The sequence below is a fragment of the Coffea eugenioides genome, chromosome 8, assembly GCF_003713205.1.
Source record: "Coffea eugenioides isolate CCC68of chromosome 8, Ceug_1.0, whole genome shotgun sequence".
Classification (NCBI taxonomy): Eukaryota; Viridiplantae; Streptophyta; class Magnoliopsida; order Gentianales; family Rubiaceae; genus Coffea; species Coffea eugenioides.
Window position 1 is genome coordinate 47,035,001 of NC_040042.1, and position 261,335 is coordinate 47,296,335.

General features: G+C 37.8%; 39 protein-coding genes, 1 long non-coding RNA gene and 2 other non-coding genes across 65 annotated transcripts; 24 read left to right on the forward strand and 18 right to left on the reverse strand.

The window, feature by feature from the left end:
• The first annotated feature begins 6,239 nt into the window (after nucleotides 1–6,239).
• Nucleotides 6,240–8,460, forward strand: LOC113779954 (dof zinc finger protein DOF4.6). 2 transcript variants are annotated; one of them, XM_027325754.1, is made up of 2 exons: nucleotides 6,240–6,421; nucleotides 6,931–8,460. In XM_027325754.1, the coding sequence occupies exons 1-2, from the start codon at nucleotides 6,398–6,400 to the stop codon at nucleotides 7,798–7,800; spliced, it is 894 nt and encodes a 297-aa protein (XP_027181555.1). In that variant the 5' UTR covers nucleotides 6,240–6,397; the 3' UTR covers nucleotides 7,801–8,460. The 2 variants fall into 2 exon arrangements, with proteins under 2 accessions (XP_027181555.1, XP_027181554.1); XM_027325753.1 differs by lacking the exon at nucleotides 6,240–6,421 and adding an exon at nucleotides 6,484–6,691.
• A 1,842-nt stretch (nucleotides 8,461–10,302) lies between these two features.
• On the reverse strand, nucleotides 10,303–14,405 carry LOC113781420 (ORM1-like protein 2). The gene is made up of 3 exons (XM_027327355.1): nucleotides 13,848–14,405; nucleotides 12,303–12,451; nucleotides 10,303–11,017 (listed from the first exon to the last, which is right to left on the reverse strand). Exons 1-3 carry the CDS (start codon nucleotides 14,031–14,033, stop codon nucleotides 10,879–10,881), a joined length of 474 nt encoding a protein of 157 aa, XP_027183156.1. The 5' UTR covers nucleotides 14,034–14,405; the 3' UTR covers nucleotides 10,303–10,878.
• A 4,049-nt stretch (nucleotides 14,406–18,454) lies between these two features.
• Nucleotides 18,455–22,775, reverse strand: LOC113779763 (BTB/POZ domain-containing protein At3g05675-like). Its single transcript, XM_027325475.1, has 3 exons — nucleotides 22,382–22,775; nucleotides 22,199–22,285; nucleotides 18,455–20,024 (listed from the first exon to the last, which is right to left on the reverse strand). The coding sequence occupies exon 3, from the start codon at nucleotides 19,961–19,963 to the stop codon at nucleotides 18,665–18,667; it is 1,299 nt and encodes a 432-aa protein (XP_027181276.1). The 5' UTR covers nucleotides 19,964–20,024; nucleotides 22,199–22,285; nucleotides 22,382–22,775; the 3' UTR covers nucleotides 18,455–18,664.
• Nucleotides 22,776–34,490: 11,715 nt separating this feature from the next.
• LOC113781144 lies at nucleotides 34,491–39,833 on the forward strand. The gene is made up of 10 exons (XM_027327007.1): nucleotides 34,491–34,999; nucleotides 35,732–35,821; nucleotides 35,956–36,064; nucleotides 36,241–36,282; nucleotides 36,375–36,434; nucleotides 36,679–38,223; nucleotides 38,443–38,544; nucleotides 38,679–38,810; nucleotides 38,934–39,065; nucleotides 39,170–39,833. Exons 1-10 carry the CDS (start codon nucleotides 34,902–34,904, stop codon nucleotides 39,353–39,355), a joined length of 2,496 nt encoding a protein of 831 aa, XP_027182808.1. The 5' UTR covers nucleotides 34,491–34,901; the 3' UTR covers nucleotides 39,356–39,833.
• Nucleotides 39,834–41,850: 2,017 nt separating this feature from the next.
• On the forward strand, nucleotides 41,851–43,900 carry LOC113780917 (aluminum-activated malate transporter 10). The gene is made up of 6 exons (XM_027326701.1): nucleotides 41,851–42,202; nucleotides 42,311–42,451; nucleotides 42,551–42,823; nucleotides 42,910–43,019; nucleotides 43,114–43,257; nucleotides 43,412–43,900. The coding sequence occupies exons 1-6, from the start codon at nucleotides 41,851–41,853 to the stop codon at nucleotides 43,898–43,900; spliced, it is 1,509 nt and encodes a 502-aa protein (XP_027182502.1).
• Nucleotides 43,901–46,941: 3,041 nt separating this feature from the next.
• On the forward strand, nucleotides 46,942–50,451 carry LOC113779837 (zinc finger HIT domain-containing protein 2). 2 transcript variants are annotated; one of them, XM_027325577.1, is made up of 5 exons: nucleotides 46,942–47,158; nucleotides 47,946–48,018; nucleotides 48,166–48,322; nucleotides 48,994–49,053; nucleotides 49,186–50,451. In XM_027325577.1, the coding sequence occupies exons 1-5, from the start codon at nucleotides 47,076–47,078 to the stop codon at nucleotides 50,067–50,069; spliced, it is 1,257 nt and encodes a 418-aa protein (XP_027181378.1). In that variant the 5' UTR covers nucleotides 46,942–47,075; the 3' UTR covers nucleotides 50,070–50,451. The 2 variants fall into 2 exon arrangements, with proteins under 2 accessions (XP_027181378.1, XP_027181379.1); XM_027325578.1 differs by having other exon boundaries at nucleotides 47,078–47,158; nucleotides 47,946–47,993.
• Nucleotides 50,452–51,335: 884 nt separating this feature from the next.
• Nucleotides 51,336–54,812, forward strand: LOC113779469 (plant UBX domain-containing protein 10). The gene is made up of 4 exons (XM_027325051.1): nucleotides 51,336–52,294; nucleotides 53,301–53,471; nucleotides 53,628–53,831; nucleotides 54,239–54,812. The coding sequence occupies exons 1-4, from the start codon at nucleotides 51,509–51,511 to the stop codon at nucleotides 54,467–54,469; spliced, it is 1,392 nt and encodes a 463-aa protein (XP_027180852.1). The 5' UTR covers nucleotides 51,336–51,508; the 3' UTR covers nucleotides 54,470–54,812.
• A 79-nt stretch (nucleotides 54,813–54,891) lies between these two features.
• On the reverse strand, nucleotides 54,892–57,010 carry LOC113779470. Its single transcript, XM_027325052.1, has 2 exons — nucleotides 56,768–57,010; nucleotides 54,892–55,855 (listed from the first exon to the last, which is right to left on the reverse strand). Exons 1-2 carry the CDS (start codon nucleotides 56,859–56,861, stop codon nucleotides 55,098–55,100), a joined length of 852 nt encoding a protein of 283 aa, XP_027180853.1. The 5' UTR covers nucleotides 56,862–57,010; the 3' UTR covers nucleotides 54,892–55,097.
• Nucleotides 57,011–58,104: 1,094 nt separating this feature from the next.
• Nucleotides 58,105–58,178, reverse strand: TRNAV-AAC. Its single transcript has one exon. It is a non-coding gene; the product is annotated as a tRNA-Val (tRNA).
• Nucleotides 58,179–59,178: 1,000 nt separating this feature from the next.
• LOC113779944 (probable serine/threonine-protein kinase WNK10) lies at nucleotides 59,179–63,168 on the forward strand. 2 transcript variants are annotated; one of them, XM_027325739.1, is made up of 7 exons: nucleotides 59,179–59,759; nucleotides 60,704–60,741; nucleotides 60,891–61,118; nucleotides 61,201–61,421; nucleotides 61,495–61,643; nucleotides 61,799–62,192; nucleotides 62,282–63,168. In XM_027325739.1, the coding sequence occupies exons 1-7, from the start codon at nucleotides 59,649–59,651 to the stop codon at nucleotides 63,010–63,012; spliced, it is 1,872 nt and encodes a 623-aa protein (XP_027181540.1). In that variant the 5' UTR covers nucleotides 59,179–59,648; the 3' UTR covers nucleotides 63,013–63,168. The 2 variants fall into 2 exon arrangements, with proteins under 2 accessions (XP_027181540.1, XP_027181539.1); XM_027325738.1 differs by having other exon boundaries at nucleotides 59,180–59,759; nucleotides 61,495–61,652.
• Nucleotides 63,169–65,197: 2,029 nt separating this feature from the next.
• LOC113779820 (protein yippee-like At4g27745) lies at nucleotides 65,198–67,078 on the reverse strand. 6 transcript variants are annotated; one of them, XM_027325557.1, is made up of 4 exons: nucleotides 66,923–67,078; nucleotides 66,479–66,546; nucleotides 66,210–66,326; nucleotides 65,198–65,695 (listed from the first exon to the last, which is right to left on the reverse strand). In XM_027325557.1, the coding sequence occupies exons 3-4, from the start codon at nucleotides 66,300–66,302 to the stop codon at nucleotides 65,468–65,470; spliced, it is 321 nt and encodes a 106-aa protein (XP_027181358.1). In that variant the 5' UTR covers nucleotides 66,303–66,326; nucleotides 66,479–66,546; nucleotides 66,923–67,078; the 3' UTR covers nucleotides 65,198–65,467. The 6 variants fall into 6 exon arrangements, with proteins under 6 accessions (XP_027181358.1, XP_027181353.1, XP_027181356.1 ...); XM_027325552.1 differs by having other exon boundaries at nucleotides 66,210–66,338; XM_027325555.1 differs by having other exon boundaries at nucleotides 66,479–66,597.
• A 3,328-nt stretch (nucleotides 67,079–70,406) lies between these two features.
• On the forward strand, nucleotides 70,407–74,399 carry LOC113779067 (oligopeptide transporter 7). The gene is made up of 7 exons (XM_027324491.1): nucleotides 70,407–70,722; nucleotides 70,965–71,491; nucleotides 71,692–71,789; nucleotides 72,067–72,636; nucleotides 72,822–73,077; nucleotides 73,227–73,409; nucleotides 73,536–74,399. The coding sequence occupies exons 1-7, from the start codon at nucleotides 70,680–70,682 to the stop codon at nucleotides 74,145–74,147; spliced, it is 2,289 nt and encodes a 762-aa protein (XP_027180292.1). The 5' UTR covers nucleotides 70,407–70,679; the 3' UTR covers nucleotides 74,148–74,399.
• A 3,247-nt stretch (nucleotides 74,400–77,646) lies between these two features.
• Nucleotides 77,647–81,643, forward strand: LOC113779669 (N6-adenosine-methyltransferase MT-A70-like). The gene is made up of 7 exons (XM_027325345.1): nucleotides 77,647–78,950; nucleotides 79,072–79,170; nucleotides 79,291–79,374; nucleotides 79,464–79,813; nucleotides 80,260–80,476; nucleotides 80,715–80,794; nucleotides 80,970–81,643. The coding sequence occupies exons 1-7, from the start codon at nucleotides 77,841–77,843 to the stop codon at nucleotides 81,253–81,255; spliced, it is 2,226 nt and encodes a 741-aa protein (XP_027181146.1). The 5' UTR covers nucleotides 77,647–77,840; the 3' UTR covers nucleotides 81,256–81,643.
• A 903-nt stretch (nucleotides 81,644–82,546) lies between these two features.
• LOC113779902 (mavicyanin) lies at nucleotides 82,547–83,763 on the reverse strand. The gene is made up of 2 exons (XM_027325678.1): nucleotides 83,393–83,763; nucleotides 82,547–83,265 (listed from the first exon to the last, which is right to left on the reverse strand). Exons 1-2 carry the CDS (start codon nucleotides 83,586–83,588, stop codon nucleotides 82,868–82,870), a joined length of 594 nt encoding a protein of 197 aa, XP_027181479.1. The 5' UTR covers nucleotides 83,589–83,763; the 3' UTR covers nucleotides 82,547–82,867.
• A 1,005-nt stretch (nucleotides 83,764–84,768) lies between these two features.
• Nucleotides 84,769–86,528, reverse strand: LOC113780918 (2-keto-3-deoxy-L-rhamnonate aldolase-like). The gene is made up of 2 exons (XM_027326702.1): nucleotides 86,466–86,528; nucleotides 84,769–86,169 (listed from the first exon to the last, which is right to left on the reverse strand). Exons 1-2 carry the CDS (start codon nucleotides 86,526–86,528, stop codon nucleotides 84,892–84,894), a joined length of 1,341 nt encoding a protein of 446 aa, XP_027182503.1. The 3' UTR covers nucleotides 84,769–84,891.
• On the reverse strand, nucleotides 86,424–89,916 carry LOC113779215 (UPF0160 protein). The gene is made up of 7 exons (XM_027324738.1): nucleotides 89,627–89,916; nucleotides 89,359–89,505; nucleotides 89,085–89,183; nucleotides 88,333–88,524; nucleotides 87,985–88,104; nucleotides 87,177–87,248; nucleotides 86,424–87,060 (listed from the first exon to the last, which is right to left on the reverse strand). The coding sequence occupies exons 1-7, from the start codon at nucleotides 89,900–89,902 to the stop codon at nucleotides 86,836–86,838; spliced, it is 1,131 nt and encodes a 376-aa protein (XP_027180539.1). The 5' UTR covers nucleotides 89,903–89,916; the 3' UTR covers nucleotides 86,424–86,835.
• Nucleotides 89,917–90,741: 825 nt separating this feature from the next.
• LOC113779674 lies at nucleotides 90,742–93,056 on the forward strand. Of its 2 annotated transcripts, none has more exons than XM_027325352.1 (3): nucleotides 90,742–91,251; nucleotides 91,889–92,261; nucleotides 92,349–93,056. In XM_027325352.1, exons 1-3 carry the CDS (start codon nucleotides 90,790–90,792, stop codon nucleotides 92,546–92,548), a joined length of 1,035 nt encoding a protein of 344 aa, XP_027181153.1. In that variant the 5' UTR covers nucleotides 90,742–90,789; the 3' UTR covers nucleotides 92,549–93,056. The 2 variants fall into 2 exon arrangements, with proteins under 2 accessions (XP_027181153.1, XP_027181154.1); XM_027325353.1 differs by having other exon boundaries at nucleotides 91,895–92,261.
• Nucleotides 93,057–93,422: 366 nt separating this feature from the next.
• Nucleotides 93,423–95,731, reverse strand: LOC113779675. Its single transcript, XM_027325354.1, has 6 exons — nucleotides 95,382–95,731; nucleotides 95,039–95,248; nucleotides 94,857–94,936; nucleotides 93,979–94,054; nucleotides 93,808–93,903; nucleotides 93,423–93,723 (listed from the first exon to the last, which is right to left on the reverse strand). Exons 1-6 carry the CDS (start codon nucleotides 95,718–95,720, stop codon nucleotides 93,571–93,573), a joined length of 954 nt encoding a protein of 317 aa, XP_027181155.1. The 5' UTR covers nucleotides 95,721–95,731; the 3' UTR covers nucleotides 93,423–93,570.
• Nucleotides 95,732–96,596: 865 nt separating this feature from the next.
• Nucleotides 96,597–107,807, reverse strand: LOC113779753 (serine/threonine-protein kinase 3-like). 2 transcript variants are annotated; one of them, XM_027325460.1, is made up of 22 exons: nucleotides 107,231–107,807; nucleotides 104,854–105,108; nucleotides 104,380–104,504; nucleotides 104,233–104,277; nucleotides 103,695–103,776; nucleotides 103,522–103,590; nucleotides 103,100–103,270; nucleotides 102,953–103,018; nucleotides 101,220–101,288; nucleotides 101,061–101,132; nucleotides 100,840–100,904; nucleotides 100,266–100,544; nucleotides 99,190–99,323; nucleotides 99,000–99,094; nucleotides 98,893–98,931; nucleotides 98,751–98,810; nucleotides 98,443–98,544; nucleotides 98,218–98,269; nucleotides 98,079–98,134; nucleotides 97,689–97,753; nucleotides 97,534–97,585; nucleotides 96,597–97,263 (listed from the first exon to the last, which is right to left on the reverse strand). In XM_027325460.1, the coding sequence occupies exons 1-22, from the start codon at nucleotides 107,396–107,398 to the stop codon at nucleotides 97,207–97,209; spliced, it is 2,178 nt and encodes a 725-aa protein (XP_027181261.1). In that variant the 5' UTR covers nucleotides 107,399–107,807; the 3' UTR covers nucleotides 96,597–97,206. The 2 variants fall into 2 exon arrangements, with proteins under 2 accessions (XP_027181261.1, XP_027181264.1); XM_027325463.1 differs by lacking the exon at nucleotides 98,893–98,931.
• A 5,309-nt stretch (nucleotides 107,808–113,116) lies between these two features.
• On the reverse strand, nucleotides 113,117–114,680 carry LOC113781136. Its single transcript, XM_027327000.1, has one exon. The coding sequence runs from the start codon at nucleotides 114,272–114,274 to the stop codon at nucleotides 113,360–113,362; it is 915 nt and encodes a 304-aa protein (XP_027182801.1). The 5' UTR covers nucleotides 114,275–114,680; the 3' UTR covers nucleotides 113,117–113,359.
• A 5,629-nt stretch (nucleotides 114,681–120,309) lies between these two features.
• LOC113779155 (metal-nicotianamine transporter YSL1) lies at nucleotides 120,310–124,397 on the forward strand. 7 transcript variants are annotated; one of them, XM_027324633.1, is made up of 8 exons: nucleotides 120,310–120,385; nucleotides 121,063–121,450; nucleotides 121,540–121,712; nucleotides 122,218–122,312; nucleotides 122,436–122,570; nucleotides 122,683–122,872; nucleotides 122,980–123,094; nucleotides 123,295–124,397. In XM_027324633.1, exons 2-8 carry the CDS (start codon nucleotides 121,081–121,083, stop codon nucleotides 124,224–124,226), a joined length of 2,010 nt encoding a protein of 669 aa, XP_027180434.1. In that variant the 5' UTR covers nucleotides 120,310–120,385; nucleotides 121,063–121,080; the 3' UTR covers nucleotides 124,227–124,397. The 7 variants fall into 7 exon arrangements, with proteins under 7 accessions (XP_027180434.1, XP_027180433.1, XP_027180436.1 ...); XM_027324632.1 differs by having other exon boundaries at nucleotides 120,369–120,389; XM_027324635.1 differs by lacking the exon at nucleotides 120,310–120,385 and adding an exon at nucleotides 120,531–120,658.
• Nucleotides 124,398–124,800: 403 nt separating this feature from the next.
• On the reverse strand, nucleotides 124,801–133,601 carry LOC113781120 (protein HLB1). 2 transcript variants are annotated; one of them, XM_027326972.1, is made up of 14 exons: nucleotides 133,021–133,601; nucleotides 131,901–132,020; nucleotides 130,920–130,989; nucleotides 130,517–130,630; nucleotides 130,109–130,192; nucleotides 128,907–128,957; nucleotides 128,579–128,608; nucleotides 128,369–128,431; nucleotides 128,169–128,234; nucleotides 127,941–128,069; nucleotides 127,409–127,444; nucleotides 126,734–126,853; nucleotides 126,121–126,312; nucleotides 124,801–125,376 (listed from the first exon to the last, which is right to left on the reverse strand). In XM_027326972.1, exons 1-14 carry the CDS (start codon nucleotides 133,473–133,475, stop codon nucleotides 125,266–125,268), a joined length of 1,641 nt encoding a protein of 546 aa, XP_027182773.1. In that variant the 5' UTR covers nucleotides 133,476–133,601; the 3' UTR covers nucleotides 124,801–125,265. The 2 variants fall into 2 exon arrangements, with proteins under 2 accessions (XP_027182773.1, XP_027182775.1); XM_027326974.1 differs by having other exon boundaries at nucleotides 125,289–125,376; nucleotides 126,121–126,158.
• Nucleotides 133,602–136,688: 3,087 nt separating this feature from the next.
• On the reverse strand, nucleotides 136,689–140,563 carry LOC113779546 (small G protein signaling modulator 1). Its single transcript, XM_027325146.1, has 5 exons — nucleotides 140,165–140,563; nucleotides 139,138–139,273; nucleotides 138,936–138,985; nucleotides 138,548–138,601; nucleotides 136,689–138,386 (listed from the first exon to the last, which is right to left on the reverse strand). Exons 1-5 carry the CDS (start codon nucleotides 140,506–140,508, stop codon nucleotides 137,081–137,083), a joined length of 1,890 nt encoding a protein of 629 aa, XP_027180947.1. The 5' UTR covers nucleotides 140,509–140,563; the 3' UTR covers nucleotides 136,689–137,080.
• A 5,667-nt stretch (nucleotides 140,564–146,230) lies between these two features.
• Nucleotides 146,231–146,957, forward strand: LOC113781631. Its single transcript, XM_027327591.1, has one exon. The coding sequence runs from the start codon at nucleotides 146,389–146,391 to the stop codon at nucleotides 146,860–146,862; it is 474 nt and encodes a 157-aa protein (XP_027183392.1). The 5' UTR covers nucleotides 146,231–146,388; the 3' UTR covers nucleotides 146,863–146,957.
• A 455-nt stretch (nucleotides 146,958–147,412) lies between these two features.
• LOC113779023 (embryogenesis-associated protein EMB8) lies at nucleotides 147,413–153,275 on the forward strand. Of its 4 annotated transcripts, none has more exons than XM_027324427.1 (8): nucleotides 147,413–147,909; nucleotides 148,025–148,153; nucleotides 148,396–148,527; nucleotides 150,124–150,266; nucleotides 150,370–150,467; nucleotides 150,552–150,646; nucleotides 151,087–151,140; nucleotides 152,938–153,275. In XM_027324427.1, the coding sequence occupies exons 1-8, from the start codon at nucleotides 147,475–147,477 to the stop codon at nucleotides 153,139–153,141; spliced, it is 1,290 nt and encodes a 429-aa protein (XP_027180228.1). In that variant the 5' UTR covers nucleotides 147,413–147,474; the 3' UTR covers nucleotides 153,142–153,275. The 4 variants fall into 4 exon arrangements, with proteins under 4 accessions (XP_027180228.1, XP_027180230.1, XP_027180229.1 ...); XM_027324429.1 differs by lacking the exon at nucleotides 152,938–153,275 and adding an exon at nucleotides 152,556–152,896; XM_027324428.1 differs by lacking the exon at nucleotides 152,938–153,275 and adding an exon at nucleotides 152,338–152,549.
• A 4,809-nt stretch (nucleotides 153,276–158,084) lies between these two features.
• On the forward strand, nucleotides 158,085–161,587 carry LOC113779197 (methionine gamma-lyase). Its single transcript, XM_027324701.1, has 2 exons — nucleotides 158,085–159,168; nucleotides 160,796–161,587. Exons 1-2 carry the CDS (start codon nucleotides 158,373–158,375, stop codon nucleotides 161,371–161,373), a joined length of 1,374 nt encoding a protein of 457 aa, XP_027180502.1. The 5' UTR covers nucleotides 158,085–158,372; the 3' UTR covers nucleotides 161,374–161,587.
• Nucleotides 161,588–163,950: 2,363 nt separating this feature from the next.
• On the forward strand, nucleotides 163,951–165,960 carry LOC113781030 (ubiquitin-60S ribosomal protein L40). The gene is made up of 4 exons (XM_027326857.1): nucleotides 163,951–164,189; nucleotides 164,360–164,462; nucleotides 165,538–165,604; nucleotides 165,712–165,960. The coding sequence occupies exons 1-4, from the start codon at nucleotides 164,000–164,002 to the stop codon at nucleotides 165,736–165,738; spliced, it is 387 nt and encodes a 128-aa protein (XP_027182658.1). The 5' UTR covers nucleotides 163,951–163,999; the 3' UTR covers nucleotides 165,739–165,960.
• A 450-nt stretch (nucleotides 165,961–166,410) lies between these two features.
• On the forward strand, nucleotides 166,411–169,053 carry LOC113779827 (mediator of RNA polymerase II transcription subunit 10b-like). The gene is made up of 5 exons (XM_027325564.1): nucleotides 166,411–166,813; nucleotides 166,928–167,008; nucleotides 167,094–167,196; nucleotides 167,880–167,969; nucleotides 168,788–169,053. Exons 1-5 carry the CDS (start codon nucleotides 166,551–166,553, stop codon nucleotides 168,857–168,859), a joined length of 609 nt encoding a protein of 202 aa, XP_027181365.1. The 5' UTR covers nucleotides 166,411–166,550; the 3' UTR covers nucleotides 168,860–169,053.
• Nucleotides 169,054–169,658: 605 nt separating this feature from the next.
• LOC113781398 (homeobox-leucine zipper protein ATHB-12-like) lies at nucleotides 169,659–170,898 on the reverse strand. Its single transcript, XM_027327323.1, has 2 exons — nucleotides 170,474–170,898; nucleotides 169,659–170,391 (listed from the first exon to the last, which is right to left on the reverse strand). The coding sequence occupies exons 1-2, from the start codon at nucleotides 170,876–170,878 to the stop codon at nucleotides 170,086–170,088; spliced, it is 711 nt and encodes a 236-aa protein (XP_027183124.1). The 5' UTR covers nucleotides 170,879–170,898; the 3' UTR covers nucleotides 169,659–170,085.
• Nucleotides 170,899–189,046: 18,148 nt separating this feature from the next.
• Nucleotides 189,047–190,897, forward strand: LOC113780919 (transcription factor bHLH14-like). Its single transcript, XM_027326703.1, has one exon. It carries the CDS (start codon nucleotides 189,047–189,049, stop codon nucleotides 190,712–190,714), a length of 1,668 nt encoding a protein of 555 aa, XP_027182504.1. The 3' UTR covers nucleotides 190,715–190,897.
• An 8,797-nt stretch (nucleotides 190,898–199,694) lies between these two features.
• Nucleotides 199,695–204,462, reverse strand: LOC113779667 (probable lysophospholipase BODYGUARD 1). The gene is made up of 4 exons (XM_027325344.1): nucleotides 203,358–204,462; nucleotides 202,881–203,209; nucleotides 202,366–202,565; nucleotides 199,695–200,484 (listed from the first exon to the last, which is right to left on the reverse strand). Exons 1-4 carry the CDS (start codon nucleotides 203,956–203,958, stop codon nucleotides 200,160–200,162), a joined length of 1,455 nt encoding a protein of 484 aa, XP_027181145.1. The 5' UTR covers nucleotides 203,959–204,462; the 3' UTR covers nucleotides 199,695–200,159.
• A 6,039-nt stretch (nucleotides 204,463–210,501) lies between these two features.
• LOC113780920 (GDSL esterase/lipase At5g41890) lies at nucleotides 210,502–212,697 on the forward strand. The gene is made up of 5 exons (XM_027326704.1): nucleotides 210,502–210,733; nucleotides 211,160–211,290; nucleotides 211,403–211,642; nucleotides 211,752–212,010; nucleotides 212,358–212,697. The coding sequence occupies exons 1-5, from the start codon at nucleotides 210,502–210,504 to the stop codon at nucleotides 212,624–212,626; spliced, it is 1,131 nt and encodes a 376-aa protein (XP_027182505.1). The 3' UTR covers nucleotides 212,627–212,697.
• Nucleotides 212,698–214,697: 2,000 nt separating this feature from the next.
• Nucleotides 214,698–216,302, forward strand: LOC113779751. The gene is made up of 2 exons (XR_003469488.1): nucleotides 214,698–214,908; nucleotides 215,915–216,302. It is a non-coding gene; the product is annotated as an uncharacterized LOC113779751 (long non-coding RNA).
• A 3,337-nt stretch (nucleotides 216,303–219,639) lies between these two features.
• LOC113779302 (beta-carotene isomerase D27, chloroplastic) lies at nucleotides 219,640–222,256 on the forward strand. 3 transcript variants are annotated; one of them, XM_027324850.1, is made up of 6 exons: nucleotides 219,645–220,365; nucleotides 220,916–221,008; nucleotides 221,347–221,408; nucleotides 221,546–221,652; nucleotides 221,755–221,870; nucleotides 221,940–222,256. In XM_027324850.1, exons 1-6 carry the CDS (start codon nucleotides 219,961–219,963, stop codon nucleotides 222,096–222,098), a joined length of 942 nt encoding a protein of 313 aa, XP_027180651.1. In that variant the 5' UTR covers nucleotides 219,645–219,960; the 3' UTR covers nucleotides 222,099–222,256. The 3 variants fall into 3 exon arrangements, with proteins under 3 accessions (XP_027180652.1, XP_027180651.1, XP_027180654.1); XM_027324853.1 differs by having other exon boundaries at nucleotides 219,653–220,365; nucleotides 221,755–221,850; nucleotides 221,940–222,085; XM_027324851.1 differs by lacking the exon at nucleotides 220,916–221,008 and having other exon boundaries at nucleotides 219,640–220,365.
• TRNAL-UAA lies at nucleotides 220,749–220,831 on the reverse strand. The gene has a single exon. It is a non-coding gene; the product is annotated as a tRNA-Leu (tRNA).
• A 1,160-nt stretch (nucleotides 222,257–223,416) lies between the features above and the next one.
• Nucleotides 223,417–225,837, forward strand: LOC113781381 (endoglucanase 1-like). The gene is made up of 7 exons (XM_027327299.1): nucleotides 223,417–223,718; nucleotides 223,815–224,024; nucleotides 224,202–224,402; nucleotides 224,492–224,584; nucleotides 224,685–224,846; nucleotides 224,955–225,066; nucleotides 225,212–225,837. Exons 1-7 carry the CDS (start codon nucleotides 223,506–223,508, stop codon nucleotides 225,706–225,708), a joined length of 1,488 nt encoding a protein of 495 aa, XP_027183100.1. The 5' UTR covers nucleotides 223,417–223,505; the 3' UTR covers nucleotides 225,709–225,837.
• A 1,123-nt stretch (nucleotides 225,838–226,960) lies between these two features.
• LOC113780929 (protein GPR107) lies at nucleotides 226,961–228,867 on the forward strand. The gene has a single exon (XM_027326714.1). The coding sequence runs from the start codon at nucleotides 227,060–227,062 to the stop codon at nucleotides 228,386–228,388; it is 1,329 nt and encodes a 442-aa protein (XP_027182515.1). The 5' UTR covers nucleotides 226,961–227,059; the 3' UTR covers nucleotides 228,389–228,867.
• A 4,356-nt stretch (nucleotides 228,868–233,223) lies between these two features.
• On the forward strand, nucleotides 233,224–234,851 carry LOC113781224 (protein BRANCHLESS TRICHOME). The gene has a single exon (XM_027327123.1). It carries the CDS (start codon nucleotides 233,466–233,468, stop codon nucleotides 234,618–234,620), a length of 1,155 nt encoding a protein of 384 aa, XP_027182924.1. The 5' UTR covers nucleotides 233,224–233,465; the 3' UTR covers nucleotides 234,621–234,851.
• Nucleotides 234,852–237,454: 2,603 nt separating this feature from the next.
• Nucleotides 237,455–243,862, forward strand: LOC113781222 (probable inactive purple acid phosphatase 27). 2 transcript variants are annotated; one of them, XM_027327120.1, is made up of 13 exons: nucleotides 237,455–237,669; nucleotides 237,830–238,117; nucleotides 238,556–238,647; nucleotides 238,739–238,805; nucleotides 238,915–239,037; nucleotides 239,559–239,651; nucleotides 239,999–240,128; nucleotides 240,637–240,718; nucleotides 240,807–240,939; nucleotides 241,615–241,820; nucleotides 241,914–242,039; nucleotides 242,633–242,942; nucleotides 243,437–243,862. In XM_027327120.1, exons 2-13 carry the CDS (start codon nucleotides 237,929–237,931, stop codon nucleotides 243,740–243,742), a joined length of 1,857 nt encoding a protein of 618 aa, XP_027182921.1. In that variant the 5' UTR covers nucleotides 237,455–237,669; nucleotides 237,830–237,928; the 3' UTR covers nucleotides 243,743–243,862. The 2 variants fall into 2 exon arrangements, with proteins under 2 accessions (XP_027182921.1, XP_027182920.1); XM_027327119.1 differs by having other exon boundaries at nucleotides 237,455–238,117.
• Nucleotides 243,863–243,893: 31 nt separating this feature from the next.
• LOC113781223 (snurportin-1) lies at nucleotides 243,894–248,554 on the reverse strand. The gene is made up of 7 exons (XM_027327121.1): nucleotides 248,113–248,554; nucleotides 247,499–247,685; nucleotides 247,087–247,337; nucleotides 246,521–246,635; nucleotides 244,955–245,047; nucleotides 244,416–244,559; nucleotides 243,894–244,247 (listed from the first exon to the last, which is right to left on the reverse strand). Exons 1-7 carry the CDS (start codon nucleotides 248,481–248,483, stop codon nucleotides 244,131–244,133), a joined length of 1,278 nt encoding a protein of 425 aa, XP_027182922.1. The 5' UTR covers nucleotides 248,484–248,554; the 3' UTR covers nucleotides 243,894–244,130.
• A 2,350-nt stretch (nucleotides 248,555–250,904) lies between these two features.
• On the forward strand, nucleotides 250,905–252,148 carry LOC113781225 (uncharacterized protein At3g28850-like). Its single transcript, XM_027327124.1, has one exon. The coding sequence runs from the start codon at nucleotides 250,959–250,961 to the stop codon at nucleotides 252,009–252,011; it is 1,053 nt and encodes a 350-aa protein (XP_027182925.1). The 5' UTR covers nucleotides 250,905–250,958; the 3' UTR covers nucleotides 252,012–252,148.
• A 5,906-nt stretch (nucleotides 252,149–258,054) lies between these two features.
• Nucleotides 258,055–260,156, reverse strand: LOC113781499 (NAC domain-containing protein 12). The gene is made up of 3 exons (XM_027327445.1): nucleotides 259,965–260,156; nucleotides 259,507–259,799; nucleotides 258,055–259,267 (listed from the first exon to the last, which is right to left on the reverse strand). The coding sequence occupies exons 1-3, from the start codon at nucleotides 260,149–260,151 to the stop codon at nucleotides 258,368–258,370; spliced, it is 1,380 nt and encodes a 459-aa protein (XP_027183246.1). The 5' UTR covers nucleotides 260,152–260,156; the 3' UTR covers nucleotides 258,055–258,367.
• Between the last annotated feature and the right edge of the window lie 1,179 nt (nucleotides 260,157–261,335).

Genomic DNA, 261,335 nt, shown 5'->3' on the forward strand with positions numbered 1-261,335 from the left:
AGAATATCGGACTTTATTAATCAATTTGTATACGCATGTTGCACGCTGAACTTTGTCGTTGAAAAGTTTTGTCAATTTCCTAGCCTGAAAACTTCTCCTTCCTCATTTTTTTTTTTTTTAGAAATTCATTTTGCCACCTTTACGAAGCATGCATGCATGCCAAGGAAATGCCCACGTGCATATAGCCAACAAAAGAGAAAATCCATTTCATTTTCTTACCCCAGGGGGTTATGGATTTATTTTGCTTTAAGTGAAATTGTTAAAGTATGCATAACTAACCACACGGTTCTTCTTTTAGGCATGTTTCATCGTCCCAAATTCCCAATCATTCCGGGACTTTGCCGTGCCGCTTTTACAAAATTTTGCCTAGCTAGAATGTGACTCGAACCATTAATAATGCTTGATCCTTATTCTTTCAGCCCTTTTTGAGTCTGGATTTTCCAAAAAAAAAAAAAAAGAAGGTAGAAAGAGTATTAAAATTGTTAATGTCAGCGTTGTATTTACTGTTGCGTGATTCTTCTTAAGTCGAACTCAACCAAAATCGTTGGAAATCGGATACACGTATTAGATCCACCCACCCACCATCCACATCTCGCAATTCTTGAAGATATAGCCAGCCAGAGCTTTCTGAGATTGACTGATCGTGACACACATCTCTACTCGGAAGTCCACAGATTCTCCACCCTTAGCCGCCCCTCATCACCCATAAGAGGATCCAAAAGCATAATCTGAAGAGATTACTTTTTTTTTTGGGGAGAACCCACCCGTGTAGTCGGTCATGTTAGAAAATCGTAAAGCGGATTTGGCATCATATGCTTAGAAAAGGATTTCAACGAAAAACGACTAAATTCTTTCCTTCATTCTATAAGGAAGGGAGCAGATACTTAGATGCGATCAGGTATGGCGGCCGGCCGATCAGACACTATCATAGACTGATAGTCCTCGGGGCTCCAGGCAGTTGGTTAAGGAAAGCGGGATTGGGGCAACTGCAGTTCGCTTTTGGCAGTTTTCTCACAACTTGATTTACAGACAGACATTGTTGTTGTTACACTCGTGCATTTTAACTTGGTAATCATATATGTATAAAATCTAAGCCTGTATATGACAAAGTAATATTGATCTATGCCAAATCACGTATAATGTATAATAATCGCACGAAAAAAATTCAACTTTCTCTGTCCCAAATCCAAAAAGGGGCTGCCCAACTGGCAGTAATTAAGGGTGCTGATCTTTTTTAAAATTTGAGCTTCATATAACAAACACAGTATCTGTTATCCATTATAAAAGGGAAAAAAAAGAGAATATCTTTTACCCTTCATAATCTCATATGTATTAATTTGATGCATGACTCATTCGCGACAAATGTAGTCACTTGTATGTGTTCATAGATATACTTTCCGAAAGAAAAAAAAAAAATTAACGCAGTGATAGTGCCGGAGATCTTTTAAATGGTGAAATACGTTGTCTCAATTTTTTTAGTCTTTTATTTATCTATTTTTGCAATTAGGGGTCGCAAATACCAATTAAGAATGCATCGTGCGTTTTGGGTTCCAAATCCAATCGTGACCTTTTCCGAATTTTATCAAAATAGTATGGATTACTTGACTATACATACATATATATATATATATATCTATATATATACATATTGAATATGAAAATGCTACTCTAAAAGTCTAAGCGATATTCTCAAACGCGAGAGATGTCGACACAACCACGCTGGCAACATTTACCCAAAAATTTTAGGAGAAAAGGTGAAGAAGAAGCAAAAATTCTAGCACCAAAAAAGAAAAAAAAAAGAAGAAGAAAGGATTAGTCTTTCCTAGTGACGGAGCCAGGATTTTTTTTCTAGGGGGGCCAAAATTTTCTTAATACGCTATGTTCAAAATAATTTCCATCCATTTAAATATATGACATCTAAAAAAATTAAATATTAACTTTAATTATAAATATATATATAAACTAAAATTGTAAACAATTTGGGGGGACCAATTTTGTTTTATATAGATATTTATACGCTATAAATTAAAATTTTCAAAGCTTAGAGGCCATGGCCCATCAACCCCCCTTAGCTCCGTTATTGGGACTCTTTCCCGTACGTTGCTGTTAATATTTTCTCCTAATAAAATCTACCATCACTAAAAATCTATAAACGAAACGTTTGACGAGTCCAGCTGGTACGTAGCTTTTGAGACAGCCCTTCTGCGATGATTAGTAGTAGTATTGAAGGGAGGGGAAATACGTAAAGAAACGTGAACGGAACAATTGTGCGATGGCAGTCGAACTAATTTTGTTGTAAAACGAATAACTTGTTAGACGGATTTCTATGCTAATACCTATATTCATGTTATGCTAACATAAGTGATGATAAATTTTTCATGGGACCCATTTGGTTACTATCTTCAACGTATTCTCAAACAGTTTGGATGCTTTTTTACCCGGTCATCAACACCCTCCAATTGTTTTCATTAATTTTGTAGTAGTAACTTTTTTCCACAAACAGGAAAGAGTACTAGCTCCCGCACGTTCATTATTCAACCATGTTAATGACATGTAGTTGACTCGATCGGTTTGGCGAGCATGCGAGTGTGTGGAATTACGAACACAAGAGACTTTCCTTTCTAATTTCATTCAAAAACTTTACTGTGCAACTATGTACATGAAAAAACTTTTACTATATATATATATATTTTTGGATTATTTTTAAAGATATTTTTAAAATATATTTTGAGATATTTTATAATTTACAGCTTTTTTGGGTTTTTTTTTAAAATTCTACACCACCCCTCTCCCTCCTTTTCTTTTCTCTCCCTCTCCTCCTCCTTCTCCTCTCTCTTTCCTCTCCCCTTCCCCGCCTTCTTTGGCCCAATCCCAAGCCTCTCTCTCACTCGCGGGTGGTGGTTGCGACTTTAACTACCACTCTAGCCGCGACCTTCTTGGTTGCTATCCAAAAGGTCGTGACCAAAGCCATGAGTCGCAGTTTTGGTCACGATCAGGAAGGTCGCGACCAAAAGCCGCAGTTGCGGTCCGTGGAGGGGAGGGGGAATTAGGGGGTAGGGAAAGGGAAGGGACAAGGAAGGAAGGAGGAGGAGAGAGAGGAGGAAGAAGAAAAGAGGAGAAGGAGGAATGAGGGAGAAAAGATGAGAGGGGGAGGGGGAAAAGAGAGAGTAGAGAGGAGGAAAGATCGTCGGCGTGGGGGTGGTGGCGGTAAAATAGCAGTGGTGGTGGTGGGGAGTGATAGATGGATAGTGGTGATAATGGTGTATTTTTTTTTTATTTGGAGTTATTTTTGATATATTATATGAATGTGATGTTTTTGAAATTATTTTTATTTGTATATTACTGTAATATTGTATATGAAAAACTTATTTTTAAAAAATTGAGGAATGCAAACAGAGCCAAGTTTGATAATTTGCTGTGCTTGTTTTCCAAGAGTTTGCTCCGCTTTATTTCGTATTCAAGGAATTACTCTGATCTGACATCTGGCTATTTAGAGTGCGACATTTCCAGGTTGGAGGAAAAAGCTGACCATGTTATAAGTCTGCTAATGCTGTATGGTATACACGCCTGGGCGGGGATCCAAAGTGGGGGACTAGCCAAATGTTTCAAAGCAATCAGTTTTTGCGGTGCAGCTGGAGACTGTGTGTGTCTATATACACACATATATATATATATATATATATATTTTCTCTGCATATTAATTGCCCCCTCCAAAAACTTTGAATTTTCTTTTTCTCGATACGTTTTGTCTCTTCACAAGTACAAGTCTTCAAGTCATGCTGTCAAAAATTGATTACATGTTTCAAAATTAAAAACAAGTGCCATGCACTTGGAAACATAAAATTTTTTGAAGACTTTTGAAGTTTAATTTTAGACGTACATCTAATCTTCATTTTTAGATATTTTTTTTGTGTACGTGTTCAAAATTGAATATTATTTAGTTGCCCTAGTTCTTATTAGATTTTTATAATTGCGAATTTGTCTACATCATTTTATATTTGTCTTTGTAGGATAATATTCTGTAAGTTTAGGTATACCTCAATCAGATTTTTTGACTCAACATAAAAAACTAAAATGAGACAAAGGGCGAAGTTAGTAATTAAAAAATAAAGACTGTTGTTGCTTGAGACATGATGAATTACCTTAAGCAGTTAGTAAAAAAGCTACTTTATATAACAGTGTAATGAGTGAGAAAATATCATAAGCAATTACTTGCCGATGGAGATAAATACAAAGAACAAAAGTTTGTAGCAAGAGCGACGATTGATAATTCATGATTTGATTATATATGTTTGAACTCCACGATGCGCGTTAACTTGAACAAGAGATTTAGAATTTTAATTAGCGACAGATATATACAGAGGAAAAAACTAGTTCAACACAACTATAACATCTTCGATCTCAATAATAATAATGATTCTCCAATTAATTTCAGAAACAAATATATAAACTTATGCAATCAGGGTTAGACGTGGTATGATCAACTATCAACTAGCAACAAAGATAACAGAACCACAACATGTTGTCGTTTCTTCATCTTTTTTTTTTTGGTTGGCGCTGGAAAACAAACATAGACAAAGGTGAAAGTGATATAAATGAGTGCTGTGCCTGCTGACCTAAAAGTTGAAAGAAAAAGAAAAAAGCAGGAAAAGATATGAGAAAGCAAACACCTGGTTGGTCTTTTTGCGAAAGATCAACTCCTTGAACATCATAGAAAAGGATGAGAAGACAAGCTGCTCTCAAGTCTTTCTGAAAGAAAGAGTTAAAATTCATTCAACCAGAGAAAGTATATATATATACTACCATCATATTAGTCAATTATATGCATGCACAATGCTAATGCTATTCTCTGTCGTCATAGCTGGGGCAGAAGAAAGGCGAAAGCCTAAAGCGAAGAAGCCAAGAAATCCCTTTTTATTTCTGTAAAAGCAGTAGCGAAAGAAGCCAAACCAGATATGTGTAGTTTACTTTATCGTTTCAAGATCATATTAACACTTTTACAGTTGACAGGGGATCGATCAAAACTCGTTACTCGTGCTTTTTTTTAAATTTTTTTATTATTATTTTTTTTAAAAAAAATTTTGTTACTCGTGAGTAGATGACACAAGCAAATACATTAAGGGGAGGGGAAGATCACATAAGCACAGCCAACTTGGTTTGAAACCTTGATGAACTTTTATGTGGTTGCACTGGCTTGTCAAACGTCTAAGTCAGATTAATTAGCTTTTCTCAATACACATGAGTAGTGGTAGATTAATATTTTTTGTGTTTATCAAGTGAAAATTATTGAACGTTAACACATACCAAAAGTCGACTTAATTGGTGAACAAAATTAATTTGGAATGAACTCATTACCTGCCAAGCCAAAACCTATTTTGACAACAATTAATGTTTGTTTCATTTTTGAAATCTATATCGCTTTATTATAATTTAATAATTCTTTCAAGAGAAGTTAGCGTGTAAAAACTGTTTCAGACAAACCCTTCATTCCCTTTTGAGCAACATCTTGAATCGAACCCTAACCTACTAATTAGTGCCTCCTTATGCCATTTTCTATTAATCTTCTCTTTTGTTCTCTTTTTCATGCATCCCTATTGTGACATGTGAGGATTGATTTGAATGATGCAACCCTAACTTGATACGAGTTTTTAAGTAAACTCTTGTGCAATGAGGTCAATCGATTCAAGGTGTGGGAACATAGTTTGGGTAGTAGCTAGAAAGAAGGCAAGATATAAGCTGTATGAGGGATCACGTTCTACAATTAATCGTTGCTCGTTACTAAACAAACCAATTGGGCATATTTAATTTGAGGAATTCTTCTTTTCTTCATGATAATGCAAGGGGACCTGTGTTATGATTATGTAGTGACTGTAGATTAATACCAGAAGAACTTTCCCTATGTGGTGCTCCAAAAATGAGAACTTGAAACAGAATGAAGAAATCATACCACTTGACAAGCACAATCAAAGGGTAGATGAGAAAATTCTAATGAACTTCCCTCTTTTTGGGTTAAGAGTTGATTTATCCTTCTCGAGCACCAGTTCCCACTTCCCACAAGTACTACAGTCAGGAAAGATAGGGCCACCTCAGGATATCTGTTTAAACACTACTACCCACGATTAAACTATAATTAATGGTATCATGAAACAGAAAATTCTTCCACTGACAAAATAAAAATGTCATAAAAACTACTACAAAACATAGAAAAAGAATGTTGACAAGGCCCTCCATTACCTCTGTCTACACTCTAGTCCCACACAGAACGTCCACAAAACATCTCAAACACTCCTTTTCCTGCTTTTCTATCAACTTGCCAGAAAGCAGGTGATTTCCTCCTCCGAAAAATAACTACTGCCTCCTCTCTTTCTTCTCTGCCTAATTCTCCTTTCATCCATCCATGGATACTGCTCAATGGCCGCAGGTAGAGAGATCAAAATTGTTTTACTGCTACTTCCACTGAGCATCTTTATGATCTTACTTCCATGTTTATTGTCTGTGTTGGTTTAGTCCTTGTAAAATAGTATGTGTTAAGCAACTCCTTTAATTGGATGGTAACAACTTTTCCAAAGGTTGATGTTTGATGATGGTGTTGAAAGATAGTGCAAAAGTCCCCACTTGTTCATCAAGTCCTTTCAAAGCTTTTGCTTGTTTTGCACTTTTCCTTTGCCTGATGAGAAAAGTTGAAACACAGGTTGAATCCCCCTATACTTACTGATCATATTTGTATCTTTGTGATTTTTGAAGTATAAAGCTCCTGACTCATATTGTATTCTTGTCTCCTGTTTGTATCTTCTTTCTTCTTACTCGAAAAAAAAAAAACTTTACTTGCTGTACTGATATGTTCATCTAATCAATCCTTGTAGTTGGAAATATTATACATGGTCGGATTCTTTACGTCTTTTTCTTCACTTTCCTGTTCTCTTTTTTCAGGAGATAGTGGTGAAACCAATGGAAGAGATAGTAGTACCTAATGGTAGTACTACATCATGCTCAAAGCCCGGTTCTTCTCTAGAGAGGAAAGTTAGGCCTCAAAAAGAGCAAGCTATGAACTGTCCGAGATGCAATTCAACCAACACCAAGTTCTGTTACTACAACAACTACAGTCTTTCGCAGCCAAGATACTTTTGCAAGACCTGTAGAAGATATTGGACTGAAGGTGGATCTTTGAGAAACATCCCGGTTGGAGGAGGTTCAAGAAAGAACAAAAGATCATCATCATCTTCTTCTTCATCAGTGTCATCATCGAAGAAGCTTCCTGATCTGATCCCACCATCCTCACATCAAAACCCTAAGATCCATGAGGGCCAAGATCTCAACTTGGGATTTTCATCCACCCATGACTTCAAGACCATCACTGAGCTCATCCAAGTTCCCAACTTTGATAACAATAACAAGGAAAACTTGACTTCTTCCTCTAGCAATTCAACTACGACTTCATGTCACCTTTCAGCATTAGAGCTGTTGACTGGGATTACACCAATAAGGGGATTAAGTTCCTTCGTGCCAATGCCAATTACAACTGATCCCACTGTAGTCTATTCTTCTTCCGGAGGGTTTCAGCTGCCAGAATTTAAACCATCTCTAAGCTTTTCTTTGGATGGGCTGGGAAGTAGCGGGGGCTATGTGAACCTCCACGGTGTGCAAGAGTCAAGTGGGGGGAGGCCTTTATTTCCTTTTGAAGATCTGAAACAGGTTTCAGGCACTACTTCAACTGACGTCGATCAGCAAAATAGGGAACAGCATGCTGATTCAACTGGATATTGGACTGGAGTACTAGGAGGAGGGGGAGGATCTTGGTAATTAAAGAAGATGAAAGAGAGAAAGGAATCAGAACACCCCCCCCCCCCCTTCCCTAGCTCCTCCTTTCACTTTTTTCTGGAAAATTTTGTTTGAATACTTTCGGGATTTTGGTTAAGTATCTATCTAGTGGTGGGTTGATTTCTCTGGAATTCTTCAAAGCTAACTCATACAATACAAGGGTTCTTTCTTTCTTTAGTCTCTCCTTGAATTTATCTCCTTACTGTTGAATGAGTGGTGGTGTGAATTTGGAGCTCATATTTAGGTTGGCTTCAGAATTGAGACTAGTTCAATTAAGGTAATTAACCTGCAAGATCATTGATGACAGATGGAAAAGTTAGGCGGCCCAGATTTTAGAAGGGGCAAAATGTAGTGGGAAGCTGCATGCAAGGATGCCATTCATTGATGTCAGGAGTCTGCGAATATCTGATGCATCCAGCCAGGAAAAAAGGCAAAGGATACGCAGTCAGTGTAAGATAGTCATTTGCTTAATTCGCAAATAACACACTACTGTATAACTTGCAAGTTTGCATTAATTTCTGAATCTGTGGATTGAAGATATGGTTTGCTCTTCATTACTTTTATTTGTTCCGTGTTTGGCATGTATATTTGTTTAAACTTTCGGGAACAAATATATGGGAGTTTCACACCTTTTCGTACTAACTATTCATCTTGGTTGGCATCTGTTGTACTGCTTGAATCGAAACTTCTGAAGTCCAAAGTTTATTAGTAGTACAATAATGTAATTTTAAATGTATCCATCCTTTAAGTAGTGCTACTATTATTTAAGAGATATGAAACCATTGATTATTAATTCAACGGCTAATTTTGAGATCAAGAATTGGCAGTAGGAGTATTATGATTTCTTCACTTTAGCTGTAATTCATTTCAAAACTATGAAATTAATCCTCATTCTTCTACTTGTAGTACTGTAATCCGCAGTATACCAGCAGGTAAAAAGTTCACCTACTAGTATATAAGTTGCATATGTAAATCCCAAAAACAGTTTTGTCGGCAATGGTTATCTTACTTAGCTGGTAAGGAGGATTTGAAATTGATACCAGTGAGTGCATTGGCCGCATTGAGATTGAGAAGCAAAAAAAAGAAAAAAAAAATGGTTGGAATGAATGGAGGATCATATTCATCGGTGTCTGTCGTCATATTCTCTTTCAACTTTGAAAGATTTAGAAAGATCCGACGAAGCCTACTTACTACTAACTCCCCACTTTTTCTCGACTCAGTCATGCGGCCAGCCCCCACAAACATTCCCCTCGGCCAGTGTGCAAGCGAATAATCATAGCCCCCTATTCTAATACTAACAACAATACTTTAATAATAACAATAATAATAGTCTCTTTCCCACTCACTACTACTACTACTACTAATCCTACTTAATTACTACTTAATCCTTAATCCATCGACCAGATCTAATCTAATACTAGTACAGTCAGACTCTCTAGTCTAAAACGTCCATCCAATAAATAAATTAAATCCAATTGATTACTCCTACCCTACCTACTAGTGAATGAAGTGAGCTGTATAATTGTTTGAATATAAATAAATTAATTAATCGATAGAGAGGAGTACTAATTGTCATAAATGTATACTAATTTTTTTGTTTTGGGGTAATGCGAATGGGGGCCATTTATTTTTTGTTGTTTGCTGTTGCCTCCCACTTTCCTTAAATCACACGCCGCTGATGTCCAATGCTCTCTCTCTCTCTCTCTCTTCGCATGCACCGCCATATTGACTACTCAATGGAGGTGGAGACTCTGAAGTCATTCCAAGCCCTCTTAGGCTTGGTGGTGCGGGAGGTCAAGGGTTCGAATCTTGTCTCTCACAAAAAGTTGTAATAATATGTGACGGTCTTCATTGACCAGCGTCGAGTCTCCTCCTCCCTCCCTTCCAGAATAGGCTAGTTTAGGTTATAGGAATTCTATCGTATCGACAAAAAAAAAAAAAGAAGTGAAGTGAAGTTTTGAATTATAGGAATTATATAATTCCTATAGGAATTATAGGAATTCCTTTCCTTTTATTGTTTTCAAAAAAAAAAAACAATAATAATAATTAGAAGATAATTAATTGCCTTTGCATATTCTTCCCAGCATTTGCTCTCTCTTTCTTAATCCGTTTGGGAAGTTCCAAAGCCATTATTTATTGCCTATGCAAATTTATTTAAAGCTCTCTTCTACTTCTTCTCTTCTTCTCTTTTTTTTTTTTTGGTTTTAATGTTTTGTTTCGGGTAATTTGTGCAACAATTGATAAATGCAGCTCCGTTTGTTTTTGACCAGTCAAAATATACAACTCATAGTTCCTTTTAAACATTGGCCAGCAGCACGGAAATGTGTAAAAGTCGGAGCTCCACTCTTTAACGTTGTTGTGTACATTTTTTTTTTTTTTTTTTTTTAACGTTGTTGTGTACATGATAAAACTTAAATGCAAGAAGATGCTCTGACAACTATACAGTTGTGATATTCTACTTCCGGCCAAACACAAAGCGGAAAATTGCCAAAGCAAAATGCACCTTAAAATTCACAAGTGACGAGCGTACAGTACACGGGAGTTAATATAATCTGACGACAAGGGCCAGCCAAGTTGACAACCGCACAACCACTCCTTCTGACCACCTGTCATGTCTACCAAGTATCATCAGCGAAAGAAGACACAGAAGAAGAAAAGATAAATCTAAACTAATCTTTCAATTCAACAGCAGAGGAAGAAGTGAATCTTTGCGAACAACCTCCATCCAATTACTTCAGACGCCCTCTGCATAAATAAAAAAACCCTTTAACCATTCAGCTCTCTCTCAGAATTGAATTTATATATCTCCCCTCTAACAAAAGGATACAGAAAAGACTATCATAGCTGAAAAAATTTCAGCAAGTTGGCTTGTTAAAAAAATCAATATCAAAACACTACTATCAAATATCCCCCAGGAAGAAGTCCCAACTTTCACCAAGTATGATAGCATTGCCCGTACTTGAGCTGTACAAGTTCATTATACATATACTACTGCTAAATGAATGCGAAAATCAAGAACGTTGCGACTGAAAAAAGAACTTGCACGGCATTCTTTCATCGTCACTGATCAGCATTGATCCCAAAAATGCGAACCTTGTGCATATGGGGGAACTTGGCAACAACCAGAACGAAAACTGCCACCGTGTTGAATAAGAGCATTGGATGTTGGTAATCTGTGGTGTGCGAAGCTATTAAGTACCTGCCACCGTAACAAATTTAATTCGCCTCATCAGCAAACACAGTCACTACATGTTAAGCAACCGACGCCAAGAAAGCATATTCCTCCCATTTAGCTACAGGAGAGGGAAACGGTGAAAAAGCTGGAAAACTAAAAACTAATGAATCTCATTGCATAAACTCCACCACGATTCTCATGCAAGTGGAAGTGTAAAATTTTCAGTAAACCACTGTTCAATAATGACTTCTTCATAGCCCGATCAGATTCCTAGCACAAATTCGTGATTGAGAAAAGAATGGAGAGGGGCACCAGGGGGGCAGTTGACCGAAGGTTTAGGACATGAGAAATAATAAAGTTCGTGGAAACACACTGCATAAGGTTTCTAACAAGCTTCTTGCCTATGCACATAGACTATTATGGCCTAATGGAAAAAAGAAAAAGCCTGCTTGACTTGTTCGAAGTATTACTCGGTCTTTCCCACCGCACTCTCAGTAGAAAAATTGGAATAGGAGCAGAAGTTTTGGGCATCATCCATCATGCAATCAATAAGAATGTCATTTAGCTTAACATTCACGTTTTCAAAGATTCCATAAAAAGGGCTGGCCACAATTATGACCCTGAACAGCTATTCAAACAAGTCTCAACCTGTTGCATGCAAATGGAGAACATTCAATAAATTAAAACGAACTCTGGAAGGAAGTACCAAACATAAAGCCTAGAACAAACACTAGTAACCTGGTACTGGATCTAGAAACTGAAAAAACTAATACCAGACATCCATCCACGGATTGTGGACACCCAGATTCTGCCAAATTACCAGAAAGCAAAATCCTTCATGTTGGAATGTTTACTAGATCAAAGCTAAATTTAGCCAGTGCCGCCTAAAAGAACTACCCAAATTAGCCACAAACTGCTCTAAACAGAAAGAATTGAACCTTGAGCAAGAATAAAACAAGAGTCTTAAATTTACTTTAACAACGTTTATTGCCTGAGATGCATAATACAGAAATTAGATCCCCTAAATAGCATAATAGTAGAAGAGTTTGCATGCTTCAAGATTGTGATATATGCCACTCATTAAGCTAGGCAGAAACATCCTTGACTCTTGAGACAAAAAAAAAAAAAAGACTTATATTACGTATACAATAATGCCACTCATTCTAATTTCCCTCTGAAATAAATGTAATTGTATTGGAGAATGACAGAATAGTTTGACTTGCTAAAAAAAGAAATGGCTTGCTCAGGGTATTATATATCATCTAAATGATACATGACCTGAAAAATATGAAGGAAGAAAACTACTTACAATACAACGGGAACAACAGTTAGGAATTTCCTATTGCGAGTCAGTTGCTTGCCACTGTCTATTTGCTCCCACCACGTCAACCTGTTGTAGATACCCTGATCATCAGAAAATGGTGTTCCTTTCTTCCAATGAAAGCAGTGATATGTAATCTGCACAAGACAAAAAACAGTGACTTAAAACACTTATCTTGTCAAATGCATTCTCAACACGTGTGTGGACACTGCAATATCAAACTTTAAAGGACCATTCAGCTAACAATACTGGTATCGTGTCAGATGCATTTACAAACTTCCATCACAATAGGCGGCCGCCTTACAAGTGAGCCTATGATGAAGTTCCATTTTTTTCACTCATAGAAGATGCTTCTGAAAAAGAGAACAAATACATCTACATAATTTACAAAGTGAATTAGACAAGTCTGACAAGTTGTATAGTAACAGAGGCATGGGCAAGCAAACTGATAGGTTGAAATCATGCTATTGAGTTTAAGTGCAATAACATGAGGTCAGCATATGCTAATGGTAGAGATCCTATCAGGTAAAAGGTGATGTGGTACAAGTTCTAAGCAATAAATACATGGTCTTCAGGAAAACAAAAATTTGAGCCAGTTATCAAGGTAGGACTTCAGGAAGATCACGTGCCGCTGATATTGGTCCTAAACTAGTAACCGCAGAGAATATATTGTATTTGCTATTGCAGTTTGTAATAGTCACATACAAAGTTGAATTGGCATCATGATTCATCCATTACTTAGCACATTCGATTAGAAATAGAATTCAAATATTTTCCAAGTTCATATTATTGAATCCATTTTAAATTGATTAAGAATAAAAGCAGATAGTCTGGGGTAACCTCATACCAGGCCACGAATAATTGAGGACAAAAAGTCATATGGTCATATTCAACTGATACACCTGGTATTCGAGATGGGTTAGAACTTTAATGCAATAAGCTAAAAACTTCCGAACCAACAAAGAATAAGGTAGGTACTGATTTTGGCCTCTGACTAACCCTACCCTCTTGCTACCAGTTGCAATTGGTTAACAACAGGAGCAAAGAATTCATCACATACCTTGAAAAAAAAAAACTCCATTTCCACAAAACTAAAATCAAATGCAACAGGTTGAAAAATCTTTAAATGCAAATATCCAAACCATAATCATATTGCCCTGGCAAATATTCAGCTTATGTATCTAAAACCAAGGTGGACCAACCAATAGAAATATTATCCTTTGGAAGCCCCCCAACAAAATCTCATCTTTGTGACTAACCAAGTTTAGCCCTCTAGTTACAATCCATAACCAGACTAGAACCAAGAAATACCAAGGATAAAAAATTAAGTCTTTAACATATTCAGCAACAAAACAAAGTGGCCGCCCCCCCGGGCCGGGGGGAGGGGGGGGATACTAAAATATAAATCAGATCAATTAAAGCATCCAAACTCAGAAACGTGTCCCTGAAAAGAAAAAATGACAATAAGGGGAAAATAAAAAAGGAGAAATGAGAAAAACAAGAGAAAGAGGTAATGGAAAATGGGCGGCTTACGAGGGAATGGGAAAGGTGGACAACAGACCAGGCGATGCCGGGAGAACAGCCGAAGACGGAGAGAACCATCAACCAAGAGAAGAATAGGATCAATATATAAGTGGTCCACACCCCTGGATACGTGAACCACTCCGTATTCCTGTTCAGATCCGTCGGGGGCACAGCTTTCACGTACAAATTTGCCATCTTCTCCCAGTACTATTCCTCTGTGCCAGTAGTCCGACTTATTGAGCAACCCTTCAATTTAATTTTCAAACAACCTTTTCCTCCTGAGCTCCCCTCTATAATCTTTTATCAATGACGACAAATGAAAAACTGTTTTCTTCAATATGCATAAATTTGTGGGGCTATATGATAAGAACCCAGTAGGGAGTATATCTTTATGAGCCCAGATTTTGCTGCTGCGTATAACAGATATAATAATGACGATACCCAAGGAAAGGACTAAGGCTATCTGGTGGTTAAATCTGTACCGATGAAGAAGGATAAAAGGGACGGAGAAGGAAAAGCAGGAAAGGAAAGAAAAATCATCAATGCGTTTGGGAGGCAAAAAGGCATATTCTGGTTTGTTAGCAATGGACCCGGCCAGCCAGACTATTTTATGTTACCCTTTCTCTTTTCCTTATCCCAAAAAAGAAAAATAAGGCAATCTACTTTCAATCAAATGAAGACCAAGAAAAAGAAATAAAGAAAAAATATATAGTAAATGAAGAAAACTATGAAGCATAAAAGTTTGAGGAGCAGTTGTTTGAAAAGATATACTACTCGAAAATATAAAACATTTTACTAACCGAATCAAAACATGCATAACAAAACTCAATAAGATTGTAGTTTTTAGAAAAAAATTTGTAATTTTTTTTTTGGGGACAAATGGTAAGATTTAAATATGCCACCATTGTCATGTCATACCCTAAACTAGAGGTGTCAAAAAATGAGTGACTTGGGCGGGTTTGGGTTGGGTAAAATGGGTAATGGGTATAAGTGAGTCAACTCATTTATACCCATTTAATTAGATGGATATAAATGGGTAAGTCAAAAAATGAATTGGGTAACCCAATTACCCATTTATAACTCATTTATTTTAACTTTTTGTAAACTCATTTAAATTCATTTTTGCAAACTAAGTTATCAATTTATACCACTCTTTGTACCCATCATTAGTTTTAAATATTTATTTATAATGTTCAATAAACTTAATTACCAATTTTTTTTCATTTATACTCTATGTCACAAAATTACCTATTATTTAATAATTGAATAATAAGAATATAAAATTTTAAACTAAGTACTATAAAAATTAATATAAAAACTTAATCCAAAAATTTTGAACCCCTAACATTTTTTTCATATATAAATTTAAAATTTCATTTTAGAAAGATAAGAAAATAGGCTAAAATTTATCATAAATGAGTAATGCTGAAAAATGAGCAAGTTAACAAACTAACAGAAAATAAAATAATAAGATAAAACCAACAAATAATAATAATAATAATAATGAAAATAATGAAAAAAAAAGTAGTTAACATCATGACAAAATAAAAAATTTGAAAAAAAAATGGGTGGGGGAAAAGAAGAGATTGGGGGGAAGAGAATTCTAAATGGGTTAATTGGGTTTGATGGGTTACCCAATAATACCCATTTATTAAGTAACCCATTTAATAACCCATTTATTAAATGGGTATTATTGAGTAACCCATTTATACCCATATATAAAAATTTAAGATACCCATACCCATCTATTCATGGACGGGTATGGGTAAATTTAATTAAGTGGGTTGATTTGCCACCTCTACCCTAAACCACCCAAAATTATAAATAAAAAAAAATCCACGCGGTGCCAACCGATTGTTTGTAACGGACCAAAGGTGTATCAAGTACCTAAGACAATAATAATATTAATGTTGTTGGTCAAAAAGATTGGATTTGGCAGAAATGATGAATGGCGTACCCAGTTGTTACCTACCTCGGCTGCTTCCTTCCTCACTTTATGACATGATTGTGTTTGGATCGTAAATTATTTGAAATAATTTTATGAAAAAATATTATAGTACTTTTTTGATATGATGTATGTGAAATAAAAAGGTGGTTGAAAAATGTCTTAATGATGCAAGCAAATCAATGTGTGTAAATAAAGTGAAATAACACAGACAAATATGGCTCCCTTAAACCTCAAGCCTCATTCCTGGTCCGGGAGCTCCGTAGTTGAGGCGGCGTCCATCCCGGTCGGTGGCCTAACGGTGACAGGACAGCCTGTACTTTAATCTTATGACTTGTACTACTGCAACAACTACAGAATCATAGTCTTCGTCGCGGGAGCAATGAGCGCTAAAACAAACAAGAGACGCAGCCTTCCGCCAAATTAGCAGACGCGCCACCGGCTGGAGGATGCCATGAAATATTTCTTATACTTCTCGCCATTTGGTTGCTCACCTTTTATTGTCCTACTACTAATTAGAAGAAATTTTGCTGCTCCACCACACCTCAAAATAATTTTGAGGGTAAAAGATGCAGAGATCGATAATTACGTTATTGTTCGCTAATAAATTAGTTTGTTATCTTCTTAACATATTTAATTTAATTTAATAAATTATGTGCTCATTTTTTTGTGCTACTTTTTTTAAAAAAATAAAAAAGGTATAACAATTATCTATAATACATAAAAAAAAATTCATTTTACCCTTACGCTACAATCTTATTTCGTATTCTTGTAATATAAATTAGATACCCATCATATTTACTTAAATTTAAACCCTAAACTCTAAGTAGTACATTAGTTTTATAATTTAAATTATTTATTTATTCTTCTGATAATAATGGGTCAAACCGGGTCGCAAGGTTTTAACTTTTTTAAATAGTTAGAATAGGTACCCGCGAAGGTAAATGAAACAAAAACTAATGAGGATTGGATTTCTGAAACAACAATTATATAGTACAATTGTCTTCCACTAAGCAATTACCTTTTGCTAATCGGTCCCTGCATGTGCATGTGGTGGTACTTGGTACTTGGTAGTAGAGGTGGCAAGATGGGTGATTTGGGCGGGTTTGGGTTGGGTAAAATGGGTAATGGGTATAAGTGAGTCAACCCATTTATATCCATTTAATTAGATGGGTATAAATGGGTAAGTCAAAAAATGAGTTGGGTAACCCAATTATCCATTTATAACCCATTTATTCTAAATTTTTACAAGCTCATATAAATTCATTTTTAAACTAAATTATCAATTTATACCATTTTACACCCATCATTAATTTTAAATATTTACTTATTATGCCAAATAAGTCTAATTATCAATTTTTTTTCCATCCGCATGCCATGTCGCAAAATTACATATTATTTAATAATTGAACAATGAGAATCTAAAATTTTGGACTAAATAATATGAAAGTTAACAAAAAAATTTAATCCAAAACTTTGAACCCCTAGTATTTGTGATTTTTATTTTTTGGACACACTTTCAATAATATTACTTACTTGTTTTCGATGAAAGTTGAAGTGGACATATAATGTAAGTGGTGCAAGTTTCTAACCTGATCCCCGAAATTCAAAGGAAAAACAGTCCGCAATGATCTATGCTAGACTAGCAACAAACATGCAATCCAACTCCAAATGCAAATAATTTTGAACAGGGCAGGGAGGATTTGATTGGAACATAGGAAGAGATTATGAGTAGGAAGTTTTAAATTCAATACCTTTTCTTTATAAAAAAAAAGAAAAAAATTAAATAATTTTTGACAGCCTTTTTTTTTTCCCCATGGTTAAGAAGCTTTTTTTTTTTTGTCAAAGTTAAGAAGCATTTGGTTAAGTAGAAAAGACGAAATGAAGGGAAGGAAATGGGTGATTTGACGGGGTTAATTGTCGGTCAAAGAAAAAGTCTGGAAGTTGGGGTTGGGTGAGGTGGTGCCAGCTCTTTTTCACCCCGAGAAATACAAAAGGTTTGGGAATGTAAGTTAAATGGGTTAAATGGGTTAGATGGGTTACCCAATTATACCCATTTAATAAATGGGTATAATTGGGTAACCCATTTATATCCATATATAAAAATTTAATATACCCATATTCAATTATTAATGGGCGGGTATGGGTAAAATTAGTTAAATGGTTTTATTTGACACCTCTAACTTGGTAGGGACTATTGTGCAAAAAGGAGAAATGAGGGTGCCTTAGATTTAAAAAAAGGAAAAAAATTGTAGCCCCCTGTTCTCATTTATTCATTCAGATGAAGGTCCTTATTTTTTTTTTTTTTGTCGACGAAGTGGGTGTCCGGGTCAATTCCGTAAAGGCGGCCCGACTAATCCCACTCCGGCCCGGCCCGACGCCCCAATCAGACCTAGCACGTTAAATGCACGGCGGAACTGATGTTACTGCGGAGGTTCGACCCCAGGACCTGACGTTCCCGAGGAGGAGGCGCCAACCACCAGCCCATTCACGTGAGGGCAGATGAAGGTCCTTATTCAGCCACACTTTTTCGACTTTTCTTTCTTCTTTTTAACAATATTCAAAGAAATTTGCCTCATTTTTTTTTTTTGGTTTTTTTGGCCCCTTCTTTTCCTCGCATTGGGTGGAACTTAGAAGGCATCATCATGCATTGCAGGAAATTACCAGGAACTGAAAACAAATTTGTTATATCAAAACTTACCACTGGAATTTTTCCAGAAAGTAAGACATGAAGCCCAACCAGCAAAAAAAAAAAAAAAAATCCATCTATGAAACCATGCATCAACCAAAAAATGCATAAAGTGGAGGCTTCTTTTCCACCACCTACATCAAAATTTAATCTAATCATGCAACAAAAAATTTAGGCTTAGATGAGTTAAACTTAAAGGCTGAGGGTGGTTTTGCCAACATTGCCCAAGCCCTCCACCAATCTTCTCTTTGCTGACTTGGTTCGATAACACCAGACCTCAAAAGCCTCGCTCAGATCAGGATACCTTAACTGCTCAGCGCTCATCCAGTCCACAAGGATGTCAGCTTGATCACTTGATGGCAATGCCAAAATCAATGAGACCATGGCTCCCTCAATGCTCTGGCACAGATCTTCATCCAACTTGTATGGGAACTCGGTCTCCTTGTCGGCCATGGAATCTAAAAGGGCCTTCATCTTCCGTATGTACGGAAGCCATGTCTTTAGCAAATGTACCCGACATTGTGCTGGAAGAATCACGTTTCCATATCCGACTGCTTCCAATACTTTTGCCGTGACTTCTATTAGCTTCACTTTCAGACCCCAGAATGCAGAATCAAGCTTCTTATCTTCAACGACGACCAGTATATTATCTGATATGTCTACCCAGTTACCAACAAAATCTTTCATCAAATCCATCTTGGGAAGCACATTGAACATCCACTCTAGATCGGACAGACTTTGCATTACTCTTTTCTCTGCTGACTCGTATGTGGTTTCAGACTCCAGAAGCAGCGAAGACACGTTGCTCTTGAAATAAGAACAAAGCTTGGACAGACCGCTTCTGGCTTCCACTTTCACCTCATCATCACCTGTAATTAAGGGCACACCCTCATCATCACCTAGCATGTAATCAATTTGTTCTTGGGCAGAGGTCTTGAGCTCATCTCCGAACAGCGGAGGACAAGGGCCAGCAGTAGAAGTGGCAAAGCGAACGGCGGAGATGAACACCTTCTTCGTTGCATTGACATCTACCGGTTCAATCCTGGCCAAAATTGGCATTGCTAGTGGGCCTAGCTTTAGTGCTATTTTAACAATCTCTTCCTCTTCCTTGTCTTCCCAAGGAACAGCCTCCAGGTACTGGATGCAGCTCTCCGTGATCTCTTCGCAGTTCAGTAAAACAGCCACCTGAAGGACCCCAATAACAGATCGAACAGAATCCCACGAGTCCAAAAGTAAATCTCTGGGACAATAAAGACGCTTCACAAGTTCAACATAATGATCATAATCAGACTCTGTGCACTGGATCTCTATCTGGGCACTGGAATTTGGTTGGGAGAGCTTGTTTGCGAAAAATTTGCTTTTGTTTTTTAAAATGGAGGAATGTGCATGGAAAGCTTCGTGCCTGCCTTCCTTGTTTCTCAGGCATATGATGACATCACAAGTGCTTTGGTCGCCAAGCTTAAATGAGTAGCTCCATGCGTGCTCACCCATAAGCGTTGCAGGAGCAGAGCAAATGGCATCTTTACGCCACTGTGTCCATACCAGTACTGAACTGTAGCAGGTAAGAAGGTCAATGAAAATAAGAAGGAAAAGAAATTTAATTGAATGTAGAAAGCAGAATAATCAATATATATCAAGTATAAACTCCTTAGTCAGTCGAGGGAGGAAGACAGCACCAAATTTAAAGCTGAACTACTAGAGATGAAGCTTCCACCAAAACTTGTTTACACAACATAAAAGTAAAATAACTTGCAAAGATTTCAAATAGGAGCTCACAAATTCAACAGTAGCGCCATTTTCATCCTTGGATAAATTATCAGATGGAGCAAAAATAGGCGACTACTAAGACTATTCAGACAAATTGAGGGTATTTTAAGATCAGATTAGTGGAAGAGTCCACTAATGAATCAAATTTTCTGTTATATGCTCAGGCTTCATTGCTTAAGCCAAAATCATGATCCAAGAGTCCAAGTTCTTGAGATGTACAAGAAGTAATAAATTGATTCCTCTAACAAAAGGAATGATTGCAGATCAAACTTGGCTAACAAGTAAATGCCAGTCCTAACACAGTTCTGAACAAGAAAAACTTAAATGATCTCCATTTGTTTGAAAGGGGGGAAATGGGGTTAAATACCTATACACCAATTTAAATCGCCACCCATGAATCTCAATGACCAATGATGGCAATTGGCAGGGAAAGAGAACTTTAAAAACTAGATATGAAGAAAGGTATTTGATACGTCAAAATTACAGAATCTACTTATACCAAATGACTATATATACCCCCCAAAAAAAATAGAAGATGAAGAAGGATTTTAGAATGAAACTAGAGATCTGGAGCTAAAAGTCCTTGACAGGAATAGCTAAACCTGGAAGGTAACCCCCAGCCCCCAAAGTCTCGTTTGAGCAAATACAGAGTCTACTTTTGTGGATTTAACTCCTGACGTCTAAACCATCGTCCAGCAATTTAAAAATTATGCCAAAAAACTTAACCCTATGGCCGACTTAAAGCATGGGGCACAAAGTTTCATAATGTCAGCTTGTTTTTTCAATTGGAATCTAAGACAAAGACAGTTCATAAGTCAAAATGCATCAAAAAGATATTCAGGGTCAATTTGGCAGCATGGAATCAGTGTCCGTCCAGATTCAGACCTTTAAGTGAGGGCAATAAATTGTGTTTGTGAAAGAAGTGGAAAAGAAAAGCAAATTGTTTCCAAAGGCATACTATTGTTGCGTTGCAGCAGTTTCCTTTCCTTCCCACTCTCAATATGGTATCCTAAAGGACCATTTTAGTATCACTTGATTTCTGGAAATGTAAAATTAACAGTTAATGAAAAGAATAAGTAATGCTTTAGTAGCATCTAATGCTGCTATTGCTGGGCAGCTCAAAGAAGAGAAGGCCAAAAGTTAATGATGTTTGAATTGATCACAGCAAATCTAAGCAAATTCTTAGAAAAGGAAATCTAAGCATACTGTATATCAGAGCAATATTCTTCAGTCATGAACCGATCAGCAATTCTAACACTATCTAACATAATGACAGTGCTTGTATAAGCACAGACACTGAATCATGCAACCCTAAGCAGGGATTAGAGAAGTATAATGATGAAACATCACAGAGAAGCTTCAAAAGGAAGGAAAATTCAGAAAGCACAACCACTAAGGTGTGGAAACTTGTCAGTCTACTTCGAGTGCTCTGTGTTTTACAACTATAAAATGCAAACTAAACTATGACCGACATAAACTCAACGCGAATATTGACACAGTAGAGCCAAGGTTGGTATGGGAAAGGCCCCGGGATCAAGGCATTTATCCCAACTACATCTCCAGCTAACCAAGTCCAAGGAGGCAATAAATCAGGGAAAAACAAAAACAGAAGAGAAATGGAAAAATTTGAAAGTATGCAAATGGACAACGATGACTGATGAAAGGAGTTCCCTCCCAGGGATGTTTTTCTCTTCTGCGCTGGTGTTTGAATACTTTGGGGGAGGAGCTAAATCAAAACAAAGCTCTTGAGTCTCAATAATGCAGCAAATGAGTAGCTTCAACAAATGAATACAGATTACTAGGGAATCAGCAGAACTAAGCGCACATAAAAATAAATAAAAATAAAAAACCGCAACTATTTAAACTTGTTCTAATTAGGAAAATTTATCTCAAATTAAGCAAAATTAATCAGATAATATCCTTCGGGAAAGCAAAAAATAATACTGACACGATCCTCACCTCAAACTATCTCCTCTTCAAATCACCGACGACAAAGAATCAAGAACCCCTCAACTTCTAAGCAGGACACTGAAAGGGTTTGCTTTCCTATCATTGAATTACAAAGGGTCAGCTCACATCACCCTGTCAAATAAAAAATCAATCAAATTAAGCAGAAAAGGGACTAGGGTTCGGGGAATGTACTCTGTTTTCAGTGACGAGCTGTGCACAGGAAAATACGATAGAGAGGATAGTTCAAAATTTACAACATGACAAAACCATCCTTCCATTCCATGTTAACCCCAAAAAAGAAAAAGATGAAAAAAAGTCCCAGCAATTTGGCTGGCAGCAACATTGTACTAGTAGATGTGATGTGTTTTATGGGATGGGGAGACAACATTCCAATTATAGGCCAGGAATGATTCATCATCAGTATAGCAGCCCTTGAATCTGATTGGATCTTGAGCACCTAAAAGGCTACATGTTTGGGAAACTCCACAAGGTGTTCGAATGCTGATGCTCCACCAAATCACCAAAGGTCAATTCAATTAAAATAACCACACGGTGGAGAGAGAATTCATCTTGTTGGTTTATGGAGAAAAATTAAACCAAGTACCAAAAGTAATATGAAGTGTACCCTACGAAGTTCTCCCAGTGGATAAGCAACAGATAAGGTGGGCGCGAAGTAAAGTCAAAAGTGGCAAAGGCATTATAAACCTCAACTTGCTCAAGTTGCAGAGTGCACGTGCCTGTGTTCAAATGTCCGTCTCAGTTACAGTTGTGACAGTACTAACTCTCTCCTGAACACTACTGAACCGACTACAGTACGCTATGGAGCTTGATACTTAGAAAGTGATTTAAACCCCACCACCCACCCAAAAAAAATTAAAAAACCGCAACTTGCAAGTGGAAGTCATTACGTACGATCTAAATCTCGTATTTAGCACTTAATAATAATTTCCATTAATCTTTTCATGATGTTGAGGTGTAGAAAGAAAATTAAGCGTAATTAACCCAAAAAGAAGAGACATATTGAACGGTAATCAATAGTTGTGTCTTGCAATGTATGTGCTTGATGAAATAGGTATAAGCATGAGAAATTGAGAAATGAGTGTACCGCATTTTTTGATGAATGATTAAGTTCCTCAGTACACCAAAAAAAAAAAACAAGGGCATATATGAGAAAAGCACGATAAAGTGGAGGACGTGACATTAATGTAGACTGGTTAGGATTTCCTTTCTTTCAGCCTTAAGACCTTCTTTTGGGCTGCTTCTGATTGATGTGAAAGTACTTAAACACTTTTCTAACTCAAGGGTAGAGAGCCTGCTAAACTCTCTTGGGTCATAACTCCTAGAGGCAGTAGAGACATTATGAGAGATTTTGGTAACTAATCCTCTCAAGTTATGCTACATGTTGTTAATATTTATTTATAGAGTAAGTTATATAACTCATGCCTAGGCATAAGCCATGAACTAGGTAATTGTTCAACATTTACGATGGATTGGGTTTTTTCAACATGGTTTGATTAATACTATCAATCGATTTGGCCTTGTTTAGAAAGTCATTTAAAAAAAAAATACGTCATTTCCCATGAATACATTTTCCGATCACTTTTTTATCTCACGTATATCAAATTATTATAATATATTTTTCTACAAAAAAAACTCCAGATAATAGCAATCCAAACAATAAGATAACTGTTGTCTCTAGAGGGAAAGATGCAGACTTATGCACCTGTAGTCAATTTTAAATGATATATAATTATACACCCTTTTGGTTTAGAGCTGAAATCTTTTCTCTCTCCACTATTTCTTGGATCCTCATCTAGTATGAGTTAAAATAAGAGTAGAGTTGTTAATCAGGCCACCTGAACCGGGCTTGAACAAGCCCAAGTTTAACTCACCTAGTTAGTAAGATATTCAGGTTTCGGGTCTTGAGTTTTGGACTAATATACGTGAAATTCATACTTAATACATTCGAAATATATATAACATATCAAATTACATATCAAATATATAAATAATAATAATATATAATATTAGATCACGTTTCATTCGGGTTGATCTTATAATAGAGGCCCAAGTTCAGCTTACATTTTTATTGGGCCTTAAGTTCGGCTCAGCCCCTTTTTCTTTTGAGGTGAACAGGCTAAGTTTGGGCCGATCCAGCCCTATTGATAGCCCTAGCAGAGGAGTTGACAAATCATGTATTAAAAAACAACATAGGACAATTTTCTCCAAACCTGGGTGGTGTGGAGCCCAGGTTGGCGGTTAGTATAAGATTTGGCCCATGTTACTAAGGATGGCAGCATACTTAGACAGGGGTTGAAAAGGAACTTTGGCCCATGGTACTATGAAGGGCAGCAAACAATGAGCCAGTGTAAGAAGGACTTGAACCAAGCTAAGGCGCTCACAGTCCAAGCCCAAATGCAGAAATTAATACTCCAAAGTGCAAACAGATGAAGTGGACCAAAATATCCACAAGATAACTCAAGTGCCAAAGCAGCAACAACAATGAACCTTTTGTGATTCCTACCAATAAAATGGCATATTCAGACACCTATGAGACGTAGGTGGCAGCCCTAGATTAGGACCCCTCCCCCGCTCCCGGCGCGCCGTAGTTGCCTATCTTATCACTGACAACTATTCACTTGTCGAAATTGCCGCCCGCCATTCCCCTCCATTTAGGCATTTACCCAACTCTTCCCGGCAGTGGCGGTGCGCTGGATTTCCACATTTATTTTGAGACAGCGACATGACACAACGTAGCCGGACAAAAGAAAAAAAAATAACATAGTAGGATATTAGCAAAAAATAAAAAATAAAAAATAAAAAATTCTTCTATTGGGCATCTTTTGTTTTTACCTCTCACCCTCTCCACGTCCTTTTCCCTTCCACCTTTTTTTTTTTTTTGGTCTACTCATGGGTATCCGAGCCTATGGAACGGTTACCGTACGATCCGACTAATTTCCTGGGGTCGGGAGAGGCTTGCCCAGCATTACTGACAGCGGTACCCGAGATTTGAACCTTGGTGGTGATACTCACCCAACTGGACTACTACCACCAACTCTAACCCCGGGGGCCCCCTTTTCCCTTCCACCTCACCCAGAGCCTTTTTATTTGTAACTGTTGCACATAGGATTTGATCTGACAGCAAAGTAAACTCTAAGACCCTCTCCTAATTCCTAGACAATTCGAATAATTCATTATAAGTGATGGGATGAGGTGGTTAATTATTTACAAAAGTTTAACTTTTTCTTTCATTGAAGCAAAGTTTCCTCAATTCAACAGTGAATAAAGGTGATTGACATTATTTATAAAAAAATAGTATTTAGTTGTATTACAAACAAATTTTTCAATCAATTTTCTTATGTTCCTAATCACATTTTTGTATCGCATACAGTAGATCATTCTAAATAATTTACTATCATTTGAAATTTATAATGCCCACTCCAATATTTTGCGAGCTTGTCCTATACCCATGCACAAAGTAAAAAAAAAAAAAAGGAAAATAATAATGTAGTAGGGTAGCCGGTCTCTAGTAATGGACCTGGCTCCAATTGGGACTATAGTAGTGTTTAGATACATTAATTAAAGGCTTACCTAATTCGTGACACCATCCCAAAACAGGAACACTTGGTGCCCCTACTAGACACAAACTGTTCATTTCAGTCATAATCGATTTTGACTCCATGGAAAAAATCTCATTTTGAGCCAATTTTTTTCAATTTTGGGTAAATATTTTGAGCCAACTTTTTTTTTTTTTTTTTTTAAGTAAAACTTGCACCCTATGCTGTCCAGCACGTCACCGTTATTTTATTATGCCTGCCCTTTATGAAAAGAAAAAAATAAAAGATAAAAGCAGCGTGGGCTTCTCTGCTGACACTAATCTCCACGGCTGGGGTCCACTTTGTTTTGCAGGACGTTGAATGGGCCGACCTAAGGAGTTGCCGTCCTTCCATGAAGAGATTGCAAAGGCTACCCAACTTTTGCTAATTAAAATGCGACCAAAACCATTACTAGTACTGTACTACCTTATTTAAAGAAAATTGCATTATACTACATGCATTTTTTTTAAAAACTTTTTGACGTGAAATTTAAGAAGTAAGGACAGGAAAAAAGAATTAGAGTTCAGAGCCTCAAAGTTATGGAATCTAAACTTTAGCTATTTGATAAAAAAAAACTTTACGACAAAAATACTACATGCAAAGTACAATAGAAAACTAATTGAAATATGTACTAAAAGAACTTGTAAAAAAACAAAAAAAAAGAGTTCAAAGAGAAGTAATCCCGAGCAGATCATAAGTACCATTTGCGGTGCAAGAAAAAGGGGAATTAATAAAGCCTATATTTCAACCGAAAAGAAGGTAAAAATGGACCCTTAAGGATTTGGTCATTTATGCGTTTTAGTGGAATCAAAAGACATTATTGAAGTACGTCTGTATTTCATTTTGAGGAATTATATTTCCGTCCGTCTGTCTTGACTTAGAGCAATTCTTTTCTTTTTCTTTTTCTTTGTTGTTTGGAGCCACCGGCCCACTAGCCAACAATGGCGGAAGGATGCGGTGACCAGAAGTCGCAGTCGCCCCGGAACTTTAGAAATATTGCATTTGTCACCTATCACATTTTATAAATTTTTGCTTTAATTTTTAATTTCTCCATCTATTCCTTTTCTTCAAACTAATCTTTGAGTGATTGTTACTTAAATCTTGACCAACATGGAAACATCAAACGTGTGATTTAAGTACCGAGCCTGGGTTAAAAAAACTATTATTATTTTCTTTTTCACTTTGCCGCAGCCTTCAACACGGCTCCAATTAATAAGAGTAAACAGAGATGTGCGGATGGATTTTGCTGTATCTTTACAGCTTTCAAATTATATACTAGTTGCTCCCTTCTTTTGAAATCAGCTAAAGTTCCGCAACCGTTTAGCTTTTGGTACGCAACAATTAAGAACCATTTCAACACTAGGAAAAGGGAAGTACTGTGCATCTTCAGCAACTTAAACTAAATTCACTCCGAAGCATAAAGTTTTGTATCTTTCTGGAGCCTGGGTTCATTCAATTAATTTGATATCTGAGAAAGACGGAGAAAGAATCTCTATGTAACATTACAAAACAAAAGCTCAATCTTTCAACCATGCATGGGAATGAAATTGAAGGAGAAAAGTTAAACGGAGAGAACTTTTGGGACGCCGTTGACTTGGTTCTTGACGGTCATGATGACGCGTGTGGTGTTTGTAGGAGACATAATTATATACATTATTCTCTTTTTTCGATAGCCAATACGTGAAATAAAAAGGGCAGTGGTGACCAGTGGTGATGCTAAGAGGAGCAGCTTTAAGTCTGCAGTCAGTTGTGGGTCTGAATTTTGTTTCTGGGAGCTTTTTCTAATCATCTTCCCCTGCCCAATAATTAACTTCAGTTGGTTACTTACTGTGTAAGGCCCCCTATTGCCTCTCCTTAGCATAGCCATGACTGGCGCTAACAACTGGAGTAATTTACATGTCTATGGCAATGAAGAAGCAGCAAAGTTTCAGGTCTGTTGTTTAACCTGCATTGATCAGAGCATATTGATCATTGGTGTTAACAAAAGATCATGATCGGTTGGTGGTGGCCCCAAAAGTTGGGATTATTGGATATCTTATAGTCATCAATATATTAGAACATCAATTTTGACAATCTATCAAAGGGGTGAGATTGGCAGAGAGAGAGAAATTAAGTAAAAAAGTGATGCTATGATGAGTCGTAATGCAAATCACAAGCATGTTCCAATTAACTAAATTGCATATACGGATGGATGCCATGGGTGGAAGTTTAAGGGTTTCAATTTTGCCACGTATTATTGTGACACTATAGGTGACTTCTTCAAAAATTCGTACGAGTAAGTGGTGCACTTATCTGATTCGCTGGTGATTCAACACCTATCGATTCTTTCATTTGATTCAATTGAACCTCCCTCTCAAAGAGGTTAGAATAGGAATAGGAGTAAAATAATGTCGCCGTTGGATCAAAAAAAAACAAAGAAACTAAATTGCGTGTACGGGACGTGAAAAGAAAGGATTCGAGGCTTAAGGTGTTGGTGTTGGTAAGGGAGTGCTCAAGTCAAGATTGTCAGACTGGATGGAGATTTGGGATATGGCCTAGATGGGGACCCAAATCTCTTGGAAGCTTATATTGTTTGGTGCTGTATGTACAACATTCCCCTTCTTCTATCATGACAAATTATGGATGTTCCCCTAAGGTTTTAGACGTTGGACCTTCTTGGATCAGTGCCCTTCGCCCCGATCCGCAAGGAAACAGAGCTGCACGCAGCGGCGGCCACTCTTGACAGCTTTCTTGCAATTAGCTGTAACCCTGATTGACTCTCAGATTTCAACAGGCATATTATGCTCCTAGCTAGGAAGAACATGCACACATGCTTGGATGTATTAGTGCATAAAAATCTCACCAGGCAATTGCCAATGCCCGATTCAAACGTATATGATCATGAAGAAGGTTTATCGAGGAACATGAGTCAGCGGTTTATACCTCTCATCTATCTGCTGATGGAAATTGGATCGTTGCTTCTGTAGTTGCTGTATTTATGTACGTAGTATTTGGATTTTGGAATGCATTGACAAGTCAAAATTTAGTTTATGATCTTTAACTTTTGGCAAATGAAAATCCAAATTAAGGCATTCATCCGATGATGATCATCATCTCTCCGACAGCTTTTATCAAACATGTAAGCGAGATGTCTTGTCTGTGGCCGGCCGTCATCCTATCTAAAACCGGATCATATTTCTCATCATTTATTCGTAAGTTTGTGTTACCCAAATTCAATCGCTTCAGATTTCACCATCCAAAAATTCGCAATCTGACTCATCCAACAACTTCCGATGCGCAGTACTCATCCTGACCTGAGTACTACTCTACTAACTTATCGAACAAGATTGCAAAATCTTGCTAAGATTATCGGGTGACTCAATTTGCACTTTTCACGTCCTTTCATTCTTTTCAAACTTCTTGGCACCTTTCTGGGAGTTTGTTTTTTTTCCAAAGAAAAAAAAAAAGAAAAAGAAACAAAGTTCATATGATTGCACTGTAACCTGTGTCTTTTAGCAGCTAGAAAAATAAATGTAAAATTTCTGGTCCTACGGTCTCAAATGTTGAAATGGCGTTGACAAACCTCTTAGATTTTCTTCTTCTTCATTTTCTTTTGAGCAAAAGCACGATCGTAATACTGTGCTAAGTCAATCTTCTGCATCATAACAGTTAGTAATAATCGGTAAATCTTTCACAATGACCAATGATACCGTCCAGTCAATTCAATTTCGATTCGTGCATCCATGTCAAGTACGTACACCTGCGCGTAGGCAACTACAACATCCAACCTACGATTCTTGAGCAAATTTAGCAGAATATATGTATATGGTCTTGAATTTGCTGAATTGATCAAGCCAAATAAAGCTTGATTAACTTGATGCACACTACTGTTTTCTTCATTATTTGACATGTACATCAGAGAAAATGAAACGATGCTATATTGCCTTAAGTCTACGAAAATGGCTCTTGCCTTCACTTCATAAAGTCCACATATTGACTATACCATAGAGCCATCAGCTGCTTTTCATTTTGTTTTTCCAAATTTTTTTTTTCTTCAGGAGGTAAACATTTTGTCTAACAGCCAGTTTAAGAGATGAGATTTGGCAAAAAATTTTAAAAAAAAATTTAAGAGAAAGCTAGGTGTTTCTGCCGTTTGAGAGTTTTACTGAAATAAAAAAGGATGCAGAAAATCACTACAATAATAAAAAAAATCATCAAAAATATGGTAAAATATATCTTTATGATTATTTTTTTAATTATTTTTTATCTTTCACATCAAATTTTAAAATTTTAAAAAATAGTAATCTAAATGGGCTCAATTCTTAAATTGTTAACCTATTCAACTGCCCATCAGCGTTAAAAATCTGGATGATTGGGATAAGCGTAGGAATAAGAGGAATCTCAGTAGTACAAAAAAGGAGAGAGAGAGAGTACGGAGCTTGAAAAGAAGGGAAGTGTAGTAGTAGCAGCAGCAGAAGCAGCAGGGACTGGGAGGGGAGTTGTTGAGGTCGGAGGGAACTGCAATTACAGAGGTAATTCAGCCGTCAAGGTTTTCTCTAGGACCGAGGTTTTGGTTGGGGAATAGACAAGAGAGCACTCTAGCAGAAGGGGGCTTCAGAAGATGATCCCTACAAACCCCACAAGAGAAATTTACAGTTTTGGGCCCACCACCACACCTTGTCACTTGTCAGTCGTAATTGATGGTAAACCTCAACAGTTTCCGAGGTGGACCTCTTTCTTCAGTTCAGTTTTGCCTCCGCCCGGAATATTCTCCGGCTCAAGTGATAGCTCCCGACGATGCGACGCTTCTTGCAGCCTAGTGCTGCTACCCCTTTTCCAGCCTCACGCCCTCCTTTGGACCGTGTCGCCCAATTGCCAATAACAAGCACACTTTTTTTCTTTGGGGGCCAAAAATATACATTCAGTCAATAAATATATTCGAAGAATGGAGTGTAATACATTCACACAAACTTACAGAAGGCATCCGGTAAGAGAAAATTCCAAAAATCAAATCAAGTTTTTTTGAAAAAAGTTCCTAAATAACGAGAATTTTGATATAACATATAGTCAATGAATGCGCTCTTTAAAAAGTGTATTTAAGGAGTAAAATACCTAGACAATTTAAACAATGCAACTTTTGCTAAACGTTATATTCAGTAAATATATTTTTTCACCCTTTAAAAAAATTTAAAAAAACTAATCACTTTTTTCATATTTGTTTAAAATACTCTTACCCTTTGAGAATTTACTCGATCCACCAATGATTATGTAAGTGAGGATTCTAGAATAAGGATTAATTGAAGTTGTGTGGCTGTTGTCCTCTCACATATTGTGTCTAAATTCAAGCGGTGAGGCATGCTTGCTTGGACATCTATTATTTTGTAAATATTGTTTTACTTGCATTAAAAATGTATTTTCTAATTATGTTTTAATCTTTGTAACCATTTTTCATCTCAAGTAAAGCAAATCACAAAAATTGTTACATTGTTATTTTAAATAATTATTCTAAATAATTTTCTACCCAAACATACAGATATTCAAATAATTACTGGGATTGTCCTAGTAGTCAGAGAAGGGTCTTAGAGTTTTCTCACGATCTGATTCAAATTCGAATCTTATGAATTCAAACCCTGAACTTAACGGAGAAATCGAGATATGATAATGATGGATTAATACCATGCTGTCATATTTAGAATATTCAGCACTAATTCTCGGCTGCGACATTTATGTCTAGAATCTGTTATCATTTGCATCGCATATTTACCACGTCAAAAATTAAACACATTAGGTATCTTTAATTCCTAGAGTTGGTCTTCTAGGACGTGCTCGAAAGTGTGGTAGATTAGTAGCATATTCAAAGTCGCACCGCCCTAGCATAAGGCTGCAAATTTGAACATAGCCACTAGGTCTTTTTTAATGTTGATCTCTTAACTTGTTAGCCTACCCAAAAAAAAAAAAAAAATCTCTTTAACTTGTTAGTTTGATTTTTTTAAAGTTTATTCAAGCGTAAAGCACACTGCTTCTCTCTCTCTCTCTCTCTCTCGCTTTTTTAAGAAATAATAAAAGCTTGTAAATAGTGTAGGCTAACCCTTTTAAGGTTTGTACATTATATTATGATTCCCCATCGGATTTTTACAATAGTTTCTTACGGATAATTTACCAATGACAAGTTTGTAGCAACAGGATAAGAGGCCGTTTGAATTGTATATTTTGGAAAAAATATAGTGATTTTTGTAGGATGTGATGTATATGAGATAAAAAAGTAAATTTTTTTTATAAAAGTAAAGGTAAAAAAGTAATTAAAAATATTCACAAGAAATATTAAAAAAATTTTGATTGATTTTGGTCTTAGATTTTCTTTTAGAGAAGGAGGCCGGGGGGGGGGGGGGGGGGGATGAAATCGGGATTGAAATTAAATTTGGGATGTCCAAAAGTATATCTTTGTATTTTTAGTAATTATTTTTCTTTGAGTTTCACGTGTGTGGTTATGTAAGCAATTAATGCTTAGTATCATAATTTATTTATTTATTAAATTTTAGGCAAGGGTTATGTGATTCCATTCCAATAGGAATTGAAAAAAAAATCGATCATTTGTCCTAAATGTGCTTCAAATTTAAAACATTACGGACCACATTTGCTGTGGCCCATATTTTGGGGGGATCAAAATCGCGCCTACACCAAATTTTGGAGACCAGAATTGTAATATTTATCCTTTATTTTACTATGTGATTAACCTGAAAAAGAGTGCAAATCTGTCGCGGCATCCCATTCCCATAGGGTGTTGTGGTAAAGGTGTTTGGGCTAACAACTGGAACTAAAACTATTGATTAGTGTATGTACAATTTGAGTAGTGTAATAATTAGTGATGGACATGGTCATAATTTCTTTGGCCACTACAGAAATCTTTGCAGGCCTCTTGCTGAAAGGGACGCAAGGTTTTTATGGTTTCCGGCTTTTTGGTGGTCTTCTAGTAATAGTAAAGTAAAGGTGTTTGGTTTTTTGTTTTCCAGGGGCTTCTCCTGAAAGGTCAAACGTTAAACATCATGAGTATCAATTCTTTTTTGTCTTTCTTTTCATTATGGGTTGTTCTCATCATACTTTGTTGGTCGCATAATTGCTTTTAATTGTAGTATTTAGGACTCTCTCAGCTGACCAAATGGAATTGGTGAATACGTACGATTTGCAAGTAATCGTGCAATAATATTATTGATATCAAGCACAAGAGAATCCATCTCTAAATGCATCAATTTCTAAGGTCATGGAAAAGAATACCTTTGAATCTTTTCTTCAGTATGGAATTCATATTGCAACTCATCTACCTTATTGTTCTGGTAATTTTCCAAGAGTCCCCGTTTAGTTTAGGATAAACCTCATTTGTCGTTTTTCTTTTCCGTCGGTCAAGTAAAACAAATGATTGCCAGTTAAACGTTAAATCCCGACGCTCATACTTGCCGATTACGACTCACCATTGGAGTAATCATACTAATCTGAATCCAAATGATTTATTTATCTCATCTAATCACGTCTAATCCACTGTATATTTGTCTGCAAAATTATCCAAGGCTTACTTTACTTCTTGACAAACAACATAATTTTGCTTAAATAAAGCTGCACTAATGACACTAAATACTTTTTTTTTTTTTTTCCAGATGCAGGGGATATCCGAGCCTTCGATCCGACTAATTCTCCTGCAACCCGAGAGGAGAGACCCCATCCTCTCGGACACGTTAACCTGAGACTCAAATCCTGGTGGGGGAGATGGACAATGCTTCCTGAAGAGGGTACGTAATCAATCAAGTTACTCAAGAAGGGCTAATGACACTAAACACAATATGTGAATATTTGACATTGTACACATACCAAGTGAAAAAGGAGAAGTTCTCATTCTATTTTTTTTTATCTCTCTCTCTTTTATTGATCTCTCAATCAATGACCAGCGTACAATGTACTGCTTAATTTTCTTTGATTCTAGTGCACATGAAATATCATAAGCCTCTATGATATAAGGAGGAAACTTTGATTACAAACTTATGTAATTTGCCTATAATCATACTGTAAATCACACTGTATTTCAGTATTTAATCACAAGCTATAGTAATTAATTCTTATGCAAAATACAGTAAATTTTATCAAGCATCACGAATAGCCGGTAGACATATGCAATGGCGGAAGAATAACCAAAGGGGACCTTCAGCTGAAAATCTTCCTCGAAGACGTTATACGCAAAAATAGATACCAAAAAAAAAAGAAAGACAAGAATGATCATAAATGCACAGCATAAATGAGGAAAATCTCTGTTCCCTTCCACTTTCGTACTTTGATCTAATACTAGTTTACTTTCTACGTGGAAAATAAATGACCCGCCTTGCCTCCCAACCACTCCACACAGGAAAATATCAGCTGAATCCTTTACATCCCATTTTTTTTTAAAATACAAAAAACAAAACTTTGTTATATTCCTGATTCGCCTAATTTCTACCGTTTTCTTATAAACTAGTATTTTTTTTAATAAAAGCTTTTCATTTGATCTATTCTTGATATATAATCAAAAATGGAGGTGCAGTTGCATCATTATGCTCCTAGCGATATCTGTAACCATATCTAAACATTAAATCCACTTCAAATCCTCTTGCCTTCTCTCACCGGGCCACTTCATAGATTATATTGCTATTTGTGTGTTTTGAGTGCTTAAGTGGTCTACTATCCCCATCTTGAGCCCCCTCAACAGTTTTTCTATTGGATTAAGAACTGCTTTTTAGCTTCCGCCATTGGTTTCTGAAATCCATCCGTCATCTCTTTGGTTTTGTTGCGGTACTACGTTTGCTAGCTTAAGGACCCTCTCAGAACTCTTCATTGTTTTCCACACACAAATAAACTGCTGCCTTTTACTTCTGTTTACTGAAGCTTCTTAACCTCAGCAAGAAAATATTCTTTTTTTTTTCTGCTGGCTGTTTGCTTCTCTTCAATTCTGATTTGGGCTGTTGCAAAACCCAGAAGTTGGTTTAATGAAAAGATTAAATCTTGGAAAGATTTGGGGTTGACTTGGACTTGGGCTTGCTTCGTCCTGGTTTTGTTTAGTATATATAAAAAGGCTAGGCTGCATTTTGAAATCCATTTTCGAAACGCTTACAGAGTTAATGGGTGATTCTATAGTAAAAGAGACTCTGGAGAGCCTTTCTTGCAACAACGGATGGTCTTATGGTGCTTTCTGGGGTTTTGATCAGAAAAATTCTTTGTAAGCTTTGTCTTTTTTCTCGTTTCTCTCTCTCATGTATGCATGTCATATTATGCATGATTTTAATTTCGGTGTCTCTCCTTTTTTTTTCTTTTTTTTTTAACGGTTGCCAAAACCACCCTTTTCTTTGGCTAATGCAAAAAATTAATCTGCTTTTTTTTTGACCCCTCTAATCTTGAGTTGTAAAATTGTGAAGTCAAAAGGTTTTGATCTTTTAGTGTACTACCATTTGATTTCTTTTACTTGCCCGTTTCTTGATTTACTTGTCGAAATCAGAACTGTTTCCTTTTTTGAGTATATATACTCCCTTAACCACTTTATCACTCTGTGTTAATTATATCTTTGACAAGAGGGCAGTACATACGACAAAATGAAATCGAACTGCTCTTTTGAAATTTTCTTTTCTTTGATGTAGTGTTACAATTATTTGCCCTATTGTGTACAAGTTCTTGTTGGTAGTAAATTTCACCTGGTTAATATGGTAAATTAGAGGAGAATTTATTAGTGCTTGTATATACTTGATCGCGGAGAAAGGATATCAGAAAGGATAATATGTACGGATTTTCAGTCTGTTCAAATTAATAATGTTTGTTTCCCCCCACCTTTTTTTTTTTTTGAGTTTTAAAAGGAAGTGAACTTTTCTGATTTTCATAATAGATTGGCAGACTAGGGGTTAATTTCATTATACTTGTGCTGTTCTTCTTAAGGCCAATTAAATGTTTCAAATTGCAGATTATTGACATTGCAAGACGTGTACTGTGAAGAACACTTGGGAGTTGTTATTGACGACATGCTCGTACAAGTTCACATGCTGGGCCAAGGGTATGCCAACCTCTCAATGTACATTCTTCTCAATCGAGTGTGGTATGGAGGACAAATTCCTCTTTACCCAACTTGCAGTGAATGCATCAGGGAGAATTTTGACAAGGTTAAGATTCCTTTTTTGATTCATGTAGGGTCATTGGCCAATCTGCTTTTACCAAGAACCACAGATGGATGATTTCTGATTCTCATTCTGGAAAACTGAGTCCCTCAGGATCACTTCAGAATTCTGATGCCCTCCAGGTAATTGAGTTTCGTCTTGCTTTAGATACTGTTGAGCAGCTCGCATCCTATCGACTATCATGTTGGTACTCTCAGTGTAGTAGTTCTTTCTCTATAGCATGCAAGCATAATCCCATTCGTCAAAATCTTTCTTGATTCCCTTAAATTTATAAATTAATCATTTGCTTGTTCCGCAGGATTATTCTGCGTTTCATTGCCAATTTTCCAATGGGATAAAGGTGAGTTGTTTAACTTTTATTTGTTTAGTCTTTTCTGTAGCTTTTTCTATGTTGTTAGTCATGGCCAATATTGTAAATTTCTTGTTTTGCAGACAATTGTTGTTATCTCAGTGGAACCGCTGGGCGTGGTTCAATTTGGATCTACTCAAAAGGTCAGCTTTAGGCTCCTTACCTATTTCAAGTGAACCAACATAAGCTCATTGTTCTTACTTCTGCTTGCCGATCATCCTCAAATTCTCTAGTAGACATTTGTTTTGGCAAATATCCTGAAATCTATATTTTTCCTTGGATTTCAACTTATTCATGGCAGTTCAAAACGGGGTTTTAGGTATCCTTGATTAGTATTTTTTTTAGCAATGTGACAAATATATATATATATATTTTTTGGTTCTGCAGCTTGCTGAGAGATTGGAGTTTGTTACTCAAACAAGAGAACTTTTTCAAAGCATCGAAATACTTCAGGGGCTTGCTTTGTCGGAAATTGAACCTTTGTCTTTGCAAAATGATGCTTGGGAAGCAAGTGGGTTGTTTGCTTCACTAATTTCATGTCAGAGTCCACATTCTGCAACTCCTGCATTTCAACATGGTGATAGCTGTGCAGATTTAATTGAAAAAGATTGTTTGCTAGAGAATATCACACCGTCATTTCCTTCCACTTCAGACTGTGAGACAACAGGCCCTCTTGCCACTGCATCATCACTATGTGACAATAGACTAAGATTTCCTAGTACAGTAGCTCATGTTGACAGCAATGGCAATAAATCTAATGTTTCTCCACAACAGTCACTTATGGAGTCGTGTAGCTTGTTTGAGCACTCAGCTTCTCAAGGTCCTTTTAACTGTTCATGGACTGATTATGATATTCAAGAGAGCTCAATATTCAATTTAATGTGTAACTTGGAGTCGTTTATTGACATGCCGAAGACCTCTCAACAGCTCTGTGAAAACAAGATGAGCAATCAGAATCATGGTCTGTGGTTCCACTCAGCTGAAGATCAACTTCAGAGGCCAAGTAACCTTTGCACATTTGAAGAGTTGCTGCCAGAAATTGAATTTGCAAAGTCTGTCTCCAAGCATTGTATGAATGATGACCTTTTCCAATGGTTTTCTCCCATGACAGACGAGAACAATGACATCATGGAAGCAAAACTAAAAAGTGACCCATCAGGCACATCAGAAGTTATTTCATTATCTTCAAATTCCAAAGGACATCATGTTCCTACTAATCTCATCTTGGACAACCAGCCATCCACCTCGGTACAAAGTTCAGTCACTAATGCCATAAATTCGGCTGAAAAAGAGAAAGGTTCAGGTATTTTTGGCAATGATATGAGATCTGATTGTCCTAGAGTGGATATGGGGTCAAAAAACCCTGGAGATTGGGAAGATGTAATGAGGTCAATGGATATCAGTGGACACTTGCATTTTTGTGCTTCCAGTTCAGACTGCATGTCGGAGCAATACCTTGAGTCCAAGCTTAGGACCTCAAACACATTGTTCTCCCAATTAGGACTTTATCAGAGGTTGGATGCAATTGGTAGAGGATCTTGTTCAGTTGCTAACTCTGATTTTAGAGATGAGTGGTCTTCAACAGCGAAAAGAAGGAAGATTGAGAGTCCCTTGCTTTCTAGTAATGAAGTGAGTTGTCTTCCTGAATTTGTTGGAACTGTAAATTCATTGCAGCCAGTACATCATCTAAACAGCACAAGCAATTTCGAATCGAAAGACAAGGTTATCAGAAAAAAAGAAGCTGGTTCATGCAATGATGACAATTGCAGTATTATTGCAGAAGACACTGTTTTGTCACCCAAGAAGCTTGAGCCGCCTGCAAAAACGATAAAAAAGAAGGCCAAACCAGGGACTAAACCTAGGCCAAGAGATCGACAGCAAATTCATGACCGTCTTTTAGAATTGAGAGATTTGATCCCTAATGGTGAAAAGGTATGTAGATCTCAAATTTTATTTTTTTAATAAAAGAGAGAAATAGAAGACTTGTTTGCATTTTCTGTCTGATAAAAGAGCTCCTTTTCCTCCTTGTAAGAAAGGAAACATATTTTTTCTGTTTATATTCTAATATCATAGGTCGCATTTAATGCTCTAATTGCAAAGTCGGTAGTATGCAATAAGTTTGATTTGTATGTTTGTTGGTTGATGTAACAGATGAGCATTGATCGGTTGCTGCATCTGACTATAAAACACTTGCTTTTCTTGCAATGTGTCACAAGACATGCCAAAAGATTTGTACAGACTGATGAGCTAAAGGTAAAAAGCTTGTTGGTAGTTTTTTTTGTGTCATCATCTTGTACTAGTTTTGATTCTAAGAAATGGAGTTTCCATCTTAATTTTAAGTCTCACGTGGTACAAAACTATGGGATTTCTGTGTATTTTGTCGACAGAGTGGAACGGTTGGGAATGGATACCCTAACAGTGGCAATGGGGTTACATGGGCATGTGAAGTTGGAGATCAAACGATGTTTTGTCCATTGATAGTTGAGGACCTTAGCATTCCTGGCCAGATGCTTATCGAGGCAAGTGAAAAACAATTCCACTTGTATATTGTGTTTCCTGCATATGTTACAGACAGTACAGAAGTATGTATGATCAAGTACTTTGGGATATATGAATCTAAAAAATATTCATCTGTCCTGCAGATCCTATGTGAAGAGCAGGGTTTTTTCCTGGAAATAGTGGACATAATTCGTGGCTTTGGCTTGACCGTTTTGAAGGGAGTGATGGAAGTTCGTGAGACCAAAATATGGGCGCGATTCAATGTTGAGGCTGAGGTAATATTGAACTAAATATGACTAACAAGTAACAAATAAGACCATATAGTTTTGTGTAGCTTTCTTTTGGTCTACTAATCAGGTTTGGTTCCAATGTCTTGCAGGAAAATCGGCTGCATGTTACCAGGCATGAGATCTTTTCCTCACTTGTTCAGCTTCTACAATTGACGGGTTCAACCAGGATCCGTGAAAGTGACCAGCTTGACAATGTTATGGATGGAGGAGCCGCTTTCTTGAAAAGTTGCCAACAATCTGCTCTACAACTCGTATCAGCACAGGTTGATGCTTAAATTTGAACCTTATTTCCACAATGGAGGCAGGCATCTGCAATTAGTTTTTCTCGTCTGGTGTTCGAGAAACTGAAGATGGAATGTCAAATTAGAAGTGCATGCACTAGAATGATGCTGATTTTGCCCCCAGTGACCAACAGCTTCCTTGAAATGGACATGCCTTCTTCAAATGCTTTTGGAATACATCCTTAAAAATTAGCATTACTTGCTATAGAAGCTTTAGAAGAATTTAAGTTTTCCCAATCCGCTGTATCCATTTTGGACCTGCATTTCAGGTCGTGGGAGAAGAGGGATTCTAGATTAGTGATTCTTTGTTTTCCAATTTTCCCTGAGCAGGGTGGGGGTGATATCTAGACCCCTATCAGGCTGCATATGTAACAGAGAGGTTGATAGATTAAACGGTAAATCACGACAACCAACGACAATTTGGTTTGGTTGTATGTTGCTATACGGAAGAAGAGATGTGTGTTTTTCCCTATCTAATTTGGCTTTCGCCCGTGGTTTTGTCCCCCGCGTCTTAAAAGAATTGTATGCCGTGGTTTGGATTCTTAAACCAGGAAGCACATGAGATGTTTGCCACCCGACCTACCTTCTCATAGGGTTTCAGCTTTGGAAAGAAATAAAAAAAAGGGAGAAGAAATGGCAAAAGTATCAATATGTCGTGATGAAAATGCTTCAGGCAACGGGCAATGGTAGTACTGTGGAAGCCAAATCCTATACGCTGTCGATCTCACATGATGCAGTCTATCATGATCTTGTAGTACTGTGGAAGTAATACAATTTCTACCCGGCTGGTAGATTGTACAAATGCCAGAATAAATTTTCCATCCAAATCTGACCAGCTAATAAACATGCTTTATGTTAAATCACCTTCCTCATCTAAACATGGAACTGAATTCAATATGATTCCTAATTCAGGAGGACTCCATAAACATGCTTTTGGTGGTGTAGTGGTAGTCCAATCAAAAAACAACACAGTATTGAGTTTGTGAATGAGACAAACAGTAGCAATTTCCAGGAGGATGTGAAGAAAAAAAGGTAGAAAACAACGTTTGATGGTTCATTTACCAAAGAGAACTTTTGATAGTTGAGCTTGCTTTTCAAATCAGTGCACTCTGGCATGCTCTTTATCACATTGAGATAAGTGCTCTTCCCATTCAGGCAGCGTAAAGCTTGAAGCAACCAATCAAACCACATTGAAAACCTAATACCACCCTGTATCCAAATGCTAATAGCCCCAGACCTTAAAAAATAAAATAAAATAAAGGGCTGTCCATTCATGACCTAAATTTGCTTTCAGAACTTGGAATGAGATGAAAGTTTTTGATTACTCAAATCGCAAGCCTGTAGTGTATTATCTGATTGCAGTAACCATCCACGACAAGGACAGACAGCATGGTTTTAAGGATTATTTACTTTCCAGGTTAATCAATGGTTTAGAATTAGTGGTGCTCAAAATTTTGTAGCAAAAAAAAAAAAAAACGTATTGGGTTAAATATTGTAGCAGATATATCAAGAGATAGTGAAGGAGTCCGCTTTTCCAAACATTCTGATTTAACGACTCAAGGGGACAGATGAAGACATCCACTCGTTAGAAAGGCAGACTGAAGTGTAGCGAAATGTTGATGATGTTTGAAGAGAAGGAAAATGTTTGGATGATTTCTGAATGTATAAGCTTTTTGGGGTGGGTGGGGGGTGGGATAATTTTATGTCAGCAAGACTTTTCTGCCACAAACCCCCCGGCGGGAGCACTGCAGATGATAGTTTCAATTGACGTCTTGTAACCAACCTTTTCATATCATATCTCATTATCAACTTGAGAATGTTAATAACCCTGTGCCCGTAACTTAGCTGGAAATAGAAAACAAGAAAAGTTCTTATTCTCTGTTGTAAAAAAATTTGAGCAACAAAAATTGTTTCCCTCCTCCATGCCTTGTGTCCCAACTCCCAACTCCCAACTAGTAGTTTGCCAATCCTGATCTCTTTCACGTTCATATTTCCATGTACTAGAAATGCTACTATCCTACATACATCGTGGTGCTTGACATTGCATATATCATCAATGCCAGCGTGTTATGAGAGAGAGAGAGAGAGAGAGAGAGAGAGATTCAGTGATGTACGCAACAAAAGCACTCCAAAGCCTGACCTAACGAGATTACAAAAGAATTCGGTGGCCTCAAAAAAGATAAAATGCTTTAGGGAATTCAGTTCCCTTTTTTTTCCTAAAAAAAAATAAAAAAATACTTGTCCTACAAAGTGAGTTGAAATCTTCATCCGTCAGCACTCAGGCCTCTGTATAAAATCATCAAACGGTCAATTGGATTGATTATCCCATGCGTGCGTTATAAGCTTAGCCCTTTGATCCGTAGTGCTAAATGAAAAGCATTGGGTTCTCGTAGGATTCATTGATACCTCTTGTACAATCCCAACGACCCTTAGCCTCATCCGACTTCCGCTGCATTGTTTATTAACTTAATCTACATATCATCGCAAAGATGACTAACATCAAGGAAGATGCTGGGAGAGTTGAATGGAGGATAAGGGTGGATGAAAAAGACGGCTCGTCCGATCAGGTTTTGGAAACAGAACCAGGTCCTGCAAATGGTTTCTGTCGTGTTTTCAAGTGCCTGGTTGCAAATAAGTTTTCCATGAGACTGCTGAGGTTTTTAAAGAAGGCATGGCATTTGGGAGTGGATGACCCTAGGAAAGTGTTCCACTGTCTCAAGGTGGGAATAGCTCTCAGTGTCGTCTCCTTGTTTTACTACATGAGACCTCTGTATGACGGTGTTGGAGGAACTGCCATGTGGGCAGTTATGACAGTGGTCGTGGTCTTTGAAAATACTGTTGGTAGGTACCAACCACTAAACATATATCAAGATGCTTAATTGGAACTCAAGTTTCAAGGCGGTAGTTTATACTACTGTTGGTAATTAACCCTGTTCATGATATTTGCAGGTGCAACCATCTCAAAAAGCCTGAACAGAGCTATTGGAACTTGTCTAGCTGGATTACTCGCTGTAGGAATCCATTATGTCGCCAGTAAATCAGGGAACAAACTTGAGCCTGTTATTGTGGGAGGATCCCTCTTCCTTTTAGGTACAAAAGCTTTTTAACTCGTTAAAAGTGTTAAACTTAGCATGGAGGAAACTCCTGCATATGACTCTGTACATAATAACTATTCTCTTCATCCTCCAGCTTCTGCAGCGACCTTCTCCAGATTTGTGCCGGCGGTGAAGAAAAAGTTTGATTACGGCACTGTGATCTTTATTCTCACCTTCAGTCTGGTATCTGTATCTGGTTATCGGGTGGAAAAATTATTTGATATGGCCAAGCAAAGGCTATCAACCATCATTATCGGGACTTCGTTGTGCATTCTGACAAGCATTCTGGTTTCCCCTATTTGGGCTGGTCAGGAGCTTCATTGTTTGATCATAAAAAACATGGAAAAATTAGCCACATCTTTAGAATGTGAGTTTTCTTGTTCTATTAGAGCACAGTAGTTTAATATGCAAAATCAACGTTCTCAAAATGGTGATTCTCCAATTTTTTTCTAGGTTGTGTAGCTGAATATTTTGATGATGGTCAGAAAACCACTAGTGTCCCGGTGCAAAATCTACAGGCTTACAAGTGTGTATTGAATTCCAAGGCTACTGAAGAATCAATGGTAGGTTATAGGGTATTAGCCTGCTTGTTTTCCAGCAATTGCCTTACCTCTATAAATACAGGCTGGCTGAATATGGTGATTGGAATTTCTGTAGGCCAATTTTGCTGCATGGGAGCCTGCTCACGGTAGCTTCAACTTCCAGCATCCATGGAAACAATACCTTAAGATTGCTGCAGCCATGCGTGACTGTGCATACTGCATTGAGGCACTAAATAGTTGCATCAGTAATAAAAAACAGGTATCCTCAATTTGGTACAATCTCGTATAATCCGACTGTTCTGTGTATATTATAGACAAGTCCTTTAATTAGCTTAATCAAACTGCAACATTCTCTCTAGGAGCTAGCACTTCAAATTAACTCATTCAGGTAATATTGATTCCGTTCGATGCAGGCTTCCAAATCCATGAAGAAGCATCTAAGTGATATCTGCCTCAAAGTGAATTCCAGTTCGGGGAGCATTCTAAGGGAACTCGCAATCAACCTTGAGACTTTTAAGAAAACCTCCAAAATGGATATCTCAATTGAAGAAATGAACAACTCAGTTCAAGAAGTTAAAAACTACCTGAAGTCCCTCCCTGGTTTAGTCCTTACGCCAACAACTTCAGAGACAAAATCATCTGAAACGGCAATAATGGAACCGCTTCTGACAACTAACACCATACCTCTTGTGGAAGTCATACCATTGGTAACATTTACTTCCTTATTAATTGAGATTCCAACACGCGTCGAAGCCATTGTTGATGCAGTTGAAGAGCTAGCTAACAAGGCTAAGTTCAAGCCTGCTCCTGATGACAAACCAAAACAGAATGAACAAAACAACAAAACTGTATCTGAACAACTAAACGATGAAAAGACAATGAAGACCCTTCAGAGCGTCTGAGTTTTATCTAATTGTTTGTTAGCAGTAATTCTTCACTTAGAATGTATAAAATGGGGTAAAGGCTGCAGCGAATTGAACGCTAGGCCAGAAATTCCTGTGCTAAATCAGCCCATCTCCTGATGATATATATATATATATATATATATATATATATTTCTGTCAATGAGCATAATAGAACTTCAGTTAACATGCGACACCAGGTTCAGGGAGTACATCTACACAACACATTGTTTCCAATTTGATCTCCATGTTGGGATTATCCTATTAATTTGACAACAGCAATTGTACTTGATGCAAACTCTAAACCATTCCGGTACTAATTGATCAAAGGATCTTTCTTTTAGGTAGTCCAACTCAAAACTCTAAAAGATCTTATCATTGGTATAAACTGGTACATAAAGGAGGCAATATGACTTCTACGTGTGAAATGCATTCTGTTCTAAACTTTTTCCTGTTTTAAGAATCCAAGAATATGGAGATTTGTCGCTAACAAGATTTGATAATATTCGCAAGAGGAAACTGAAAATATTACTCATGGCAACGATTAGCACTTCTAAGCTGAAATGTTGTACCCTATTTTGCATCTGTTTCTATTAGCTAAAGGAACAGATTAACGGAAACAGTCCCTTTAGCTTCTGCAAGATCCGAACTTGCAAGGATGATATTGTATTGCCCAAGGTATCGTTGTTTTCTTCGTTGGGTTGGACTGGTAATTTTGCTTTAGGTTTTCTCGGGTAAATGTCCAAGGCAATAGATGTAATACAACGGACTAGGATGCAGGCTAAAGTTACAAAATTTCACAGGATTCCATGGAGTGGAAGTTCCTTCTCATTAAAATCAATCGAGTACACCAGGTTCATGAAAATAATCAAACAACAATGGCATAGAAATTTTCAAGCAAACGAGAAAAATAAAATAAAATTGCTAAGCATAACCCACTGGCTAAATGCATTAAGAGAGCGGAGGCAGGAAAGTTATGGAAGAATAATGCGGTTGTTTTGCTTCATTAATTTGCAATACGTTGCTGCAGTCGTCGCCATCGTGGGATGTGTTGCTATCCACCACCATAACTCACTGCTTCGAACTTCGCCATGTATAGTGACAGACCTTCAAAGTTGGGTTCTTTTCTTTTTTGAGGGGTGCTTCTGTTTTGATGCTTTGCATCTCCTGTTATGATGTACTCAGTATAAACAATTTTTCATCGTTCAATTTCTTCCGTCTTTACAGTTTTGGTTGCTCTCACTGTCACACCATGAAAAACGAAAACAGCTTCTTTTTCACATGCCAGACAGGCAGCCAAAAAGTCACCTCCATTCTTTGTGGAAGAAACAAGGCAGCCAAGAAACTATTCGTCCAGCCCCTAAACTGTTCTCATTGCATTCTTTTATCTCGTCAATAATATATTATTATAAATAAGCCCTTCAACAAAAAAAGTGTCATGATTAAGGACTTTGGTCAAATTTAGCTCTGATGAAAGGAGGGATAAAATTCACCGAATACAAGAATTTCTTAATAGAGAGTCTTTAAACTATTTTTATTGTCAAGTTTTAACTCCTAATTTAAACCTGTTTCAGAGTAGCCCTTAAACAATTAAAAATACATACTTTCAACCCTCCCAACCATTTTAGTTATAAGTGCAATCGAAACCAAAAGATCAAGACCAGAATCAAAAGGGTTGAGAAGAACAATACACTTTATTTTACCATTATTAGATTCAACCTTTTGCAACGTTGAATAATGAAGTGTGCTCTTCATCTTAACTCTTTTGATTTTGGTCTCGATGGTTATATTACGTGATTGAACAAAATGCCATTTAGTTTAAACTACACTTACTACTAAAACAATCGAAAGGGTCAAAAGTATACACTTTTAATTGTTCTGGGGCTGCTTTTACAAATTAGGGACCAAAACTTGATAATGACAATAGTTTAAGGGTTTTTCATATACTTTCACTTATCGTTCCATTGACTAAATTTGACGAAAGTCCTTAAACATAATACTTTTTTTTGTGTTGAGGGTCTTATTTGCGATAATACATTATTGACAGGCCAAAAACGTATAAAGGAAATAGTTTAATGGCCAACTTGCCGCAACAAATTGCAATTGATACTTTCTCTTCTTGGCGGGGGGACGCCTTTTTTTCTTTTTCAATTAGCGAAGCGAAGTTCCAAATTTCTGCATTGTTTTGTCTAATTACGTAAATTGATATAACTTTCGCATAAGCTTAGTAAACTTTTGGTGTAACCATGAATTCTGCACAAATTTAGTCAAAAAAAATTCATGCTTACACTAAATTTGTATTAGTTTATATCAAATGTTATACGAACTATACAATTGCATAGAATTGGAACTAGAGAGGCCCGAATCCAAGTTCCTATCTCCCAAAAACATAACAAAAAAAATTGTACAAATCATCTGTCATATATTAAAATTTCAGTTCCTCAGAATTAAAATCAACGATTTTAGTTCTTAATAAATATAAAACCATCACCTTTGGTCTCTAATCAACTCTCCGGTTGAATTTTTACCGGATTCTTTCAGGTCCCATCATCTTTTCCTCTGCGTTTTGTAGATTTTCCAGCCTAACTCATGGAAAAGTTATTTCATTAAATTTTACAACTTTTGGCATCAATCAAGTTCTCAAATCATTTCAAAAGGATCAAATGATAAATTCAAAACTCCAAATTTCGTACTCTATTTTTTAGATAAGACTCAAACAAAGTTGCCATAAAATTATGTCCAATAATTTGTAGGATCCTAAAGATCAAGACCCATTAGAAATTAAAACCCAATAATCCACAAACAAGGGACCAATTTTCAGAATTTCACCAGAAAGTTGATAAAAGGACCAAAAGCAAGTCCTTTTCATTTGTTAGGGACTAAAATCGCTCATTTAAATTCTAAGGGATTAAAATTTCATATTAAATAATAATATGCGAGAGAGAATTGGTGCAACTCTCTGGAAGGGCAAAAGAGCGGAAGGAAAAGTTGTCTTATAGTCCGTAATTTAACCGGTAGGAGTATAACTATTAGGACTTGCAACAAACATTAAGGAAAAGTTTGTTTGGAAATTTCTAGCAAAATCTGCAGTGCTCTCTGCCGATGCCGCCAAGTGCAAGCGTCTGAACTCTGAAGCGACCACCGCAATCGCAATCCATTTGCTCTTCCCAACCCAATGCTGCCTGATACAATAATCACCTCCGACACGCCCTCGTCTTCATCCCAATTCAACTCCTCGTCTCGAATAATCTGCCGCGTGTAAAGCTCTTTACTTTAATTCCTACTTACTAAATACTTCTATGATCTTGTACGCCTTTTTCTTTTGTGTGTGTGAAATGGTATATTTTGGTAACATCCTCCTCCTGCTTTCCTTCTTTCCCTGCGGAGCGCCGATGTATCGGTTCCTCTTCTCTCTTCCCTGCTCGCATACATGATACCTCTGGGCCCGACATGAGGAATTGAGCTAAATCACAGAGGCTAACTCAAGCAGATTGTGTCGCCTTGCTTGGTCTTTCCGCTGCTCTTTGTTAGGGATTGAAGGCCCTTGTTGTAATAAAAATGTTTTCCCCTTCATTTGTAGAAATTTGATTAATTTTATATGGAAAAATTTTAGTATAGGTGAAAAGTGTTGATTTTTGTTCTATAGTTTCAATCCAGGATAAGGCTTCTTATAGTCTTGAATGAATTTTGACCGCAATGATAGTACTCTAGAAACTGAGCTTCGGCAACTTCTTCAACTTTCTTTCAATACTGTTCTGGGTTTGCTGTGGCTGATTTCTGGAAGATTTTTATGTTGGTCATGGTGTTGTTTGTGGTGCTTGTTGAGGAGTGCTGCGGTGGTACTCTTGTTGCTTGAATAAAGTACTTGCGATGCTAGTTTTGCAGGAAATACTTCTGAAAAAACTCCAAAAAAATCAGTGAAACTTACAAATTAATTTCTTGGAAGTTTCGGAGAAAATATTTTTTCCTCATGGAGAAGATATGACGTCCTGCCAAAGGATCCTTCGTGTTATTATAAGCTAATATTGAATTTTGGGTGGTGCAGATGTCAAAAACAATATTCACAGTATACTTGCCCGCGCTGCAATACTCGGTATTGCTCCCTCCCTTGTTACAAGGTGTGTTAAAATCTAGAGATTTTTCAGGCACTTTCTTTAGTGAAAAAAGTTTTTTTTTTTTTTTTTAATGTTAAATAGATTGCTGCAAAACTATTCTGCTTTTTGTGTTTGTGGATTTTAGTTAGTAAAAGTACTTGATTCTTGCAGTCTCACAGTCTTCATTGCACTGAGTCCTTTATGAGGGAGAACGTCGAGGAGGAACTGAGACAGTTGCAGCCTGATGATGAAAGTAAACAAAAAATGCTGCATATCCTTAAGCGATTCCATTCGGAAGAGCAGGAGATGGATTACATGGATGAGCATGGTATATATATTGTTGTCATTAACTTGTTTTTTGTTTCTTAATGCTACTAATTTACTTTTCTCTGTTGCTTTTTTACTCTAAGTATCTGATGCTATTTACCATTTTTACTTCTTAAGTATGTTTTGCTGGTCTCAGTTGGGTTGTTTTAGCAGTATAGGGTACAGTCAATTTGTTGTTGCTTCTTGACTATTTTTGTAAAGATTAAAGTGAATTGTGTTTGAAGTCTATATCGCCAGTTTACTTGGTGTGGTAGGTTTTAGTTATTTTCATTGACTAAAAAGTAGACAATATTATGAGAAATCATTATATAGTCGATCTGAAATTTATGGTGAATTAAATGAGTAATTTTTAGGAATTCTTGATATGTGGCTGCAACAGTATATGTAACAGTGCTAAATTGGACTGCATTCTGTTGGAAGGATGACCTTTTGGCAGCCTTGAAAAGCTGCTTACTATCATAATTTAGTTGTTTAGAGTTGATAATTTGGTCTTGGCTATCTATCTGTGTGCCTCAAATTCAGTAGAACTTTTTGGAATGTTTGTCTGGTCCTTATTTGTTTTTGACATTAATAGTTTAGCATTATCATGTTACTTCTCACCTGCCCTTCCTAATGCTATTCTTTATGCTTTTCCAACCGCTTCCCATTTGCAACATATTTGAATTTGATCAGGTTCAGATTCAGACTCAGAGTCACTTTTTGCAGAGGAGACTGTTCGAAAGATTTTATCTGGTATGACACATGTGCACAGAGATTTTCATATAATATAATGTCTGTATGTAAAAACTTCCTTTGCTGTCTTGGAATCCTGTTGGAAACTCTACCCTTTTATGCTGATCCGAAATTCTTCCATTCTGTGTATAGGAAGTCAGGTAGGCCTTGATGATCTCTCTGTGGAAGAGCAGAAGCATTTCCTAAGAGCTATAGCCTCAGGAGAGCTGAGCAAACTGCTCAAGCCATGGGAGCCTTGGTGGTTGAAGCGTTCTGCTAATTATACACGTCTCAGCCAGGATGGAACCCAACTCGTTCAACCACTTGACAACACAGGAAAACTAGCTTCATCCCACGATAATATTGAAAACGATCAGGTCTATGACATTCCACCGGGCCCTGATGCTCCTCTACCTTCTGTTAGAAGGCTTAGTGCTACTGAACCATCCCCTCTATTGACAGTTCACCTTGTTGACATCATATACAGTTACTGTTTTACCCTTCGCCTTTACAATGGGGATTGGTCGTCAGATTCCACAGGATCTGTGGAAGTTCTTCTGAGTATTTCTTCTGTTTTGGGCCAAGGCGGGCAGCCAGAGACCGTGTTGGAAGCCCTGTCATATTGCTCGGAGCAGACCTGCTCTCCAGCATATAGACACATGGGTGGGTCACAGTTTGCACTGAACCTTATGGACGATGTAACTAGTGTACTTTATCTTGGGGGTGCTGCAATAGTCTGCTTGCTCTGTGATCTTCAGAGGCTGATTCAGGCAGCAGAGAAAGAGTTCAAGTCAGAGAAATCAGGAAAATCAAGAGGGTCGAAAATAAAGACGAAACTGAAGTCGGCTGAGCGAAAGGTTTACTTTATCAAATGTTGGGCTAATGAGCAGCCAAACGAAGCATGGTCTTCTCTAGCTGCTATAGTGAAGGCAGAGAAGAGTTCAGCTATGGCATATATAACCAGAGGAAGATATTCTTCGAAAAAGGAGGAAGGGTCTAAACCCAAAGACAAGCCAATGATTTGCGAGTTTCAGTAAGCTCCCGGACCTCTGATGAGTCTCTTTTATTTGTCCTGGTTACCTTGTTCGCCCTCTTCAGTTGTTTCAAGTGTAGTCAATCCAAAGGAAGCAGCACAAGCTAGTGGCAGAATTTGGTGTAATTGGAAAAAGTTCAGGGCCGTCTTTCCCTGGAAGACATTATTCTTGTATATGTATTTGCAATTGCTAGTTGATTTACAACTCTGTAGATTTGGAATACCAGCTTCTTCCATGTTTAGTAGAGAAATGATTCGCATTTTTGCGGATTTTGGTTGTACATTAGAAGATTGCCGAGCTTATCTGATTTTAAACATGTCATCAGCCATCGGATTTCTAACTTTTGTGGCTGCAATAGATCTTGATACAATGTGGAAGGACCTCATTGAAGTTGCGTGCTTGCGTGAACAAATGAACGTTAAAGGAGCTCTTGAGCGCCACTTTCGGAATTTACCTTCTGTTTGCGTAGTAAAGCTTGAGTTACAGACTATAGTCTGATGATGCCGTGGATAAGATGTCGTCTCTTCTGGGCAGCCGTTGGTTTTCTGAAACCTTGCGGACCGGAAGGAAGAATGTGAGCAGCTAAATCTGACTAAATGTATACCAGAGGAGAAAAGGGGTAAGAAAAAAGAAACACATTAGAGGTATGAGTTGCCAAAGTGAGGAAATAGATACCCCGATTAAATTGTTATTCTTTTATGAATTGAAAAAGATCAAAAAGAAAAAAAAAATTTTGCTCCCTCCCTTTGAATTGAAGATCATTTGGAGAGAAAAAATTTTATTTAGTGTAATACTTAATTTAGAGAATCTAATCTCAGTTCTACTGACCAAAGTAAATTCAGTACTTAAATGATTTTTAGAGTAATTCTCTCAAGTCTCAGCCCACCATTAGAGAGTAGGATTGGAATGAAAGATTCTCCACACATTTGGCCAAGCAGTCACCATAACAAAGCCATTACCATTAATAACGGGTCTACTTGGTTTGATTGCTTTTTTTAAAAAAAAAAAAAAAAATCGAAACAAAAAATCTGCGCTTAAAAAAAAAAAAAAAGAATACTCCACAACATTTCCCAATACCCACCACACAGAAATTTTTTTTTTTGAAAAAATCAACATAACCATTATCATGCCCAAAACCTATTCGAAAGAGTACCTAATAAATTTTTTTTTTTTTCATTATTAGTTTGGAGACAAATATCTAATTCCACCTCTTCATTATAAATTTTTTCCTTTGGTTTTTGGGCGCTTTTTTGGTGTGGGAAATGAGCATAGACGCATTGGTTTGACAAATTGGCATGAACGAAGCGAAGTAGATTTTCGAATAAAGACAAAAACCAAATCAGTTAAGTTGATCAAATTTACATCAATCCCTCCTCTCTTTCCAAAACCCTAAATTCTTCCTCTCTTCTATCTTCCAAAATTGTAGACCGAAACTAACAAGAATGGGGGATGTGGCAGATAAATTGGCTTATTTTCAAGCAATTACAGGCCTCGACGACCCCGATTTATGCACAGAGATCCTCTCCGCTCATGGCTGGGACCTCGAGAAAGCGATCTCCTCTTTCACCTCCATCTCTAACTCCTCTGACGAGCCCACCGCCGCCTCCTCCTCCTCCAATTCCAATGCCCAGGAAGCAGCAGTAGTCTTACCGGCCACAGCAGCCTGGACCGGTGGGGCCCCCGGCTTGGCTTGGAAAGTTGTGACTCTCCCGTTCTCCATCATTTCCCGTAGTCTAGGATTAGTATCGGGAGCGATCGGGCTCGGGATGTGGGCCGCCAGCGGAGTACTATCTTATTCGCTGGGGATGATCGGTCTCAATTCGGGCCGAGTTGGGGATTCTTCGACAACGACCCCGTTGGTGTCTGTTTCAGCTGCGGTGTCGGAGGCTATGGATTTTGTCGCGAGGTTTGAAAGGGATTTTGGTAGGACGCGACCGAATTTTGTAGCTGAGGGTTTTATGGATGCACTACAGAGGTCTAGGCATGCGTTTAAGCTCTTATTTGTTTACTTGCACTCGCCGGATCATCCGGATACTCCTGTTTTCTGCGATAGAACGTTGTGTAATGAGGCTTTGGCTGCTTTTATTAACGAGAATTTTGTCGCCTGGGGCGGTAGTATCAGAGCTAGTGAAGGGTTCAAGATGAGCAATAGCTTGAAGGCGTCAAGATTCCCTTTTTGTGCAGTTGTTATGGCCGCCACTAACCAGAGGATTGCATTGCTGCAACAGGTATAAATTTGAATATTTCATATCTTAAGTACTTAGTGCATTTAGATTATGGCTACTCAATAGGATGATGTCCCTGATCTATAAGACGTCATTTCACTTATTTAGAGCAAAAGTATTGTACTTTTGTTAGTTTTGAGTTGGAAATTCCATTTAGTGCCTTTTTCTAGCTAGCTAGGGGTTTTGGCTTCCCTTCCTGAGCCTTTGTTTTCAAAACTATTTACATATGTTGACAGTTCCTAATTTGTTCACCAAACCCCTTCAAAAGTGCTGACACAGTAGGCAGCGGTTAAGTGGTAGAATGTAGAGGCATTTCCTTAGTCAGTTGATGATGCCTGTTTTTGCTTCCAACTCTTAGGAGTATATATCTGTGGTGCATTTGTTTTGTTGTCTACAAGGTTTTTCAGTTATTCCTTGTTGCGGCTGCAGAGAGCGTAATTTGTTTTGTTTGAAATTTTTGTTATTTCTGTCCTTGTGCAATTTTTGGTACAAACTCTTTTGCAGTTTCCATTAGGACTCATCTACTTTTGGTAAGGACAAAATATACGTATGGGTTTTAGTATCATTTTCTTGAGTTTTTACTGCTGGTTGAGTCTCTCTGCTTTTATCGTTAACCATGTTCAGTTGGGTTTTTATACCTGTAGAAAATGGAGTACAGCTCCGCTGTGGCTTAGCTAATTATGTAGTAACTTGTGAGAGTTAAGAATTAACTGTCTGTGGATTTAGCTGAATGGATATATAAGGTTTATGTTACTAACTCCAAAATAGTAAAAAATGGCTGGCTTGGGTTTTGTAATTTCGAAAGTACAGAGTCAATCCCAATAGCTTAATCTTTGGCCATAAGACCCTGCTTCAGTCCCAATTACTTCTTCCCTCTTTTGCTTATGTAGGTTCTTTGAATATCCTTGCCCCTTGTTGCTAAAATGCTAGCTCTATTAGTTGACTTCTTAAAATATTGAAGTTAATTGGTTAGGACTTATTGATCCGATCCTTATGAAAATGTTTGCAGATTGAGGGCCCTCAGTCTCCTGAGGAAATGATCAATATATTGCAGAGAGTGCTTGAAGAAAGTGCCCCTGTTCTTGTATCAGCTAGGCTTGATGCAGAAGAAAGAAGAAATACTGTGCGTTTAAGGGAAGAGCAGGATGCGGCTTATCGTGCTGCACTTGAAGCTGACCAAGTATGTTGCTTTTGGATATTTATGTTTAATTTTGATGGTCGTTAATTTAGTAAGCTTATTAGCGAGTTTCTGAATCTATCTGCTCCTCCATTCTTTTTGAAATTATGTTGTAGGGAAAAAAATCTCTAATCCTTTTGGCTGTTTGTCTTTTATCAGGCTAGGGAGCGGCAAAGGAGAGAGGAGCAGGAACGGCTCGAAAGGGAAGCTGCTGAGGCTGAAAGGAAAAGGAAGGAGGAAGAAGAGGCTCGTGAGAGAGCAGCACTAGAAGCTGCCGAAAAAGAAGCTGCATTAGCCAAATTACGACAGGAGAAAGCTCTTTCACTGGGTGCTGAACCAGAGAAGGGAACTGATGTTACTCAAGTAATCTTTTTTTCTTATCATCTTTTCTTAATTTGAGAGAACAGAATTGGGTCACTTTTCAATAATATCACTGGGCTCTGTGAACATTTTTACTGCTTAAGTGATGATCTATGCTCTAAGAGCATCTCTTTTTCTCTGTCTTCTTTTTTTCCTCTGTCCCGTTTTAAATATTTATGAGCTTGGGAAATTGCAGCTGGTTAATGGATTTTAACCTGGAAAAGGCATTTGTATTAAACTTAATTAGCATTTTATTTCCATTAGACTGCTGTTTAATAGTCAAAAAGATACGTAGCCATTTGTTACTCCTGTGTCTCATTTAATATGCTTCTCTGCCGTCAAGATTTTTTTTTGGATCTCTTGCTGGGAGTGATCTATTTTATATCCTAATTGTTCTTCCAATCATTTAGGTTTTGGTACGCTTTCCAGCTGGAGATCGCAAGGAAAGGAGGTTCCACAGTACTGCAACAATACAATCTCTGTATGACTATGTCGATTCTTTGGGCTGCTTAGAAATGGGCAGTTACTGCCTTGTTTCAAATTTTCCGAGAACTGTATATGGGCCAGAGAAGCTCTCCCTTTCTCTGAAGGAAGCAGGGTTACATCCTCAAGCAAGTCTTTTTGTGGAGTTGAACTCATGAGGGCAAAATTGAACTTCTGGTGTTCAAATAGTTCAATATGGAATTCTTTTAGGATAAAATTTTAGTTGTACTTGTTTCCTTTGCTGCATGATTTGGCACTTTTGCAATCAAATGGCATTGTCATTTATGCGAGATGTTAATATTTTTTTTTTCTGGCATGTTAAATTTGAGGAAAATGTTGTTCGATGTTTGAAAGTGTAAACAGGCAAGCATCTTACCAATTAAAGGACCTCACCTCCGTAAACAATTGATCCTTGTACATTCTGATGGTGATTTCTTGTGAATTCTGCTTGAGTTTTCACCGTACAGATATTCAGTTGATGCCCAACAACTCTTTGATACTTTTTTTATTGGCACATCTTTGTACACTGGAAAACGTGGATGTTACCTGCCTTATTTTCGACACTTCAAACCAATAATTCTGCGTTCCATGTTCTGAACGTTGAGAAGAAAGAAGCAAGAAAGCAAAAGCAAGTTGTTGCCAGGCTAAATAAAGCTTCTCGAAATAAACAACAGACTTAAATCTTTCATCTTTCTAACATGCTGGTACTATAAAACAGAGGATAAGGCATTCTATGTCCCGGTCGTTCGAAAGGGTTTGTGAGTTACTGCTCTCAACGCGCTATCACTAGCATTGCCTCTTAGAAGCAGGAAAATCCGATTGATCAGACTCAAGGGGCCGTTTATGGGATTTAACATGATTAGTAGGTTTATTTGGGCCTTCGATGATGCCATGGAACAAAACCATATCCTCTACTTCCGCTTTGATGACATCAGTTCTCACCCCAATATCCGTAGCATATCGGCTCAAACAGTATAATCCAGCTCCAGCTGCTGCTATGCTGATCGGGCTAGACATGAACCACCTAAGTGGTGAAGAAAGAACAGCTGCCAGCGGAGCACATACGACACCAGACACCTGACCACTCCTTCCAGGAGCTGTTTGGTCATGAATGAGAAGACCTGTTTTACAGTATAGAGCAAAATCCTCACAGTTATTCTCAAACAAGTTGTAGCTTCCAAATCCATTATGAAGGAGATACATGGCCCTGTGAATCACTGTTTTCGGTGCATCAGAGTTTGCTACCGTACATGTGCCACCTCGAAGTTTCACAACAAAAATAAGTGGGCTGATTCCGTACTCAAAGCGACACAATGATCCGCCACCAAGGAAGCAATCCAAGCAAGAAAGAACAACCCCACTTTGAGGTTGACGAAATCCACAGTCGGGCATATGTAGACAGGCTGGCAGCTCTTTTGCACGCGGAGCAGAGTACAGAGAAGACACTTCACCTGTACTTGAAAAGCTGATGGAGAAACCACCAGTTGAGACTTTATTTTCTTCACGAGTGAAATGGACGACTTTGTTTCCACCAAGGTAGATGCCTGCAAAATAGCAAATGGGAGATAAAGGATCCACTAATAATAATATCCAATTGATGAATTCTGAAGATAGACTAGTGTTTAACCAGCAAATGGAAAAAGTACCAACACAAGTAGAGGTCACACAAGTTCAACAAGTGTACACCTTTAGAGATACGCATAGGAATGATGGTGCATTGATAGGAAGATTATCAAAAGCAAGGCAAACATATGCATTTTGATAAATAGCAATATAAATGTTGAAGGAGGATCTCGGACAGAATGGCTGTTCCGAGCCCTAATCTGCAACCAAGGGTACTGGCGGACGCATGTCCTGGATAGTCTAATTACCTGCACCTATATGTGGTTTCAGTGGACGGCAGTATTCATGCCTGCGTGTTCAGTACTGCATGAATCGCACAGGTCAACAATACCATCAGAAGACAGTGGGGCAGTTCTCAAACGACAAGGAATACGAAAAGAGAAATCCACAATCATAAAACAGTATAATTACCACACAGATCTAACAAACACCCTTCGAAGCCAATAAGTTTACAGCAGACTGAGGCCATAAAAATTCCTTTAGAATCTCTACAAGTGACGTAGAGAAAACGGCTAATTACAAGTGATGTTGCACTACACTAGTACTAGTTAATTTAAGTATCTGTTCCCCCATCTTGTTTCAGATCGTACGTAACAACTTGAAACTGCAAATCCTCTTTCTGTCAACCATATGGATCTTATATTCGACGAAGACTTGTCCTTTTTGTTAAATTTCCAATATCGCGTCGTCGCATGGAAGAAAAGAGCTACTACTCAATGCCGTGGAAGCCGGCAATAACGTCGAGAAGACGGGGGAAAAAAGAAAATTAATAACGTATATATATTGATGACAATGGTGATTGAAAGTGGAAAAGGAGAGCGGAAAACAATTACCATGGTGAGAGTAACTAAACCCGGTTTTCCAAGTATAGATGTGGTCACCAGCTTCAATGTCGCTTCTTTCTACCTTGTGTGAGAGAAAACCCATCTCGGAGTTGATTTCTGTTTTGAACTTAAACCAATAGGTGGATCAAAGAGACCCCAAAAAAGAAGGCCAGGAATTCTGAGAGACGGACATTAGCTAGCTTGGGAGTTCAGATTACAACGGAATCGAAAAGAAGGAAGAGAAAGGTGGATTTTCCTACGTTTGGGACCTCCAAGTGAGACGGAAAAGAAAAGAAACGAACGGATTTTAAAGAATGTCAAGCGCTGCTACAGTGCAAAATTTTTTGCTGACCAAAACGGGCGGAAAGCAAAGGAAAACTGACGGAAGCTTACAAAACTTTTTTAAATTGTCCATTTTATCCTCACAAAACTATTGAATGAAATTTTATTGATATATTTATCCAAAATCATTCCATTTCTTTCCAAAACTCTCAAACAACATTAGAATTACTTCTCTTCTCTCAGAATTTAAGTTTTCTCATCATCCTTTCCTTTCTGTCCTAAACTCACAAACTCGCTATGAAATTTGCAGAACCCAAAAAATTTCACCAAAAATGGAAAAAGTATATGGGATAAATTTTATAAATCTAATATATATGGGGAGGCAATTTACACACATACGTACATATGTAGGAGAGATCATAAGAATAGTATTAGCAATATAATATCAATAACACTGATAATATTTTCAAAATTTCACTATTTTCAATGACTGCTGTTATAGACTATGTATGACTTAGTAAACAAATCTTATAATCACAAATTTCCTATATAATAAAACTACGATAACCTAAATTCAATAAAATTACTAAAATCTTAACTATAACATTTCTAAATAATAATATGAAATTTCTATTTTTAAAAATTTCTAAAGTCTTAACTTAATGAAAACACTGCTAACATAAAAACTATGACAATAAGAAGACTCATATTTGTAGACTAGATAATTTCCTAATAAAATACTTGGAAAAAAAGGGCACTAGTGTGGTAAAAAAAAAAGGCTATATAATAAAACTAATAGAATTTGAATCCAATAAAATTACTACAATTTTAACTTAACTAAAACATTTCTAAATGGGGAGTAATATGTAAATTTCTTTTTTTTTTTAAAATTAGTAAAACCTTACCTAAACTAAAACATTGCTGATATAAACTCTGATAATAATAAGGCTCCGACTAGATAATTTCTCAATGAAATACTTGGTAAAAAAAAGTTGCTAGTACTATGGTAAAAATACATGGGGAGAAAAAGGTAAAATGGTAAAAATGGTGTTTTTGCAATTGTATGGCGTCGCCCGGACTTGAACCGGAGACCTTCAGTGTGTTAGACTGACGTGATAACCAACTACACCACGACACCTCGATGGCAAGGTACTACGGACAATTCTAGTTCCACTGCGTCGAATGAGGGTTTTTAACACCAAGTTGAGCTCAAGCTTCACCTGTTTCTTTCATAACCTAAAGAGGAAGTACGTCTCCAGTTAAGTGTTTATACTTTTTTATAGTACTCATTTGCTAATATTAATTATTATTATCCCGAATGCAATATAATAGAATGGCCTACTAAGTATTGTTTGGGCATGTTACAATTTGAAACTTACAAGTTTTCCTAGTTAAATATTATATATTATATATCGACATCAGAATTTTGGAAAAATCATTAATTGCAATTAACGAGTAAAGAATTCAGTTGTTGTATCATGTATGAGAAGCAAGTGTGTAATGGTAGCAAAAATTCTAGGCATTATACTATATGCTACTGCTATTTTTTGTCAAATCAAAGAAAGAGGAAAATTAAAGAGCTAATTCCATTCCATTTTCTTAACCACTAGAAGCATTCCATAATGGACCATCACCCCAATCGGATCTAAAATTCAATGCCCGGCCCTGAACCCCGGCTGGCTGGCACCAGAGACTTTTTATGATGATATATGATATATATAAAATAAAGAGGTGATTTAAAATATAAAAATGTAATTTAAAAAATGTACTTATAACGTGATCGGAATATTATTCGAGCAAATAGATTGTGATTTTTTATAGAAAAAATTTTATATTTTTTATAAATATATATTTTCAAATATCATTTTACCTTGCATGCGATATAGTATATATTTTTTTTTTATGAAAACTACTAAAAATGGCAATTCAAACCGGAACTGAGCTGTCCAAACCCATTAATTATTTACATATTATTAATTATCTTCACATGGAAAGAGTAAAAGAAAGATCACCTGTCCTCCTTTTTTTTTTTTTTTTTTAAATCTTTAACCCAAAAGGGAGATAACCCCACAATTTATTTCCAAAAGAATCCTAACACTGGACAAATTCGTTTTCATTTTCAGGGACTTTATATTTCTTCTCCAAAATTCTCTTCTATTTTCGGTCGTCTTTTCCTCAATCACTCTCTCTTTCTCTCCTTCATTTCAGGGGCTCAAGTTTTAGGGTCATTTAGCCCTAATTTGTGCCCCAAAAGGTCTCTCATTTAGCCCTTTTTCCATCAGTCCTTCAGCTATAAATACCTCAATAGATAGCTATATGAAACATAAATTCTTTTCTGGAAAATGGCAAGGATAATTGGACGAATTGCGATTTGGAATTTCAATCTAACAGCGTTGCAAATCAATTTTCATGGGTGTTCGGATCGTTTCGTATCTGCCGTTGATTCATTTTCAGCTGCCTGCGAGGCATTTTCTGAACATCGTCGTCCTCGTCTTTGATTTCTTGTAGTTCTTAATTTTTTCTTTCCTCCTCAGTTGTTGGTTTTTTTCTTTTCAAAAAATCAAAAGGAGAGAGATTTTGGGAAAGGTAGATTGGGTTTGTTACGGAGATGAATTCTAGGGCAGGTTCGTTTTTGTCAGCGCCAAATGCTAAGCTGAAGTTGGAGGCCAGTGAGAATGATATTATTTTAGAAGTTTCCCCCGATAAACGATATATTCGGGTACGGTTCGGGTTTTTTCTGTGTCAATTTCAGCTACATAGAACTTTTTTTTTTTTTTGCAACTATTTCTTTTTCTTGAATGTTTAATTGCTTCGTTTGGTGTTTAATCCTGATGTTAATTTTTTGCTAGAGTGATTTCCATTTTACTCTTCTTATTGAAACATTTTGGTGGATCTATGGATTATTGAGCTACAGGTGTCGGAACTTGACACCATCAACATATTCATCTTAAGTTTATGGATTTTCTTTAATTTTACATTATTTTTTCTTCTGACTAGTTTAAGGCTGTTTATTTTATCTGTGAAAGTTGGAATTTTAATCATATTCTTTAGGAATCTTGTAGCTTGTAGTGAATCATATACATTTCCTATTGGAATCCAGTTCCAATTCTGATAGAGAATCGAACGAAGCCTCTGTTTAAGTAGGCGAATCGCTAAGGAAGACTGATTTTCCTTGTTGATGTCTTGTCTGCGTACTTTGAATTCATTTTAGGCTCAAGGAGTTTGATTGTGTAAACTTTACTGCCGAGAAGGAAATTTTGAGCAACCAAGAATGTTAAGAGTTTACCCTATAAAAATTTGTGCTTGTGATTTAGCTAAGCTCATTCTTCACCCTTTTTTTGGTGAGTGGTCTGTGCCTGTGTGGCTGCAGAGATCGTTAGAGGTCTAGCTAACTTACACCTGGTATCTTGTCAACACAAACAAGGCCTAGGTCCTTTTACAAAGTTGTGCTTCAGCACATTAAACTCAACTTTAAATGTATTTGATGGTAGAAGATGCAAGTGCTAGCACTTGCAAGCTCTATGGTGTTGTATTAACTTCAAATTTTTGTTGAGCTCAAATACTTGCTGGTTCTCATGGTGTTGTTCTTTTAAGTTACGTCTTTAGCTACTATTTTTTGATTTAGCAACTCCATCACCATGTTTCTTTGTTTTTCTTCTTCAGTATAATGAAATCTTGGGGAGAGGAGCATTCAAGATTGTGTATGGTTCCTAGACCTATCTGCTGTCTGTTTGTTTGCAGATTACTCAGTTTATGGATGTGATCTTAGTTTCAGTTTGACCAATTTCAACGTCCACATGCTGTTGCAAATGATTTTTTTCTTTTTTTTTGGATTCCTTCTGCTTTCTAGTTATAAGGGGTTTGATGAAGTAGATGGAATTGAAATTGCGTGGAACCAAGTAAGCATTGACGACGCATTGCAGTCTTCAGAAAATCTTCGAAGATTATATTCTGAGGTTCACCTGTTGAGAACATTGAAACATGAGAACATCATGAAGTTATATACCTCTTGGGTTGATGATGAGAACAAAACAATAAACATGATTACTGAGTTGTTCACTTCAGGAAGTTTGAGGCAGTGAGTACTGTTGTTCTTTTCCCATATAAACCTCAGTTTTCTTCTTGTTCTCTAATTCATTTGCTTCATTACGGGAACTTAGGTACCGCAAGAAGCACAGAAATGTCGAGCTGAAGGCTATTAAGAACTGGGCTAGACAGATACTGCAAGGCTTACACTATCTCCACAATCATGACCCACCGATCATTCATAGAGATTTGAAGTGTGACAATATCTTTGTTAATGGAAATCATGGAGAAGTTAAAATTGGAGATTTAGGCTTAGCAACAATGATGCAGCAGCGTACTGTGCGAAGTGTTATTGGTAATCTTTTCACTTGCATTAACAATGTTGCAACTGTGATGCAAGTATAGTATTTTAATGCTTTTTCTTCTAGGCACTCCTGAATTTATGGCTCCTGAGCTCTATGAAGAGGAGTATAATCAACTTGTTGACATCTATTCTTTTGGCATGTGTTTGTTGGAGATGATAACCTGTGAATATCCATACGGTGAATGCAAAAATCAAGCTCAAATCTATAAAAAGGTCACTTCAGTAAGTTAACCAAATTGCCAAGTTTCTCCATGTAATGTGTATAATTTAAATTTTTTCTGTGTTTTTAACCTAGGAGTAGCTTCATGCACATCTTTGATATTTTGTTAAATCGTTCTTTTAATGTAGGCTAATATGTTTTGCTCCAGGGGATAAAGCCAGCTGCGCTTGGTAATGTTAAGGACCCCCAAGCAAAGCAGCTCATAGAAAAATGTTTGCTCCCAGCAGGTCAGAGGTTGAATGCAGCAGAGCTCTTGAAAGATCCGTTTCTTTCATCTGAAAGTTCAAAGGAGTTACTGTGCAATCTTGTGCAACCGCTTAGTATTACATCCAAAGCAATGAACTTTTGCAAGGCTGATTCTCTTTCTATGGATATAGAACCTACATACAGAAATGTGTCATATGATGCCTGTGGAGAAAGCACCATTGAAACCCATAACGTAATGTTGCACAGATACAACACCAGAAATGAATTTAGATTGCGAGGGGAAATTCGTGATAGTTGTTCCATATCATTGACATTGCGCATTGCTGACTTTCATGGTGAGGAACTCAGCTGTTGCCAAGGTATCAATACTTCTTAAAAGCAATACTCTATTCCAAAAAGTTAAGCTTTTGTTTGTTTTCAACAGGGCGGGTAAGGAATATCCACTTTATGTTCTATCTGGATGCTGATACTGCGATTTCAATAGCTGGCGAGATGGTTGAACAGCTTGGTTTATTGAGTGACGATGTCTTTCTCATAGCGGAGTTGATTGACTGTTTAATTTTAGAAATGGTTCCCGACTGGAAACCGTCATTTGAAAGTTTGGCTGGAGTAGGCGACTTAAACAAGAAGTCTGGCATATGTCAAAATGGTCACCTCTTAACAAGCTACAGCATAGAACGGGGATCGAATAGTATGCCCTGCCATGATTTAAATGAACCGCATGCTTTTACCGAATTCATTTTTGTTGACAGACATGATGCTGAAGAGTCAGTTGAGAAGTTATCAAAGCACGATCAAGGATTTACTAATTCTTTGTGCAGTTCTGACTTAGGCATTGTTTGCAAGAAATATGGCGCTGAGGTTTACGACGGTAATATCAGTGAGTCTGTGATGAGTGAATGTACAAAGAAATCAGGGTTGTCAATTGTTGGTTCTAGCAGTGCAATATCTAACGATTTGTGCTTCAGTTTTTCTTCTGCGCCTCTGAATGAAAAAGACTCAGAAAAAGATCAATGCTTAGAGCTGAAGCTAGAACTCAATGCAATAGCTGTTCAATACGACCAGTGTTGCCATGAACTTTTAAGGATGAGAGAGGAGGCACTGGCAAATGCTAAGAAGAGGTGGGCCACAAGCAAGACGATGCCTGTTTCTTGATGTATATTACTTGTAGGTTTTTTTTTTTATTTCTGTTTTATGGGCATTTAGTTTCTTCTTTGAACAAATGAGAACAATTCTTTTCAGGCAGATAAAGAAATCTGGCTGGGATCAAATGTGTTTGTAAATAATAAAAAAAAATGCTTGTTTTGGAAAGGGAAATTTGCCAAATTGGTCCCTAACATTTACCAAAAACACTTTTTTAGTCCCTAACATATAAAATCAGCCAAAATTGTCCTTCACATTTAAATTGTGATCCAATTTAGTCCTAATGCTCGTTTTTGCTCCTTTCTCCGGCTAAAAATAGCACGCCCCTCTCACATGGTCATATTTTCAAGGGCAAAATTGGAAAACAAAAGCTTTCTTCTTCTTTCTTCTTTTCCCCTGTTTCTTCTTCTCCATCGCGACCGAGAGCCCTCATCACCGCTGCCGTATCCTCCGCCCCTTCAACCTCGCTTGTCCACCGCCTCTCTCCACTGTCGCGGGATCTCTACTCCGCTGCCCTGCGCACTGCCCGCGTGATCCTTCCACCAGCTCACCCGCGACCCCAGCGCACGCCGCCCCACTGCTCAGCGCGCCGCCACTGCGCGGCTCTATTTCATCCTCCGCCTGCCCCGACGCCGCAGCCCGCATCCATGAGAAGCAGCCGACGCCGCTGCTCGACGCCACTGGCGCGCGTCGCGTACCTCACCTCACCTCACTTCACTCCCTCTTCTCTCTCCTCGCGCCTCCACCAGCGACACGCGGCACCTCTTCTGATCACCTCCAAATATGCTTCTGTTCAGGTGAACTTAGTCACCGTTGTGGTGAGCCTGTCCTTAGAGAGTCGAAGCAAGATAAAAATTGTGAGGTCAGGGATCGTCCCCAGTGGATCTGGGATTTGTGTTTTTCAATTTTGCCCTTGAAAATATGACCACGTGAGAGGGGCGTGCTATTTTTAGCCGGAGAAAGGAGCAAAAACGAGCATTAGGACCAAATTGGATCACAATTTAAATGTGAAGGACAATTTTGGCTGATTTTATATGTTAGGGACTAAAAAAGTGTTTTTGGTAAATGTTAGGGATCAATTTGGCAAATTTCCCTTTTGGAAATTGTTTCTTTGCAACATCTTTATTTTTCATTTTTGGGTTTGTTTCTTTTGTGTTTGTACAGCATTATGTACATTTTGTTTTTGGGCATTAAAATAAAAACAACTCCCTTTTCCTGAAACTTCTGGGAATCTATCTGATCAATAAAACATGCTCTGTTTTTGGTGTCTCCTTTTATTTTCAAGAGTGATTCTCCGTATATTTGCAACTTGTTCGTTCTCAAGACGTTTGCAACCATGGTACTGAGAAACAGGAGCCAATGCACATGAATTGAGAACACTGGAATGATTTCTGTCATTTTCAGTGAAACCTGAAATTAGTTCAATATTCGAGTTTGGTTCAACAAAATGGTTCTTATTTCAACAATTCCCCCGAAAAGGAAACAAATTAAGAGTGATCGGCTGTGACTTTGAGTCATGTCAAAATTGAAAGAATTAAACTTATCTCTAACCATAACAGTTCAATCTTGATAGAGATCCTGTGATGCTTGGCTTTTTAAGACCAATATATTATAATGCAAAAGAAGCAACTTACTACTGAGGATTCAAGAACGGGAGCCAGAGCTTTGAATAGACCCACAAAACTGAAACCTGTGCCTGCCAACTCTTGGGCATGCCTTGATTCAATTCGTTGCCAACTCTACACACTTCTTCATTAGGTTGTCTCAACTTGAGACATTATCTCATCTAAGAGTTAGCTGATTAGTAACAAGACAAAATTACATTCACACACTCCTATTATCTCCAGTTTTCACCACTTCTCCAGGACAAGTGTATAAATACAGCAGACAGAGAGAATATGTCCTATGCTAAGATGTAAAAACTCTAGGGGGTCATTCCATGAAGATGATCTGTATTGGGTGTTTGGGCCTGACCATCAAATTTCATTCTTGCTGTTACTAGGCAAATTCGAAGACAGCTATTAGCTATTAGCGAATGAGAATAACTTTATCTGAGGCAGTAGAATTCTCATTTTTAAAGTAAAATTTCCAGGCTGAACAACTCTCTTTGCCAGAAGTCTATGATTATGGAAGATGAAAGGTGCTAAGACAGAAATGATCATGGCATAGAATGCAAATTTGGAATATCACCATAGAATGAACTAAATCTGGCTTCCCCATTGAAAGGGAGGATACAAGTTTATTATTTCAACTAATCAAGGGAGCACAAAGATAGAGATATTGAATATGACGTATTTATGTACGAATCCCATGATCTCCAAAATAGTCCAGAGGAAATCCAGAAGATATCCACAGCAACAAACAATGAATCAACACTTTGAATTGATGAGAAATTGTTCGATACATATATGCAACCATTATCAAACTTGCGCCCATATTTCGTACAGAGGACAATCGCTAACCTGCACTACCAGTTTTCCTTCACAATTTTTGACTTTTCAAGTATAAACTTCCCTTCCTTGTACTTCTGTGTTTCTTCATAAGCTCGTTCATATTTCCAACCCAGCACCTCACGGCAATCATTACAATAGACATCAGCGACTGTGTGGAGGCCGGTCATAAGCTGCCTATCCTCTTTAGGCCCCACAACAACATTCATTGCATGGGAGAATAGAAAGGCTCGACCATTTCTTCCCTATTTCATAAATAGCCAGCAATATTATAGGACAAATACCAAGAGATATCCTTTAACTAATAATTTACATCTCCCAATACAGTCATACTTGAATCTTTCCATTGATCAACGAAGTATAGATTGAAGCTACAATTTCAAAGGAACAAAGCCAAATATCATGACAGCTATCTTGTTTGAGTTGAATTGTAATTTGAATTCGATTCAAGAAGCATATTCTTGAGCAACTGTGTGAATGCCCCAAATCATTTCTTAGAATGACTTCTGATCACCAATTTTAGGTTACAAATGCACAGAAATCTCTTTGCATCTAAAATTTGTTTCAAAAGAACTGCATAGAGGAGTTTTTAGAGCAGCCTCTGAAGTGTAAGCATCCAATACTCAATTTGAATGTTCCTCTTACTGAAACTACCCTACTGAATAAAGCAATCTCAAACACCCCCAATAAATAGATTGAAGATCAAATTTTTTTTAGTGTCCACACAATAGTTATTTCACCGAAAAGATAAAAATTGACCTGAAATGCTTTGGAAATGACATCATCATGAAGTGCAACTTGATTTCTACAATTACAGCAACTGTACAATCTTGGCCCCATCAACTCAGCCATTGACGAGCAAGATCAACACCGACACTAAAGAAGCAGCTGTAAATCAAGATCATCATGGCTAAAACAATGGAAACAATGAAACAAGCTAGAAAAAAACTGACGTATAAAAATCAAAACTTGCATAGAAATGCATAACAACAATAGTATGAAGGAAGGCAAGCGAGAAAGGACCTCACATTTCTGCCAAAATTCAAGCGAGCCTTCCAAATCCTATACCTTTAACCAAAATTCTTTGACTGGATATCTGCTAACAACAGTCAAACAAGAAACAGCAGCTCAACACGGTGATCAATACCTAGATTGCAATCAAAGGAAAAGCCAATCATGATGAATTGAGTAAAAACATACAATTAGCTATTAAGAAGTGAAAAAAGACAATACAAGAAGAAAGTGATAGCGACAGAATCACATGTTTAAACAAGAAATATTTGATAAAAATATACAACCCAAACAATAAACAGAAAAACCCAATTGCAAACACTAAGTCATTAGCTAAAAGAAGTTTCAATATGAAAATCAAGAACTTCAGCTACGAGTTTTAACAGATGCTGGTCCTTTCCTCCCTCTTTTTGTTCGGTTTCTTCATGTAATTAAGGAAATAAATGCAATTTTGATCTAACCTGACCATTGTGGAATGATTATGCGGGGATCAGTTGAAATTTGTGGGGGGATCGTACGTGAGAGAGAAGGAGAAGTTAAGCGTAAAGAGGAGGAAGAAGTTAGGGGCGGAGGTTTTCAGAGGGTTTGGGAACTGTTGAGGTCTGTCGGAGTTTGGTGAGCTCTTTGATTAGAAGATGACAAGTTGCGCCACAGAAAATATATATATAGTACCTGTAATTTGTTAGGACTTGATTAAATTAGACCCCAAAAAAAAAATTACAACGGTAAAAAAAAAATTCTTAATATAAATCATGTGTATATGCTTATCAAACTCAAGGTTAGCTGAGTTGACAAAGTCAATTTTTTTAAAAAAAATAAATAAATATACAAGATTACAGTAGTATTACACTCATTTTAGGGAAGGCAGTTCAAGCAGAAATGTTTCGCTCAATTCAACAAAATAAAATATACGCTCAATTTTTTGGAATGTATATCACTTTGATTGTAAGGTAAGCATAAAACAAATTTTTTTAGATCCCACATATAGTATTAGAAACGATATACATAATGTAATGTAATGCGAGCTTTATAATTTATTTTGTACTAATCTTGACCTTTTAGCAACCAGGGATTTAAATGAGTGTAATCAAATCGAACGTTCTAAAGTTCAATCTTTTAATTTTTTTTAACCAGTTTGAAACTTGTTCAAATTCAGTTTGTTTATTTTCGAATCGAACTTGAACGAGGTTTTTTATCGAGATTAAAAGATATCGAATATAAAATTTTGTTCAAATTTGACTTGACCAATTGTCGAATCAAGCTCAGACGAGCTCGAATCAAGTTCAAAGATTAAATAGTTTGGTTTATCTTTCGACCTTATCAGTTAATGTGGCAATTGTGGCTACCCGAAACTCCTCAATTTTCGTTTTAACCAACACTAACTATGCAAAATGATGGAAATAGTAGGAATACTAACCTACAAACCGTAAAAATAAGCTACTAAATTAGAAAAAGTTACTTACAATACTTTGCCTAATTAGTGGAACTCCTAACCTTAAAACAGAAGGGTGACTAGTTGCCAAATTCAATGGAAACATAAAATTGTTGAGATAAGCCGGAATACGACGAGATGATGAATTCGAAGCATCAAATGCTTTCAGATCAAGTATTGATCAATTATGTGATTCATTCCTCAATCCTTCAAATATCCGGATGCATATTTATTTTTGCAGTTGCACATATTTTCTTGTATATGTAAATAAATAAAAAAAGAAAAAGGTTTACAGCTTGATAAAAATAAAGATCATTTGCTCCAACTTTAAATGGTCAAAATTTGTTCTCAAAAGGTTACTTCACATGCCATTGCCTCCTCGTCAAGGCTCCAGTCTTCTTTTTGCCTGTTCTTCTTCGTGTAAAAGCTGAAGACATCATTCGAGCGAACCATGAGCTCCCTCTTTATTTGAGAATAATCATAATTAAAAAGCGACATAATTGTGTGTGTGTGTGTGTGTTTTTTTTTTAAAATTTAAGAACGTGATATTCAATTGTCACTGTTAAGGGGTAGAAAGTACAGAGCAAAAAATAATTTTGTGTGTGTGTGTGTGTGTGTGTTTGTCCCCTTTCTTTCTTTAAGTTTAAGGGGAGGAGGAAGGTGATACTCGAGCGTTTTTGTGCTTTGGGAGATGCCTTTTCTAATCTTGCAGCTTATCTTGTGCAGCTTAATGATTTTTGAACCATTATTGCTTGGGCCAACAGGCGTATGTGTACCTGTCTGTCGGATGATCAAAATTCATTGCTCCCAAGATTTTGTGATATGCTGTTGAGCAATGGCGGATATGGGGTACCGGGAGGATGGCCCAAAAATTGATGCTTCCAAAGCTTTCACTTCTGAAAAAATCCAAATACGTTGGACAGTTTCCTTTAAAATTTGTTCTTGTCCCTTCAAAATTTTCGTTAAAAATTAAAAACTACATCCATTCGTCTGAGACCTATTTGCACAATATGAGCCCGTAAATACCATAATCTTGGGTTTATTGTTCAGATCTTTTGATTTTAAGAAAATTTCACTGTAACAGCTTTCTGATAAGCACTTTTATGAGATAAACAGATCGTCAAATCCATTCACTAGAATCAATCAATGTAACTATAACGAAACGCTCCTTCAAAACAAGGCCCCCCCCATAATGGAACCAGGATTCATTCCCAAAAAAAAAAAAACCCCGTCTTGAAGGCTTCAAGGCAATAATTGAAGAGTCAACCCATGTTTACTGAACTAGTCTTTGATAGCATGATACCTGAGCAGGAAGAACACACATTAATTTCCAGAAACACTTCCAATTTTACCAATTTTTACGAGATGTCTCGTGCATTTTACCAATTTTTTTGCTAAAATTATTTTTGTCAAAGTTAGCAGATCAACAGTCAATTTGGCTCATAATTTGGCTGTTAAGGCTACAACTTTTGTAATTTCTTAGTATTAATAAAATGGCCCCTTCGCGTCATCCAATAATATACTCCCTCCGTCCCACTTTGATAGTCCTGTATTCCTTTTTCATCTGTTCCAAATTGTAGTCCACTTTCCAATTGAAGAATGTAGTTGTATTTTAATTTTCTTAAAATACCCTTATTCAATGTAAGTAGTTGTTACTATAAACTTACCCCATTTAATGAGAGTTGATTCTTTTTTTACTATCAATTCAAGTTCTCATAAAGTTGTACCATATTTAATGTGAGGGTATTTAGAAAAATAGCAATCTAAATTTACTTTTCCAACAAAGTTAACTACTTTTTCTTAAACTGTGTGAAAAAAGAAACAGGACTATCAAAGTGGGACGGAGGGAGTATTAATAAAAATGTTTGTTTTTCCTTGTAAACAAAAAACCCTACATCCTCCCCTCTCAGGATCCTTGGCAAGTTGCTTTCATACCCTAAACCCCATGCATTGAAGGAGACCAGTTTCCAATATTCATTATTCAACACCTCTCGCCTAATTTCTAGAAATAAAGAAATTCTAGAGGTGATTAAATTGGAAAAAAAAAAATGGCAGGATCTTTAACTTCTCTGAATTCCACGCAATGCAAGCAACGGCCGAAATATTTCTCTTTCGGTTTATTTCAGCGACTTGAGGCTACATTATTATACTACATATGTATAAACTTTTCAAGTTTTATTGGAGTAATTAAGCAACTGCTAAAAGAAGTATTATATTTCGACAGGAAGCTTGAATTTCCATCAAGTATTATTCCATTTCCATCATTCCATGATGTGAAGGGTGGAATTAAGCAATGATTTTTTTTTTTAAGTCTCACTCAAATCCTAATGATACGTTGACCATTAACTTCAACTGGGAAAGGCAAAGCGAGTCAACAGAGCACCACGTGGCCCGCCAACTGCAACAACTCACCCACCAGCCCAGGGCGGAGTTCATCCTCTCATATGATATGATATAACTTTGCACGCTACCATTCTCCAAATTTACAACTAACAAATTAGAGTCCTCAAGTTTCAAAAATCCCAGCCCTCACTTAAACTTTTTTTTGTTCATGACACCTGCATAATTAATAAGTAGTAGCAACTAAAATTTATCTTGTCTACCTGCACACGGAACGAGATTCTTTAGTTAAGAATCACTTCCACCTACAAGTCTAACGAATCAAGAATACTTACTACAGAATAGCGGTGACGAGAAAGTACTGCTCCGTTATATTGTTTGTGTGTACTGTATATATATATATATATAGAAAGAGCAGCTTCATTAAGAGCTTATCGGGAGCAGCAATGGAAGAATCATCAGCAGATGAGATTCGGGCTCCTCTCATAAGTAAGTGCTCTCTCTACGCTCTAATTAGTAGTGGTATTAGCGGGCTGGCTAGCTAGCTAGATATAGGTACAGTTTCCAGTTATACTGATCCATCTGTTTTACTCCTGTTTTTTTTTGGTAAATAAAGATGCATTAAGATAAAGTCAAAGCCTACAGAGTAATAGCTAGTTAAAGACCCCTTGTTTCTTGTTTTACAACAACTCCATCGTCGTAAAACAATGAACTAATCTCCATCTGCGCAGTCTCGAAAGATGAAGACATTAATGATGATGATGTTTATGCACTATCGAGCTCCAAATCTAATGAGGTCCACCATGTATACGACGAAGAAGAAGAAGAAGAAAATTCGCCAATCCCGCAGGTGGCACTTACGGTACCAACCACAGACGACCCTTCTCTTCCGGTCCTCACCTTCAGAATGTGGGTGCTGGGGACGCTCTCCTGCATCTTGCTGTCCTTTCTGAACCAGTTCTTCTGGTACAGAACCGAACCCTTGACCATCACAGCCATCTCGGCTCAGATAGCCGTAGTCCCTCTGGGCCAGCTCATGGCTGCCAGGCTCCCCAAAGGGGCCTTCTTCAAAGGGAGCCGCTGGGAATTCTCGCTGAATCCGGGGCCATTCAATGTAAAAGAACACGTGTTGATAACCATATTCGCAAACTCTGGTGCGGGCACCGTTTATGCTATTCACATAGTCACTGTTGTCAAGGCTTTCTATAAACGGCACATCACCTTCTTCGTGTCCTTGATTGTTGTTTTAACAACTCAGGTAATTAGTACATAGTACTACGTTGTAAGCCAACTCCTAGATATATATCCTACCTACTTGCCTGTGCTTAATGAGTTGAATGGTTGCTGGATGTATATGCACCTATATATATATATACATATACAAACATACATACATACATACATATGAAGATGATCATATTGGATTAGTAGTGAATACATGGTTAATTTGAATGGTAGGTGTTGGGGTTTGGATGGGCTGGTATTTTCAGAAGGTATTTGGTGGAGCCGGCGGCCATGTGGTGGCCAGCCAATCTAGTCCAAGTCTCCTTGTTCAGGTTTGCACCGACCGACTAAATTTACTGCCTACTGCCTGCATCATGTAAATAATTCTATACATATACCCATGTATATACTGATAATATATAGTGTTGCTGGCTTGCTGCTGCGACTTCCATGGATCAAAATGCACTCAACTCACCATTTTCTAAGTAACTGGTTTTAACTTTTCAGTCCGCAGAAATTCGTTGAACATTCAAATAATGTCGATATATTGTTGTTAAAAGAAGAAACAAAAACAAATTATTATTATTAATGCATTTATAATTTTTACAGGGCTCTCCATGAGAAGGAAGAAAGGCCCAGAAGGGGTCTAACGCGAACCCAATTCTTTCTAATTGCCTTCATTTCCAGCTTTGCTTACTATGTATTTCCAGGCTACCTTTTCCAAATGCTAACCTCCCTTTCATGGCTGTGTTGGATCTTTCCTACATCAATCCTAGCCCAGCAGCTAGGTTCCGGCCTGAATGGGCTGGGAATTGGGGCCATGGGGCTTGACTGGTCCACAATCTCATCCTATCTAGGAAGCCCATTGGCAAGCCCATGGTTTGCCACGGCCAATGTTGCTGCAGGATTTGTGCTGGTCATGTATGCGCTGACTCCTCTAGCCTACTGGCTCGACCTTTACAAAGCCAAGACTTTCCCCATATTCTCCGATGAGCTCTTCAATGCCCAAGGCCAAGTTTACGACATCACCGCCATTATTGACTCTAACTTTCACCTGGATATTGCGGCATATGAGCGAGAGGGAACCCTTTATCTCAGCACATTTTTTGCAATGACTTACGGCATTGGCTTTGCCGCTCTCACTGCTACCATTACGCACGTTTGTCTTTTCCATGGCAGGTACGCCCCTAAATGCTAAATAGGAGTACTGCTGCTATGTTCCTTGCTTGCATCGCTCCTATTTCTATTAGTTTCATGGGCTTCTTATGATTTGATGTTTCATCTTACAATGATGCTGATCGTGGAGATGAACTAGATGTTGCAAGTGTAAAGCTCATACATTTCAGCTTTCAAACTAAATGCAGAGAAATATGGGAGCAGAGCAAATCAAGTTTCAAAGAGAAGAAAATGGACATACACACAAGGCTCATGAGCAAGTACAATCAAGTACCCGAGTGGTGGTTTTGGTGCATTTTGGTCGCAAACATTGCGCTTACAATTTTTGTTTGTGAATATTACAACGAGCAACTTCAGTTGCCATGGTGGGGCGTCCTACTAGCTTGTTTAATCGCCATTTTCTTCACTCTGCCTATTGGCATAATCACTGCCATCACTAACCAGGTAATTCCTTATCATACTAGCTAGTATGACTAGTACCCATACTTTTGAAAACTGCAATGCATAAAAAAAAAAGATTGATTTTTTTTTTCACTCTCTCTCACAAGAAGTTACTTGTGTGATTTCCTGAAAGTTTATCCTTGAAATGATAGTCACCGGGGTTGAACATCATCACCGAATATATCATCGGCTACATATATCCGGGATATCCCGTGGCAAACATGTGCTTCAAGGTGTATGGATACATTAGCATGTCTCAGGCCATAACTTTCTTGCAAGATTTCAAGCTCGGCCATTACATGAAAATTCCTCCCAGAACAATGTTTATGGCGCAGGTTCGATCACTTTCTATTAATTGCTTACAGCTTAAGTACGTTTCTTGATGAGCATTCCTTTAATCGAACGAATACTCTATTAATTTAAAAGCTGCCTAAGTACAATTAGTAAGTTTTGTTTTTCAGGTTGTTGGAACTCTAATAGCGGCTTTTGTGTATTTGGGCACGGCATGGTGGTTGCTGGAGACCATCCCGGACATATGCGAGACAACATCTTCTCAATCAGTATGGACCTGTCCAAGTGATCGTGTATTTTATGATGCATCAGTAATCTGGGGACTCATCGGCCCACGTAGAATTTTTGGAGATTTGGGAACGTACGCAATGGTGAATTGGTTCTTCCTTGGGGGAGCAATTGCTCCTCTTCTTGTGTGGTTGGCTGCTAGGGCCTTCCCCAATCAACATTGGATTAAACTTATAAACATGCCAGTATTGATTGGAGCCACCGGAAGCATGCCACCGGCAACTGCAGTTAACTACACCACCTGGATTATAGTTGGGTTCTTATCAGGCTATGTATGGTACAGATATAGGCCAGAGTCTTGGCGACGCTTCAATTACGTACTCTCTGGTGCATTAGATGCAGGTTTGGCCTTTATGGGGGTTCTGCTGTATATGGCACTGGGATTGGAAGACATCACTCTCAGTTGGTGGGGAAATGACCTTGATGGTTGTCCTTACGCCACTTGCCCAACCGCTAAAGGGATAGTGGTTGAGGGCTGTCCAGTGATCTCCTAGTTGAGATGAATGATCAAGAAAGCTGATTTTACTTGTCTTGTATGTATATAATTGTGTCTTATTCTAATTCTTGGTTGCTTGATCAATGACGAAGGAGGAGGTAAGGAAGAGGTGGTTGGCCAAGGGAGTCGGGATTGCATTGCATGCATGCTATCGAGACTGTATGCAAACACACGAAGTTGGAAACACTACTGAACTGTATGTTGCATTTTGAGAATTTACAGAATGACAGGGAGATGTTTGAATATTGCATCATCTGGCTGGATTGTGCTGTGTTTTTGAGAATCATGTCAAAAACAGAACGATAGCAAAGTGTGTGAATATTCATCATCTGGACTTACAAAATGCACCGTTTTTCATCAATTACGAAACAGAACGTTAGTTTCGTGAATTCGACACCGCAGGCTTAAAACTAAATTAATTTGCTAAGCTTATTCGAACTCATCTTGAAAATGACCAGACCAAGATGTCAAGCTGTTTAAAAAGGAGTAATGGTTAGCATTTGTTACTGTCAATTGCAGAGACTTTAGAAAATAGAACGAGACTTTTGGGGTTTAATTTGGGATTAGATTTAATTAACTAACTTCAAAAGTCTGATAAAAAAAAAAAAAAAAATAGAACGAGGCTCTACAAGATAAAAGGTGGATGTGCCTAAATTCTAGAAACAGAGGTGAGTGATTTGCGAGATTAAACAAAATTTTTTTTTTCTTTTTGGGTTCAATAAAATTAGAATTGTATTAATGAATTTGCTAGAAACCGTATAGCTTAAGAACATTACAAGATGCATTCCATAGGAACTCAGTCAAATGGCCGAAAGTCTCGAGACGACACCTGCATCTTTCCTCTTTTCCAAAAAATAAATCAAATGTTGAAGAGGTTAGTCTTGGGGATGATCAAATATGTGTAACACAGTACTATTTCATACGGACCGGCTCAATGTCGTTACTCATGGTTAGTGGCTCCAAGTGTGATTGTGTTGATTTGATTACTAAGTTTGTGTTTGATAAAACTGAAATCTGAAATTTGAATCTAAAATTTGAATTCATTAAGTTATTAAATTGTTAAGAATTAAATCTAATACATCTGAGTGCATATCATATTCAGTGATAAGCGAATATCTTATTACTTAATTTTAGAAACAAGTTTTGCCAAAAAAATTCAGTACCACTTAATTAATTCAAATGTACAATTTTTTATTATCAAACAGATCTGAATATGTTAAGATCTGATTCTATTAAATTTAAATGCTGAATCAGATTATTAAACAGAGCCTCAAGCCCTGTTTGGATTGTATTTTCCGTCATTTTCTATGGAAAAATTACTGTAGCGATTTGATGCATGTGAAGGAAAAATGTAATAGGAAAATGTGATGACGAAAAACGACGCAATTTTCCTTACTCTACATTTGGTACGCGATAATCAATCGGAATGAAAAGGTTTTTCCCACTTATGCATTTCATTCTCATATTATATGGATGTTTTGAGTTGGAGTCATTTCAACTTTTTCTTGGACACTCTATCCCTTCACCTTCATCTTGAAATGTCTAAAATTATTGGTGTCAAGTTTACTCTCATACATTTTTTCACTCCATTACCAACTACTAGGCTTTTTATTAATTTAATCAATAATTGACCATAATTTTTTGGGTAAAAAACAAAAAAGCCCCCTGTGATAAACCTAATACACAGAAAAGCCCCCCATGGTTTCAAAATATACAACACGACCCCTCATGCTTTGAACTAAATTGTAAAGGTGACGGAATCCGTTAAACTTAACGGAAATGGTCAAAATGACCAAAATACCCTGATATAATTCAACAAAAAAACAGCTCAAAAAATCATTTATTTTATTTTCTAAGTAGAGAGAATTGAGAGTTAAGGGGTAGAATAGGTATATTTGATAAAAATTAGGTATAAAAAATTTTTTTTAGGTTCCAATATGTCATTTCCGTTAAGTTTAACGGATTCCGTCACCTTTACAATTTAGTTCAAAGCATGAGGGGTCGTGTTGTATATTTTGAAACCATAGGGGGCTTTTCTGTGTATTAGGTTTATCACAGGGGGCTTTTTTGTTTTTAACCCTAATTTTTTTTACAAACTATTCCAGTTATTTTTTAATTTTTTTTTTGCTAATTTTAAGATATTTTTCTTTAAACTTATGTGCAAACGTATAGATATTTCATTTTTTTGCACTTGACATAGTGAAAAAAATAAAGGGAGAATATGAATGTCTAACTTCATGTGATTTAATTTTTAATAAGCTGATAATTATATTGTTATTTAAAACAAAAAGTGAAAATTAATATTCATATTTCAAAAATAAATAAAATATAATAATCAAATTATTTTAATAAGTACATAAGTTATTCATAATATACAAAAAAAAAAGAGTCAAAGTTCCTTGTATAAAGTAACAAATAGTATTTTGCAAATAAACAAAATAAATGTATAAATATGTAATCCTCAATAATAGATTTCAGGATAATTAAGTCAAATTTACACATATTTTATTCCATTTTGTCATTTAAAAATTGATTATACTAAATATTAGAAATGAAAAGCGTATTTCATGCACTAAACCAAGTTAGTTCTTTTGCCAAGTTAAATACCAAAAAGCCCTTTGTGATTTGTTGAATATTGAACTTGACTGCTTATGGTTCATAAACTTACATTCTAACTTTCAATGGTTTTAACTAAATTGAAATGTAGACAAAAAAAACCTTTAAATTAACAATTGCACGTGAAACATCAAAATTGTCCTTTATAAAATAGTAGGATTAATTGTCAAAATGCTTTTGGTTTGTCGAATGTTCAACTTAACCTTTTATAATTCGAAAACCTACATATTAGCTCCTCGTAATTTTAACTAAATTGAATTCGTCACATTAGCAATTGTTAAAGGATTCTCCTAACAATTGAAATTCATCACATTGGCATTCTCTTCATCCTCGTAGTTGTTAAAGGATTCATTGCAATTGTTATCACAAGGTGTTAAATTGCAAGTTTTTGAACTATACAGAGTTAAATATATAGTTATTAAAGAATTTATTGAAATTGTTTATTACGGTGGACTAGAATATAGGCCTACGAAGTTGTTAAATGACTCATTGAGATTGTTTATGACGAAGGTTTGAAATATAAATTTTTGAACCACAGAGAGATAAGAATGTAGTTGTTAAAGGATTTATTGAAATTGTTTATCATTAGAGAGCTAGATATGTAGGTTTGTAAATTACTGGGGATTAACTAGAATATTCGACAAATCATAAAGATTTATTGGTATTTAATCCAATTATTTATAAAGAGTAATCGTGACATTTTACATGCTCAATTTAGACGGTTTTTGTCCAAATTTCAATTTAATTAAAATCGAGAGAAAGTTATAGTATGGTATGCAAATTACAGGGAGCTAAGTTGAACTTTCAGTGAATTACATGGACTTTTTAGTATTTAACCCTTCTTTTGCCTCTGTTGTTTTATCAAACACGGAAAAGGCGGCGGCAGCAGCAGCTGCAGGGCTGAGGGGGGACTCTGGAAGCTTGCACTTTGCAGGGGGAGGATTGCTCAGGACCCCATCAGATCGCTCAGAAAACAAACTGAGACGCCTTAATTAAGCCCAATCTCCATTTTTTTTACTGCAATTTCACCTTAGGATTGGAAGAAAGAAAAAGAAAAGAAAAGAAAAAACATAACATGGAGACGCCATCTGAAGGCAGCAGCGAGGAGTCCATGACTGCCGTCAAGCAGGTCCGCAAGCAGCTAGAATCCCGTGTGGAGACCTTACACAACGCTCAGCTACACCTCATCGCCTCTCTCCAAACCCTAGTCCCCGACCTCGTCTCCTCTCTCGACCTCTCTCTCAAAGCTATCTCTTCCTTCAACTCCCGCCCCTTTTCTCCCCTTCCCAACCCCCTTCCCAACCCTAACGCTAACGCTAACAACCTCAACCTTCCCAAATTGCCCCCTCGCATTCCACCTCTCTCTCAGGCTCCCAACTCCGACTCCGACAAGTTTCTCATCGACGATGCCGGTGGGCCCCTCTCCCTCGTCAGGTCCATGGTCGCTGTTTGCTTGCTCGAGAGGGTGCCCTTTACCCCGATTGATTCCTCTACGGTTTTGAGGAAGCTCGAGAATGATCAGTCTGCCACGCCCGCTGAGCGGGCCGCACTCAGGGACCTCGGAGGCGAGTCCGGGGCCATTTTGGCAGTGGAGATGGCCTTGCGCTCCATGGTCGAGGAGAATGGGGGAGTTGTGGACCTGGAGGAGTTTGTGGTCAGTGGCAAGTCTAGGGTTATGGTGATGAATATTGATAGGACTCGCCTGTTGAAAGAGTTGCCGGAGAGTAAGCAGCAGAGCGATTCAAATTCCGACCAGAAAAGTCGAGGTCTTGAGGGTCCCAGGAATGGGGGTGATTTTGTCAGTAGTAGTGGTGGAGGTTTTGGAATGGGGAGGCCAATGCCGGATATGTGGATGGGAGGGCCGGGAATGCCACCCGTGTTTCCTCCCGGAGGAGGAGTGGGGCCGAGGGGTGGTGGTCCGAGAGGGATGGCTGGGATTATGGGGGTCCCTAGAGGTGTTGGCGTGCCGCCTCCTATGCAGAGACCTCCCATGGGGTCGAATGGACCTATGGGCGGCCCGGGTGCCATTGCTCTGAAGCCAAGGACCGAGGAGGATGATATGAAGGATCTTGAGGCTTTGTTGAATAAGAAGAGCTTTAGGGAAATGCAGAAGTCTAAAACCGGAGAGGAGCTTTTGGACCTCATTCACAGGCCCACTGCTAGGGAAACTGCTGTGGCTGCAAAGGTTAGTTTCTTTCTTAGATCGTGACAAGGCTTTAGTACTCCCTAATAGCTCTTAAGTAAGTTGCTTTCTTGACTTTTAAGCGTCCTTAATGAGTTATGTGATTGCCTTGATTTTGTTTCAGTTCAAAAGCAAAGGTGGTTCCCAAGTAAAGGAGTACTGCTCAGCGTTGACAAAGGAAGATTGCCGACGGCAATCTGGTTCTTATATTGCTTGTGAAAAGGTAACTCTTTTGAGTCTATTTCCTTGTATTCTTTTGTCATATTGCTCTAGTTGAGATGATTCTACTTAAGTTCCATATTGTTTGAAGGATTTCTAAAAGTAAAGGTACTTGATGTTTTAGGTTCATTTTCGGAGGATAATTGCTCCGCATACTGATGTTAACTTGGGTGACTGCTCTTTTCTTGATACTTGTCGTCACATGAAGGTGAATTCAATTTTTGCTTTATATCTTAATACCAACAATGGGATACCTGAAATGTCTGTCATGTTACTGATACTCACTATCCATGGCAGACTTGCAAATACGTGCATTATGAGCTTGACTCAACACCAGATATGTCACCAATGGGACCAGGGGCATTACCTCCTGCCAAATCATTGAAGCCTCAACGGGCTGACTATTGTTCAGAAGTAGAGCTTGGTGAAGCACAATGGATCAATTGTGACATACGCTCATTTAGAATGGATATTCTAGGTCAATTTGGAGTTATCATGGCTGATCCACCATGGGACATTCATATGGAATTGCCCTATGGGACAATGGCTGATGATGAAATGCGTACCCTCAATGTTCCTGCTCTGCAGACTGATGGTCTGATTTTTCTGTGGGTAACTGGACGTGCAATGGAGCTAGGGCGTGAGTGGTATGTCATATTTAGAAATGATTGTCCTTGCTTTCTTTAGGATATGAAAGTCATTGCCACTGGTGTAATGCCAAAAAAGTTTGGTGCCATCCTTATTTGTTGGTCAAAAAATGTGCTTACTAAAAAGTGAGAGAAATCATCTGAACTTGCCATATTGAGGTAGGGTTGAGTAATTGCTCTTGTAACTTTGGCTTCTCGAAATGAGAATCAGATTGTTGTATCATCCAATCTTTTCTCAATGATGATATTTTTCCAGTCGTGGTGCAATAGATTTGTCTTGAATGATCAAGATATCATTCAACATTTAAGTTTACTTTCTAAGATTTGTCTTTCATTTAGATGTTACTGTGTTGTGCATTTCAATTTGCCAACAAGGCAAAGATAGAACTACGTGCTTCAATGTAAATTGTCACTAGAAACTCAAGAATTTTATCATCATCTTGCAGTTTGGAACTCTGGGGGTACAAGCGTGTTGAGGAGATTATCTGGGTGAAGACGAATCAACTTCAGCGGATTATCAGAACAGGCCGGACAGGCCATTGGCTGAATCACAGTAAGGAGCACTGCCTTGTTGGGATAAAAGGCAATCCAGAAGTAAATCGAAACATTGACACTGATGTCATTGTTGCGGAGGTCCGAGAGACAAGTCGGAAGCCAGATGAGGTTAGTTGAGTTACACCTTTGATGGCAAGGGAGGGGAAAAATTGAAAAGATATGTATATCTGTGGGTGTGTGTGTGTGTGATCATATGTCCTGCTCTTCTGCAAATTGGTCCCTTTTTTCCAGTTTTAGTGGATACACTTGCAAAGGAAGGGAGAAAAAAATTTTCTTATTCTTATTTTTGTTCTGTGTTGTGAGTCATAAATTTCTGAGGCTAATTGGTGCCTATCATATTATTTAGATGTATCCCATGCTGGAGAGGATAATGCCAAGGGCAAGAAAGCTGGAGTTATTTGCTCGAATGCATAATTGTCATGCAGGGTATGTGATCATGATTTCTAGAACATTTTTTGAGATTGTCAAACAGATACGCATCTGAGGTTTTTTTTTCGCTTAATATGCATCTAAGGGTATCTTCTTTTTTAGGAAACTAGTTAACAGGAATCATTAAGTTGCTTTAAAAGCTCTGCTGGTAACGCTTACATGTCTTCTTCAGGTGGATGGCACTGGGTAACCAGTTGAATGGTGTACGGCTTGTTGATGACGGCCTTCGAGCGAGGTTCAAGGCCGCTTACCCAGATGTGGAGGTGCAGCCCGCATCACCCCCAAGGGCATCATCATCTGCCATGGATGTGGACTTGAATGCTGCTCAGGTAAGGAATCCGTTTGCGGCAGGTGAATTGAAAACCTCAGGAACTCCATATGTGGAGGCCACTGCTCCCGGCCTTGCTCACGTGTCTCAAGAGAAGCCTACAAGTCCTGATGTGGGGTTGACCAGCTAATACCTTGAGTCGTGTGTAGTGTAACTTGGTAAACTATGGAATTGTTAAGTTATTAGTATCATATAGGTGAGGTCGTGCGGCAGTTAACCATTGAGGTGGTTAGTGGGCTTCATGCCAATTTCCCACTTTCAAGGCTAGGACCAGAAAACCGTCGCCTTCATGTAATACATAGTTTGGAGAAAAAGAATGAAGAGGTTTAACTTTCTAGATGTGATAGAAGGAAAAGAAATGTCAATGTTTATTTATAATTCCTCAGCCTGTGTGTGGCGTGAAATTGTTTGTCTCTGACTCCATGACTAGACCTCACCATTGCTATGAGAACGCCTTCAGTATAGCTTGACCTGATGCAGTGTCATCCAACTACTGCATTTCTGGCGGGGTCTGTAAATGTTTAATATTGGCTGTGCATTTCCTGCGGGGTTCCTTGTGAAATGCTGAGTTAGCAATGTGGTTTTCTTCGGAAGTTCTTTTGCGGTTGAATGCGAAAAGGAATTTGTGAGGAAATTACGTTATACCTGAGTTTAAAGAGATTAACAAAAAAATGGGTGTATTTGTGAAAGTGAATGTTCGCTGGGGAAAATTTGACAAAATTAGTTCTTTTCATGCTCGATGGCGAGTGGCTGGTTTCAGCTGGCAACAAGTGTATTGTATGGACGCGTCACCCTTTAAGTGAAGTTGGTGCTTCACTTACATTGGGAAGAGCAAAAGAGGAAGGAAAACAACGGCTTGAAATAACTCAAATTACTAACTGCTGCTACGTTTTACTTCCTCCGTCCCACTTTGATAGTCCTGTTTTTCTTGTTCGTCTGTCTCAAATCGTAGTCCACTTTCCAATTGAAGAATGTAGTTATATTTTAATTTTTCTAAAATACCCTTATTCAATTTAAGTTATTGTTACTATAAACCTACTCCATTTAATGAGAGTTTATTCTTTTTTTACCATCAATTCAAGTTCCCATAAAGTTGTGCTCTAATTAATGTGAGGGTATTTTAGGAAAAAAGCTACCTAAATTGATTGTTCCAACAAAATTAACTACTTTTTCTTAAACTGTGTGAAAAAAGAACCAGAACTATCAAAGTGGGACGGAGGGAGTATCTATTTTTCTTGATTTTTCAGAAACTGAATATGGAGGGGACCCACATCCAAATTAATCTCAGGATCTAACTCTCCACTTCAATTCCTCTGTAACAAAATGGCAATAATGGAGAACTTGATCGTGTGTGCAGTGATGATATGTTTCCGGGCAAGAAGAAAAGGTTGATATTCATATCATATACGAAATAGCAAGTAGGGTCAACAACAGCTTTACGCTTTTGTGAATACAATCTTTACTGTTTTATATCATGGCAAAGAATTACATATTACATGAAAGAACCATCATAGTTGGTCGGAGTATATCATCTTGTACAAATAATCCAGAATTAATTTTTTTTAAAAGAAATAAATGGAAAAAAAAAATTCAACTTCTTCCTCCACAGGTAAAAGAAGACAAACCCAAATCAATTTGCCTGATTCAAAACTATATATGCGAACAAATAAACTTCCGGAGATTTGGATGATTGTATCCTCTTTCAAACCATTAAAAATGTCTCTTGCTCAGATTCAGATCGTTCAAACGCGGCCGATCGCAATCACACTCACACACAGGAAGAGTAGAGTGGCAGCCGACATTGAGATGGGACGAACTCTGGTCAATGGAGCCGAAGAGGGGGCTGTTTCCTGCATTGGCATGGGACCGAAAACAGTAGGAGAAGAAGGAGAAGGTGCAGTTGAAGCATCATCTGGTGGAAATACGTAAGATCCATTTCCAGGAACAGCAATTCGAATCTTTTGCGACTTTTCACAGTGCCCCGGTACGCCACTGGTGAAGTAAAACAAGCCGGGGGACGTAATATTGAAGAGCGAATTGCCATCGTTCATTGTCAAGATTGGATCTTTAAGGTTGCAGCTCTTATAGGATTGAGCTGTTACTTGTATTACGGAATCTTGACTTGGAGGGTAAAGGAACACTGCAAAAGAGTTGGGAGCTGAATCATTAGATTGCTGATATGAACACTGCAAAAGAGAGTGTGGAGAGCAATGCAAAACTGGGGAAAAAATTCAGTGGAACGAGGGAGTTGCAAAGAATTAACTCACAGAGGGAATCTCCAATGGTGAAGTTGTGGTTGCTGGACCATATGTGGTAGACATCTGGATTTGCGGAAGAGGGTACGTTCCAAGCATCCAAATCTCCGACTTTGTATTGGTAGCAGCAGACTGTGGCGGTTTGGATCAAAAGATACAACTGAAGAGCATGCAAAAACTGGCATCTTGAAATTCTAAGACTTGCCATATGGTGGCGTCGCTGCTCTCTGCACACTGCACTCTGCACTCTGCACTTGCCTTTCCTCCGTCAAATCTGGAGAGGGACACAACTTGGGAGTCCGGGAACTGAACTTTTTTATTGGCCAAAGAGAATCGGAGTATTCACTAATTGATTGCTCAATTATTGATTGGTGGGGTAAAGACTTAAGAGACACGTGCCAGCTGGATTTACGACAATGTCCTCGGTTTTTTTTTTTTTTTGGGTATGCAGTCAAAGGTTTGATGTTTTAACCACCGGCACCCATGATTCTTTTGCGAGTTCTTTGACTGAGGATGTTTTTTTTTGTACTAGTGCTCGGCCTTTATTCTGGCTTCGCTCTTTCTTTCTTTCTTTCCTTTTTTTTTGGGGGGGAGGGGGGGGGGGGGGTTCAATAATAGGTACACTTATGATTTGGGGGCAGGAAGGAACAGAACAGTCAATAAAGATATGTTTATTGGTATTTCTTGTTATGGTAAATCAGTGCAAACATTTTGGATCTACTGGTTTTGCATGCTGCAAGACGAGGTAGGACAACCCAGCAGAGAGAGAGAGAGAGAGAGGAGAGAATGGTAAGGACTTGGGGGAATTTTACATTATTGGAGAAAACCATAGCACATGGTACAGTTTGGACAAGCACCACATGATGCAGCTCATCATTGGGAAGAACTGGTTACAGGCCTATGCCTGTTTCCGAAACATCTGGGCAAGAATTATGTAGTAACTGGCTACTGAAAGTGATCGAGGGTCTTTTCATAACAGTCCCACCCAATCTACCGACACTACGTAAGTTCTGTCTGTCACTCAGCCCCCATGGCAACAATTATTCATACGCGCCAAATTAATCACTTTGCAGCATTTGATCCTAATCTGTTGAATGTAGTGAGTAGAATTTGCTCCTCATATGTTTTCTCCAACAGAGCAATTACCCTATATATCCGTTACACGAGCAGGGAGCAGCAGGAAATCGGTAGGCAACAATTTTTTCAATAACTCATGAATTGGGGGCGCTCCCTTTCACATTCTTTCTTTCTTTCCTTTTCGTCTTTGGCAATCAAAACCACATTTTGTAATACAGATACGTTCGCACATTCGCAATCTAACTCATGAAACAAATTCGTCCACATGACGAAGGAAAGAAGAAAGGGGGCGGTGGTAGATGATACTCCAATGAGAAAGAAAGACAAACACGAAGAGGATTTCATTTATTTATTTTTGCCCAACCCTTACATCTTACATTTGAGAGACGGTACGGTACGGTAATTCAACAGCAGCATTTTTTAAAAAAAAAATTTTACTCGCTCCAATACTTTTCATCCCCATTTTCACCACCCTCGCCTTCTTCTGAAGACTTGTCCGCCTCCTCCACACCCGTGGACCAAAACCTCTGCACGTCCTCTACAGCTGCATTCCTGAACAACCCTACATCCACTGCCCCAGACACCATGTGATACCCTCGTGATTTTAAATCCAACCCACTATCGTGCGGCATGGCAAAGCCAGCCAAGTAGGCCCCTCCTTCCTCAGGCGGCTTCGACTCCGCCAGCACCGCCTTCTCGGCTGCCCTCATCACCTCCTTCACCTTCTTATGACCCGGGTCCCACAAGTACCCCAGACTCGCACTTAAATCCAACGGCCCCATTTGGATACAGTCCACCCCATCAACGGCCGCGATCTCCTTAATCCTCTTCACTCCCTCCCCACACTCCACCTGGCACATGATCAACAGCTCCTCCTCGTAGTTGCTTAAATACCCCTCGTCAATCCCGTAGCCCGAGGCCCGAACTACTGTGTGCGCCGATCCCCGGACCCCACTGGGCGGGAAGCGGCAGTAAGACACGGCCTTTTGGGCCGCCTTCGGCCCGTCTATCATCGGGAACATGATTCCTTGCGGGCCCAGATCCAAGGCCTTCTTGGCCCAGGTGGCGGAGGATTCCGGGATCCTGAGGATGGCGGCAGTGTTGGTGGCGGCAAGGGCGTGGAGGCAAGGGAGGGCGTCGGAGATGCCGCCGGGGCCGTGTTCCATGTCGACGACTGCGAAGTCGTAACCGGACAGGCCGGCGATCTCGGCGAGGGTTGGGGAGAAGCTGAGGAGGAATATGCCGTAAAGCGTCTCGCCATTTCTGAGGCGGGATTTGAGTGTTTCTGGGACGGAGGCGGCGGCGGCGGCGGAGGACGAAGAACTTTTAATGCGTATGGGAGTGGTGGGGCCGGAGCATTTGAGGTTTAGGGAGAGATGGGTAATTGGAGGAGAAGGAAAGAAGGGCAAGGGTGGCTGAATTGAATGAGGTCTTGGGGAGAGAGTGGGATAAAGGGCTGTTTTTCTGAGAGTTGAGAGGGAAGAAGAAGAATTGTTTGCCACAGTGGCCATGGCCGAACTAACTTCGACTTGGGTATGGTTGTGGCCTGTGGGGGATGGCCAAGACTCTCTTTGCGCCTTGTATTGTTTTCGCGCACAAAATGAGAAAAACGAACCGTTAGGGCTTTCTTTAATTATTTTTCGACTGGAACCTTTGCATATTCCGGATGCAAGGGCAAGTGTTTGCCTTAAAAAGTGTACATTTCTTTCCCGCTACCATCATCCTCCATTCACCTTTATTATAGCTAATTCACTAAAAGAACCACCTATGATCATAATTAATTTGATTATAGGAGGATAGACTTGTAGGTTTAATCAGCTGCTTGATTACATATCTCCCGAGTCGGAAACAGAAATAGAACCAAAAGGGATTACTAGGCATGACGATGATTGTTTCCTTCCATGGTAGTAAGAGGCTGAAACCTGAATGCAGCAGCTTTAGCCTATAATAAGTAGACATCCCAATCTCAAGTCAAGCAGAGTCAGTCAATTCTGAATAACGTAAAAACGCAGATCTCAACATACAAAGCAATCTTCCGTCCATCCAGGACCATCAAAGATAAGTGTGTCATTGCATGCCAAAAGAATTTCACTCAGTAGCGTATACAAATAATTGGACACATCCGCATTGAAATTCTATTCCCACTTTCGACTTAAAAATTTTTGAATTCCTTTCTTCCTTCCTAACTTTGTGATGAATTCAGAAGGTAGTAAAACGTCCAAATCCATCTCAAAGTTAAACCTAAACTCAAAGCTGGCAACGCTGACAATTCTTAGGCGAACAACTGCAGGACAGCAACAACGCTGGGTTGGCACTGTGCTCGAATCCTGAAGTAGTTGTCTCCTAGCGAAAAAAATTGGAAGTTCTAGGTTTGTGTCCTAGAGTTTCAAAGCAGCCTGGGCCATTGCCAGAGCGCCCTCGTAACTTTGATTTCCACCAATAAAACCACTCATATGCACGAATACACACCCAGGAATGCCAGTCAACTTAGACAGTTCATCATCTCTGAGGCCGCGCCATTGAGCTGGAAGGGCCTTCCGGCTCTCAAATCTATCAGGAGATACTGCCACTGCCTGCACTCGCCAACTTTTACTTCTGTCATCCTACAAAAGCAAAGAAAACAATAATTTTAAACCAACCAAGAACTCGAGGAAAATCCATGTCAAGAGGTTAAAAAATTCAGATGAAAGTGATAACAAAACAAGATGCACATAGGTACCTGGTAAAGGACGTATTTAATAGGAGGATCAATCTTCATCTCCGCCTCAAGCTCAAACAAATGAAGCTTCCACTATGGGACAACACAATGCCAAATAAAAATTTCTCAGCTTGGAGCCCATATGCCATGGGTTATGTGGACAAATAACAAACTGATACTATGATAAGGTTCTAACACCCATAAATATATGAGGTATGTTTTGATAAAGTACCATGCGCAGTATCTCCCAGCAAAGAAATGGGTGTGTCATAGAATTTGTAATACTGGTGATACTATGAAAAACTTATAAAAAAAAAAAGACAAAAAAATCTAACAGATAGAATTTGTAATACTAATGATACTATTAAAACGTGTTTCAAAAAAAAAAGACGAAAAAGAATCTAACAAAAAGATGCCAAATCATCACGGTTCAATACAAGAATTTGAAAGTTTTCCCACCTTCAAATCAAATGTGACTTGCATGGCATACATATAATGTGATGGTAGCTTCACAAAATGTAACCAGAAAACAGGTATACATATTATTCGTTTCATAAAGACGGAAAACATGCATAACTGACACTAGGCAACAACAACCTATCTTGTCTCTCTTTAACTGTTAGTGAACATTCTCAACTGTAGAACAAAAGATATGCGCTATCCAGTACAAGTCTTCCAAGAAATAACTGATTGCAAGTAAGTGCAGAGTAATAATGACAACAATCTAAATCAAGCACTTATGAGCTACAGAGTAATGAAAGATTGTAGATTTAAGGGAAAAAGCATTAAAAAGCTGCACTATCTTGCACAAAGTTTTCAAATTACTTACAGGGCAAAATCTCTTCAAGACCATGATTTCTCCACTTGGATCAATATCTTGTCTTTCTGCAAGAGACTCAATGACAATTGCCCGAGCAGGTAACCATGATCTTACATGAAACCGTACACTCTGTGAATAAAAGGAAAGATTTGTTACCAGTTTAAACAAACAACTTCAGTGCAACTAGTCAACTATTGGGCTATAAATCCTTCTATCCTTGTCAGATCAAAACCAGACTAATTAACCTTCAAAATAAATGTGACAGTAGCCCTACTCCCCAAAATCTTTAGCAAGATTTAAAGTGCAAAAACTTAATCTTCCAAAAAATAGATAAAAAAACAAATAAGGAAGCCTTACATCCAAAAACTCACTCCCAGCCAGAATCATTGCACGTTCAAAGGCTTCATTCTCTCTCTCAGATGACTGGTCAGGATCGGTCCAGTCCAAATTTAACCTTCCTACCCGAGAAGACAAGTGAGTATTGTTTACATACTTCGGGGGCTGGTCTGTGTCGTATTGGTTAATTCCATTGTCTATCGCATCAATTGCCTGTGAAAGTTGAACAAAAATGTCAACACAATTGATCCAAGGAGAAAAATCTCCTACTTGTGCAAACTGTCCCAAATGCCATTACAGACAGATGACATTTCATCACTTCATACATTTATCCGCCCCCACCCCATTTCCATGAGAAACATATTTTTTCCAGGAGTACAATTGTAGCTAGGTAAAAAGTGTTGTAGAATCTACAGCAAGTCTTCATTTCCTTCCCAACTTTTACAAATTAATAGCCAGTCAATTATCCTTCATACTACTTTAAGAGATATAGATAATTAAACACAGGAACTAAATGTTTAAGCATTGCATTGACTAATTAATATTGTCCTCACACTTCGTTCAGCACAAAGATTTCTTCTTAAATAAAAGAATCCTTTCGAGCAAGGTATCTTTTTCCCATAATATGATCTCGAATTATGGCTCAAAGAAGTTTGTTACTTTACCATCCAGTTCTACATTCAGAATTCTTTGAGGTGCCATGATCACAAAGAGAACAATTATATCGTCAAATAACCGGGGAAGGGGGTTTAGACAGAGCACTTTGTCAGTACCTCCATGAAGCTCTTATAAACTGCTAAAAACAACCTTTGCACATCAGGATGTTGTTCCTCAACTCCAAGCTCTTTTGCGATAATCTCCTTTCCAAAGTGCTAATCAAATGCAATGCATCGTTACTTAATACTCTTAACGGATGTCACAGAGGATTCAAAAGATAGATCATGGAAACTAAAATCTCTCAACTGATAGAGAAAGTCTATTCAACTGCCAAATGAGACATAGAAGCATACGTCGTCAGACATAATTACGTAAATATATATTTTCTACCTTGTAGACGAGACCAGCACTACTGAGCTTTGTATTAAAGCCATGCCCAAAAACCTCCTCAAAACCTTTTTGGTGATGATCATACCGATCGCGACTTGGATCGTAAATCCCACCAACATCAAGAACAGCATCAAGCTTTTCCAAAACCTTCAATTCAAGCATTTCATCAAACACATTAACTACACGTCAGATGCACAAACCTATACCCACCGACAACTGCGGCGCCAGTAGAACCTGCACGAAGTGTGAAAGAGATAACAATAATGACCTGAGGATCACGAGAACGGACGATTTGGGCATCGGAGAATTTTCTGGTAAGGCGAATCATGAAGCAGCCGAGAGCTTCGTCACAGTGGAAGCTACCATTGTGAGTTCCCACTCGCTTTGTTGTTGTGAGGTTGCCGGAAGCTGTGGGTGAAGAAGAAGCGGTGCTGAAGGTGGCTGCCATGAGAGGGAAGATGAAGTTGTTGTGTTGCGCGTGAAAGTTGAAGTTGAAAAGCGGCTTCTTGCTGAGAAGAACTCTTTGAACTGCTGCGGCCAACATGCCTGTCGCTATTTCTAACCGCCCAAATCCAAACAGCTCCGGATCCTTTTTATAATAATAAATAATAATATTTTATTAGAGTATTATTATTTAATTTAAACCAATGTCTCGTATGTATGGTCACTTTACTTGTAATAACCTCCAATAATCCTCGAAAATTTCCTCCCTCCCCACTTCTGCAAATGAAAATACTCATATCATTTTTCCCAATAGAATACTTGTTTGGATTGGCTTTTATTTCTCCAAATATATTTGCTTACATTATCATTACAATTTTTAATACACCTTTTTACCTTCCCAATTACCTTTTTATCTCACATACATCACATCATAAAAAGTGCTACAGAAAAAATATCTCAAATAACTTACAATCCAAACAAACTCTAATTGCTAATTATATCTTTCTTATAAATTTCTCTTTTAGTTTATCCACACATACGATGAATTATTTTCCTTCAAATCAGAATTCACGTCAAGATAACTATCTATAAATATTTTTTACTTTTAACTATTTGAACATCTGTTTTTTGCATAATTATCTCTAAACATTATAGCTATCATTATGGAATTATTTTATAAAAAATTTAAAACATTAAAAATTGATTTAATATTGAAAAATTTATACTATAAAACATATGATCATAAATACTATTTATTTATTTTTATTGCACACGTGTCGAGTCTGTGTTTAGCACCAGAAAAAAATAAAATGGGTACCCGTACATGGTGGTAAAGATAGCATTTGCCAAGACTCCGTTATAAGGAACAAAATGGTAATTTTATATAGATGGAGAGCAAGGCTGGATAAAAGCCCAAAGCGAAGATTTTTTTTTTTTTTTTTTTGGGAGCAGTCTCGAGGCCCTTTGCTTTTTCCCCTTGCGGATTAGATGGGTTCGTCTTCATCACCCATCGCTTCAGCATCCAATTTTTCGTCAATCCCATTTCCAAACCCCAGAATCAGAATTCACGTCTCCTACCACTACAATCAGAAATTTCAAGTCACTAATAAAAAGTTGTTCTCAAACGCGGCAGCGGTGTTAGTTGCAGCACCAACAAGACCAAGAAGACTAACAAGGTTACAAGTAAATCTCGTTAAATGCAGCAGCAGCAGCAACGGGAATCAGAATGAAACGGGTAGCAGTCTCGAGGATATACTATCAGGTATGGTGGATGAGAGAGTAGAACAACTGTTCAACAAAGAGGAGAACCGGGTTTTGCTGGATGGGTTGGAGAAAGCAACCCACAGAGTTGAAATGGCCAAGAAACAGCTGGCTGAGATTCAAAGACAAGAACTCGAGGCTAAGCTCCTGAGGGATTATGTTAACAAGCTCCAATCCACTACTTCCCAGGTTTTTTTTCTTTTTTCTTTAACGTTTTCTCTCTCCTCCCCAATTCCTAATACAATTTCTGCATTATTTTGATTTCCGACCTTATTGGAAGCTCTGCTCGTAAACGCTATCGAATTGCTCTGTGGATGTTGTGCATGCTCATTATATCACCTGTACCTCTTGTCAATGGTGAAGACCTTTGTCTTATTGCTTGACCTTTGTCTTATTGCTTTGTAACTTGAACAGCTATTCATACTCTCACACAAGGTATGCACCACCAAAAACAGTAGTGCTTTTGTTAATACTACTAGTAGTCTGCTATTTTTGTTATAGGAGGAGAAGCATAGATGGGTGTAGCATGGGACGTGCAAAGTGAGGGTTCTTTAAGAGCTTATTTGTGATCTAAATAGTCTGATCGCTGCATAGCTAGCTAGTTGTAGCATTATATTTCTATCTAATTTACTTGACAAGGCTAGCATAGGAGATATTTTGTCAACCAAAGCATCATTTTCTTGACAATCCTGTGCCTTCGCAGCCCTCCCATGCCAATGTTTGAGCCTTGCTTTAGCTCCAATTCCATATAACGCTCTACTTCGATTTGCATGCTGAAATGTGCTTGAGATGTGATTTTTAGCTCGATATACTGAGTGCAAATGAGTTGAAGATTGCAGAATGTCAAAAAGAGATTTTAGATGCAAAAGCAATGGTTGAAGAGGCAGAGCGTGCTTTAATTGGTGGTAGTGGCGGGGAGGAAGATTCTTTCACTGCAGTGAAAATTCAATCAGTTGACAGAAATGAAGAGAGACTAGAATCTGTAAAAGCGGCTTCAATATCTGCCATAGTTGGCACCTTGGCAGGGCTGCCCTTATCCTTAACTCGAATAACTGCCATCTCTGACCTAATACTCCCTCTAGGAATTACCTGTGTTAGCTGTGCTTTATTTGGAGTAACCTTCCGGTATGCAGTAAGAAGAAATTTGGACGATATTCATCTCAAGTCAGGAACATCTGCGGCTTTTGGCGTTGTCAAAGGTATTACTGTTCAAAAATGGATGATAAGTGCTAATGTTTTGATAATTATGAGTGTGATATTTATGGCGTATTCCTCTGGTAATGTAGGCCTTGCAACATTGGGTGCCGAACCAGGTCTGGAGTTGGACACTGACAGCCTTTTGTCAACCGCCCTTGATGGTGCAGTTTATGTATCTGAAAATCTCTTGATTTTCTTTTTGGCCGGTATTGGTTTGGATTTCTGCATGAAAGTGGGGTTTCTAAGCCAATTTCCTATCGATACATCTATTTCCAACACCAATACATGAACAGGCCTCTCATATGATGGAAAATTTCTTTGGTTGCGGCGAACTTGCAAACCTGTATTGTTTGGACAGCCATTTTTCAAAGAAAAATTGCTACTTTTCCGTGAACACATTTTTCAGTTACCTTTTTACTTCACATATATCAAACAGTAATTTTTTTACAAAAATTCTAGAAAAATGCAATCCAAACACAAGATGAACCAACAATATTGCTGCTTGGAAAAATCATGGATCAGTCGCTCTTGTTGTCAATCACACAAGCCCGTGCCAAGCTACGAAAGACTGAGGGCTGAAAAGCCAGGCTGCTGCCGCCAACCACTTGTTCCTTCAACTAGTGCAATTTATGCTTAAACCCTCGATAGTACCTGCTACAGAGCGGATGAGCTGCACACAAACTTGATACAATTCAACTGCAGTGGCCTTTCTCTGAAGCTTCGCCTAAATTAAGCAACTGTTATGGAATCTTTACCGTAAAATGAAAGGCTGAAGAACCATTTGCAGTTTTTCTGTATTTCATTGTTCATGGTGCAGCACAAAGTCTATTGTGTGTATATATAAACGTCCATGTATCGTAAAACTTAAGGCTAAAGGCCTCAAGAGCTTTGACAGTGTGAAAACGAAGAGCAAAAGCGAGCTTTATTCACCTTCAAGTAAATAAATACTGACGGCATACCGAATCATTCTATGTTCTTGATGTTAATGACCTTTTCCCATATAGACTCAATCATGCTGTATTCTTGATGTTAATGACCTTTGCCATATAGACTCAGATACCCAAATCCCCCACAATAATGACTATTTTCTAGAGTATTAGCAGAAAATTTTGTGTGAAGTAAAAAGGTGATTGAAAATTGTGTTTATGGAAAACACAAAAAAATTTTTGGGGAAAAATGGCAATTCAAGCAAGGCAAAAAATGTGTGAGGTAAGATTGTGGCAAGCATTCATAATTCACAGGACAGTTTACAAACAACAAACAAGTCTTCACTACTCAGCCTCCCCGTTTTGCAAAGCAAATCCTGTTTCCCTAGTGCTTCTTTCCCTCATCGGCCTCTCCATCTTCTGTATCCAAACTTGTGGAATCTTTGAACGGCTTTCTGCGAGGTTTTCCCGAGTTCCCTGTATTGTTTCTATATCGTTCTTGTGCAGATGGCAAGTTCATATTATCATTTTCTTTCTCCTTCATATCAAAAAAGTCCTTAACAGTCAGAGATGGGAAACTCAGACAAAAATAACATATCTTTCCATGTTGTTCACAGCTAACCTCATCGTCATTTGCAGCATTTGATGGTAGATGCTTTGCAACTTCACTAAACAACTGAAACCCTTGAAAATCTCCATTTTTAATACTAGCTTCTAGCTGCCAAAATAGAAGAGAAATTCCCAATCAAGATTCCATCACAAAAGAATGGTAAAGAGAACAGCGAATCTCAACCTGAACGTGAATGATGCACAATAAAATGCTGGCAATTGGCAGCCAGCTATCCTCAGGTGAAATTGACAAATTTGGCCTACAAATTGCAAGAAGTAGACCAGTTTAGCTTATGCTGACCACAAGCTAGCAAATTTTTGAATTCCTACTTCGAGACAGGTAGGCATCAAAATGCTATACATATCAGCATATGTATTTCAAATTTGGAGGAACAAACCATACATTTTGGTTCCAAAGTATTGCAGAAAAAGTAGAGATAAAGCAAGAAATAGACACCCTTTCTTAAACCAAAACCTAAGTGATTCTATCGACATCTGAATACACACATAGACGTTATAGAAATGTTAAAGCGGAGTTGTAGAGCACCATATCTTGTTAAATGACCTTCACATTTTGGAGAGAGAGAGAGAGAGGGGACATCCTCAGTCCACCAGCACTATTAGGTAGAAAACTCAATACATGCTTAGGAAAACTTCATACCGCAGATAGTTGAATAAAACTTCACAGCTAACATGCTTAAGAATCAGGAAAAAGCAACCACACATTCTTTTGTTACATGCTAAATCCCACAACTCAAAATAAGCAAAGGATATTTGAGCCTACATCTGCCTTGCCAAAATTTACAAGCAAGTAAATCAAGCACAAATGCCTCCTCCAAGAAATGGAAGGCCAGTTTAAACCATAAGATGCACCAGAATGTTCGCAGCAACAAAAAAATAGAGAGTTTGCAGAGCAACTGAGCAAGTAGTAAAATCGTTTTCAATTGATCAAAGCAATCAACGTATGGTAAATAGTTTGCCTGCTCCAGAGCTCAGAATCAGAGAATGGATGCTATATAAGCATAAAAAGAATAGCAAGCTTAAAGTCAAAGAATCACCAACCTCACGTAAGGAGCCAAATACACAATAGCATAAACAGCGTAACGCCGCTTTCCAGTATCCAACCATGCAAAAAACCAGCTCTGCATATTGATAACACCCCAACTGAAGGTGGGGAAAGAGAAAAGCGGAATAACAGAAACTAGCAAATCGAGAAATAAATCTAACTCTAGGAAAAGGCTAACCAGCCAATTGAAATAAGGTATGAAGCTGATGATTCCCATGACCGCAAACCGCGCATCAGCTGAATCAATCACCGAGTCGCCCTCATCATCATCCTCCGGGGAAGAAGGGATTGGAAAGGCCAGTGAGTTGAGAATGCACGCGCCGATTGCGACCCCAATAGGCGTGTCAGCTGAAAACTCTGCCCTGCACTTCCCATTTCTCACTTTTCTCTGGGCAACCAAAAAAAAAAAAAAACCCAAATTTATTTCTTTAGTTCAAGTTAAGCAATAAAAGAAATACTCCTGCTCGGGAGTATGTTTTGGTGCTAACGATTTACACTGGTTAGTAATAGTGCAAGTTTACCGTGAGGAGCTTTATGTGATGGCGATGGAGATTTATGGGGGGTTTAAGGACCGAAAGGAGGGAGGGTTTAAGGGTGGAGAGTAAAGTAGGTGAGGAAGATGGTGGAGCTGAGAGGCTTTGAGGAACCATTGATTGATACAGGGTGCTACTAGCATCTAAGTGTGCTATGCTAACTGCTAAGGGGATCGATGGCAAGATTTGCAGTAGTAGCCAGTACCAGTACCAGAAGTAGGTGAAAAGAGTCAAAATAAAATACTCCCTGCCTTCTTTTGTTTGGATGAACTTTGCAGAATGATCGGAGATTCTTTGATTCTTTTTTCTCTTTGAAGAAAGTGCCATGGGCTTTTTGTGTACTGGGGCTAGGAATGGATCGTCTGATGCCCTGGGGAGCTTTAGCATTTTTCCTTTTTTTTTTTTTTTTTTTTTGGTTTATCATTTTTCTGGAAATTCTGTCTATTCTTTGCTAAGGGCGGGCTGGAAGACTAATTGTTTTGGTAGTAGCTTACTCTTAAGTCTTAAGTAAGTACTTATAATTTGATTCAACAGGAGCTTCATTCAAACACTGACATTTGACCGGGAGATGGGTTGGACAGTAAGAGGAGATAATTTAAATGAAAAATTTCGGATTCGAAATCTTTAACTTAACACAAATCTAAAAAATAAGTTTTAAAAAAGTGACATTCCACATATCTTAGTACAAATAAATCAAGTTAGTAGGTTACCAAAAAAATAAATCAAGTTATCCAAATTCAAACAAATGAACAATCTTCGGCTAGTTCAGGGACAAAATCTACATAGTTAAATAAAAAATTAAACCAAACTTCAATAATCTAACTGAAGTTGAAAAATAACACCACTAATTTTGAAATGTCAAGACTCGATACCTTTTCCCAGTACCAAATCGTTTTTTAAGATTTATGAACTCTTGCTCGAAATATAAAAACACATATCAATGCTTCATGCGGATAATTTCACAAATCTCCCTTGAAATTTTTGACAATTTTACTGCCCTCTTCTCTAAAGTTTTAGAAATATCACTAGTCTCTCTTTAAATTAGTTTTCTTGTAACAAATTAGCCCAATTCAAAAAAAAAAAAAAAACAATACAAAAATGATTTCAATGGCATGAAGAATATTTCAGACAAAAAAATGCCCCTCAATTTGACTTAGAATCAAAAAGAAATATTAGTTAAAAATAAACTAAATATGAAATGCGTTTGACCAAATCAAACTTTGTTTATTGCAATAATATCATCCTTAACGCCTGCTGGCGGCCTACAATATGTTACAGGAAGAGATAAGGAACAACCACAGAGAACCTATGGGTGAATAAAAGGAGAGAGGGGAAGGGGGGGAGGATGGTTAACATTGAGATGGCGGTCAATATACAAATTACAAACTCAAGCACAGAGATAATCTATTTAACAGAATTACAGTTTTGCGCGTTTCAGAGAGAGATGTAAAATCTACAAAATGCACACAGCATACTCCCCCTTAGTTTTGCTTTTCTTTTCCTCACTTTGACTGGTTCAAGAAATTTACGCCGAATTGAATATGCATTCGGACCTTCCGCACAAATGAAAGAAGAAATAATATATCCTTAAGAAGCCTACTATTTACTTGTTTGTCATTTGGAAAGCTGGAATCTTCTGTCAAAAATGTAATGTATCTCGAGCAAGACTCCAGAAACATTTATAGTAGCTGTCCTTTCTCCCTAGGCCCCACATACACAGCAACTTCTCAAGGTCAATTGACCGGATGAAACTCTCAACTGACTTTACATGGCGTTAATTTACACTTGTACAGATTCATTTACTTGTCAAGAATCAACTTCTCCTGTCCCCATCCTCCTGGCCAGACACCATGTTTATCCGCTGTTGCAACTGTCAGCAACATGCAAATAATCAACACACACAACACTACAAAGATTCTGCTCAGTTTTCTGGCTCTAAAACTGTCTATAGGAAAGGTGAGTGGAATATGCCCAATAGTTAAAGCCATTGCAATGTGCTTTGCTTCAATTGAGGATGCATGAATAAGTTTCACCTTCAGGATTACGAAACGTTACCTACCTAATATCTAAATATGAATCCATCCTATTTGAACCAAGAACAGATACAGAAATGCAACTGAAAAGATGCAAGAAAACTCACTTGAATGTACTTCGATTTTTCTGCCGTTAATTCATCAGTCAAGTCATTCATCCTGCAAATGAGTGAGAGACCAAGAGAGACGGAGATGAGCTTTGACAGAGAGCAAACTAAACAAACTCATGGAGAAAAATAGAAGTCGAAGGAAAGAGAGTTACCTAGCTTGAAGCTCACAGATTTTTGTAAGAAGTAAGCGTTCCCTTTCAGTAACAGCACCATCAACCTGTCAATTACTGAATTAGTTTGTCATACTAATCACACACCCTATAATAGCAAATGAAACGCAATTTGGTAGTGGATATTCTTCACCCAATTAACTGGTTAAAGAACCATATGAAACATCCTCATCAATATCTTTTTATTTCAATGCCACAGATGAATTCACAAACACTGCCTCATAAGTTAACTTGGCAAGTTTTTATTTCCCTTCTTCATGTGAAAAGTATGTGATATGGTTTCTTGGCCTGCAAAGGGTAGGTGAGGGTTGGCTAGGGCTGGGGATGGTAAAACGCTACAGCAAGGTACTGGAGGAACTATATGTCACTCACATTTCCATTATTCTCCGGATTGCAAGGCACTGGAGGCAACTTCCCATTTTGAGAAGCTGTAGAACATTAAGAGAATTTTATTAAACAACAAGCCATTTGCAAAATCAACTACATCGTAATGCTGCAATATCCTGCTCACCATCTGCTGCCTCAGCTGATTGCAAGCTATTGAGCAAGTTCATAATAAGATCCTGAGATTATATAACAAAAACACACATAATTGAAAACGGAAAGAAAGTATCCACTAGCAACAATATGCTTTAACCATAATGTAGAAAAGCAGCTTGGCATTACACCAACACCAAAAGTACTACTAACAAAAATAAACAAAAATGTCATAAACAAACCGAAGGAAAATTTTCACCTGTTGAATTGATGTTTGCTGAAAAAGGTTTTGGAGGTGAGGCATCAAAATTGAAGCTGGCATACTGCTGTTGCCAATTTCTTTTGGCAAGTGATTAGTAGGCTGTGAAACAAATCAAACAAGCGTCATCATCTGAGAACTTAATGTAACAACAGAAAAGTCCTCATTTGAAGTACATAAAAGAAAGAATTGTTCATGACTGTTGACGCTACAAATTCAACCAGATTATAGACTAGTCTGGGATCTTTCTGCTTATTTCCCAAAACAGTTTAAATTAATAAAATGAAAATAAAATACACTTTACCCACCAGTTGCTTAGATTCAAATATCCAGTCTCCAACGCTAGCGGACTTCCTCAAAGATGACCCCTGAAACAACATCAGTATCTTCATGAGAAAACCTATAATCAGCTTCTGCAGGAACATCAAGAAACAATTGTTGACCACTTACCTGAGAAGATCGTCGAGGAACTGTACATAATGGAATATCCTATCGTACACGATTAAGTTAGCAATGGTCACTCTATTAAACAAATTGTAGGAGAAACATGGGTTTACCTTTACAAGATCAACATTTTCAGATGTTACTGAAAACCGTCCTTTTATTTGCACCAGATTGGTCTTTGATTTGTCATCCAAAGATTCTCTAAACCCTAGAAATCAGAAAAATAGATGATAAGAAAATTTCCAACATCAATTTCATGTCAACAGCAATCACTTGCATCAACAACAGTAAGTAAATCCTTACCGCCCGAGGATTTAATTGGAGCTGATAAACTGTTTGCTGAAGCACGATTTGGAAGATTTAAAGGGCCACTGAAGCTAGGTGCTCTTCGTACTTGCTGAGCTTTCTCGACTGGCTGCTGGGTTTCATTCTCAGACCTGGTAAAGAACCACAAAAGAATTAAAAGACAGAATCATGGTACCAGTATAACATAAAGCCAAAGTAGGCTAACTCAATCTTCAGCATAAAGCAAAAACTGCTGTTGCTCAAAACCTGGATCACTCTTTTCTCTCTTTCTTTTTCCTTTTCTTTTTTGGTTTAAATTTTTTCTGGGAATAGTTGAGGACTTGAAACAGCAAAAAATGAAAACAAGTTTAAAGAAATCGTTGGTCATCATCGTAACTATTAATATGAAGATTCTGAAATGACATTGTAGTACAAGATGAAGATACATTGACTTTTTGTTAATATTTTGGATGAATTTCCTTTTCTGGCCATTACCACTTTTTTTTTTTTGGCCATTAGGTACTGCTTCTTTTGTTCTGAATGACCCTACAACCATAATCCTAGGGATACAAAGATGATACATCTCACATCTCACAAACTATTAAGCTCTGTTTGAAATCTACAATGCTCATATTATTGACATTTTAGCAATGTTAAGTGTTCCGTTCATAGAATTAAATTCTTTTTTATAAGAGTTGTCTGTAATTCTTCGATTCCTTATGGTTGATTTTCTAGTAATGGTTTCCGGAATCCCATAAAAATTATTACATGGATCAAATCGATTCTCTTGATATTTCTTGATGCTTTGACATGAACATAGTCATGGTCTATCTGTTAATATTTGCTAATTATTGCAGTTCTGAAAATTAACACTTGCCAATTATTTAAAGTTACATAACCTAGATTAGAAGGGTGAAACAAAACCAAAAGTAAAGAAAAAAGAAAAGACAAAGGACACAAGGAAAAACGTAATTCCCTTATCACCTGCTTTTGGAAAATTTAATTATATTGAAACAGTTTTAACATCTTACTCTTCTCCAATATCAGATCAGTGTAAACAGAGAAGATAAAGCAACGAGAGAATAGTCATACACCTTTCTGAAGTTCGTGCTCTTTCAGGAATAGATTGACCAACAACCATTCCAGGCATGAGTGGCCCACTCTGAGTTTGACGACCTTTCACTGTTTGAGGTCTAGACTTGGCAAGCAAAGAATCCTTTTCTGAGATAGGTGGTGGCAGCTCAGTTTTTGATCCATTCTTCCTCAATGAAGACTTCCCTTGACTGTCAGATTCCATAGTATCACTTTCTGAGATTTTTACTCCCCCAACTTGGCCCTTGTCTTGTAGTCCTTCATCACCATTTATGTGTTCGCTGCAAAAGCACAAAAACTTCATTTAGGACCATTGGTGAAAGATGCACTAATTGCACATGATGAAGAAAACAAATCACCACCTCCACTTTCCTTGCCCGAGGCACGGAATTGCAAGGATATTTATGTTCCTTTTCTAACTAAATCACAAGTTGCTGTTTTTCAGTATAATGGGGACTATCAGAATTAAAGCCCCAAAATTTTGCAATATAGAAGTTATCACAGGACTAAACATGACTAATTGCAAAAACTGGAATGCAACTGCATATGTGCAGAAGATTACATATCACCAAATACCTGATAATAAGATCTGTGGAAACAGAGCTCCCCAAATCAGCTTTAGAACCATATGCGTCCTGCCACTGTCAAGGAAGCACTAAATAATCTTAATTCACATTTAGGTGAAAATTCCTCCAAAAGAATATAGATATATGGTAAGCAAAATGTGAAATTAAGTGGCATCCAATCAGATAGCGAGACACTATTTGAGAGATATAATTAGTTAAAATATGACTCACCCTTTTTTTCATATGGACTTTCCCACTTCCATGTTCTTCTTTAATTTCTTGTATTTCATCCTCATCTTGCACCTACCATGTGTCAGAGAAAAAGCCCAGATCAACATTTTAAGAAACTTTACAAGTTAAACTTTCAGAAAAACTCAACTATGTACATACCAGTGATGCTTGGAACTTTAAATCCTCAATATCGAAGTTCCAGGCACTAACACCTCTCTGATACTGACTCTGAAAAGTATAAGCAAGAGGTTAGCACCACTTCCGGGGAAAAGAGATAACTAAAATATCATAGTAGGAAACTTGACCAGAGCATGAAAATAAGATTCAGAAAGTTTATAAAATACTGCCATAGCATTGCACTCAGAAAGCAACTTTCAGCAAAGAATTGAGACACTCTGAGTGCTTAGCACTAGAAGACATAAGCATGACAAAACAGCAGCCCTCATGCCCTAATGATGGACATATAAGCAACACGAAAGAAATAATACACATTTCTTTTCAAACAACCTTTTCAAATAGATTTCTCCCTCCGTCCCGAAAAGTGTCAAACTTTTCGGGACTTGGCTTTTTGTCAATAGTATCCACACATGCAGGGAACAAGTTGTGAAGCCCCGCTGCCACTATGCATTTATAACTTCCAAGCAAGAAGCTTTGATGTGCCTTTCACGACTATGGATTTCAAAGTTCTAGTACTATAAGTGAAGATCACGCATGGGTTAGGAAGTTGACAAAATTTGTGAGTCATATTTCTTAGGCCACCCACAAGATGAGTTTTAATCACATGTTTAGGGTGGTCCACTGAGTGTGTAAAGAGAAAAACAAAAGAAACTACTTTGCTATATTTGGAAAGCGGCAAAAATTTGGGGACAAACCAAAAAGGAAAGTATGACACTTTCAATGGGAGGGAGGGAGTATTTTTTATGTAACGAAATGGAAGATTCCATCTGTTATAATGGAAAATAATAGGTACAAAACTTTCTACAATGCAGAAAAGTTCCTTTGTTTCAGCAGCTTTTTTAACTATGAATTTCAAACTGTCGTGATCCCATTTATATTCAGATAAACATATGAGCAAATTAAATCCTATCATATGCCAGAAAGTGCAGTAGACTGCTCCAAACCCTTTTCTTCCTAAAGATCTCAACACAAGCCCAACAAGTGCACCAAACCAGGCAGATGATAGAAGATGCTCAATACATGTTAAGTGAGTGCACACCTACACTCAATAGGCAATAAGTGAGTGAATGCATGCTAAGTGGAGGTAATGACAGAATCTTAGACTAATTAAGATAAGTGACAGCAAAACCTACAAGCACAGGAGCTCCTTGGTCATAAATTTAATAAGTGATTACATGTTAATTATTCATACTTCTCTTCCATTTGATGTTCTAACCACTCTCATAGATACACTGACTGCCATGATCTCTCAGGCATAGAATGGTGGAAAAAAATCACATTTGCCAATTGCCCATGCATACCCTTGTTTGGTTGCGTATAAGAAATCAACTACAAAGAAGATGGGGCCATATCCAAATCACTAAAATAATAAGCTTGTACACATTTTTTATATTAACTGAAATTTAACTAATCAGTATTCATATGATTGATAGAACATTTATAAGTATCAGAAGTGCAAAACGGTTGAAGAAAACAAGAGGTTTATATTTTGAGAAGGGATCATTAAAGAAGGGACTTTTTTTTCCTGGAAACAACTGTAACAATGAGAATGAATGTACTAAATCTGCATGTTTTTGCTGAAAAAGTCCCAGATGATAGCTACAAAATACAATCGAACTAATATCTAAACTAAGATTGAGCACAAAATTAATGTACATTCAGAAAGTTGCAAATAAAAGATCAAACAGCCAATAAATTCGTCTGATGTCTCAGACCTGTGACAATGCTTCCTGTTCAGCTGAAGGCATTTTCTTCAAAGCTAGTTGTGCAGCATCCTTAAGCTGCAATTTTTTAGTAGGTAAACCATTAGAAAATAAAATGATAGTTAGCAGTTCCATAATAGTACCATTAAAATGACAAACCTGAAGTGCCTTGACACGATTCCACAACGAAGGTAAGTCAGCAAAGAGTTTTTTCACAGAAAGCTCTGGAGGCTTTGCATTCTTGAAAAAGGAATGTTTCAACAGTTTCTCTGCAGTTGGCCTCTTTGTTTGGTCTTTCACCAAGCACATTGCAACCATTTCTTTAAAAGACTGTTCGAAATTGAGGAAATGCTTTAGCAATGAAACCATAAGAATGAGGAAATGCAGAAGTAGAAACAAACAGATAGAATATGGATCCAACTTGGTGTCCTAGAGAAATTTTATATCTAAGTAGAAACAAACTGATTGAAGAGGAAATGCAGAAGTAGAAACAAACAGATAGAATATGGATCCAACTTGGTGTCCTAGAAAATGTTTATATCTAAGTACAGTAGCCAACTATTAAAAGAAAAAGGACATGCCTTGGAGAACTTTTTATCACGGTCATAATCAAGTCCAGGAGGCGCATTTTGTATGGTCATCAAAAGAACCTACCACAATGAGGAAGTTCCATTAAGTGCACAAATACAGTTCAAGAACATGTTGCATCAAGTTCGTTATTGTTATCTGGTGTTGTTGCATATAAAGTCCATACCTTCATTGGGGGATATTTTGAGAATGGTGCATGACCATGAGCCAACTCCAGTGCGGTGATTCCAAATGACCAGATATCAGCTCTAATACAAAGAAAAATCACTGTTTCTTTCAGAAAACTATGAAACCAAATTATGCAGAAAGGCCATTTTAGTGCTTCTGGAATTCATTAGACACAATAATGATTTAATTTCTCTTCTTTCTTTCAGGCTTTCCCTTACCCTCTAATTTGGTGCCCATGACAAGCTCTAGGTTGAAAACTTAAAAAGAAGGTATGCTAACAACCTTCTATTTCAACTAAAATATATTAGTCACCCTCCTTCCCACCTAAGTGGAGAACATTGGAGCATTCTATAAGCAACGACCATTCCCAGGGACTGATTGCCATACACTCAGATTTTCCTTTGCCACTGACTGTAAGCTCTTGTAAAACAAGTGCAATTAATATAATAAAAAGCTTAGCCATGCTTGTTTAACATATAAAAACAGGTAAAAAAAATTTTACAATTAAAATTCTACAGAAATACCAGGTTACTCACTTGAAGTCATAACCACTTTGTGGCTGCAACACCTCTGGTGCCATCCTGTGAAGAAACACAGCAAAGAGCTTAATATTACAAGAAAATAAAGATAATTTCATGGCTGTTAATATGAAAGGTTAAAAGGAAAGGGCTGCTAATAAATACCAGCATGGAGTTCCCACAAAGGTATTTCTTGATCTCTGTCTGTCACCTTTGTCAAACATGCAAGCTGACACACCAAAGTCAGCAAGCTTTACCTCCCCATTACTATCAAGTAATATATTTCCTGCCTGCAGTGGAACCATTAAGGTGACCAAAACCAAAATACTCATACAGCCATGGCCAAAAGGCCAAAGAAGAGGCCATGTCCACCCCCATATTTTGATTTTCTGCCAATTGAATTAGCTAAACCTATTGCATAAAAGCCATAGGAACCCAGTCGCCCTCTCTCTCTCTCCAAACTTTGTCAAGTGCAGGTAAAAATGATAAACATAACAAAAATCATTGAAAAAATTCAACACCCCCCCCCCCCCCCCAAAAAAAAATCCTTCTCAATGAAAAACAATTAAAATGAAAATTCTAAACAGCCATGACAGCAAGCGTAAAATCAATAGAATGTGAATTTCAGATTTAATTAACCTTAACGTCACGATGGATGTGGCCATGTCGATGAAGGTACTCCAGAGCCTTAAGAGTTTCTTTTAATATTGATCCAATAGCTGACTCTTCAAATCCCTCAGGATATGCTATCTTCATGAGGTGTAGACAAGATCCCTCTGCCATGAATGGCATGATCACCCAAAGGTAGCTATCGACAACAAACGAACAATACGCTCCTATTACATTTGGGTGATCTATCAAACTCATCGTTTGAGCTTCTCTTCGGATGTCATCCTGTGAAAAAAATTAAAAAATGAAAACCCACGTACACATCATTGTAGAAATACTCAAAAAGACCACATTTAATTGAATTTCTGTGGAAGGAACTAGAGCATTTTTCTGTAAAAAAATTATCTTTTTGAACATGACACGAATAGGATTCAAAATAAAAAATGAGCTTTTAGGCATACTAACGTCTTTAGCAAACTGATGCTTAACTATGCTACTGCAAAAAAAAATTCACATTCAGATACTTTTAAGTGAATGAATGAAGCATGGAAGGAAACAAGAAAGAGCATGCATTTATCAAATAAAGTAAGAAATAATGATATGTAACTTTAACCATCTATTTATATAGAAAGAATTAAAACGCATGAAAAGTACGAAAATTTAAGGGCAAGCACATCACTACCTTTCTAGAGTATCCATTGTATAAATATTTTCAATACATCATATAACTGCTTTACATTAAATAAATAAAAAAAAGAATGAATGGAAACAGACAAAATTAAATCATCTTCAGCTATCAAATTTCTTTAACTACTCATTTGAGCATTCACATTGGTCATATGATATCAAATAACTGCAGATAGCTGCCTGAAGAGATGAGCGCTGACAATAGTTGTAGAGGGCTAGGACGCAATCATCTACGGATCATAGGTGCACTGGAAGTGAAAGAATCTGAGCTAAAATCATTTGCAATTAGAAGTAGCATTCCCTTAGACCTGCTGCTGAAGCATCAAAGGCGCGTCTTTTGTATTTTCTAGTACCCCACTATGATGCAAGCACACAGCTCAACAACTTTTGCTTTATCTACGAAAGTACAAAAGCAATTGCCAACACACATACAACATTGAAGAGCTTTTACTATACAGGGGATTGATGACACAAGTGAACCACATAAAGAGGAACTACCCCAGTCTTGGGGGAACTTTCTAGACCAAATGAGGCGTCAGATGAAGGATTTGACGAAAAAAGAACTAAAGAGACAAGGGAATATTTCACAGAGGCTTTCGACCCCATTGTTTAGACATCGACAAACCAAGAGATCCTGTCTCTCACGAGAAGCCGTAAACAAATCTACCGTTTCAGACGTACCCAAGGGCTTGGGTTGCCGAAGGAGCCGCTTCTTATACTATAACTGTAGCTGAGCCCTTAACAAGGGAAGGGGGACAGCCTTTAGTAATGGGAGAATGGCAACTGGCAAAGTGAGTTAGTTGTTTGATTCCAGGTTCCAGGTTAGGATACATACAAAGAAGATGAGCTCTCCTAGGTTTTCCTATAAAAAAAAAGATAGGAAGCCCCCACACGACAAGTAAAGGTAACTGGGAATTCCTACGTTGGCATTAAATATCATCGAGTGAACCAAAAAAAAAACTAAGTGAATACTGTAGAAGAGTAATTACCTAAAACGAATAACTGGGAGAAAAAAAAATGAATTTTTATAACTATTTCGTCTCTCCATTTATTCAAAAGGCTAGCAAATAGATAACTTTATATACGGCATTTAGAGATCACAATAACTTGTTTCTAGCTTTAATCGTTATTAGTTAAAACACACACACATGCACGCGCACACACGTATGTGTATATATATATATATATATATAGAATCAGCACCCTGAAGGAGTTTTGACTTCCAAATGGCATACAAATTGAGTGCAACTCCCAGTGTTGCAACGGCAACAGCCTTTGGCACCGTGAGGTTTCAAATTCCTCTCCCTGAAGTAAAACTAAATCAACAATCCTCAGAAACCAACCACTCTACCAAATTAAATTAATCCAAAGCTAATTCCTACTAAAATCCTATAACAAAACTCAGCATTCAGTGTGCGAGAGAACACTTGGTTCGAGTCACGCCATTTTCAGGAAATATGTTCCGATATGCAATTTCTGAGACCATGCAATAGCACACAAGGAATCGCATCAAAACACAAAAATGAACAGGATAAATAAAAACCGAATTCACAATCGCAACCAAATCTAACGACTAAATAAAAACTGAATGAATTCAGCTTATACAACAACTAGAACCAAAGCAACCAGTACACAGATATCTGTAGAGACGATACAGGCACATACACATAGATTGAGTACGAAAGCAGAAAGGCAGGGAAAGAAATGGAGGTGAACGAACCAGATTGCTGTTGCAGCGATCGAGATCCAAGCACTTGACCGCCACAACTTCATTTAAGGGAAGATAGATCGCTCTGTAGACGGTGGCGCTGGCGCCGTAGCCGACCTCTTCAAGTAGCTTGTAATCATTAGGATTGACTGAATAGTTCTTGTGACCTCCGCCGCCCATTCCAGCCACGGAAAACCAAAAACCGCGGATCGCAAAACCACTTGGGAAGTAACAATGAGAATAAATTACAATCGAAAATCAATCAAGAAACCTGAATCATGATGGGATTAAAGTTGCAATATAAGAGAGATGTGGACTGAGCAGAGTAAAAATGTGCATTCAAGTTGAAGAAGAAGCAGCAGTAGGAGGAGGAAGACAGAAGATGATGATGCTGCTCAATTTTTTTTTCTCTTACAGTAATCCGAATAATTAGCGATATGTTTTAAGATTTCGTTTGTTTTTCACCTACTCTTCTTCTTTCATTCTTTTGGGTTGTTCACTTTTAGAGGATGTCCGTTGACTACCATGAGAATTGAGAATTGCTAATTGAGAGGGGAAGAGGTTTTAGGGAGAGAGAAGAGATGCGATGCGAGAGACCCAGAGAGAGAGAGAGAGAGAGAGAGAGAGAGAGAGTTGAAAAAAATAAAATAAAATGAGAGAAAGAGCAGTGCTGACGTGGTAGACTGTTACTCTCAAATGACACGTGGATGAGGAGAGATAAGGGCCTCCTCTGGACCCCATCTCCATGCCACGTGCGCTTCATCACTCCAGTATATACTCTTTTTCTCTCCCTAATAATTATTAGGGAAAATCGTTCAAAACGTCCCTCACATTTTGTAAAATAACTTTTTTCATCTCTCACTTTTAAAAATATATTTTTACATCCCTTACAAATTTACATTAATCAAATATGGTCCCTACTTAGGTTTCCGACTAGTTTTTGATCGGAATTCATCACGTGCCTTGCATGTGATCATATTTTAAAGACAAAATTGTCAAATCAAATTTTATATAATTCGATTCATAATCTCTCACATTTCATAAAATAAATTTTTTCGTCCCTTACATTTTACAAAATGACTTTTTTTATCTTTCACATTTTTCAAAATGAATTTTTCATCTTTTATTGATCATGTATGTGAATAATTTTTTTAAAATCCATGTATATATCTATTTGATTTCATCTGAATAGTACGAATAGCATGTGAAACCAAATAGAGATATATTACATACTATTCGTACTGCTCAAGTAAAATTAAATATATATATATACATGGGTTTAAACAAAATGTTAGTTTTTCACTTATATTCATTTTCTTTTACTTGAAATTTGAAAATAAAGAAGACATTTAATCCTAAATATTATCGAGTGTTTATATCGAATTAAATTTAGACAGAAAAAATAAGCAAAAAAAGTATGACAAAAAGAAATAAGTAATTGGCACTTTCAAATTTTAAAACAATCACAAGGTAAGCAATTCAACTGTTAGTCTTAAAAGTGTCGCGTAGAAATTTCATATTTAAACTAAAATTTGTCAGCACAATTATAGAATTCGAGTTAGGACTCATTAATTAGATGACATTATTATACAACTCAATAAATAAATTATTACCAAAAGAGAAAGGTCACAAATATTGAATAGGTTCAAATTGTGAAATCATATAAATATATACATGGGTTTCAAACAAAATCATTAGTTTTAAACTCCTATATATATTACATGTTATTCGTACTGTTCAGGTAAAATCAAATAGACATATACATGGGTTTATAGAAAAAAAGCTATTCGCACACATGATCAATGAGGGATAAAAAAATTTATTTTAAAAATATGAGGGATGGAAAATTTTATTTTTTGAAATGTGAAAAAAGAAACAATTCATTTTGCAAAATGTTAGGGACAAAAAAATTCATTTTGTGAAATGTGAGGGATTATAAATCAGATTATGCAAAAATTTGATTTGATAATTTTGCCCTTAAAAAATAATCACATGCAAGTCACATGGTGGATTCCGGCCAAAAACTAGTCGGAAACCTAGGTAAAGACCAAATTTGGTCAATGTGAATTTGTAAGGGACGTAAAATTACACTTTTAAAAATGAGGGACGAAAAAAGTCATCTTGTAAAATGTAAGGGATGTTTTAAACGATTTTCCCTAATTATTATGTGGATTCAATTTTGATCAACACGCTGCAACAAATCGCTTATCAACGCAATCCTCCGTCACACTGGCATAACATTGACAGTGAATGACCTTTTGTGAGCAAGTAATTCATCTTTACCAACTTTAGGTCTTAGTAGCAGTTACCCTGCTTATGGTAGTTATCCCACTTCGAGTGTTTGGGGGGGGGGGGGTTTTGGGTTAGTAACTCAAGTCTCCAGAAGAACCTCAATAGTTGCCGGCTTTTGTGATTTCTTAGGGGTTTAGGTTTGTAAAATGATCAAAAGTCATCCTGGCTTTGGTAAAAAAAAAAAATTCATCTTTACCAACCATCAACCTTGGGCTAGTGGCCACCACCAAGCCTTTAAGGCTTTAGTGGGGTGGCCAATTTGTCACAATTGTGGTTCTTAAAAAAAAAAAATCCAGACGAGTGCAAGCATTCGTCTGATCCGGTGGTGGTTCTGTCCCCATCGGTTTCTCATAGGATCAGTTGAGTCTCCCCGTAGTTAGAGTATGAGTAGGAGTAGGGATGACGATTGACAAAAAAAAAAAAAAAAGTAATTCATCTTTACCAACTTGTGTTGGCGGTTACTTTTTTTTTTCTCCAAAAAAAAAAAGGGAAAACAGAAAAAGGAATATACAGTTCATGGTGGGTTCATTTCCCTTTTACTTTTGGAAATAAAAAGGTTTGGTTGTAAAACTGAATCACGCCCAGGAAGACGGGACCTCCACCTTGTTCTGATCCTACCCGAGAGTACACTTGCATGCATATTGAAGAAGAAGAGTACGTGCTGAGTTAAAGATTTCACGGCACACACAAAGGATCAAACTTCAGCTTGATTATCGTTGCTGGAAATTTTGTTGTTGACGTTTGAAAATGTGACAAAGGAAATGATGAATAAATTATAAAAATGTCCACAAAAGAAAAAGAAAAATTTTTAAAAGGGATAATTTCATAAACCTCCCTTGAGATTTATGACAATTGCAGCCATTTTCATTGAAGTTTGAAAAATTACACTTACCTTTCTTTATATTATGAAAAAAAAACTGTAACAGTCTTGACAATTCCACGAATCCTAAATGAAAAGTGGGTGTAAAAGAAAAAGAAATCCGTATTTTGCAAATATTTTTTTATTCAATAGCTCTAACTTCATAAACGGACATTAAAAGTGGGGAGGTTTCTATAATTTTTTAAACCTTAAAGGATGAGGCTACAATCATTACAAACCTCAAAGGAGGTTTTAAAATTATCCCCTTACAAAAAAAAAAAAAAAGGGAATAAATTACAGCTATTGTTGACTTTAGGACATTACTTACAACCCTTATAAGTGATGATGATGCAGTTAGGGATGTACGCGAGTCGAGCTACTCGCGAGTAGCTCGGTCAACGGCTTGGTTCGAACTCGGGTTGACCGAGTTCGAGCCGAGTTTCGAGTAGCTTGATTGGCGTTCGAGTTGAGTTTCGAGTCTCAAATTTTTGGCTCGAAGCTTGTCGAGCCGGACTATTTAAATAATATATTTATAATTTAAATAATATATATGTATTATAATTATAAAATGACTATTATGGGTATAGGTTATACGGAATTTACAATATACTCTTCTTTATAATAAAATTTTATAAGGGTAAAAAAGTAATAACATAATTATAAAAATACCTAAAAAAAAAATGTCTAAAAAATGCCTCAGTTTTTTGGTCGAGTCGAATCAAAAAACTTGATTAGACTCGGCTTGATAAGGCTTGACTAAGGATCGAGTCTTATCGAGTCGAGTTTCGAACTTAGAGCGAGTACATCGAGTCAAGTTTCGAGTATCAATTTTTTTGACTCGATCGAGCTCGAGCCTAGGGATATATGAGTCGAGTCGAGCTCGAGTATAGCACTACTCGAGTTTGACTCGGCTCGATTACATCCCTCGATGCAGTTGAAGTGTTGAACTAGATTTGCATATAGACGTCGTGTCATTTTTGCATATTATAATTGATTTTATTTTTGTTTTCTCAACGTACGTACACGTAGACGTACACCTGTATATGTTTTCACAAATTGAAGCTGTTTTCTATGCTCTTAACCTTTTTTTTTTTTTTTCCAAATTATCTGCTTTGATGGGCTGACCTTAATTATGGGATTTCTATAGACCTTGCATTAAAGGGGAACTAAATAAAGCTAAGTGGAATTTGACAAAAAAAATAATAATAAGGGTCCGTTTGTTTCGGGTGAAAATGTTTTCCAGGAAAATATTTTCCTAATTTCCCGTGTTTGGTTGCACAAAAGTTACTGAAAACATTTTCCTATGTAAAATATTTTCACTCATCTTATGGAAAACAACTTCCCTTCCAAACTTACTGAAGTTGTTTTCCGAAATGCATCCATCCCGCATGTAGTATGTTCCAAATTTACTGAAAATATCTTGTAGTATGTTCTTTTTTTTTTTAGTGTAAACAGGAGGACTCGAACCCAAGACCTCTTCCTTACACTCCCTCCCCCGTACCACCCAACCCAACCCAACCCTCCCCCTAGTATATTCAAAATAAAAAAAACCTCACCCTACTCATCCTATGCTAGTAATTAATTATATATAATAGGGACATTCTTTTCTAGAGAAACTTTCAGCAGTGAGAGTGCAAGATATATGTCACAATAAGCATTGCATGTGATTGATATTTGACACTAAATGGCCAGCAATTTGTTTATTGTTTAAGGAGATATTTTTTATTCATATATACATTTCTCCAAGATTTTTTAAAGTTAAACAATGAGATAAATTTTCTTATTTTGCATGGGAAGAAGTATGTAGTTATAATGTGTAGAAAGTAAAGATAGAGATAAAAGTGAAAATATTTCAAAAGTTAAACAAACACCAGAAAAATGAAATAAGAAAATATTTTCAATAAGCTAACCAAACACCTGAAAATGATGAAAGGGAAATGATTTTCATGGAAAATTACTTCCACGGAAAATATTTTCCCAAGGAAAACATTTTACTTCCAACCAAACAGACCCTAAAGCTAAGTGGAAAACAGAATCCACCACAGCAGCAAGTAAAAAGATGAGAAAGCTGCGAATAGAATGAACGGTGAAGCGAGCCTTTCAATTTCACAAATATTGGGACGGGATTGAGGTCATGCATGAAGAATTCATAATTGTTGATTTCGGTCGGGGCTCAAGTTTAGGGCATAAGGTAAAGTTTTCACAGTAGTATAAATAAACTTGTTTGGTCAAAGGTCTGATGATATCCTCGGGAGGATCCGAAAAAAGAAAATGCCTTCATCATTTTAGGCGTGTTTAATAACAGTAACAAATCTTTAGAAACTTTTTTTTATTAAGGTTCAAAATTACAATTCAACCTCCTTTCTAACTCCTAAATTTACATTAACCTCCATTATCATTTTCTTAAGCTACTTGATTTCTTTTTTCTTCTCTATTTGTCGCTTGTCTTTGCATTACAGTGACCTCCTCACCCCCTGTTGTCACACGGTAATAATTGGGATTATATTGTTGATATTTTATGTGAGAAAGGTTGTCTAATATATATATATATATATTTTACTAAGTGTATAGGGACGTCACTCTAATTTCCGAAAGTAGAGGGAATGTTCAGGCGGCTGTTAATTACTCTTCGAATTGTCGCTAACCGAAGTATTAAAGGGTTAATGGGTTAATGGGCTGTTAATTACTAAGTGTTATTATTAATCATTTAAAACAACACAATAGGCCAACAATTGACATTTGTGCTTATTATTGGAACTCCTGTTAATCCAACTGCCATTCAAAATGACTTAATGTCCGAGGCCTGCCATTCCCAGAAGAGAGAGAAGAACAGGGTCGACCCACAGAGAACTGGACAAATGCAAATCCACGAAATAATCGTCTTTGCCGCGTTTCTGGATGCTATACACTCACCAAAAAGCGGGGAAAGTCAAAATAAAAATAAACAAATCGGAAAGTAACCAGGAAATTAGTAAATTCTACTACTACCACTAGTATTTGATTTTGTTGAAAAACGATAATCCGTTTTGCCTTGTGGTTCTAGCAAGGACCCGGGTGGAAGAAGTTTTAGAAAGCAAGTAGGCAACACCACCCAAGCACATGACCCAAATCCAAACACCTTCCACAGCGGCCCAATATCCGCCTCCTTCTGCTTCTGGTACTGTAACTGTATCCGTACTACAAGTACCGTCGTCCATCCGCCGGTCCCCGACACTCTCGTCCCTCCCGGCTTTCTCATCATCAGAACCGCAGGAGGAGCAGCAGCAGCAGCCGCCGCCATCAGATTCATCAACTTCCCTCTCCTCAGGAATCTCCTCCAACCATTCAAAACAGTGCCGCCTTCCCCTTCTCCTGGGGAGTACCATCGCCACCTTGTCGCTGATCATGGACCCCACCCCGCGTCCTTCCACCTCAACGCACACCTCAGCCTCCCGCAGAAAATGAGAATCCTCCTCCAACTCCAACTGGCACCTACAATCCAATTTCCACTTATTGACATCCGCTACTCCCCGCGGATCCTCATTATCGCGATCGCCGTCCTTCCTAAAAGTTCCCTTCAACAACTTGACATCATCACTAGCGTAGATCTCAAAGCGGGAGCCTTCGCTAACCCTCACTCTCTCCCTACTACCGTACTGATGATGATGATGATGGGCGGCGGCCGAAGAAGATACAAGTGGGTGCAGTGTAATAAAGCCAGGGGTATCGGGACGAAGGCTCGACCCCTCGATCTCCAAGGAAGCACCATTGATTCGAGGAAGGAAATGCAGGGTTAGAGAATCATACAAGAAGGCCGGTTTCTTGATCTGAAGCAAGTTGGTGGTGATGGAGAACGATAAATGTACGTGAAAAGCTTTGATCTTCAAGGGCTCTCGCTCTTCGATACCTTGAGACCCTCTGCACATTATTTCAAACAGCACTCGGTGGTTAGATGATGAGCAGTTTTAAATGATTTGATAGTTTGATAGGGGAAGGGATATAGTTGCATTTACTACAATCATTTCTAGCATAAGATATAGATGCAGGGAACAAGAAGAAACAAATAAGTTAGGGGCAGGACGATGGTTGATGGGTTTTGCAATTTGCACGAGTGATTGCGCGAGCGAGCCAGGCGGAGCACACGGTTTTCAGGGTCTTTCAGCGGGTGGGCTGCCACTGGCCAACAGTATTTCGAATTGCCGCGTGCGGTAGGAGTCTTTCGAATGATGTGCCGCCACCCATTCCCGATTTCTGCTTTGGTTTTTAGCGAGGAAACCCTACGCCCCGACCCTTTTTTGTTATCTAATCTAGGAAAAATCACGAAAACTTCCCTTAAGGTTTGCAGTGTTTTGCATTTCACCCCTTAACGTTAATTTTTTTTTTTTGCACTCTTAACATTTATTTTTTTGACACTTTATTCCCTTTATTGGCAGTCAAGGCATTCAAACAGTAACTGTGACGATGATTGACCGGTAAAGGACAATGGTATTTTTGACAAAATATTAAATAGACACAACTGTCTACTAATTCGAGTCGGGCAATTTTTTTTTTTTTCCAAAAATAACTTTTTTGAAGGGAAAAAGCCTGCTCTTGCTAGTATATTTTGCAAAGAAACACGAGAAGATCATATGCTTGACGATTCAGACAAAAAAAAACCAACTTTTTGTTATCCAAATTATTTTCTCTAAAAGTTAAAAAGTCATTAATTTATCATACAAATCATACCTTATAATTTGAACATCTAATAAATCTCCTTCCGACATTTTTCTGTGTCCATAATCTTTTTAAGAGTGCTATTTTACCATATCCACAAGTTTCTTGATGGGTTCTTTTAGATGTTGTGATAGACAACAATTAGAAGAAGAGCAATGAAATGAATTTGAAGATGTTTGGTACATTTTTTCCCCTTTTTTCAGCTAAAAATATAGGATTTGGAAGTTTAAAGGCTCTTATGGATAATGAATGATAACAAAATATTTCTGGGTTTGAAGGACGGGGACATTTTTGTTAGAAATTTTAATGTCTTAAATGGGGTATTTTCGTCTGTTTCAATGGATCATTTGTTAAGATGGACTAACGGAGGGGATTAAGTGCCAAAAAGATATCGTTAGAGTGGTAAAATACAAAACACCACAAACCTTAGGGGAACTTTTTGCGATTTCCCCTTTGATCTATTATGATAGTATTAATTTTGTGAATGTTACTTAGTAATTTTTTTGTTACGATATATGTGAGGGAGGTAGAACATTTTTACTATGCATGTAGAGTTTTTTTTTTTTTTTTCGGAATGTAATTAATGACCAGTCCAAACAAATAGGTCAAAACGAGGTCTGATGAAGAAATTGAAACATTGCTACACAGTGCAGCGCATACAGAGTGGCAAAACTAATAACCCAAAAAAAAAAAAAAAAAAAAAAAAAAACTATGACCATGCACCAACGATCAGAAGACACGAACAATCTGATGGAATTTTGTGAATATTGTAAATCAATAGAAAGCGGTCTGGATATGTATATCAGCAATTCATCGGCATTCAGGAAACGAGTTGGATCCTTGCTTGAATGTTGGATTTTCATTACTCTCTGAGTTAAGTCTGGATTAATGGTTGCGATCAATATAGCAGACCAAGAGAACCTGCTTACGCCGTAGATCTACATTGGGCCTCTACCTCCAATACCAAACCACATGCCCAGCATCAATCCATCCCTACGTCCTGCCCTACGCCCACCAAAACAAAAACCCCCACTCCCAGCAGTGGGGACCACCTTGAGCCTGTTACCTACAAGTAGAAAATAGGATTAACGTTGAGATGTACCAACTTTTACAGTTTTTTTTTTCTAGATTCATTTAGTACTAGAATAAGTTAGTTAATTGCTGACTAAATGCTGTTAAAGGAAGTCATGTTGAGTTGCTAACAAATATTTTTGTTAAGATTTAGATTATGTTATTTTGTTACCAAGTAGTTTTATTAAATTTTTTATGGAGAACGGTTAGTTAAAAATCATGTTAGTTTGTTTCACATAAATGCTATAAATAGTGAGTTGATGAATGAAAAACATAAGATTATTTTCAACTTTCAATAACAAGTCTTTTGTTAGCCATTTTTTTGCATCACTAACTAAGGTATTGGTTTTTAATGTATGCTCTTGAAAAACCAACAAATAATTACATTCTCGTGAGTTTAGTTAAATTACGCTTCATACTCTAAGGTTAGGCAATTCCAAAAATTAAATAAAAAAAAAACTCTAAGGTTATGCCAAATTACTAAACTCATGACATCTTTGGACAGCAAAATGCTTCATCCTACGACTCAAAGGTTTCTACTTTCTTTCGCTTCATGCTGTTTGTTATCTTCAGTGAGATAATTTTCACATGAGAGGTAAGGACAAAAATTCTCTAGTGGACTGCTATATATGTAACCAGAGATATTTATACAATACAACTGCATTTCAACCAGAGGTATATAATGCATTGACACCCCACTCACTAGTGATCACGACTCACGAATGGACTAATGATGCATCGTGAGAACCTAATGTATGATTACGAGGTTAAGGATTGATATACCCAATAATTAATTTATGCAGCTCTGCTTAACGCTCGAAAAACAAAAATATATGAGCATCTAACAACACTGTGCTGCTATCCAGTCAAGACGGGTGGGCAAATGCAACTCTCCCAGTTTGGGTTTTTTTTGGAGCAACTCGAAAATTTTTGGTTGTTCAGGATAGTTGATTTTCGACAATACCCCTCCAAAAAAGTGAATTCATTTGCGGAACAATCATGGTGGGACTGCTAGGGATTTTCATGTAGTTAGGGTTGAGAGCAGCATTTTATTATTTCCAGGATTCTCGACTGTTTACGTTACTGTCCAACTGCAACATGGTCACAGGCTACGAACAAATTACGGAGTCGGAGTTGCCTTTCTACATTGTCAAGGCGATAAGGGTTGGACTTCCCTTCTCAATATGGAGGATGCCTGTTTTGACTCTTCCGTCGTTGTTTTCAGCGCATCAGCAGTTACAGTACTGATCAGGAGTGCACCCTACTCTACTCAGATGGCGATTGAGGTAACTGATCAGTTCATGAGGGAGAGCCTGCATTAATTTCAATCCCGTTGCGTGTTGGGCTTTTTTGTTTGCATCACAGAGCTGCGACATCTCCTCTGGTAAAATTTCTATTTTCGTTTTCTTGTATTCTTATATGTTTCTTTCTCGGATTACAGGGCTGCTGCAACTTGCCACAAATAGGAAACTATTTATCTCCTTGATTGAGCTTTTATACCTTTTTTTTTTCAAAAATATTACTGTATTATTCTTTTGGATGACTTTTCTGCTTCGTATAACCTATGGTTTATGTAACAATGAATCATTTCTGCCCTCTCTTTCCCTTTTCCTGTTGGCTGCTTTTTTGGTCCACGCCCACTGAAATTAGCTCAAAGAAAATGGAAAAGATACACATGGAACTTGATCTTTTATGTAAGGTGAGATTGTGAAGATCAAACATGCCCACTTGCTGCCTACTAAATTGAGGCACCAGAAAAAAAAAAAAAAGGTCATTGAGATCAGTCAAACGTCCATATTCGTGGTTACTAAGCATAAAATTAAAGGTAGCCAAACTTCTATCTGCGCTTTATTTATTACTAAATCTAAAAAAGAGTCCATAAGTATGTTTCTAGACTCAGGAGCCAGATCAGGCAAACAAATTGCACAATTAAATCCAGAGCCTACAATCCCTTGTCATAATTATACATACAGGGTATGAGATATATTGCCACCCCCACTCATAAACTCACGAATGGAAGACCTACCATTTGGTTCCATTCAATGCCAACGCAATGGACTGATAAGGCATCACTCCAAGTCATAATATTAGCTTCTTTTTTTTTTTTTGGTCAAAAAGTCATAATAATAGCTCATGGAGTATTTATTTGTGTGTTGTCTTGGTGCATGGGCTCTACTTCAATTTTTATTGTGGAAATTATATAGTACTTTGTACTAATTTATGTGTATAACCTCGCCTCTTGTCAACCGTAGGATGGGTATCTAGGACTGCGGGCAACTAGCTTACGTTGGCGTGCTCTCGCCTAATCCTTCCATCTGTATTATAACTCCTAATATTCCATTCAATCATATCGGTCGTGAGAAAGAAGTTTGGTCAATAATATGATGGTTAAAAGGTGGAAACATAAACTCCTTTCCTATATCTATATGGTGAAGGCTGCTACACGATATTATTGTTTTGCAAAAGTAGCAGCCAAAGAAATAGTAGTGTATTTACTGCTCAATACCTACGAGCGTCAAAATGGACGATTCGATTCGAACTGATCATAATTGGATAATGGATATAATTAGGTATATCAATTATTCATTTAAAATTCTACTTATATTTTTTCTGTTTTTCCGCATGTTATTTAACAAAAAAATAGCGGTGTTTTTATTATTGTTATTAGATTGAAAAGAGATTCAAATGTATTTACTTAACACTCACTAAAAGTTGAGTTTAAATATATAATTATTTTAAATTGGATATAAATGTAAAAGACGAGTCAACTAATTATCCACCAATTATTGATAGATGAATTTGAACGGGTCAATTTAATTGAATTGTAATTGACATATCTACCCAACCCCCCCCCCTCTTTGTGGCCCATGCTATCGTAGATTCACTATACAAAAAATTGTGTTATATATTTATATGCATTTGCTGTTTGAAAAGGTTCATGAACATTCATATCATGCGATGCATAAATGTTTAAAGGTACGTGTTAGGCAGAGGCTAGATATAATTAATCCCTTATGCATATAATAATAAAATGTTAGGAATCAAATTGTATAATGAGAAACATATTAGCTTAGGTGGCAAAATCGGGACTTCTCATCGTGCCTAATTTCCGCCGGGGAAGATGCTCCTCCAAACTACAAAGTCATTATTGCTTGATTTTTAAGAAACAAAATATACCTACCGGCCTACTCGTACAGTCAAATGAACAAAACCAGAAAGTAAGCGATATATGAAGTGATGTTGGGCAGCCTCTCCCGGCCACGCAATGGGATTAATTGGGTCATACAGTAACCAGTCCACGGACTCAGATACTCACTGCGTGAAAAAAAAAGAAGAGCGATATATAAAGTAAGCTCTGCCCGTTCCTAAAGAAAATGAAACACACAATTGATAACGAGAATTAATCAATGAGTCTAAAAAGTGATTCTCCCCCACCCAACCAAAAAAAAAAAAAAAAAAATCAATGAGTTTGAGGACGATTATACCCACTATTTTGTTTATAACAAAGGTAAGGCTGAGGACAAATGATTAATTTAAGCAACTCTATTTGAAGCTCAAAGGACAAAAATATAAGAGAATGTAACAATTTAAGTTTGAGTTTCTCGTTAATCGAATTCCTCTGAAAATTGTTTATTTGGACGTGGACTTGGAAAACCAGAAGATCTTCGACCAATCGAAGGTTTTCTTTCCTAGCATACAAACTCTGCATTTAATGGCAAGAAAAAAAATGAGTATTATTGATGATCAAGTCAAGTCTTCTCAAAAAATAAAAAATAAAAATTAATGATCATCAAGTTGTGCACAACGTTCCAACCAAAGGAATCTCTTCGACCCTTGTGACCAATCAGATTGCGCTTATTGTAATTTTCATTCTTCATCAATCATCGTCCAAAGGTTTGAAAAACTGACACTCCTATTAAACTTGCCACAGGTCAACATATGAACCACATACTTGTACATATTATGGAGTCAGAATCTTCTCTCTACTGATTCCGCCATTGTCACGACTACCTCGACCTCAAGTTGCATGTGGATAAACGAGAGTCAGTAGTGATAAGATCTACTTCAAGAAAAGTCCAACACCATTTTCTTTCATCCTTTTTCTTTTCTTTTCTTAAAAAAAAAAAATGATATTATCAGTACTAGTATGAAGGTATCCTTTCCAGGACGATAGAGGAGGCATATGGCCAAAATGACAAGTTAATCAGTACTCTTCTATTCTGTAGAGTCCCACCGGGTCGTAGAGTTCACATGTATGTATGTATTTTGATACTAGGAAAATGTATAGATAGTAGTACTACTTCATTGACACAAACCGTTGTATTGTATTGTATTGTATTGCCAACCTACCCATAAGAGGATTCACAGAAGAAAAAAAAGTATAATTAAATTTGGGATGCTACTTATTTGAATCATTGACCTAGTCTTGTCCCTAGAGTTTGAATCTTTTCATGATTATTTTAGTGTTCTAGATTTCCTCAGCCTTCAAAATCAAGTATCACCGATCAGCCCAAGAAAAGCGAAGGGTAAAAACCTGGGAGCTCTCTGATTTTTAAAACCATTTATACTATGGAAGACAAGTTTAGGACTGGACTGTAGTAGTGGGCACAACCCATATGGAAGCTTTGGGATTGGCCACAGCTCTGCATAAATTCTTGTTCAAGCATTAAAGTATACACTTTTATTAAACTATCAACTAACAACCATCTGGCTGTACTTTCTTTATGGATTCTTTTATTTTTTTGCGCAATAATACGACCTTTATTGCTTCCTTCATTCAAGCAAACCAATAAGAAAGTCCAGACAGGACGGACTTCGGATGCATGATAAATTGCTCATATTCTGTCGTGAGTGCACCCTATATTTATCATTCTCATCCAGTCTTTGAGGGCACTGCACTGAGGTTTTTCTGGAAATCAAAATGATGCAGATTACTCCTGTAGAAGCAATGGATGTTGAAAAAAGGACAATCCATAATCAGAAGGAAGAAATAATTGAGAGAGAGGACTTGGATGAGCCGCAGAAAGAGGCCGAGGTTCAGAGGAGACTTCAACCATGGAAGAAGCAGATCACTGTCCGAGGTGTCATTGCCAGCATAATCATAGGGACCATCTACACCATCATAATTATGAAGCTGAGCCTTACCACGGGGATCAGCCCCAACCTTAATGTCTCAGCTGCTCTTCTTGCGTTCATTATTGTCCGTACATGGACAAAGCTGGTTCGAAAGATTGGACTAGTTTCAGTTCCCTTCACGCAGCAGGAGAACACTCTGATACAAACTTGTGCAGTTGCATGTTACAGCATTGCAGTGGGAGGTTAGTTTGTCTGCTACAAGTTTAGTTTGTCGACTCTCTTAGCACTGTCTGATTCTCTAAGCTCTTTTGCTTTGTTTTCGAACTTTCAGGCGGTTTTGGTTCTTATCTGTTAGCTCTAAATAAGAAGACATATGAGCAGGCAGGAGTAAGCACTGCGGGAAATCCTCCGGGCAGCTACAAGGAACCTGGGATTGGTTGGATGACCGGTTACCTCTGTGCAATTAGTTTCATTGGTCTTTTTGTGTTGATTCCACTCCGAAAGGTACATGTTCACGAATGTATATGACATTTGTCTTTATTGTTGGTTTTGTTCATTTTCCTGTATCTTTTGTTCATCAGATATGCTGCAATTTGTCAAGTTTAACATCTTTTTTGCTCAAGTTTCGTTCTATTTTTTGAGGGAGAAATTTACAAAGTTGCATTCATATCTGTGATTTGGATCCTGCTCCTTAATTAGCTGCACTATAATAAATGGATACTTCCGAAGATTCCAGACTTTCTGCAAAACATTGATATACTGGTATACTTGTATATGTGTATCCGATATAGCAGCATGACCAAATGATGGGAGGCTATTCATCGTGTCAACCAATTCCACTCTTTAAGTCTTAACATAATTTGCTACTGTCCTGCTGTTGGACCACAATATTCACTTCGTTCAACAGTTTCTAGGAAAGATACAGTCTTACAGCATTTTCTTTATCATTTAACTGCGAGTTTCAAGTACTCTCTTTTACAATTTACAAGGAGTTCCTACTGGTCTGCAGATCTTGATAATAGACTACAAATTGACCTTTCCAAGCGGCATGGCAACTGGTGTTCTGATCAATGGATTTCATTCAATGGCTGACAAGATGACGAAGTACAGCTTCTTTGTTTAATATAAAAAGAAATATGCCTTTTCTTTTCTTTTTTAACTGTTTTTTTTTTTTTATTTTGAGCAACTAATATTGGTAATGAAGACGCAAGATTTTTTATTTGCCAGAAAGCAAGTACGGGGTTTCACGAAGATGTTCTCTTTGAGTTTCCTATGGGGATTTTTTCAGTGGTTTTATTCTGGTCAAGGACAATGCGGATTCTCACAGTTTCCTACATTTGGATTGCAAGCTCAGAGGCAAACGTATGTCTCTATCATGCACCACTTTTAGTTAATTATTTTCTTTTCTGACTATCATTTAAGTTGTTTTACTTTCTAACACTTGTACCATCATGATCTTTTTTTTTGTTTTAAGGTTCTACTTTGATTTTAGCTTGACTTATGTGGGAACTGGAATGATATGTCCTCACATCGTGAACTTGTCTATGCTTCTTGGCTCGGTGCTCTCATGGGGCATAATGTGGCCACTCATCAGAAAGCAAAAGGGAGATTGGTTTCCTGCAGCACTACCAGAAGACAGTATGAAAAGTCTTAGTGGTTATAAGGTCTCTCCCATCTTTCTTCCCCACACCAACACACATTTATATGTTCATATGGGAAATTCGACATAATGCTGGATCATTGACTCAATTTAATTGTGATCTCTTAACAGGTCTTCGTCCCCATTGCTCTCCTTTTGGGTGATGGACTATACAACTTCATCAAGATAACTGGTATGACCCTTTCGAGCATGTACGTCAAGTTTAAAGAGAGAAAAATCAGATCAGGTGAAGTTATGTACAAATCTGTTCTGCTATATGTACCTGGAAGCATTTTGTTCCTAAACTTTATTCGAACCAGGCCTGTTTTTAGGTTAAGTGTTTAAAGAGATTTCAAGCATATTATCAAACATTATACTCCAGCAACGTAAATCTAAACAATATCGTGCAAGAAAAGCAGATGAAAACTTTATATTTTCTTTTGGCAGGGGAAAGTAAAAATAACAACGCCATTGATGATCTGAAACAAGATGAGTTCTTCATCAGAGAAAGCATTCCAACGTGGATAGCACCATGCGGGTACATCACACTGGCAATCGTTTCAGCAATTGCCATTCCCTCGATCTTTCCTGCTCTTAAGTGGTACTATGTTGTCGTAGCATACATTTTTGCTCCGTCTTTAGCTTTCTGCAATGCTTATGGAGCTGGTTTGACGGATATAAACATGGCCTACAATTATGGTAAAGTAGGGCTTTTTCTGATTGCTGCATTGGTTGGAAAAGAACACGGTGTTGTGGCAGGATTAGCTGGGGCAGGTCTCATCAAGTCGGTCATCTCTGTTTCTTGTATTCTGATGCAAGATTTTAAAACAGGACATCTAACATTTACGTCCCCCAGAGCAATGTTTTTGAGCCAGGCAGTTGGCACAGCTATAGGCTGTGTGGTTGCACCCCTCTGCTTCTACTTGTTCTATAAAGCATTTGATGTTGGAAACCCAAACGGCGAGTATAAGGCCCCCTTTGCCATTATTTACAGAAACATGGCCGTTCTTGGAGTTGAAGGCTTTTCAGCATTGCCAAAACATTGCCTGCATCTCTGTTACGGCTTCTTTGCCTTGGCAGTTGGCATCAATGTAGTGAAAGATCTTTCTCCGGCGAGGATCGGAAAATGGATGCCAGTGCCAATGGCTATGGCACTGCCCTTCTTAGTTGGGGCTTACGTCGCAATTGATATGTGCATTGGAAGTCTGGTTGTGTTCGTGTGGCACAAACTTAACTCCGCGAAGGCGGAGCTGATCGTTCCAGCGGTTGCTTCAGGAATGATATGTGGTGAAGGCCTGTGGATACTGCCTGCATCAGTTCTTGCCTTGGCCAAAGTCAAACCACCCATTTGCATGAAATTCTTGGTTTCTAAGAGTTAGACAGAATAAATTGCATTTTTTTTTCCTTCAAAAAAATGTCCAACAGATAAAGGATCTAACTCCTGAATTGAACCCATCACGGAAAATTAATCTCTCATTGTTTCCATTTAGACATGGTGGTTTCTCCTTGAATATATCAGATATAACAATCGAAGTTTTACTTTAGTATCACTACCAAGAACCTACATTAGATACCAGTCTTAACGTCTGTTGCATCTGTTTATGCGTCTTCAGTGCTTCTCCATATCTCGGGATTAAAAATCTCAGAGGAAACGGTAGCTTTGTCAAATAGACTTGCTAAACCTTCCTGAAATGTTAGTGTTGAGTAGCATCATCCATGTTAACTTTTTCGCCTTTCGGAACTGAAGCCGTAACAGCAACACAACTGCAAACCTGGCTCTAAATACGACTCCCCTGCTAGAAATAATTTCTAAGTAAAAACTAGTTTTCAATCTAAAGAAGCTTCCAATTAGTAAAGCTTTGGCTGCGCTCCGGACGGCTGCATTTTCCAAAGGCATAGCAGACGCAATTAGCTCAACCGCCGAAAGACATTCACATTTAAGAGGGTGCGATATATCAAATTGGAAGTTCGTATTTTTAATGCATTATGACCAAGTCGATCGCGTCTGCATTTTGCGCGTCGACTAATACAAACTGCCTATATTCGTCGTAACAAAAGTATAAAAGTTTCTCAGCATCTGCAGTCCGGAAAAAGCTAATTCTATGTATCAACTAGAGTTTGATAATCAATTTGTGGTGAAGTTTTTTTTTTATGGGTTGTTGTACAAGGAAGCCACTCTTGAGATGATGTCGAACACAAAAATGGGGGACAAATTTGCCCGACTGAACGCCTACCAGACCTCATAGTCGACAAAAAACCTCGGGACAAATTTTGCCCAACTGAACGTCTATCAAACCTCATGTGACGAGGCTGACTAAAATTACACACTATGATACATGGCCAGCCGCTAAGTCAGATGGTACATCTCAAATCTTCTCGAACAGATTTTGGCATTTCTCATCCATGGCTTGTACAAATTCATCCAGTTATTATACCAGCCAACACATCACTCTTGCGCCGCGCAAATATCGTGTAGACTAGTCGAATTGCATCAAGCCATCCATCCAAATATTCCCAAGAATCAGCAATCTGAGGCAAAGACCAGGTAAGGTATCATTACAGAATTCAAAAGATGTAGTTGACCACCTGTCTCAACTAAAATGTGCTAAACAAAGGCCGCAATATTACTATCTATGCAGCAACAATTCACTATATACATCCGAAGCCTATCAACTAAAAAGGAAAAGATAAAGTTAGTCCCGGTAACTTAGGGTTTTAAGACTACCTAAGCCTCCAAAGCTCTAAGAACCTTAATGTTATTTCTACAGGTTGACAGAACCCAATCAATAAGCAGACGACTCTAATCATGTCTTGATGAAGAAATCTGCAGGTGATACCTTCTACTGTTATTTACCAAAATCTGATAGGAAATCTAGATCATTCATAATGGATGAAGACATAGAATGCAAAACTGACACAATATGTGGCGAGAAATATCCCCCTACAGAATGGAGTCAGATGGAATTCCTACTGCCGAGTCCATGACTCATGAATAGTGGAACCATATTGACTTTGGTTCATGATACTAGCATTATTACCTAACCACTTGGATTGTGAGCTCATGGAAATCATTAATTATCTTTGATCAGGTGATCCAAGTGCACAAGGTATAATAAAGGGCACAGTTCACAACACTGACAATCAGCCACAGACACATGCAGAACCATAATCTTGTGTTTCTGCACACTAGGAGAGCTTGCAATAGCGAAAAAGGTAACATCACCATCAAAATGAATGGTAAACATAAGGATTAAATGAACAATCTATTCTTACCAAGAAAACTGGTCCGTGAATTGTATCAATACAGAGGCCTGCACCAGGTGGTAATGTAAGATCAGCACACGTTGACACAGAGGTGATGTCCTGAACATCAACTCTAATTGCTGGTTTACTGGTAGTGCTCATAGTATCTCCAGATTTTGAAGAAAGACTCTGGGCAAGGTGTTTTTGATCGATTTTGGCGATCTGTATGAGAAGCGTTTACCATAACAAACAAATGCCATTAACAAATGCATCTCTGAAGGAGAATGATGGCATCCTCAGTACAGGTCATAAATATCTACAGGACCTCGAAGTAAAGAATTAAATCTTTACTGGTTCAAGCAAAAGGTGACTTCATTTTCTATGAGAAATTTTGGTGTAAAAGACTTTTACAGATGAAGAATGTGTTAAAGTCACAATAAAGAGAAACTTGTCAATTTAAGAGGTCGATCTCCCAAGCCCAACAACTGCTCCAATCCTCAGAAATCAAGAGTTTTAGGTAAGGAAAGGAGTGACAATTGTTTACTGTTATTTTAATTTTTAATATCTAGGAATGATGCTTGAAGAAGCAAACTTATCAGGACTTGTAAACATTACAATAACAACAAAAGACAAAGGGTTGTACCTGTTGAAGGCCTTCATGATTGAGAACAAATTGAGAACGCTTCCAATCACTATGAGGTGCAATTGGATTTCCTGCAGGCGGGGCAGTCAAGTATCCAGCCTTCAGGTAGGGTAGAGGTAGCTGCAAAGACTTGGATCTTGTCAGAAGAACTATTTGAAAAATGGCACAAATTAAATATAAAAAGCAGTATCGCTCCATAACTTCTTCACCAGCTATGAAGGAAATCATCGTAATGATGAAATCAGAAAATGTCCTTGAAAAACAAATATGTGCAAATTGGGGCACTCTCAAACAAATTTCTGTGTGTGTAATTAAGGGCAAGGAAAAAAGATGAAGTTTATAGAAGTGATTCATCCGTAGAGGGATGATGAATAGTGGGAAATACAGAAACTAGTACATTAGTACCTCAAGATAGGATTATTCTATCAATGGATAACTAAGTCCAAGAAAGGAGAGAGTTGATGGCTTAACTTGTGCTACAGTACCTTTTCTTGCTTACCTAAATAGAATACAAATAACACTAAAGAAACTGATAACTAATTATATCAGTTTAAAAAATGTGAATCCTCCTTCAAGCAAAATTCTCTTAAATCATTAAAAGAAATCAAATATAGAATTTAGAAATATGGATTGAAAAACAATAAATTAGGAATAAAGTGAAAGAAGCATGCCCACCATGGAACGCACAAGCTTTAAGGCACTGGTGTAAACCTGAAAAAACAAACATCATACCATCTCATGTAGTCAATTTAGCAAAATAGACAAGACATACTCCAGATAATCTATTATCCAGACATCCCAGTTAAGTGGAGTAAGAGGAAAATAAGGAAAAAAGTTCTCAACTAGTTCTCTCTGCATTTTCCACTTCTCTTGCAATCTCAAAGCTATCCTTTGGATCTCTCATATACAAACATTCCTCACTAGAATAAAGATGATGAAACAACCACAGACAAAATAGACAGAAGCTATCATGATGCTAAAACCTGTTCATTCCTAGTTATGGAACTGCAACATCAAGAAAGTATGCTAAGTGTCCTCGACAAGGTATAGAGAAATTCCCTCTTACCCAAGCCTAATACTAGAATGTAACAGCAGCCTTCACTGTATTTGACAATATTAGTATAAAGAATAGAGGATGTGATGGAAGCAAGAATTACAATAAATACCAGTGTTATTAACAGGTATGTTTTAGAAATAGCATGTGTACCGAGTAATTAGGTTTCAGTGCATGAGCAGCTGCAATGTAGATCGCTGACTGGCTGTATAACTCATTAGGAGAGACCTCTTTTGCATTAATTGGTCCCCCTGTTCTTGACAAGTCTTCTGCTAATCCATACTGCAAAATGACACACGGTATAAATCAACCACCAGGAATGGAATACTAGAAAGGTAAATGTTATTATAGCACTAAATGTAAAACAAATGCTAAACCAACCAAAACTGTGCCAAGGTTGTAAATAGCCCTATGGAAGTCAAATTGCAACAGTATTGCTGCACGAAACTGCATTACCAGGGAAAAAAAGAAAGAAAGAAAGAAAAAGGATCAAAACCATATAGTGAAAGTCTGCTTACACAAACTAGGTACAAGGCGCAAAATTACACCATTACATTGTGTTTGTTAACATGTATTATTACCTTACTAATCGCAGTTTTCACAATGTTTTGCTTTTCACGGGCAGGGACAATTGCACTGAGTTCCTACATTACATTTAAAGCATAGTTTCCTATCAAGGTGAAGAACATCTAAGACCACAAGTCAAAGAACTAAAACTCCAATCATCACCCTTCTAAAGAAACAGACATAAAACAGATATGGAATTTCTTTTGCAGGAGAAGTATATGCACCTGTAGAGCAAGTCCCCAGTTGTTAAGTGCCTGGTATAAAGAACTTCACAGATTTAGGAAGGTAGAAGTGAATAGTAAGAAGATTACAAGAGACTCCTTGTAAGGACAAATAATAGAACAGTGTAGAAACCTTATTGAAACAAGAAATTGCCAAAAGGAAATGTGTCAAAGTTGAAAACATAAAAAATAACATCCTAAGGGTTATACAGTAATGGAAATGCAGTCCCACTTGGGGAAAACACGGATAAACCAGACCCCTTAGGAGGTCCTCAATACTCAGAAAACAGTGATTTCTAAGACTGACATGCTGAGATTTCTCAACAATTACCTGTGGACTGTTCCAGTTGAGATTAACCGCCTTTTCATAATTCTTTGTTGCCTGAAGTTAAGAAGAATAAAGAAATATGTGAAAATGGAATCCCATACTTGTCTGATATTGAACAATGTAATTGGCAGATAGGGAAAACATCTCTAGTTTGATCTGCTTCTCCATAAAAAAAAAGTGAAAAACAATTTACCCCTGGCTTAATTACCGTAAACCAAATGTATCAGCAACCTCGATTATAACATTTATGCACACAAACCCTAGTCGTAACAAAAGTGAATTATCAATTTATGTTTTAGTAACTTCCATTAACTAGAATGAAGTTGCATTCTTATATCCCTTGTCATATTGTTCTTTCCCTGAAGAAATTTTACTTAATAATTTGATTGTCCTCTAGCCTCCGTGATCTCTCCTTACTATAATCTCTGAAATGGTAAACATGTGGGATTAACTTTTTCTATTTCACTATATCGGTGAAATTTCACATGGAATGTAATAGAACTGAAGGAGGCAGGCATGAGTGTGCAAACAAGTGTGCAGGTTCCTTTTATCATAGCAACCAAAAGGCTGCAGCACAGGACAAGGATTCGACAAAAGCAAAACTAAATTTAAGTTGTAAATTAGAAATAATGGACCAAGTAGACTTCTTGTACCTGTTTATGCCAACAATTTATTACTTCCTGATACTAGTTTGTTCAGAGAGTATAATGCATAGTCCAGAGTTGCAAGTCATCAAACCGGCTCTCAATCTATTCTAGTTAAAGATGTGATCAAGTAGAAGTTTCCAATCCCAGAATCAGCTTCATATCTAAATTTTGTTTGCAAACAATTGACGGTTTAAAAATTCTCAATCTGTTAATGTAAAGCCATGTGCATGGACTGATGAAACATAATAGTTTTTTTCAAAAAAGAGCCTTGGACAGATAAAAAGATATTAAGGCACATAACACATAAAAGAACAGATATCCCTCATTCTGGTCTAAACGGGAAAGTACCAATCTCAGACAATTATCACAGTGCCCGCTTAGTTCTGGAACATTAGAATTCCAAATCGTACATGTTTTTTTTTATAGATATACTACATCTCTTGTGGTGCTTGCTCATTTAATTTCCACAGAAAGCAGCTATGCATTCACAATCGAGAGACAAGATGTTAATGAAAGACAACCAGCAAGAGGACAAATAAAACAGATAAAACGTCAAACCTGTTTCCAGAGCTCTTCTGCCTCCTTTGTACGACCACGCATCTTTGCTCGATCAGAGATTGCTATAGCCCAATTATAGTAAGCCTGATATTTGGATAATCACAAAAGGAGAAGCATAAATTATCTCTCAAGGTACATCATGGTGTAAAATGCAAAGAAGGTCAGCTGGAAACTCATATTAAGTCCTCCATTTTAAGCATACTAGGAATTTGCAGTTAGATATCTCTAAAGAGAAAATCATATTTTGCTTGAGGTTATCCATACACATGTGCATGTACTTTAGTACCAGAATGCATGAGATGAAACCGGAGGCGAATTATTATGCTACAAAACTGACATACTGTTCAGCGCATGTGCTGGTGGCAGTAACTACAACATTCCAAACATACAACAGAAATTAATACGTACATCATTAAGAGTAGGACAAAGATGTGTAGCTGCCTCGTATTTTTTGCATGCCTCTTCAAGCAATGCATCTTTGGAAGGTGAAACAGAATCAGGGCTAACATTATCTGCACTTTCCTGCATGCAAAGAAAGATTTTGGGGACTGCATCAGATATGAGTCAGACAGCCCTTGGAAACATTAATTTATGTAAGCGCAACAAATAGACTCAGAGCAAATAATTCTGCTAAGATATCCTTCAACTAGGCAATGGGCAACTACTTCACAGCAACTATAATTTAGTATCCAGAAGGCAAGCTTTCTTTCAAATACTAGAATCCCCCCAAGGAAAAGACAAAGGCAAATACATTCACATACTCATCATGTAAAATGGTTAAGACATAGCAAGGAGTTGCAATAGGTCAGACCTGAAGTACTAACGCCCAATTATAGAGTGCATCATAATCGTCTGGATTTCTCTCTAATGCACTAGCATACCTGCATATTAAACATCAACATATATTAACAAATAGTATGCTTTTGTTTCCAACCAGATTCAGAAGTGGAGTTGTAAGACAAGTTCTCACAAGGATTTGATCTTTCTTTTTCTACCCCAGGGTGGAATGCATTGAATGTGGAGTTTAAATTTTTTCAGCTATATTATAATGACATGATTGGTGAAGTATCAAAAGACAACTCCCCAGTAAAGCTTTTGGAAATAGGTAAAGCATATAGTCCATGCAATTCAACACATTCAATATCTGATCAACTGAGAAGACACTAGTAAATGCGAAACATGCATAGCATAAAGCAATATCATTCTCTAAGTTTAGCCAGTATGTCAAATCATATTGAGCAAATACTTTAGAAGAATAGCAAACTCTGTCTTGGTAACTGAATACTTTGCTCTCCTGTAATGTGATTTAGCCCTGAATACTGATTTTTGGATGGCTAAGTGGTTTATCTAGTGAAATGAAGTAAGAAGAAACTATATAACTGCTAACAAAAATGAAAATCATGGCCCAAGTAGAGTAAAACAAACTAAACAAATACATTGAATAAGAAAGCTAACAGGATTCAAAGAAAAGAAAAGTAACTCTAACATGCTATAAAATTACTTTTTCAACATGTTTGGCACTATTGGAGTTTCCCTAGCAGCCGACAACATGACTGACAACATTTGAGGAAAACTAAATACGTATGCTAAGAACGCGAAATTATAAAGAACAAGAAAGAAAAGAAACAATATCATAGATGCAAGTGAAAAAATACACTAGGAAAATTTCAAAACTTCCACATAGGAGCTCAACAGCTGAAAAGAAATTCTAATGTTAAGTCCCTGAAGAATGAGAAGAAAAACCCAAATAACAGCGTAGTTGACAATTTCAAGGTGCAAATCTGATAGCCACCTCTTCGCTGCAAAGGTAAGAATGCGTTGGCGAGACCGACCCTCCTCGTCAGCCCCTGTGACGCTATCAAGTAATTCCATGGCAGCATTGTTCTGATCAATATGTTGTGTGCTTTCTTGACTGGAATATTCATAGAAAACATGGAGGATACATTAATGAGAACCAGTGGCATATAGAAAGCATCTCATTTTGCACAAGAACATTTGCAACTAAAATAAATCACAGAAGACAAAAATATAAAAAATTAAGGTTTATCATGCAGAACATTGCAGCAAAAGAACTATTAATACGATAGAGGCCATATCCATGTTAACATACCCATTTCCCCTAGACGCTTCGATCAAGAACCCATAATTAACTAGATGATTTCCAACTAAATGGACTCAAGCTGAAAGTGTGTAAATATTATTGGCAAAGTGCACGACATTTTACCAATTTCAGCACTGTCCTGTTCTGCTGAAACATCATCTATCAAAAATGAAGAAATGACCTTGTATTGGTCATCATAACCTAGCGAGTCACCACAGATGCTATTTATTTCCGTACCACAGATGGAACCTCAAACATATAGGTAACTTCATCTTTAGCATGCATTGATTTTGGTCAGATACCCTACGCGCATTTTTTCCAAAATGTCCATTTATCCGTGCAGCAGTCCATCCACCCACTGACTTGACCAACTCTCCAACCCGCATATCTTTTCAAAGCATTCAAATAATGTCCAAGAGACATTGAAACGGAAGCCATTTAAATTGACAAATTATTAAGTAGAGTCCCGTATCACATAGGTTAAAAAAATGTGCAATCTTTATTAGATAGCTTTCCCTCCATTATTACGTATCAAACCCTACATTCTAAGAAGATCATCACAAACATCACTCAGTTCAAAAACTTATTCTAACTTGACAACTTTGGCCTCGTCGTAATTCATTATATTCTAGAAAATCAAATCGAGGAAACAGAAATCCAATCCTATAGCTGGAGAATTAGCATTCAGCTACGTAGAAACAGCTTCAAGATTGCAATTTTAATGGAAGCTCAACTCCAAAAGAATCGATGTCAGCAGTTCTAAATCCTCCTAAAGTCCAAACGAACTTGAAGTCAAGTTTCATGAACTGACCTATGGGGAGTGGCGGTATCTCTGTGATCAGCATCTGAACCACCAGGAACCATCTCACCATTCTTCAATTCATTCAACAATTCTCTCATGGTAAAGGTTCGGCTGCCCTGGTCATTGCCCAGCTTGGAATTGGTCTCCGAAGCGTTGCTAGGCTCCGGAGATTCGTCGGTTTTGGGATTGAAATTGGGATTGGGGTCGGAAATGGAATGAGAATTGGGCGGGGCTCCATAATCGGACTGGATCGAGTTATGGTCATCAGATTTAGTCGATGCCTGGGCATTGGTTATTCCATCTTCTGCTTCTGGATTTAATTGAGTTGTTGCAGTGTCTTGTTCTAACGCATCACTTGGTTGGCCGTTGGCCGACGCATTCTCAACTCCTACGGAAGCTTGGACCGGGACTTCGGGATGGGTAGCTCCGGGTTGTGATTCTGAGAGGTCAGCGTTTGAGGACATTGGTAATAACTTGTGTGTGTGTGTGTGTTTCTACAGGGATTGACAAAGAGAAGTGGGAGAGAAGAACCAGAGAGGAGGAGGAGGAGGAGGAGGAGAGATCTGTAATTAGAGGACTGACTTGCCCACTAAAACTCCTGCAAAGCAACGATCTTCCAAAAGCTAACAAGCACCAGGGGCTTTGCTTCAATTTTTAAATTTACACTCACCTCCCCTACGGATTGGCACTATTGCAAGCAGATGCTTCCACTTTAGCCTTTTTAAAAATTCGTGCTGCCAGCCCCATTCAAAGTTAATTTTTCACTTATTGTAGGCTGTAGCAGCTAAATTACCTCACCTCCTCCTCATGGTGGGGCTGAATTTACTAATTACTTGATTTGGTTACATGTATCTTACAAGTTTTGTATTTTTTTTGCCTGATTTTAAAAGATTAACCTACTGCAATTAATTTTCTTTTGCTTTTTATTCAATTATTGCATTGTCTATTTATTAGTATTAACTACAAAGACGTCCGTGTATTATGTTTGCTCGAACAGTCAAGGAAAATTCGTTCAAAATGTTTTTCACATTTCATTAATAAATTTTTCTCGTTCTTCACTTTTAAAATAGTAATTTTATGTCCCTATCAAGTTGATAAAATTCAATTGCAACCTAGATTTTCAACCATTTTCTATTCCGAATCTATCATGTGACTCATATATGGTCATTTTTAGGCCCAAAAAGGTTATATTCCATTTGTAATTAAACAAATAACTCGGTCCATATCCATTTTTTATCCTTAAAAAAGTAAAATTTGACTCAAACTATATTCATTTTTTCCTTAAATAAATGAAATTTGACCCCATTTATATTCATTTATGCCACTAAAAAAGTGAGATATAATATATTTTATACATAAAAACGATTGCATATAGGTTACGTGGTGATTTCAAACTAAAAAATAATCGAAAATTTAGGTTGAGACCAAATTTTGCTAACTTAAATTTGTAAAAAACGTGAAGCTAATATTTTAAAAATGAAAGATACATAAATTCATTTGACAAAATATGAAAAATATTTTGAACGAATTTCTCAAAAATTAATATAGAAACTTATGTGATTTTGAAAACATTAAGATAGTCTGACGTAATCATTTTACTATTTTAGGAGAGTTTAGCCCCTATTAATTCAATACTTAAATTTAATGGATTCATATTTTAACATGTTTAAATGAATTTGATAATAAAAAATTGAACATTTAACTTAATTGAATAGCACTGAATTTCATAGGTAAAACTTGTTTCAAAAAAATAGTAATAAACTATTCACTTATCACTTTATCACACACTCAAATGTATCAAATTTAGTACTTAATAATTTTATAATTTAATGGATTCAAATTTCATATTTCAATTTTCAAACTTGAATTTTATCAAATGTGTCCTTAGTTTAGTGTAACAAAAAAAAAGGATAGTTACAATTGCTATCTTAAAAATTAAAAAAAAAAAAATCAAAGGCACATTTTTATTGTTCTTTCAGAGAAGATATCGCGAAGAACCATTCTCAATACCTCAAGTCCTCTTCCCCAACACCCGTACCTTCCTTAGGAAAAAACAAAAAAGTCCAAACTCAAAACGGTATCGGTTTAGGATCTATTTGGGATTGCAATGATTTATTGAAAAGTAATTTATCTAATAAAATTTTTAATAAAAACACTTATTAAGTGTTTAATACTTTTAAATATATTATTTAGATCCATAATTAAATAAGTACTTATTGCATTGGATAATGTGTAATTTAATTTGGTTCATAGTATAGGATAGAATAATTAAATTTAACATTTATTTTATAAAACACTAAAGTTATTGTAAATCTACCAAATTTTAGCTTTTACTAGAGTGCTTTTAGCACCAAAATTTTACTCTTAATTTTATGAGATGATATTCACCAAACAACCCAAAAATATTTTTAGCACCCAAAAGTGTTTTTTTTACCAAAAACACTGTAATTTCAAATGGGCCTTAGAAACTGTCTTTACAAAAACTTACAAATTGAGTCCCACTACGACAAACATTAGTTCAGTAACACTTGCTATGAGCAAATGATTTGGAATGAAATGACCTTTTTACCCAATAAAAAGGATAGGAGACATATCCATTTGAGGCAGTGTTGTTAGATCCAAACCAAACCTGTTGATTTGACCATGAACTAGCCTTTTTCTCGAGTTCGTTAGTAACGCAAAAACGCTTTAATCAAAAGACCAATCAAATTCGTCAAAAATCGATCAAATCAATGACCTGGTTTGACTGCTTGATCCGATTCTCAATTTTTTTTCTCTTTTTTTCCAAATATAATATAAGTTATCTAAATTATAAAACATTCATCTAATTTATTAATAGGAATAAAAAAGCGTCATCTCTTAGTATGAGCATCAAAATCACTCGTACCCGTAAATGTTCTAAACCAATAAGTTTTCATCCCTATTATCTTATCAATTTATCACTAATGATTTCAACTTGTAGCAAAAAGCCATATTCCCAACAAAAATATCTCAAATTGGGCCTGATTTAATTGTACATGTAATATTTTTGGAAATATAGTTGGCCGAAATATAACCAAAAACTTAATTTTAATATTTTAAAAATAAGAAAAATATGAAATAATTATGACATCACGCTAATGACAACGAATTTTTAAAACCGATCCAACCAATTCGCCCAGATCTAATAGTTTAACCGAGTTGCTATCCGATCCAAATTTAACAACATTGATTAAATGTTGGTTTTCTGTTCAGAAGTTTAAAGCAAACATGCACATTCTATCATCTTAACATTTTATCATCTTAGCTCCACGGAACACATTGTTTTGAAATATTATTTGAAATAATTACTGTAACACTTTTTGAAATAATATTACTGTAACACTTTTTGTAATGTGATGTATATGAAATAAAAAAAATAATTAAAAATATAAAAAAGTGAACGGGAAAATATATGTTTATGATGCAAACAAAATATTATTTAAAAACATTTAATATCCAAACAAAGCGCCTGATTTTATTTAAAAAGGTTTTTTTGCCCGACCTCTTTCCTCCACCTTTTCTTTTCTGTTCCTCTCTTTCCCATTCTAATTCAGTTTCTCCTCTGGCTGTCAATTTTAAAGCACTAAGTACTGACTCTTCTGCCAAAATTCAAAACTTGCCAACCATTTTAAGGAGTAAATACACAACAAACGAGATCAAGACCACTGCCAATGAATGCACAAAACTAGTGTTTGGTGAGCTAAATGCTCAAGTATACATGATTTTGTACTTGAGACCCGCGAATCATTTCAAACAACTAAGCTTGGTAGATCGCTACTTCAGTCAGCAAGTCAGTGCCCAGATTGCAGGCAATACACCATGATTTCATAATTTACTCAAGACAACAACTGCCTATAAGGCTATAAATAACTAGCATCAGAAAATGAACGAAAGCTGAATACCCTGCTTTAAGAGGGCATTTCTCACAAGAAGCAACAAGCCAGCAGAGATTTTGTAAAGGTGGGAGCGGGTTGAGGTTAAAGGGACGAGGAACATCAACTAAAGGGGTAACAAAACGTGAAAATTATTCTAAGACAGTAAGAGTGTCCTATATCTTATCATGGAGGTTCACCACCAAGTCATGAGCATCATCCAAAAGCTTCCAAACATCCAGATTCCCAGCCATGCTGTTGCATTCCCTCATAATTTCATCCATGCTACTGTATTTCTCAATGATCAGCTTCCTTCTTTGCAACACGCAGGCTGCTATGGCATAAAGAAGTAAATCCTCTGTTGGAGGGGCCCTCATCCTCAACCTTCCCCACGCAGATTTTGCTATTCCAGCCCTGATAGCTGCCTGATCTGCCCACATTACCTCCCAGAGGCAAAGGGTCTGCTCAAAATTTAACTCTCTTCTGAACAAAACGACCACCATTCTGTACACGAAAAAGCAATCCTCTGCCTGAAGTTTTTCCAAATGCCTGTACAGATGTGAATCTTTGCATTTTATTATTTTTGACACAATGTTCAACTGTCTACGAATCCCCACCTCATCAAGACGGAAATTATGCCGAGCTTTTCGCATGAAACCCACGAAGCACCAGAAGGCTTCATGATCCTCCTCTACCACAGAGATAATTGGAGAAAGTAAATCACTCATCCCCTGACAATAACCAATCTCAGAATCATATAATGCATAAGCTTCTAGGATGGCAACAAGACGAGCAGCATGATAAATCCTGCAAGGCTCCAGATGATCATAATCCTTTAGTCCAACACTCTCAGCCAATCGCCGTGCCTTGACCTCGGATACTGAGGCCTGAGAAGGTGAATAAATAAGCCATTCACCATTTGCCCGAACAGCATCAAGGCGTATGATCCTTTGCCACGTTGCAAAATCTTCAGATGCAGGGGGTAGCAAGGTACCAGCTGACTTGTGATGACAACATTCAGAACCCTCATCAATATAGCTTTTTTCTGTTCCTTCCTGAGCAATGAAAGGCTGTGTCTCCTCAGGGTCTTCAGAAGATTCAGAATCAGTTGACGCTGTTTCAGGTTCAGAAGCGTTCTCATTGGCAATTCCACTATGATCACCATCATGCTCAACCAAGGAATTGCCCGCTTTAAGAGTATCAGCAACTTCATCACTGTCCTGACCCCCCAACAAATTGTCCGCTTTAAGAGCAGCAGCACCTCTAACTCTGTTCCTGTCCTCGCATGCTGGGCTCAATTCCTCCATGGAAATGGAACTCCCACCACTAACAACATCTTCTAGACCTCGGGAATGCCCAACTTGACTAAAATCACCAGAGTCCTCATTGCTGTCATTTCCAGAAGTTTCCTTCGACTTGAAGCTCTTATCACTACTACTTAAAAGTTGTTGGCACTGTCTTCGCAGGTTGACATACTCTTTTCTGTGATAGCAGTAGATAAAAGAAATGAAAAAAAAAAATTTGAAGAAGCTTACGGTCTATGTTCACAGAAAAAAGTCCATTAGAACTACTTGTTGCCACTTAGTCAATATCATATCATACTTTCTTTTAACTGATTAGTCAAAGTGCCAAGATCGAATTACCGTTTCTGAGCTTTAATGGAATTTCTTTCTTCCTCTGTACTATTCACGTCATAGCTGTAGCAAAAAAATCAATTAAGTGAATAAAGCTTCCATTTTAAACAGCAGGGATGAGATTTGCAAAGAATGAGGGAACTAATAAAAACAACAATATATGTAGTTTCTACCATAGCACAGCACTATAACAACAATATATGTAGTTTCTACCACAGGCAAATTGATCTATCAAGCTAGTACTCCATTCAGCATCAACAAACCCCCAATATCAAGCATCTGACATGTTCCTATCAGAACCAGAGCCACACAACACTTGACACCTTGTCATTTAAGTCTTACCAGCTATGACAGACAGGAAAACAAATCGACTGGGGAAAAACATTATGGTGCTTACACTCCAAGAAGGAAAGGCCAAACCTCTGCCCGTATATTTGGGTCAACACCCTGCTCAAACACAAATACCAAACTCAAGTCAGAGCAACAAGCAGATGCATAAGGAAACTTCAATTTCGATAAAGCTACTACAAAGGCAGAAAATTCCAGTGCTGCATAGAAGGCATCAAACTATTTTTATAGATGGAAGGTGATAAACATACCCCACTCCTGGCTTTCTTCAAAAACTTAACACCCCCATCTAACAGCCTACCATCAGTGTCGAAGAAACTCTTCCACTGTTTCTGCAGCAGGGCATGTTTCCTTCTCCTCCTAGACCATGGTGATTTTAGGCTTCCCCTGCAAAAAAGACGACAAAATATTAGATTATTGAACTTTAGCGCAAAAAAAAAAACAAAAAAAGTCTAAAGCAAAGAATGAATAGCACACATAATTCAGCAAAGAAAAAGATGTCAGAGCTCACAATGTCATGGTGAATACGGTTGATGAATAACCGGATTCACATTCATACCACTCCCCTACTAAGAAACAGACTTTCAGGAACAGCTGAAAGTTCCTAGCATCAAATATCAAATTATGCACCCTACTACCAATACTGAACTATCCATCTACTTTTCACTGGAATTTCGTTAACCATGCCCAGAAAAGAAAGAAGAGATGAACGCCTAACAGTATAGGATCAAACAAGGCAGAGAGAGATCGCTAGAGGAGCACTTCTAACATCTGGGATCAAAAAGCCTAAGTCTCCGAATAAATAAAGATAAGGAATCTGAAGAAAATGAAAATAGTCCAGGAAAAAAGAAAAGGAGAACGTTGGGAACTCACCGATCTGCGGAAACTGGTGAGGATGAAGACGAAGAAGAGGAGGAGGCAACGACTAATAAAACCGATCTGAAATGAACCCATGACGAAGAAGAAGATGGCGTGGACGGCCGTGATGAAGAAGGAGAAGGAGAAGGAGTATTCGAGAAAAATGAAGTGTGACTCCGCCGCAGTGCTCTCATCAACGGTTTATCTTGCATCATCAACATCTACACCTATGTACCTATCCCTAAGCCTACTTCTTTTTTCAGTTAACGACGATTAATTCATTGATCGAGTCCTTTTCCTTTTCCAGCTATTCATCTAGGGTTTACTTCAATTGCAAACGAAGATGACGTACAGATTTCGACCACCCGCGTAAAAATAATCCCATCTTTGTTTTAGAATTTTTGTTTTTGTTTTCTTTACCTACGGGAGTAGACGACGGTGGCGGCCAAGGCGAGACCGGCCATGGCCGTCACGACGATAGCTATTCCGACATTGGAAGCCGGCAATCCAACACTAGATGAGGGAAAACCCCAAAATCCGCCGCCACCGCCGCCGCCTCCCCCGGCTTCCGCGAAAATGCCAATGATCCCTCCTCTCCGACGACCATCACCACCGGAGAAGATATCAAACATCAACAGCAGAAGCGGCAAGAGAACAAGCAACGGCCTTGTCGGCGCCGGAAAGTGAATCGGAATGGTAGGGTTTTCCTTACAAGCGGTCCTTCTCACTCTTCTCCCAAATCCGCGGCTGAACCAAAACACCATCGCCCAACGCTTTAACCGCTTTTCACTTTAGTTGGAGTGTTGGACCATTTTTTTTTCAGAACTAAAATAATAAAAAAAAAAATAAAGAACACTCCACACTGATTAATTAAATAATCATGTGTAATAATTTCTCCAGATTTTCTGTATATATATATATGGCTTAGTATTAGTAAAATTTATAGAGACTTTTTTTTTATAAGTTTTTTTGGGAGAATGTGGGGGCTGGAGATCGACCCTGTTGCTTGCGGGCTGGGATGAGTGTGGGCCCAGTTGATCCACTAAGTTTTTCTTAGGCCCTAATACTACTGCTACTTCATTGCTACCATACTAGTAGTCTTTTTTAAGTGGGGGCGGGTGTTGTCCTTCGCATAGGAATAGGATAATAATCACCGATTTTTGACAAAGTTAATACATATACATAGTAGTGGGTTTTCTGGTGGTAGTCTTTGGTGGGGCAAAGCGGGAGTTCATGGATGGATATGATTGTGACACCAGCTTGCCAACAATTCGTGCTAGGAGTAATACTTTTTTTTGCTAGGAATAATACTTGCTTAATTAATATAATAATAATTAATTTTTTGCCCTTTTGCATTTACCATTTAGAAGGAGAAAATAATTAACAAGATACGATTTGTTGTTTGTAACAATTATTGTGAGGGTGTAATTGAGCCGTTGGATTACCTACAACATGATATGATGGAGCTAAATCTGAGGACATGTAAAACGATTTTGAGTCTTTTTTGACGGTATGATTCACGACATAAATGTTTAATTATAGACCAAAATCTATCGAAACATGATCATTATCATGACTCCACAAGCTGTTATTCTGCTATTTTTTTTTTTGTAGTTTTATTTATATCTTCAAGAATAGTACTGCATACATTTTGGTTTTATGGTTTATTACAACATAAACTCTTTTTTTGGGGTTTTTTTTTTAATTTATACCCCGAAAAATATTTCCTTTCTTTTTGGTCCTATTTATATCTTGAAGTAGTAGCAAGTGCACCAAAGGGCCTGATCGGACTTGAATTAGCAGTTAACTAGTTCCATTGCCATATGATTGATTTAGTCAATGTAAGAAAGAAATGTGTGGTTTTTGGTTTGTGTGGGGGCTGCTTTGAATGAGGGGCGCTGTATTTTTTATGTTTTGTACGTTTTCTTCATGAGTTTCTCAACCTAGCACTAGCACAAAGCTTTTGATTCCAACTTTTGTGAGGTGAAAAAAATTATTGATAAGCGGGTACTGATTGTAATAGTAATTTAATTTAACAAAGGAAAAAATAGACAGGTGAGGTGGTTATTAGTCAAAGAAAATGATGGATGAGGCAAAAGAGCAGAGAATGGTGTCTGCTCTTCTAGTTCTAGCTGTTGATGATGACTCGTGAAGATGCTGCCAAGTACTAACCAAGCTTTAGGTTACTATGGGATTAATAATAATGCGTAAGTTGTGGTAAAATAAAATGATGGATAGCAGTGGAGTAGCATCACATGCCACGGCAATAGTCTATACTCTATAGAGAGCTTTTTGTACGAGGGTGCAGGAAGCGGGAAGCGGGCATGCAAAGAAAGATAGGATGGATTTGGAATCCAGGAGCCAGGAGCCAGGGAGGACCTTCCGATATTTATGGCGGCTCACATGCCCTTTCTTTTGTCCTCCATTACGCCAAAGCTTAGGATTTTTTTTTTTCCTTTTTTGATGAAGCAAAATGACGGCTTATTTTGGGAGTTGGAGATTTGGGCAGAAAATAAAGAAAAAAAAAAGTAGAGAGAGTCGGTTTTTTTTTGTTTAATTTTTAGGTTTTTTTAAAAATAAGGTAGAAAAGAAAGGAAATGGAAGGATTTGGAGGGATAGCACACTTCTTCTTTTTTTTTTGGCATTGGCATTACTATTATTTGTTACAGTTAAAATTTTAGACCCTGTTTGATAACTCAGTTCAGCACTTAAATTTAATTGATTCAGATCTTAATATATTCAGACCGTTTGATAACCAAAAATTGAACATCTAAATTAATTAAGTGGTGCTAAATTTCTTAGGAAAAACTTACTCACAAAATTAAGTGATAAGCTATTCATTTTATCATTGAATGTGATATGCACCCAAATGTATTAGATTTAATTCTTAACAATTTAATAACTTAATGGATTCAGACTTCAGATTTTAGATTTCAAGCTTCAGTTTTTAAACTTCAATTTTATCAAACACACCCTTAGTCATATGATACTCTTTGCTTGCCCGTCAAAAGAGTTTTAACCATTCCAATATCCTTAAAAATCGATTCATTCAACTGGCAGATATGTCTCTAACGCTTGTAAGATTACCTTTTTGTAAATCCATTGTATTGTTAATATTGATAATAAAGATTTAAAAAAATGAATCTGAATACATTGTTTGTTACAAGTAATGCATTGGCAAGGCTGTTGTCGTTTGCTAGTGGCTACAGAAGCAAGAAGAGGCGAGAAAACAAATATACTGCATAATAATTTAGAGGCAACTAAAAGAGTGCATGGTAGAGCGCCTCAAGCCCTTTCCTTTAAAAAAAAATGCAAATAGCATTTGCCATATTTTTGAATGTCACAATAATCTTTGGCTTTAGCTGTAAAAATTATCCTTTTAATCAGCCCGGCTGATCTTGTGTTAGATTTGGCCAGAGGATGTGATATGAAAGATCTGCAGTGAAAATATGAAGGAATAAGATGTCATTGATAATATTTGCTAATTGGGTGTACTATTATTAGAGCAAATTATTCGGATGACCACTAAACTTTTACAATCGTTGAGCTTTGGTCACTAAGCTATTAAAAGTCTTGGTTTTGGCTACTGAAATGACTAAAATTAAGACTCAAGACCATTCCATTAGATTTAGTCGTTAAGTATATTAGATCTGATTGCCTACGTGATTCCCAAGACAAAAGAAAAGGGAAATTTAGAAAGTTTGACATGCATCATCATCTTCTTCTTATTCTATAAACCTAAAGGAGTAACCATGAAACCACAAATCTACTGCTGCTACAACGAGGGAAAAGGAAATGGAAGAAACCCAACTTGGGTTAGAGGAAGTAGGAGCAAGCTGCAGCCTCTGCCTCTGCCGCCGTCCATAGCCTCCGTCCTCTAGTCCATTCATCGGTCGTGTGCGTCTATCTCGATGGTTTCAACCAGTCCTTCTTCTCCTGAAAACATAATCAGCCAAGCAACAATCACAAAAGTAGTAAAAGCTCTTATAAAATGGAAAAAACTCCAACGCAGAACAACCCATCATAAACCAGGTACAGGAGAAGAAGAAAAGCAAGAATTTCTCGAAGATGAAGATGGTAACGAAGAAGAATATTTTATTTACCTCCTCTTGACCCTCAAGAAAATCCCACTGAAAGATTCATCCAAAATACCCCACAAAATTTCACTCTCAATCTCGCTTCACTTTCTAACTGATGACTTAGCCTTGGCCTAATTATAGACAACTGGCCCATCAAATTTCCATATAAAATTACTGCAGAATTCGCTCAAAATAAGGTGAAGTCCAAGGATATTCTCATTGATATGATTGTCAAGCTATCCAAGTTGAAATCAGATTGCAAGACTCTGGAGAGAAGGCAAAAGCTGTATCAATCATACGACATGTTTTTTGTGGATAAAAGGGTTGTTTTGTTGCCTCTAGGTGTTTTAGGGAAGCATTTTTATAAAAGAGGGGGAAAATTTTGGCATCGCAGGATTTGAGAAGAGGGATAATTGGAAATAACATATTGAAAGGACAATAAATTCGATATTTTTATGCTTTGAAAATCGCGCGAGCACTCAGATCTGACATACTTAACGACTAGATCTAACGGAATGACTTCGAGTCTTAACTTTAGACATTTCAATGGTCAAAACCAAACTTTTAATAGTTTAATAATCAAAACTCGACGATTGTAAAAGTTTAGTGGCCATTCGGATAATTTACTCAATATTATTATTATTACCGGCCATGACGAAAAAGAGACAAATTAAGTGGTGCCAATTGAGGAAGAAATTTGGTGCCATTTTTGTGACATGCATGATTTTACAAAGATGATTGAACAATTTTCTAATATTGTAGCCATGTAACTATAAGGAAAGAAATAGAGAAGAAAAAGACAAAGGAAAAAGAAGAAGAAAATGGAGACAAAGTGAAGATGCTATTCATTTATTAGGAGTAAAGGTGATTTAAAGCAAAAATCAAGGTATAAATTTCCTTTTTGTCTTAGCCTACTATTACAAAGTGTTCTTGTGAATTGGTTTCAAGAAAACTAGTATATTATCTACAATACATTATGAACTGCTTTATTTGATCAGTAGATTTTTTAGTTGGTAATAAAACTAAATTCTTGTTCTTCATGTATCCTATTGTTATGTGTAAATTTATACTATGAGAAAGGGATAATAGAAAGATATTAAGAGTTGAAATAAATGTTGGTGTGTTGTTTTAAATCTTACATTAAGTAAAAGTTGTATTTTGTTATTGAAATATGAGGGTGAATTCCATGATTCTCCCCTATGGTTTGAAGAGGCCATAATTTCTACTAAATGTTTTCACTATAAACTCTAAATGCAGCACAAAACAATAACTTTATATGTATCCAAACCCTTGCTGCTCATAATCATAATCTTGAGGGTGTAGATGCAATTGTGATGTTTATAATACACTTCCAGCTGAATCAAAAACCTGGCAGTTAAAACTTGCAGGTAGCCGTTGCTATGGCTGTTAAAACATTGCTTATGTTTCCATGTGATGTTTGAAAGTTTTTGAATTATATTGACACTCTCTCAACTTTACTAATCATTTCAACCTTTTAATAACTTGCAATCTTCTACTAATACATGGACCAAGAAGGCATTCATGGAATAAAAATCTCATCATACTCATGAAAATAATATTTTAATCATATTTGGACTGAATTGTTATCAAAATCTCAAAAGTAAGGGTGGTTAATGAAATTTTTAAAACCTTAGGAGGTGTCAGTGCAAGTGTCAGAAACCTCAGGGAGGTTTGTGAAATTGTCCCTTTAAAAAAAAAAGAATTACGCGCTCACATTTGCCTCCTTTTTTTTTTTTTTTTTTTGTCGACGGAGTGGGGTTCTCCGGGTCAAGTCCGTAAAGGCGGCCCGACTAATCCCCACTCCGGCCCGGTCTAGCGCTCCAACCAGACCTAGCACGTTAGATGCACGGCGAACTGATGTTGCTGCGGAGGTTCGACCCCAGGACCTAACGGTCCCGAGGAAGAGGCGCCAACCACCAGCCCATTCACGTGGGGGCGCTCACATTTGCCTCCTTGAAAGGCGCAATTTCACTAACACGCACGGAAGTGCCGCCTAAAGAAATTCCTCAAATTATAGCGCAGAATTCGTAGTAAACATGTTCACGTTTTTTTTTTTTTTGTAAATCTATCACGGTTTATCTCCTCATCTTTATATTTTAGGTATTTTTATCCCCGATTTTTATATACTTTCATGACTTTTTTAAAATTCTACACGATACAAGCAACAATTCGGAGTATTCCACAAATGTCTTGAGAATTACAATTAATATCTTTGATGCTATCATAATCCATTAACATTTAGTAATACATTCTGTTGTCTGCCAAAGTAGGGGGGAAAAAAAAGTCTTCTGCCCGATGCTTATTAATTTAGGAATGACTAATGAATGACCGACAATTTGGAAATAGGCGGCTGGTAGGAAATAGGTAAACAACCCGCGAATGGAACGGAACAAAAAGAGCCTTCAACTGGTATTAGCTCAACTTCCATTCCAATATTCCATGACGTACGCGCAATTTGATTTGTCAAAGCCTGGATCACGTACGCTATTTAAACTTCCATCCGGGCCAAATTAACTCTCAGTGCATTTTGCGACAGCGAAATAAATGGCTAGTGAGAGATCATTTGCAGCAGATCAAGAACGTCGGGAAGGTGCAGAAGTTGTTTATGGAGCTGAAGCATGCTATCAGCACTCCATACAACTCCTTGAAGAATTGGGGTTTCCTAAGGGAGTGCTTCCCCTGCAGAATCTGGAAGAATGTGGAAGAGTTCGGGCAACTGGGTTCGTGTGGATGAAGCAAAAAAAGCCGTATCAGCATTTCTTTACTGGGAGCAATACCCTCGTAAGCTACGCAACTGAGGTGACTGCCTACGTAGAGAAATTCAAGATGAAAAAGATGACTGGAGTCAAGAGCAAGCAGCTTCTTTTATGGATTCCTATTGCCGAAATGAGGATTGATGATCCGGATCATAAGAAGATTCACTTCAAAACTCCCGTGGGAATTGGGAAATTCTTCCCCATCACGGCTTTCATGACCCAAGAGGAGAAGCGCAAGTACTCGGAAAGCACCGGAGAGTAGAATTCATTCAGTGGATGCCGCCAAGGATCCAACCAACATATTGGTTATTGCTACTATTCAATATTAATATTCATTCCACACCCTACGTTTATGCTCATCTCAATAATAATATACTACAATTATTGCTTCTTTTTCCTTTCCTTTTTCTTTCAAAGTAAGTTGTAAGTTGTTATTACCATATGTAAAATCACGTTATGCTTAATTAAAAAAAAAATTATTGTTAAATAAAGTTATTGTGTTTAAAATGATGTGGAGAAAAAAGGAGAGGCCAGTATTTTAAAGAGTTTTTTTTTTTCTATTTGTGTACAATGCAAGATGGTATAAATTATTTATACTGTTTTATAAATATTATGAATATATTTCTCAATCATTTTTAAATACATAAACTAATAAATAACTAGTAGGTAAGAATTCAAGAAGGCTCTAACTACTTGAACTCAAATAGCAGCACGCATAAAATGCACCAAAATCTAGTTGGCGGAAATAGGAAAGAAATGGAGCCAACTTCAACCGAAAAAAAAGAAAAGAAAAAAGAAGGATGATTCTTTTCTTCAACGTTTACGTTGGGTCCCAACCACTCGTCTCTCCGCAACCCATATCTCCAACTTCCCCATGGCGAGAGCCTATTTTTACATAGGCTCCGCCACTGCCACTTCCACCCCGCTCTCCTCCTCCCCCTTCCGCCACCGTAAACTTCCAGCTCACAACCATCGCTCTTCCCCTCCTCTCCGCTCCTCAACCAACACTACCACCCCGTTGACAATGTCCAACCAACCTACCCCTCACCCCTCCCTGGAAGTTATCGGTGGAGCTCGGGACTCATTCCTCCCAGCATTCACAAGCCTTCACACCCCTTATCATCCTTACCCTTTTATCGCTTGGAATAGACACGTGGAGACCATCTTTGCCGCGTTTTTTCGTTCGCTCCCTGATATCAAATTCCGGCGTGAGTGCCTCCGTACAAAGGACAACGGCACCGTTGCACTTGATTGGGTCTCCGGTGACCGAACTCGCTTGTCTGCCGTTGCCCCCGTCCTCATTTTGCTGGTAAGCGAGGAGTGCTTCATCCACAGTCCCCCTTTCCTGTCCTGGTTTTGGTTTACAAGTCATTGGTTTAGTTGCGAGCGTTAATTTGGTTAATTGGTGAATTGGTGGGTTGCAGCCAGGTTTGACAGGAGGGAGTCAGGACTCGTACGTGAGGCATATGTTGGTGAGAGCAAGGAGCAAAGGATGGAGGGTTGTGGTGTTCAATAGCAGAGGATGTGGTAATAGCCCTGTCACCACTCCTCAGGTACTACTACTGTTCCTCCTCGAGTATCCTACTCAAGTTGCAATCTTTTTTTTAATCACTTTTCCGTTACTTGGTGCTCATCGTTAATGTGAATCAACTTTGAACTTGATCAATTAGTCTTTTGTGCGTATAACAAAGAAGATTTAGCTACAACTATAATAGCCTTTTTTTTGGCTTGAATTGGACAAAGAGAATTTATGCTACTTTATTTTGCAAGAATCTTCGAGCTGACTTATTTGCAGTTCTATTCAGCTTCATTTCTCGGAGATATGTCAGAAGTAGTGGCACTTGTCAACAACCGGTATCCGAAAGCCAATGTCTATGCTGTTGGATGGTCTCTTGGCGCCAATATTCTTGTTCGTTATTTGGGTCAGGTATTCCAACTAACTTTTGATATCCTCTCACCCTTTCAGTTTCAAAATTTTTTGTTTCCCTGATCTAAAATAACAATGTGGCGATGCTAATATGTGTTAAAGAGCTTATTAGGCTAGTGAGGTAGATGTTATTTCAGGCAATGAGTACTTCCATCACAAGTTATAGGTTTGCAGGTGTGATTTTCTGTTTTATTTGGGAAGGGTAGGGACACAAGGACTCTCCCATCTCAAGCGCACAAACAGATTTTTTTTTAATCATAAATGACGAGGTATATGAAGTGCTTTGTATTCACTGGCAATAAATTATAAGTGACTAGTTGTTTGAGAATTTCATGCTTTAACATCTGCAACCCTTTGCAGAAGTTTGTGGGAAAATTAAAAAAAGGTAAAAAGAAAATAAAAACTTTCATGAAACAAGAATAGAAGAGATGCAAGAAAACAAAAGCTCTTTCTTTAGTTGTATATGGGAGGTTAGGAGATTAAAGAAGGTCATATTCATTTTTTTCTTAATATGACAGCTTAAGCAAAACTAAGAAAAGAAAACCTAATTAGATGGTGTTGTGTTGAACTTAAGTTTTGCTATCTTGCTGCCTTTTGGTGCACCATATTTGATAAAGTTAACTCTTTTGGTTCTTTTAAGTTCCATCAACGAAATTGAGAAGATAAAAGCTCTTGTACTTCAAGTCAACAACATTACCTTGATTATCCATGGCATATAGTTTGTCTGTGCCATTTTATGGACAAAAGAGTTGGTGATAGATGGGATAATAAGTGTTCAGGAGAAGGATGCTGAACAGCACTAGAAAGGGCAAACATGCCAAAAGTTATTCATAACTGCACGTTACACAAACCAATAAATGTATCCCAAGAGCTAGTTCTATGACACCATGAAAGGGTTGAAAAGACTTTCTTTGTGTTGGATGAGGATGTGTATATCTGTGGTTCTGTTTCCTGAAATAGAATACAAGGGGCCTGCCCATGGAGCATATGATCAGATATATCATGCCAAGTATCATTTCCTCTCGTCACTTTTGACAGTTATTCTTCATGAACGAAAAAAGTTCAACCATGATGACAAGACCAACTGGGACAAGTGCTGTTAGCAGTTTCAAGTTTTCATGTTGTAATACTGCAGATGTCATAGTAAAAATGTTATTAAATGTCTGTCCAACTAAGAGTCTGGAAGCTTTGTTTCTTCTTAACTGTGTCCATTCATTAGTAACTGATCTATTTTGTTTCTCTATCTCTGTCGAGCTGTGTTTACCTTCCTTGCAATGCAAAAGTCATGACTCTTTCTTAGCAACTAAATTTTACATCTATGCTGAAGAAAGCCACTCACCTTTTAGAAATTATTTCTACTATATCTAGATACTGAGATTATTCATACTTGAAAGGGTTGTCAGTTTATCTGCAGGAAACTTGTTTGAGGTGTAAATGCTTCATTCACATCCAACTATAACTTTTGGACATTGCATTAATACAAATGTGGGCTTCTAGCTGACTCATTTCTTTGCAAGAGGAATTGAAATTCATATTCAATAGCTTCTGGCTATCAAATTTTATAAGTCTCAGTTGTAACTTCTTCTATTGCTACAGGAATCTCGATCCTGTGTTCTTTCTGGTGCTGTATCATTATGCAATCCTTTCAACTTGGTCATTGCTGATGAAGATTTCCGTAAGGGCTTTAACATTGTTTATGACAAATCTCTAGCAAATGGTCTCTGCAAAATTTTCACCGAGTAACTCACCAATTCATTAAGTTTCCCCTATTCCTAATTATGTGTAATTTGGTTATCATGCTTTCCCACATTGGTTCAAGGGATATATCCATTGCCTTTGCAGGCATGCTCCTTTGTTTGAAGAGATGGATGGTGAATACAATATCTCAGCAGCTGCCAATGCCAAATCTGTCAGAGAATTTGATGAAGCTCTAACACGAGGTAACTAATACTTGTGCTGGAATAGATTGTTGATATGCATCGTTACTTACTGGCTGCTTCAACTTCTTTTCGTAATACCTGCAGTGTCATTTGGATTCAAGTCAGTGGATGACTATTACTCGAATTCAAGCAGTTCAGATTCCATAAAGAATGTCTGCATCCCTTTGCTCTGTATTCAGGCAAGAACATTCTGATGATATATCGTATTTTTTCAAAGAAAATCTTTTTGCTCTGTATATCCCAACAATACTGAAGAATGCATGATATGTTTTACAATCCTATCAGTTATGTAGAATAAAACTGCAGTGCAAGGAAGAATACTGTTGATATGCTTCTCTAAGTTTTTTTTGGTAGTTTTGGAACTTACCTAAGGAACTTTATGTGGCAATTCAAAAATTTCTGCTTCCTTTGTCATTTGACTATTCCCCAGTCAACCCTAGGCATCTTCTTATTTTGAAGCACTAAATTGTTGATTTATCTTTTTTTAATGATTGAGGATAAGGAGCATAATGGGTGGAAGAATGATAAAATTGTTGGGTTTTACTACTCCTGTTTGAATTATGTCAGCCAAAAGTAAAGCAGTATTACGAAAATAATTGTTTGTATATGTTGCCTACAGGCTGCAAATGATCCAATTGCTCCTTCTAGAGGAATTCCTCGTGAAGATATTAAGGTATGCACAACTTTTCATGTCTATTGTCAAATGTTGAGTAGAAGTTGGTTAATTTTTTCAATTTATCAGAGAGAGAGTCTCGTGTGCTCATCTAAAAAACAGGATTGACAGATGTTATTTTTCGGCACTTCTAGTGCTGGCAGTAGACTATTGGTGTCACATTTAGGCAACTATCAAAATGTTTGGTAACTCAATATATTGTTTATGTTAAGGACAATAATTAAAAGAGCGATGATGCAGTCAATTGGTTGTGTCATCCATGAATATGTATATGGCTGGAACTCAGGAATTGTACATATATATGGATTTTTCCTTTGACTATGTAAAAAAAATTTTCAATAAAGAAAATCCACCTATACCCTTATATGGCGCACGGTATGATGATGATTGGTCTAGCGAAGTATCTTAGACAAACTTTGCTGTTGACACTAGTGCAAAATGGAGAAAACTGAGATATTTGTTACTTGCATACTCTGTTGTACTCCTTTCGCTTTTCGTGTTCAATTTGGTCGATATGAGTTCTTGGACTAATGATGTTTTTATTTAGCTCATCTTATTGGGCTGGTCCCAATTCTGCTGCCAAATATCAGTTTACTTCCCTTTTTTCCATGAGTTTTTTTTTATTGTACCATATCCCAGGTGCTGAATCAAAACTGTCATTCTTTTACTTGGCCTACATAGACGTGTTTATGGCTCTGTTGTACTTCATTTATTTTGATGCCAGTTGAAGTTCTCCAGATAATCAGCATTTTGCACTTTTACTTTTTTTCTCAATATCGCCTTCTCAGATGGCAACAACTTGGCTGATTTCTCTTGTATTGGCCATCTGTTTTGTTTAACAAATCCTTTGTTCATACCTTCTTATTTCTCCCTCAGATCATTTTGTACAAAAGTTTAATATTAGAGTCTAGCTTGCTTATAGCTGACTAAGTACTTATTTCTGATTTCCATCAAAGAGCTCTAAATACAGCTTAGATGCACTTCTAAACCTTTTGCTTTGGCTTTTACATTATTTATATAGTAATATGTTTCTATATTGAGGTGATTGGCATTGCCCAAAAATAAAAATAATAGATGCCTTGGTTTATTTATGCGGCTGATAACCTTTCCATCTCCTAGTACTGAAATTTTGTGCTACCATCTTTAAGGGGAAAAGATGATGAAATATATCTTGAGGATGAGTATGTTTTGATGCAGGAATTCACTAATACTGATCATTGGGACAAAGGGAAAAGGTTGAAAAATCTTTACGGTTTAGTTTTAAAAACCAGCAAACTTTGGTTATTATTGAAGATAGGACCGTTTGCATCTATCTCACATACTAGTTTTCAGTGTTTTCTTGTACTTTGTGGAACCATCAAGTCCGGTGGATAAGTATGATGAGAAGTACCGAGATATTTTTATGTTATAGGGAGGGTCTTATTGACTTTTGAAACATACAAATTGGATAGCGACAAGGGTGCTGACTGTAACCCATTTGATTTGATTCCTATTCCATTTCTCACTCCCTCCTCAGGGGAGTTTGTTGTTTCTTCTCATGGAGTGCCATATGCTTTTCATGGATAATGATGCCTTTTATCATTCATTATAAGGGAAAATAATACTACTCCATGTAATGTGCTCAGACGGTGTTGTCATTTTCCAACGGATAACTTAACTTGGGAGAACCAATAAATGAAATACAGACAGGCATTTGCATTTCCTTTGGTTCTTGGTTTTTGTTATGAAAAGCATGCATGGTGTTATTAAAAATCCTATGAAAGGCATGATTGATTGACTTTGCTCTTCCTCCCAAAGGCAAACTCGAATTGCTTGTTAATAGTCACACCCAAAGGCGGTCACCTAGGATGGGTAGCTGGTGGTGAAGCTCCCAGAGGGGCGCCTTGGACTGATCCCCCGGTGATGGAATTTCTTGAACATCTGGAGCGTGTTGCTGCTTGCTCGAGCGTCGGATCGGGTGGCCTGCAAAACCTCCAACATGTCGAGGCATCCCTTTATTGATCTCTCGAGAAATTACAAAGAACGGGTACACTACCGTCCAGGACGTCAGATCGGTTTCACCCATTCATTGTATTGTGTTGGAATCGTTGATTCATTTCATTCATTATATGCATTTATGGATGTTACCTCAAAATGAAGGATGTGAAAAAATGTAATGGAGATCTCATACATATATGTAGGGATGGCAATGGGGGCACCCGCCCCGCGGGGGGCTCTCGAGGCGGGGGTTGGGGCGGGGGGCGGAGAGTATACCCCCCCCGCCACCCGCAAAAAAACAAAAAAATATATATATATATATATAAATATATATAATATGTAAGTTAATTAGTTATAAACTTATGATAATGATATTATTAGTTAGATGTATTATATAATGTATATTAGTTTGTGTAATATAATTGATATTATCAATTATATGAATAATTATGCATGTCTACTAATAGAATTTATTAATTAGTTATATTAAATTTACTAGGGAAAATGACCTGTTTCATCCTTCACATTTCGTAAAAATATTCTTTTCATCCCTCACTTTTATAATGAAGCAAATTCGTCCCTGATATTTAAAAATTAAAGCTATTACATCCCTTAACCTAATTTTCAATCTGAATCAAACCATTCAATAACCCAGTAATAAATTTCAGAAATAGAATTGATAGATCACTCGGTCAATTTCATCATATTCACATGACATTTATTAAACCAAAAAAATAAAAATTATAACATAAAAGGCCATTCTTTGTCTTGGAATAGTAGAGTTTTTTTTTTTGGTAAATCTTTTCATGCACCGATAGTATATCCGCTTGCGAATCTAGATGTGTATCATAAATATAAATTTTGGTGTTTAAATTTAAATTGAAATGATATTGCGGTATATAAAACTATCAGTGTATACAATGATGATGTAAGAAAGATTAATCTTTCTTTTTTATGTTATAATTTTTTATTTTTTATTTTTGGGTTCATTAAATTTTACATAAATATCAAGTAGAGGTAATCAAGTAATCTACCAATTACACCGCCAAAATTTGTAATCAGGTTAATTGGTGGTTTGATTTAGATTGAAATTTGGGTTCAGGGATGTAAGAACTTCAGTTTTTAAATGTGAAGGACGAAATTGCTTCGTTTTAAAAGTGAGGGACGAAAAGAATATTTTTGTAAAATGTGAAGGATGAAACCGATCATTTTCCCAATTTACTAATACATTTATACTAAATTTCTAATTACACTTAATAGAATAACATTTTTTTCTCAAAAAAAAGCACAAACACAATAAAGAATTAGTGATTGCATTTGTACTAAAAGTGAAAATTTGACTATTTTAGTTATATTTATTTCATCATATTGGATTGTATTCAAATAACTTCTGTTTGATTGTTTTTATGAGTTTCAATTGTAAAATTACAATGAATAATAATTTGGTGATGTGTTGATATTTTAGTACTTGATTATTTATTAAAATTTAATTATAATAAAATTATATAATAAAATTTTATTAACCCCGCGGGTGCCCCCGGGGAAGCGGGGCAAGGCGGGGAGCAGGGCGGGGGACGGGGGGAACTAATAGGCAACGGGGCGGCCCCGCCCCAACCCCGCCCTTTTGCCATCCCTACATATATGTATATCATTTCCGACGAGTCTATCGCTCGCTGACGTCTGACGTCTGACGTCTGACGTGTGCGCGCGCGTAATGTTGTTTTATTATTTTTTATTTTTTTATGACAACAGTCAAAACTTGATGAGTAGTACTATCTCAAAACGAAAAATTGCGATCCCATTTCCATCTGTTTTATCCGCCTCTTCACTCTTCTTCAAAATGATGATAATCTGGCACCAGTGCGTGCGTGCGTGTCTCTGACCACTCAGCAGGGCAGATTTGATAATTTTCCATCTTATCTTAATAATAATAATAATAATAATAATAATAACAACATAGGGATGGGAAATAGGTTCGAAACAGCATTAACGTTTGGAGATTCTTCATGTGGCAAAGCCTTGAAGCAATGGTGCTGTTACCGTGGCTGCCAAAACTGGAACCAGGCACATATCAGCATCACTATCCATATGATATCCATCCAGGTGGAGATTTCAAACTTGGACGATTTAATGTATGTGGCCCGATATCCCAGCTAAGTTCCCTTCCCTGGGGTTTCAGTTCATGATTTTCTTCCATCCGAAGACTAAACAACAACCATCCATCATCCATGAGCAGGGTTCCTTGCAATTTGGAGGAATGCTCGTCTCTCTCAGTTGACTTTGTGTTGTCGTTGACTCCTAATCGTTGCCGGCTCTTGCAGTACTATATACTCCTGGTACGTGTTTAAAGCATGGCAATCCAACGCATAACCCTTACCCTTATCTTAGCCAAAACTTGCGTGCGGTCGAATGTTGCAAGTTCCCAGCAGAGATGCCTTCTCCTAAGTTTTCTTGACATCAATCATTATCCTTTTTTTTTCTTTTTTTTTTTTTTTTTGGGTGTGGAAGCTGAGTCCAACCGTGAAAAGTTTTTCCGCCATTGAAAAGTCCAACCACACTGTTGGAGCAATAATAATAATTTAGATACCAAATAAGTAGCAAGCAGTAACACTACAAATTTCCTTTCAAAGGAAATGCAGAAGTGGTTAAAAGGCAATAGTCTTGGTGTTTCCCCTCCCAATTTTCTCAATCTCACATCGATTGTGAGTGGTGTGTGTGCGTAGAACTTAAGTTCCTCGGTGTGGCCTGAAAGTCAGCATGCTTTTTGGGTTTAACTGTGGGTTTGACTTAAATTCTGGATGTGTGTGTTATTTGCGGTTGGTTGAGAATAATCCTACAAATTATCCAAAGTTCTCAATACCGCCCTTTTGCTCTGCCATAAATCATCATATTACCCTATGACTTAACCTAAAACTAAAAGCAAAAGAGAAAAGCAAAAAACAGAAGCGGAAATACGGCGGGTAGCGGATAAAAACTAAAAAGGGGTAGCAAAGCAATCAATAATAATAAGAGCGAGCCTAATATTCATTCATGTCGTTATCCATATGAAGCAGTGCAGGTTTTCTTCGAGTCTCAGATAATCAATCACGTGGAAAACAAATCCTACAAACCTAACCTAACAAACATAACATGTGACCTAAAAATGTTTCTTTATCTGAAGAAATCATTTCTAAAGGAATGCCATTGAAGATGAGGATGGGACCGACAAGCTCCGTTCCAAATTCTGTGAGTAGGAAGAAACACAAAACACGCACGATGGCGTCTGGATTCATGTGGTGGGACAAGCACCATGCGTTCATCTGAACAAATTTACTGTACTACCCTTCTGGCGTACTACACGCACACGCACGCCATCTCTCTCTCTCTCTCTAAAGGCTTAGGCATATAATAAGGGGACTCCTATATCGTATGGCATGATGTGACTGTGAATCATCTCAGAACCACATCCGCATCATCCTAAACAGTACACCAAGATGATCATGTTCTTTTTTTTTTTTTATTAACAAATTTTATTTCATAGTAGTATAAGTCGTTGGCCCTTTCTAAATACAAAAAATAGAAAAGGCGTCTGATACCGTAGTAGCAGTATTAAGTTTTTTTTTTTTCTTCTAATCTTTAATAAAAATTTCAATGTTGTAAGAAATACTGTCCCTGCTATAGTTCTGTCCTGATCCTGATAGCGAGCTTCAGATCTCCGCATGCAAAACGAGAAATGTATGTCTTGAAGGGGCAATGATGCAAAATCGGTCGCTCCTGTTTCTGATTTAACAAATGTGATTTCTTATAATTTCCATAAAAGTCGATATTTTTTTTTCTTTTGAAGGAAGCTTAATGAAAGGAAAGTATGACGACAACATAAGCCGATTGTATGACCATAAAGCATTAAACTTTTAGATCATGCAATGCAATGAAGATAATTGCCTAATGCTAAATGGGAGACTACTGAATATCCCAAGAAGGAAATGTTCCGTTTATGAGATTGGCATTAAATAGGTGAATGAGATCCTTGTTAATTAATTTGGTCGCAACAATTTTCTTTTGGGTTCTGTTTGTAAGCGCGTGGTAGTACCTAGATTCGGCTTTATTGCATGTTTCAGCAGAAAATACGCATATATGTATGTGGCCAGAAATCTGATTTCTGGCGAAAATGGTTAAGAATCATAAATGTAATGGATTACGTTTTGATGCATCTGTCACTCAGAGGACTAAGCCGAGATTTAGCTGTTTAATATATAAAAGCAACAGCATTTTACAATTTTTAGAATAAGGAAAAATATTTAGTGAGATTGCATCCCATCCCTTTGACCCACGCACAAATGCTGGAAAGGTCCCAAATGGGAAATACTACTGACATTTAATTCTTCAACTTGGACTCCCGAAATACTTGGATTGCAGGTGTACGTAGCTGTGCAAAAAGTTCTCTCCGTTTTTCTTCTTTCTTAATTAATAAAAAACTAACAAGTAATTTCCTGAAGTAGGAAGATTATTAGCTTTTTTCTTGGCTACCGAACGTAAACAAGCAAGCAGCATTGAAACCTGAAAGTGAGGAAGCGCAGGACGTCACGTACGTTGGAAGATGTGAAAAAAAAATTTGGTGGATTACTGGATTTGTGGGACTAATTAAACAGCCCTTGAAATGTAGTAAGAGATTTTCTTTTAACTTTTTTTTCGGTGAGAACGAAGAATTACAAGTTTTTAGCAGCTAATTTAACTAATACGACTTTGTTCCTCTTCAACAAGCCACCAAAATTGATGGAGTGAGAGATCTAGGATCAAATCCTGCCGTCGGTCACAAAACAAAACGTGGCAAGCCAAAAAAAAGACTTTGTTCCTCTTCAAGTCAAATAAAAAAAAAAAAAAAAAAAAAGCTTAGCAGACTTGAAATATACGACCAGATTCACCGAACCAGTCCTGCTATGGTAATTAAAATTAGTACATATTTTCCAACTCAAAGGAGGCAAGACTCCTCAGTGGCAAGTTAAGCCTTTTTTGGAGTAGTACTATTTTCTTATATCTGGTTCAGCCTTCCTCCTCTCTAGTCTCTCTGTACATCATCTATAAATTAACAACGCAGCAGCTGAGTCGAAAATTCGTCCTCGCCTCTTCCTTCTCAAATTCCTCTTCCAAATTTATCCTCTACTTTTCCCCTTCGCTCTCAATTGGTACCAATTACTAATATTCATTCAATTAGTAAAATTTGAACCCAAAAAAAAAGAAAAAAGGAACTTGTTGTGCAATCACTCGCCTCGCGACAAATGGCCGAAACTGGGATCAATCGCAGCAACGTAGTCACGCCAACCAGAAAAAGGTCCGGCTCCGACGAGAATTGGGACCGCGATGACTTGGTTGTGGCCAAGAAACAAATGAAGCCCCTCACCCTCTGGCCCGATCAGATTCAGGACCCTGCCTCCGCTCTGGCCAATGCCCGTCACGAGTTCGGCGAGCATGGCGGCGTTAACATGTCCATCGAGGCCTCCGCCACCTTCACCGTCATGGAGCCCGAGACCATGCGCCGGATGTTTTCCGGCGAGCTCGGCCCCGACCGTGACTTCTTCATCTACAGCCGCCACTTCAACCCGACGGTGCTCAACCTGAGCCGCCAGATGGCCGCCCTGGAGGGAACGGAGGCAGCCTACTGCACGGCGTCGGGGATGTCGGCCATCTCGTCCGTGCTGCTGCAACTGTGCAGCTCCGGGGGGCACGTGGTGGCCTCCAGGACCCTCTACGGGGGCACCTACGCCCTCCTGTCCCATTTCATGCCGAGGGCGTGCAACATCACGACGTCGTTCGTGGACATCAGGGACCACCTGGCGGTGAAGGAAGCCATTGTGGAGGGGAGGACCAAGGTGCTGTACTTTGAGTCGATCTCGAACCCCGCGCTGAAGGTGGCGAACGTGCCGGAGCTGTGCCGGATAGCGCATGACAAGGGGGTGACGGTCGTGGTGGACAACACTTTCGCACCCATGGTAATGTCGCCCGGGAGGTTGGGTGCTGATGTGGTGGTTCACAGTATCTCCAAGTTCATAAGTGGCGGCGCCGACATCATTGCAGGTACATCACTATGCTTTTGTTGTTTCTTTTCTTGTGAATCATCCTCGTCTTCCCTCTTACTGATAGCACCGTTTTGTAACCAACCAACCTAGTAGTAGTACGGCTGTCCGTCTGGGAATCTTCGGCGGTGTTGTGTTCCAGGCTTCTTCTAGCCCTCTAGCCGTCTTCTAGCCTTCTAGTTCTATTTTGGGTAAAACTTGAAAGGGCTGCTGCTGTTAAAGTGTTTAACGCCACAGTCTAATTTTTAATTTCAGAGTCATTTTTGCACAAAAGCAACTTTTGGTCTCAGCCGCCAGGATGGGGGCTTTTAAGTTCCACTGATTTTTTTATTTTTTATTTTTTAACTTTAAAAAAGAAGAAGAAGAAGATAAGAACAGATTTCTCCGATTCCCCACCGCGGGAATCCTCTGTTAGTAATTCGATGTCTGCACATTAGCCAATTATTCATGACGTCAAAGTGCTTCAATAATATATCAAGAGGCGAGATTCTTTGGGGTCAAAGATTGGTTTGATTATGGAACCTAGCGGATAAGATGTTTGTCGAATCCACACGAGTTGGGCTCAGTACGAGAATGAGACAATAGATGGTCCATTCCATTCCTGAATGTGGGGGCTGGGGTCTTGTCACACGCAGTGCGGAGCTAGGACCCCATATTAGGCGGGGGGGGGGGGCAAATTTCAATACAATAACACTTTTTTAAAAAATAAAAAATTAAAATTATTACCATTATACACAGATTAAAATTAAAACATACGAGTTTTCATTTTTTTAAAACGTTGCAATTCAGTTTATTATCAATTTTGTTAAATACTACATCTTTTTCAATATAATTAAATGAATCTCTTGATTTTTTTTAACAATAATTTGTGAATCACCATCAACTTGATTTTCTTTTAAATAATTTATTTTAGTTCTTCTTCTTTCTTTTTAGTACCACTTCAAGTTACCACCAGCAAGTATTTGACAAAAAAAAAAGTTACCGCCAGCAAGCTTCTGAGTTGGTTTGGTTTCTTTTATGGCAACGTGTGATGTGGCATCAAAATATCACACACTGTAGCTGTAGAGCGACCGGCGGCGGCAACAACTGTAGCTGTAGAACGCCTTTAATTTCATTGCCTTTTGAGGCAGCGGCAACAACAATCAATAAGAATAATAATAGTAGTAGTAACAAACAAAGACGTCAAGTGTAATGTTCTTCAAGTTTATCTCATCCACACGTACCCTCCATGGTACATCAGACCTCTCTTAAATGCTTTGCGGCTTTTAATTAGGGTGCCCGTTCAAGATCAGAGCTTTATCTTTTTCACCATGGGCGGGCGGCATGCAGGATTTTATTCAACAAAACTCTGGATTCTGGTGTAGAATCGATTCCACTTTTGGACTGCTCAGCTTGTCAAAAAGCCTCTTCTCCTGCAGTGAACCCGACTTAATTTGGCAAACATACTGAAAATAATAAGTAATAATACTAATAATAAACACTGCGTGTATAGATATAGATATAAATATAGAATTTTGCTCCTCCGGTGTCTTGCTATGATCGTGACTTATTATTATGTTCGTGTGGGTTTTCCTAAGTAAGCTCCATTATGATTTAAGGATGGCAAATGTCGGGGTTACAATTTGCAGGTGCTGTGTGCGGTCCAGCGAGCCTGGTGAACTCCATGATGGATCTGCAACAAGGTGCTCTGATGCTGCTTGGTCCAACAATGAATCCCAAGGTGGCTTTTGAACTTTCAGAGAGGCTTCCCCACCTCGGCTTGAGGATCAAGGAGCACTGCCACCGGGCTCTGACCTACGCTACCCGCATGAAGAAACTGGGCTTCAAAGTCATCTACCCCGGACTCGATGATCATCCTGATCATTCCACCTTGAAATCTTTGGCCAACAAGGACTACGGCTTCGGGGGCATCCTCTGCGTGGACATGGAAACTGAGGAGAGGGCTAACCGTTTCATGAATCTTCTGCAGAACTACACTCAGTTTGGGTTCATGGCTGTCAGTTTGGGCTACTATGAGACCTTAATGTCCATCTCCGGAAGCAGCACCAGCAGCGAGATGAACGCCCAAGAGAAGGCGTTGGCCGGCATTTCGCCCGGATTGGTTAGGATGTCGATTGGCTATAGTGGAACGCTGGAGCAGAAATGGAGCCAGCTTGAGAAGGCCCTTTCCAGAATGCAAGACACCAATTTGTTCCAAAAGCATTAAAAAAAACAAGAAGAAGACCACGCATATCTTCTGTCTCGCTACTACTACTACTTTTTTAGTGGTTGCTGGTGTTTTTAATGTAAAACCGTGAACGTTCACATACAAGTACATTATGTTGCTGCTTCCTTTTTGGGTAATACAATCGTGTCTATGACCTCTACTCTGCTGGACCCCACTTAGTTTTGGTAATTCTTAACCTTGTGTATTTTCTCAAGCCCTCAATTTTTTCGATTTTTGCACATTGAAGGTTATTATATGTTTCTATTCTTTAACATTTCGACTAATGTTTTCTCCTACAACCAAAAGAAGAATGCCAACAATAATAACAAACGAATGTCGACTACTGTCCTGCCCTTTTGAGGCCACATTGGATTCTCATTAAACCCCCTATAGTTTAAACATCCATACATAACTCTCTCATAATTTGGATTAAATTGTCACAACTAATTTTTTAATTAAAATTAGCGGTCAATAGTAAAAAATCAAAGTTGAACTAATAAATTGATAAATCACTCTTTCACTCCTTTTTTCCTTTTATCTCTCTCTTTTTTAAAGATGATTTTTGAAAACCTACCTATACCTTGGCCTACATAATATTAATTTTCTCCAAATACAAATGAGATGGAAGGAAAATAAAAATAAATGAATAAGAAACAAAACAGATGGAAAGAAAAATATAGAACAAATAACTAAGGAACAAAAAGTACCAAATATTTTTTGACTACAAATATCATTATAGGTTTTTAAACTAAATCTTTAATGATATTTTCTATTGCTTATTTGTCTATTTTTTATTTCAATTCTTGTTTTTATGTTTGGAGGAAAAAAGTAATGAAAGGGTATATTTATAAATTTATAAATTTAATTTTGACTTTTTACTATTAATCGCTAATTTTAATGAAAAAACTATCATTAACACATTAATCCAAATCATATGGGAGTTATATATGGGTTTTAAAATCATAAAGCAGTTGTGTAATAAAACACCAAACCACTAGAGGGTAAAAGGTAATTTACCCTTAAATACATTACTTGAGCACTATTGAAATTTAAAATTTCTTACCGCAAAGCAAGAAGTCTTCAAATCTTCAAATTTCTTATCCCATTCGATAGGAGTAATACAAAAACCTACTACGAACCATGCGATCGAATGGAGCTTTGGACCAATAACTGACTCTCTAAACTCTCGAACGAGGATTCACCAAATTTCGAGGGGGTCATGCCAAATACGAGTCTATCTTATGGTCCTCTATTTAGTGTTAATTTCATTTTATCCCCTCAAACTATACACGAATTCTCATTTCAATTTTTGAACTTCAAAATGAGACACTTAAGTCCCTAAACTACTAAATGTGTTACAATTAAGTAACATCAGTGATGGAATAAAAAACTTGATGGTTGTGTAAGTGTTAATTTCATCTTTTGTAAGTGTTATAAACCAAAAAATAGGACATAAAAATAATTTCATCCTTGTCTGTTCTTTTTTGTCTTTTCCTTCTTCATCCTTCCTTTTCTGGCCAATATCAAGAAAAAGGGTGGAGTTCAGTAATTCAGTGAAAGGAATCCAACCAAGTGATGCAGTAGACAACCTCCTTTCCCTTCCCCCAATAATTGTCATTGGCTCTCAAGTTTTTTCTTCCCTAAGTAGCATCATCACCAATAGCAATAGCTTCTTCATCGAATCCAAAGTGTTGCCGAAGTTTGACCCGACCCAAGTGGTGGAAGTGTTTGTTCGGATTATTGGCGGCGAAGTTAAAGTAGCGAGTTCACTCGCTTCCAAAATCGGCTCGCTCAGTTTCTTCCCAAAGAAAAGAAACTTCAAGGGAGGTGTTGGGAAGGGAGATGTTAGGGAGTGATAGTGGTGGAAGATGGGGTGGTAGAGGAGGGGATGCGACTAGGGAGGATGGGAAAGAAGAAGAATATGGGAAAAAATAAAGGAAAATGGAAGGATGAAGAAGAAGGAATTAAAAAGAAAGGTAAAATTATCTTATGTCCCTATTCTTTTGGTTTATAATAGTTACATAATGACACTAATTGAGCGTGCTCTCCACACTTCTAATACATCATTAATTTTTTGAATTTTGTCACTGATTTTACTTAATCGAAACACATTTTGTAATTTAGAGATTTAAGTGTTTTATTCTAAAGTTCAGAAACTGAAGTGGGACTCCGTATATAGTTTGAGGGGACAAAATGGAATTAACACCTCTATTTAACCTAAAAAAAGGAAAGAAAAGGCAAGTGAAATTTGCACGTCAATCTAATTTTTTTATTACATGAAGGTAGGAGCAGAGTATCAAAGAATTAATTTGCAATGCAAATATTATTTGTCAAAAAATAAATAAATGAGCCACAGAATTTTGATAGCATTTCTTCAAACATGAGCCATAGAATTTTGGACAGGGGTAAAAGTGGAAACAGAGAGCTGGAGTGAGATATGAGTACATCTTGATGGGCTATAGACATCTTGATGGGCTAATGGGCTGTGTAAAGCATACTCCTAGAAATTAGTAGCAGTGCGCTAGAAGTACCTGTTGATTTGGGCTTGACATCTCGAAAGTAACCCTAGCTATAAAAGGTGGGGGAGGAAGAGGGAGAGAGCAAAGGAGGAAGACAGCGGAGGAAGATGCAGATATTCGTGAAGACCCTAACAGGGAAAACCATAACTCTAGAGGTTGAGTCGAGTGATACCATCGACAATGTGAAGGCCAAAATCCAAGACAAGGAAGGAATCCCCCCCGACCAGCAGAGGTTGATCTTTGCTGGAAAGCAGTTGGAGGACGGCCGCACTCTTGCCGATTACAATATCCAGAAAGGTTCCTCCTCCTCCTCTTATTTTACTTTTCATCTTTATTATTACTTTTTTTTCCTTTCTAAGTCCTGAACTGATGGTGTTCTACCTAAATAAGTGATTTTACTACTTAAAAAGAAAAGAAAAGAAAAAGAGTGTGTGTGATTTGGAATTTTATTTTTGTCATTTTGGCAGAATCAACGCTGCATCTGGTGCTGAGGCTTCGTGGTGGAATCATTGAACCGTCTTTGATGGCTTTGGCTAGGAAGTACAATCAGGACAAGATGATTTGCCGCAAGTAAATTTTCTTTTCGCATTTACAGTTTTCTTTTTGCATTATCAAGTTCGGTGTAGATATCTCAATTTTGGATATTTCTGTTATGCACCGCACAACTAAGTGATGGAATATTGCTTAACTGTGTTTTTATTAGCTTGTGCTTGTGTAATCATTCATTAAAATTGGGAAACTAATTTTTGTTGAATTGCCCTAATATTTGTTTAGATCAGTTTGATCGTTTTGCCTCTGTGGATAAAGCATTTCATTTTCGTGTTCCTTTTCCCTCTGGTAGCTAGAACTGCCAAGCTCAGAAGCTTTTGTTAATCTTATTTGAGGGCTCAGGCTGTTGGAAATACCTTCCTTCTCATCTAGTCTATCTTGTCACAATATCATGCTTTTAAACTACACATGCTCTGAATTGCACCTAATTAGTTAAACTGCCCCTACTGTGTCGGAGAATGGCCCAAATAACCGTTTGCTTTAAGCTTGGACTCAAATGTTGATCATGCTAGGATGCTTGGTAAATTTTGCCAAAGGGTGAGAATTTGACAGTCATCTTTTTTTTTTTGAGATCTCGAGTAGCAAGTGCTGAGCAATTTTTTCCCAATGTAATGTCAATGAGGCATAGGTGAGAAGATCAGTTTGATGTGTGGGTGCTTGTGTTTTCGGAGTTTATTTCTACTGGAGAAGAATGCAGGATGGTCTTATCATAATGTGGACTACTAATTCATTACAAGTTCACATAGTTGTTTATTTTGCCTTTGTTCTGTCTTTTCTCATCGGGTTTTTATTTGATCCGGAAAAAGATTTTAAGTGTTTGTTTCTTATTTTTCCTTCATCAAGATTACTTTGGAGCATATACAGAAGTGTATTTAATCGTCATGAGCATATTTATTGTCATGACCTGAGGCAATAGGAGCTTGCCTGAGTCTTGAAGTACCCGCTTCAGGCATGTAGTTGAGAATTGAACTTAAGATGGCGATCTATTTGATATCTCTGTATGTTTCACTGATCTGAGTTGTGTGTCTGCGATCCCGTGCGTTCCCAACAAACCTTTAGTGGAGCAGTGACATTATTGATCGGAATTCTTCTCTAGGTGTTATGCACGGCTGCATCCTCGTGCTGTGAACTGTAGGAAGAAGAAGTGCGGGCACAGCAACCAGGTCAGTGTATCATACGACACGTGTGCTAACATGACGATTTTCCTAGAATCATTTATCTTGCTTACTATTGCAAACACGCTGATTCTGTTTCTTTAAATTTGTTGCAGTTGAGGCCAAAGAAGAAGATCAAGTAGAGGGATATATATACCTATGAATGTCCATCAAGCATGTTTCTATGAAGGCTCTCAGAGCTCAAGAAGTTTTTGAATGTTCTGTTCAATTTTTTTTTTTTTAAATGTTGTGACAATTGTTGTGAACACCTTCATTCATACTTGGAGATTGTTGCGACTCAAATTATCGCTTGGTGGATGAATTTTATTTTAATGGTTTAAGGATTTTTACCATTTCAGTCTGAAGTTTGTGCCTGCGTTTCATTTAAACCTATTAACTATTTACCGTTTTCACAAAACTCTCTTTCCTGAGAGAGAATTGATTGAATTACCTAAAACTTGGACGTGCTTTTTCCCAAGGAGAAAAGTAGCCATATTGCATGGAAACTAGTAGGAATGGTTTGTCAGTGCGGAACACATTCGAATGAGAGAGCAAAATATGGCAAAGTAGCAAATATTAATTGAGAGTTTTAAGTACTACTTAATTGATTATCAACAAACGAAAGAAGGATCCCAATTCGCTCTGAGTCGTGGAGTTGAGGGTATGTCAAAATTGAATAATGGAATAGCAGATGCTCATTGGATCCAAATCCAATGATGAGTTACTGCTGCTACTCATAGCAGAATCGCAACTCTGCCATATAGACAAAAGAAATGAGACGGAGGAGGCGGAGGCATTACGTAAACCGTAAACAAAGGACTAAAAACAAGGCATCGCATCCCTTTTGGGCATTTGGCTGAGAAAAGTCGTACTAGTATTATTACTAATACTACTAGAAGGACCTCAACGTTATTTTATTTCTCCTCCGGGAATCGATCGGGTGAGAAGAAGGAAGATGGAGTCATCGCAGAACACAGTCGTGGGAACCCCCCCAGTTAGCGGCGGAGGCAACGGCATGACAATCTCTCAGTCCAACGACGCCTCACCGGTGGAATCCACCGCCATGAATGCCTCCACCCCTAACCCCATCGACGACCCTAAGCACAACCTTACCCAAGTCATCAACTCTGTTCAGAAAACCCTAGGAATTCTCCACCAGCTCTACCTCACTGTCTCCTCCTTCAACGTCGCCTCCCAGCTCCCCCTCCTCCAACGCCTGTACCGTCCTCTTTCCTCCTCCTTCATTATTCCTCAGCGTCTATCAATTTTCAATTGCTTTTGACTCTGCACTCCAAATTCTTTTCTTAGCTTTTTTTTTCCCCTCCCGCACAGAAATAATCTGGTTTTGGAGCTGGATAATATGTCGAAATTAGCTGAGAAGTGCAACATTCAGGTCCCTATGGAGGTTCTCAAGTAACTGCTTTCTCTCTTTTTCCTTCCCCTTTCAATTTATGTTCTATCAAATCCCAATCTTGGAATCATTGGTTGGAGTATGCAGCTTGATTGATGATGGGAAGAATCCGGATGAGTTCACCAAGGATGTTATCAATAATTGCATTGCTAAGAATCAGATAACCAAAGGCAAAACTGACGCCTTCAAGGTTTCTTTTCTCTTTAATCCCCCTAACCTACTATTTTATTTCAAGTTTTTCTTGGTCTTAGTTTGATTTTATTGTTTGTTCTACATTTCCTTTTATTGTGTGGAGAGTTCCATTTCGAGGCCTGCCAAGTTTCCATTTTTAAAGCTTCTTTTCTTGATAACATAGCCCCCCCACCCTCCGCTCCCCTCCCCTCCCCCCAAAAAAAAAACAAAAACAAAAAATTACCTGTAACTATGGCTGCCTGCTCACGAATTAGCTATCAGCTTCTCAGATGAAGAAGGCACCTATTGAACCAAAAAAACGAAAAAAAAAAAAAAGAAGAAAAAGGCACCTATTGAATTTCGCATTTCAATTACTGCAGTGCTTATAGCTTATTCCTGTTGACTAGAAGTATTTGTTGATGTGATGAGAAGCTTTTTTTAGTGCACGATCATTTGATAACATTCCGTTGGAATCATCTTTGGGTGAGATTCTATTGCACAGTAAGTTTCTACTGTAATCTGGATAAAATTTTCAATTATCAAAACTGGTTTTAGCAATCAAACGAGGATATGAGATTTCTCTTGATCATGTACCAGAAGACATTTGCTGCTTTTCCCTCATGATGCTTCACTCGTGTTCTCTTACTCTTTATCTGATTTTAGCACTAATAAGAATAATGTTTTACCTGTTTTTGGATTCAGGGTCTGCGTAGGCATCTTCTAGAAGAACTTGAACAGGCATTCCCTGACGAGGTGGAAGCTTACAGGGACGTACGTGCAGGCTCTGCAGCTGTGAGTTATTATCTAAGTCTCGCCTTTGCTAGTATTCTTCAGACATGTCCAAAGATGGCTGTGAAAATAGTTTTGGTCAGCTTTATATGTGTTTGTGGTATATGTTGGAAGCATGCGCCCCTGAATTTTGTAGTTGTGTGCTGCATCACTGCCAAAGTTTTGTGAAGTTATTGCCATGCTGCCTATGATATTAAGGGACCACTAATTCTTTTAAGTTTAATTAATTGTTGTTACATAGACTATGCAAGATTACTATTAGTGTGAATTTTGTTCAAGCCATTTCCAGTTGCAGCTGTGAATAATGGTATTTACACGACGAGCTTAAGTGTTTGGATCTCTTTGGAACTCTAGCTGGGGATATTGTTTTTATCAGTTTTCATGTTTTCAACAAAAGACTCAGCCCGGGGGAGTGGGAGTGCAAGATGCCATGGAAGAGATGTTGATATGTTGATGGAGTGAATGTTGATTTTGTTACTGCAACTATTTGCAGAGACCTCTGGTGGACATAACCAGACAGTGACCATATACTTTGGATGTTGATAGGTGGAGATACTGTCCGTGTCTATGTTTCTAGAAATGTATTATATCTGAAAGACAGTGTTAATGATATAAGCAAATAGAGTGATATTAGCTCTTCACAGGTATCTCTAAGTCCAGTTGTCGTATTTGTCTATGTTAAGCTATTCTCTTTCTTGAACTGTTTGGCTTTTCTGAATTCTAGCCGTGCCTGACTTTTTTTTTTCTTTGCTTTTATTTTTATTTTTATTTTTAATTTCAATTGCTTTAGCTGGTTACTAACCTGTTTAAATGAAATGTAGGAACTGAAACGATTTGCGCAAGCACAAAGTATGCTACCAAATGGAGATGTCAAGGTGAAGAGTGAGATTTAGGAGTGATGACAGGTTAATTGGTATAAATTTGATTAGTATTTATAATATGTACCTGTTTCTGAATACAAAAATTTGTCATGGCAAAATCTCTGTGTTGAATACTTGGATCCCTGAAGAATACCATATAAAAATGCTGCTATGCCAGAGCTACTTTGAAATGCTGCTGACTTTAATTTTAAGGGTTTTGTTTGTCAGCCATGGGTATCACAGAATTAATGCGCATATCTTTAATTTAGTACACACCAACGGGAATAATCTTTGTAAGTGAAACTCATCAATTGCAATTCCTCTACGTCTAGCTCTCTCGGTGGCAAAATGGTTCCCTACTTTTGATACTGCACGGGTAGAGAATTTAGAGAAGCACAAATTCGAAAAGAGACTTAAGTTTATATGATTACCATGAAATTATGTATGTTATCCAACTAAATAATTATGTATTGATAAGTAAGGCTTTGAACAACCATCTTCAATTGGTGTTGCTATCTGTTTATTTGCTTTTCCTGTCCTCCAGGCTTTCTTGTTACGGGTCACTGATCTGTGTTCTGGCATATGTATGTTGGGTATTAATTGCTGGACCTTGAATAATCACATGCTGGTGAAATTAACGTGGCAACAAGGCCATAGGAGGTGTCAAAACTTATTTTTCCTAAAATGGTTTCTCTTCCAAACAAAACTTTTTGAGTGAACTTTTAGTTTTTTGGGGTCGTGTGTTTCTTCTGAATGAAAAAGATACGAAATGCAACCAATTAATTGATCATAACGTGAATGGAAAGGAAGAAGAAGATGACGTGTGACCATCTACTGGGGAAGTATCTTCTAGGATTCAAAAATTTTCCCCGCCTCAAAACCAAACAAAACATTACGATGCAGGATTTGTGTCTCGTATCATATTATTGGCTATCGGGTGGACTATAAATACATCTACAATGCGCTTAGAAAATTGGATCTGCATGGCAACTAGGAAATTAAGCTCTAAGGAGAATGCAGTGCATAAAATCTACTGGGATCAGCCGCATGATCAGGGTATGACAAGAATCTTCTGCCTACGAACGTCTGTTGAGGGGAAGGTGTAGTTGTCCTCAGGAGCATCAGTGGCATCCAGCTTACACCTGACTCCTCCGAGTGTGTCAGGGAATAGAAGAGCCATCCAAATTGTCATGCCAAAGACCAGAACGCCTGAATGTACGGTGGATGCTTGCATTCGTTGCCATTTTCCTGGACAAAGTTCACAACTCCCACAACTGTGAGTTGCAACTTGAATTATCTATAAGATCATTGGCCTCGAAGCTGCATCCATCCTCTGTTGACGTTAAGGAACCATCAGCTAACTGTGCCATGTAAAGAGAATTAGTTGCTTCTACCAGGTAATCTGTACTCCTGGTAAAGTTTTCATCACAGATTGCACTGCGCTGTTCGTGGCTGCTGCTCGCCTTTAGTAGAAACTCTGTTGTTTGATCAGCTTCCAGCTCGATGTCCTCTCTCCCGTATTCTTCTTTGCCGCTTCTTATAGTAAGTTGCCTGAGTTTCTGTACCTGTTGATCAAGGAAATCTCCTTTACATGTTCGCTGCTGAATGAGTAAGAACACATAAAAAGTTTATGGATGATATCCATACCTCAACGTGTAGGGATTCACTCTCTTTCTTCAGGGACTCAAACTTAGAGGCCAGGTCGTCATAACTAGCCTTTAGGACGCTGTAGTCTTGCTCAATTTGCTTTGACTTTGATCGAGCTCTCTTGTTCTGGAACCATATAGCAACCTGGCGAGGCTGGAGGCCAAGCTTGTTAGCTAACTGTTGCTTTACCCGTAACTCCGGCCTCGACTCTGCCTCAAACATACTCTCCAAGTACCTGATCTGATCATCGTTAAATCTCCTTTTGCTAATGGTCTTGCTGGTAGTAGAAGAACCGGACATGCTGTGCAGCTCTAGCTCTACTACTTCATCTGCAGGGACGTGTTGTGCAGTCCAAGATGATGACGGTATTGGACATGCAGGTGGTGCCGTTCCTCTTTGAAACATTTTTTTCCTACTTAACCAGCGATCTTGGCTTCAGCTAGAGGATGGGGGAGGAGCATGGCTGATTAATACTAGTACTAGTAGAAGAAAGAAACAAAGGCATTGGTGGGGGGTCCAAAATGGTTCAGAGAGTGGGGGTGGACGAGTGTACCTCATTGTTTCGTGGGCCTCCGACAGGCAAAGAAAGTGATAAGAATGGCATTAGCTGTCCAGCTGGGCCTTCATACTTGTCAGTTGCTACTTCAATCCCGAATTTCTTGCCAGTCCTTTTTATTTATTTGTCTAATTTTTTCTGGGCTATACTTAGTGTACAACTTGGCACCCGAGGATACGGCCACGAGAACAGAAATTAAAATTTAAAAAACAAAGGGCGAGAGAGCTGCTTGTGTGGAACCGTCATCCTAAAACGTGAGAATAGAAGCACTAATCATTGGTTAACTATTTTGATAGTGATAGCTACAGTTGGTTTCCGGGTAGTATATTATTATATATATATACTAACCGTTGATCAATACTTTTTTTTTTTTTTTGGAGAATTTTTTTACTACCTGCATATTCTTCCATCTGCTTTGTTTTTTTGTTTTTAAGTCACTCCGTGCGTGATATTTATTCATACTTTTTTTCAAAAAAAAAAAAAAAAATCTTGGTTCCTTTTTGCTTTTGGGCTCTTTTGTCAGTAGTATTTTAAAATGAAGTGTGCTGGTGGAGGCCGAAGGGAAGAAGGAAGGAATCATGTTATGTAAGACGGTGATGATGTTCGCTTGTGGCTTTCATGATTCAAGTGTTCCTCCCTCTGATCTCATTAATCAGCCAATTTTTTCTTACATACACGAATAAGATTTATAATTTTTTAAACAAATATTAAGAACAGAAAAACAATAATAAATATTATTAATACTCCATATTAAGATTCAGACATACAACAAAATAAATAATGTGCTGCGGAAAAGAAGTGGAGGGTAGGCGTCAACTTCAAGTGGTTTGACGGGAGTCGCTGTCGTCCGACCAAAGCTTGCCACGTCTAAAAGAAGCGCCAGAGATGATGATGATGATGATGCACTAATGGTATAAGAGAAGCTATCTTGCAGTGAGGCGTACAGTAGTCTTTGATTTCGTACTTAAACGTATGATTATAATAATGATTCTTTGGCTGTGGGGAAAGCCAACGATGTGTTGCCTCGTGGCTCCAGTGTGCTCTTTTGTTTAAGTAAACACGTAATTCTACGTGGTCTTGTCCTTCTGGAATTTTTCAGTTTTTGTTGCCAGATGGCTTCTGGTTTTAGGCGGCTACGTCAAAGAGGAGTTGAAAAAAACAAAAAAAATTTTTTTTTTTTTTGGGTGGTTTTTCTTTGCTCTCTTTTGAAAAGTGAGTACTTTTTATGTACAGAAGAAAGAAAGAGAAATAGGAATGCAATAAGAGAGACTCTCTGTTGCGGTTGAAATAAATTATTGTGAACTGCAAAGGTAAAAAGGCCATAGTCATCAGATCAGTATCATCACAACCGCCGTACAACTTTTAGTTCTTCCCATCATATCATAAATAAATAATAATAATAAAAACACACACACACACACACACACACACACACACACCAAAGGGATGGACTATTGACAAAACCAAAGGGATGGACGCATTTGAAGTTCCTCAGCTTCCAACTCTGTATACTTCCCCAGCTTCTTCTAAGTTATAGAAGTAGAGTATTAGAAATTGAACTTTGTCCTAATGTACATGCTGGACTAGGACCGCCTACAATAAATCCAATTGAAACCCTACTTGATGTGATTTGGGCTGGAAAGACACCTGTTCCGTAATTTGAGCCTACCTAGTGTTGAGCCCAAAACCTCCCAGTCTTCACGGGTTCGCGTCCGTCTTGACGGTTGATTGTGAATTGGACGGCTCTTTTTCTTCTTTTCTTTTCTCTGTTCTTTTTTTTTTTTATAAAAAAAAAAGTTATTAATCCGAGTTTACTAAAGGAATATAATATAAATATTTACATATATATATATATATATATGGTCTATGTAGAGTTGGTGTTGGAAGTCGGTTCATCCATCTGCTTGCTGTATAAAACTAATCGATCATCAAACACTACTCTTAGGCTAGGCTCGATTAATTAATTGAACTCTAAAACCACCAAATTATACAGAGAATCTCCGAGACTGAGACCAGCTCCTAACAATAATAAAATGAATGTTTTCTTTAATTTCTACCAAAACATATGTCCAAAGTCATGACCCGTAATTCTAGATGTCTGTTGTCAATGTTTGGTTTGGTAGTTTCTAACATCAAAGACATCCCATCCGGGGTTAGGCTAGGCCCCTGGTTTAAAGTTTCTCCTTTGTTTTGTATGAGAAGAATCTTCCTCGAAAATTAAATTAAATATTAGGTAAATTTTTTTTTTTTGAAAAAAAAACACTCTCTAACTTCGGGGGGAGTGAAAAAGCTTTTGCAGAAAAGGGCGCTCACCTTTCCCACTTTTCAACTACTCCCTGCACCTTTTGCTAAGGTTATTGCAGAATGATTAAGCATCCCAACAACGTACGCACAAATTAATTAAGCATTAACAATGCCAGCCTAGCTTAGCTAGCAGCTGCGTTTGCTCAAGTTTCAATTTACTATATATGATATATCAAGGTATGATGAATTTTGGATATTAATTAAGCACGTTCAGAATTACATTGGACGCGAATTGGGAACCACAAGGGCAAAAAGGCATCTTTATGAAGAAAACCAAAGCCAAAAAAAAAAAAAGGGGTGAATCACACTAGACTAGACTCGAGAGCGACTAGAGCAGTACTAAAAGTCAAGGCAGGGCTGTCCTCATCTGTTGTTGGGAGGGATCAAAAATCAAGGCAGGGCTTTTGGGGTTGTTTGTGGAGTGGGTAGGTCAACCATAGTCGTGGAGGTCAAAAAGAGGTTGCGGATCATTATTGTTTTCCACATATGCCAAGGACAAGCGGTGACTGTGGATGATGAAGATGAAACTCTCTCTCTCTCTCTCCTCTTTCTTTTCTTTTTTCCTCTTTCTTAATTGGAATTTTAATTTGGTAACATGTCCGTTGGAATCCGGAGGCTATTTGCTCATCATCATCGGCCTAAGATGGAGGTATGTTCAAGTTCAACCACCAAGAAAAAGAAGAAGAAGATGATGATGATGGGGTTTATGAAGGTGGAAGATACGCACAACCAAAGAAAGAATGCAATAACATAGCACAACGCAGAGTCATCATTTTGTCTTGAAAGGACAAGATTTTATCATGAATCTAAAAATCTTTTTTGTTTATTAGAATTTGGCAATTAATGGAGGTGCATGTTAAAAATCTTGAAACCCTCATCCTTCCATTCCATTCTTCTGGGAGGCATAATCCATTTCTCATTTTCTTCTCTGGGTAGGAACCCATAAACTGTTATTGGAGTGCAAGTTTTTTTAGGCCAGACTCCAGTGATCGATCGATTTGAATTATGGATTTGTAACTGTATAGTATTATAGTGGATGGAAACGATTACATTCAGACATGATGAGACTACGACTATGTATGATCTGCATGGCTAAGTTCATGCCACGTCAAGATATATATATTTGTTCAACAACTTGTTAGGTAGTAATTTGAAAAAGAAAAATTGCCCCAGTAATAGGTACGTAGTTTGTCGACATCTTAAGCATTATCCTGAGGATGACGGAATGCAACAATCAAAGACCCCAGTAGCTATCTAGCTTTTTTCCCTAATTCCCTGCTAGGGAGGTAACAATAACAACAGCCCCCCCCCCACCCCAAAAAAAAAAAAGACGAAAAAGATAATGCAGCAGCACATGTATAGCAGCATATGGTGCATCTTTGGGTGTGTGGGAGAGGAAAGCTTGCCTGTAAGAAACCACATCCTGATTTCCTCGAAAAGAGCAAATTTTCTCTGGGATGCTTTCACCTGTTTTTTTTTTTGGTTCATCCGTTGATCCATTCCCTAATAATAAGTTTCAGGATTGGAAGCACTTGGGAAGAATTGATAGGTGTCCGTAATTTTGCATTTGAAGTATTCCTTTTCCATGCATCACTAATTAAAATACTTACTGAAAGTAAAAACATGGAAAAGTGAGAGGGCTCTATTATTATATAGTATAATACAAGCACAAACGGGGTAAGAGGGGCCGATCCGTGATAATTAGCGATGAGAAATCAAATGGATCAAAATCAAGGTACCCCAGTTGTTGAAGTGGCGATGAGAAGCACCTGGGATTTTTCGGACAAACGCTGATCATTTCTGGCTTTTTCTTCTTTCTTTTTTCTTTTGTTTTTGGGGGAGGGATCTCTGTCCTTGTGCGTTTGCTGTGTTCGATGCTACGCTATGGGGGCTATCCCCCAGCAAGCTTAGAAAATGTAGTAACGCACTGATCTAGGGTCCCTATTTTCATGTTACACATAAATTGCTGGATTACAATATTACCCACAAAATCTACAGTCCAACAAAAGTGAAAATTTTGCTGAGTCCCCATCTAATCTAGGAATTTCACCTCGGGAATCTTCATGTGTATAGGCATAGGAGACTAAGGAGAGTCAATTTTTTTTTTAATAAAATATCATAATTTCATTAAAATCTGACTAAGGAAAATCGATGTTAGTGGCTTGTTTTGTCCAATTGCAAATAGACAAAATCATCTTCCCCTTAATGAATGAGATATGTCAAACACAATGCATCACGAGGCATTGTGATGCATCTTTGCGGCATATCAACCAATCTCTCCTTCACGTTAAGGCAGACTCAATTTGCTTTTGTACCTATTGTAAATTATGTAAGCCTATTTTCCTTTTTAAGAGTATAATTAATTTATTACTTTACTATGATATGCACATATATCTATATATATATATGCAACTTCACTAGTCAATTATTTAAGTAAGGGCTATAAATATTATACTAAAATTAGTATGAATTAGTAATATATGAAGAAAGGACGTACTAAATAAAACAAAATTGATTGTATTGAATACATCAACTTGTCCTTCTTACTGTGTGTGTGTGTGTCAATAGAAATAGGCCATCTGTGTGACAATAAAAATAAGGAAAAATCGTTCTAACGTCCTTCATCTCTTACTTTTAAAAGTGTAATTTTACATCATTTATAAATTCACATTGATCAAATTTGATCTCTACCTAGATTTTCAATTAGTTTTTGGTCGGAATCCACCACGTGCCTTGCACGTGATCATTTTTGAAGGACAAAATTATCAAATTAAATTTTACACAATCCAATTCATAGTTTCTCATATTTCATAAAATAAATTTTTTCGTCTCTCACAATTCACAAAATGAATTTTTTTGTCTCTCACATTTCACAAAATAAAAATTTTTCATCCCTCATCGATCATATGTATAAATAAATTTTTTTAAACCAATGTATGAATCTATTTGATTTCACCTGAATAATACAAATAGCATATGTACAACTATAATTAACTTATTTAAGCGTAATCAAATAGAGATATATTACATGTTATTTATATTGTTAACGTGAAATCAAATAGATATATATATATATATGGGCAGGGATGCAAACAAGCCGAGCCGAGTCGAGTTTTAGCCTAATCGAGTCGAGTCTTGACTTAATTTTTTAGTGAACTCGAACTCAAGCTCGACGAGCCAACAATTTAAAGCTCGAGCTCGAAAAAAATAAAAAATAAAAATTTTATTTTTTAAAAAATAAATAAAATAATATTTTTTTCTTAATAAATAATAAAATATTAAGGATATATATGTAATTTTACTATTAAAATAAAAAATATATATATATCTAAAAATAAAAAAATATATATATATACTTAAATAAAAAAAAATATATATATATATATATATATATATACTCGAGCTCGCGAGCCGGCTCGCCAGCTAACGAGCTTAATATCTTGAGCTTGAGTTCGAGCTTGATTTCGACTCGAGCCGCTCGCGAGCGGCTCGGTTCGTTTGCAGCCCTATATATGGGTTTAAAAAAATTGTAAGTTTTCACTGATGTTCATTTCTTTTTACTCAAAAATTGAAAACAAAGAAGAGATTTAATCCTAAATATTGTCGAGTGTTATATCAAATTAAATTTGGACAGAAAAAATAAACAAAGGAAAAGTATGACAAAAAGAAATAAGCAATTAGTATTTTCAAATTTTAAAACAATCACAAAACAAGTAATTTAACCGTTAGTCTTAAAGGTGGGGAGTAAAAATTTTAAATTTAATCTGTAATTTGTTATCATGACTATAAAATTCAAGTTAGAACCAATTACTTAGATGGTCTTATTACACAACTCAATTAATGAATTATTATCAAAAGAGAAAATGTTACAAATATTAAACAAGTTCACATGGTGAAATCAAATAGATATATACATGAGTTTAAAATAAAATTGTTAGTTTTAAACCCATGTATATATCTATTGAATAGTATGTGTACAGTTACCCTATTTAAGTGAAATCAAATAAAAATAAATTACATACTATTCGTACTATTCAGCGAAATCAAATGGATATATATGTGAATTTAAAAAAAAATTATTTATACACGTGGTCAGTGAGGGATAAAAATGTGAAATACGAGGGATGAAAAATTTATTTTGTGAAATGTGAGAGACAAAATAATTCATTTTATGAAATGTGAGAAACTATGAATCGGATTATATAAGATTTGATTTGATAATTTTGTCTCTAAAAAATAATCACGTATAAGGTGCGTGGTGGATTTTGATAAAAAACTAGTTAGAAATATAGGTAGGGATCAAATTTGACTAATGTGAATTTGCAAGGGACATAAAATTACACTTTTAAAAGTGAAAGATGAAATAAATTATTTTGCAAAATATGAGAGACATTTTGAGCGATTTTTCCTAAAAATAAATCTATCTTCATAGGGATAGAAAGAGTAATATATTACTATCCTCGATACAAAATTAGACTTAATTAATTATCTTTACAAAACAAAGAAAGTACTCCTTTCGTCCTAAAATTCTAGTCACATTTTGGGAATTCAATTTTTTATCAATAGTGATTTGACGGTAATGTCTGAATTTTTTTTCCAATCTTATTCTTCAAAATTCAAATTTTGAATTTGAATATGACATAGATATAATTAAAATTAGGGGCAATATTGGAAAAAGAGACCAAAAAGGGTTTTGATTTTTTAATCAAGACAAATATCTTAGAATATTTCAAAATGATGAGAAGTAGGACAAAAATTTTGGATCGAAGGAAACAAATAAGTGATATGCAGTAATATATGGAGTGATATATATACCTTCAAGGGAGAAAAATAAGCGATATGGCATGATTAGGTCATGATGAGACTGTAAAAATTTATAGTTATTCTGCTACCGTATTGCATGAAGTTAGAAGACAGAAGTGAGAGGGAGGGAGGGAAGGACCATTAAATGTTTACTTCTGGAAGCAACCCTGTTGGGTATTTGTAGGGTCGTGGGTGACTGTTGGTTTGCTTTTATGACCCTCTTTTCTTCTTCTTTTTTTTTTTTCTTTTTAAAAAAAGCATCATCTTTTCCTTCCTTCCTTCCCTTCTCCATCCTTTATTTATCATCTTCTATCGCTTCACTTTGCTTCTCACACAAACTCCTTAAAGCACCTCCACCTAGTAATATAGTCTATCCTCCTCATTCACCACATCTCCTCCGTCTTTCTCCCTGCCTTTTCCCACCGCAACCCCCCCCCCCCCCCCCCTAAAAAAAAAACAGAATTATACAGGCTTTTGAGGCCAAAGGATAAAAGATGATGGGGAAGCTTTTCTCTTTTGAGGGGAATGTTGTCTGGTGCGAGGCCACCAATTAGATCTATACAGATTACTCTGCTTCTCTCTCTCTCTCTCTCTCTTACTAGATCAATCCCAACATTGATCTGACAGCATTTACAAGAGTTCATAGATCTTACTTTAGTGGCGTCGGACCAGGCTTCATTCCCCCCAATTGTTGCTTCCGTGCAGTAAAGATATTAATCTTTCTTTGCCATCTCCGGGATCATATAGCTTAGATACAGAAGATCAAGGTAGGTTGCTCAAACCAGCTTTGTGGGTTATTTTTGTTCGGATTTAATCTGTTTTACTTGGTGGGTTTTGGTTAGCAGATAGATAGAATGGGTTGCTGGCGAAGGAGAAGATTGGTGTAATGATGGAAAAATCTGGCCATGTCTTTCTACTTTCCGTGTGGAAAGAAAAAGAAAATGCAGAATGAGGTAATTGAGTACCACTCCATTATAGCTTAATCATTACTACTTATGTGATCCGTTTGCTAACAAAGTAGTACTAGTAGGTTCCATTGGATGTAGTATGGGATTTTGTGGTGCGATTCTTTTTGTCAGTTAACTCTTTCCTAGTGCCATCATTTCTTTGATGATGGCTTCAAGAATCTGCCCTGTCCGTTTCTGTGATCTATTAGTATATCTGATCTGCATGCCTTTTCCACTGATTGACTTTACAAAATATCATCATTACTCTCAGGACCTCCACTTCTCATATACGCATATGTCATTGGACTACTAATTGACCTTTTCTTCCATCCTCCTCCTAGGGTTTTGGGACAGCGCTATGAATGAAGATTTTTTTTCTCAGGTACTTGGGGATCATTCAAAGAGGCTAAAACTACACGCCCTATTCTTCTCGTTTAGCAGCCCTCATAATTAGTTGTCACACTTTCCTCACACCAACTTCTAAAGCACGATTTGAAATTTTATGTTGACAAACCTGATATTAGATCCTTTCCAAGTCTATCTTAAGCATCACTTTTACTACCGTAAAACTCACTGGTCATTCTTTCGTCATTATACGCTTTTTAACAGATGCGTTGCTGCAACTTATTCACATGGGTCCAATTTCATGTATATTTTCCGCTGGTTAATGATTTCAGTGATTAATGAATGCCCGATTTTGATTTTGCATCAAGTCCAAGTCATATCCTTGCATGGACATGTTTTAGAGCTGGTGTAATATCTGTACGAAAACCATTGCTTCAAGGCAAGTGAAAGAATAGTTTTGTAAAGCTTCCTCATATACAGATAGAATGTGTGTTTGAGAAGTAACCCAAAAGTTGCAGCAGGAATAATGGCTGGTCTCATTGGGCCAGCCAGGTTTCCTTAGATATGAAATGATAGACGTTTTTTTGTATTAATCCAAAATTCAACAAGTATTTCACTGATGCGACGAGATGGAGTACTGTTCATTACCTCAGATTTTGGTGCCTCTACCCTACGCTGTTGTTGTAAATCAAGACCTGCCTCATGTCTGTACGATTGTTCAAACTTCAGAGCTTTCAGTCGCAAGTTCCAACTCAGTTCTCTTCTCTCGGATGTAATGTTATTCTTGAATACAAGTACTTTCTCTATTGTGAAATTTGCATTGTTAGTCATGATCAGAAATGGCTATTCTTCTCTTACTCTTTTCTTTTTCTGTTTTTTTTTTATCAGACTTGACTAATAATAATGCCTTGTAACTTCCCCTGATTTTACTTGCTCTTTGGTGATTCAATAGCTAGGAGATTAAAGACAATAGGTTTTACAATATTTGAACGCTATACTATCATTGTATTACTATTGGGCGTTCAGCAAATCCTGTTTAGTTTCAAGTTTCAATTAGTTTTGCAATTTCTTTTCTTGGTCTTTCATCACTTTTTCTCATCTCATTTCCTCCTCGAACATGCTCTTTTGATTTATTTATAGTTGAGATTTGCCTTTCTAGAGCTCTTTTTTTTGGCTTTTTAACCCCAAAAAGGGGGAAAAAAAAACAATGGCAATTAGTCTAGCCCAGTAGCACTGAAGCTCTACTTTTTTTTTTTTTTTTTTCCAGTTGATACGCGGGACATCGTTTTGCATCCATCTGCAAAACTTTATGTCCTACTTCCCGATTGATGCCATTGTATAAGAAAGCAGTACTTGTAGAGCGTCTCTGCTTCTTCGGGTCATATGCTTGGACAAAAAGCAAATAAGGATGGAGCTAAAAAACTGCTCAAAAAAAGATGGAGTGGAGTGAAATGTTTTCGCTCTTTCTAATACTAATATATATATTACGGCACTTGGTAAGTTTTCAATCTGCTGATTATGCTAGTGTGGATTCCAATGAAGCCCAGATACAGCAGTGCAGGAAACAAAAGCAGGGAATTGAAGATGGAAGAGTAAAAAGAGGAGGAGGAGGAGGAGATGACATGGAAAAATAAATGAATTGGGGGAAGTGAGGGAAGGAAAGGGGTGGTCAGGGATCAGTCGTCACTCGACAAATAGCCTGACAGCCTGGCTTTTGCTTTGGTTGTATGGGATGGCATGGGTGAAGCAGGCCAGACCCTCTCTCTCTTTCTCTCATTGAGTCATCAATTCCTGAACCTGAGGCATCATATGATAGCATTAATGAATGCCTTCAATGATCTGAGCCCTTTTCTCTTTCTTGACTTCTCTCTCTAGACATCACAGTAGAGTCAATATCAGCATAGTGTCGCATTCCAGGCCATGGATTCTTGGATTTTCTACTCTCTTTTGTTTTACCCTTGGCTCTGGTTTGCTGGAAAGTGGAAAGTTACATATATAACTCTATTTTTTTTTTCTTTTCTTTTTTCACAAAAATCTACTGCTACTTGGGACTAGGGAGGGAGTAGGGACTAAGTACAGTAGAGAGTTGTCAGGTTGAGTTGTGCAGGACCCCCACTCCCCCTCCGGCCCTCCCCGTCTTCGTCCCACATTTCCTTTTCCAACAGCAACTCCCCTGATTAGTGGGATTTTTCAGTATTCCCAGCTATTTTAACTCTAGTCAATGTTTTAACGGAGCCAGTTCAATAATCAATAATATAAATTAAAAAAAAAAAACTGGAGGTTGGCTTCCCCAGTTCTTGACATGCAATACATTTTTTTTATCTGGCAATCAATCATTTAAAAAGTTGTCAGCCAATTAAGTTAAGATTAATTCTCAGCAAAACCAATAGTTAGCAAATTGCGGGTGGTCGTTATCGGAGTTTGGGAGCAAAGTCAAAATGTCAGGTTACTTTCTCCGATTTCAGCCCCGTTTTAGAGTGCCATTTTGATGGAAAGTGTTTTCCTCGAAACGCCACTCACTCGGTGGCTGAAAAACATAATAGTATTTGATATTGCTCCCAAGTCCTACGTCCTGACCTATTCATTCAAACTTTAATTTTCAAAACGAAGAATCAGCAACTCTTTAACATATGCTACGAGTACTACTACTACCATAATAAATGTTGTGAGTCTTGGAAGACCGACTTACTTGACTTCCTCCCTCCCCTCCCCTCCCCAGAAAAAGAAGAAAGGAAAAATAGGCTTCTTCCCCTGTGGCCTGTGGATTTGTATGTACATGGAGACCTCTCACCTCAGCAATTCTAGGACGCATAGCTCGGTTTGGTCGTCCACACAGCCTGCCTGCACCAACAAAATTTGTGCTATACTCTAATCTGACAGCTACCACCCCTTCTTCTTCTTCTTTTTGAATGTAATGTAATGTACTGTAATATGACACTCTTTTTAACTGTTGTATGGTACTAGTACTACATTTCGAACTTATTTGTTTTTTGGCACCTCATCGATCTCGTCTCTTATTTACAAATCCTATATAGCTAGAAAGCAGTCGTTTTTTCATTATTGTTTGGGTAAAAAGGGCGGCGAAGGGCATGGAAATCGAATTGTACAGAAATAAAAATGGACTCTAACGGCCCAAGTTGAGGTATGCAGCCGAAAAAAATGGTTTTTGGCACGATTGGAAAGCCCAATTAGTTATTCAGTCTAATTAGGCCCGGGAAAACCTGGGTCATTTAAGGTGTGAGCGCTTATGATGGGTGATGGACTGAATAGGCCGAGCCCGGTTGACTGTTGCTCGGTCAGTTAATGAACCTCGGCCTGCTAATCTCTTGGCCCTTTTCTTTCTTTTTCTTTTTCGTAGAAAAATTGTTGCCTATTTCAATAATGGGGAAAAGGATTATATAAAAAAAAAAAAAAAGTAAACAAGTTAGACACCATTTCTTTTTTCTTTTTTTCTTTTTTTTTTGGGGGTGTGTTTTCTAAGACCATGAGTTTAGAGATTGGTGGAATTTGAAGTTGGATAAAATAAATGTGGGGATGGGATGGGATGGGATGGTGGTTAGTAGAGAAAATCCCAACTTGAAAGCTCCCTCCCTTCCGCAGCTAAATCCACAACCACCACCACGTTGGGTTAGCCTTCTTTCATTAGCCATAGCTAACTGTTGATCAGGACCTGACCTTCATGTCTAAGGTGTGTTGTTGCATCATAAACTGGAGCTGAGACGATGGCCGTCCGATGAGACGTTTTCTACGATTGAAAAAGTTAGTGGGTGGGCGTTCATGTCAATCATCAGTTAACTGGGGACCGTTTGAAAGGGGAAACAAATGTAGGGATTGTACTTTTGCACTCCCAAGACAATTGTTTTCGTTTTATTAGTGCTGTCGCCAGTTTGCCATTTTCTGGTTAAGAAAGACTGGCGATAAAACAGAATATGCATATACATCTTAGTCACTTGAAAATTTTAGGTTGAGAGCGAAATAATTAGCACTACCTTTAGTAGATAGAGTTGTAAAGAAAGATGAGCCTCTCATATCTGATGGACTGGATAGTGATCCTCTCATTACCATGAATCGTGGTTGATTTTCTACTGGTTCCTAAGGAAAGAACTCGCAATCAAGAAGCGCGCGTGAAAGGCATGCCTGAGATTAACTGTAGGGATTCTGGATGGTGATCAACGTAACAAGAAATAATTTTGTATTCTTTTTTTTCCAAGAAAGGAAGAGGGGGCCCTGTGTGTGTGTGTGTGTGGATGGGTGGTGGTGGGATTTCATTGGGGCATCCGTAATTGGCGATAATTTGAGGAAACAGTTAGCCGCCCATAATTCCCATGTGGACGACGTTGACCACCCTCCACGCCCCCTCGCCCCAACCTTTCCTTTCTGTGATCAGTAATAATATACCCTTCTTCCATCATTCATCTACATTCATGGAACCTAACAACACACAGTTACTTGTACCAACGGCGCTTCCATGTCCTATAACTGAAAGTGATCGCAACCCTCGGCCGCTCACTCTCGCTTTGGGACCGCGCCCCCCCCATCTCTACGCAGCTGCACCTGCAATCTTAGCTGCTAAACAACATGATGATCTTTGGTCATCAAACATCACAACAACAAAATTTATTTAGCTACTATTCGCTAAATTGTTTTAATACCAAACACAATCTAACAAAATCCGTAGGAAAAGTCGACATATCTCAAACACAACACAACACGTGCCTTGCATGTTGTAATTGTAACAGGGGCTATACAGGATAGGTGCGGGACAATGGACACTGATCACCACGGTTACACAACCTACGGCTATGGACCATCCCTGCGGCCATGGGTCCGTTTCAGAAGTACAGACAGCCATTTCCGAATAATACATAGTACCTACCATACACTGTATATGTCTTTTGCTTTACAAATCAGTTGTAGTATTAGTTTAGATAGATATGGATTGTGTAACCAAACATAGACCAAACAAGCAATCCAAGTATGTGTAGCTTGTTTTTCAAAATAATAACAGACCGTATATGTCGGGAGACAATAATAATATATATTAGTTTGGGAGGGACATCAAGGGGATGCCTGCAGCCTCAAGCAATTCTAAACGCGGCATCCCAAGTTTCAATCCTTTTTTTTTTTTTTTTCATGGCCTCCATTTACACCTACTTTTACTCTAATCTATATTAGGAGGTGACACAATAGAATCACACGTATATCGATAAAAATTGAACCACCGTCGAACCATAGATGCGTGCCCCAGCAATATTGTTGTTTGTTTAGGATGACGAAACTGACGTGGATGCCTAGTCAGCACTGGCTCACAAAATCGTCAATGTCCGGAGCAGAAACTTCCCTGTTTTTGTTGTCAGCATGAGAGGGATGGAAATGAGTGAAACCCAACAAAATCTTCCCTTTTTTTATTTGCTGTTTGAAATATACTACCAATAACGGCCACAGAGTCAAGATTGTCTTCATTCACCACACACACACACACACGCGCAAAGACCAATTAACTGATTAAGATTCCTCCATTTTCTCATCCGTAAATTTCTAAAACAGATTCTGCTCACTTCAATGTTTTGAAAAATAAAACTAAACTGTTCTAGAGTCATGTCAAAAGTTACTTTACTTTCCAAATCAAAACCAAATAAGTAATAGACTAAGGGTCCGTTTGATAACATAAAAAAGTGCTGAATCTGAATTTTTTCAGACATTCAGATGTTTTGAGTGTTTGATAAATGAAAATCTATTTGCTGAACTTGTTAAGCAGTGCTGAACCTGTGTGTATTTTTTTCAGCACAAGAATCCTAACTGAATGCTTAATTCTGATAAGAATCAATAGAATTACTTCAACTACCTTATTTTATCTACCAAATCTACCCTTGTTTGTTAATGATGTTCAAAATTCTTATCTAATTAAACAACCTAATATTCTCTATCTAACGATTTTTAGTTTCTCTTTTCTCCCTTTTAATGACTTTCACATCTTCTCCATACTCCTCATATAATATATTTCATCTTTTATATTAATTTGATTTAAAAATAAATATTGTCATTTTCATATCTTACAATTTTAAACTAATTAAATCATAGATTCTATTTCTTTTTTGAATGAAAGGATATAAGGGCAAAATTGTCAAATTAAACTTATTAAGCATTCAGTTATAAATATTTATCAAACAGTATAAATAGGTTTAGCATTAAAATTCAGACATTCATATATTTTTTTCAGTACTTAAAATTCAGTAAATTAATTGTTTCAGTATTCAGATTTCAGAATTCAGACTTCAGAATTCAGATTCAGTTTTATCAAACGAAACCTAAGAGTACGTATGGTTATGCTGAGCCAACTTGTAATCATATATAAACTCCTTAATCATACTCAACACCAAATAAGTACTATATGATTTTGCTTGCCCAACTATTGTGGGTTTAAGTCGAGGGAGAATCAAAGCTCAGGAAAGGATGGCAATGGAGCGGGTCTGTTGTCACAAACTTGCTCCGTCGCCATGTAACTCATCTCGTCCCGTCCCGTGAGTACTGCACCTTTTTTTTCTTTTCCTTTTCTTCTCTCTTAGCACCTTTATTATTAGAAAAGACTAATTACTATTATTACTAGTAGTACTATCGTTACGAAAAACTAATATTACCACTACTATTATTAGTTTAAGCCAACATAACATGGAAAAAAATAAATGTGTTAATAATTTAACATGGAAAATATAGATGTATTAATAATTTTATTTATATTTGTTAGGCAGGGTTATGTCCCCCCCCCTTCCTCCCCTACAGGGCGAGTGTCCATGTTGCAATCTTCTTGGGTTGCTATTTTTTGGAGTTTTTATATTAAAAAAAATGTACAGCAATAATTTGATATATATGAGATAAGAAAGTGATTAAAAAATAGATTTTTCAAGTCCGTTGGAGGGTGGCGATGATGTCACCTTAACACTAGAAAATAAGACGCTGTTGGTTTGATCTGGGGCTTTTCCATTCAGGACAAAATTCTCCAATCTATTCGGATAAAATTCTTAGAGGGACAACATTCTCCAAACAAAAGAACCAAGGAGGGCTACCCAAATTATTACTTGCATCGTTGCTTTTGTTTGCAAACGTCAATAGCTAGTTTTGGAAAGAAAGCAAAAAATATGTCTCCCCATTAGGTAACATTTTTTTAACATGAACAGTTTTTATAGGGAGTAGTAGTTTTGTACAGAAACAAGCATTTGTGCAAGTTGACTCTCTATGCTCTGGAGTGTAGATTGTGTACGTAATAACAGCTTTTCTAGTCTAAAATCATGGTAGCATTAATACCTTGGCAAAAATTAGAAAAACAAATAAATTGGATAGCATGCGCATAATCTTCCTGCTTGCCCAGAATAGAAACCTTTTTTCTGCTTCACCATGTTATCGTTCTTACCCCCTAGACAATTCGGGTCTCTTCCTATATACCTTTTGACTTTCGGTTTCATGGAGTATAGCATTTCTTTTTAATTCATAATCCATGAGGACGGGTCTGTACGGAATTATGAGCAAAGATCACATATTAGGATCTTCTATGGTTGACAATTATTACAAAGCCAATTTAAGAGAATAGGAACCTTTCATAAATAGAAAAATTTTTTTTTTGGCAGGTCTCATGACTCTGTAATGCATGATCGAGCCAACTGACACCCTTAAATTTATGACGTGACTACCATATTAAAGCTTCTTAAACACGTGCATGAATGTGGAATTCATTTCCAAAGTTGAACGGGTGCATGCATTAAAAATCTTAAACCCCGTTTTGGACAGTCATTTTTCGCCGAAAAATTGCATCGTTTTTTGTAATCACATTTTTCTATTACTTTTTTTCTCACATACATCAAATTGTTACAGTAATTTTTCTACAAAAAATTCAAGAAAATGCAATCCAAACAAGGCCTTAGTCTTTATTATGCTTTGTTAACTCGCTAATTCTCATGCTTTTCTTTCATGTACTATTATATCCCAATAGACTCTGCTAATGTATACTTCATCAGTGTTCTACTTTTTTTTTTTTTTTTTTCGATTGTTATCTCTACTCCTACTCCTACTCCTACTCTATCTACGGGGAGGCTTAACTGAGCCTATGGAACCGATGGGGACAGAACCACCACCGGACCAGACGGGTGTACTATTCATCAGTGTTCTACTTGATTTTCTGATTTTTCACGATAGAGATTGGTTTTTTCCCTGTTCAAGAACTTTGGCAACAGCATCCTTAAAAAAAAAAAAAAAAAAACTTTGGCAACAGTATATCACGGTGATTGCCGGTGCGGTGTAATCCTTCTCTGATCTGTGAGTGTGAATGTCATCATAATTCTTCCTTCCGGAATCAATGGACCCTACTGTCATTCTGTTGCTCACTCTTCCATGTCGCCTTTATGCTGCGTCTCACCGTTGGGGGCAGGGCAATGCAGCGGTATGTCATTTTGGGTTAATAGCAATATGCACTCCTAAATTGTCACCCATATGTGATTTGTACCCTAAGTTATCAATTGTATATACTATCAAGTTGTAGTAAATTGGTTGAACTGTAATAAATTTTGACAACTATTTTTCAATGGAAAAACTTTTATACCGCTAAATGAATAAGAATATTTTACTAGATAGATGCAAATTACGAGAAGCAAACTCCTCTCTCTCTCTCTAGTAAAATAGCTAAAAACAAAACTCATAAATTTTCAATTGATTTGAACAAGGAGCTATCAGTGATAATTTAGAATTACAAATCACTATTAAAATTCTTTTCCACATAGAAATGAGGCCTGACAAATTGTAGCGCTAGCCTGCATTATAATATTAAATTTCTACTTCACTACATAGCAGAAAATAAGCGCAATTCAATCTCCGTTAGAGGCCACAACGGGCAAAGTATGTGGTATATTATTTTTAAGTGCATGATTGTATATACAAATCTAAGGGCAAAGACAAACTAAAGTGTTCCATTAAGAAGTTATGAGAACCTTATGGTATTTAGGTACTTGGACACCAAGAAAGTTTATATCTCTATTTGATTGTAGGTCAAGGGATCGAATTTCTTGATTTACATGTATTATAATATCCAAACTCTTTTAAAAATTTCGTCAGTAGGTGCCGTTGAACCGGTGGTGACTCGCTAGATTCCCCTTTAATCTCTTTAGGTTCCCTCCTCCCTTTAATATAGAATAGGAGTAATTATAGAATAGAATCCCTATCGTGTTGGCAAAAAAAAAAAAAAAAAGGGTGCTTATTAGTTTTGGAAGATAGTTAGGGGTAGATGTCTAATTATTGGTTGGTTGTGGTACATTGCTAGGGAATCAGAAATTTGCACGTGATACACGCTGAGCGGGTATAACGTTGACGCCCAGTTAGGGAATGGACGTAATACAGCGCTGCCCCCGGAGAAAAATATATATACCGCTTAGCCCTTTTACCTTAGAATCATATAAGCAGTATTTAACTCTTGAATCCCTTGCCCACCAATTGAAACTCATCCTATTCTCCTCTTTCGTAATTCTGGAAATAAACAGTAAGAAACTTTTAGTAGTATTTTATATCTTGTATCTCTGTATCTGAAATCAGACCCTATCATCTTCATCATTTTGTGGTCTGTAGTGACTAATATCAATGGAAGACATTCTAGCTGCTGCAGCATCTTCTCCGGCTTCGCTACTCTGCGAAGCAACACTTGCTGCACCTAAGCAACGGTTGCAGTTCATCATGCAAAACCAGCGAGAGTGGTGGGTTTATTCTATCTTCTGGCAGGCCTCAAGGGATCGAGACGGGCGCCTGGTTTTGTCGTGGGGTGATGGCCATTTCCGCGGGCCTAAAGACTGTTCCCAGAGAGCGTGCAATAACAACGGATTGCTACTACAGCAACCACTTGCCCATAACGGCGTGAAGGTGACCACTCAGGACATCTTCGGGAGAAGGAAGGCAGGGAAAGAAGTTCCTTCGTCCTTTCCCTGGAGGGATTCTACTTCCCACAGCAAAAGCGATGGATTTGGTGATGGCCGGGATGTTGCTGATTCGGAGTGGTTTTATATGCTGTCGCTGACCAGGTGCTTTGTGTCCGGAGAAGACCTTCTGGTCCGAACCTTCAATTCGGGTTCGTATGCGTGGTTAGTTGGAGATCACCAACTCCTGTTTTACAACTGCGAGAGGGCTAAAGAAGCTCATTCTCATGGAGTTAAAACTTTTGTTTGCATCTCCACTTCAGGTGGAATTCTGGAATTGGGATCCTCAGAATTGATAAAAGAAGACTGGGGACTGGTGCAACTTTGCAAGACACTGTTTGGCTCAGAAGATCAAAACAGCACCAGCAGTACTAGTACAACTACCACCACCAGAGACGCCATCCTTGGTAGTAATAATACTACTCCTGCAGGAGGAGGACTGTTTGACATTGGCGGCCTGCTAGGTCATGATCCCAAACAAAACTCACTGCAGGAAGACAAGCCCCAGGAAAGCAACTTAACAATTATGAACATTGATGATGAATCCGCTTCAGGAACGTTGACACCAATAGGTGGGCAGCGGATATCAACTGGATCTGCAGGGATGGCTCACACTGGTCCCAAACTATTGGAAACTCAAAATTTCATGCCCGAGGCGGCAGGAAAATGGAGCAAGGTCCGATCGCCGTCATCGAGAAGAAGAATGAGAGAGGCATCCATGACGGGGCAAGAAATGGCGCTGAACCATGTGGAGGCAGAAAGGCAGAGGCGAGAGAAGCTCAATCACAGATTCTATGCTCTCAGAAGCGTGGTACCCAACGTATCCAGAATGGACAAAGCCTCGCTTCTTGCAGATGCAGTCGCTTACATCAACGAGCTCAAGGCCAAAATTCAGGAATTGGAGGCCAGAGTTGGAGTTGGATCGCTAGGAGGAGCACAATATCATGATCGCAAACTACTTGTTACTACTGCCACAAGCTGCGGGGATTTCATTCAAGAGACTCAAAGCACCGTCACAGCTGATCAAAATCAAAGCGGAATGTCATCTAAACCTTACAGTAGTGTTCCATATACTGCTAATAATTCGAGTCATGAAATCCAAGTAAAGTTTGTAAATGGATCGGTAGCCATTCTCCACATTCTATGTCCGGATGTGAATTACCCATCAGCCAAATTGATGGATGCACTGCGACAAATGGAGCTCCAAGTTTGCTCCGCAAGCTTCTCCCCCGTACAGGACTTGATGCTACACGATGTTGTGATTAGGATTCCCAGAAATGATGCTTTGGCTACTGAGGATGCTCTCAAAACTGCACTCCTTAGAAGGTTACGGCTTTAAATCCCATCACAGTTTCACCCACTGAAGCGGGAAACTCAGGAGCTCCTCCACAATTTCTGTAACACTAGCTGTCTGCTGTACATGGCTTCATAGCATAGCATAAAGCGGAGGCATGCAGCTGGGCCCTCCTCGCCTCCCCTTTAAATTTTAAAAGCTTCTCTTACCCTCTATGAAATTTTACAATTTGCGTACGAAGTCCTTCTCTTGCCCCCTGAAATCGTGATCTAATACTGTAATATAGGGAAAAAAATGTAATTTTAGTTCTTAATATTTAGTTTCTATGCAGTTTTAGTTCTTAAAGTTTTGACAAGAGTAAATTTGATCCTCAATGTATAATATGTGTAGTTTTAGTTGTTAAAGATTTGACAGGCAAATCTAGTCCCGAGTTTATACAAAATGTGTGACCATGAGAGTTATTCTTATTGTTTAAACTATACTAACTATTTTGCTTTGTTATTAAGAAATTTAATTCAACAAACATATGACTGCACGTGACTGATTTTGTTGGTATTTGGAAAAAATCGTCAATTGTTTGAAATTTGCTCCAAATTTGCTTTTCCAAATGTTTATAGATTAGAATCACGCTTGCGCTAAACTGTGAAGACCAAATTTGCATTTGTCAAAATTTTAAGCATTAAAACTGCATCAAAACTACTAAAATTGCACTTTTTACTTCCTTTTTTTTTTTTTTTTACTTTCGTCTTATAGCTAGAGAAATTTAATGTCTATTCCTTTTTAAGATTTTTAAAGTATTTATATTCAATATTCCTTTTTAATGTCTATTCCCCTCTTCATATGCTCTTAGCTCTGCTACTGACATCATTGGCTTTTTGTTTGGGTTATTTTTATTTTCCATTTTAGTTTCTTGAGAAGAATTAAGGTTCAGAATATAGGGCATGTTTGGAACTTGAGTTTTTTGGGAGTTTATCTAAAACTTTACTGTAGTGCACTGTAGAAGTTTTTGAAAAAATTTTGTAGAAGTTTTTGTAAGGTGAATTTTTTTTTTCCTTTTTTTTTCTCTTTCTCTTTCTTTTTCTTTTTCTTTCTTTCCTTTTTCTTTTCTTTTCTCACTTCTTCTTCTTCTTCCTTCTCCCTCCCCCTTCCCTCCTCCGTTACCTCTGCCTTCCCAGTTCCCAGCAGCCATGGTCCTACCATTTTTTTTTCTTTTTTTCTTTCTTTTTCTTTCTTTCATTTTTCTTTTCTTTCCTCTCTTCTTCTTCTTCTTCCTCCTTCCTTCCCCTTCCCTCTTCCTTCGCGGTACCAGACGAACCAGCAGCCCCTCTCCCCAAATTTTTTTTTCTTTTTCTCTTCCCTTCTTCTCCCTCTCTGCTCCCCTCTCCCCCTCTACTCCCCTTCACCATCTCCCTCTCCCTCCCGAAGCAGAGAACCAGCAGCCATGGCACCTACAATTTTTTTTTTTTTGCTTTTTCTCTCCCCCTCTTCTCCATCTTCCTCTCCCATTCTCCTCCCCTTTCCTCCTCCCCTCCCCTTCCCCATCCCCTTTTGCCCAATCCGGTCATTCGACCAGATCGCATCTGCGATCTGCTACCGTGTGACCAGATCGCAGCTAAGGATGCAGTAGGGTGGCCAGGGAGGAGAGTGGGAGGGGGAGGGGGAGGGGGAGAGGGAGAAGGAAAAAAAAAGGGGGTAGGCCGGCTCCGGAATAGGTGGTGGACGCTAGAAACAGCGGCGGAGGTGGTGGTGCCCGGCGGCGGTGAGGTGGCCTGCGATGAAGGTGTGGTGGATAAGGGTGGGGGAGAAAGAAGAAGAAAAGAGGAAGTTTTTTCTGTATTAGATATTTTGAAGTGTGTACGTTAAAAAATTTGATAAGTTTTTTTAGATTCCTGTAGTTAAAGTTATTAAAAAATTATTAGCTAAAAAATTTAGCCAAAAAACTCGGTTCCAAACAGGCCCTAGATGATGATACAGAAACGATTAAGTTTCACGTTTTTCATTCTCAAGGAAATTAAAACAAGCAGGCAGCTAGATTCAATGTTTCATATGCGGACCTGAAAGGCGTCCAGTCGCCCATAGGTAAATGTGTCTGCATGTCTATGGCCCGGTCACAATCATGACTAAGGAGCTAACTTTCTTGAAGTGAAACACGAGCAGATCGATGCTTTGGATGGCCCATTAGGGTCAAACTTTTCAATTCAACTTCTTCGAGAATCACGTCTTTTCGCAGCTTCGTTCAACATTAGCTATTCCGAGATTCATCAACATCAGACTTTGGCCCATAATTCTTTGTCCCTAAATTAACTCATGCAGCAAAACTACTTTGTCGTATTAAATATGTTAAAAAGAGATATGCTACACTAATTAATTTTTCCTATTCAAAAAAAGAAAAAGAACGACTTAACTCTTCTCTTTTCATTGACGGTTTTAATTTCGGTGATTGTGCCCTATAATTCTGCGATTCAAGTTTTACAATATTAAGGTCCTCCGTGATTGCTATTAGAAGTTTTCGGAAAATTGACTTCTTATATATTCACCGTTAATATCACCATCATTGAAATGTAAAATGCACTACCTAGATTCAATCATATGTATTCTTTCTATCAAGCAATCAGGCACCTTTCTCTTTATATACATAAAAAAAAAATAATGTCCATTTTCACGCAAATTTGCAAGTATCATCTAAATTATCACCCTTTTCAAGCAATCATGTATAGTCAGAAGTGACTTGACAAATCTTAAAAGATTATAGTCTGTTAGAAAATTATGACAAGGAAGAAAATTTTCAGTCACACCGATGCTATAATCAAAAAAATATTGTATTAGATACTACCCACAAAGTTATGCATACATATATATATATTCTACCACCTTATGGTTAAAGAACCAAAAAAAAAAAAAACACATAGTAGTCCTAGTAGAATATTGAAAAATAGCTAAGAACAGTACTTGAAAAGCTTAAAATTGGTATTAAACAACTCTGCTTATTCATAAGTTAAGAAGATGTGCTAGGGCTGGTATTGTTTTAGTTAGTAAGATCTTGTTTTTCAACTAAACTCCAACAATCTTGGTGTTACCTTTCAACTCAGTAAAACGTACTGAAGAGGTTATTTTTGGACGGTCAAGTCTGGCTGACCGAATACGTCCTCTTTGTGAACGGAGTGTGACTTTGTGTTGTACTTTTCATGATACACGCGCTAGATCGGCTTTCTCCTTCAGAATACCTCCGATGATTAAGTTAGTTTTGTAGAAAAATGAATAATGGGAATGAAAACAGTAGAGTTCTTACTATCTTTCTTTCTCCCCCTCTTTCCCGAATGAGGGGGAGTGGTATTTATAAGGGACAAGTTGAAGGAAGGAATAGTGGGCTCCAACTCCCTAGGACCTGGCAGGGATTGAGTGTGTCCAATCTGATTTGATGGGACGGAACAGTAGACAGGTCCCGTCAGATGTCTTGTCCGCCATGCAGGTGTCAAATTCTCCGATAAGATCTCAGATGTCGTGTCATGCCGTGCACAAATCCAAGGCACCAGTTGATGTGGGAGTCATCTCGGCTATCCGCATGCAATGTCTAGCCGAGATGACCAAAATTGGTAGCGACCCGTCCCAAATAATAAAGGATTTAGCTCGGTATGGCCGAGCCGGATGGCCATCCTCACGTACAGTTTGTTTCCTACTTCCTAATTACATATAACTGTACGAGATAGAATACGGCCTAGTTTTTCAAAATAGAGTAGTACTTTGTACATTTACATGGGCTTGAAAAATTGCATGTATGAATGAGTGAATCAAAGCGGGCATGCACGAATGATTTGATTGTGTGGAGGAAACCTATTCGGAGAAAGTGAACGTTACAGCTTTCTTGCAATCATCAGCTCCTACGCTACTCTCACGAACACTAACAACATCACTTACACCGCATGCATGCCAAAGTTTTGATTACGCACTATATATACAAGTAAGTATCTATGCGATCGAGGAAAATAACCTAGATCATCTGCATCTGGCTAATTTGCTGATTACATATGTTTCTCTTTGGCAATCTTCGTTTTCGAAAGATAACATACATTTTGGATTTGCGCGATTCAGCTTTAAGTTGTGGGAGAGATCAAGAGCACCATCTTTGCAATCAAATGTCTTCTCATTTTTCATCGAAAAAAATAAAGATGCTTAATAAAATCAAGAGCTTAGGTAGTGTAACTATCCTCTTCTATTCCTAATTGAAAATCTTGAATATTTTGCTATAATAGGGCCTGACATTTATATATATATATATATATATATATATTGAATACGAGATATCCTACTAATTTATAGAGATGATTTTTAAACTATGATTAGTTCAAATCGGAGATCAAGTACTTGACGAATATTCATCAACTTCCCGATTCGTACGCATGTTTTTCTTGCCCCCACCTCTTTGGCTTAACATTTTCCCGACCAAGTCTTACCCCTCGCTCTTCTCTTCTCGGTTGCCCACATGATCATCCTTTGATTGATGTTGGTGTGTATGAAAGCGAAAAAATAACACAAGAGCTAGCAAGACTTTGAGGGTTTGCAACCAGCTAGCGGTGGTTGAATCCTGATTTCCTTCGATGCAGTCAACATGGCTAATCATCTCATATTTTGTTTCACAATCGCAATTTTCCAACTCCGCCAACTTAATGAAGGGAGAGATGTTGCTAGCTTTCATTGCTTCATTGATTTTGAAGATTAATTCTTGAGCTTATTGATTCTTAGGAGAATAGCGTGCTGATTTGACACCAAGGTCATTGACAGTGGTGTCAGTATATGATTGTAGTTTCTTCTTCTTCTTCTTCCTCTTCCACTGGAGGGCATGCGAGGAAGCAATGGTGGCAATTGATGACTGTAGTATGTATTTTTGTTGTTCTCTCTGAATTCTGAATTGGCGTATTTGTGTGAGCCTTGCTAAAGGCTGGTGCGGAACTAGGATTTTAATATAGGAGGGACAAACAGTCAAACGCAGTACAAACTAATATTAATTATAAAGTTTATATTATAAACTTGAATAATAATATTTATGTGAATAATCAATAACTAAAGTTTAAACTATAACGGAAGAAATTCTAAAGAAAAAAAAAATTACTTGCCTTCAGAAAGTGGAGTTTGGTGAAGTGTCAATCCTTAAAATAGGTTTCTCGAAGTTAGGAAAGATCGATACTTGATTAAAAAAATCAAAAGGCAAAACTTTTATTGTTTATTTTTGACAAATATTCCTATCATTTTAGTCCAAGTCAATGTAGTAGTAATAAAATTGTATCCGTGGTTGATTTTTTTCTTTTTTTTTTCTTGTCTTTGGTTCCTTTTATTTGTCATTTTCTTTTCCTGTTGGTATAGTGTTTCTTTTGATAACTATTTTAAAGTTTTAACAATGACATCTAATAAAGAAATTAAGTATTATTTTCTTAGTTGCTATTTAAGAGTTATATTAACTAATCATATACTAATATTGAAATGATACCGATCCCGTATATTACTGTAAAACAACTAAGAATTGGATTGCTATAGGACATTTTCGCAAAAAATAAAAAAAAAAAAAAATTGAAGGAGATGCCCTAGTTGATATTTAAAAGTTAAAGAAATCCTTATTGTATACTAAGATTAATATTGATCTATTTTATATCACATGCTAGATGCCTATATGACAATTTTACAAAGAAAATTCCTTATGCACATGTTGATTGGAGGGGAAGTGGGGCAAGGCAACAAAATGTTGGAGATAGTTTTGTATCAAAGTAGGCGTAGTTTCAAGTTTCATGTACCCCCAGCTATTAGATCCATTCAGAAAGTTGGGCTTAGATGACCTCGGGGGTTGGCTTGGACGAGCAGTGACAAGGAAACAAACTCAGTAAAAAGTCAGGTCCTAGGTGGGCCTGATGCAGAAGACCCCAATAGCTAAGGTGGGCCTGGGTGGCATGACAAAATCATCTCAAATAAAAAATAAGTTGAGGTTGGCAAGCACGCAAATTGGAAAATTAGAGAGCTCCTCCCGAGTGCAGGTGGTAGAAGAAGCTGGCAACGTAGTACGTTGTCCCATTTTGAGTTTACGGTCGCGTTACAACTTACTACTAGCACCAACGCCAATACTTGTGCCACTTTCTTCTTAGCTTAACAAAATGTTTTGAGTTTGCAATTGGGCGTTACGTTCCAATTAGATCCTTTGTTAGCTGCTGTTCTGATTGGAGCATCCCATCACATTGGCTGTATATCAGTAACTGTAGACGAGACGAAGCAAAGATGAAAGGGCCTCGTCATATCACCAAAAGTTTGGAAGGAAACAAGCATTCATTCTTGCTCCTTCCCACAACGTTCAACAAACAAAAGACCTACAAATTACCGAACCAACTACGGGACAATATGTGACTCAATTTCAAAAATCGATTAATGGAATTAAGTGCCCTTATAAATTGAAACATTTGAAATTATATTTATTTTTGTCCAAACTTTAGCATTATGGATGTTGACTATCACTAGTACTGTTAATTTCGCGCGGCCAATTTAGGGCAATGTGTCATGTCAATCCCCACAAAATCTCTCCCCCACACCAACAAGAAAATTAAAAAGAAAAAAGTAGTTGTCATATCTAAATAAGAGGGTCTTAATTGAACTGTAACCTTTGGAATTTTGGCACAATTCTTCTGATCCTACAGTCCGACAGCAAGGAAAATTGTTAGATTCTTCCTATTGAGGGGCCCCCACGTGAATGGGTTGGTGGTTGGCGGCTCTTCCTCTGGACCGTCAGGTCCTGGAGGGTCGAATCTCCGCAGCAACATCGGCTTCTCCGTGCATCTAACGTGCTAGGTCTGGTTGGGGCGCCGGGCCGGGTCGAAGTGGGATTAGTCGGGCCGCCTTTACGGAATTGACCCGGACACCCACTCCGTCGACAAAAAAAAAAAAAAAAAAAAACTTCCTATTGAGGGGGGTGGGAATGAATAGCTTTTTGTTAGATCAAAATGTGCGGGCATGGATAGCAAGTAGATATTTCGATCAATGTGGCTTCCGCAGGTTGGCCAACAGATGAGTGAAAGTTATCATTTGAGCAGTGAAACGAATAAATGCCAGACCAAACTGTTTTAATAATCCAAACTTGTCCTACACTTCCCAAGACCTTTTTTTTCTGTTTTCACGACCACAAACTTGGGAGTGGAATCGAGGTCTGTTCAACTTTTTCAAGTCCGGACTCATGTAATGATTTGTCTGATTCTTACGGGAATGCTTATATGTTCTATCTTCTCCCAAAAAATTGTTGGGGGTAGATGATGTTGCATAAAATCAAGTCATTGGTTCTCTTTACCTTGTGCTTTCCATCTGATTGTAGATCTTAGAAGGGACAACTTTAAAAGTGAGTGAAAAAGGCAAAATTAATATCGACATATGGAAAGCACACTACACGTTTGTACCACAACACTACAGCATCCCCCCAAAAAGAAAAAAAAGGGAAACCGGAAATATATTATTACAAACAGAAATGGCTGCATTAATGAATACACTGAGTCGGGGGCTGGTTAAGTCATAAATGTTAGAGAAGCTTATGTTGTTGGCTGTCAATTCAATGGATTCTCAGGAGGAAATAAGGCCTTCAGAATTTGGATGAGCGCCAACCAACCAACAACATCTGCTGCTAGATGACACGTAGTACGTAAAGTCCTTGGCCAACTGCCATCCCCGTCCCTGTTTTGTGGCCATGGAATGCCAAAGTGGCCTCAGCTATTAACGCACTTCAGGACCTATGTTTTCAGAACCGGACCGGATAGCGACTCGGCCGAGGTCAGGGGTCAGGGGTCAATGGGTTCGACCGGGGGTCGATAGGGGTCGAACCGGATGACGTCATAAATAAAAATTATTTAAAAATTAAAATATTATATATATAATATCTAATAATATATTGATATTAATAAAGGTATATTCATATATATTTGATGTTTCAAATATATTTAACAAAAAAATACAAAGAAATTAGAACAATCAAGTAGCTATTTATATTATTTAATAAATATTAACAAGTTTAGAATTAAAATTATGAATTTAATTGAAAAATAACATCAAATTTTAGGATAATATTTATAAAGTATCAAATATTTGAGGTATATCAATAAGTTTTAACAATTTAGGGGATCAAAACATAATATTCAAAAGTTTAAATTTTTTTTAAAAAAAATTACTGTTGAACCGGAAAAACCGGTTTTTACCCTGTCCAAACCCGGTTTTTGACCGGCTTTGACCGGGTTTTAAATTTCCGGTTTTTTAATGTGACTCGGACCGGCCGGTCCGGTCCGAGTTTCAAAACAGAGTTCAGGAACATAGCCTTCCCTCCCCCCCCTCCGGCAGGCGTGAAAATTTTATTGTAACGATTTGATATATGTGAAAAAAAAAGGTAATAGGGATATGTGATCACGAAAAACGATGTAATTTTTCGACGAAAAATAGCTGTCCAAACAAGGCCTAAAGTTCCCAGATACAATGACCTAAGTGCCCATCGAAGTTGGCTCGGTTGATGCTGGGATTGCCTAGTTAGGTTCTGGCACCGTGTAATTGGATTCGACTCCTTCTGCCGTCTTGTGTATCCTTGGGGGTGGAATGCACAAGCGCAAGGGATTAGTTGGGTCGAATGGCGGGACACCCCTGTGTTGACAAAAAAAAAAAAAGATACAGTGACCTAAGTACTGGGATGGAACGATTCACCATTGTTGAATTCAAAGAAGGCTTTTACTTTGCATTTATGTAAATTTGAATTCAAATCCTTTCACTTATAAAAAGAAAAAAAAAAGAATTTATAGATTTTTATGTTTAAAACATGCACTTGTATTACTGAATTTATCAAAAGGTTCAGTTAATAGCAGCGTAACTGCATTCAACTGGGATGAGTTCATTGCCTCGACTACAAACAGTTTGTTAATGAGAGGGAAATTCAGATTCTGTATCTCAAAACCAATTGAGCATTAATACTTATTATAGCGTATTCCATTGTATACCCAAAATGAATTAGCGAATGCTGCACGCAGTATTTCAGAAAGCAGAAGGTGAACCATGCAATTGCTGGTAAATATCAAGAACATGATCAATTCTCAACCCATCATGTGAGTGGCGACAATTAAAATTTCAATCGTCCAAAACAATTTACTAAAATGGAATGGTCGAAACTCTTAAAGTCTGCTTCTTATAGAAAAGGGACGGTGTGGAGTACCAAGCTAACACGATTGACTGACGAGGCTTTGCTGCTTGCGTTCCTCGATTATGATAGCTGATTGTTCACAAATTAACCCTACCTCCCTAAGACTTCAGTACATGTATATATGTATATATATGCAGCAGCATTCTTGGTATGAATAGAGGAGTAGAAGACTGGCCAAATCAATTTATCCAAAGTTTCATCAATGATTTGGCTAAGAAGCGATATATTTCCTTCGAAGGCGCACACGTTCCACGACCACGACAACGATTACCACCACCACAAGTTATTTGGGGTTTGTTAAAGGCTTGAAATTTTCCAAATCTCCTCGAGTTCTCGAGCAAAGGCTTTCTGTCTTCCAACAACAATGGTGATGTGATCTTTGTTTTCTACAACTTTAACTTGGGCTCGAGGCACTCTGGATTGAACATTGTAGCTGCATTCAACTGGGATGACTTCATCATCTCGACCGTGAATTACGGTCACCGCGCATTTCAGCCGGTTCTTCACCACATCCAAATATCCTTCCATTTTCCCTGCAGTCCCGCAAATAATATTGTGCAGCGTGTGCCACGCAGCATTGTGTGTGTGGCAGCAAAATCCCTCAATCAAATATGTTCTGATCCTGCACAATATTAAGAATGCTATTCATCTTGAATTATTTCTTTTTTCTTTTTTGCAAAAAATAACAGAAGAAACTGTAATTTGACTGATTAACGACTGCATCCCACAAACTTGGACCAAAAGCCTGTGGATGATATTTATAACGCGGTAAAATTGCATTATCTAAGGCAGAACGTTTCTCACAGGTATTTGTTAAAAGTCACGAATCCGGGCAATCGGTTTACATATGCAAGTTTGAGGCATAGAATAATGATGGATGGCTTTTGGTGTTCAACAAAGAATACTATGTTCAAACTCGGTATCAGACCGAATTACTAACGAAATGATCCTTGTTATTGGTCAAAAAGAAAAATAGATGTTTGTGTTAATTAGAGCAGGTTATGATAACAACTCAAACCTACCCGTCCATCGTAGTTATGCATTCCGTTACCCTATTCATATAAGAGCTTCGTCCCACTGCAAATTCAACCTCAATCAATTAACTTCTCTTTCCTATTCAGCTTAGACTTAGTGGTGCACTAAGGAGACGCTAATACAGGATTACTCAGTGTCTAGTGGTAAATTGAGCAAAACATAAATCAATGTGTTTGGATTTACCTTAAAAAACAAAGGCTTCTTGGGGCAGATTGCTGAGTTTGGACAAATATCTACATTCAAATGGAAGTAAATTGAGGCTTTACGAAATCAATTCATTAGTCTTCCATGTCATAAAACTTTATCGTCCAACTAATCTTAATTCAGTTTGGATATGCTTACTTCACCTGACCAATCCAACATATTTTGACCAAATATTACGACTTTGATACCTTTAACAGGCCGGATATAAGAATTAGCATTAAATTACGCAGACCAGAACAAAATTTGGGACATTTTCAGGACGATTTGATAAAATTTTGTTTGTTCTTAAAACCTGAGGAATACTAAAGTACCGATTCTACCCTCGTTGGAAGAGACCACTGCATCCCAAGTAGAGTTAGGAACGAATCGAGTCGCTTGCGAGCAGCTCGAATCCGAGTTCAAACTCACTAAGTCGAACTCGAATTCAAAAATATTTAACTCATTAGCTCGCGAGCGGGGTTATCTATACATATATTTATTTTATTTTGATAGTAAAATTACATATATATATATCTAATATTTTATTACTTGTTAAAAAATTATTACTTTACTTATTTTTTTTAAAAAATGATTATTTTTTATTTTTTTAAACTTGAGCTCGACTCAAATTCAAGTCGAACTCGAGTCTTATATTGAAAACTTATCGAGTTCGAGTTTCATAAAACTAAATTAAAACTAGACTCGATTAAATCAAAACTCGACTCGAGTGGCCTCATTTGCACCCCTAATCCTAAGCTTGCGAAGAGATCTTTCTCCGAATGTCAAGAAATGGTCCCAGACTTCTTGGAAAGGTTGGGAAAACTTACCGGATTTAGACATCAGCAAGGTAGCCCAAAACTTGACGTCTGTTTGGATATTGTGGTAGCAAGGGACCAGTGTGGACGGTCGAAACGTTGTACTCATATATAGAGTATGTCAAACTTATCAGAATACTCTTTAATATTCTCATTATTATACTCATTCTCGCTGTTAAATTCAGAGTTTAAACTCTGTACTTGACAGTCAGGAGGTAAAAAGGAGTGGAAGCGTAAAAATTAAAAAAAAAAATTCTTATATTGTCCTTAAAGCACAAAGTCTTTGGAAATAAGTTGTACCATTATTTTTAATGCTCATAAATAATATTGTTGTTTAGGTGTTTTGCTAATAAATTACTAGAAGAAGAAGTGGTCTAATTTTTCTTTGTTTTTTTGGTGGGTCGGAAGCTTACTATAGTGTTGTAAGGAACACGCATACATAAGAGAGAGAGTTGAAGAGTGGCGCAAACCTGTTTCTGGTAAGTAATTTGGTAAGAAAATCCCAGAGACGGTGGTTTTTGCAGATGAGAAGGCAAACGGTTCGGCTAATATGCTCATACCAACAAGCAATCGAGGACCCAAAAGCCATCAGTGGCCATACTCGCCGAGGGGCTACTCTTCTCATCATGTACTGACTAGCTTCTACTCCCCTGGGTACTGGAAAATATGGCTGCCATTTTTGTCAAATTCCACGAATCAGTGCAAGCTTAATCTTAGTTCTAGAAATTAATTGACACCACTAGATTATGCTATCTATTTTGAAAATTTGTGAATCTTTCTTCTTCTTCTTCTTCTTTTCTTTCCCCCAATAAACGCTCATGGACCACACACACAACCAAAAAATAATAATAATAATAATCAAGCATGGGATCATCCTATCAACTGTATAAAGTTCGAAATAAAAGCCACCATGTAGAACTCCTTGGAGATTTAAGTGCATCATTTTGATTTATATACTGGGATACTAGTAGCGTATAAAACTTACAGGTGCTAGAAGAGTTAAGGATTTGACGGAGGCAGGATGCTTGACAGAGAGTGCAAGAGCCAAGATGCAGCCCAAAGAATGGGCGACGATGTGGAAAGACTTGACCTTGTGTGGCTCCAGAACCGACCTCTCAATCATCTCCACATGTTCCCTCAGGGTGTAGAGTGAATCCGTTGGCTTAGGGCTCCTTCCAAAACCAAGCAGATCAACCGCAATGAATCGATACTTAGACTTGGCTGACTCGGAGAAGTTTGGGAACAATGTTTCCGTCCAAAATGCTGAAGATGAGATGAAGCCGTGTATGAATATCACGTCTTCTTCCACATTATCTGCTCCACCGCCAAAGAGAAAAACAAAAAAAAAAGAATTACTATCTACTACAGCTACTAATGCAACACTAGCTGCAGTCAATGATCGGTCAAATTCACGAAGGAAAAATCTTGAAGCTCAAGGCGCGCAATATTGGTGCGGCTTTACCTGTGGCTCCTTGGACCTTGACGTATAAGGTCTCTTTGCAAGAAGACGCCCAGGAGTTGCAGGTTTTACAATCACAATCTGACCACCTTGGCATGGGAGGATGGGGGGGTTGGTGGGCGGCCCTGATTTTACCTTGCAGCATTTCAACAATGGTGGAGTTGACGGTGAACGTTGAGCGTAGCGTTCCTCTTCCTCCTCCTCCCCTCTTGGTATTCTTGTCGGGTTTCTGAATGACGGCGCGGCTGTTGACGGTGAGGCGGTTGACGGTGGACTTAGAGACCCCGGAGAGCAATGCAGGGCGAGTGTAGAGAGTGTCGGAGATCTCCTCCAGCTGCAACTTGGTAGAGGTGAGGCATACGACCTTTTTAGACTCTCCTTGCTCCGAGACTAGGATTTTGCCACTGCTGGTGATGGCTTCTTTAGCCGAGGAGCAGTAACAGGGCTTCCGTTCTGCCTCCACGAAAAAATCTATCACTTTGTACAAGTAACACAGCGCAAAATCAAGCAGGTCTAGAACAGAGAACATGATCAAGCTGAGCAAATGGTTCAGAAATCTGCCAGTCATTAGTAGGGCCGATCTAGACCGTGCCTTAACTTCCATTGCAAAACTAATGATATATATACTAGTATAAAATTTGAGAAGAAAGCTTTTTAAGTACGTGCCACCGCCTGGCTGGCCAGACCAGCCCAACGAAAAGAGCGGTGGCGGGCCGGTTCAAAATCGATCCGAGCAAGAGTTAACTCTTGGGAGGTGGTGGTGGTGGTGGGGGGTCACGGAAACATTATTGGTTTTAATGCAACCATTGCTGGAAATGGTAAGAAGGAAATGTTAATAACAGTAGAATGAAAATGTCAAGGCAACCCGCGGGTCCTCCTCAGTGGAATCTGTTTTCTGAGATCAGCTTGGTCGAATTACGAAGCAATATACAAGGAAAATGATCTGGAAGGGAAAGAGAAAATGGGTGGTAGGTTCTTTGTTTTCTCAAAGTTTAGAGAAGAAATAATTGTAGTCCTAATTTGGAGGTAACCCACCAATGCACTACTACTGCTGCTGCCAGTACTAACTCTTCTGTCTTTCTACGATAACATCCAACAACAACGCTCTCTCTTAGTTAACTTGCTCTTCTTGCTTTACTTATTGGAAGGTTTTGTAGACAAAAAAAGACTGAAGAAAAAGAAAAAGAAAAAGAAAAAAGAAACAGAAGGGCGGCGATTTAGACACGTATGTACAGGTAACAGATGAAATGAATTCATTTCGATGTTGTTTTACATTAATTAAAATGGGTTTGCTGGTCAATGGCAAAAAGGTTGGTGGTGGTTGAACCTCTCGGTGAAGTTGCATTTCTGCTCAAAATCCCATATCTCAGCCTTGCCTTTCTTCCTCAACCTCTTCTTATCAATTTTAACCAACATTATTGCCATTTATTTATTTGTTTTTTAAATACTACTATATTTATTTCTAATACAAGCAGCTGTCCCTGGCTCCAGAACCACCCCAAAAAGATGTAGTAGAATAAAGACACATGAACTCTATCACTAGGTTCTCTTACCAAAACTACTAGCTACTAGCTGAAGTAATTAGGGCAATACCTGAAGTAATTAGCTTTTATTCAGAAATAAAAAAGTTATTACGACTCTTTGGATATTGCGTCAAATACGACTCTTTTATGTGAAATTTTAATTTAAGCCTTTCGGAACAGTAGCACCGGAATTTTTATTTTATTATTTTTTTAAAAAAAAAATTTTATTGGATGTGTTAATGTGGAGGTGCTAGTATATTGTTGAATAATTTATTCTCCAAACTGAATTTTATTTGTAACTCATGCCAAATGAATTAATGCATTTTTAAGACTAGTAGAATATTCACACGTAACCTCTCCATCTTAACTTTGTGTTTTTCAACACTAGGAATTACTAGTAGCTACGCATACACAAGTCATAACCCCCCCTCGAGTCATGTCATAATGAGTGCAATTATCTCCTTTCTCGTAACTCCCCAACATAAAATTATGAATATTTTTTTATTTTTCCAGTTGGAACTCTCATTTCTTGGTCGTAGAAAAGGTTCCCCTTCTTTTATTCTGTTGTTTGTTTGTACACCATCCAGTTATCATTTATTTATTTATTTATTTATTTTTGGGTATAGAAGGAGATAGCACAATTCGCATCATAACTGCATAGTTAAGGTTCTTAATGTTAGGATCGATCTTAAAAATGGCCAAGGTTGAAGCTTGTACGGGACTCTCCTAAAAAGATTGTAAGAAAAATGTAAAGTTTAGGCTTTAATTATTTATTTTCTAAGCTAATATAGTTCATGAAAATAAATGTAAAGATGGGATGTAGTATTGTTTAAAATACCGATCGAGTATAATAATATCTCCAGCTTGAATCATTAATATATTTTTTATTTTTGTTTCATAAAATGTAGATACAAAGTAAATTCTGATAATGCAATTAGGTAACATTTTTAGAAAATGCACCTACCCTAATCAAATTTGTAATTCTAAAGTCATAAATTCCTATTATTATTAATACCATAAAATTTTCCAACAACTCTGCGTGCAGTCCATACTTTGAGGGGCAAATGTAAACTTTTCAAACGTAAAGAGGCCCCAACCCAAAGGCAAAAGACCACAATGTGTGGGTTCAATTTATTGCATCGTCTCACACCACATGACTCCCGGCCCATACCCTGAGGAGCCACTAATTGCCTTCAGGTCAGCCACAGTGTGGACTAGGATTACAACATGCATGGCTTTGTATCGTCCGAGCGGTTCATTAAGCAGTATATAATTAATAACCTGGCTGGCTGACGAAGATATGATAACCGGATCAGTATCAATCATCAGGCAATAGCTTAATTTAACGATTAGTATGTACTATATATTTCCGTACTTAGATAACATAGGATACAATGGAAATGCAAGATTTGCTTCCATTTTCATCAAGAAGCTTGAAAAAGACCTAGGCCTCTTGCATTAAAAGTTTATGGTTTGTGGACTGGACGAGAATTGGGATCACAGGATTTTAGTTGGTAGTCCGCGACTTATTAAAGAGCATTAATTGGAAAAATATATGTATATACACGCACACACATTAAGTCAAACTTATATGCAAACACGAAAAGCCACAAGTTCAAGCCTAAGCAGTTCGAGGATTATATCAAGAAACAATTCCGCGACCACTTGGAGGAGGAAATAGAACGCAACGGATCTTCTGTTCCACATCCTGTGCCACTCTCTGTCACACTTTTTATTATATTGCTATTTCTCCTACGTAAATATCATGTTTTAGTTCTTTTTTTGTTTCCTTAAGATCCAATAACTATTAATTGAGTAAAAAATAAATACAGCAGCTTCAAAAAAGCAATATATAATAGAAAATTAAAAAATATAGTAGAAAATTCATAAAAAATCTCATTTTTTTATGCATTTTGATTTTTTGAATTTGTAATTTTGTATATTACTCAATTAATAGTTATTGGATCTCAAGGAAACAAAAAAAAAAACTAAAACATGATATTTACGTAGGAGAAATGGTAATATAATAAAAAGTGGGACAGAGAGTGGCACATGATGTGGGACAGAAGATCCATTGCGGAAATAGAAGCTTCCAAGAAAAGTAGAACCTTAAAAAAAAAAAAATCACTAGCATCCCCGAAATATACACGCGCGCGCAATATCTTATGCAATTTTGATAATTTCGCAAGAAATCCAATGCTTTCTTTATAGAATTGAAAGATGAATCAAATTATTTAATGTTCAAATCAAGGTTGACTTGATAAGAACTCGTTCAACAAGCCAAGTTTGAATACCATTTTATATTTGATGACATTCAAATTTGATTTAAAAAAATCATTCAAACTCAATTCGGTAAATTTGAACATTAGCGTATTTTGTTTGATTAAATTTGTTTATATCCCTATTTCCTTGCCCTTGATGCGCTGATATTTTACGATATTCAAGAAATATTCCATCAATTTAGGAAAAAATTAATCAAGAAACAAGGAAAAACATTTCATCGGCCAGTGCATATATTGTTTTTCTAGAACGACCTAATAGAAGATACTAATCTATATATCAATATATTTGAAGATAACTTTTCAGATTTCATCTCCTAGAAAACTCCAAACCTCCTATCCTTTTGTCTTAGAAATTTTATTTTTTAATTAGATAAAACAACATTTAATGTTTAGATTATAGGAAAACCATATTGAAGCTATCAATTAGCTGCGATCCTTAAGTCGACTAATTAAAGAAAACCTAACATACCATCTCAAATAAAAAACTTGCCAAACTTATAAAAGACTATAATTCAAAAAAAAATATAAATGACCATAACCAAAAAGAAAGTAACAATACTCCACACCATTTAATTTGGCAAATGCAAAGTAGTAGATTATGAAAATTACTCTCAACTTCGTATCCTTTCTTCTTAGAATTTTAACCTATTTTAATTAAATAAAACAACATTTCATTTTCGGATTATATACTTATCACATCAAAGCTATTAATTAGCATATTCTAATGTGAACTAATTAAAGAAAACCTAACATATCACTACAAATTAAAAGCTTATCAAACTTATAAATGAGTATAATTCAGTAAAATACAAATGACCGTAATAAAAAAAGAAATACCATTATTTAAAACCATTTAATTTGGCAACACTAAGATTAAAGGTTGTGTTGTAAATTAAGAAAATTAAGACAGACATTCAAATCAATATAGAAACAACAATATTCCAAACCTTCTTTCGGTAATTTTAAATTAAGTATGTAAATATATTTTTCCTCCTTAAAAAAATTCTTGACTCATTGAACGTCTTTATATTTTACTCGCCAAATTCACTTTATAATAGTGTAACATTGACAATATGTCAAGTTATATTTTAAATAAAAAATGAAAAAAATTAAGACTCTCAGACAAATAGATGTGAAAAATGTCGATCACAATTAATAAAAAAAAAATTCCAACACACATAGAGCATGTTATATACATATGTTAAGTATACACTTATTTGAAATTTTTAATCTTTTTCATATACTCTATCATGTATTGCAATTTATAAGTATATATTATTATTTTGAATTGAAACATAAATCCTCACATAACACGGGTCAAAATGCTAGTTGATCAAGAACTTGGTGGATAAAATATTTATTTGATAGGTATCTTTTCTTTAAGAAAAAACACCAAGTGCCTGAACGTGTCGCATTGACTATTTCTTCTGCCCATGGTTGTTAAAGTTGCTCAGGGCTGTTGCATGGCCATTCAATACTAATCACCAGTGTTAAATGTCTCATCATGCTTTCTCAACTTTTTACGGTCTATCCTTTTCGTTCTTTTATTGTCACAAAAATTTCAAACCAATTTATCACAGCTGAGCCTTCAACCAATCTAGTCGTTAGGAATTAAGAAATTTGACCAATTCTGGCAACACGGTTCATCCTTCCACACACAATTTAACCTCCCCTCCTCTCTCTCTCTCTCTCTATATATATATATATATATATATATGTAACTTTTATGCAATGATAGTGTATTGATTTTTTAACAATAGCAATTACGGACATATATCACGTGTGCATAGCTTGAGTTTTAAATTTAAATTCATGTTATGTGGCATGATTTAAAGTTGTTAGTGTAAAAAAAATTGCACACCTTATGAAAAACTTACCCTATATATAATAGTTGTTAATTTAATAACCCATTTTCGATCTCTTAGGTGGCATGTCTAATTGAAAACAATTGATGAGTCATTTGGATAGTTGAGTTTTACCCATATTCGCATCCAATTCTTCTCCAATTAAAAATTTTCTCATAATTTCTCTCTATTCTAATAACTTAATCTATTTTCATAAAATTGATTATTTTTGTTATACTTTTCTACTTTCTTCTAACAAACTATATTTTTATTTATAAATCCACTTAATTTATTTTATCCATATATACTAATTTTATTTAGTATTATTTAAATTGTTACTTAATTAATGTTGCTAGAAACTTAATATTTGTTCATGGAGAATATCTGGTATTTAGTTGAATACAAATATATATATATATTTAGGTTTTAAATTAATTTGAAGAATATCTATCAACCTTTTCGTAGACCTTGCATTTCTTATGTATAATAGTATTGTATTTAAATAAACGTATGCATAAAAGTTTTCAAAGATTAATATGGTACACGAGCACTTAGATACATTTAGTTTTGTAAAATAAATATTTATGAATATGTAAGAATATTGTTTTATTTTTTCCTCGAGTTATTCATGCTTCCATAAAACTTGCAACTAATACTAATAATATTTTTTTTTAAAAATCATGCTAATATACACATCGTTAAATCCATGAAACATGTGCAAAAATTGAATTTCAAATCCAAATTTTATATAGTTATCATTCATCCAAAATTGATAGCATATATTCCGTTAGTATATGAAAGATTAATCATTGATTATATATGCAATTATAATCATCAGCCGAACCACAAAAAATAAGTTTAAAATGCATCTAACTGATTATTAGAAATAAACATCTAGATACAGATACCAACTAACCGTCTATCAACATGAACCCCCCCTCCCCTTGTTTTGATCCCCCGCCGCGGTGTTGGTTGTGGGAATCATCTAGATAGAAACTTTGTTCGTCTCCACTTTTTATATATGAAAAGATAGTGTTGTGCTGACAACCTAAATGCAAAAATCTAGAGGTAAAACGTTCAAGGTCGAGTTAGCTTCGTCATCCAACATTCATGCACTCATAAGGACTCAGATATTTTGTAAATTTCATATATCTCAGGCCAATAGTTACTAACATCATCCATCCTCTTTGCTGTAACTAATTTAGCTGCAGGCACCTAATAAGAACTACTCAACAAGAGCCAGGAAAATTTGCATCAGACTCCACTGGTGACGAATATAATTTGCATCAGGCTCCACTGGTGACGAATAGTTTTGATGGAAGAATTCATCGAAGACGCTTTCAATAATTGTACTACATTCTTCAAGCAAAGTCATGCAAACCGTGTGGCTTGTAATCAACGTACAAAGCCCTTTGACAGTAAATACACGCACACACTTATATATGTGTCTACCACGATTGGTGCTGGCTCTGATCCCGTGGCAATATTCATGACAATAATGGAGATCCATACATTTTGCGCAATATTGGTTGTCATCCAATTGCACGTTTTCCCCTGCGTTTCTTTAACTTCCTTTGTGTTCGGAGACTCATTGGTGGATGCAGGGAACAACGACTACTTGTTTACGCTATCTAAGGCGGATTCTCCACCTTATGGCATCGATTTCCTCCCTTCCGGGGGAAGACCGACCGGAAGGTTTACCAATGGCCGCACAATTCCAGATATAATTGGTAGTAGTAATTAATTTGTTCCTCTGCCTTGCTAAAGTTTCTAACCTTTTTTCTTTCTTTTTACTGTAATATTCTTTTTGAGGCAATGACTGGGAAGGGGGAACCTTCTGCCACAACCTTATGATTTGCACACTGTAAACCCATATGCGCTCTTCTGAGTAAAACAACAGACAATCTGTACCTGTCCAGAGGATTGACCAAAAAAGGAAAAAACTATAAACTTCCAAACTTGGTTGGTAGTAATTTAGGAGCAGCCCACTCTTGGGTAGGTTGGGGGTTGCTCCAGAGTCGCTTAATCGCGTTACAAACTCCGAACCTCATTCATTAATTCAGCAGAGTAATAGTAGTAGCTTCCAAGTCTTAGCACGTACTGTTAATTCAATAATTTTCACGAGCAAGTAATTGCATGGCTTCTAATGTACTCAGGTCAAGTTCTTGGGGCCACGTCATTTCCTCCGCCTTGCCTGGCCCCTAACACTACATCAAACGCCATTCATGAAGGAATTAATTATGCTTCAGGAGCTTCAGGGATTTTGGACCAAACGGGAACGTTCTTTGTCTGTATTCCTTGCTTTTCTACCATTCACTAGTAGTTAATGCATAATAGAGTATTAAGGATGCGTTACTAATCATTTATTTATTTTTTTGACTTGTGTTGATGCTTCACAGATAGGAAGACTGACGCTGAAAGAGCAAATTGGGTATTTTGAAAAGAGTAGGTCATACATGGTGAATCTAATGGGAGAAGAGAAGACCAACGAACTCCTAAGCAAAGCAATCTTCTCCATTACAATTGGATCAAATGATATTCTCAGCTATTTCCGACCATCCTTTCCCTTTTCTGGTGACAAAATAGCTCCAGAAGTGTTGCAAGATCATATGGTTTCCAACTTAACCACGCAGCTTAAGGTATCATAAAAATACTGATGGGTTATATACATTGATGGGAAGCGCGATCGCTACTGGTTCTTGGATGTATAATACTCGGTAATCATAATAAATAAATGTTTTTGTGAAGCGACTGCGGTGGTTAGGTGCTCGAAAATTCGTGGTAGTTGGAGTTGGACCTCTTGGATGCATCCCTTATGTCCGTGCCACCCGCCTTATCCCAGAGGGAGAATGTTCGATTGAAGTAAATTCGGTGGTGAGAGGCTACAATAGCAAACTAAAAGAAGGGCTGAATCGACTCAACAGAGAGGTGGGATTTGGAGCTGTATTCGTGTACGCCAATTCCTACGATGTCTTCAGAAGAATGATACGAAATTATCATCAATACGGTGAGTTGGTTAGTTATTTATTGAACAAAACAAGAAGAAAAAAGAGTTCCATTTCTTTTCTTTTCTTTTCTTTTCTTTCGATGGAGAATCTTGATTTGGTGCTGTGTTGGTGGTACGGGTATAAATTGTATTGAAGGGAAGGGGTGGGGACTGGGGAGGGGAAGGTAACCACTTTTAACATCTTATAATTAAAAGTTTTGATGGTTTATTCGGATGGGGCATCCTCCTGAAATTCAGACAAGAACTACTGTAGTAGTAGACTAGTAGTATGAATTGTGGAGTGATTCCTGATAGTAGTACTTGTTTGGATATTATTTTGGGATGGATCGATAATAATTGATTGGCAGGTTTCGAGAATGGGGATGGTCCCTGTTGTGGTGGCTATTTCCCTCCATTTGTTTGCTTCGAAGGAAAGGGGAAGACGGCAAATGCAAGCAGCTCATTTCTGTGCAGTGATCGAGCAAAATATGTGTTCTGGGATGCATTTCATCCAACAGAGGCAGCTAATCTCATAGTCGCAGAGAAGCTGTTAGATGGCGATCCAAGTGTGTGCTCCCCCATGAACATTCGTCAGCTTCACCACACCCCCATCATTCCCATTCACCAACGGAGCTAAGACTCCTTCTTGCTTCCATTCACACAATTCGGACTCAATCCAACATCAACAGCAACATCTACTGATCATAATGGATGATTTATCAAAGCATTATTAATGTAATCTGCTTTTATACTACTACACTAGTAGCAGTACTAGTATTGATTCAAGTTGCTACTATCACACTCTGGACAATATTTCGTTTACCATAATACTCTTTTTTAAGTACAGGAAGCTTAATTTAACAATCAAAGCAAAAAATAAATAAATAAATTAGTTCCAGGAAACCATTGAGAATTTTTTTTTTTTTGGTTCTTGGTGCAGTAAATATGTACTTACTACATGAGGTGTTGGGCGATGAGAGACAGGCTGTAAATAATAATAATAATAATAATAATAATAATATTGGGGGTGGATTTTGAGAGTGGCTTCTCTGATATGATACTTATTATTATTACGGTCAGTGTTGCTGGTATACAGGTATGGAAAAATAATTAATTGCGTGTATTGACTTTTGAGCCGATCATCAATTACTCCAATGGAACAACTCAGGGACCGGTTAGAGCGTACACCGCCCAGAAATTTGGTGGCAGCACGTGAGCTGTTTAGTGAGGCTTTGCATCTCTCTCTCTCTCTGTGGAATTTGCAGAGATTTAGGGGTAACACCATCCTGCATTGTCGCAACTCCTTGGAACTATTAGAAAATTGCAGTGCAGTTGGCAGTTGGCCGGCCCTCAGTGATAATAATAATCCTCTTTCTAGCTCCCAAAGTCAAAGATACACTTCAGATGCTATTAAAGAAAACAAGGGCAATGACGAGTCAATTTTCCTCCCACTCTTTTTTTTTTTTTTTTTTTTTCATTATTTATTTTTTTTTCTGAAAGGAAGTGAGCCCATTTTCACATTCCTTACGGATAGTCTCGTGCTCGAATACTCTAATAATAATATGTGTTTAGATAGTAGACTATTTGGAATAATTTTTTTTTAAAAAAAATATTGTAGCGTCTTTTTTTTTTTTTTGGATATAACGTACGTAAAATAAAAATAATATTTGAAAAATGTGTTAATTATACGAGCAAAATAAAATTTGACAAATAGTTTTTTGTTATATTTGATTGATAACGAGTGGAATGAGTTTCCGTATATGCAAAGTAGTTTTCTATTATTCCTAGGCAAAATTTTTTTAAAAAATAAAATAAAATGCTGCTCCATGCTCTTTTCTCAACGAACGCTAGTCCATTGCAAGATCAAACATAGCTCATTAAATAAAGAGTAACAGGCTCAAACAGAAAAAATCATGCGTAGAAAACCTAATTTAGCAATACCACGCAAAGGTGGAAAATAATAATTTTGCTCAGTGGGCATAATAATTTTTGCACACGACTTCTCTGCTGCCAAGAGAAATATTGGTGTAGGGTTGGCTTTCCGGTTTTGCTCATTTTTTTTCCCAAAAACTCAACTGACCATTCCAATCAAGTCCAAAGGCAGTTTATTTAAGCACTTTTGTCGACGCTGCTGCTATAATTCGATCATACGCACATAAACAATTGTGCCAGAAAGCCTTCAAACTGCTTATTCAAAAAAAATTTTCAGTGGACTTTCTTTATTATAAACATTTCATAAACTGGCCTCAGAAAAGCAGAAACATTAAGAAGTTGTCGAAAACAAGCACTTGGTGGTGCTGAAAAGAACCAGCAAGGAAGATTTACTTGTCCTTAATACCCTAAAAATTGGATGCTGTCATAATAGCTTTGCCTTGATTATATGTTGTTCTTCCAAATTTTATTTATTTATTTTTATTACTATGAAAAATTAGTATTGGTACCTTACATTCTTTTTTTTAGGGGGAAAAAAGGAATCGAGAAGAAAAAGAGACCAGCTACGGACTTCTGCAGGTATTGTCCGCTTTCCACAAGGCTCTTCGATTATTTTGGAAGCATGTAGTCCAGCCCATAATGAATATTGTGGGTTTCGGGGTTACTCCCAATTACCCAGCGGTTACCCCCAAGTTCACAGTCAAATTCAAAGATGAAGTCCAGCCCATTAGAAATCACCCACAATGGCCTGTGACGCTGTAACAATATTGAGTAATCAGATTTTAGGATCCTGGGAACTGCCATCGAATTCGATCGACGAGCAGGAGGAACAAAACCCAGAGCAGAAAAAAATTTGAAAAAAAAATGGGATACGTACTGAGAGTGAGGACAGCATCGTTCTTCGCGGGTGCAGCGGTGGCTTCTGCCATGGGAATTTATGCTCTGCAACAGGATTACAAAAATGCCCATCGCACCCATTCTCAGCAGGTTCCTGCTTCTTCTCCTTCTTCTTTTGACTTTTTTTTTTTTTTTTTTTAAGTTTTCTTTCCTGTATACGTTCCTTTTGTTTTCCATTTCTGCGAATAGTTAATTACAGATATTTTTCCTCATATCCATGCCCGTCTATGTATCTCTGTTGAGCTTTATTTTGATTTGATTGGATGAGGGAGAAAAGCCTAATGCTATTACGGGACAAAAATGGAAGTCAGAGAGGGATTTTTTCTTTCTTTTTTATGCAAATAGAAATTGGATGAATGACCATGTTCTTTGAGGGATGAGCTCTTGCTTGTCATCTGTTCTGAAGTCCCAACTTGCCTTTGCTCTGAGGGATTTATGTAAGTAAAGATGTTTTCATGCTCACAAACTTATGCTTTTGAACAGTTTAAAGGTGGAGGAAAAGAAATAAATCAAAAGAATTCTTAGTTAATACAAGACGTTGGTCGCCCTACTTGATTTTTTTTCCCTTTTTGTTTGTCTGGGACTTGGATTTTATAGGTTTATGATTGACCACGATATGCAGTTGTTTAGTGCAGACAAAGTCTTTTCTAATGGGACGGAAAGCAGTTAAGGATTTTGTTCTGGATTATGAGATCATTTTGATGGTCTATTTGTGTAAATCTTGGGATTTGCCGTTCTTTCTTTTTGGCACTAAAATGTGCTAATTTGACTACTTCATCAGTTAAAATAGCAAAATGTCAACTTTGTCTGCAGTTACAGATGTAGCCGTGCTACCTTAACATTGGAAGCAACTGGCCTGCTGTAAAATTATGCGAATCAACTGTCATTACCTTAGAACTTAATTGACATTTAATAGTAGAGGGTAATGGTATATTGGTAGAGGGTAATGGTGTATTTAAGTTTGTTTAATATGGCTGTGAAAATTATATCCGCACCACTTACAATGTTGGTGGTATCTTGCTTCAAAAATTATTTTTCTTTTTGTTTTTTGTGGCATTGTTGTTTTTATGTTACCATTTTTCTCCCCCTCCTTTAGGCGATTGGCCTTTACCAGTCTTTGGAGGGAAGGATCTCAGCTTTGGAAAAGTCACAAGAAGTTCAGCCTGCAAAATCTGTTCAAGCTGCACCTTAGAAGTTATAAGCTGTGCTTTTCTGAGTAGCAGTTGACTACTTCTCGACCCTTTTGAGGTTTCAAGCATATTTAGGTTTTGTTGTGTAAGGGTTCTGTGTGATGGAAAACCAAACTGTCTTCACATCAGAATTTCACTAGTTATGTATTCATAGTGGGAATCAATGGAATGGACCTTGAATTTGCAACTTCTTGTGGTTTATTGTGTTTGTTGTAGCTTTTATTCACAGGAGTTTGTTTGTTGTGAATATCTCATCGACAAATAATATGACTTATTGAATATTTCTTTCCAATATCACTTGGTCTCGACCTTTAACAGTGGATCGTCATGTTGTGACTCAAGCCAAGGCCTTTGCTGGATGCGAACTGGAATATATCTCTTTCAAAGACAACTTTTGGCTGTTCCAATGCTATTCATTTTGCTTCAAAGCCAAAAGTATCTAATGACTAAGGTAGAGCTCAAATCACTCATTTAAGTATTTGTCGTGCAACATCTAATGAACTCACTTGAGTGTTCCACACAAAGGTATCTTATCGCTGATTACCGTCTTTTGTATTGGCCTGCATGTCATTATGACCTCATTGCATCTCTTAGAATTTCTCTGCTCTGTTCTTTGTTTTGAAACACATCAATGGAGATCAACTGAGCACTGAAAACGTGCATTGTAGGATAGCAGCTAGCTATTCAACAAGCATGAATTATACCTTTGCAATCTGCTGGAAATAGCCGGTGTACTTTTAGTTGTACTTTGGCTGATTTCTTTTTCCTTCCTTTTTCTTTCTCTTCATATTTTGTGTAAAAATAATATGTTATTCTTTTTGGTCATTGTTCTTCATGTTCACTATCCTAACTCCCAATTTCTTTGGCCCTGGGCATTTCCTCCCCTTTCTGTGCGTCTTCCAGGTGCCTAGGTCTCTTCGTGAAATGTGGAGTAGTAGCTGCCTACTCCTAATCGTTTTACTTACTGTTTTTCCTTTCTTACTATAATTTTTTCTTCTCATTTTTTTCCATTAAACTCTGAGATTCTTTTGTGGAAATAAGTCACATCACTCATTATACTAAGGTATAGGCCCTCTGACACTTGGTACTGGGCTTCGAATGCAGCTTAAGAAGATGAGTAACTAATTACACGTCGTAGCATTTCATTTGTCTCATATGGTGTATCATGTACCATATGTATTTGTTAGATATAGCTCTGTGTACCTATTGATTTGCAGTTGGGTAACTGGTCAAACATGGTTGAGCGAAACTGCTGCTGCTGAAGGGAAGCTTATTTGTCTGTGTGGCCTTGGCATGTTACTCGGCACGAGAATTGCAGAACGTGTTGGTAGCTTGGAAGAAGTTTGCAAATATTCTTGGGGTAAAATACACTAAACCCCCCTGTGGTTTGGGTTATTATCATAAAGCCTCCTCATTGTTTGAAAATCCCAAAAGAACCCCCTCGTGATTTGGACTAATTTGGACAATGGACGGAAATCATCCAATTTGACGGAAAGTGAATTACACACGCTTGACAAGCGAGTGTGATAACAATACATCAAGGGTAATGTGATAATTTTACGTTCTCTTTTCTTTTCTTTTCTTTTTTTCTTTGTTCTTCCTTTTTTTTTCTTTCTCCTGAACCATCTAGAGTAGAAATTTCATGAATTTAGATGAAATCTAAGACCCAATGGTGTTGAAGATGACGATGAAGGCGGTTACCATGGCAATTGAAGCAGCAAAAATTACCATTGATAGATTGATTCGTACACTTCCATCACTGTAGCAGATGAATTTAGTTGTAAACTCGGGGGCTGCTGGGCGGGACAAATCCTCCTCCTCCGGCGCTACCAGGTGGGTTTGGGATGTGGAATATGGCACTGAAACTTCACCCAAATTCCAGTGAATTTACTCTCTGCTCAGTAATATTACTCCGGCACCGCCTTTAGTGAATTTACTCTCTGCTCAGTAATATAACTCCGGCGCTACCAGGTGGGTTTGAAGTTTCAGTGCCGGGCTTGGAACTGAAGGCAGCGATACAGATGGACTTTATTATCATTTGGCACAAATACAGTTTCCCAATTTCCAATTTGCGGTGATACAGATGGACTTTATTATCATTGAACTGAAATTTGGCACAAATACAGTTTCCCAATTTCCACCCAAATTCCAGACTGAAACTTCAAAGCTTCGTGCCTCCCTCACCTCGTTTTCTCCGCCCTTCAAATTAGTAACAAACATACACTCACACACTCCCCTATTTTCTTTGGTACGACTCCACCCTAACTCTCTTCATCCTTGTCTCTCCCATTTTTAGCTATTACGTCACGCACCTGCAATCTCCGGGCATAAGCTCAACTCCATCAACGGCCACCTTAATTAGTGAAACCTCACCGGAAAATGTCACAATCTATTAATTTATCCATTTCCACCTCCTCACCAACTTTCCCCAATTTCGCATCCTTTTCAAGATCCTCAACTTCGTTCCTCACCGGAAGTTTCTAGTTCCCAGTCAAATTCAGACCCTCCGGTCTACGTACACCAGCACTATCGGAGCTTCTCATTGCCAAAGCCTCCTTCGATCTGGACGTACCTTCAACTTCAGCTTTTGCTTCCGCTGCAGCTGCGACTCTAGGTTCGGATAATGGTTTGGGAGGGGTGTTATCGGCTGTGATGCCAGTGGACATGGGCTCGATTGAGGTGGATGCGGTGATGGAGGCTGAGTTGAAGGAGAATGGGTTTTCAGTTGAATGGTGGCTGTGGTAATTGGTGGCTGTTCTACTGTTGTCGAAGAAAAAAGTGGAGATTTGGAGAAGATGATAAGTTTTGAAATTTTCAAATGAGCCACTTGACGTTTCTTTATTCTCAAATGAAGTGAAAAAGTTTTTAAATCTTATGTGAATCTTGAACTAACTTTTAGTATAGATTGAAACAAGGTTAATATAGGAATTTCATATTTTCCGTCAAATTAGACGATTTCTGTTCATTGTCCAAATTAGTCCAAATCACAAGGGTGTTCTTTGGGGGTTTTCAAATAATGAGGAGGCTTTATGATAATAATCCAAACCACAAGAGGGTTTAGTGTATTTTACCCAATATTCTTGTATTCTTTTTCCCCCTTTGGGATCTGGATGTAAATTATTCACGAGTTCTGAGGATTAATCGCTTATAGAACTAACCACTCCCCATTGAGTTTACCTTTGCCCGTTAGAGCAAAGCAATCCATCCCAGGCTTAACGGGTAAAGGAGAGTGGCAAGTGATAGTCGTACTATTTCCGGCACATGAATTTGATGCCTGCTACTTTCTTGATCCCGAGGAGGAAAGTGATAGGCAAGAGGTCGAATTGGGGAACTTCTGTTACATTACATGGGGGAAAAACCAGGCAATAGTTAGTATATATTTCAAAAGAAAAAAAAAAAAACCTGAACGGGAGGGAAAAAGCTTACGTGGCTCGGCCAAATTTCAAGTCTTGCGTGGCATTACGTCAGCCTCAAGTCGATCATAGATCATGTTGGCTCATCCGCAATCAGTTGCTCTGATATTGTGTTTGCCCTTTCTGCCATCACGGGGCCCAGGCTCTAAGGCTAATAACCATTGGTTTTGCAGAGACTGCATTCCGTCCGTATATTCGCAGGGAAGGATCGGGTCATTCTAGACATTTGAAAGGTCCCTCAAAGATGTGGATGGTGAATGGTTTTTGATTATTTGAGGGAATGAAACGTAAAAAGTGGAGCTGCATGAACCAATCATATGCCCTTTGGGATTCCTGAAAATCACAGAAGAGTGCATAATATCTATAGCTCCAGGGACGACTGCTGCTAAATGAAGAGTCCTTAATTTAGACATTTTTCAACTAGACTTAGACAGTGCGCGTCCAGATTAGCTGTCGCGAAAATTGACCAAGAAAAAGCGTAGAGAAAGCCTCTCGTGCTCTGCTTCTTGCGAAACACAACCCAAGTCGAGGGAGTATTGATGGTGGTTCTAACAAGTTTTCAAGCAGTCCAAGTCCATAACCAAGCAGCAGCAATAAAGTGTGGTTACCACCCAAGACTACGCCTTAAAAATGGAACTGTTAGCATAAGGTGTGGGATTGCAGAGCCATCAGGAGAGCCAGCACCATTCGGGCAGAAGACAAAATACAAGGATGGTTTCTTTGAGAAGGCTTTCATGACGCTCTTCGCCCGCAAAATGGAGAAATTTGCTGCCAAATCCAACAAAGATGGGACGCCAGTAGAGAAGAAGGGTTGGTTTGATTATGACTATGAAAGCTTTGTGGACGTCTCTAAGAGAGTGATTCAAGGTAGGAATCGCACGCAACAGCAGCAAGTGGTTCGAGAGGTGCTCTTGTCCATGCTTCCTCCTGGTGCTCCTGCTCAGGTATTTTCTTTTCTTTCCTTTTTTCCGCCTGATTGGATTGGACTGGACTGGACTGGAATGGATGAGAAATAGCAAGTGGTAGAATTAATGAAAGGGTGAAATTGAATTCGCATCACGCACGACTTTTTCCAATTTCCAAACCAGCTGAAACTGTGATAAGTCCATGCTAATTTTTATCTTAAAAAATAAAAGCTAATTTGGAAAAAAAAGGCGCAGAAATGAAAGAGTGAATACGCATCACACACGGCCTTTTTTTAAACCAGCTAATTTGAAAGAAACAGGGAAAAGAAAGGAGACTAAATTTTTGGGGGGTGGGGGGGGGGGAGAAGAAGCTAATTTTTGAAAGAAAAAGGGCCAAAAGGAGAAATTGAAAGAAGAAAATTTGCTGGCTATGGGGTTCGAACCCATGCGCACTTATGTGCAGAAGATCTTAAGTCTTCCCCCTTAACCTCTCGGGCAAACCAGCTGCTAATGCTTTTGAGCTTCCTTATTCTTCTACCAACGAGCCAACAGCTTAGTAGCTTACCCAAATCAAATTTGGGTTTGACAGTTCAGGAAGCTTTTTCCACCGACGAGATGGGCCTGTGAATTCAATGCCACGATAACAGTACCCTTCTTCGACTGGCTAGTTGGGCCTTCAGAGGTAGTATTCTCATTTTTATTGGACTAGACTCGATCAAGTTTTGCTTTCCACAGTTTTGGCGATCCATTTTTCTCATTGGAGGGCCTTTTTATTATGCTAAAGAGTGCTTGTTCCAAGATGTATGTTATGATTCCCACATATAGTTGGCAACATAATTGAATTGTCAGATGAATGATTGGTTGGTTTGTAATTCATATGAAATGGACATATAAGAAAATTTGCACCCCTTAGCTCCGCCGCCACTGTGCGTCAACTTTTTTCTACCAAAACTGATAAAATGTTGTTGCATTTTGTTTCTTCACCTCGCCCTTACAAGCTGACTTGCCCGCACCCAGTAGGTCGTGGAAGTGGAGGTAAATGGAGTAAAGCAAAGAAGTGGAGTGCGCATAAAGAAATGCAGGTATTACATGACGTTTCTTTCCTCTCGAAGTCTGAATATATAATAGTTCAGTTCAGTTACAGAGTGACTAGTGTTCCCATTTTTAATGACCAAGTCAAGCAGTGCTATTAATCGTCTGGCATATATGTTCAATGAAGGTATTTGGAGAACAGCGGGTGCGTAGGAATGTGCGTTAACATGTGCAAAATACCCACGCAAGACTTCTTCACCGACGAATTTGGGCTTCCATTAACTATGACCCCAAGTAGTACATATATACTGTTTGTTTTTTGTTTTGTTACCTTCCTTATTCTAAACATTTAAATGACCCAACACAAGTCCTGCTGCGCGCTGTTGGAAAATGCAGATTTCGAAGATATGAGCTGTGAGATGGTGTACGGGCAGGCTCCACCGCCATTTGAAGATGACCCGGCATCCAAACAACCTTGTTTTGCAGATATTTGTAAGCGCCAACTGCTAAAGGTTGGGAGGCTTGAAGGATGCATGTCATCTCCTTTCCTAATTAATTAATTATTGGGGTATATTTTGCAGGCTCTTTGGCAAATCCCAATTCGAGCGTCTGTCCCAAGCTGCAAACCTAACAGAAACAGCTCCTATTTCATTTCTTCGGGAAGTGTTGGGGGCCGTGACTATGGCGCGACATTCAAAAGTAACAGAAAAAGATCAAACTCGCAGGAATTGTTTGTTTGAACTAATGGGACTGCTCTATCTTTGACTAGCGAACTCGTAGTCGTAGCATTCCGCGTAATTAATGCATATAAGTTCGCCAATCACACTACTGTAATATGCTGGTTTCTGGTGTTGAGACTTTTTTTAACTCACTTTGATGACCTTGTCGTTTGTTTTCATTCCTTAGTCAGCACTTTGCTATAGGTTGAACAGACAAAAAAAAAAGAAAGAAAGTCCAAGGTTGCAGACTCTCCCACAAATCCGACAAACATGCAAAAGAAAGTCCTTTAGAGGAATGCATTTTCCTAAAAAAAAAAATATATATCTCTTAAAAGGATTGTACTACAGTATTATAGAGAGAGAGGAAGCAACAAGTGCAGATGGTAGAATGGAATCCCATTTCCTCTGTATAACGTCGACATGAAATACTACCTACTGCTGCTACTGGTACTACTACTTCCAATTCCAATCCTGACAAAAAATTCAACAACAAATTGGTGCTGGCTTTGTAGGCTTCCAAGCACCCCTTCCACCTTGAATTACGCCTTCTTAATATAATCACATGCTCAAACAGCAGCATTTCTTATTCCCTCCTAAACCACCCCAAAATAAATACAAACAAGTACTGTAAATAAAATCACGCAGTCGCTGAGTTTGAAATTTGCGTTCCCAAAAGTCACATGATGAATCAAACATGCATCCTCCTTCACTTTCACGGGTCAAATCCAAGGCCCTTCCCTGTATGTCATATGACAGCATCACATTTTTTTTTTTTTTTTTGCATGGAAGCAACTCAAAATTGCAATTATAGAGATCACAGATTTTTATTTTTTTAATTTTTTTTGGGGGGGGGGGGGGGGGGGGGGTTCTTGGATTCCCCCCCTTTATCTATCCATAGCTGAACCGCAGCCCAGTGTGGATAAAATTTGTCCCGTCACGAACATGAATGAGAGGAAAACCTGGTGCTCGTTTGTAACTGTAGTGCACGGGATGATGCGAGTTTGAAAATGACTTCCATTCAAAGATTAATTTGTATTTGTCTTTTTTGACTGTCTCATACTTTTTGTTTTTTTTTTTGGGGGCTAATTATTCTTCCCACCGTTACGGGCGGTAGCTTTTGCTTGTAAGTATTATGCTAGTAGTAGAGTTGTAGGACACACACACACACTATTATCCGAATTGGCGCAGCTGAATCCGTCCGTGAATGGATGATGCGTCCAAGCTTTCAAACACACTACTCACTACTCACTCTCTCATGCACGCATTCACCAACGAACTTAACTACCCCCATTCTCCCATCCATCCAATTCTTCTTTCTATAAAGAGGAGGTGCCAATGCCAAAAAAACAAAAACATAGTCTAGTGAATGCTTCGCTTCTAAAGGATAGAGCCTCCTTATAAGTTTATTTTCACTTTGGAAAAACGAACATGACTTCTTGCCTTCCTAAGTTTACCATAAAATTACTACTGATTCTATGCTTCTCCTTATCCTCCTCTCATGCATTCACCACTCGAGACTATTCTGATGCCCTTGAAAAATCCATTCTCTTCTTTGAAGGGCAGAGATCAGGGAAGCTGCCCTCGAACCAACGACTTTCGTGGAGGGGTGACTCTGCATTGTCCGACGGCTCTGGTTACCATGTAATTAATTAATACTACTAATGTATATATGCTCTCCAATTAGTGGGTGGAGTAATAGTTTTTTTGACGGCTTATTTTTGTCATCGTGGATTACAGGTTGATCTTGCGGGAGGTTATTATGATGCAGGAGACAATGTCAAGTTTGGCCTGCCAATGGCTTTCACTACTACTCTATTTGCATGGAGCATAATTGAGTTTGGTAGCTCCATGCATAACCAACTTGAGAATGCCAAAGCCGCTGTCCGCTGGGGTGCCGATTATCTTTTGAAAGCAGCCACAGCAACTCCTGCTACCTTATACGCTCAAGTGAGAAACTCCGCACTTGATAAAAAAAAAAAAACATTTACTAATTCATAGCTGTTTTAGGAGTAGATTAAGGTACATCATTAACCATACCGCCGCCGAATTGATTGATTTCTGGGAATGTTTTGTCTTCTACAATAGAAAATTGCAAACAAGCTTTATTTCCTCTAAATGGAGCAGGTTGGAGATCCGAATATAGACCATCGTTGCTGGGAAAGGCCAGAGGACATGGACACACCTCGGAATGTGTATAAAGTGACCTCCCAAAACCCAGGATCAGACGTAGCAGCAGAGACAGCAGCAGCACTGGCAGCAGCCTCTATTGTGTTCAAAGATTCCGATCCTCATTATTCCACCAAATTATTGCACACAGCAATGGAGGTTAGTTTTTCACTACTAATTTCGACTCCCCAACTTTTTATTACCACTCCCTTCTCATAAAAAACAATCCCGAACAAATGCAACTGCAGGTGTTTGATTTTGCAGACAGGCACAGGGGCTCTTACAGTGACTCTCTCAATTCTGTTGTCTGCCCATTTTACTGCTCATATTCAGGATACCAAGTGAGACGAACGAAACAGTTTCATAGGTTTTCTTTAATGTCCCTAGCGTAGGTTCATCTGTCACAACTTACCATCTCCTGCTCTGCTCTCATGGATTTAGGATGAGCTATTGTGGGGAGCTTCTTGGCTTCATACAGCTTCAGAAAATTCCTCGTATTTGGCTTACATCCAATCAAATGGCCACACACTTGGCGCAGATAATGACGATTATTCCTTTAGTTGGGATGACAAACGCCCCGGAACAAAAGTTCTGCTTGCAAAGGTTTTTTTTTTTTTTTTTTGTTTTTTGCCTTCCCTTCTTTCCTGCAATACAAATAAACAAATTCGTTAAATTACATGCTCAATGCTTCTCCGATGCAACTTCACATAGGGTTTCTTGGAGAAGAGCACCCAAGAATTTCAGCTGTATAAAGCACATTCTGACAGCTACATCTGCTCTTTGATACCGGGAATGCCAAATTTCCAGGCCCAGTATACCCCAGGTGTGCTGGAGAAAATTGTTATTATTATTTTTTTTATGACTTTCGTTTCCCTCACAGAATCAGCCGCCCATATTGTGGTGCTTAGTGGTTTCGTTATGCTAAATTTGATTCTGGCTGTCTCAAAATCAACAACATTGGTTGACAGGGGGACTTCTCTATAAACAAAGTGAGAGCAATCTCCAGTATGTTACCTCTTCGTCTTTCCTTCTCCTAACATATGCCAAGTATTTACGCTCGAATGGAGGAGTTGCAGCATGTGGGGTCTCAACTATCACAGCAGATAAGATCATAGAAACTGCAAAGAGACAGGTTGACTATATATTAGGAGATAATCCAGCAAAAATGTCATACATGGTGGGTTTTGGGCAAAGGTATCCCCAGCATGTTCACCACAGAGGTTCCTCTGTGCCATCAGTGCATGCACATCCGGGACGTGTTAGCTGCAGTGACGGATTTCAATATCTCTATTCCCGCTTGCCTAATCCAAATATTCTCGTGGGAGCCATCTTAGGAGGGCCTGATAGCAGAGACAATTTCGCTGATGACAGAAACAACTATCAGCAATCTGAGCCAGCAACTTATATAAATGCCCCTTTTGTTGGGGCTGTGGCTTTCTTCTCAGACGGATCCACAACAGTCTAACATTTTCATTGCCTTTAATGGAGATAAAAATCTGCTCCAAAAATGTTGTGATTCAGAACAAGTTGGCACGATTTTGACAATTACTACTAGTGTTGTTTTGTCCCTCGTCCAATTTTGAGGGTTCTACAATTTGACCATTCAAGCAGAATGACGAAACTCTTTTTAAACTAAGAAACATGAACTACAGGAAAATTGTGGAGGCATTAATCTTTTGTGAAGATAATGATCAAAGTGTACTAGCGTCAAAATGCAGAATAAGATGATCAAAGTCTTTTTCCTGCCTAACTCACGGCACCTCAAACACGATTAGTCCAGAGAGACAATAGAGATCCCTAACTCTGAACGAGAGGCATTAACTTAATTGCTTAACAATCAAAGAAGGGGAAAAACTAAATAAAAATAAAAGAGCAAAAGAAAAAATAAAGGGCAAGAAACATCTCCTGAACTCCTTTTATGCATACATTTCACATAGCTGCTCCTTGGCCAATGCGAACTCTTCCTCTCTATATCCATTCACAATTGATTTTTGGATCAAAAAATGGCATGCTTACTATTTACCACTATGTTTTGACCAAAAGAGAATACTCCATACTATTTGGTTAACGTGAATTTAAAAATGTCGAGATTTAAGACCAAGGTGCCCAGCTTGTTTGCCTGTTAGCTCAGGAAAGGCACACGGGATCCTCAGCGTCATTTTTTCAGTGGTAATTCAGTGTCACTTCTATATTTATGTCAAGTGTTCTGTTTATTTAATTTGTCATGTACTGTTTATTTAAATTTTTTTTACCATCACGTGATAAGTGGGATTGACACTGGATTTGACATTGAATAGTGACATAGAGGATCCCAACTGAAGAAAAGGAGAGGGATTGGAGTGATTTGGTTTTTGTTGTTTCGATTGACTTTTGAGGGGGGAAAGGATAGGTTTAGGGAGGGAAAGAGCGGAGAAGAATCTAATTATTCGATTGAATTATGCTTAGAAGGAAAATGAAATTAAATAATTTACAATTTTATTAAAAGTTTATTTTTTCGCTATCTTTTCAACTAAATTAACACTTAAACAGAAGTTTAAGCAGAAATTCAATATTTGTTTTCTTTTCCTTTCATATTTAATTCAGATACGATTCGATGGGAATCACTTTTCATTTCCTTTCTTTTCCATTGCTACCCTTCCCTTCCTTCAATCCAAACGGAGCCTAAATCAGGAGATTAATTAATTTTATAAAAAGGATAAAAAAAAATGGCGCGCCGGCTCTACCACTACCTACAGGCTACAGTGTAGAAGAAGGAAAGGGAAGAGCGGAGAAAGAGAAAAGAGACGGAGATCTGAGCTTCTTCTGTTCTTCCGAGGATGACGATGATGATCAACTCCATCAACATTTATGTCCTTCTTCTTCTCCTCATCTCTCCGGCAGTCGTAATCGCTGAGATTCGATCCTCCGAGATTCGCAACGATGCACGTGGCATCATCGCCTTGGACGAGTTCGGCTTCACTCACCGGGGCCGCCTCGACCTCAACGTCTTCTCCATCTCCCTCTCCTCCGACCCCTCCTCTCTCGACCTCTCCCGCCTCGGTTTCTTCCTCTGCACCCGCGATGCCTGGTTTCACGTCCTCCGCCAGATCGACGACTCCCAGATCACCTGCGCCCTCCAGTCCGACGCCGTCGATCTCGTCTTCACCTTCGACTCCCTCCCTAACCCCCCCATTTCCTTCTCCAAACCCCACAACATCTCCATCCCTGATCAGTACTCTCTCGTCTTCGCCAGCTGCCTCCCCAACCTCCGCGTCTCCATGAAAGTCCACTCCGCCATGTACAATTTGCAACCCGGTCCCTACTCCAACCGCCGCGATTATCTCTCCGCCGGTAAAACCCCCCTCCCCACGATTTATTTCTTGTTTTCGCTCGTCTATTTCGCCTTGGCCGCCCTCTGGATCCATGTTCTGTACAAGAAACGCTTGACCGTCTTCGCCATCCATTTCTTCATGCTCGCCGTGGTTATCTTGAAGGCCCTCAATCTCCTGTGCGAGGCCGAGGACAAGTCTTATATTAACCGAACCGGGAGCGCCCACGGATGGGATGTCTTGTTCTACGTGTTTAGCTTCTTCAAGGGGATTACCCTCTTCTCTTTGATTGTGTTGATTGGGACTGGGTGGTCCTTTTTGAAGCCCTACTTGCAGGACAAGGAAAAGAAGGTTTTGATGATCGTCATTCCTCTTCAGGTCGTTGCTAATATAGCTCAGGTTGTGATTGATGAGTCCGGGCCGTTTGACCAAGATTGGGTCACGTGGAAGCAGGTTTTCCTGTTGGTGGATGTAGTGTGCTGTTGTGCCGTCTTGTTCCCGATTGTTTGGTCTATAAAGAACTTGCGCGAGGCTGCCAGGACTGATGGCAAGGCTGCTGTGAATTTGATGAAGTTGACCTTGTTTAGGCAGTATTATATCGTGGTCATCTGCTACATTTACTTTACGAGGGTGGTGGTGTATGCGTTGGAGACCATCACTTCGTATAGGTATCTCTGGACCAGTGTTGTGGCTGGGGAGTTGGCCACTCTTGCCTTTTATGTTTTCACTGGCTACAACTTTAAGCCTGAAGCGCACAATCCCTATTTTGTGGTTGATGATGAAGAGGAGGAGGCTGCGGCTGAGCAGTTGAAGCTTGAAGATGAATTTGAATTGTGAGCCAGATGATACCTGGTCAAGCATTGGATACCTGTCAGGTTGAGTCTATTATTTTATTGCCATATTTCTAGGACATCAGTAGTGTAGTGTTTTGCGTCTTCATATGTGATGTTTGTTTAAGGCTTTTGATGACTAAGGCCAGTAGTATATACCTGTCATGGACTATAATGCGTCTGTGATTTTTGTCAAACAAATTTTTGTGGGAATGGAGTCATATTTGTAGGTTCCAATACTAGAAGTTGAAGGGAAAGTTTTTTGTGTATTTTTGAAGTGTGTAGGTAAAAAGTTTTGAGAAGTTTTTTGGGGTTCCTGTAGCAAAGGTTGTTAAAAAACTAGTAGGTAAAAAACTTGGTCAAAAAACTCACTTCCAAACATGCCCCATGTGATTTTCCTTGTAATATATCACAGTATTATACTCTTACTCTCTTTTCCTATTTTCTGTTCAATGAGCCAACTGTTGCAGCTCTTGATTTTGGGAACTGATTTGCATTCATGTTGTTCAAGATATAACCATTGGATGATGTGAGTTCTTCTTCCTGCTGTTGCAACGTAGAAGTACAATTAGCTCCTATATTCTGATGGTTAATTGGTGTCTCACAGTTCCTAGTAATGAGACGTCCATACTTTTTGAAAGAAAATTAAGAAACTGAGAAGGGAGAGAATAATCTAAAGTGAGTGTATGAGAGAGAGAGAGAGAGAGACTGTTCAATGAGGAAATGGCATTATTGTTTGCCTGTCTGAAGTGACTAGTCGGTATTGTCCACAAAACTCATTCTTGATTGTCATGATGTGTCTTAATATTTCTTTTTTAACTATATGTTTGATAATTTCACCAGTATGGTTCCATTGATTGCATCTATTCTTTGTTTTCTGGTTCCGTAGACTGAATCTACTTCCTGAAGGAAATGATGAGATGCCTATTGAGGCTCATAGAGGCAGTCCTGGAATTTCTTGTCTTTGTTGTGTTTATGTTGTTTACTAAGTAGTTTACTAAGTAGTTTACTTAGCTACTACCAAGCATGACTCTGGTACTGCAATGCTCTAACATCTGGAAAGTAATATAGCGAAATTAGAATTGACACATTGGTAATACTGATACGTTAAAAATAACAATTTGTAAGTCATTAAACTTGTCTGAAGTGATTCAAAAGAAAAAGGTTAGAAATTTTGAGTATTTGGAGCTACTACAGGTGCGAGCAACGGTATCATGGTTTCAGTTGATAATTTATGCGTAGGAACCTTTCTGAATACACCAAGGGGCTGAAATTTTCTGGGCATATGTTCCCCTTCAAACATAAGAGGGCCTAAAAAGCCTTTTTAGAGGTCATGAAAGAATGTATAATAGGTATTCTGTAGCTTTTCTTCATTTTTGTCAGCTAAAACATTCTTGAATTTCTGTTCAGCTATTAACTCCATATGCATTATCTTTGTGGAAGACTACGACTTATTGTCCAACTGTTTACAGTAGAAAATGTGAATACTAATATTTTAGTTGGAGCACAAGGATGACTGAGTAGTCCAGAGATTTTTCCCTTGCTGTGATGTATATTTCAGGCAAATTTTAAGCATATTGTGATCACAAAGCAATTTAATACCAGCTTTATGAAGTTTTGTCTCCCAGGTGAGATTTGTGAGTATCTAATTTAAACTCTTAGTCCGAGAGGCAATGAGATCTGTCCCGAAAGTATCTCTCTTTGAGTATTTGAGCAATCAAATTGATTAATTTAGTGATGAGGTTTGGGTTTGAAGATTAATTTGGTGTGAATTTTTCTCTCCCTGTTAGTGGCAGTTAAGTGAATGCTTTCGGCCATATACAGATTAAAGCAGCTGGTCACCAATTGGGTGGCATTGATGTCGTATTTATCCTGTAATTATGTGTTAACGTTTTATCTTATATCCATCATGAGACTAATCTACTAGGCAAATATTCTGGTATGCAGTTAAAAGCAGCCTTAAATTTGGGTATCCAAAATGTAGCACGCGTGGTGCATTTTAGTTTTGGGGGGGAGGGGTGAGGAAGGGATGGGTGGTTTGGGGGAGGGAGTGTAAATGAGAGGTCCAAGTTCGAACCCTCCCACTTATACTGTGACGTGAAAAGGTGTAGTGTTATTCACGTTTGACTCTCCATTGGATTAAATCATCTCTCTCGGGAAAAGATTGTGTTGTTACTTGATTTTGCTATCATCTCTCTCGGGAAAAGATTGTGTTGTTACTTGATTTTGCTATCATCTCTCTCTGGAAAAGATTGTGTTGTTACTTGTTTTAGCTATTAACCTTGGCAAGCCCAAAATTGATGGCATAAATTGTTCCAAAACATTTTGTCAAGGGCAGTTTGTCGGAAGATGGGAAGGACATGCACTATCAGATTTGCTTATTTGGATCCTGTTTCAGCTCTGACTCCTTCGGTGTAAACTGTAAACTGCTCGATGATGCATCAGTTTTGTGTCAATTTTCAATTCAAGGTTGGAGTTGGAGTTGGAGTTGGAGTTGTAGTGTAGGTTAATATGGATGCTAAAAGGAGGAGCGCCCTGCTAGGCTGCCAGCCAGCTTGGCGGCTTTTGTTTCTTTTGCCTTAACAGGATTGAACCCACAAAAACGAAGGAAGCTGGACAGCAATCATAGCAAAAGTGGAGGATGTGGGCTTCAGTGAAATGACAATAAACTACTCTTCCTTTAACGCACCAATAATTTTGAGACGTCCAACGGAATGTACTACGAGGCTCGAATCCTCTTATTTACAGTGAATCCTGCCTGCATCTTATTAAGTGGTCATCTAATGATCACCCCGCCTAAAGAGAGTTGGTTTCCAAATTTAGGACTTGCTCCATTTATTGTCGCGGCTATGGCACAATGCCACAATATGCAATGCGGTCCTTTTAAGCTTTGACTACCAGAAATGGCGTAAACTTTGGAGAGTAGTAAAGTACGAAACTGTGGTTTAAATCGATCCCAGGGGCGCATTACAGCCATCCCTGTTGACCTGCCCTTCTCTCCCTTTGCAGAACTCTAGATTCGACTACTATGATGCAAAATGTGGAGCCATAAGACTGATCAGATCCGCCTATCCTTTGTAGCCGAAAATTATCGATTTCATCCTTTTTAACATTTTTGTCCTCCATAATTTAAACAATGCAAAATCATTCCTCACAAAAGTTTCATCTGGTACTGTGAGCCGCAGGCCCTTTCATGTGCACATTATTTCGTGGGCTATTAGTCAGTCTATTAAATGATGAAAACAAAAAGCACGGCAGACTAAACACTACACTGTTGTTTCATTGATTAGTAAGTAAAAAGGTAGTAGATGAGAACAGAGCGAAGACAAGCAAGAGTTGGAGCACGTTTCAACAATCCTCGCTGTTCTTTTTTATTTGATCTCTAACTTGCCGTCAAAATTCAAAAGGTTCGTGGACAAAAAAGTTTCCTAGTCTGGTGGACTTGGACCACTATTTCCTTCGTAGTTCAAAAAATCGAATACGTATTAGTCAGTGAATCAAAAATGAGGTTTGGTTTGCTGTCTGTCCGCTCTTGTTTGGTCATTTGGTTGACTGATATATTCAGACCTTACCGCAGAAAACCTGTGCTAGTGGCATACTGTTCTCTCTCTCTCTCTTTCTTTTTTTTTTTTTTTTTTTTTTGTTTGGGAGAAAGGGGGTGGTGTGGAAAGGTGTCATTCTATTCTTGTATTCAGGGAGAATATCACCCCATTTACGTAGACAAGGTTAGCATTATCTTACTCTTGATAGCACGTAGTACTAATCATCCAAGCGCCAGAATTAGCTTACGAAGAAAAAGAAGGGAGTACTGTAGAGGAGAACATGTTAGAAGACCATCCCATGTGAAAAGTTGTGTGGATTGATCATGAGAAGTGTTTGTTCCATGGGGACCCCCAACCATGTTACTGGTAGCACGAGGCAATTGGCATCCTGCTCCTTAGGCCAAGGCTTTTTCCTTTTGAAGGACAGAACATCAACAATCTGAGTTGGATAACAAGATAGAATAGATGGATGTTGAGATCTCCTTTTGAGTTGATGCATTCGTAAAATCCAACCGATCATTAAAACCAAAAAAAAAAAAAAAAAAAAAGCAATTACGAGGTACTGGTATCAGTTAAATCCTTCATGGGCGTCTTAAAATTGTTTTAACAGCAGAGGTATCAACATTCATCAGTCTGGAAAAATCATACGAGTTAAAAGAGGATTCCTAGTACTATTATGGTTCGAAGGTTGTGGAGGTCTACAAGCCATTAATTATAAAACGGACGACCGGAGGTGACCCTAATTAGTAGTAATGTTACTTGTGCAGGCCCATTTCTTCCTCACGCAAGAGGATTAGATTAATGAAGCTTTGGAGTTCAGTTCCTATCATGCATTCGCAGGAGAAAATCTCAAACAGATGCAAATGTGGTCCTTTACACAATCTTGATGATTTTTGTAGATGTTCTAGAATATCCACGAGGCTTGAAGTGGCCTTGACATACATGAAAAGTTTTCTATATAACTGGTCTGGCAGATAACCAGTTGAATCCTTGTGGTTTTAGACAATTTGTCCCTCATCGAATGAGCTTGTGCAGGAGGAAATCCTTGTAGGTGTTGGAAGTACTGCCTATTCACAATTTACCAACCCTGACATGTGTTCCCTTTTTCTTTTTTTGGGATTTAGAATCAGCTACTTATAGCATTTGTGCGTACAGAAAATAGGTTTGCAAGAACCAAAATACAATTTGTTAAAGTAACACCCCCCCCCAAAAACAAAAAAAAAAAAAGAAAGAGAAAAAAAAAACCGCAGTAGTAGAAACTAGGACACTACTAGACTTGCTGAATTATACGAATGACTTGCACCATCGGCTACCTCCGACATGCATCCGGATGTAGCAATTAAATACCAAGAGGTGCATGTGATGCATCTTTCCCTTTTACACTCCCACAGTCTCAGAAGCAGCTTGGACAAATGGACTTTAGAGATAGAACGGCCCTACTTGCAATTACAATAGAGAAAAGGCAAAAGCAAGAGGAAAAAAAAGGTAGACAATTCTTCCAAAGAAAGGCACATTATAGAGAAAGCAAAGCAAGACTGCCCAATGGAAATGGAAGAGATGATGATGATGATGATGATCAGCAGCAGAAGCAGCCCAGCAAATCCCAGAATTCAGTCCATTTCTAATGATCCCATTACTAATTGCCCAACCTGGAAGTTGTACGAGAACCCCTTCTACACAAATACTCCTCATAACCAAAAACATAAACATCAGCAGCACTCCCGTCAATTAGACAACAAGGCCAGTAGTAGTAATAGTACCTGTAGTACTGATCAGCTGAAGCAAGTTCATCGTATCCAGCTTCCTGTTTCAGCAAGAAAGATCGCGGCTTCCTTTTGGGATCTAACCTTCATCAGGCCTTTGATGGAGTCTGAGCTTGACAAGGCCCGAGCCAAGATCACCGAATTGAAGGCTGGGCTGGAACAGGAGCGCAAGGCTCGTAAGAAAGCAGAATCTATGAATAAAAAGCTGGCCAGAGAACTCTCGGAGGTCAAGAAAAGCAGAGAAGCATTGGAGCGGCTGTGTGAAGAACTTGCAAAACAAGTATCAACCGGCGAGGCAGAAATGAGCAGAATGCACAAGGACATGGAGGAGGAGAGAAAGATGCTGCGGATGGCAGAGGTGTTGAGAGAAGAACGCGTCCAGATGAAGCTTGCTGAAGCAAAACTTTTGTTGGAAGAAAAGCTGACGGAGTTGGAGGCCACCAAAACGAAACAGATGATTGATCGGTCCAAGGTTAATGATCAAGAAGCGCAACACCGCCACATTTTTAGCAAGGCTGATGAGAGTTTTAACAAAACTTGGTCAAGTAATGGTGGGATTGAGTCTGCTGACGATATTAATAGTATCAGTCGTGATTCCTCCGGAGAAGAGATAAAATCGTGTGTTTTGGTTGAGAAACCGGCTCCTACTACGACTGCTATTATTGCTGTGGACGGTAGCAGCGGTTCAAATGCATCTGCAGTAATTGTGGCGGCAAGTCAGAGAAGAGCTTCGCCTGAGCCTGAAAATCCGCATATCAAGCGGGGCATCAAAGGATTCGTGGAATTCCCAAAAGTTGTTCGAGCAATTGGTTCCAAGAGTAGGCATTTTGGGACCAAGTTGGAGTGTCAGAAGGCTCAGCTGAGGATACTTCTCAAACAGAAGACTCCCATCCGATCATCCAATCATCCAATACCCTTATTACCAGCTAGCTAGTTACCTAGGTGTCTTCAGGATTTTCCACTCGAAAACTAGGCATGGCATACCATCGTTATTCCTTCCCATTTACCATTTCTTCCAGGTCCCTGATGAGCTTCATACATGTCGATGGTTTTATATGTTCATGATCTGCTTTCGTATCCAAATAATATTGGAGCCAACATGTAAAAGTATATACTTGTGTCTTTTAAGAGTTAGTGATTTTTTTCCCCTCTTTTTTATCTTGCAATATACGCACTGCTGTGCTTTGTTCAAGTCATCGGTGTTTATGATACTACAATCTGAAGATTTTTTTTTTCCTTTTTGCCCCGCTTTTTTTGTCATCTGTCAATGATTGCCTTTGTGACAGGTTAAAAAAGAAAAGCAAAAAAAAAAAAAAAAAAAAAACGTCAACGAGATTGAGTTATTGTATAATAGATGAGTTAATTATACTTGAAGCTCAAGAGTAAAAATGGTATTACGTATTTTCTTGAATAATCTAGGACCATAATCAGCTAAAGGGTCAAAGGGAAAGTGAAACACCATAAGTATTGACGGCCTACTTTAGCTTTTTAATTCCTTTCTTCATGGATCTTTGTTTGTTTACTTTTCTTTATGCATGGGAAATAGTTTTTGTTACTTATTATTATTGTTGTTGTTATTATTTATAGTTTGTTACCTAATTAATTCTTCCAATAATGAAGATACACTATTCTGTAAGAAAATTTAATATCTAATAGTAGAAAGTATCAAAGTTGTTCTATATTTCCTCTTGTATTCTTACGGGTGTTTTAAATAATTCACTTTAACAATAAGTATGGAAAATGCATTCCGCTTTGGAGACGTAATACAGTCATTAAAAAAAAAATTTTTTTTTTCTGATAATCAGTTGTTAAAAATTAAAGTATCAGACGTTGGGCAAAGCCCATGATACAAGTAACGATCTATGCGCGCCGTCAACCCTCTCTTGCGTGGAAACAGTGAAATAGCAGCATTTTCAGTGGCAACTGGAAGGAACTTGCGCGCCCCAATTGCTGCTAAACTCTGACCTTCATCCTGGGCTTCAACCAGTTTCCTTTTCGTTTTGGCAGAGTTCCCCATTGAGAGGCAATTTTCCATCCATAGGAGGAGCGAGTACGTTTACATGTATATATACCAGAGTGTAACCTCTCGTTTCTGCTTCAAATGCACTACTGGACTTGGGATCCGGGAAAGAAATGACTTTTCAATCATCATATTCCCAAATAAAATAATCCTGCCTGATGTTGCATTTACCTGTTTCGAAAACTCCACTGTGTTACTACTGCCAATATCGCTCATTAGTTGTTACTTTGCTTAGTTAATGCCACTGCTTAGTCTGGTTAAGCTTAAGGTGAGGGGAGAAGCAGAAGAAAGCAGGAATTAGTAAATGGAACAAGCAATAAGTCATGTTCCTCGAAGGCCACACAATTGCAGCTCCAGCCTCAAGGCATAAAGCAAAACAAAACAACCGACTTGGTTGATCGTCATTCAAGAAAAGAGAGACGGGAAAAGAAATCCAGTTTTTCAATTCTTGAGTAAATCGGGGTGGTAAACTTTGCCACAGAGAGGGAGAGAGAGGCTTTGATTCTCTCTGACTGATCCAACTTTGGTACGTGACGCTCATTTGGATTACCCAATTCAGCAGCAGTCCAGACCAGAGTAAGTAATTACTACTAATTAGGGGTACCATGTGCAGCAGCAGCTAGCTCCAGCTCGATGCAATGCAATTGTTTTGCATTGCTCCATCTTTTATTTTATGCTGTCTTATGTTGTGCCATTGTCTTTGCACCCGTATTTAGATACATTCTCAGAGGCTGCAGCCACGCCATTCAATTTGTTCTACATCCATTATCTTACTATATCCTGTAGTGTTATTTCCTGGTATTAGGTGGTTTTGTTTTGATCGTTAACTTCGTGCTTCGACATCTCTATTCTTCTTCTTTCCCCCCGTGCCAAAGGATTTGGTAAATTTCCGGTAAGTTCAACCTTGATAACGTGAACGCCCATCAACCGGACCGGGTGGTTGCACTCGCGGTGGATGGTATCCTCCTATAATTTAAAAATCTATGTATAACCCGTTTATTGTTTGGATTAAGTGTCACAGTAAGGATGCGCTTGGTAAAATTGAAATTTAAAAACTGAAATTTGAAATCTGAAGTTTGAATTCATTAAATTATTGAATTATTAAGTATTAAATTTAATATATTTGAGTACATATTGCATTCAGTGATTAGTGAATAGGTTATCACTTAATTTTGAGAGTAAGTTTTGCCTAAAAAATTCAGTACCATTTAATTAATTCAAATGTTCAATTTTTGGTTATCAACGGTTTGAATATGTTAAGGGTTGAATTGGATTATTAAATAGGGCCTTAGTTTTTTTTAATTAAAACTAAGGGTCAACGGTAAAAAAGTCCAAACCAAACTAATAAATTGGCAAATTCATTTTTTCATTACTTTTTTTCTTTTTTTTTTTGGTCTTTTCTTTCTCTCTCTTTTTGGGAACTGAAGAGATGATTTTGAAATTCTACACTTTGGCCAATAAAATCTTAATTTTCTCCAAATACGTAAGAGACGGAAGGAAAATATAAAACAAATAAATAAGAAACAATAAATACCAAATCTTTTTTTAATTAATTACAAACATCATTGTAGACTTTTAAATCAAAATTTTAATGGTATTTTCTAGTTCTTATTTATTTATTGGACTCCAGGTATTAAATTACACTTGGCTATTAATGATGGCTTTCTTTTTCTCTCTTGGTCTTGACGACCTCTGATTCGCCCCTTAGGTCATGCAAGTACATTTCTGCTGTTGCTGAGTTGATTATCTGTTTACTGGAAAAACTCCTACAGATTTTACCGTCCCCAAGGAAAATGCACGAGCAAAAGAAAAAAAAAGACACTGAAGAGTTAAAACAGAAGAAGGGTAGAGAGAGAACCTTCAACTCCGTGTTGAGTAGCAAAAAAAATCTCGAATTGCAGGCTGCAGCTGATGAGTTGCTGACGTGACCCTCTACAAGTTGGGGCTATCTGCAGACCAAACGGTACCAAGGCTCCAATTCAAAGTCAAACTGCTAAAACTATCGAATAAACTATCGCATATCTCTTGCAATCTCCACTTATCTTGGTTTCATTGACTCTTTAATATTCTTTCTTTCTGATTTTTTGGCTATCCTTTTCACACCGACACTCTTTGGAAGTCAGTGATCCGATCCTCGTCAATAAACAATACGAAGAAGCCCCATTTACATCAGAAAGCTCCAAGCTTTTGGATAAAAGTGGTTGGACAATCCAAGGATCAAGATGAATAGTCCTACTAGATACGTAGCGATGTTGTTTTTGCTGATGCTGCTAGGTTCTTTATTGGGCTCGAATGTTGCTTCCGCTCATATTGGGATTCAGCCTTTATCCAAAATAGCAATTCAAAAAACCACTCTTGCTCTTACTGACTCTGCAGCCATTAAAGCCTCTCCTATTGCTCTTGGCTTGAAGGTAATCAAATATCACAATGCTCCTTTCGAATATGTTTGTAGTATTAGTTGAATCCCATGAGCACATGGTATTAAATGCTGAGTTCCCTACTTTAGAAAAGCAGTATCATAAATTACGAAGTTGTTTGCTTTGCTCTGTTTTTTGATGTTATGGTGATCGCCATATATGGACAGTGTCTAGTTGCTTTTACCACTGGCTATGTGAAAGCGACACTGAAAACAGCAAATTTCTCAGTATCCTGGCCAATTTCATTTCTTACTGTCAAAGCCATAGGTTTTCTTTGAAGTGAATTTGTGCAGGTTGTTCCTATGAGTTTTCATACCCCTACCCGTATGGATATGGTAGGAACATAGAAATGACCAGATAATGTAGACTTTTGAATAATGTCAGAGTCCCAATTTGAAGTCTGTGATGCATTTTTGGGTAGTGTTATTGCAGGGTGAGGACTCTGAATGGGTAACTGTTCGTTTTAAAAACTCTGCACCCTCTCGGGATGATTGGATCGGAGTATTCTCCCCAGCAAACTTCAAGTAATTTCCAGCTTTCTACTAATTTTAACTTCTAAGCTGTTAGTCATTATGTGGTAGTCACTGTTTTAAATGGAATATTTGCTTTTTTCAGTGGATCCATTTGTTCCTCGGAAAATCCAAAAGAAGCGACGCCATATCTATGCACGTCCCCCATAAAGGTGAGACTGCTCGTGATCCCATATGATAATCTAAATTGGAACAAGAAGTAGTTGTCTACTTGAGTTTTCTCTGACCAATATCACCTGATGTGAATTTCCACTGTTGCAGTACCAATTTGCAAACTTCTCCAGTTCCTCTTATATAAAGACGGGTGAAGCTTCAATCAAGTTCCAGTTGATCAATCAGCGAGCCGATTTCTCCTTCGCATTGTTTTCAGGCGGTTTGTCAAACGTCTGTGAATTTTCTGTCTCCCTTAAGTTTCATTTGACTTTTATATTTAGCTGCAGAGACTCTTGCTTCGTTTCCAACATTTCCAACAGGCCTTAGGATCTCAGGGTAAGGGGAAGGGATGTGGAGAGATCAGTGTTCAGAATGATCTGTACTAAAGGTTCTTAATAGATGGATTACGTTATTTATGGACAGGTTTCATAATATCCATAAAATCAACTGGTTGATAACAGAGTTTCCTGCAATGATTTAACATCCATGGTATTTAACTGCACAAAAGTTGCTCCAAATGACTTCAAAAATAGTGTCAGAAATCAGCTTAAATCCAAACCTTCTTAACACAGCGTGAGAGTCCAACTGCACTTGAAGCCCTTATGTCTTTGTTTATTGGTTCTTTGTTGCATTGTTGTCTTTCAGTTTCTCAAAATTTTTGTTCTTCAGTAAGCTGACTTCCCACTTTGAAGATCACATTAAGTTACTGTTAATAATTTTCTGTCAAATAATGTATTGTTCATTTCATGCAGCCAAGCTTACTAGCAGTTTCAAACCACATAACTTTTGCAAATCCTAAAGCACCTGTCTATCCCCGCCTTGCTCAAGGAAAGTCTTGGAATGAAGTAAGTTCATGGCTACTAGTGGTTTTGGAAAACTGCTTCTTTTTTGTTTATGTTCTCTGTTTAAATATTTCTGGTTGAGCTTATTTATCTGTTAATTATGCAATCTTGTAGCGTAGAATGTGCAACTTAAGTGAATTTACTTTCTTTCCTTGAGATATTGGGGGTTTTTTCTTTTTCTTTTTGGCGTGATACATAGAACTATTTAGGTTGCTTGATAAGAAACTGCTCATTTAAAATACCCAAATTGGCATGCATAATGATTTTTGTCACATTTTGCTTAATGGGATTTCAAGAACTGGAGTTTAACCATTCCTACAGCCACCCCCACCCTTTCTCTACATGTGCAGATGACAGTCACCTGGACAAGTGGCTATAATATTGATGAAGCCATTCCATTTGTTGAGTGGGGATTGAAGGGTCAGAACCAAAGGCGGTCACCAGCAGGGACACTGACATTCCAACAAAATAGCATGTGTGGTATGAAATCAGTTTTGATGTGCTTGCTGGTATCAGTTCTTTATGTGGAAAATTGTGATCTTTCTTAAACCTTCTTTGAAACTTGAATCAAGATTGACAGATGGTCTAATGGAAATTGATTGGGAACTATTCTTGGTTTTGTGACCAGAGCATCAGCACATTACTTGTAGAAATTGAAAGTGAGATGCATAAGATGAGACAGTAATTCATGATGATATAAGAACTAATGGAGTTATCATAACACCATAAAGTTATCAACCTCTGTATTGCAACTTATTGTTGGTTTGGAAAATTCCCAGATTGATTTGTTATGTTGGAGGCCTTTGGCTTCTGAGTTTTCAACCTAGATGATTTCAAAGTAGGAGTTAATAATACTTAATAATCATGTCAACTATCTGGGTTTTTCATTTTGTCTCAACCATGCGCATCCATTGGTCCTAACATCAAATGCCAGATTAACTGAGAGAGTCAATGCATAGCTTATAAAGTACTCTAAAATGATGTGTAGGTTCACCTGCTAGGACAGTGGGTTGGCGTGATCCTGGTTTCATACACACAAGCTTCTTAAAGGACCTGTGGCCAAACACTCTGTGAGTTTTTTCCCCAAAGTCTGTTTCTTTCAGTCTAAGTTCAGTGACATGTACATTTCAACATTGACATGTGATAAATATTTTTCAGGTATTCCTACAAAATGGGTCACCTATTACCCAATGGTTCATATGTTTGGAGCAAGGTATACTCGTTTAGATCATCACCTTATCCAGGACAGAACTCATTACAGCGTGTAATAATATTTGGAGACATGGGAAAGGTAAAAGACTTGCTTTAGCTATATGATCTCTTGCTATATACTGTCCTCCAGTACAAAGGCATGGAACGGGAAGATAAATTTAGAGAATGAAATTAATTAATTAATTGGATCTTTTACAAAATCAATTATTAAGGACAACATTAGGGCATCTACTTCAACTTTTAGTATCAATGGAGGCCTGAAGAACTTGATTCATTAGTAAACAATTATTTGTATGAAGTGTAAAAGGTTTCCATTGTGCAATCCTGTTTATTGTAGGAAGCCTTATCCCAAACCCTTTTTTCTTTCACATTGATTCCTTTTGGTAAATTATCCCTGGATTTCAATTCGTAAGAATATCATCCACATATGGATGCTTACCTATTCAGATATGTATGATCCTGATCTCCATGAACTCCTGCAAACTGGAAAATGCAGAGATGCTAGCATCAGCACTTGTAACTTGAAATGTTTTGTTGCAACTCCTATTAGAGTATGCTCTTTTATGCATTTGATATTGTTTTGGTGCACATGTTGACTTAGTTAACTGCTTCGAGCTAAAAAAGTTGACATCTATTAAAAAATCCCAAAAAAGCTCAGAGTGATTGTATGAGATACACTTCATTGAAAATGATCACATTGTGTTTTCTCTATACAATCCATTCAGCTAGTAAGAAGAAATTCTGTGGCTTTCAGGGAGAGAGAGATGGCTCCAATGAGTACAACAATTATCAGCCAGGCTCACTTAATACCACTGACCAACTGATTAAGGATCTCAATAACATTGATATAGTTTTCCATATTGGAGATATTACATATGCGAATGGCTATATATCACAGTGGGACCAATTTACCTCACAGATTGAACCCATAGGATCTAGAGTGCCCTATATGATCGCGAGGTTTGATCCTTTTACAGTACAATTCTTGTCAGTTTATTTCTATCTATAAATTTGTCAGAAACCTGTTAATACATATTTAGTTTCTTGTAACAGTGGCAATCATGAGCGTGATTGGCCAGGTACAGGATCCTTTTATAATGGCATGGACTCTGGAGGAGAATGTGGTGTGCTTGCTCAGAACATGTTCTTTGTCCCTGCCGAAAATAGAGAAAAGTTTTGGTAAGCTTCAACTGTTTTTCCGTACTAGATATCATAGCAGAAATTTAATGCAACCTGTAGCACAAGGATTTGAAAAATGGTCGTATCCATTGTATGTTTTGTTTGGAAGATATCTGTGGTGTAACAACTTGGATGATTGAAAGTTAGTAAAATTCATCGCAAAGAGCCAGACCAACTCATGAGATCTGGTCAAAGTTTCAATTGAACTATTAAGTATTGTTGTAGATGAACTTTTCCCAATACTGTAGTTCTTCTTAAGTGGATTGCAAACAATCTAAATGATAATCTAACCATTTGAAGTTTTGGAATTATGATTATGAGTTTTAATCTATTTTGGAAAGTAGTCAGACCATGTTTGATTTGACAATAAAGTATGTTCTATTTCCCGTGGTTTTGCAGACGTGTACAATGGCTTTACAATAGAAGATTTTAAGCCAAAAAAAGGCAGTCTTTAGTTGAACTTCTTCTACAAAAAATGATTGGATCCTACCATTAGTAGCTATGCTTTGCAATGTTTTGTGGTCTCAGTGAAGTAGGTTTTCTTTTTGGTCATTTGTTGAAGACTGTGAAGTGACATTTGCATGCATGTACAGGTATTCAACCGATTTTGGCATGTTTCACTTTTGCATAGCAGATAGTGAGCATGACTGGAGGGAGGGATCTGAACAGTATAGGTTCATTGAGAAATGCCTGGCATCAGTGGACAGGCAAAAGCAGCCTTGGCTAATATTTGCTGCTCATCGGGTCCTTGGTTATTCTTCAGACAAATATTATGGCATCGAAGGCTCATTTGAAGAACCCATGGGACGGGAAAGCTTGCAGAAGCTCTGGCAGAAGTATAAGGTGGATATTGCCTTCTATGGCCATGTTCATAACTATGAAAGGACCTGCCCAGTTTACCAGGTAAAGTTTTGCTCCGGACTTGAAAAAATTAGAATTGCAACAACAATTTTCTCTCGGAGGCCCCTAAACTAAAGTGCGTAAATGATTTCTAGATACATGTCGAGGACTAATTGTCTTCATTCATCAACTTCAATGGGTTTGTTTGGACTCCTGATTGTTCTGTTGAAAGAAAAAAGAACATAGCTAATCTCCTTAATGTATAACATTAAAAATAAGTCATATAGTGCGACTACAAGCCTGTACTATGTTGTATGGAGCTGTTTATAGGTTTAATTCATGTAAAGCAATCAGCACGTGAGCTACTGCTTTCAAAATAAGACCAGAACATTAGATGAATTACCTGTAATCACAGTAAGCATGCGTAAAATTGGAAACTATAGGTCTCTTAATTTGTACATCTGTACCCAACTTTTTCAGTTTGAGGTGACTTGTCATAGTTAATTGAATCACCAATCCTTGATCTCCTGTTACCGTGGAGTTTCCTGATGATGCAGAATCAGTGCGTGAAATCCGGGAGGTCGCACTACTCTGGGGTTGTGAATGGCACGATCCATGTGGTGGTTGGAGGCGGAGGAGCACATTTGTCTGAGTTTACCACGGTTAACACCAGTTGGAGCCTGTATAAGGATTACGACTGGGGATTCATCAAGCTCACCTCATCTAACCACTCCTCTCTTCTTTTCGAGTACAAGAAGAGCAGAGATGGAAAGGTTTATGATTCCTTTACGATATCAAGGGACTACACGGATGTCTTGGCGTGTGTTCATGATGGTTGTGAAGCAACCACTTTGGCATATTGAATTAAACAGGTTTACGGAAGGGGTCATTTTGTAGATTGATTTACAAAATAAGCCTCTTTTACAGCATGTTGCTGCCAAATGTTTTACAGAATAATCCCAATTACATTCTCTTTTTCCTTATCGCACGTATGTATTCTAGCAGAACTCATGATAAACCAAGAAGCCACAAGGAATCTAAACAGAATATAGCAAACAAGTTATTATGGGAGCAGCTTGTGGTACAACCATCGTTGGAACACACTAGCACCGGTATTTTAAACAATCATCGCGAGGCAAGCAATGATCTCCTAGTGACAACTATTAATTTCAAAAACAAAAGTTCTCCTAGCGACAAACTATTAAATTCTCCTAGCGAGGCATCATAGGGTTTCTTCTGCATATAACGTGTTTAGGCCGCCATTTCCACATCATGGCTGGCAATATCACCATCACCTAAAGGGCCAATTGATGCAAAAAGATGTTCAATTTTCAAGGGAGAGTGCCGGACAATGTACTGGAACATTACCTGCAACATGAAAACCAATGTTTGTTATCAATGTGCCTTCCACAACCAAATGCTTAAGTGACAAACACAAGGTATCTTCTTGCAGAGAGGAACATCAAAAATTGAAAATCAGTCAAAGAGAGGCCAAAGCAAGATAAAAAAAAAAAAAATCTAAATCTTGTGACCCACCTTGGAGTAACTATCCGCAAAAGCACGTGCACGATTGGATTGGCCAAGGTATTGCAAATCTGCCTTCTCTAACTTTCCATCTACAAAACTTAACCCGCCATCATTAACAGCAAAGCGTAAAAGATTTCCAGCATGCAGTCCAGTCTGAAGATCAAAAGAATTATCAGCACCTCAACAACAAAAATACTTTTAAAAAAAAATGGAGTATCAAATTGTAGTATATTGCAGTATATGGTAAAAGTTCAAGTGGACTTAGGACTGAATTCTAGAGCTTGCACCAAGAATAGCATTAAATCAGTGCAGAAATTGCGTTCTTCCCTAACTTTAAGCAGTACAAAACCTATATGGCTCGGTAAAGCTCAATATGTTGCCATCTGCAACTTCTAGATAAGAATTTCAGAAGGGGATCCAGATCATTATGGAAACTTTATTTTCTTTCAACAAACACAGAAACTTCTTTGATATTTAAAACACTCTAATGAAACTTAATTCTTCACATTTTATACTCTAGAAATTAAGCTGCACAGATATATCCAAACCTTTTGGATGAAATCCTCGTTCAACCAGCCAAATATAACAGAAGGATCATCAGATGTGGCAAGCCTCCCATCATCCTGTAACTCCAAGACCAACTGGTAGAAATCACCAAAGAAAAATTATGCACCAAAGCAGTTTGTGTCCAAACTGATAGAAAAGTAGAACTAAATGATGAAAAGGTAAACCCAGAATGACAAGGTTATGAAGTCCCAACATTATCAATTTTTTGAAACACTAACCAGCCGTTTGGTTCATGGATTCTGAGGGTAGTCAATGGGAATAACTATTAATGATATTCACTGATGGTGGTGTTTGGTACTCTACTATGGTAATGAAAGACAAACTCTTCAATCATCATTCCTGAGCAAATTGGGCACTTTTGATGCTGATTATCCATTATCCCAAAAAAAAAGCAACAAAAAGATGCACTCCCTTTCCCTCTCTTCCTCTCTCTTATCTTCATCCCTACTCACTCACCTGTCCCTCTTTCTATCCCTATCTCCTGTGTAATATTCATTCGATTTTCTCTACCCATGCTTCTCTGCCTCATCATTGATTACCCAATTCCCATTGTTTTTACCTCTTAGCCCACCCTCTTTCCTAATCCTCTCTTCAACGGGAAACAATGCAAGCCAAGCTAAGGAGATATAGTTAAGGCATGTTTTTCTAATGGTGATGGAGGTAATTGATTTTAAAACATTTAATTGACAGTAGAAAGAGCAATCTTGCTATTCATGGTGGATCAAATTATAGGTAGTAGTTGGTGATGATGGTGGTGGTTTTTCCAGCTTATGAAAATTTTGACAAATAGTTTGCTTTCACTGAAATTGGTAGGGATGATTTGAAGATGGGAAATATTCCAAGTTTGGCAAGAATAGATTATTGATGTTGGTGGCTGTTGTTGTTGTTAGCAATGGCTGACTGGAGGCTGTGCAGCTGTAGAATTTCGTTAAGAAGAAAGAACAAAATTTGGTGAAGAAAAACACAGAAATTAATTTTACATATTAAAAAATAATAAGAAAATTCAATAGATTCCCATTGCACCACAACTAACAAAATTTGGTGAAGAAAAACACAGAAATTAATTTTACATATTAAAAAATAATAAGAAAATTCAATAGATTCCCATTGCACCACAACTACCAAACACGTGAAAAGGGATGACCAAAGCCCATTATAATTGAGGGCTTCTGGAGCACCAACCAAATGGGTGGTAGGAAAATTTAGATGCATGGCGAAACAATGGGTGTGTCAAAACTACTTAGGGCTGCGACAAGATACTAATGCAAATCCAAATGTAAGCAAGCAATTAAGCAATTTCAATCATACACCTCATGCGCCAACAACATATCCCATCAAATTCCAGAACCCAGGTTGCTGATTAAGCGACACTCTGATATAGAAGGTACACAAATAATTTTCTAGGTGGTTTCTGATACAATGTATGCCAATAAGAAGATTGGCCGGAAATGATCATGACTGAATGGGCAAAGCATAAGGATTCTTGTTTGTCAAATGACAAGTCATATTATAAAAAGCCTGGTGAAAAGAAGAATATCAAGTTTCACCTGTTGCTGGTTCGGAACTTGTCCCTTACTATCCGTATCAATAACATACTCGCTACAATTTTCATCCTTCCAGACCAAAGCTAACGGTGTATTTCCTGTCTGATAATGGGCATGCCTACAAAGGACCAAACAAGCAACAAACGGAACAATGCATCTTGGTGAAAAATTAACTGAAAAATGCTTAAGCAAAAGACGAGCTGCATACTTCCGAAAGAAAAGTACAAGAGGGAAGTCCATAGCAATCAGAAGAAAAGCACACAAGATTCCAGATAATGAAACACATTTGTACTAATGAAAACTACAGATGGTTCAAACAGATAATTGAAACATCCCCAATAAACACCAATCAGAATGAGGTTTGAAGCAACTGAAGTTCATCTGGTTGCTATCAATCCAAAAAAAAAAGAAAGTAATTGGCTTTCCAGAGCAATAGCCTAGTCTATCAAGTATCAGCTTCATGATCTGACCAGTAGAGCTAAACATGAATCCAACACCTTAAAAAACTAAGAATCAGAAACAAGAAATACACAGACACGGAAAAGGAAACAAGATGTAGAATAGCTGACTTGTTGTAAAATAGTAGTCCATCTTTGACGTAAGGCACTGGTCCAATGTAAGCAGTTTGCAGACCTTCCTGATCACAGTTGTAGACGGGAACAGTAGCAAATCTGTATTTGTGGAAAGTCGAGGGAGTATCACAAGCCCCTACCTCAACAAGCTTGCTGTTTAACCAGAAAAATCTAAATTCAGCAGTGCACTCATACAGTGAGAATCCTGCCCAACAAACCATGTCAATAACATAGTATGTTTGGTCTGGCTGCAAAATCACATGAAAATAATTCACCCCATTACATCACTGTTAATACGGAATATCAAATACCCTTAGAGCACACACAAAATCCCAGACAGTAAATACATGCAGGGAAAGAAAAAGGGAAAAAGAAATCTTGAGGAGTAACGTTCACACGGAGAATGTACCTCATGAAATATACAGTCAAGTATACAGTATGATTGACCGGACCTAGAGACATTATTGATCCTGGCACCGTTGGGTAGTGCAGACGGAAAGCGATGCAAAAGGATGCCATTGCGTAACCTACTAACTGTTGTCCCATTAGACGAAACTACAAAACATCGTTTCCCTGCTGGTCTCGCAAATACATACCTTTTAAAAAAGAAAAAAAAAACCATTTTTGTACGTAAGAAGTAGCTAATATTAGCTCAAATTAATATGGGACGCAATCAACAAAAGCGACTAATTCAATTCATCATGCAAGAACTGTAATCAAACTGGGATTTTGAGAAGCATCAAAAAGATTGATCATTTCATTCAGTAATGGGATTCTGCGAATACATACCTCCAAAGATTCAATTAAATCAAATAAATAAAATTTTAAGGAAAAAAAGGTTAGAATTTACTAATATTAGCTCAATCAATAACTAGGAAGGGCAACAAAAGCATGATTTAAAAGTTAAGAACAAACATAGTTTGAACGAATACACGTACGATCAAATTGGAATTCACATTTTTATTCAGTAATCGGGACGTTTAAAAAGCGTCTTGTTAGTAAGTACCACTAAAAAGAACTAACCAATCAGTATTTAGGTTAGGAGGGACATCAATCATCCATTCAGGGAGCATGAGCTGCTTGGCGAACCAGCGACGAGCATCAGTTCCTCTAAGTTTGGATGCCTGTCGGACATCATAGGTTGTAGCGGGGCCCTGGTGTTGTTCTGCGTCGGGCTCGATTTCGAGTTCGAGTTCGAGTTCGAAATGGGATTGCTCTTGGGAAGGGGATTTGGGCTCGCTCTGAAAGGAAAGGACGGAGGAGGCTAAACAACGGGCTCTACGCTGAGCGTCGAGGCGGTTCTCTTTCTGCCGCAACAGAGAGAGGTCTCGCCGTCTTTGTTGGTCGGAGATCGCCGGGCGTTTGAATGGGCGCCGGAGATCATGTGGAGCCATTGCTGCTCTGTTGTTTCGCTTACTGATGATCCCTTTCAAATTTGGATTTGATTTGATTATCGGGGCGGGCCGCGGGCTGGCTTGTGTTCTCCAATCTGTGTTTTGTTTTTGTGGTTAAATTACTTTCAAGTCTTTCCTTTTTTTTTAAAAAAAAAAAAAAATTTTGGGGTGAATTTCTTGTAAGTAATTACCGACAGGGTTTCCTAGCCAGAGTGCTTCTCATATTTGTGTATTTGTGGGAGAAAAATACCCAATATCCAAATATACTTTTCGGTTTTGTTTGATTTACTGATGAAATAATTTGTATTTAATTGATTTTAATAGCATTTGTAAGAGAAAAAAAAGGGATCAAAATAGTGTGTGAAAAATCACAAACCAAACCAAACAAAGCCTTAGAAATAACTAATAGCAGGTGAAAATGTAGAAATTAAGATTAAAATTTTAAGAATAAAAATTATAAGTTCTGAATTCAAATTTTTCTTACGGAAGGAGAGTAACTAAAGCCTTTGTTTGCTTCAAATGTTATGCCTATTGCATCACCCCGTTTATTTCCAATGTAACCAGGATAAAAATAAAATAAAATTCAAATTTTTCCTTTTTCTCTTACTTAAATTTTAAATCCATCTCTCCTCTCTTTGCTTTAAAAAGAATTAAGAAGAAAAAAAAAAACAATAGCATCTTGGGAGGTTATCTCCATTCTCCACCTCCTTATTTGTCTCGACCAATTTGGAGTAACAAACAAGTAGAGTGCTTTAAATTTGGTCTAAAACGCAAAGGTCATTGGCTTAAACGTTCCATCTAAAGTTTAAAAGGATTGTTGATCATTACAATTTCTTATTAGGTGGCACAGGGGCAGACATACATGCATTCAGACATCAAGGCTTTTAACTAACTTGTTTCAATTGTGATCCTTTTGCGTAAAAAAAATCGATAATATGAATTATTGTAATAGTTTTAACTTATATGCTTTAGACATTTTTAGATATGAGTCGAGAACTTTTGCTACTTCTTAACTATCGAGATATACGTTATATAGTTCTTTGGACCGTTGCTCAAATACACTAAGCTTTATATTAATACAATCACCTATAGTTACCGGAAAAAAAAACCACATACTAGCACTCTACCCTTGATGAACTTTTTACTAATTTTCACAAAATATACACTAGTACGAAGAAAGGAAGGTGTCATGATCCCCTCCCCGCTCATTTTCATTGCTGGATGTGAAACTTGGCCTCTTCTTCACAAGTAGGAGCACATATTTTTGCGGTGACAACACAAAACAATTGGGTCTGTTTGGATTGTAAGTTATTTGGGATTATTTGGGATATTTTTACTGTAGCACTTTTTGTGATGTGATGTATGTGAGATAAAAAGATATTGGGAAGATAAAAAGATGTATTGGAAATTGTAAAGATGATGTAAGCAAATAAAATTGGGGAAATATGAAGCAATTAGTTGATGTGGCGCGAAGAAGACTGTCCCGTCCTTTACTTTAACTTGTTTATATTGACTTAAAGTGTCCTCCTTCAATTAACAAGAACATAATAGTAATTAATACTACTATTAACTCAAAATGGAGACTTTCCTTTTCATTTAAGATTCATCAATAATGATGAATGATGGAACTCCCAAAAAAAAAAAGTAAAAAAAAAGGGGACTTTGCATTAATCTTTGAGCCAGAAAACGAAATCTCATTTTTTATTACGTTTTGAACTTAAAAGTCTCATTCGGACCTGAAGTTTGAAATTGAAGAACCAATAATTACAACTTTCTTAGCCCTTGCGGGTAGTCCGATTGATTTTATAGCTTAGTAGTTATCAGCAGATTTCATAATCGATTTTTGTATATTATTTTATTGTATATTTTTGAAACAAGTGCTTTGTTTGGCACTTGAGTTTTTTGCCAAGTTTATCTGTTAAGTTTTTTAAAAACTTTAGTTACAATAACTTCAAAAAACTTTTTAAAGTTTTTAAACTATACATTTCAAAATATTCAAAAATTTACACACTTCAAAAATGTTTTAAAAAACTTTTACAGTAAGTTACAGTAAAGTTTTAAATAAATATTTAAAAAACTCACTTGTCAAACGAGATTTTACACAATCTTAGAAAATTAGTCTGTCCGAAAGATTAGAATGCCCGTCAGTCAAAAAAAAAAAAACAACTACTTTCTTGTTATGGTTAATAGTTACCGGCAGATTTCATAATCAATTTTTGTATGTTATCTTATTATATATTTTTGAAACAAGATTTCATACAATAGTCTGCCCGAGAGATTATGATACCCGTCGATCAAAAAAAAAAAAAAAAATTATTCTTGTGGTCCAAGTCAGTTGCCATTACGGTGCTGCTTTACCCTTTTTCATTTTTAACCGCTTCGGTTTGAGTTCACTCCCGTCGCTGCCTTTCCCACTCTTTTCTGTCCTTTCTTCTCGTCTTCCTTGAGAATTCAAAATAAAAAAAAAAATAAAAAATGGGCTGCATTTCCTCCACCCTCCTGACCCATGACGACCCTGACTTCTCCCAAATCGGCGGCTCCTCCTCCGCCTTTGCCCACCACATTGTCAAGCTCACCTCCACCACTTACGGTCTCTTGACTCTTGACCCCCCGCCACCACCTTCCTCCGACCTCGCCTCTCCCGCCGGCACCATTGTTCCCCCGACCCCGCCTCCTGGCTTCACTCTCAGTCTCACCTCACTGTCCTCCGATCTCAGGTCACCCCTCAAACCCGACGACGACATCATCAACTCTTGGGAGCTCATGGCTGGCCTCGACTCCACTCCACCTCCTCACCACCCTAGCTTCCGATTCTCCCCTACTCCTTCCATTTCCACCTCCACCACCAAAGAAAACTCGAACCCGAATCTACCCTCCTGCTTCACTCAATCCAACCAAATCCCCACCTCACACGACCCCCGCGACGCCGTTTTAGCTCCCTCAAGGAGTTGCTCCTCCTCATCCCTTTCCCTGGATGAATTTGAAAAGCTCTGCCCTCCTAATGGGGAATCTAAAGTGGTGATATACACCACCACGCTGAGGGGCATCCGCAAGACCTTTGAAGCTTGCAATGCCGTGAGGTCTGCTATTCAGGGGTATGGAGTTCTGATTTGCGAAAGAGACGTTTCCATGGATAGAGGGTTTAGGGATGAGCTCAGAGAACTAATGCTGATGATCAAGCCTAGACCCTGTCACAGTGGTAATTCTAGTTTGATGATACCTCCCAGGGTATTCATAAAAGGGAGATACATTGGCGGGGTGGAGGAGGTCATGAGAATAGCTGAAGATGGGGCTTTGGGGGGTTTGCTTGCGGGGTTGCCCAAATTGAGACTCGGGCATAATAATGTTTGCGATGGCTGTGGGGGTGCCAGGTTCTTGCCTTGCTTTCAGTGTAACGGCAGTTGTAAGATGGTGTCTCCAATGGAGGATGAGATGGATCAAACCCACAATTCCCTGGAGCGGACTGTGGTGGTCAGGTGCTCTCATTGTAATGAGAATGGCTTGGTTCTCTGTCCCATTTGTACCTAGCTAGTCTCATTGTACCTCAAAATTACTGCTACTACTATAACTATGCTCCAGTTAACATGACCATGGATTTCTTTTATCCGGTTGCCTCACCATGTCGCTCATTCTTTGATATTACATCTGCTAGTGCCCTGTTTGAATTTTCTGCGTTCCTTTTAGTACGTACCATTTTCTCTTTTCTCCCCTCCAACCTTACACCCCCCCCCCCCGGGGGTGCGCGCCTTTCTTTTTTGTCTCGCTTTTATACCTTGTGCTTGCATTTGGAAATTACTCTCTCGATTGTTTGGAATTATAAGTTTGCCTGATCACTTACATTCTTTGCTGGAGAAAGAGGCTAGGAACTTAATAACATTGAGGTCTGTTCTTGGTGCACCGCTTGCAATGTAATCCACATTCAGGATTGAGGTTATCCTCAATTAAGCCGTAGGCGAGGCTTTGGGTAAATGTTGATTCTTGGTATATCCATGGGTTCTATTCTGTCAGAAGAAGAAAATTAAGCCTGCGAGATTGGTTATATGCTTATCATAATTGCTGCCAGATGGATTTTTGATAATGAGATAGGCTAAAGTATGGTGAAATATGTCAAATTCCCCAGTTAATCCAAATAACTTAATTAGTACCTCATCATTGAATCTCCCTGATGTAGATACTTGCTTTTTAAATGAGTAACACAGGGCTATCTGCTGCTGTGAAACTCGGTCTTGAAAATATTGCTTTGGCGCAACATCTGTTGATAAATGAATGAAATAATTAAGATAAATTGGTCCCCAACCAGCTTGCAGAATATCACTGGGCAAAAAGCGTCTGAATATGATGGGTTATTTGCCCATTATGATGCTACTTTCTGAAACATAAGCACAGTGCTGAATCAGTTTTGACAATTTACAAGTCATGCTGAAGTTTAGTAGGATTAAACTGGATAATTCTGGTAGATTGTGGCTGGTATGATGGACAAAAGGCCTTTACTCTTTTTGGTTTTCCTGGTTGTTCTTATAGATCCACCTGAGTTTCTGACAGAGTCTATATAACATCTGAGGGGGATAACTGGTACAACAAAACCACAGGAGCCGAAATCCATTGGGTATACAGCTCCCAACTTCGTGCTCATCACTTAAAAAGTTTGAAATTTTTTGCAACCTAGGATCATCCATGAGGTGAGCTAAAGAATATCTCCATACCATCATTTTTTGAGTTTTATGTTCATATTTTAACCTCGGAAGTAGCCCAACAAGCTAGCCAATAACGTAGATCAAGATGTAAACTGTAAGTGGCATGTTAATACATTGGGAAATTTCACAGTCTTAGTCAACAACGTATTGTTGCTGATTTGGCTATGGTTATTTGATCTAGTGTTTTATTTCCTATTGTCAGCCTTCTTGTTCTGAGCCATTAACAAATTCATTGTTGTTACAGGACTAGAGGACATTTCATATAATCTATTGTCACAATGGCTGCTATTGTGTTGATATTGAATGTCTCGATTGCACAGGGCATAATCTAGGAAACACTGCAATGTGTATAATCCTAAAGGGAAAGTAGCAAGCATGATAGGTTTACATTGTGGTGAATTTAAAGCTGAAAGATATAGCAATATGCAGATAGCAGGTCCAATTACGGATTCGGTGCTTATAATTCTCGGAAACTAGTAATCCTTTATGATTAAAGTACTTTTTGTACAGAAAAGAAGACGTTACTTTTGGGAAGGGCACGACAGAAACAAACATTTAGGAAGGAGGAGATTTTTTTTTTTTTTTCTAGTATTAAATTCTTTATTTGTTTTAGCAATTTTGTAGTCATTAACTTGTATCCTATTGTATTTGGAAGTTCATGGCATTATGCTCGACCAATGAGAGAGATATCTGTAAATGCTATCCACCTCTTGTCTTGAGCATATCTCGAGTACCAATTCATGATCATGAATTCTGCAGTTAGAAGTTTGGTTTGCTCTCCTTCTGCATTATCTTCTTTGTGCCACTTAGAGTGATTTCAGATGAAATGCGACTGCTTTTCAAATCTTGGTATCTATTTGTTTGGAGAAAGTATGCTAGCAAGTGATAAGATGTTATCCAAGGCTCAACATTTCTCATTCAAAATCTCAGGTGAAGATGACCTTTCGTTGGTTAATTCTTTTAAATAAACTCTTTTACTAATCTATTTTCGAGTCATCCCATTGATTGTACTCCATAAACTTTGATGGGCTGAGCAGGAAGCTTTCTTTCTATACTTTCGCAGGAGAGAACCATAGATTTATAATCTTGCCAGTCTTCTGATAGAACCATAGATTTATAATCTTGTCATGTGATCCGAGTCAAGGGTCATGGTCTTGCCTGTCCAAGGTTACTCAATAACCGCTTGAATCGGACTTTGACAAAGCAAACTTTGAGCACAAATAGCACGCAGCTGGAAATGATGCCGCTGTCTCCAGCGGTAGTTTACAAGCCCAATGGTGGTGCTTGTATTCAGAAACATATTTTTAAAATTTTCAAACACGTTTTTCAATTACTGTTTTTTGTTTCACAAACATCATTCATGACTTTTATTTAAATAATGAAGAAACAACACATTAATATTTGCCTTTTTTCATTCCGATCTAGCTTTCTGGGGACCCTTGTCGGTAAATCCAGCTTCAAACAGGCATAGCTCGTCCCGGAGGTTCATCTACTATATATATATATATATACTCTATGTAACCTAGTAGCAGCAAGAATCATATCAAGGGTTCTTCACTGTTCGCCTGCAATATATTCTCCAATCTTCTAATGTCAAACTAATAAGTTTTAGTCTTTTGATAATAATGGCGGGTAGAATAGAATTAACGTTAAGACACAGAGAGTAGGGTTATCTAGGATGTTGTAGCTAGGCTCGTAGGATAAAATTAAGTACTATGTTTTTGCACACGTACATGGCCTAAACAACTGTGCCGGTAGACGACGAGGCAATTTGCTTGGAGCGAGCGAAATGATTGATTCGATTAGAACAGAGAAGTGAAGAATTTGGTTTGGTTGAAGTGACGTCCGTTGGATTAGATAATGTTGAAAATGCCCCCACTCACCATGAAATCAAATACTCCAATTATTATAATTACGTGCCCATAACTTCCAATTCCCATTCACTCGAAAAGAAGCAGTGGACAGCATAGGAATATGATGAATGATTCCCCTCAGCTTAATGCCTGCAATTTTCATTCTCATTTTCAACGGCAGAATAATTCTCTCAAGAAACAAGCAGGATACTGTAATCCATCGCCCTGACCATGAGTAACAAACACACTCACGCTAACCACTCAACACTACAAAAAAAAAAAAAAAAAACCACTCAGCCCTGAATTGTTGCTGTGAAACAACAATACTAGAAAATGGATCACGTCTTTCTAATAATGTATAGGCCGCGAATTTCTACTCTCAAAGCTATTTAAAAAAAGACTTTGCCAATTCTCTCTAGGTTTGCGTTTTCCACAAAGCTTGATGATAAATAATAACCCCACCCCACCAAACTGTTTATATCAATTATAAACATATGCATGTGTCTCTGCCAACCTTTGTTTTTTAACGACATTATCTTCCCCACCATCCGATCACCTTATTACTACTACTCTTCAACTTTTACACATTATACAGATGTTCCGCGGGGGTCCGGGCAAAATATCAGCAGATTCAAAAGGTTTATTATCACTTTATTCCCTTAACGTTGGTTGTCACTATTAATTTCCTCCTTAACATTATTTTTTAGTCACTTTACCCCCAAAACTAACGGTCAAATTTAACGGAGTTTGTTAATTAAAATAAAAAGACAAGTTTAGCCTTTAAAGTTATTATCACTTTACCCCGATAAACTATAGCCTCATTATCAATTTACCCCATATAGTTATTTTTTAGGCAATTTCTCCTACCATTAAACCAATTTAGTAAGTTAAAAAACTTTAGAAGAAAGTACACTCCTCTTTGTATAATAAAAATAATAAAAAATTTAGAGTAGCTCTTCTCCTTTTTAGTATCAAGAAAAAGAGTCAAAGTATTAATATCTTTCTTCTTGGCAATCTTATTAATATTAAAAAAAATAGAAAGATCGGGAGAGGGGGAGAGAGAGAGAGAGAAAGGGAGAGAGAGCGCTCAATTCTTTTTTTAAAAAATACAAATAAGAAAGAATTAAATACTTTAATTATTTTACTTTACTATTTACCACCAGATTTCAATTCTAATCCCAACAACCTTAAATTAATACAATAATATTAGACTTTTCTTTATTTTTTTTTTTTGCAAAATCTAATTTTCTGTCTCCTCTTTTCCTATCTCTTTTTTCTTTTCCTAGTATTAATAAGTGTGAAAAAAGAAATTTGAGAAAATCTTTTTATTTTTATATTTTTGGATCTCTTAAAGTGAAAAAAAAAGAATAATCATTCCAACTTTTTTATTTTTAATTAGATATATAAGGGTAAATATATTTAAAATTTTTTACCATACTAGTTAGATTAATTGCCTAGAAAATAATGTTAGGAATTAAAGCGATTATATCGCTATAATTTAAAGGAATAAAGTAATAATAACAACGTAGTAATGTTATAGAATAAAAGGGCATTTTTGTCTAAAATTTCTTAACGTGTTGAGTTGAATTACTTATGGAAGTGAAGTGACTAAAAGATAACATTAACTGATAGTAGTAATATAGTTGAAGGGGGTAAAGTGATAATAACCCGATTCAAAACTCCACAAATTATTATTATTATTTTTTTACCTTAATTAGTTTAAGGTTTGGTTACTAAAAGCATCAAATCAAGGGAGAAAAGTGTGCTTTAAGGTTTGGTTGCGTGCATCTCTCAGATCCGCATTCATTAATAAAACACTTGTTCAATTTTGTTCGGTATACATTTTGCTCATTATGTTCCTTTTATATAATGATATTGATCAAAATTGCAAGTTGATATATATATATATATTAAGGAAATTATGCAACACAGATGCTGTTTTTTTTTTTGGGAGTATCCTTTATACAAATTAACAACTAAGGAAGCTTTTTCTGTATTTTTCGAATGAAAGATACACGAATTAGTTTTTAAGTAGCTCAGTTGCTTCAATTAGTTTTGTTTGAGTATGGATTTCCAGCAGCCAATGGGGGTAACGCGCGGTACGAAGTAGCCACGAGCGACAATGTGTGTGTCAAGTCAAAAAAACTGACGCTATCGCTGAGCTAAGTTAATAATCTCCTCTCGAAGTAAAAGCTACAATTTCAATCTCTTATAATTACTTCCAACAAGAAAGGCCACCATTCAAATCCCCATTAGTCCTCGCTGGCTTTGATCATTCATCTGCATATGCATGCCTCCACAGACAATCAGTTGTTTCTCGTCCACCCATTTAATTAAAATGTTTGTAACTCTCACTATTTCATTTGTGATAGTAGTATCTTAAGACTCTTTGGTTTAATTGTAATACGCTCGCTGTAATTGTAACTCTCGTAATTAGGTTACTAGTACTATGAAAGAAGACGTATCCTAGGTACGTAGGAGCACAGTAGTTCGTTCCCATCCAAGGAGACAATGATTAAAATAGCTATGGCTTGGTCGTCTCGGCCATATGTTTAATCTATTCTACGTACGATGCATATACTTTGATCGTGTCGAATTGAGGAAGGAAGGTAGCTGACCTTTCCCATCCTATCTTTCTTAAAAGGAAGCAAACTTTTTTATCTCTCGCAAAACAAAAAGTATTTATGCCGTTTGCAGATGTATGCATGTCGTATTATGCCTTGAATCCATGACCCCATCCATGAAAGACACAGATCAGATCGGTATCCCCGACATGGGACCAAGCCAACTAAGTGATGGAAAAGTTATCCCAGATCCCTCTGTAGCGGTGGGCGATCGAAGATTTATTGGGTGATACGGCGCGTTTTTCAGGTGCAAAATGTCACGACTGCATGTGTCATGCAAGCTTTCCGGGAAATGGAAGACATCGTTATTAGACAAAGATATTGTGGTTGACAATGCATGCCACCTATCCGAGATATTCCTTCCCTTCCTTTCCAATTTCCATCCTTTTTGTGTATCAATACAAAAAACTACCAATATATACCATCATTGATGTATACACCACACCTATAGCCCACTCCACTCCACTCCACTCCACTCCATCATATATGTATCATCAAACTACAACAGAGTACTGCTTTTATGGTATCATCTATGTTGTACGTATCAAACCCTGTTTGACTCACTAGTCTGTGGATGCAACGTACGTACGTAGAAAGCCATGCACATGAATTATGACAGATCGGACTTAGGAGGAGCGTAGTGTGTTGCTCATATATGGATGCATACTGCTGGCTACTAATCTAATTGACTAGTAGTAAAGTTACTAAATTAGTTATACAGACAGGTGGCACAAAGGGTCAGAAGACGATGATGAGGAGGATCGAGCAAAGCTCCAAAAGTCGACCTCGTTGCCCATCCCGTAGAGTAGTACTTGAGAGGTTTCTTGATGATTTGGTCTACTACTACTACTTCTACTGCTGGTGCCAGATGATCGGAGGTTGGACGTTGAATATGCGCCCCGATGCTCCTGCTCCAGAGGAAAGCAGAAGACCTCATCATCCCCGGCTGCTTGCCCCCCGTTGAGCTGCGAAGCCACCAGTCGATCAAGTGCAACCCAGTCACTGAGCCCGCCACCCACTTTCGGATCTTGATCGTCGGCAGTGGCAGGGGTGTTTATGCTGCTGCAGTTGGCATCCTGACCATTGATCATGGTGCAGCTAACTGAAGGCTCTGTTTCTCTTGATACTATGATATCATTCATAGACATAGACTGCTCGCAAGCTCCAAAGCTGCAGTCCTCTTGTTGGCTGAAGGATGAGGAATTGTTATTATTATTATTATTGTCTGCTAGCCCGGGAAGATGCATGAACTTTGCACGAAGAAGTCCCTCGCTGATGAGGGCGCTAGCACTACTACTAGCGTTCGTTGGGTCATTAGTGATCATGGGTAGCATGCTATCACTGTCATCATTGCTGTCGAACATATGACTAGTAGTAGCACTACTTATTGCTCCATTTTCCTGCTTACAGGTTCTGCCCATGTATACAAGGATGCGGTCGAGAATGCCATCGTTACCTGAAGCTGAACTATCGTACCCAAAACTTCTCGAATCCATGGAGGCGGCTGAATGTTGGCAACTTTCCACAGCCTTATGGTAATTTTTCTTCTTGAAAACACGGCAGACGACCCACCCTTCTTCTGCACTTGTTGGATCTCCTACTAAACTGGAGCCCTGTGCACAATTTTTTTTTTTTTGAGGGGGGAGGGGGTCCAAAAAGAAAATGAAATGAGTACTCCAATATTGTCCCGATCAATAGCAAATCTGGAAGTTTATGCAGCATGAAACTAACTAAAAAGATCATTGTTAGCATGAAATCAATCTTATACGCCGCTTTCACGTCGAGCATTTCCATTTGACTTTTAAATAGAAGCATGATGACAGCACATGAAAAGGAAGGATACGGCATGTACATGGGTAGGAACAACAATATCATGGGCGTTGGTGGCGGCGTTGTCATCTAGTCGATATTCATGCATGATCCAATCTGATTTCTGTCCGTGGGGGGCTCGTCCTTTATAGAAGACAAGAGTCTTCCTCATTCCGATTCGTTTGGAGTTGCTGTAAATGACTTTATCCCGACCGGTTGCCTTCCAGAATCCAGCCGCAGTTGCGCGATTTGTACGAGTCCCCGTGGGGTACTTTTTGTCCTTGTGACTGAAGAAGTACCAGTCATTTTGCGGGGTGGATCCTATTCTGCACCTCTCTGGTCCCATATATATGAAATTAATTAGTTAATCAATTAGGGGCAAGCTAAATATAACTGAGGGATTCATTCCGACCAACGTGAAAAATTAGTTTATTCAATTTCGTCCATCAAAAATAGGAAAAAAAAAAAGAAGAAGGTATGTATCCTGGCACAAGTACGCACCTTGAATGTCCCAGGGCTCAAGCTTGTTAAGATCCACGTCGCGAATAACATCAAGATCAATCTTCTTGGAGGCCACTTTCTTCCTCAAGTAGTAATGCAGCAGCTCCTCCTCCGTGGGATGAAAACGGAATCCTGGAGGCACTTGAGACTGACCATTCACTGAGAGATTCATTTCTTCAGCGGGCATCACGTACGATTGGAAAAATATATATATGTGTATGTTTATGAAGATACACTTCCAAAACTCAGTTTTTTTTTTTTTTTTTGGTGGAGTTAGTTAAAAGTTTATAATCGGAGAGACGATCGATGGAAGGTCCAAGGTGCGAGTGGAGTAGTGAAAGAGATTGATGAAAAAGGGAAGGGAAGGGAAGGGAAGGGAAGGGGGCAAAGAAACAACGATAGGAAATAGTAGTAGTAAAGGAGAAGTGAAGTCGGAAGTGATGTGAGGGAGGAAATAACAGGCAAAGGAGGATTATAATTTATAGTTACGAGAGACAGGTGGTGTGGCGGGGGAGGATGAAAGTCCCCAAAAAATGCCTGAAAAAGCCGGAGGCATCATGGCCGATATTTTTTTGGGTGTACTTTTGGGGTGGGGCCTTTAGCTTCGAGAAGAACCAACCACCTAAAAAGATGGAAGAAGGAGGGAGTTGGTGGAGCCCACAAATAGGGTAGTACCGGTGGAATATATAGAGGGGTCCCCCGCAAGGTTTCATAGTCCAAGCAGGGGGCATGCCTCCATCTCAAAACGGTGACAGTCGACCTTAAAATCTCTAGGAAAAGAACCCGCCAAACCACCACTATTTATCTCTCCCTCCATTTCTCGTTTTACTTGTGTGTGTGGGGGTGCAGCCAACAACCCCAACGACAAGAATGGCTATGAGAGAGAGAGAGAGAGAGTTTATTTTGGGGTCGGGAGGTATGGCGCTTTCATTAGGGGGAAGAGAAAGAAATAAATCCCCTTTCTCCCTATCATATCATATATAGTTCCCTCCCCCCGCCCCCCCTCTTCTTCATGCGTGTTACCTTCCCCTTTCTCAACAGTATAAAACTAAAACTCATCCCATTATTTATATATATATATATATGTATGTATGTATATATCATAATCTGCTGCTGGCAGATGCTGGACGACGTAGATACTCCATGCACGCACCTTTTTTGTTTAGGTTTTTGGGAAAAGGGGTTATGTACAAGACTGCCGGCTGATCAAAAATAATAAGAGCTAGCTGTAGTTTACGTGTTATAGTAAGCATGATGTCCGGAAATAATAAGCAGCTGGCTGTGACAAAAGCTATCCAAAGGTTGCGGCAGAGTTTGGAGATTAGTAGATCAGAGTGACTGCATAATTTCCGCTCCAAAGAGGCATGCAAT

Coding starts and splice junctions, on each gene's coding strand:
- LOC113781381 (XM_027327299.1), top strand. CDS start 223,506: ATGACTTCTTGCCTTCCTAAGTTTACCATAAAATTACTACTGATTCTA. Junction 224,025..224,201: donor CTGCTACCTTATACGCTCAA/GTGAGAAACTCC, acceptor TAAATGGAGCAG/GTTGGAGATCCGAATATAGA. Junction 224,847..224,954: donor CAAAAGTTCTGCTTGCAAAG/GTTTTTTTTTTT, acceptor AACTTCACATAG/GGTTTCTTGGAGAAGAGCAC.
- LOC113779954 (XM_027325753.1), top strand. CDS start 6,581: ATGATGGTGTTGAAAGATAGTGCAAAAGTCCCCACTTGTTCATCAAGT. Junction 6,692..6,930: donor TGAGAAAAGTTGAAACACAG/GTTGAATCCCCC, acceptor CTCTTTTTTCAG/GAGATAGTGGTGAAACCAAT.
- LOC113779902 (XM_027325678.1), bottom strand. CDS start 83,588: ATGGCAAGTCTTAGAATTTCAAGATGCCAGTTTTTGCATGCTCTTCAG. Junction 83,266..83,392: donor CACCATTGGAGATTCCCTCT/GTGAGTTAATTC, acceptor ACTCTTTTGCAG/TGTTCCTTTACCCTCCAAGT.
- LOC113779215 (XM_027324738.1), bottom strand. CDS start 89,902: ATGTTGGCCGCAGCAGTTCAAAGAGTTCTTCTCAGCAAGAAGCCGCTT. Junction 87,249..87,984: donor TCTTGAAGAGATTTTGCCCT/GTAAGTAATTTG, acceptor GTTGTCCCATAG/TGGAAGCTTCATTTGTTTGA. Junction 87,061..87,176: donor TTAAATACGTCCTTTACCAG/GTACCTATGTGC, acceptor TTGCTTTTGTAG/GATGACAGAAGTAAAAGTTG.
- LOC113779944 (XM_027325738.1), top strand. CDS start 59,649: ATGAATTCTAGGGCAGGTTCGTTTTTGTCAGCGCCAAATGCTAAGCTG. Junction 60,742..60,890: donor AGAGGAGCATTCAAGATTGT/GTATGGTTCCTA, acceptor TCTGCTTTCTAG/TTATAAGGGGTTTGATGAAG. Junction 61,422..61,494: donor TACTGTGCGAAGTGTTATTG/GTAATCTTTTCA, acceptor TTTTTCTTCTAG/GCACTCCTGAATTTATGGCT.
- LOC113781398 (XM_027327323.1), bottom strand. CDS start 170,878: ATGTTTCAAAGAGGAACGGCACCACCTGCATGTCCAATACCGTCATCA. Junction 170,392..170,473: donor GTGAATCCCTACACGTTGAG/GTATGGATATCA, acceptor CTTGATCAACAG/GTACAGAAACTCAGGCAACT.
- LOC113781224 (XM_027327123.1), top strand. CDS start 233,466: ATGGAAATGGAAGAGATGATGATGATGATGATGATCAGCAGCAGAAGC.
- LOC113779469 (XM_027325051.1), top strand. CDS start 51,509: ATGGGGGATGTGGCAGATAAATTGGCTTATTTTCAAGCAATTACAGGC. Junction 53,472..53,627: donor CTGCACTTGAAGCTGACCAA/GTATGTTGCTTT, acceptor GTCTTTTATCAG/GCTAGGGAGCGGCAAAGGAG. Junction 53,832..54,238: donor AGGGAACTGATGTTACTCAA/GTAATCTTTTTT, acceptor CCAATCATTTAG/GTTTTGGTACGCTTTCCAGC.
- LOC113779675 (XM_027325354.1), bottom strand. CDS start 95,720: ATGGCACTTTCTTCAAAGAGAAAAAAGAATCAAAGAATCTCCGATCAT. Junction 95,249..95,381: donor ATCACATAAAGCTCCTCACG/GTAAACTTGCAC, acceptor TTGGTTGCCCAG/AGAAAAGTGAGAAATGGGAA. Junction 93,904..93,978: donor TGTGCATCATTCACGTTCAG/GTTGAGATTCGC, acceptor CTATTTTGGCAG/CTAGAAGCTAGTATTAAAAA.
- LOC113779820 (XM_027325557.1), bottom strand. CDS start 66,302: ATGGCTGAGTTGATGGGGCCAAGATTGTACAGTTGCTGTAATTGTAGA. Junction 65,696..66,209: donor TCATTTCCAAAGCATTTCAG/GTCAATTTTTAT, acceptor TTTATGAAATAG/GGAAGAAATGGTCGAGCCTT.
- LOC113779155 (XM_027324631.1), top strand. CDS start 120,956: ATGATAAATTGCTCATATTCTGTC. Junction 122,313..122,435: donor ATGGCTGACAAGATGACGAA/GTACAGCTTCTT, acceptor TTTATTTGCCAG/AAAGCAAGTACGGGGTTTCA. Junction 122,571..122,682: donor TTGCAAGCTCAGAGGCAAAC/GTATGTCTCTAT, acceptor TTTTGTTTTAAG/GTTCTACTTTGATTTTAGCT.
- LOC113781136 (XM_027327000.1), bottom strand. CDS start 114,274: ATGTGCAGAGGGTCTCAAGGTATCGAAGAGCGAGAGCCCTTGAAGATC.
- LOC113781420 (XM_027327355.1), bottom strand. CDS start 14,033: ATGGCAAATTTGTACGTGAAAGCTGTGCCCCCGACGGATCTGAACAGG. Junction 12,452..13,847: donor TCCACCTTTCCCATTCCCTC/GTAAGCCGCCCA, acceptor TGTCTTGTGCAG/ATTACATATCACTGCTTTCA. Junction 11,018..12,302: donor ACTGTTGTTCCCGTTGTATT/GTAAGTAGTTTT, acceptor TTACGGTGGCAG/GTACTTAATAGCTTCGCACA.
- LOC113780929 (XM_027326714.1), top strand. CDS start 227,060: ATGACGATGATGATCAACTCCATCAACATTTATGTCCTTCTTCTTCTC.
- LOC113781631 (XM_027327591.1), top strand. CDS start 146,389: ATGGCTAGTGAGAGATCATTTGCAGCAGATCAAGAACGTCGGGAAGGT.
- LOC113779667 (XM_027325344.1), bottom strand. CDS start 203,958: ATGGAAGTTAAGGCACGGTCTAGATCGGCCCTACTAATGACTGGCAGA. Junction 203,210..203,357: donor CAAGGTCCAAGGAGCCACAG/GTAAAGCCGCAC, acceptor GCGGTGGAGCAG/ATAATGTGGAAGAAGACGTG. Junction 200,485..202,365: donor AAATTACTTACCAGAAACAG/GTTTGCGCCACT, acceptor AATATTGTGCAG/GATCAGAACATATTTGATTG.
- LOC113781499 (XM_027327445.1), bottom strand. CDS start 260,151: ATGCCCGCTGAAGAAATGAATCTCTCAGTGAATGGTCAGTCTCAAGTG. Junction 259,800..259,964: donor TGAGCCCTGGGACATTCAAG/GTGCGTACTTGT, acceptor ATATGGGACCAG/AGAGGTGCAGAATAGGATCC. Junction 259,268..259,506: donor ATATTGTTGTTCCTACCCAT/GTACATGCCGTA, acceptor AATTGTGCACAG/GGCTCCAGTTTAGTAGGAGA.
- LOC113779763 (XM_027325475.1), bottom strand. CDS start 19,963: ATGGGTGAGCACGCATGGAGCTACTCATTTAAGCTTGGCGACCAAAGC.
- LOC113779674 (XM_027325352.1), top strand. CDS start 90,790: ATGGGTTCGTCTTCATCACCCATCGCTTCAGCATCCAATTTTTCGTCA. Junction 91,252..91,888: donor TCCAATCCACTACTTCCCAG/GTTTTTTTTCTT, acceptor AGTGCAAATGAG/TTGAAGATTGCAGAATGTCA. Junction 92,262..92,348: donor GGCTTTTGGCGTTGTCAAAG/GTATTACTGTTC, acceptor CTGGTAATGTAG/GCCTTGCAACATTGGGTGCC.
- LOC113779067 (XM_027324491.1), top strand. CDS start 70,680: ATGGAAGAATCATCAGCAGATGAGATTCGGGCTCCTCTCATAA. Junction 70,723..70,964: donor GATTCGGGCTCCTCTCATAA/GTAAGTGCTCTC, acceptor CCATCTGCGCAG/TCTCGAAAGATGAAGACATT. Junction 71,492..71,691: donor TTGTTGTTTTAACAACTCAG/GTAATTAGTACA, acceptor TTTGAATGGTAG/GTGTTGGGGTTTGGATGGGC.
- LOC113779546 (XM_027325146.1), bottom strand. CDS start 140,508: ATGGTGTTTTGGTTCAGCCGCGGATTTGGGAGAAGAGTGAGAAGGACC. Junction 139,274..140,164: donor ACCGTCGTCTACTCCCGTAG/GTAAAGAAAACA, acceptor TCTTTTTTGCAG/GGGAAGCCTAAAATCACCAT. Junction 138,602..138,935: donor TGGCCTTTCCTTCTTGGAGT/GTAAGCACCATA, acceptor TTTTTGCTACAG/CTATGACGTGAATAGTACAG.
- LOC113779023 (XM_027324427.1), top strand. CDS start 147,475: ATGGCGAGAGCCTATTTTTACATAGGCTCCGCCACTGCCACTTCCACC. Junction 148,528..150,123: donor TTGTTCGTTATTTGGGTCAG/GTATTCCAACTA, acceptor CTATTGCTACAG/GAATCTCGATCCTGTGTTCT. Junction 150,267..150,369: donor CTCTGCAAAATTTTCACCGA/GTAACTCACCAA, acceptor TTGCCTTTGCAG/GCATGCTCCTTTGTTTGAAG.
- LOC113781144 (XM_027327007.1), top strand. CDS start 34,902: ATGGGTGATTCTATAGTAAAAGAGACTCTGGAGAGCCTTTCTTGCAAC. Junction 38,545..38,678: donor TACAGACTGATGAGCTAAAG/GTAAAAAGCTTG, acceptor TTTTGTCGACAG/AGTGGAACGGTTGGGAATGG. Junction 38,811..38,933: donor CTGGCCAGATGCTTATCGAG/GCAAGTGAAAAA, acceptor TCTGTCCTGCAG/ATCCTATGTGAAGAGCAGGG.
- LOC113779669 (XM_027325345.1), top strand. CDS start 77,841: ATGGAGACGCCATCTGAAGGCAGCAGCGAGGAGTCCATGACTGCCGTC. Junction 79,171..79,290: donor CTTATATTGCTTGTGAAAAG/GTAACTCTTTTG, acceptor TTGATGTTTTAG/GTTCATTTTCGGAGGATAAT. Junction 79,375..79,463: donor ATACTTGTCGTCACATGAAG/GTGAATTCAATT, acceptor TATCCATGGCAG/ACTTGCAAATACGTGCATTA.
- LOC113780919 (XM_027326703.1), top strand. CDS start 189,047: ATGGAAGACATTCTAGCTGCTGCAGCATCTTCTCCGGCTTCGCTACTC.
- LOC113780918 (XM_027326702.1), bottom strand. CDS start 86,528: ATGACACACTTATCTTTGATGGTCCTGGATGGACGGAAGATTGCTTTG. Junction 86,170..86,465: donor CTTTGTATGTTGAGATCTGC/GTTTTTACGTTA, acceptor GGATGATGGTAG/CGGGAAAGAAATGTACACTT.
- LOC113781225 (XM_027327124.1), top strand. CDS start 250,959: ATGGGCTGCATTTCCTCCACCCTCCTGACCCATGACGACCCTGACTTC.
- LOC113779837 (XM_027325577.1), top strand. CDS start 47,076: ATGCTGCCTGATACAATAATCACCTCCGACACGCCCTCGTCTTCATCC. Junction 48,019..48,165: donor GCTCCCTCCCTTGTTACAAG/GTGTGTTAAAAT, acceptor TGATTCTTGCAG/TCTCACAGTCTTCATTGCAC. Junction 48,323..48,993: donor GGATTACATGGATGAGCATG/GTATATATATTG, acceptor GAATTTGATCAG/GTTCAGATTCAGACTCAGAG.
- LOC113781222 (XM_027327119.1), top strand. CDS start 237,929: ATGAATAGTCCTACTAGATACGTAGCGATGTTGTTTTTGCTGATGCTG. Junction 238,806..238,914: donor TATGCACGTCCCCCATAAAG/GTGAGACTGCTC, acceptor CCACTGTTGCAG/TACCAATTTGCAAACTTCTC. Junction 240,940..241,614: donor TATTTGGAGACATGGGAAAG/GTAAAAGACTTG, acceptor TGTGGCTTTCAG/GGAGAGAGAGATGGCTCCAA.
- LOC113780917 (XM_027326701.1), top strand. CDS start 41,851: ATGACTAACATCAAGGAAGATGCTGGGAGAGTTGAATGGAGGATAAGG. Junction 42,452..42,550: donor AGGATCCCTCTTCCTTTTAG/GTACAAAAGCTT, acceptor TTCATCCTCCAG/CTTCTGCAGCGACCTTCTCC. Junction 42,824..42,909: donor ATTAGCCACATCTTTAGAAT/GTGAGTTTTCTT, acceptor ATTTTTTTCTAG/GTTGTGTAGCTGAATATTTT.
- LOC113779827 (XM_027325564.1), top strand. CDS start 166,551: ATGGAGTCATCGCAGAACACAGTCGTGGGAACCCCCCCAGTTAGCGGC. Junction 166,814..166,927: donor CTCCCCCTCCTCCAACGCCT/GTACCGTCCTCT, acceptor CCTCCCGCACAG/AAATAATCTGGTTTTGGAGC. Junction 167,197..167,879: donor GCAAAACTGACGCCTTCAAG/GTTTCTTTTCTC, acceptor TTTTGGATTCAG/GGTCTGCGTAGGCATCTTCT.
- LOC113781030 (XM_027326857.1), top strand. CDS start 164,000: ATGCAGATATTCGTGAAGACCCTAACAGGGAAAACCATAACTCTAGAG. Junction 164,190..164,359: donor CGATTACAATATCCAGAAAG/GTTCCTCCTCCT, acceptor TCATTTTGGCAG/AATCAACGCTGCATCTGGTG. Junction 164,463..165,537: donor GACAAGATGATTTGCCGCAA/GTAAATTTTCTT, acceptor ATTCTTCTCTAG/GTGTTATGCACGGCTGCATC.
- LOC113781223 (XM_027327121.1), bottom strand. CDS start 248,483: ATGGCTCCACATGATCTCCGGCGCCCATTCAAACGCCCGGCGATCTCC. Junction 244,560..244,954: donor ACGAGGATTTCATCCAAAAG/GTTTGGATATAT, acceptor TTTGATCTTCAG/ACTGGACTGCATGCTGGAAA. Junction 244,248..244,415: donor TTGCGGATAGTTACTCCAAG/GTGGGTCACAAG, acceptor TTCATGTTGCAG/GTAATGTTCCAGTACATTGT.
- LOC113779753 (XM_027325460.1), bottom strand. CDS start 107,398: ATGGGCGGCGGAGGTCACAAGAACTATTCAGTCAATCCTAATGATTAC. Junction 103,591..103,694: donor CAAAATATCCCCCAATGAAG/GTATGGACTTTA, acceptor TCATTGTGGTAG/GTTCTTTTGATGACCATACA. Junction 100,545..100,839: donor TCCACAGATCTTATTATCAG/GTATTTGGTGAT, acceptor GTGCTTTTGCAG/CGAACACATAAATGGTGATG.
- LOC113780920 (XM_027326704.1), top strand. CDS start 210,502: ATGGAGATCCATACATTTTGCGCAATATTGGTTGTCATCCAATTGCAC. Junction 210,734..211,159: donor CACAATTCCAGATATAATTG/GTAGTAGTAATT, acceptor TAATGTACTCAG/GTCAAGTTCTTGGGGCCACG. Junction 211,643..211,751: donor ACTTAACCACGCAGCTTAAG/GTATCATAAAAA, acceptor GTTTTTGTGAAG/CGACTGCGGTGGTTAGGTGC.
- LOC113781120 (XM_027326972.1), bottom strand. CDS start 133,475: ATGTCCTCAAACGCTGACCTCTCAGAATCACAACCCGGAGCTACCCAT. Junction 132,021..133,020: donor GATACCGCCACTCCCCATAG/GTCAGTTCATGA, acceptor TGAATATTCCAG/TCAAGAAAGCACACAACATA. Junction 128,958..130,108: donor CAGAAGAGCTCTGGAAACAG/GTTTGACGTTTT, acceptor TCTTAACTTCAG/GCAACAAAGAATTATGAAAA.
- LOC113779197 (XM_027324701.1), top strand. CDS start 158,373: ATGGCCGAAACTGGGATCAATCGCAGCAACGTAGTCACGCCAACCAGA. Junction 159,169..160,795: donor CGGCGCCGACATCATTGCAG/GTACATCACTAT, acceptor TACAATTTGCAG/GTGCTGTGTGCGGTCCAGCG.
- LOC113779470 (XM_027325052.1), bottom strand. CDS start 56,861: ATGGGTTTTCTCTCACACAAGGTAGAAAGAAGCGACATTGAAGCTGGT. Junction 55,856..56,767: donor GTTTAGTTACTCTCACCATG/GTAATTGTTTTC, acceptor GCTATTTTGCAG/GCATCTACCTTGGTGGAAAC.
- LOC113779302 (XM_027324850.1), top strand. CDS start 219,961: ATGGTGGTTCTAACAAGTTTTCAAGCAGTCCAAGTCCATAACCAAGCA. Junction 221,009..221,346: donor GGCTAGTTGGGCCTTCAGAG/GTAGTATTCTCA, acceptor CGCACCCAGTAG/GTCGTGGAAGTGGAGGTAAA. Junction 221,409..221,545: donor GTGCGCATAAAGAAATGCAG/GTATTACATGAC, acceptor TGTTCAATGAAG/GTATTTGGAGAACAGCGGGT.